General features: G+C 42.8%; 2 protein-coding genes across 2 annotated transcripts; both read left to right on the top strand.

Annotated features, from left to right (window-relative positions):
• Positions 1 to 42774: 42774 nt before the first annotated feature.
• LOC311143239 (fidgetin-like) lies at positions 42775 to 45009 on the top strand (the record flags this gene model as incomplete). The annotated part of the gene is made up of 1 exon (XM_084179053.1): positions 42775 to 45009. The coding sequence occupies exon 1, from the start codon at positions 42787 to 42789 to the stop codon at positions 45007 to 45009; it is 2223 nt and encodes a 740-aa protein (XP_084035179.1). The 5' UTR covers positions 42775 to 42786.
• Positions 45010 to 159199: 114190 nt separating this feature from the next.
• On the top strand, positions 159200 to 281160 carry LOC311143403 (voltage-gated inwardly rectifying potassium channel KCNH7-like; the record flags this gene model as incomplete). The annotated part of the gene is given in 18 exon segments (XM_084179230.1): positions 159200 to 159275; positions 159892 to 160122; positions 179799 to 179954; positions 211216 to 211671; positions 211883 to 211903; positions 212366 to 212580; positions 213945 to 214370; positions 232419 to 232818; positions 232952 to 233151; positions 236268 to 236520; positions 241143 to 241348; positions 250082 to 250210; positions 250213 to 250308; positions 250310 to 250580; positions 262895 to 263051; positions 268158 to 268345; positions 279965 to 280346; positions 280485 to 281160. Coding segments are annotated over 18 exon segments (4539 nt in total).
• Positions 281161 to 288358: the final 7198 nt, after the last annotated feature.

The following is a 288358-nucleotide window of genomic DNA, read 5'->3' as shown; positions in this document are numbered from 1 at the left end:
AGGCTTTTAAAGATAGGTAAGTGATGTCCTTCAACTTGGGTAAAAACTGTAATTTTGTGAAAATCACGGACTACAGCATGTGTCTGAAGATATGTCTTCATAATGTATCTCAAGACGTCATATTTCTTGAAAAGTCTTTGTTTCAAAGTGTCTCAACTTAAGATGTGTAAACTTGACGTCTCAATATGTTTCGAGACATCGAAGGTGACGAAGATGATGGCTGAGTATGTAGGGTATATTGCACAGTTTTTGTTGGTCTGATGATAATGTACATGTAAGGTAAACAATTAAACATACACTATATATACAAACATATGTGGTCACCCCATCAAATGAGTGGATTCGGCTATTTCAGCCACACCCGTTGCTGACAGGTGTATAAAATCGAGCACATCGCCATGCAATCTCCATAGACAAACATTGGCAGTAGAATGGCCTTACTGAAGAGCTCAGTGACTTTCAACGTGGCACCGTCATAGGATGCTACCATTCCATGAAGTCAGTTCATCACATTTCTACCCTGCTAGAGCTGCCCTGGTCAACTGTAAGTGCTGTTATTGTGAAGTGGAAACGTCTAGGGGCAACAACTGCTCAGCCGTGAAATGGTAGGCCACACAAGCTCACATAACTGGACCGCGGAAAATAAAATACAAAAATAGTCTGTCCTCGGTTGCAACACTCACTACAGAGTTCCAAACTGACTTTGGAAGCAACGTCAGCACAATAACTGTTCGTTGGGAGCTTCATGAAATGGGTTTTCATGGCCGAGCAGCTGCACACAAGCCTAAGATCACCATGGTCAATGCCAAGCGTTGGCTGGAGTGTTGTAAAGCTTGCGGCCATTGGACTCTGGAGCAGTGGAATTGTGTTCTCTGGAGTGATGAATCACACTTCACCATCTGGCAGTCCGACTGACGAATCTGGGTTTGGCAGATGCCAGGAGAACACTACCTGCCCAAATACATAGTGCCAACTGTAAAGTTTGGTGGAGGAGGAATAATGGTCTTGGGCAGTTTTTCATGGTTTGGGCTAAGTCCCTTAGTTCCAGTGAAGGGAAATCTTAACACTACAGCATACAATGACATTCTAGACAATTCTGTGCTTCCAACTTTGTGGCAACAGTTTGGGGAAGGCCCTTTCCTGTTTCAGCATGACAATGTCCCCGTGCACAAAGCGAGGTCCATACAGAAATGGTTTGTCGAGATCGGTGTGGAAGAACTTGACTGGCCTGCACAGAGCCCTGACCTCAACCCCATCGAACATCTTTGGGATGAATTGGAATGCTGACTGCGAGCCATGCCTAATTGCCAAAAACAGTACCCTACCTCACTATTGCTCTTGTGGCTGAATGGAAGCAAGTCCCTGCAGCAATGTTCCAACATCTAGTGGAAAGCCTTCCCAGAAGAGTGGAGGCTGTTATAGCAGCAAAGGGGGGACCAACTCCATATTAATGCCCATGATTTTGGAATGAGATGTTCGACGAGCAGGTGTCCACATACTTTTGGTCATGTAGTGTATATCACAGTTTATTGAACTCAATATAAGCTTGGAAAAACAAAGTGATAGAGAAGTTCACACATATTGGAATCAAGACAAACAACAACAATGATTCAAAGATGGATGTCACAGCAAAGATAAGAAAAGCAAAATGTACAATCTGTCTGATCAAGGTGGAGGTCTATGGTGTACATGGCATCCCTGTAAAGATAGACATTTACAACATACTTTACTTAGTGTCCTACTCCACACCTCTGAATAGCTGGAAAGTGACAGCTACCATCTGTCATAAACTTGTTTGTTGAAGTATAATTTGGGTATTCCCTTTCCGTTTTTTTCTCACTTTTGAAACATCTGACCAACAACGTATCCCAATGAAGGGTTAGCAACATAATGGAATGCCCAATTTCCGTTTTGTTGAATATGATCAAAATGAATAGGAAAATGACTGAAATACTGAGTTTATGGTGGTGGATACCTGACCTCCTACTGGGAGTAAGGCCTTGTCTACAGTGACAGATCCATCAAAGCAGTGTAGGCTGTCTCACCTGATGTGGAGTCAGGCATGGAGCTCTGCCTGGCACAGAAAGATGAGGTCCAGACTGCACTGTCCACTGGCATCCAGCCAAACTGGCTTCACTACTATTGTCCTTCACCCTTCAGGCTCATGCTGAAGCCTGCTATTCAATTAGGATGCTGTAACTTCTGTTTCGGGTTTCAAATGATACATCACCACTGTATTTGAAGTTCAAAGAAGACGTTAAATTGAAATTACATTAATTGATGTTCAGAAAATGGCAAAATAATATCGAAATATTAAGATACTGACTTCAATTAAAGTCACTGTCAATAGTAACAACAGCATATTTTCTTGAAATGGTCTCAGACACCATATGACATACTTTACTGTGCTGTGCTGTATGTCTAGGACAAGTCTGTCTTACAATGTTGTCATCTTTGACTTGTCTGGAGTATCGGTTAGATACAGTGCATTCGGACCCCTTGACCTTTTCCACATTTTGTTACGTTACAGCCTTATTCTAAAATGGATTAAATAGGTTTTTTCCCTCATCAATCTACACACAATACCCCATAATGACAAAGCAAAACAGGTTTTTATTAAAAATATAAAACTGAAATATCACATTTACATAAGTATTCAGACCCTTTGCTCAGTACTTTGTTGAAGCACCTTTGTCAGCGATTACAGCCTTCGAGTCTTCTTGGGAATGACGCTACAAGCTTGGCACACCTGTATTTGGGGAGTTTCTCCCATTCTTCTCTGCAGATCCTCTCAAGCTCTGTCAGGTTGGATGGGGAGTGTCGCTGCACAGCTATTTTCAGGTCTCTCCAGAGATGTTCGATCCGGTTCAAGTCCGGGCTCTGGCTGGGCCACTCAAGTACATTCAGAGACTTGTCCCATAACCACTCCTGCGTTGTCTTGGCTGTGTGCTTAGGGTCATTGTCCTGTTGGAAGGTGAACCTTCGCCCCAGTCTGAGGTCCTGCGAGCTCTGGAGCAGGTTTTCATCAAGGATCTCTCTGTACTTTGCCCCGTATACTTTCCCTCGATCCTGACTAGTGTCCCAGTCCCTGCCACTGACAAACATCCCCACAGCATGATAATGCCACCACCAAGTGCCAAGTGACATACATGACACTTGGCATTCAGGCCAAAGAGTTCAATCTTGGTGTCACCAGGCCAGAAATTCTTGTTTCTCATTGTCTGAGCGTCCTTTAGGTGCCTTTTGACAAACTCCAAGCGGGCTGTCATGTGCCTTTTACTGAGGTGTGGCTTCCGTCTGGCCACTCTACCAAAAAGGCCTGATTGGTGGAGTGCTGCAGAGATGGTTCTCCTTCTGGAAGGTTCTCCCATCTCCACTGAGGAACTCTGGAGCTCTGTCAAAGTGACCATTGGGTTCTTGGTCAGCTCCCTGACCAAGGCCCTTCTCTCCCGATTGCTCAGTTTGGCCGGGCAGCCAGCTCTAGGAAGAGTCGTGGTGGTTCCAATCTTCTTCTTTTTAAGAGTGATGGAGGCCACTGTGATCTTGGGGACCTTCAATGCTGCAGACATTTTTTGGTACCCTTCCTCAGACCTGTGCCTCGACACAATCCTGTACAGACAATTTCTTCGACCTCATGGTTTGGTTTTTGCTCTGACATGCACTGTCAACTGTGGGACCTTATATAGACAGGTGTGTGCCTTTCCAAATCATGTCCAATCAATTGAATTTACCACAGGTGTAGCAACATCTCAATGATGATCAATGGAAACAGGATGCACCTGAGCTCAATTTTGAGTCTCATAGCAAATACAAGTGTAAAGTATACAAACGTAAATAAGATAGTTCTGTTTTTTATTTTTAATAAATGTGCAACAATTTCTAAAAAACAGTTTTCAGTATGGGGTATTGTGTGTAGATTGATGAGGGGAAAAAAATATTTAATCAATTTTAGAATAAGTCTGTAACGTAAAAAAAATGTGGAAAAAGTGAAAGGGTCTGAATACTTTCCGAATGCACTGTATGCAATAGTATCCTTACTGTTTAACACACAAGAGCGACTATGTCAATGCTCTCAAAATCAAACAGATGGAGCTAGTCTGGAACAGAAGGTATGTAAAGCTTGGATCACTCAGTTTGAATTGTCATTCAATTATTTATCCAAGTGGCCATATTTGAGAAGTCTTCATAAGTGCTGTTTAGTGTGTGTGTGTTTGCAACTTATAATGTTGAACCTGACACATACTACTGTTGTGAAAATCACTTAGTGATTGGATATCTTTTGAGAAGATGGCCAGAATGGTCACTGATACTATTTGATACTATTTTTCAAATCCCAACTATTATCTGGATATTCACATATTTCAGTTTCAATAATACTTAGCCACTGTGGTGATCATAGACACTGAAAAAATATGACAAAATAAAAACACTGAAACAATGACAAAGACCAAATAGTATCGAAATAGGCCTGATGCTTTTGACAAGTTATAAGCTATACAATCTGAAAAGTAAAACAGTATGAAAACAGTATGGGAGATTTACGGTATGTAACAAATATATCGGTATACTGATACTCTGAGAGCATTCTGCTACAGTGTATGTTTAAAAATCTGTCAGAAGCTTTAGAGCCCCAGTTGAACATTTTACTCCTCAGAGCTTAGATATTTCATTGAGTCCATCCAACTGAAGTGCTATTGAATCTAGTGTAAACCATAGGGATTTTGTCCAGCCAAGTAATATTCCCCTCAAACTTGCCGCAGTTACCCTGTCAGTAGATCCATGATTACTCTACCCTGGAGTGGGCAGAAAAAAGCGGAATATTCTAGAGTTTAAATTTGTGGTATAGACACAAATGCTATATTATCGGCATTTTATACAGAAACATGTTGTTCTTTGCAGATCTCTGCAGTGCTTTTTAAACCAACCACTTATGTCAATAAGTGAATGCATTACCAGTACCATTGTATCATTCCGATTCATTCATAGTTGATCATTTGGATAAACACTACTTAGGTAAAACATTAAAGCAGTGATGTGGGAGAGGAGATTACCTGATTTTGTTCAAGTGTGCATTTGATTGAGGACCTGATGGCTGCATTGCAAAAGAGAGAGAGCATAGCTACTTGAATTTCGAGCACAAACAGTATACTCTCATCACAGTAAACCTCCAAATATCCCTACAACAAACTTCAGCTGTCATTTCCACTACAGAGTTTTTTTTAGCAGAAGTTAATGTCGGCTTGTACTTATGCAGGTTTGAAACCTGAAAATAGGGGGTTTAGAGAGTGAGCACTAGCTAACTATGTAAAATGTAAATTAAGTAGAACAAGTACAGTGATTTCAAGTAGTAAATTGAATGGATTGTGGCATCCACTGGAAGAGTTTGCAGCAGCAAACAAAATGTGCTGTATTTAACATTGGCGCACAATGCTGAAAAGTGACAATTGCTTATCTCCATGGAGATCAATAATGGGTACAGGATCATTGTGTAAAGTGTCTGCAGGTTTAATGCAGATAGGATGTCATTGTTATTTTATTTCTCATAATGACGGTCATTATGCACGGACACTGATTGAATTCCATTTGTTACCTGCGTTTGAGACTGAGTGGAATAATTACCATTTAAGTATCTCCATTAAAATTCATACATGAAATGTTCATGCCCAAACCTCCTGTTAAAAAAACTAAAATATTCTTTGCATGTGAAATGAATTAGATTATTACCCCAGGCATGTTTTAAATAACTGATTAAAGAATCAAGTCTAAATGTATGAAATGTATTTTCCATGTGTTGCTTTTTTGCTATGTGTCATTAATCAGAAGATGCACAAAGAACAACAAGAATGAATCACTGGTAGCCATCGCCATCTTTCTCAGCATTCTCACTTAATTAAAATGGATCTTCTGGTAAATGTAATCAATATCTAACACCCAGTCTAAACTGGACATAGCACTGTTGGATAAACCTAAAGCATATCCCATAAAGATCAGGTGTTCCAACAGTTCTGTACAAATACATTAAACGATGCCATTTTGACAACGATTGCTGTATATTTGGGAATTGAATGTGGCTGTGTTCCATTTTGATAACAACTATAGCCATCTAATTATGCCATCCATTTTATGCTGGTGATACTGGACGACCGGTCAATTCAACATTACAATGCTGTGCAGGGATGACAGCTGAAATAGTTATTTTAAACATCTCAGAGTCATTGGTCTATAAAAATGTGTTTGTTTATCCCTGGGCGCATGCATTCAGCAACAACAAGAACATGTCACTTCTCATTTCCTGTTTTATTGGCGTTCACCCTGCACATATTTACCCAAGTGGAATTAAGTGTATTTGTGTAGCAGGTAAATAAGGCATGCACTTCCCTAATATAGCCATCCTGCTGTAGCATTCAGCTGCTGCTGAGCATTGAGGCTGCACAGGCAAACACGGTGGGGATCTGGTGAGACCCAATCAATCACTGACAGATTACTGGTAAAGCCACTTCTAGACCCATTCAAGAGGGACAAATGCAGAATTGCAACTGAACAACTTCTAGTTTTAAGCCAACAGTGGGACTTCCTGGTTATTTATCAAAGTCATTGCTGGTTAGCAGCACAGCTCGCTGCGCGATTGTAGTTCACAACAGATAGAGCTGAGTAGCGGCACAGCTTTGAAAGGAGTGTTTATGCCCTTAGCTGTGGCACTGTCAGCCTTGTGGAATTTACTGTAAATCACATTGCTTTTATTGCAAGATTTAGTAGCTTATCCTCTGTGGGCTCCATTCACTTCAAGCTTGTCCCCATTAGGATTTTAGCCCCAGTCCATAAAGGGACTTGGCTACACATCGTGAAATAATGTGAGAAACCAAACAATTTTTTTGGTCCCTTTCTGTTCTTTTCTACCTGGACTCTTCAGCAGCCATTGAGATTTATTTTGGAGGTTGCTATAGACTTTTATTCTTTATCAAACCACTTCCTCCTCCCAAACCCTCTTATCAACCCCCCAGAGGGCCACACAATTTTCCTTTTATTTCTATTCATGGACCTTGGTAATTTGCACTAGCTTTATTTGTTAAGATGCACCTGAGGACCGCATTTTGAAATAACACAGTGGAGTGCTTACTTTAAGTATAAGAGCTACAGGGTGGCAGTCAATTAGTGATATTAACAACATTCACCTCCCCCCTCACTCCCCTCCAAAAAGCTCAAAAGCAGCTAAATATTTCATTTAAGGCATAATGTTTTGTCTACAGTCTAGACCATAGAATGAAAACTACTCCATGTGTGTTTTGTTAGATAAATGAGATAAGATGTTCTCATCTCTATTAATTGATTGATGTTAAGTTATAGATATCATGCATGTCAAAATAAAAGAGAACAGCCTAAATACAATGAACATTGAACGAGACAATTATCGGATTCCACAAAGCAGTGATCTAGAGACTAAAACATTTCCTATTTGTTTAAAACATCTCGAATGACACAATCTCCTCCTTTGAGAGCATCCGTTGTTTGTCTTTCTCCAAAGCTAGTGTTTCATGGCAGAAATAATAAACCCCAAGCAACCACTTTTGAAGTGATCAGAGGTGACACAAGAGTCTGTAGGCAGAAGGTAAAAAAACAGCCAGTCACATGCCTCTGTAAACCCCTAACCTTGTTCGTGAGGAGATGAATAATTTTACTGTGTGGGACATATCTTGAGCAAACATTCTAGCCACACCACATTCTCATTGCATCAAAGAGCTACTTCTTGTTACAGGTGTAGTGGGCCCAGATCGTAACCTCAGATTGATCTAAAATGTACTCTCATTATCATAATGTAGTGGTTTAGTTAAATATAAAGTGCATAATATTATTTAATTCTGTATTATGCAACCTCTTGTCTATATTATGTATGAACTATTTCATACATAATATGAACTATTTCAATACATACTTAATATCTTGTATGAACTATTTCAATATGAATCATGTTGCAATTAAAATGTTAGCTGATCATGTTAGAGGGGTTCATTAATGCAATGTGTTTTAGTTTAACATGCAATTGTATCTGAATTGTAACAGCATTTTTCCTCACTCTATTTGTTGAAAACACTGTACTGAATAGGAAAAAACATGCTTACAGTTATAATACCACATTTACTGGGTTTTGTATATTGAATTTTGTGAGAATAATGCATTTCCTTTACATACATTAATGATCTCTGAGGGTAATGAATGTTAATTTGGTCAATCCTAATGAATGATTAACAGTAACAGTCATACACATGAACAAAGGTGAAAAAAGGGGAAAATCAAGAATTCCTGATCAATGTTCCTTTTAGTCTCTTAACTTGATCACCCACTGTAGGAGGTTTCAGATAGACATGAGCTGCAGCTCTGATATGTGGGGGAGTCTAGATGATGTGTGTATATACGTGCTGTAGCAAGAGTTCAGGGAGGCAGCTGAGCAAAATAATTTAGAATGTCCTGCCTGCTGACACAAGGACAAAAGGCACAGACAGAACATTCTCATATGAGGGAGGAGACAATGAACGTGGCTACACCTGGAAATGCACTGTGGTTGTTTTATTCCTGACCTCTAGAGCACACTGAGGCTATGTCCCAAATGGCACCCTATTTCCTATATCGTGCACTACTTTTGACCAGAGCTCTATGGGCCCGGTCAAAAATCGGGCACAATATAGCCTAGTGATTGGGTGCCATTTGGGACGCTACCTGAGATTGTCAGAGGCTGTTCTTAGAAGCAGACAGAGTCTGGTAGCTATAGCATTAACTGGGCATTGTAACACTCAGGTAGCACAATCCCAGCACTGATGAGCAGCAGCGTGTCCGCACTTAATTCCAGGGCTGGAAACATCTCAAGCAAGAGATTAATACCTGATCTGATTACATCTACTGTTCTGTCTGTACTCTCTCTCCTCATTTGTTTTGATCTAAATTGCTTGAAGCAAGGAACATGAACAGAGACTAATGTTTGTAGTCTCCTTTCTAGAGCCTTTTCTTTATCAGTCAATGATCTATTTATCTTGTTCATCATTTTCTTTCAAATAAACAATGCCATATTACCTTGCAAAAACCTTAAGAGATGGAATAAGGAGGGAATGATTGGAAAATTGACAAGCAACACAGAACAATCGAGGTAGGATATTATTTCCCACAGGCAAGCTATAGGTATCAGCTTTGCACTGCTGAATCAGTGCAGTTATTACCTTGGAGTGTGTGAGCTGGAGCTGTCAATGGTCAAAGCTGCACAGCAGTTGAGTCCGGGTTGCCTATGGGTAAGAATTCTCTAAAGAACTCAGGATCTGCTGGAAGTGGCATGCAGGGTCTGTGGGGAGTGCTCAATGCTAAATCAATGCATCACTCCAAGGCCCTTGCACATGAATTTGATAGGGCATTGTGGGATTGTGTGCCAGGATCCAGATCATGTGTCTAACTGGGGCTACACCTAGATTGCCATCCCAATGGGCTAGAGAGATAACCTCCTCCCTTCAAGGAGCTGTGGAATTATAAAAGAGAGATGGAATGGGGGATCTAATGATCAATGTCATATAATGTAACTAACATCATGCTGAAATAAGTATTTAGCCAATACATTTCTGAAGCAAAACAAGCAGGAAATATCCAGCATCTATTTTCCCCAAAGACACATTTGTCAATTTTAACAATGTATTACTGTATCCTATGTGTTGTTGTACACCAGGAAACATTGTACACAGAGACTTTAATTATAATGAAATATGTGTAGTAATTATATAATTACCCTAACAGATCAGTTTCAGATACTGGAATACTATTTATAGCATATTTATAGACTAATCATTGTAGCCTTGGTTTTATATTGCAATTTCTAACCATACATGTGAATATATTCGTTCTTCATACTGAAGCTATATATTTAATGTGAAATGTATTCTTCATAATGAAAAGCAAATCAATTATCCAATGTAAACGCAGCCTACCAATATAAACTGTCAAGTCTATATTTTTGGAAATGCTTTGAATTTGCCTCCTCCGCTAGAATACATGCGCAGTGCGCGGCATTATGCCTTCTGTAGAGCAGCTGTCCAGGGTTTGGAATTCCAACATGGCAGAGGCTGTGGTCAGTCTTCATTTCACTTGGAATGGTTTCAAATCGCAAGCAGCCGCGCTTAACCTGAGCACTCATTCATCAAGCATATCCAGTGGATCGATGTTACTCTAATCTTTGAATCTGCACTGTCATATATACAGGTAAGAGTTAATGTGTCTCTATTTTAGATATGAACAATTAAAAAGAAGCGAAGCTGCACTACGTACGACCAAGCGCTTTACCGTATGCCTCTGGAAGCGTTCTCACGCATCATGCAGAATTGCAGGTTTAGAAACTCTGTGGTAGTCGCATATCCAATTATAATGTATTTAAAAATGTTTAGATAGGCACTATCAAATACAGAAGTACTGCGATGATGTGAAGTTTATGCCACGGCTGAGAACCACTCAGGCGCTTGGGCAATTCATGATTTCAGAATCAATCATTGTGATGAGGGCGATACAAATAGTTTCAAAGTAATTTTCAAGTGAATGCATGTATGATAATCTGAAGATAAATTTGCCGCGATAACTGCTGGTAGGAGGCTAATAAATACGTACGTTGACATTGCGCTCTTCGTGGTGACAATTGCCTGCATGTAATCTATTATTAAAAGTAATGGGACATCATGCTGCTTTAGCCGCTTCCTCTAATGGGGTTGCACAAAAAAATATGTTTGTATGTCATCATACGAAGCCTCAACAAGGAACAAGGAGAACTGACAAAGGCTTTACATTCGTGGTCATGTGTTTTGCCTCTCCACATGTTATCCAAGAGATGTTGTTGGTTTTTCTTTTCTTTTTAATTAGATGCATGTAGGTTAAAATGAATACCTGACGAAAGGGCCCACGTTTCAAGGCAGGGAAATTCGATAGCCGAGAGGAAAAGTAAGAAGCAACCTTTGGAATTCCTCCTCGTGAAAATTCCGATTCTGCTGTTTTCCTTTTCCCTTGTTTTTAGGCTTGAAGACATGATCACTAGCACCAGTATTTATGGTATGTTGGACTATTTCACTTATCGATTACATGATAACTGGGATAATTTTTCCGGTGCGTTTATGGTGTATGCATGGCTCATTGTAATGTTGAAAAGTTAAACATTGGATGAGGTTGCAATTTCAGCAATAGTTTATAGAAATATCATGTTTATCAATGTGGATGTATTTGATCATATTTGGGATTTGCTATAATGTTATGTTATTTTAGTGTATGTGTTCAACTAACCTACATTAGTATGCTACTGCTAATAATGATAATAATAACAATAGGATAGTAATAGCATAATACTAAAACTAGCCTGATAATAATGATACTTAGGCTATTATCAGTTTCACATTGTGTAAATTAGAAGTTTGTGCGTCATTTTTCTGTCTTTTGCATTCAAAATTTCGGTTTTCACAAACTGTTCATCATATCTATTTTTGCATGTGTCCTAAAGTTTATGTTCTGATGTATTGGCATATTTTATTCACCATTTATCTTTACCCGACGTAAGATGCTTCCCCTATCCGCATTAACAAAATGATAGGGAGGGTTTCAGATTAACATAATTTAAAAGTAGTATTTGGGAGTGGGAGACCAGCTTTCATGTCATAGGCAAAGTGATTGCCCGATAAAGGATTTCGTCCATGTATGTTACAAGCTCTAATGTATTTTCTCTACTGTTTTGCCTGTCTCTGATTGAATTCAACCAATACATTAGACCACTGGCATTAGCTCCAAATTGCATGGTCATGCACCCAGCATAGTCCAGGGGCTGTTTCTCCATTTATGACATTCATGCTTATGATTATGAAAGTGTTTGGGGTATTAACTCTGTTTTTGTGGTGAAATTCATGGGTAAGTGGCCCATCAAATCTTTACATTTTACATTTTAGCAGTCACTCTTGCCCAGAGCAATTTACAGGAGCAATTAGGGTTAAGTGCCTTGCTCAAGGGCACATGGACAGATGTTTCACCTAGTCAGCTCAGGGATTCGAACCAGCGACCTTTCAATTACTGGCCCAACAGCTAGAGTTGATAAATTATAGTTATTTAATACCAGTAAATAACATGTTAGCCTACTTTCATGGCTATAGTCTGCCTCACAGACAGGAAAATATTAGAATTAGAGGAAACGTTTGTGTGTGAACGTTCAGTACATGTGTGTATTGTAAAGTAGGCCAATGTGTGAGTTAAGCAATAAGGACAATGATCAGCAGCACAACTCTCACATTCTAAAGTGCTGTTTAGGACCCCTCATATCAATCTTGTATTGTGCTGTCCTTTTAACTTTAACTTTTTAACATTATGGGAAACTTTGCTCATTCTTTATTTTAATATGATAACATTCTCATTCAACATTTACACATTATTTGTCTTAATCAGAATTGGTTACCCTCTTTCTATAGTCTACAGGGGCACATATTATGACCCGTTGCAATCCACAGCCCACCCCACAAGTTTTAGCAGTTGTTTGGGGGTATTAAATACATTTACGACAGATTCATACTTCACATTATAATATTGACACATAAGGAGAAATTCTGTTTCAGAACTTCTTGTTTAGCTGTATGAAGTTTTGATCCTCATATTGAACACTTGTTTTCTTAATACAATAATGCAAAATATTTTTCTTCACACATCTCATTTGCATTTATACGAGAGGGAATTAAATCATCAACAGAGAGCTGAAGTGTGTTTTCATTCCTCTTCAGGAAAATGTACATCACAACCACTTCCATTATGCTGGAGTGTCTTGCTGTAATGTGTTTTCATTAAAGTGGACATGATCATACATGTGTTTTAAGGCACTTTGTTTGTATTTCTCAGTGCCTGATGGTTTTAGGTGAAACTAACTATTTGCATTCACCACTCGCTCTCAAGATGTAGCTGTGTAGTTTTTTCAATACATGAACATCTTACATTTTACATGTCAGTTATGAGTACAGTATTCTTTAATTTGGCTATTAGTAGCTGAGGATAGAATAGATAAGAATAGATAACTAGGACCTAGTCCCATTAATGACTATGTCCTAACATAGCACCGGCGCCATAGGCTGCTGATAGGAGATTTTCTTTAGTCCTGATTGAACCTTTTGGCTTCTCCAGTGTGTGTGGTAAATGCTCTGACAGCTGTGTTTATTTCTCATTTGGTTGCACTTCTGATTGTGGTTGACATGGATCCTCTTGTTAAGTTTTGTGCTGTGCTTAATGACAGATGCTGACCCCTCCCCTTTTCACCACCCTCTTCACCTGATCACTGGCATTTTTACGTGTTAGCAGAGTACTTATAGGCAAATACTGTAGCATGATAGATCATAACTTTTGATAACGTGACTACACTCTACTACAGACATATTGTTTTTCATTGCATCCACATTTCTTGTGACACCCTTCATAATTTGGGGTTTTATATTGGGAAGGGTACAGTATGTAATTGTTGCAATTAGGCAAACTACATTTGCAGTGTATATTTTTTGTTAAACATACAGTTAATAACTTTATCATAAATAATGCAAATGTAATGTACATGCACACACTCCTGAATAGTTTAAATTCACGTATTGCCATCAGTTTTCTTTATTGCTTAAACAAATTGATGTCATCTAAGAATTTTCATTGTTTCTTGTTTTTAACTTTTCCCTACATTACAACCATATCGATTTTGTACAGCATGTATAGGAATCATATACGTACAGTTAAGCGTGCTGCTGCTGAAAGAGGAGTGAAACTAGATAATGTCTTTGAAGTTCTAAAAAGGCTTGAAGCAGATAAAGCTGTAAGTCTACACCAGCTGTATTTGGTGCATGTGACAAAACATTGATTTGATTTGATTTGACATGACATGCATTTGATCTTAATGCTGCTGAGCCAGTGAAATTATATTTTTAATTGTCCATGAAAAGGTATTCTTGACCATTTACAGTACTGTACAATTCAAATTGTATTCTTCAGCATCCCTTGAGTGAAGAACATAGGCTATATATTCTGGATGCTACTCAATACGATTGGGATGCTACTCAATACGGTCGTCCTTTGTAGATCAGTTGGTAAAGCATGGTGCTTGTAACACCAGGGTAGTGGGTTCTAATCCCAGGACCACCCATACGTAAAATGTATGCCCACGTGACTGTAAGTTGCTTTGTATAACAGCGTTTACTAAATGGCATACAGTGCCTTCAGAAAGTATTCACACCCCTTTTATTTTCTACATTTTGTTGTGTTACAGCCTGAATTTAAAATAGATTCAATTGAGATTTTGTGTCACTGGCCTACACACAATACCCCATAACATCAAAGTGGAATTATGTTTTTCAATTTTTAAATAAATAAATTAAAAATGAAAAGCTGAAATGTCTTGAGTCAATAAGTATTCAACCCCTTTGTTATAGCAAGCCTAAATAAATTCAGGAGCAAAAATGTGTTTAACAAGTCACGTATTGCAAACTCTGTGTGCAATAATAGTGTTTAACATGATTTTTGAATGACTACCTCATCTCTGTACACAACACATACAATTATCTGTAAGGTCCCTCAGTTGAGCAATGAATTTCAAACACAGATTCCACCACAAAGACCAGGGAGGTTTTCCAATGCCTTGCAAAGAAGGGCACCTATAGGTAGAAAAAAAAAGCAGACATTGAATATCGCTTTGAGCATGGTGAAGTTATTAATTACACTTTAACTCAGTTGCCAGAGAGGAAGGACACCGCTCAGTGATTTCACCATAAGACCAATGGTGACTTTAAAACAGTTACATAGTTTAATGGCTGTGATAGGAGAAAACTGAGGATGGATCAACAACATTGTAGTTACTCCACAATACTAACCTAATTGATAAAGTGAAAAGAAGGAAACCTTTACAGAATACAAATATTCCAAAACATGTACCCTGTTTGCAACAAGGCACTAAAGTAATACTACAAAAAAATGTAGCAAAGCAATTCACCTTTTGTCCTGAATACAAAGTGTTATGTTTGGGGCAAATACAACACAACACATTACTGAGTACCATTCTCCATATTTTCAAGCATAGTGGTGGCTGCATAATGTTATGGGTATGCTTGAAATCGTTAAGGACTGGGTAGTTTGTCAGGACAAAAAATTATCGGAATGGAGCTAAGCACAGGCAAAATCCTAGAGGAAAACCTGGTTCAGTCTGCTTTCCACCAGACACTTGGAGATGAATTCACCATTCAGCAGGACAATAACCTAAAACACAAGCCTAAATATACACTGGAGTTGCTTACCAAGAAGACAGTGAATGTTCTTGAGTGGCCGAGTTACAGTTTTGACTTAAATCTGCAAGAAAATCTATGGCAAGACATGAAAATGGTTGTCTAGCAATGATCAACAGCCTTGAAGAATTTTGAAAATAATAATGGGGAAATATTGTACAATCCAGGTGTGCAAAGCTCTTAGACTTACCCAGAAAGACTCACAGCTGTAATCGCTGCCAAAGGTGATTCTAACATGTATTGACTCAGGGATGTGAATACTTATGTAAATGAAATATTTCTGTATTTCATTATCAATAAATTAGCAGAAATGTCTAAAAACATGTTTTCACTTTGTCATTATGGGGTGTTGTGTGTAGATGGGTGAGAGAAAAAAATCAACGTAATCAATTTTGAATTCAGGCTGTAACACAACAACATGTTGAATAAGTCAAGGGGTATGAATACTTTCTGAAGGAACTGTATATTATTATTATATATGATACCACCACATTCTCTTCTAATTGGAGCAACAAGTCCTCACAGAACATAGAAGGCACAGAGCCTTATGATATTTAAATTCATATCCCCTCTCAAAAAAGATGTTTGTTTTTTAGCCAATATTTGAGATACTTTTCACTCTAGCATTTTCATAACCAACATCATATATTATGATATACAGTGCCTTGCAAAAGTATTCATCCCCCTTGGCATTTTTCCTATTTTGTTTCATTACAACCTGTCATTTAAATTGATTTTTATTTGGATTTCATGTAATGGACATACACAAAATAGTCCAAATTGGTGAAGTGAATTTTTTATTTTAATACAAAATAAATAACAGAAAAGTGGTGCGTGCATATGTATTCACCCCCTTTGCTATGAAACCCCTAAATAAGATCTGGTGCAACCAATTACCTTCAGAAGTCACATAGTTAGTTAAATAAATTCCACCTGTGTGCAATCTAAGTGTCACATGATCTGTCACATGATCTCAGTATATATACACCTGTTCTGAAAGGCCCCAGAGTCTGCAACACCACTAAGCAAGGGGCACCACCAAGCAAGCGGCACCATGAAGACCAAGGAGCTCTCCAAACAGTTCAGGGACAAAGTTGTGGAGAAGTACAGATCAGGGTTGGGTTATTAAAAACTATCTGAAACTTTGAACATTCCACGGAGCACCATTAAATCCATTATTTAAAAAATGGAAAGAATATGGCACCACAACAAACCTGCCAAGAGAGGGCCGTCCACCAAAACTCATGGACCTGGCAAGGAGGACATTAATCAGAGAGGCAACAAAGAGATCAAAGATAACCCTGAAGGAGCTGCAAAGCTCCACAGCGGAGATTGGAGTATCTGTCCATCGGATCACTTTAAGCCGTACACTCCACAGAGCTGGGCTTTACGGAAGAGTGGCCAGAAAAAAGCCATTGCTTAAAGAAAAAAATAAGCAAACACGTTTGGTGTTCGCCAAAAGGCATGTGGGAGACTCCCCAATCATATGGAATAAGGTACTCTGGTCAGATGAGACTAAAATTGAGCTTTTTGGCCATCAAGGAAAACGCTATGTCTGGTGCAAACCCAACACCTCTCATCACCCCAAGAACACCATCCCCACAGTGAAGCATGGTGGTAGCAGCATCATGCTGTGGGGATGTTTTTCATCAGCAGGGACTGGGAAACTGGTCAGAATTGAAGGAATGATGGATGGCACTAAATATAGGGAAATTCTTGAGGGAAACCTGTTTCAGTCTTCCAGAGATTTGAGACTGGGACGGAGGTTTACCTTCCAGCAGGATAATGATCCTAAGCATATTGCTAAAGCAACACTCGAGTGGTTTAAGGGGAAACATTTAAATGTATTTGAATGGCCTAGTCAAAGCCCAGACCTCAATCCAATTGAGAATCTGTGGTATGACTTAAAGATTGCTGTACACTAGCGGAACCCATCCAACTTGAAGGAGCTGGAGCAGTTTTGCCTTGAAGAATGGGCACAAATCCCAGTGGCTAGATGTGCCAAGCTTATAGAGACATACCCCAAGAGACTTCCAGCTGTAATTGCTGCAAAAGGTGGCTCTACAAAGTATTGACTTTGGGGTGGGGTGATTTTTTGTCTTATTTCTTGTTTTTTTCACAATAAAAAATATTTTGCATCTTCAAAGTGTGTAAATCAAATGATATAAAAAAAAAAAAAAAATCAATTTTAATTCCAGGTTGTAAGGCAACAAAATAGGAAAAATGCGAAGGGGGGTGAATACTTTCGCAAGCCACTGTGTCATACATATACTGTATGTATACACTTTTATAAGTTATGCAGTCGTATCGTAGAATATAACTGTTTTTAACATATTCATTCCACCTTGTCAGATGCTAGGGATCCTAACCTGTCCTACAGTAAATAGCAGAGAGAGGTAGCATCAACCTCTGAAGTAGAGTCTAGGGCCATAACATATACACCAGCTTCTCTGCTTCCGATTAAGACCAAGTATGGAGATCGTAGACTACAGAGAGTCTGGAATAACCATAATGAAGCAGTGGGATTTTACCATTGTCTGTAGATAGCATACCTTCCTCCCTCAGAGAGCTACAGTAAAGTGTGCATTATGATAAGTGAGGGCTAGAATTGGCTTCAGTGGAAGATGTGATCAGAGCCGTTTCCTGAGGGATGGTGTGTATGAATAAGACTGACAGTTTTTATTGTCCTTTAATTGTGACAATTAAAGTGAGCTTGTGACTAACTTAAGTAACTTCTGTGTAAACACCCCCTGGGAGGTCTGCGGGACTGTTGTAAATTGATGAAACGCTCATCCGTACAGACGGATACATTTGTCAGTAACTGTAACAAATCCCATTGTCTCTCCCGTCTCAATTCTAGACAAAGCCTTGTGCAAATGAAATCAGTACAGGGTTGTCATCTTTAAGCAAATATGTTAAGTGTTGTCTTTCGTGCTTTTCATCTGAAAAGCGAGGGAGAGCCCAAGGGAGTGAGACTCATGCAAATAGAACAAATCCCATCTCTTCTCAGAGCAGCATCCCCCTCTTCTTTCCACCTCTCTCTCTCTCTGACTCTGTCTCTTTCGTCTCCCTCATGGCAGTTTGCAATGTTTTCTTTGTGTGTGTCTCGGTGCGCTGACAATTCCTCCAGTGATCTAAGTTGGGGTGCATTAGAAAGTGGAAGCAGCTGTCTGTTGCTATACTGAGAGACGTGTGTGCTCTACTGCAAAAACGAAGGATCATGAATCCTTGACATCCTCCCCCCTTTTCCCCCTCCCACCCCCTCTACCATCCCATTTAGACAGTGTCTGGTCACTGTGTTTTTTGCTCTGACTGACAGCATAGCATAGATATTTTCTGAAATGCATGTCTGTCCATTATCAGTTGCTTGTGCTTACTCTTCATATCTCCTTCCTTCTGTCCTGTCCTCTTATTTATGCACACTTTCTGGATCTAAAGACATACGGTTCTATTGAGATCCTTGTAAACTTAATACACTCACACAGGGATAACACTGGACATGAACTGACTCCGTTATCAGACACATCCAATAGATGTGGGTTAGTTTAGGCTACTTTTTATTGGCTATCATGTTACTTCCATAAACTCATAGTGGTATTCATTTTATCTTAAAAGGCGCTAGGTCCATTTCCATCCGTATTTTGAAGCCCTTGTCTTTAAGGGGTTTAACCCCAACTCACATATATGCTTGACATTAACTGTACATTTTGTGAAAAGAGCAGCGTTTTTCAAACAATTGCTTTATTCAACCTTTTCTGAAGATTAGTATTTGACTGTTGTGTTTAGTGTATTTAGAGCCAGATTACTTCTAACCTTACCCTCACCTTAACCCTAGCCATCACACTTAAAACCATAACCAGTGGCTATAGAAAATAGTAAAATAAGGAACATTTGCACATAGAATTGTAAATGCATACATCCTTCAAGAGAATAGTATGAATGCTATCTTTTAGGCATGATACCAGGTAGCAGTCAGTCATTAACACATGAATTGTTTGACTGACCAACATGTTAGTCTGCATATGCTCATCCGTCCTGTTCTTTTATATAGATCAGCAAAATTCCTAATTCAGGCCATGTATGTCATACGGGTAATTAAAATAATTGAAATGTATCATAACGTTAAAGCCCTTTTCTTGCCATTTGAATCAATGAAATGTAGGTTTTGTTTCATCTCCTTCACATAAGCCTGTCTCTGTCTCTCTGCACTCATAAAGAGTGGAGGCAGCACAGAGCCTGTTGGGGATTGGCTAGAATAGACTATCCCCAGGTGTACAAAACTAGGTTTAGCGGTAATGCTTTTAATCTGGACTTGTAGGAGATTCATGTGCATTCATAGATTTGCTTCAGTAATTATCATACCCCCAGTGGCAGCGAGATAGACATTTGCCTAAATCACTGATGTCCTCATTACAATGTTTACATTTTAATTAGACATGCTAAACTTTTGATTTCTAATGGCCATAATGATTGGACATTTTCTCCTCTTTAGTTCAAGGGAGGCAGAGGCTCCATGCTGAGCATACAGTTATACTGTAATGACAGGAGGAGCCTTTTCTCTGGTGACAGCTCACCATGCTAGGAAATAGTTAGTTCTTTTAAAGGCCCAGTGGAGTCAACATTTTATTTTTGTATCCTATTGTACAGCAGCTGATGAAACTAACACCGTAAAAGTCTGATTTGTTTTATTCAGTGTTATTTCCTGATAGTTGCTGGTTGAAAGTACAATCTACACAGGACCTAATCAGCAGGTTTGCATGGGCGGGAGTTTTGGCTTTCCATGGTGACATCACCATGCGGTAAATTAGTTAATAGTCCAATAACAAAAGGAGTTCCCAATCTCTATGCCAATAACAGCTAGTTTTCAGTTTCCCCTTCCCAACTCAGACCATGCCTGGAGCCGGCCTTGAGTGCTGTCTTAAACATGTTTGGGCTAGGGAAATGATTGTTAAATTGTTATCATATCAAGAAAAATGTAAAGGAGTTTGATATTTTGAAATTACAGTAAATCCTTATGTATTAAAAGTTTTGCTCTTGCAAGGACACGTATAGGTGGCTGGATGTGGCTCCTTAGAGCAGATCTTGCAATGTGAAGTAGCCTATGGTATGGCAGTAAATGTCAGACACTGAAGGATTCTATTCAACAAATTCTACAATTTCATGATTTTCAAACATCGGAGTCAGGGACATAAAAACAATTGTTGGAGTTTATCATTCTGTTCTTGAGTACGTAGTTTAACATTGAACAACCTTGAAAAAAAGAGAGGCGCTTTTTCCTGCTTCAAGGTGTTTCCTTGCATAATGCTGTTAGAGTTTTCTATAGCGATTGAAGCGCCTCATAGGAGAATAAGAGAAAATGTTACTGAATTGAAATTCCACTTGCCTTCTCACACAACACATGCCTAATCTTTCGAGCGAGGCCACCATCCTTGGTAGCCTCCAAGCCCATGTATTCAACAAGTCTGAAACAGAACACATACTCGACTCAAGATTCAGGTCAAAGCTTCCAATGAACATTTTGTCTCTTGTCAGAGCTAGGGTAAATCTAAGTTCACACAATAGTTAACATTATTTTATTTACTATAATATCCTCCATCCCTTGAATGTGAAATATGAGTGTTGAAATTCATTGTATAATTCAAAGTTCATATTATCTTCTAGTCTCTTCATCTTGTTAAACTTTGTGTTGAATTGGAATTGGGAACATGGAAGGAGTCTACATGTGCTGTAATTCAGCCTCCATAATCATAATTTGTAAAATGGCAGGTTGATTTCTTTTAATTAGAGATTTTACCACAAAAGGCGTTAGAAGCTGTACATACTACCATAATAGATTCACGTAATGACACCGTAGTTGTATAATTACTGTATTGAAATTAATGTCTCAATAAAGTTATACATTAATATTCAAGAGACTAGGCGTCTGTTTGCGTGAATCTGAAAGTCAATGTTTTAGTTGCTTTTCTGTCTTGGAAATTCCTTCTGGAATGATGAATAGAGTCATCACTTTGACTGGTTAATTGTCTCAAATTTGTATGTTGATGTTCCACTAAAGAACACATAAAAGAAGTCAAATCTTAATTAGGAAGATGATCATAGGGAAACGCGCTAACTTCCCAGTGATTCATTCATCCTCGGCGGAATTGTGTGGCTGACAGGTTGGCTGGGTGCCATGGACTGGCAGAGAGAACCTTGAGTGCAGGGGAGAGGATGGGTCTGAGGCCTGTCTGCAGTAGAGGAGAGCGGGTGAGGGGAGAGGAGAGGAGAGGAGAAGAGAGGCTGGTACACTGCCATGGAGGTTTAAGGCATCAGGCTGTGGCGGGCAGGCTGAGTGTGTCTGCAGTGTCAGTGATGTGATGATATCAACCAGTGCAGGGGTGAGTGAGTGCTTTTGGCCGTGGGGGGGGGGGGGGGGGGGCTAGCTAATGATGCTACGTAGTGTGATTATCTCATCCTGCCTTCTGCACTGGAGCACAGTGCTTTAGATGGCCAGGGGACAAACTGCAGACAACCCTGGCTCATCCTAGTCTTTTTCAAGGCAAATTTCCTACATCCTGGTTTTCTATTCGAGTTTAGACTAGGCTGCTTAGTTAAATAAAGTACACAATGAAGCAAATGCTTGTGTCTAAAGTTATAGTGTTTTGAAACTGAAAAGATTAGCACATAGAACAAAGTGGTTTATTGATCATGTTGTTTTCATAAAAGCAGAAAAGTTTTGCATGAGCAAATGAAAAGCAGTCTATTTGTTGCCTGTTGATTGCTATTGCTTATTTGGTAGACCAGCAGCAGCAATATATTACTGGACAGGTTAATGATCATCCCCAAAAGACTGGAGATGTATTTTATTGTTTAGGATGTTGCAAACATCATCCCTCTTACCAACCACCTTCTTCACCCCAAGAAAATAGTTTAAGATGACCCTATTTCTAGCCACAAAGGTACAATAAGTTTGGTTTCAAATGAGCTTGAAATGAGTTTCCATAAAGTTCATTTGAGCTCCTACACAATACAAACACTCACTGTTGCACAGTGATATTTGTTTTTATACAACGGGTGGGTCTAATCCTGAATGCTGATTGGTTAACACTGTTTGTATATACTGTACATATAGAATAAATAATTTCCCACTGTGAGACTGATGTCTTGTGAAAAAGAAAACCTTTGACCCTATCAATGTCCTGTGGTCAGATTGTGTGGACTAGGTGTGGATAGACGCAAAGCCAATATATGTGATCAGATATGAAAAGTTACTTGGAATACCATGAGTCCTTTGTCTCTCTCAGACATAAGCAGACTATCCCATGCCTGTTAGAAACGGATAGCCATGGAAAGGCTTGTTTTTGCGCGTGGCCTATTTGACGGTCCCTCTTAGTGTCCACATGGAATTAGATTAATTTAAACCAGGAAAAAAAGAGTCCTCATAAAGAGTTCAGCATCATCCTGGAGCTTTATGAGGGTTGACACCTCTTTTGTGTTCATTATCGGGAAATCACCTCAGGGAGTAGTGTTGACTTTGCATGGTCTAAAATAGATGTTACAGAGCACTGTTCCATGCTCTCTGGTTCACTTAGATTCCTGGGCTCGGGGGAGGGAGGTGGAAATACCCAATCAACGTTTTGCTGAGAAACCTTAAACATTGTATTAATTCTGTCTGTTTCGAAAAGGGAATCAAGTCAGCTAAAGCCTATACTGGCAGCCTATCCCTCTCTAGTATGTTCTGACCTTTATTCTAGTTAAGTTGGTGCCTGGAGGAAAGTATGGACTCTGAGGAGACTTGGGTACAAACTAATGCCCCCTTTTGGAGAGTGGTTACCCATATTATATTGATCTCATGTACTCTGATATTGTTCATATTTTGTGTTTGAGGGAGGAACATGATTTTGAGTCTGGTTAGTTGACTAACCAGCTAATTACTGTAACTGACCAGTTATCAGTGCTTTGCACCCCAAAGTCAGCACTACATATCGCTAAATCAAAATGTTCACTTCCAGTCCGGGAGCTCCAGTTTCCTTCCTCTTTAGGCAAGGTTATATTATTCAAGTACTTACCACTATCTTCACTACCCTTTTCATTGACAAGACTAAGTATGACCCAGGTTTCTTTGTTTTTAAATGTGACATTTAAATGTAACAACGGGAAAAAGTGTTAATTATTTTGGAATAAAACAGGAATCAGTAATCTAAAGAGGGTTCTTACTCAAGCACTATTTATAGCCAAAATATCATCATGTTATATTTATGGAACATGTATTCAATTTTTATCAGCTCACTTGGCACATGTAGATTTAGCTCTATGCCAAACCCTGACTGAATCTGCTCTCCCACATCTTTAACCGTATCCCCAGAGCCCTCAGCCAGCCCTGTTGTTTCCATTATTCAGTCCAAAGGTTTCATGTAGTATAGGAGGCTAGGGGGGTGAAAAATATTTTTGTGTCTGTCTAAATGTATCTAGAGCAAAGTCACTGCTTTATGCAAAATGTGCTCTGCCTTGGGAGGCAGTGGTTTCATGTAGGAGGAGTGAGTGCTTGGACAGGGGATGAGGCATGATGGCAGGCTGTGTGTGCCTGTCAGTCTGTCACCCATGTCTAATGTTCATCCCTAGAGGTACCTGGGGGAGACCCCACCAGCACCCAGTCTGCCTCAGCTGCTAGCCACGCGGTGTCAACAGCTTCCCACAGAGAGGGGAAGTGTCATTGTATATATGTAAACTAGTGACAGATGACCGGTGACATGCGGTCCATAGACACTAGGGCTGAAAGTAAAGTAGTCTTGCTTGTTTGCCTCTCTCTCTCTCTCCTTCTCCCTCTCCATCCTGAACTAGAGAGACAAAACATCAAGCTCCACAACCATGGTGGAGTACATTGACAACAAAGTCAAAGATATGAATAAAAAGGATGCAAATCATTTGGCATGAAAGTGGCACACTATATATAGAAGGTTGTGTTTCTTTTTGAAAGGCCTTTGCTAATAATTGCAAAGGAGTGAAGATTTTGTGTGTAGGGCTTCAGGCAGCTTTTCTAGGTCACTGAGGTTACGGAGGTCAGTGTTACACTCCAAGCAGCCTTACTTCAACCCTCACTCTGGAAATAGAACATGCAACGTCACATCGAGCCAGAAAGGATGTGGATTCCAGGCCTCAGTGGCCAGAGGCTGCATATGTGGAATCTGCTCGGGTATTTGACCTGAGTGTTTGAAACTTGGAATGCTCCCTGTGGGTTGTTGTTATTTCATGCATACCCAAATGAACAGCTCAGTGATAGCCTTGTGCAGAGCGTTCGTGTATTGTAGAGACTTGCTGTTGACTATTCATCAAGGGGACTCGTAGGCCTACCAGCCAAAAGCAGATTTGCTAAACATTATGCACACTAGCTGCAAGAGAGCCAAAATGGAATGAATAAATCAGAAATGTGTTATGAGGGAAATATGATCTGTAAAACATTTCCCTTTTGTAGGCTAGTCATCAGGATCTAACATACTTTTCTCACCATAACAAGCTTTCAGTCTGAACAACAGAAGATGAGCTTTTCAGACTGTTTATTGCCCAGTGAGTGCTGGGTCGGGGATGATGGTAAATACGGAATGGGGTAGTGGACATAAATCTTCTTGATAAAGCAATAAGGCCCGAGAGGCCATGGTATCTCATGAAAATGGGTATTGCTAGGGGGCGTTGTTAGACACTGAGTAACATTAACAATATACTGTAGCATGGCCCCCAGTGCATTATCGCTTTATTAAAACACATCCACCCACATTTCCATGAAAGAAAGGTGATCAAATGTTTCACGAAGATCCTGCCGCAAATCACTGTTCAGTTACTAAGCAACACTACTAACAATACACCACCGTAGGACGGCAATACGTAGGAGCGCAGAGTTTAAACAATGGCTCATAAAACCCCATCATTTCCCCATGAACACAACCTCATTGCCCACTATTCCAATATTGTCAATACTCGCTCAACTAACTTATTTACAATAAGGTAAACTTCTAGAGCTGTTTTTCTGTCAGCTTAATATTATGGTTTGGAATTAATCACCATTCATTAATGAGCAGACATCTGTTGAAACCAACATAAATGGACATGACAGAGAGGGATGGAGAGCAGTGTTAATTGGATGGCACAGCATTGTCTTTTGCATGAACAACCTTTTCTGCATTTGATCATTCTTAAAATATGATTGCACCACAAATGATGGCTTAGGCTCGCTTCGACTCGGAGCCATGTGTGTTTACTGTATGAGTGAAGCATTTTTTCTGATGTTACTGTCTGTGTCTGCCGGTGGAAAAAAAATCCATCAGCTCTGATGAGATCCTGCACCTTAGAGCATACCCATGCCAAGCTATTTATTTTAAGTTCAAATACTGCTATTGTGCTATTTTTAGGTCCACACGATGCAAAGAGCCAATTCACATTTGAGCAATGGGTGGGTGACCTTAGGTTGTGTATATTGAGTGGGAATTGTTTCTTAATAGAATTGTGTCTAATTAATTAGATTTTAATTGGGAGAAAGCAGAACATGCAAATGCAGCACATTCTGATTTAATCGTTATTTAAACTGCATAAATAATTGTACATCGGCATCTACTTAATGGAATATCGTTGTTCTTTGTAGCGCTTTGTATTGCGTAGTAATCAGAACAGGTAATTCTGGTGTGGTGGAACAATATATATCTAATGGATTAAGGATACATAAGACATTAGAAAGACATCTGTTTTATAACTGCCCACATGTAGCCTTGTCTTTTAATTATCATCGGTGACCATCATTCTCTTTACCATATCTGTTTTAAGCCTAAACGTAGGGATGTCAGAAATGAGCTTTCACCCCAGTCATTTCACAATTTGTAAAGGAATGTTTTGGAATAGTGGCCTTCTTGGCTCATTTCCTCAAAATCACTGTCCTCTTAGCGGGCCGCCCCCTCCCTGTCATCAGCACCGCCCACACTGGTTTACACTGGGCCTCACTAGACACCATGGCAATGCTCCAGCCACCATCAGCCGCCACCAGCAACCCAATCAGCAGTTTACTGCCAATGGCCTCCATTTCTGCCCATTAGGCTGACCAATGACCAATGTAAACCAGTGAAGCGTATTGTAAATGTGTACTACACTAGTGTGCTGATGTCCCTCTGGTTCCTGTTACAGTAACACACCCACTGGGCAAAAACAGGTTGAATCAACGTTGTTTCCATGTCATTTCAACCCCAAAATCAATGTGATGATGTTGAATCAACGTGGAAAACTGATTGGATTTGCAAGAAGTCATCAACCTAAAGGGCGGTTAACCTAAATGCAATGACATGGTGATTTTGTTGTTGTTGAATTCACATTAGTTGACAACTCACCCAAATGTAAATCAAAACTAGACGTTGAACTGACGTCTGAACTGACGTCTGTGCCCAGTGGGCAGAGATCCCAGTTCCATGGGTTAACTTTTCCACTTTCTTTCCTGAGATAATAGTATAAATTCTACAATATTCTGGATTCTCTTTAGATTTTGCAGAAAGCTTTTGGCAAAAAAACACCCTCATTTCTATTGATTGGCCACATGATTAATGTAGCGTTCTAGTGATGACAAGTCATGTAAGATGAACAGCCCTGAAGTGCATCATTCATTTTTTGCCCAACGTTTAGTTCGAGGGAGACACACAGTGCGCACGTCAAAGTAAAATGTGTTTACACTGCTTATCACTGCATGTTTGTCAGTTCGCAAGCTGCTTGTTGTCTCCATTTCTTTGCTCTACACAGCTTTTGTCTTCTAAATTGGATTAGCTTAGAGTTATGTCTTTTGTCTCAGTTGCCAAATCAATACTGGGATGACAGCTGAATCCAGGCCGTGAGAACTCATACACAGATAAATAGATCTGTCTGAATCAGGAGGTCCTAAGGACCATCCAGCACAACAGGACTGGCAAGTTTTACTGAGGCTATGATGTTTTCTTCATGAAATTTCTGACTAGCTTTGTTAGAAACTTTGTCTCTCCACTGAATACCCATGATATATTCTTGGCTGTAGGACTATATCCACAATAAAACATCAGAGCAGCTTGAAAATTATGTAAATTATAGGAGGTAAAAAACAGTGAACTGAGTGACACATAGTACACATAGTAATCAGATTCTATGGAAGTGTAACTGTACTGCCCTCGCCACAGAGCACTTACTGGGCAGTGTGTGCCGGTGGGCGAACCAATCTCCCAGACAGCTCTCTCCTTGTAAAAGTTCCCCTTTATAGTTTCCCTACTTCACTTCAGTAACTTTATTACAGTATAGCTGAGCGATTTCTATTTCATATTGACCTAAGATTGCTTCAGTTGTCTCATTTCACCTTGTGTTGGAGAAATGACCTTCCTCCACACTGGCTGTCGATAGTGACCATACAGTAGAATGCTTCAGGGAAAGTTAGTTGCGGCGACAGACAAAGTTCCTTTCTTGGTCCGTTTAATCAGATACTTTCAATTAGTCTTCTATTGAAACCCGTAATTGTCCTATAGATAGGAGGTAATTGAATAAAACAATAGCCTTGTCTTCTTTTGTATAAAAGACAACCATTTAATTGTTAGTTTTATTGCTGGCCCGTTTCTATCAATGTCTGTACAAAGGCCTCTTGATTGATGTACTTTCTGTCATTTCTGCAAGAGTTTGATGGCAGTAACTCCCCCTACAAGTGAACTGTGTGAGTTGTATCGTTAGTTGGCGTAGTTATGTTTTATTTTGTCCTTCATAGAAGATAGGCTCTATTCCAGCGTTATCAAACTACTTGGATGCCTTTTCCCTTCACGCAAGAGCCGAGTTCACTTTAAGAAAACAAAAAAAGTATTCTCCTTGCAGAGGAAGGATGAGTTAGCAATATTGTGTTACACGCAGTGTGGATGGAGGTGAGCAGCAGAGAGAAAGGGAGCTGCTGACCAGGGGTTGTTACTTTAGTCTTTAAAGTGTGTTTGTGTTTGCAGAGCACCTAGCAGAGAAATAACACACCCCAGACTGGCACTAGAGTGAGGAGACGTCCTGAAATTCTGACATCCACTGCTGAAATGTCTGTCATAATAGCCTTCAGAAAGTATTCACACCCCTGGACTTTTTCTACATTTTGTTGTGTGAAAGTCTGAATTTAAAATGGATACAATTTTGATTTATTGTCACTGGCCTACACACAATACCCCATAATGTCAAAGTGGAATCATGTTTTTCTAAATGTTTACAAATGCATTAAAAATGAAAAGCTGAAATGTCTTGAGTCAATAAGTATTCAACCCCTTTGTTATAGCAAGCCTAAATAAGTTCAGGAGTAAAATTTGCTTAACGAGTCACATAGTAAGTTGCATTGACTCACTCTGTGTGCAATAATAGTGTTTAACATGATTTTTGAATGACTACCTCATCTCTGTACCCCACAATTACAATTATCTGTAAGGTCCCTCAGTCATGCAGTGAATTTCAAACACAGATTCAACCACAAAGACCAGGGAGGTTTTCCAATGCATCGCAAAGAAGGGCACCTATAGGTAGATGGGTAAAAAAAAAAAAGTAGACATTGAGTATCCCTTTGAGCATGGTGAAGTTATTCATTACACTTTGGATGATGTATCAATACACCCAGTCACTACAAATATACAGGTGTCCTTCCTAACTCAGTTGCCGGAGAGGAATGAAACAGCTCAGGGATTTCACCTTGAGGACAACATTGAAGTTAATCCACAATACTAACCTAATTGACAGAATGAATAGAAGGAAGCCTGTACAGAATAAAAAATTTCAAAACATGCATCCTGTTTGCAACAATGCACTAAACTAATACTGCAAAGAATGTGGCAAAGCAATTCACTTTTTGTCTTCAATACAAAGTGTTATGTTTGGGGCAAATCCAATACAACACATTATTGAGTACCACTCTCCATATTTTCAAGCATAGTGGTGGCTGTATCATGTTATGGGTATGCTTGAAATCGTTAAGGACTGGGGAGTTTTTCAGGATAAAAAAGAAACGGAATGGTGCTAAGCACAGGTAAAATCCTAGAGGAAAACCTGGTTCAGTCTGCTTTACACCAGACATTGGGAGATGAATTCACCGTTCAGCAGGACAATAACCTAAAACACAAGGCCAAATCTACACTGGAATTCCTTACCAAGAAGACAGTGAATGTTCCTGAGTGGCCGGGTTACAGTTTTGACTTAAAGCTGCTTGAAAATCTATGGCAAGAAATGAAAATGGTTGTCTAGCAATGATCAACAATCAATTTGACAGAGCTTGATGAATTTTGAAAATAATAATGGTCAAATGTTGCACAATCCAGGTGTAGAAAGCTCTTAGAGACTTACCCAGAAAGGCTCACAGCTGTAATTGATGCCAAATGTGATTCTAACAAGTATTGACTCAGGGGGTTGAATACTTATCTAATCAAGATATATTAGTGTTTTATATTTCATAAATATTTTACAAATGTTCAAATTTTTCTTCCACTTTGACATTACAGAGTATTTTGTGTAGATCGTTGACAAAAAGTAACAATTAAATCAATTTTAATACCACTTTGTAACACAACAAAATGTGGAATAAGTCAAGGGGTATTAATACTTTCTGAAGGCACTGTGTATGAAGACCGTATACTGCTACCATTTTGGCCCATTTCCTTTACCTGTCTTGCTAGGCTTACTGTAGAGTTAGTCAGGGGCCTTGAAACAGAGCAGTGCGATGCCTGTGGATGGTAGTGGTCAAGCCTATCATTGTAGACCCAGCACCTTGTAAACAAAAATCCATACACTCTTTCCTGCAGATTGGTGTTTTACATCAACATTGCGTTGGCAGGAATCAGATTATTAACAGTTTTAGTCTGTTGTAAAGTCTAGTGGGTGGAAGTGTGAAGTAATCACAGTAGTGAATCGGACCAGTGAACAAGGTAATCTGTTAATTTCCAACAGGGCCGGCCTATTGGTTTGTGAATCAAATGACTGGCTCCTCGTGTCATTAAACTGCTGATGCAGTAAAAACATTGATAAGTGGTAAATTTGTTAAGCACCCAGAATGCTCGCCTTCTTCCTCCTAATTTTTTCACCAGTTCACAGCTCTCTTTATTGAAGACATCCTTATGGGGATAGGACTTTTGGGACTGGGTATGGGGACGTTGGTGAGAGAGTGGATTTTGGTCAATGAGCCTTAGTGTAGCAAGGTCGCCTCTCCTTTGAAGTGTGTAAGGGACCCCTTGGGAGGGATGGAGTACCCATCCTTGAACAGAGTTTGCGGAGACTTGCAAAACCACTGCTTCAATTTTTTATGTTCTCTATGGTTAAGCAGAGCACATTTTAAACAATAACTACCATTATATAATTTGTCAGCTAACATACCATTTGAATTGTATCATACTGTAAGCCTAATTGTATTATTTTCCATACATGAACATTGGATTGTTCTCAGTTTCTGTGTTGAGGGCTGTTGGTTTAGCATGTCTGAGGATTTAGCTGTACTTAGACTTGTAATCAAATAGGTTGCCTTGCATGTCTCTAGGCCTCAACAGTCATGGTTTAATGAGCATTGCTTGGACAGACCAATGACGGCTCAGAAACACTCTCAACCCCATGGTTAATCAGAAAATGGCAAATATAAGACACTTGTTTCTTTCAAAAGCCTACAAAGTTAAACTAATCATCATTGCATAATTATTAATATACAGTATATGTAAGCAAACTAAAACACTCAAAGAATGAATTTGGAATCAATACATTTGAACATTCCTTCCTTGATAATTTAGAGTAGAGGTACTGTTTACATTTGGTACATTGAACCGTCCTCTGCTCTCCTACATTCTAACAACCCATTTGATACCTCTAAGTTCCGGTGAGTTTGTTTACAAATGACAGATCAATATGTTATTATTATACTCTCTGTAGTTCAGATGTCAGCCCAGATAAATTTCTCCTGAGAATCCCCTCTAGTATCCAAGGATAGAGAGTTGCTTAAGTTGTTTTCTTATTCAGTCAGGGATGCTAATATATCAATGGCTCAGTATAAAAGTGAACTGATACATGTTACATAATGATAGCATTGTGGTATGTGGAAAGAAGCATTCTTATCTTGGGAATGAGGAGTAACCTTTTTTCATCAAATCAAATGAAATCAAATTTTATTTTCCATACAACAGGTTACAGTGAAATGCTTACTTACAAGCCCTTAACCAACAATGCAGTTTTAAGAAAAATAAGTTAAGTAAAAAAATAGATAAAAAATATTTAAAGAGCAGCAGTAAAATAAAATAACAGTAGGGAGGCTATGTACAGCGGGTACCGATACAAAGTCAATGTGTGGGGGCACAGGTTAGTCTAGGTAATTGAGGTAATATGTACATGTGGGTAGAGTTAAAGTGACTATGCATAGATAATAAACAGAGTAGCAGCAGCGTAAAAGAGTGGGTGGGGTGGGGTGGGGTGGGGTGGGGGGGTCAATGCAAATAGTCCAGGTAGCCATGATTAGCTGTTCATGAGTTTTATGGCTTGGGGGTAGAAGCTGTTAAGAAGCCTTTTGGACCCAGACTTGGCGCTCCGGTACCGCTTGCCGTGCGGTAGCAGAAAGAACAGTCTATGACTAGGGTGGCTGGAGTCTTTGACAATTTTTAGGGCTGTCCTCTGACACTGCCTGGTATAGAGGTCCTGGATGGTAGGAAGCTTGGCCCCTGTGAAGTATTGGGCCATACGCACTACCCTCTGTAGTGCCTTGCGGTCGGAGGCCGAGCAGTTGCCATACCAGGCGGTGATGCAACCAGTCAGGATGCTCTCGATGGTGCAGCTGTATAACTTTTTGAGGATCTGAGGACCCATGTCAAATCTTTTCAGTCTCCTGAGGGGAATAGGCTTTGTCGTGCCCTCTTCACGACTGTCTTGGTGTGTTTGGACCATGATAGTTTGCTGGTGATGTGGACACCAAGGAACTTGAAGCTCTCAACCTGTTCCACTACAGCCCCGACGATGAGAATGGGGGCGTGCTCAGTCCTCTTTTTTTCCCTGTAGTCCACAATCATCTCCTTTGTCTTGATCACGTTGAGGGAGATGTGAGTTTGAGAGTCCACACTAGTTTCAAAGAGTTCAGTCATGATGTGACGCAAGCATACGCTTGTGTTGAAGTACAGTTGGGTTCTGCCCTGCAATGTTCAGAGGAGATAGTTTGATGTTCTAGTTCTTATGTGATAAACTTTCAGTACCGTCGAAGATATGCTTTTTACTTGTTCATTTAAATGACTTTACAGTATTGTCTAATTTAATAGCATACTCTATTGTCATTGTGGAGAAAATATTATAGATCCTCATGCAAGTTTCACTCAAATGAATTACAGTTTTTCTCGATTGCTAAGACACATTTCTTGAAAGCTGCTCTCATTTTCTCTTAACTGTGAACACAAAACCCAATTTTCAAGCTACATTCACAAAACCTCAGACTCTTCTTGCAAAACCAAACTTTCACCTCAAAACAGTTCAATCTGTGCTCAAAACTGAACTATGTTGTCAAATCGTGCCCCGAGTCAATCAAAATTAAAAACACTACTGAACAGTCACTAAACACTACGTAGAAAAATAGAAAACACAATGCTCAGGACATGAAGCTGGAGAAATAAATGTTTATTGTTCACTGTAGGCTAAATGCATGTTGCAAAACAAAAAAAACCTGTGCATTTAGCACTTGTACAAAAAGACAAAACAGAAATCTTGTGCATTTACATGTAGCACTTGTAAAAACAAACAGAAATCTTATGCGTTTGCCACTTGTGTACAGTAAGCCCATGTAAAAAATAAAGTACAAAAATATACAAATAAGTGCATTACTCAGCAACAGCATCATGTCTCCGTACTGGGTCAGGCCACAGGACTTCTTCCACATCACAGGCCACATTTTGTCTGGCCAGGCAACGGGGGAAAAAACCCCTGGCATGCCGTATCCAGGCTTGGCATGCCTCCACACCTATGTCACCACAGGCAAGTCCCATGGCTTGCAGGAGATTTACCCTGGTGTAAGGTTGGCGTTCATATACCTTCCACCGCCATGAGGAGAATAATTCCTCAATGGGGTTTAGGAAAGGGGAGTACGGTGGAAGGCAAAGATTGATAAAACCTTGGTTCATATTGTACCACTCCCTAACCTGGAGGGCTCTGTGAAAACTCACATTGTCCCAAACAACAACATAGATGGGATGCTCATCCTGCTGCCCTAACAAAGCATCTCGCATGTGATTGAGGAAAATGAGGAGCTGGTGAGTGTTGTAGGGCCCCAGGTTGGCATGATGGTGGACAACCCCATGATTGCTGATGGCAGCACATAATGTGACATTGCCACCACGCTGCCCAGGAACACCAACAATGGCCCGATGGCCAATCACATTACGGCCTCTCCTTCTCCTTTTGGTGAGATTAAACCCAGCTTCATCCATGTAGATGTATTGATGGGGTCTTTCCATTGCATCCAGTTGAAAAACCCTCTGTAGAAATAGATATAGTTTTGTAAGTGATACGGAAAAAGTGATTTAGGCCACTACAGTAAATCACTACTTAGAGTAATCAACATTGAATGTGTCTGGATATATGCCAACCTGTACATACTGGAATCTTTGCTCTTTGACTCTGTCTGAGTTGCGATCAAAGGGCACTCTGTATAGCTGTTTCATGCGCAGTCTGTTGCGCTTGAGGACACGATCAACAGTAGAGAGGCTGACACTGTTGATACCCTCAAAATGTAAATGGTCCTCAATGATCTTCTGCTGAATTTCGCTCAGTTTAATGGCATTGTTCTCACGGACCATATCAACAATTAGGGTCTCTTGGTGTGGGGAGAACATACCTGTCCTCCCACCCCCATGTGGCAGTCTTTCAATTCTACAAAAAGAGAACATGGAGTTACAAAAAATATACATGGAATACTAGGCCTACAAACAGTTAGACCAACCCTCCATTACAATACTACAGTACATTGGTACAGTGATGTACTGAAACATATATTTACTTACAGTATACTGTGGTACAGTATATAGTATGTCATACAGTAATTGCTGTCAACATTTACATACTGTACTATAATGTCAAAAAAAGGTAATTACCTGTTCTCTTCTCTAAATCTTCGGATTATGGTGGACACAGTGAATCTACTGATGTTTGGTTGTACCCTTTGTCCAGCCTCCCTCATGCTCATACCATGGACAAGAACATGGTCAATCACAGTAGCTCTGATTTCATCAGATATTACTGTTCTTTGTCTTCGCTGACCACCTCGACCACCTCGACCTCCTCTCACACGAACTCTTCCTCTCAGATTTCTATCCATTGTAGGGCCTCACAAACCAGTGCTCTCTGAACTGGCTTACTGTATATGTTCCCTCACATCATTAGCCACAAGTGTGATTCATTTTGAGTTGTTGTGTTCAAGTGGTGACACCTGTGCTCTAATTGTGTTTGACTTTAGTCACCTGTGCTCACCATTATGCAGCACGGGTGCATCACAATGAAAATGTGTTGGCAAGTTATGTCTAAACAGGTGAAAAGTGCTTATGGTTTTGCCAAAAGAGTGATTGATTCAATCAGTGGGTTCAGGCAACTGAGCATTTGGTTCAGGCAATAGGGTTTAGTGTTTTAGCAATTGAGAAAAACTGTATTATAACAATCTACACAGGATTTGCAAAATGATGATGATTCATTGCTGTTCTTCAGCATTTCTGTATAGCGTTTGATACTGAGGGCGAAATGTGTGCAGTACTTTATGGGCATACGTATAAAGCATGGAAATAAGAAGCTTTGTGCAAATTCAAAAAAAGACAATCATCAGCCATGAGAATGCAACACTAGAAGAGTTGAATAGGGACGGAGATTGGTGCAATAGATGCATGTGTTTCCTTGTTTTGTCCGAGAGAAAGAGAGAGAGAGTGATGGAGGGAGCGGGATGGAGAGAGAGAGAGAGAGAGAGAGAGTGATGGAGGGAGAGGGATGGAGAGAGAGAGAGAGAGAGAGAGAGAGAGAGAGAGAGAGAGAGAGAGAGAGAGAGAGGGATGGAGGGAGAGGGATGGAGAGAGAGAGAGAGAGAGAGAGTGATGGAGGAAGAGCTCCCAGACATCTAGTAGTGTCTGTTGTCTCTACCCACAGGATTAGGCTGCTTTGTGCTCCTGATACTTTTAAGAACCGCCCCAAGTCAGCCTGCAGAAAATTGAACATTTTGACATGAAGCAGTTTCAATTATTATGATGTGGCTATAGTTTTCAGTCAAGCCAAAAGGACTGTGTATGTGTGCATGTGTGTGTGCATGCGCACGCCCGCATGGGTTTCTTTTAGATCTTAAACTGCCCTTTTTTGGTTGGGAGTCTCAGTTTGCTGGTTTTCTTTTTTTGTTGTTGCATTGATCTGGTTTGTATCTTATTTATATTTTCAATTACTTCAATTCTGGTAAAGACCTTTAGAAAGTAATTTTGGAGTGTCTTTGTCCCAAGCTTCTACCAGACCAACCTTGAAATAAGACACTTGAAAATTATTATTACAAGCAATATAAGATAATGGATAGTCATTACACTCCCTGCTGTCATGTGCTCTTGAAACATGATGCATCCATTGTAGTTACCGGCCACTTAATATCAGAAAATACTGTTTGTAATGATTTATAATTACTTCAATTTAATGTGCATTGTGTCTTGGTTGTTGGCTCAATAATTAGATAATTGTATCTGATAGATGACCATGCAGGAGGTGAAAGGCGTTTCTTGCTGTATTAATGTCAGTGGGGAAAAAAGACTGGATCTGTTGTTATGAAGTATTTTCACAATTATAATTAAATCCTAGACATTTCTATTTCTCTAGTGTCGTGTCTGAGTTTATGATTGTATTTTTCCGCCTCCACCTGATATAAAAGGTATACAATTCATTGTTGCCGGAAAATATTAATTATTTTAAATAATCAAGGTGCTATTATTGTTTGTAACCCATTTCAATTAAACCACAGACAATTAAACGTTGTTTAGTAGAAGAGATGTAATATCACAGGTAGAATACATGTTTTCTTATCCTGAAGCACTGTGTAAACAAGTCCCTATGTCGTCCATCTAACACAATCCGCTGAAATTAAGCACCTGTACCTGATGGCAGCCTGTGCATAAATTAAAGCAGTTGGATACAAGTTGGATACAACTGAAGTATATTTGGAGCCTGTTTGTATTTACTTTATAGTGTAGCAGGCCCACGTGTGCTGGGTAAATGCCACAGTGAGACACTCGCCTCTGCTCCTATTCCCTCAGGGATATATTGTCGGAGGTAAGAGTGCTTGTGCTTCCAGGGAAAGGGAAAGGGAACAGGCACATTGTATCACTGAAGGAGCTGGCTGCTTTGAAAGGAATAATCTGTGTTTACTAGATTGAAATGATTACAGCTCTGTGACAGCGGGCTGTCTCTGTGTCTCTGTGAAATAGCATCATGAATATTACTGTGAGTACAAAGAGTGGGCTTGTCACAGGAAATTGACTGTTTGATTGACAGGCCAACTACATTCATGTAATAATGATAAGTGCACTGTAGATTTACACTCATATCCTGATTGCCTTGGAATCGTCTGGAATCTGTTAGCTAGCTTCCATTCTCTTAATCGGTGTGAAAGTAACCACAATTAACCACAACACCACTATGATGTTGACTGCTGTCTCTGACCATATTCAAAGGTAATTACTTGATTAATTGTGGTTTGAATATTTAATTAGATTACCATACCCTGGAGGTAAGGTGACAAAGTCAGTTTGTTGCACTTTTGGATAATAAAAGGTTTATTATTTGTTATGAGTGTATGGTTAATTTGAATAATCTGATAGTAGAAAAATGCCCAGCACCAGCGACGGACAGAGCACATTGCAAACTCTCCGCTGTCAAATTCATTGACAGTGCAGTCTGGCTGAGAAATGTATGGGTTGAAACAGTGAAAAAGACAGTGACTGAAGAAGGCATATCTTTACTAAATGAGGGGTTAAATGGTGCCCTGTGGACCAAAGATTCATCGGAATTACTGCCACATGGATCCCTAAATTGAGTTTAAATGGTCTTAACTTGATATGTGAGATGAATGGGCTTCAGTTGCCATGCCGATTACCACTACATATTGCATTAGAATTCTCTCCCTCGAAATATCTCGATTGAATTTGAATATGAATGAGCTTGTTTTTATTTATAAATGTAATGAATGTCTGTCGACAGTATTTGCACCCTTGTCATATCAAGTGGTCTGTGTTTGCAATATAAAAGCAAAAGCTCTCATAATTATGTTTACATCCACAGATGAAAATCCCAGGGCTGTAATGATCAGTAATTATAAATATTTTTCAGCGTGTCTACTGCCTCAGCTGTGGCTATATATTTTGTGCTGTAGAGTGCAGAGTTTGTGCAGCTTAATTATGACATCGTACACGACTAAATGTACCAGTCTGCTTCAGCCCTGCAAAACACTTCCAGTGCATAATCACGCTCAAGTCTGACTTTAAAGAGCTCATTACAGTTAGTTTTCTAAAGAGCGGCTTATTAAACACAGTTACCTAATAAGCATCTTTGGTGGTGCAAATTGCTGGAAATGTTAATGAGTCTGATTAGGCCACGTTTCAATTACGACAGCTAGCTGTTACCTCAACCCTCCCCCACCCCAAAAAGAGCTAGGGAGAGGAGTCCAGCTCTTTATGCTTGGGAACTCCTAGAAGACATTTCCCTCTCTCTCTTTCTCCTCTCTCCCTTTCTCTCTCTCGCTCTCTCATACACACACACACACACATGCGTACGCACACACGCACGCACATACACACACAACTCGCACACAAAAAAGGAAAATAAAAAACGCTCTGCCACCTCTGTGCTTCCTTTCAGCAGCCCAGTAATGAATAGAGAATTGTGTAAGCGGCAGTCCAATTTGCGCACTGGGAAATTGGATGGACAAAGCAGAGACCCAGTCCTGTTTGCTTAAAAATGACCAAGGCTACCAAGATTAATAGTTCTCAAAAAGGTCAGTGTCTCTGTTTCATCGGAGATGATCACAGTAGCAGAAATTAAACATCATGCAATATCAATGCTTTGTCCTTCGTGATATATTTTATTAACATTACGAGTGTCAGATTCAATACAAAAAATATCATATGTAACTGTCACTAGGGACAAAGAGATTTGGAGGGTGCTGTTTTGGTGCTGTTTTGAAATTTGACTAACAAATTAAACAAAGAGTTTTGTGAGTTGCTAATCAGTGGAATTTGAGCTTAAGCCCTCAGGCTGTCTGAAAACATTCCACTAATGGAACAGTCAATAATTATACCATTTGCAAGATAGAGAAAGGAAGTGGTGGATGTTTTTGTATTTGTATTTCTATGCAGAAGGGATAATGGGTGGTGTTTTAACGTAATGTGGACGTAGAAACTCATTATGCAAATGTAAATCATATTGTATGTCTATGAGCTAAAACAAGATCAAAGTGGTTTGTGTGGCGTGTGTGAATGTTAATTTACTGACCCCCTGAACGTCTTACGCTCCCTTAGGAGTTAGTGTTAGGAGCAGTTTTCGTTGATCTGTTTATGACATATGGATACGCTTTAAAAGAGTTGTCCATGCTAATGTCATCCATGATGTGTGTAATCACATTTCATGTGGTTATTGGGTCAGATTGACGTCTTTCAAGTGTCCTCACATGCCCTGACTGAAAGTCATTACTAGGCAAGGATAGAATTTTCAAACCGAACCAAGTTTGTTTATAGTTTGCCACACACCTTTCAAAGTGAAGTGTTCTGTCCCTTTCTACAGAGAGAGGGATGACTCTCCGTGTTAGCACTCATCCACAGTTCAATGGATTTTCACTTACTCGCTGTATTTAAATAATTTGCTTTTTTTGCTGGCTTTCCATTTCATTAAGCAACTGATGATAAGGGATCTGAACAGTACGCTTTGCAAGGAGCGCCTCTTGGATTGTCTAAAGTGGCACTTTGTGCAGAGAGGATTTTAAAGAAAAATGTATCTTTCTGCACTATGTACAGTTATTTGTACAATGATGATATTGACAATGATGTTAAATGTGATAGACAACAATTGTAGAAGACTGTCTCTGGTGCCCAAATATGTATTCTATCCAATCTATGTGCTTATGCAAAGCTAGAACTTTATATTGTAAGTGTACTGATAATGTAATAAAGGCCATTAAAATCAGAGGCGGAATATTGTTTGAGGCCCTTATATACTTGAATGTGTTGTTACAGAAAAAATTTACCACTTGAAATATCTAACTTTTTTCTACTGCTACGCACCACCCACATGCATCGAGAGGCTTTACTAAGAGAACTAATGACCTAGAACATAAAGGATGAGTAATGCTAGAAATATCAAAAGGTCTAAAGGTACTGTCATCAGTGAAAGTAACTTTTTGAATTCCCAAGACAGCTACAAACAGTCCCCTGGAACACCTACAGCACTGTACAAAACATTAGGAACACCGTCCTAATATTGTGTTGCACCCCCTTTTGCCCTCAGAACATCCTCAATGTATCAGGGCATGGACTCTACAAGGTGTCGAAAGCGTTCTACAGGGATGCTGGCCCATGCTGACTCCAATCCTTCCCAAAGTTGTGTCGTTGGCTGGATGCCCTTTGGGTTGTGGACCATTCTTGATACACACCAGAAACTGTTGAGCGTGAAAAACCCAGCAGCAGTGCAGTTGTATGGTAGTAGGTTCTAGCCTGGCACCTACTACCATACCCCGTTCAAAGGCACTTAAATATTTTGCCTTGCCCATTCACCCTCTCAATGGCACATATAGACAATCCACGTCTCAATTGTCCCAAGGCTTAAAAATCCTTCTTTAACCTGTCTCCTCCCCTTCATCTACACTGATTGAAGTGGATTTATCAAGTGACATCAATAAGGGATCATAGGTTTAACCTGGATTCACCTGGTCAGTCTATGTCATGGAAAGAGCAGATGTTCCTAATGTCAATACAGGTTAGAATCACCATCGTTCTTTTCAAAATTATTCAAGCTCTCTCAAATTGGTTGTTGATCATTGCTAGACAAGTTTTGCCATAGATTTTCAAGCGGATTTAAGTCAACTGTAACTCGGCCACTCAGAAACATTCACTGTCTTCTTGGTAAGCAACTCCAGTGTAGCTTTGGCCTTATGTTTTTGGTTATTGTCCTGCTGAAAGGTGAATTAATCTCCCAGTGTCTGGTGGAAAGCAGACTGAACCAGGTTTTCTTCTAGGCTTTTGCCTGTGCTTAGCTCCATTCCATGTATTTCTATCCTGAAATCTCCCCAGTCCTTAACAATTACAAGCATACCCATAACATGATACAGGCACTATGCTTGAAAATATGGAGAGTGGTAGTCAGTAATGTGTTGTATTGGATTTGTCCCAAACATAGCACTTTGTATTCAGGAAAAAAAGTTGATTGCTTTGACACATTTTCTGCAGTATTACTTCAGTGCCTTGCTGCAAACAGGATGCATGTTTTGGAATATTGTATTATGTACAGGCTTCCTTTTTGTCTTGTCAATTAGGTTAGTATTGTGGAGTAACTACACTGTTGTTGATCCATCCTCAGTTTTCTCCTATAACAGCCATTAAACTAACTGTTTTAAAGTCACCATTGGCCTCATGGTGAAATCCCTGAGCGGTTTCCTTCCTCTCCGGCAACTGAGTTAGGAAGGACACCTGTATCTTTGTAGTGACTGGGTGTATTGATACACCATCCAAAGTGTAATTAATATCTTCACCATGCTCAAAGGGATATTCAATGTCTGCTTTTAAAATGTTTACCCATAGGTGCCCTTTGCGAGGCATTGGAAAACCTCCCTGATCTTTGTGGTTGAATCTGTGTTTGAAATTCACTGCTCGACTGAGGGACCTTACAGATAATTGTATGTGTGGGGAACAGAGACGAGGTAATCATTCAAAAATCATGTTAAACTCTATTATTGCACAGAGTGAGTCCATGCAACTTACCATTACAAACGTGTTGAATACTTATTGACTTTAGACATTTCAGCTTTTCATTTTTTATTAATTTGTAACATTTTGAAAAACAGAATTTCACTTTGACATTATGGGGTATTGTGTGTAGGCTAGTGACCAAAAAGCTCAATTGAATCCATTTTAAATTCAGGTTGTAACACAACAAAAGTCAAGGGGTGTGAATATTTTTTGAAGGCACTGTATATATATTTGTATTCTTCTCTGTTTGAAATGGTACTGACTTGTTATGTCTCTTAAATCAGTGTATTGTTCTATAGATTGTATTTCCTGTGAATAGAGTTTCCGCTAGCTACAGTATGGCTGCTGTGAGTTTGACAGGGCTTTTTGCCTTGGGCTTTTCTTAATCATTAGCTTGGATGGCTGACAGCCATGTGAGCCATAGCATGGATCTCTTTGACTAAAACCTTGTAAATTAACACAATTAGCGCAGCATCATCCTGCTAATTAGCTCCTGGTGTCTGGTGTGGCGGCTGGGCAAGCGGCTGGGAGGGAGTCATTGGGGAATCCACATGCTTGTCTGTTACTAGACAAACACTGCTCTGTAATCCGCCACTGGATGCTCTTTGTTGGTTTCCTAAAGCCTTGGATAGGGACTAAAGCTACTGGGCAACTTCACATTGTGCTGCTGCACGTGTGGTTGGCTAAGTGGTGGATCAATACAGCAGGAATGGATGGTTTTGCAGTGTGATTCAGTGTTTACTAATAGAGTTTCAAGTCGGATTAGCTTTGATAAAGCAGTGTGTGCATGCGTGCGTGCGTGTGTGTTTGTGTGTGTTTGTGTGTGTGTGTGGCTGTGTATCTGTGTTTGTTTTAATACTGTAAACACAACGATCTGTTTCTTTCTTGGGTATATCTTTCTTTGATAATCCCATGCTGAGTATAAAATGACAGCATATGTAACGACTTGTGTTTGCAGATTGAGTTTAGGACTAAAGTCGGTAGTGCTTTTTAAGCCCTGGAGGCAATGAAAAAGAGAGTCTGGGAAGAGAGAAAGACAAGGGCAGCATGTAGACTGGGAAGCAGTAGGCAGACAGGGCCGTTGTAATTCATGCCGGGCAGTGGGGTTTGTGTGATGAAAGCAACAGAGCGCTGCCTGGGAGATTGCTTTGCTGCACTCCTCGAAGCAGATTTGAAACTGTCTCGGAATGCCTTAGATGAGAGTTGGATTATAGACTGACCTGCACTGTCTATGTCATGCTGTTCTGTGCAGGGTGCATTATACTGTGCTAACCAGGTGTTGGGTCCCAAATCCACACACTGCCCATGATGTAATTGCTCAGCAGTGCCTATTTTACAGTAGAGGAAGTTAGTTGTATAATGGTATTGGGATTTGGGATCTATTTGTCAGTTCATTCATTTGCTACAAAGGCAACTTTTCCACCATGTTAAGTGTACCAACTTCTAGACACAACATACTGACAACTACTCAAGAAAACTGAGAATAAATAGCAATTATTATCTGATAGTATTTTTGACTCGTCTCTCTTTTTGTCTGGTCTTTAGGCCTAAAGATGCAGTGGACCCCAGAGCATGCGCAGTGGGCTGAGCAGCACTTTGACATCTCCTCCACCACTCGCTCCCCTGCACACAAAGTGGAGGCCTATCGGGGGCATCTGCAGCGCACCTACCAGTACGCCTGGGCCAACGACGACATCTCTGCACTCACTGCCTCCAACTTGCTGAAGAAATACGCAGAAAAGTACTCTGGGATTTTAGAGGGTCCGAGTGAACGAGCGCTGCTCTGCTCCTATTCCGATGGCACTCCTGGACTCCTGAATGGACGTAAGTCAGAGAGTGAGTCCTGGCAGGAGGGGATTTACCCAATGAACTGCGCTCCAGATGTTATATCTGTGAGCAAAGCTGGAATGACAGTTGCCCTTCCCCCAACAGATGTGTCGGCCAGCATAGGTAGCTCCCCAAGGGGGGCCAGCAGCCTGACCGATCCCAGCTATTCCAGCAGTAACTGTGGGAGTCACACGGCCACCAGTCTACACTCTGGTCTGTCCTCTCAGGAATACGCTACGGGCTATAATGGCTCCTACCTGCACTCTAGTTACAGCGGGCAGACCACCTCAGGCCTCCCCTCTCCATTGCACAGTGCTGGTCTCCTACAACCCCCACCCCCACCCCCACCACCTCCCCCTACTCTAGTGCCCAGCTACAACGCGGGGTCTCCCAACCTCTCCAACTACAATTATCCTCCGACAGGGTATCCCACACAGACGGCTGTTGCCCCTAGCTATAGCCCTGGGGGAGCCCCCCCTCCCTCTGCCTATCTGCCATCCGGCATTGCAGCTCCCACACCCCTACCCCCCTCTACACTCCCTGGCTATACCTACCAGTCCCATAACCATGCACCAATTGCACCAACACCTTTGAATGGCAACTCAGCCAACTCATTGAAAAGAAAAGCTTTCTACATGACGGGGCATGGAGATATGGACTCCAGTTATGGTAATTTCAACTACAACCAGCAACGCTCCTCACAAAGCCCTATGTACAGACTACCAGACAACAGCATCTCAGACTTAAGCAGAGGGAATGGATTTGACAGGAATGCTGATCCGTCATCTTTAGCATTTAAGCACACGAAGCAGCCAATATCCTCAGATCAGCAAAGAACATTTTGCAGTCAGTCAGGCAGAGCACTAACCCCTCCCTCCTATAGATCAACCAAAAGCTCTGTGGGAGGCCTGAGATCGGGCGAGTCCTTTGGAAAGTTTGGAACCCCCATCATGAGTGAGCACAGTGAAGAGCGCAGACAGCACCTCTCCCATTCCATAGCAGGGTCGGACATTGGCAGTGCTACCTCATCCAGCCACACTGCAGAGGAGCAGCTGAAGAACAGCGATGCCAACCTCGTGGAGTTGGTCACCACGGAGATCCTTCAGCCTGGTCCCCCAGTAGACTGGAATGACATTGCAGGTCTGGAGCTGGCCAAAGCAGCCATCAAAGAAGAGATTCTGTGGCCCATTTTGAGGCCAGACATGTTCAGTGGACTTGCCACATTACCTCGGAGCCTCCTTCTCTTCGGACCTCAGGGAACAGGCAGAACACTGCTGGGCCGCTGCATGGCCAGCCAGCTGGGGGCTGCCTTCCTGCGGCTCAGTGGCTCAGCCCTGGTGACCAAGTGGCTGGGAGAGGGTGAGAAGATCGTCCAGGCCTCCTTCCTGGTAGCCAGGTGTCGCCAGCCCTCAGTGGTGTTCATCAGTGAGGTGGACATGCTGCTGTCGGCCCAGCTCAGCGAGGAGAGCCCGGTGAATAGGATCAAGAGCGAGCTCCTCATGCAGCTGGACAGTGTGCTGACCTCAGCCGAGGACCACGTCCTGGTGGTGTGCTCCACCAGTAAGCCTGAAGAGATCCACGATTCCCTGAGGAGGTACTTCACCAAACGGCTTCTCATCCCCCTACCTGACAACACAGCACGGCACCAGATAGTCAGCCAACTGCTCTCACAGCACAACTATTGCCTCAGTGACAAAGAGGTGTCACTGCTGGTCCAGCGGACGGAGGGCTATTCAGGACTGGATGTGGCCCGGCTGTGCCAGGAGGCAGTAGTAGGACCGCTACATGGCATCCCAGCTTCTGACCTCTCAGCCATCCATCCCAGCCAGATGAGACCAGTCTCCTACCAAGACTTTGACAATGTATTTAGCAAATTCCAGCCCAGCATATCACAAAAAGAACTGGACACATACACCGAATGGAATAAAATGTTTGGTTGCAGTCAATGAAACTGAAACATTAGAACATGTGGGAAGGAAACCCCTTTAAAGGGATACCATTTAGAGTTCTCAGTAAACAGGAAGTGGACAAGAGAATAATACAAGTAGTGGTGACTTTAACACCTACAGTACAGTAAAGACGTAAGGATAAGCCTTAGAGAAGCAGAGGCATGCTTTACACAACAGCTGGCAATCTGCACACAACACATAGAGAAATATTATTTTGATGCTTGAAACTGCTGAGGCCAAGCATCACCTACCATGGTGCAAGTGGGTAGATTTTAACAGGATGGAACCCCTGTGTGTATATATCATTCCGCTGTTCTGGAGATTTAGTTGCTATCAAGTGCCTGAAGTGGTGCTCTTTTATTTTGTAATATTATTTATTCGCCTCACAATCTACATTGGTGGCATGTGCTAATATAAAAAGCTTTAATATGAGACAAAAACTACAAAATTGCTTTTTTTCATTGCAACAGTATTCCCCAACTGTGTCTGTTTTGCGCTCTCTGTGGACAGTAGAAAGTACATGTGTTATTGGGAATCTGAACTCTAATTTATACACAATTTATTTTGATGTTCTCTCTTTTTGAAAACTCAGGAAAGTGATTGTGATATGTACAGTACCTCAAAGATTGTTTCAAAGCACTAAACATTTGGCTTGCTTTTGAATTTGCATTATCAAAAAAGGAGGGTTACGGTACCTCGATAGGCTAAAAATGACAAGAGTATGACATTGAATGTACCAGAGGAATTCTGGAGTATTTGGAAGACAAAAGGAGAAGTGTTGTGTTTTTCTTTGCAATTTCCCAAGTGAAGAATCCTATTGTGAATATAGTTTTATTTGAAATGTGACAAAAATTGAGAAATGACGTTTCAACTACAACACATTCGACCGGCCTTCATCGACCGGCCGCAGTACATTAAGAGAACACATTTTAGTATGTTTTTTTGGTTAAACCTCATCTGTAGGAGAAAGCATAACGTATGTATTTGTCGAATATTATCAGCAGCTTAAATTTGTATATCATCTGCAGATAAAACTGTCAGGCCTCTTGCAGAGAAATGTGTAAGGCTGAAGACGAGCCTCATGGGGTTGAAACAGACAGTTTCCCCCAAGGTATTTCATTCCATCCCGCTGCTGTTTTATCATTAATGAAACCTAAGGATTATGTATGCCCTAAGTTCTTTTCTACCTCAGTTTATTCATTTTCTCTGAAAGCAGAATCTAAGGGTAAGGCTAGATGACAGAGCCTATTTCGCTTATTAAACTATGAAGCCTATTGAGGGAACAAAAAAGCTGCCTTTCTGTCAACAAAATCAGCTTAAATTAGTGTTACACCAGTGTAGTCCCATTCAGAGACACCTATGTACATGAAGTATTTATTTCTCAGAACATGAGCAGGTTGGTCTTAAAAAGGGGTCTGGAGACATGTGGCCGTTAGCCCTATCTTTAAGCCCTTGTTCTGGGGTCATTTCTTACAGCAAAGCTATTTAATTACTAACTATCAGTGTTTAGTAATATGCCAGAAAAGGGGCAATGGAGACACAAGGTCTGATGAATGCATGAAAAAGCCTTGCATTTAATCTTTTCTTTTTCTTCCTTTCTTTTCCTATAGCAGTATGAAAACTGTTAGAAAGCACTAGTACATTGAAAGGGATGCCACTACAGTACCACTGAAAGTATTATCAGTACAGTTCAGATGCACTGAGGGATCTTGCGTTTTTGTTCACTAGCATTTCAAAATGATATTTTCCCAATTTCTGTTTCATATATCTTATATTTACATACAGTGCCAGTCAAAAGTTTGGACACACCTACTCATTCAAGGGTTTTTCTTTATTTTTTACTATTTTCTACATTGTAGAATAATAGTGAAGACATCAAAACTATGAAATAACACATATGGAATCATGTAGTAATCAAAAAAGTGTTAAACAAATAAAAATATATGTTATATTTGAGATTATTCAAAGTAGCCACCCTTGCCTTGATGACAGCTTTGCACACTATTGGCATTCTCTTAACCAGCTTCATGAGGTAGTCACCTGGAATGCATTTCAATTAACAGGTGTGCCTTCATTTGTGGAATTTCTTTCCTTCTTAATGCGTTTGAGCTAATCAGTTGTGTTGTGACAAGGTAGGGGTGGTATACAGAAGATAGCCCTATTTGGTAAAAGACCAAGTCCATATTATGGCAAGAACAGCTCAAATAAGCAAAGAGAAATGACAGTCCATCATTACTTTAAGACATGAAGGTCAGTCAATGCGGAAAATGTCAAGAACTTTGAAAGTTTCTTCAAGTGCAGTCGCAAAAACCATCAAGCGCTATGATGAAACTGTGTCTCATGAGGACTGCTACAGGAAAGGAAGACCCAGAGTTACCTCTGCTGCAGAGGATAAGTTCATTAGAGTTACCAGCCTCAGAAATTGCAGCCCAAATAAATGCTTCACAGAGTTCAAGTAACAGACACATCTCAACATCAACTGTTCAGAGGATGGAAAAGCAGCCAAGTGCTCAGCATATGTGGGAACTCCTTCAAGACTGTTGGAAAAGCATTCCAGGTGAAGCTGGTTGAGAGAATGCCAAGAGTGTGCAAAGCTGTCATCAAGGCAAAGGGTGGCTACTTTGAAGAATATAAAATATATTTTGATTTGTTTAACACTTTTTTGGTTACTACATGATTCCATATGTGTTATTTCATAGTTTTGATGTCTTCACTATTTTTCTACAATGTAGAAAATAGTAAAAATAAAGAAAAACCCTTTAATGAGTAGGTGTGTCCAAACTTTTGACTGGTACTGTATATCTTAAATTGTTTTGCTCTTACTCAGCTTATTGTGTTTACAATTACAAAATATATTTGTTCATCTCCAATGACGGCACTTACTGAGCAACAGCAGGCTGTAGAATCACTGACTGTCTGTGACAGTTTCATGTTCTAGTATAGTCTCATGACAAACATTAACCTGGCTATCAACTGCTTTTTCATTTACACTATTATAAAGAATAACAGCTGCACAAAGACACAACACTTCAACAAAGACACTACATTGATGAATGTCCCCAAAATGTATTTTATTTGATCTTTGTATCCTATTTTGCGATATGGTTTTTATTGCCTTAGATACATAGGATAAAAGTCCCCTGAAGTTAAGTGTAGTTAACCAAATTTACTTTTGAAGCTTTGTTTTGTCATACAATAATTTGTTTTTAAGTCTCCCTTGAAGCCAAAGTGAAATAAACAGTTTTGTTTGGACATAAGATAATTAAACTGAAAATAACAATTACTTTTTTTAACAGCAAGTTAAGCAGATTTTGCTTATGCCAGTAGGGCATGTTTATTCATGAATTTAAGGCAAAGCTATTAAACATATAGGAAAGAGCTGTTCAACATGTTGTTTATACATTACAATACACTACATTACACTAATAATTAGAGCACTAGAACAGGAAAAACTAAGGGATGACCAAAAAACTTGAATAACACATTCAAACAAATACAGTTTATAGAAGTCATTTAGTCTGGAGGACAACAATGTAAAGGATGGGCCTTTATAGGAAAATAAGTACAACAAACTGGCTACAGAAAGGTTGATAAGCACATCTATTCTCCTTCATTTCTGACAATGTTAATCACTTGAATGTTGTTTTCCAGCCTCTATCACTGTCCCTCTGGGTGGGTTTTGTACAGAACTGCTTTAGATGTTGGCTTCATCTTTATGTAGTCTTATCTGTTTTATATTTAAACATTGTTCTTTATAACCATTTCTACCTCATTGCTACATATTGTACATGTAGTACTTATGTTCTGTCTTTCTGAATGTCATGCATTTGTAAAAATAAAAATAAAATAATTTTTAAAAAACTGTAAAAATAAATATAACTAAAATGAACAGCTTGCCCTTGAATTCGAACAGTCTACCTCTGAAAGACTGTCCTCACACTGAACAGTATTAGCAGCAGAACTGAGAAGACACATTAGTGAGTGTGAAGGTGACGATAATGCACACATACATGAGATACTGACTTCTATGGGATATATAGGTACTCATAATGCCACATTTCTGCAAGAATATTGTGGGCTGTATAGGTCTTTCTCTAGGGTCTCCAATGCAAATTCCGTTTTTAAACTAGAATTACTTGCTTTAATATTTTGTGAATTGTTGTAGTGCGCATGTTAATGTGTATTTGTGTGCACTTACAATTCAATGTGTAAGTGTGAGGGGTTAACATATTCAGATATGTGAAATTCCAAATTTATACATTTCATACACATGTACAGGAAATAAACTTGCAAATATGTGTACTCAATGTACATTTGCTATTGATATATACATATTAAAATACACCACGTACAGTACATGTTTATATGTGTGTATGTATTGCCATACCTACAGTAAACGTCAATGTATTTTCATCTATTCCAAGGTACAGTACAAAAAATAAACATAAAATATTGAATAAAGATGTTTTTTCTGGAAACCAAATGTGTTTTCTTATGTCTCAACTCTCTCAGTGGTTAGACTTCATTGATTAGATATATGGACATGTCCATGTTCACAATGTGTGCTTACAATTTTAGTTCTGACATTGATAATGTTATTCAAGAGACATTACATTTGTAAACGTAAGTTATATCTTGTAAAATACCTATACAATGCACAATGCATGACGCTCTCTGAGACAATTAGTTTCTATTTGTTTTCAAGGCTTTGTGTCTTAATAGAAATGTGCTTTGACTGTGTAATTGTAATGCTACAATTAACCTAATGTGTTGTTTTTACAGTCATTAAAATGTTATGATCACATTTTCTTTTATTAAAAACAATGAGGAAAGGAGAAGGATTATAAAATCACACCCCTCAGTTCATAGCTCCACACTGCCTCTGATTCTCTTTATGTAAATTGAACATTTATGCGTAGATGTTCTTTTTTTTTATGGTATCATTATATAGTTGATGGTATGTGCGTAGGAAGCTGCTGTACAATTAACATTAAGGGAAAAAGTCACAGTGCATTTTGTGCCCAGTGCTGTTTGATTTGTAATGCTGTGTGTCTCTTTTTCTGCAGTGTCGCACATATAAACAAGCTGTGCCAATGGATGCATTTCAACAGGATTTTCCTCCACTATACAGGAAACAACTCTGGGCCTAATCAGAACAATGACGGTTATCAAAAGCAGAAAAAAAAGTGACATATTTGTATAAGCTGTTTCCACGTGTTGGCATTTGTAATTTATGTCTTTAGTACTAATTATGGACAGAGAGAACAAGCATACCTCAAATAAAAGTCTGAATTCAAACTTTTACCTACAGTTTTATGGTCTATTGCGGTTGTAAACATGTGTGAAATGTTACTGAATAACCTAGATTCCACTGATTTTTTTGTAGATTTTTTTTGTTTACTTGGTTGGGGTCTCAACTTAACTCTTGAGTTAGAATAGTAGAATACACAAGGTGCCATTTAGAAATGTAGTTGCGCATCAGCAGTTTTTCTCTTGTTATATCAGTCAATGAGTGTCACTCAATTAGCCCATGTCAGCAAAACATTTTTTTATATGCAAGTTAGTATAGCCAGCTTTCTAAACTTGTAGTAATCATGGTCGAATTACAGACCGGGGGGTCCCCATTGAGTTTGTTAGTCACTCTCACTCAGATATCATATTAAAAAACGTCAAACATTTTTCTCCACCCTATGGCAAAATGTGTAGAATTGCAGGAAATTAGCTGTAAAACTGCTCATTTTTCTTTCCACCCCACTGCAAAATTTGTACATTTGTAAGAAATTAGTTATAAAATTGCAAAGTCTTTTCTCCACCTCATGGCAAAATGAGTAGATTTGTATGACATGACTTATAAAATTACTAAATCTTTCCTCCGCCCCATGGCAAAATGTGTAGAATTTTAGGGGGACAAAAATGCTAGGGCCAGCTCTGTCTGCATGTGTGGGTATGGATGTGGGTACATAGACCTGCGAGCCACTGCGGCCCCTCATGATGTGTTCAGATTTTTTGTGGCCCCCACCCGAATCAAAGTTGCCCATCCCTGACCTAGATGGCGTTGGATATTATTGCTACCTACCTGTTCTGTTGACCACCATGATTTGCATTTGTGTTCAAGAAAGTCTTGAAGATAAGCTTCCAATTTTACAACATAGAACCCTATGCCTCTGTACTCACAGTGCTACTGCAGATCTTTATTGGAGTGAAAATGATCCCTGTTAAAATGCATCATTCTCTACGTTAAGTCACTTAACCTATTGGCTAAACATTTTCCTTGGGCAACAGTGCTAAACTAAGTCAATGTGGAATCCCCCACTTTGCCTATCTTGAAATGGGTAAGTGTCAATATTGCTTCAATAAATATTTAGGATCAGACCAATGTCCTCCATATTGTAGCTAGACAATTGCTTGTTAATTATTCTGTAAGAATAGTAATTATAGTAGTAATAATTTTGTATAAAAATTTTTTATATCTTATTTGCCACCACTATTACGCTACTGTCTCAATTAATCTAAATAATGGTCAGTTTCTTTCTCCTGTTTGTCACCCACTGTGCTTCTCTAGCCATTCCCCTGTCTGATGCAATACTAGGACCTGGTTAGCAAATATATTTTCCTGATTCATCTGCTGCTGCACCTCCAATGTTGCCATTCATCAGATTAATAGTTTCTTTCAATCATTATTGATCAGTTTACACATTCACATATTGGTAGACAGTCTTTTTTAAATAACCTTTTGTTTTCATTTTTGACATATACTGCACTGTATATCTCACCTACCTTTAATTATCAGACATTTGAACAGACATTGTGCATTCTACTCTTTTGTTTTCCCCCCATTACATTTTTTAACAGGAGCATTTGATGAGGAAAAAAAACCCAATGCCGATAAGAGGAAAATAAAGTTGTGTCAAACAAATTACACTCAAGATATTAGTGGCTATTTTGTAAATATCAAAGATCCACTTGTCCCAGTGTTCAGTGGTTCATTTGCATTCTGATGAAACTGAAGTGGATGTGTGTGAACTCGGGGGTTATCTGCGGCGCTGCAGCGCTGAGCAGCCGAATCAGACAGCCCAGCAACCACATGACTCGAGAGGATGAGCCACGGACCTCTCTCAAATCACTTCCTTCATAACAATTAAAATATGCAAAGTGATAATTTTCCTTAAGTAGCCTTAAATGTGCAATCTATTTAAATGTAAGGGAAATTGCCTAAAGCTTTTGGTGTGTGTGTGTGTGGGGGGGGGGGAATAAATTATGCAAATAACATAAAGGACTCTTGAAAGCCTAATTTTTCTGTAATAAGCATACTGTTTCATTTAATATTTTGCCTCTTATTAAAAGTGACAGTTCTTTTGCACTGTCTGATGGCTATATCTGACACAAGCTCATGGAAATGACTGCTAGACTATAAATGCAAAATAATTTTGGTAGCTTTTAGATGATGGTTACATTCACAAAGTAATTATGCGCTGGAGTGTCCAGAAATAAGGTTTAATTACACAGTAATCGTCTCTGATGGACACTGGGACGTGTGAGCACTGCCAGACTGCAATCCATCAATGACAAACCCCTGGCCACTTTTAATTCCTCCTCATTTGCATCATAACCTCCGCACCAAGTTGCACAAATGCTGTTAAATGTTAATAGGACCTGTCTTTCTACTCAAAATGAATGCTTAAACCATTTCATCTCTCCCCCTCGCTCTCTTTCTCTCCACCCTCCCTCTCCCAGACCCACAGTCCATATCTCCTCTCTCTCTTTCCATTCTCACGAGCCCCCCCATAACTAGCTCCTCTTCAGGAGGAACGTTCAGCAGATGAGACAGTGCATGGTCACTGCTGTGCTAATTGGGAGCAGCACGTAAAGTTTTATCTCTCAAGTGCTAACAAACCGTACAGACAAGTCCAATGATGGGGCTGCGTTTTGTGTGTGTTTGTGTGTGTTTGTGCGTGTGTGTGTGTGTGTGTTTGTGTGTGTGTGTGTGTGTGTGTGTGTGTGTGTGTGTAGTAAGCGTTGTCCACAATGTGGTGCCGTGTGTGATTTGGCCCTGAAGTCATATTTAATCCCTATCCTAAGGGACCAGGCAAAATTACATTTGTATTAATTGAAAATTGTAAGTGGTGTTGTGTGTGCAGCAGACACATTACCATTCCTCTTTAGAGCTCTGTGAGGTTGATTAGAGCTAGGCTGTCTCATTATCTGTGTCTCAACCATACATTAAAATAACACCCTTTGTTTTACTAGGGATTACCTAGTGTATGTACTCTATACAGCTTTGCTTTCATTAAACACAGTAGTCTACCACTACAAACACAGACTATATTTTTTGTCATAGTCTATATACACTGAGTGTACAAAACATTAGGAACACCTTCCTAATATTGAGTTGCACCCCCTTTTTCCTTCAGAACAGCCTCAATTTGTCGGGGCATGGACTACAAGGTGTCAAAAGCGTTCCACAGGGATGCTGGCCAATGTTGACTCCAATGCTTCCTACAGTTGTGTTAAGTTGGCTTTGGGTGGTGGACCATTCTTGATACATGGGATACTGTTGAGCGTGAAAAACCCAGCAGCATTGCAGTTCTTGACACACTCAAACCGGTGTGCCTGGCACCATACTATCTTCAAAAACACTTAAATATTTTGTCTTGCCCATTCACCCTCTGAATGGCACACACACAATCCTTGTCTCAATTGTCTCAAGGCTTAAAAATCCTTCTTTAACCTGTCTCCTCCCCTTCATCTACCCTGATTGAAGTGGATTTAACATCAATAAGGGATCATAGCTTTCACCTGGATTCACCTGGTCAGTCTATGTCATAGAAAGAGCAGATGTTCCTAAGGTTTTGTACACTCAGTGTACATGAATATTATTGGCTAATTATATCTGAAATATCCTACAGATAATTGTATATCCTAAAGATAATGTGGTCTTCTGTAGCTCAGCTGGTAGAGCACGGCGCTTGTAATGCCAAGGTAGTGGTTTCGATCCCCAGGACCACCCATACACAAAAATAAAATAAAATGTATGCACGCATGACTGTAAGTCGCTTTGGATAAAAGCGTCTGCCAAATGGCATATTATTATTATAATAAGTGTATTTCCTCAGATTTTACACCCAGAATGAGATTAAGCTTGTTTTGCAAATCTTGATTTGAAAAAGTAATCAGATGAGAAGAAACAAAGTGCATCAGTGATGAGAAATACCGAGGTCATTTATGGAGACAGTAAAAACTGAGGATGATCACTTAAAAAAAAAATATGAATGATTTAATGTAATATTATTTTCAAATCTGTACATACATACATACATCTGTAAGTAATATAGAAAATAATAACGTATCAGTCAACATGCATTTTGCAATGCATGAAATTTAATTTGAAACATAAACTTTTGAAAGGGCCACATGTTCACTGTTTCTCTACTCCACCAAAGGAGAAGAATGTATTTACACATTTTCAGTTCAACCCAGCATTTATATGTATTCAAACAATTCCAAAACCAATCGATACAGCCCAGCTGCTTTAACCCCCTACTGTATGATCTGTGAGTTGAGCTGAGCTCCTGGAGCTATACAACTCTATTGCCCGGTTCTCTTCTGATTCCAGGCTAGATGGAGAGAGAATCACAGAGGCTTGATGACTCTGAGACTCTGATAGCCTCCAGCGTGCCTGCCACTGCCTACCTCCAATTAACAGTCAGCTGAGCCGCACCAAGATAAGGATCCACAACTTTTCCCTTTCCATCTGCCCATCACCAAGGAGGATAACTGTCTGACTAGGGGTCCAGGGGTCAGCAAAGCCAGGTTTAGCAGCCCCAGATAGGGAAAAGTGAGGGGAATCTCAGTGTATCACCTGCAGTTTATCTAAGCTCTGCTGAGGGTCAGTGTTTTTTCTCTGGCTGCAGGAATGAGAATTTCCCTGTTTCTCTGGTACGATAACAAGCAGGTGATCATACCCATCCAAACGCAAATGTCCAGAGGTCAGCTCCCACCACCTGCCTTTTCCTATATATTTCCTATATTTATATGAAATTCTGGATTTGGACACCACGATATAGCCTATATGTATACCTATATACAGCTATATTATACTCCAGATCATCATCCTTCACTGGCTCCACATTTCCACAACGTGGCCAAAGTGTCATGTAGTTACCCTTTACTATGGTGAAATGTGGCGCTGAAGAGAGATTTAATGATGTGGTGATCAGAGAGGATACCTGCACTGCTGCTCCTATGCAATAAATAGCCTCATTAATGTCAGCAAGAATAAGCCATTATTTAAAAGCAATGTTTTAATCATTCATTTTGGGCTATCAAACTAATAACATCATATTCATGTTCCTTTTTTTTAGGGTGCTGAATATCCAAGTAACATTTTAATTAACAACAATAAATTAAGATGTTAAACCAGAGTGGCACGAAATTCTGACTGTTTGATTTCTCATTAATATCTTAATTACTATTTGGAAATCCCTAATTGACTAATTCTCAGAGCTGTTATTTACTGTAGGTCATCTCAAATATAGTTATTCACAAAAGAGAGAAAAATAGAAGACTGAATAATTTGGGTTATTGTTCATCATTCTAATGTATTTTCCTTCCAGCTGAAATGCCATGGGCTGAGGCTGACATGGCCAGCTCTTGGCTCTAGGACCCAGGCTTCTCTTTAGTCTGTCTTAACCCTTGACTGAGAACAAGTGGTGCTAATAGCGAGCAAAGACAGAGGAGAACATGTCCAATAACCACACATCCTGTATCCAAGGCAATCATTGGAAACACAGAGCGTCACTCTTTCAATTTCATCCTTTTTCCACCAGCAAACCTCCCCTCTCTAACGTCATTATCTGCACCAGATCTGCTGGCTCTTTTGACAGGGGCTATGTTATCCAGGCACTAGGGAAATGCAAATTGATTTCATATCTGCAATGGCATTTTTAAGGCTTCTAATGTTACACATACTGTCATTTCAGGACCTGGATATGAAAATCATAGGGAAATGTCAGAGCATGGGAGGACTCTGTGTCCTGGGGTTTGTGTTAACTGTGATCATCAGCTAGTGAAACAATACACTTTGTGATGTTTCATGGTACTGTCTCCCTGATTCCTTTAATCTCGCTAAGAGTGCATTTCTCACATGCACCATAGCTGACTAGAGTGCCTGCCAACAGACATCCAGACTTATGGAAAATAATATAGTAAATGTGTTGTTGTGGTCCATCCAATTAAGCTGCTATGAAAATTATTTTTGTCAAAGGACATTACGCTAAGGGACAGATAAATCGGGAGCTATTAATTGAGAGCTGTTAGATGAAAACTGGTTTTCAGGTTGGTTCAGCTTTATAATAATTTACAAATTCTCTGTTGAGGCATCTGTATGTTATGGTATACAGAACTGCACTCATTTTAATTCAGAACTGGCAAGTACTATGTGTATGTTTTATAAATAGGATACAGTGACTTGTTTAAAGGCGCAGACCATCCTTGCAAGCACTTTGACATAGGAGTAAGGGGATTCTGCAACATTCATCTCAAAGGATCTGATAGCAGTGGAAGGAAAAGAGAGGGAAAATAAATAGTGGAAGGCAGATGGCTAAAGATGAAGGTCAAATCCGATTGAGAAGTTTGTCAAAATGTGATGACATAAGCAATCTGTAAACTGTTATTGCACCATGCTTGAGGTGCAGAGAAACATATTGAAATTACAAAAAACACTGCAGCTGCCATCATACTGCCAGGAATGATTGCCCCAAGTGTTTTTTCTTTGTTACTTCTCTGTCTCACTCCCCTCTACTCCCTCCCTCGCTCTCTTGCACACGCATGGCTGACTGCCAGATGTGAAGAGAAGCATATCTGGTTTTAATGATATTACAAACGGCTTTCTTTATGCTCAATAATAACTACATTATGATTGATACAAAACTGTCAACGTTTTATCTGATACAAATGGACTTGTCTGTCATCCTGTATTGAGTCATCAACTTCCAGTGGTTATGAGGTTCGTTTGCATTATCTAATCATCTGTCTCGTTGGGATGTCTCAGAGGCTGATCAGATAGCACTTTTGAATACTGGTGCAACAGCCGTGACAACAAAACCATTCTGTGGAGATTGAGAGGGTCCCATTATGACTCCTACTCATGGCGATGTCTGAGCTTTCTTTGTAAATAAAACATTGGCTCTACTAAATCCCTCAGCACAGCCACATTGTTATTGATTAAAGCCATTTCCACGAAACTGTCTGGTGTGTTTTCCACAGAATAAAGAGATGCTTTATATTCTCTCCTGTCAATATTTTAGGGCTCTCTATCAAGGCCTTTATGAGCCGCACAAGTCCTCTGTGAAAAAATAATCAAGCACCAGATTGCGAGAATACATTTCTCTATTTTCAAAAACTGCATTGGGATCCTGTCAGTGAATTGATTTACCGTAATTGTTGAAATGAGTCTCAATAATCTGTATTTGCAGAAACAAATCATATTTTTGATGCAGACCCCTCATAGGGAATCCAACAACATAGCTACCCTGTTGACTTTGGCATAATTATATTTGGGCATCAAAGTATTAATATATTATTTTATTCATAGAGCTTCACTTTGTCACATAATTTTTTTTATTTGTGATATTGTAAGCATGGTTGAGTTTTAGTAATTTTTTCAAAGACTGTCAAATGAAGGACCAGTGGAGACTAGTTTATGGTACGGAAGGCCCCCTGCAGTAGTACAATGACCAACTTCTTATTCAATCACTGTGATGAAAACTTAAAAGAGGTGTCAGTTGAGGAGTGTTAAGCAGGCATACAGCCTTTGGACCCTGGTTTCATTCAACTGCCTGACATCAGGGAGTCTAGGTTTGGCGTGACTGGAAAAAGCTTTTCTTTTTAAATTCTCCAGGCAGAACCACAAACTAAGCTCACTTCTATTTGACCGAAGATGAGACCAGGCCAGAAGTGAGAAGCTCTAGTCCTCCCAGCTCTGTTTCAGTGTACAGTACAGCAGTGAAAAGGTGACAGAGAGAAAGGGTAAGTACTTTACTGTATTTATGTGTTTATCCTCCGATTTTTATTGACAAAAGCCATGAAGGATTAGAAAAAGAGTATTGAACCCTGACTGTAGGGCAGAGACATTAATGTATCGTCTAAACTGAGGTCTTTCAATTTCAGATTTTGGTGTCCCAGTCTTGGATGTTGCTATTAGATAAACACAAAACACTGCACGTCCACATAACAAATGCCTTTTCAAATTAATACTGGCACTCACTCAAATCTTACTTGCAACTCAACTGTGAAAAACGTGTCCAACTGGAATATATATTTCCATACTACTCAGCTGTCTATTGATCAGTAAACTATACATTTTACTCTGGTTTTGCTGCATTCTCACAGTTAAACTGAGAGGAGTGAAGAGGAGGGTGGATATGTTCTTGCTTGTGTATGGATACGAGAAATGTGGCATTTTAATCTATAAATGCAAATACCTCTTCCCCTCATTTGTGATGATAATGTTTGGATGTAGGTTGATTTTGAGGGGGGAAAATATACCTTTTTAAGCTGGTGGGTAGAATATATTGATTGAGGATTCATGCAGCTTGCAAGTAATAAATATTCTTCATGGAATATGATTTTGAAATCAAAGTGGGGATGGATCTGTTTCCTGGCACTTATATTTAAACTTTATTTTCTGTTTCAATAAGACCAGTTAGTATGTCTAATGCATTTCTTCTGATTACCTACTGTATGTATTAAGAAGGTACATCTGGAAAACTCAGTGGACATTTCTCTCATGACAAGCAATCACCCCTAATAAGATTATTCTCCTCCTGACAGATTCTCAGGGAAAGATTATCTGAAACTATTCTGAGCACATTCAAAGGCAGGGGACCATGCACTCCCCTTGCGAGTTCATTATCATTCTCAGGTTATCCCAGGCCCAGCGAATCTGGAACGCACATGAATTAGTGAGAATTTATAAGTCTCTGTGGTCTGAACCCTCTCCAAATCTCCTCCAAGATGAAAGCTACATAGCCATGGCTCATGCACCGTCGCACTCCTCGCCTGAGCCCCTGTGGAAGTCCTCTGTCTACAGACCTACCCCATAACCTCCCTCCCCCCACCCTCCTGAAACGACACAGGCAGTTAATGTTGCCTAACATCTCCTGACCGTGGGGTCTGTCGTGAGGGAGAAGTTGTGCAAGGCTGCAGGACTGAGTGGGACTGAGCCTGCGATCACTAGTGCTTAATTACAGTGCTAGCTGTGGCGCTGGCACCAAGGCATCGATGATCCCTCTACAGGCAGAACTGGCTGCCTCTCATCTCAGCCTCTCTGCAGCTATCAAGGAGCTCTGTATTGCCTGGCTGCCAGTGACTGTGTCAACCTGTGCCGGGCAAGGCTGTGGTATTTAGCTCTAGTATTTGAACAGGAATTTACCAGTATCATGATTTTATACTTCATACTCCTAAATAAGACAGTGTGTTCTCACCATTAGACATGCCTAATGCATGCAATGGGTCACTTAATGGTTTCTTTCAACTAGTAGTGGCATACCACTAGGTTTTTGGTTTTTGCACCAGAGATGGTGATACAATATTATAAAATAATATAACTTTAAAATGACATATTTCAAATTGCCATATAACTGAAATAGAGCTTACGGATTGACCTTGATATTCACAGGTTTCAAAAAATGGACATGGCTACAGTACATAGATACTGTACAGTACAATTTCCCACTTTGTTGTGCTCACATGTAGCTGGCTATCAAACCCTTTTTTTCTCTCACAAAATCTCAGAAATACAGTAATGGTCTGTCTGTGCAGAGTATTTATTATCTTCCCTGCCTGCCTGCCAGGCCTTTGTAACAGACTGCAGAGAGAGGCTGCCTCTCTCCATAAGCTCATTCAGCATCACACCCTGCCCTTGTGCTGGACATCAAATGACCAGCCGACCCCCTGAGGAGCTCTCAAGTTTCTTCATTTCAGCAGCCGCTCTGCTCTCCCCCTGGCCCCTTCCCTGGTCAGCAGCCCCTCGGCTCGGGGACAGAGAACGGACATCTGCTTGTCAGAGGATAAGGGACAGACTGGCCCACTGTCCGTCTGTCACAGGATCAGATTGGGCCCGTCATCTCTCCGACTCTTTATTATTCACATGAAAATGTATCTGATATGGGCTTTTGTTTGTGCCTGCCCAGAAAACGACAGAGGGTAGCTAGCTACCAGCACAACAACCTCGCCAGATTGACCTGGTAGACATGGTTGAGATATGGTTTAGGAGGTCATGACTGATCTCAAATAATATTGCTCTACAATATTATGTGTATTTCAAATATGTATAATTTGTATTTAAAAAATGATATTAGTGTCACCTATGAGCTGGGATATCCCTTGTCAGATATAAAAACAGAAAATCCATAAATCAAAGCCATGTACAGTACTTCACATTGGACACAGGTAGTCTCTCTCTCTCTCTCTCCCTCTCTCTCCCTCTCTCTCTCTCTCTCTCTCTCTCTCTCTCTCTCTCTCTCTCTCTCTCTCTCTCTCTCTCTCTCTCTTTCTCCATATTCTGTAATGATTATCTCTATCTAATTATATGCAGATTTTTACATCTGTATTTTACTTCTGTCGATGAAAGCCGCTATGATCGATAGAAACATAGTTGCATAAAAATCTATTTCACTGCAACAGCAGGATCAAGATTAAGCCTCCTGGATAAGGATGCCTTTGGCCTTGTCTGCTGTCTAACCTGCTCAGTAATTTGTTTGATTCCTAAACTTAATATGGGTGTTCTTTCTCCTGAGATTTTCACATCCCCTTTAAAGTGCAAGCAAATGTGGTTGAGGGGGAGGGGTATCTTACAAAAATTACATACAAACGCTAATGAATAATCAAACTGGTTGCAATCCTTTAATTACATTTGCAGGGCCCTAAATGGTCCCAACACATTCACACATTGATTTAGAGCTGTTATAAATGGTGAATCACTGCTTTTACGTTCTATAGATTACGCAATTAAATGTGATTATGGCTCGTTACATGTCAGGCTGTGGCCGTGGCATAATGATGTTGTGTCTGACACAAGTGCAAAGGGAGACACCAGGGAGGAGTGTAAGTGATCCTGCAGGAGTGACTGCTGGCCAGGAGCCATGACCATGTGAGTAGCAGAGAAAGTAGGACCAGGATGAAGAGGCTGCTGCCTGGCCGTGCTAGCTGTGCTAGCTGTGCCTCCTGGCCTGAGCTGGAGGTGAAGGAGAAAGTATCACACTCTCCTTGTCAGCTGCAAGGGTAATTACTGCTGGCTGAAATTACTCAACATTTGTTTATTAGCTCCCCAGAGCACACCGTAAATAGATGGTCTGTTAGAGTCCGATCGCATTAAAACCCTGCTACCTCCTCGCAGCCAGGCACCACAGCAAATCCCCTGCCTCCTGTTTGCTGTAAGCTAGCCTGCTGCTCACTTATTGAACAGCTAGAACCAAGCAGCCATGTTAAATGTGATTGTTTTCCATTAGCTACATCCTGTCTAATACCTCATTGTGCGTGGCAATTACTGAATTCTGCCATGCAACATCAGCTTCATTAGCACACTGTATACTCCTACAACACTAGCAGCCTGCTATTCAAACCTGGTGTTTTTTTTCTCCTTTCTGTTTTTTATTCATGAGCTTCGTGTGTTTTAATTCAATATTGATTTCCACGTACACTTGTGCTGTGTGTGTGTGTGTGTGTGTGTGTGTGTGTGTGTGTGTTTGTGTGCGTATCCCTCCACGGTTGCTATGCATTTGTGTATGTATGCAGTGATTGAAAAACTTGGGAAGGCCAGATCCATCCCTGTATTCATTGTGTTGGATGGTTCCTGTCAAAGATGACATTCTAAAACACTTGACCCACAAAAATGAATTCTTGGCCGGGGCCCAGTGACAGTGGAGAGCAATTCATTCCCCTAAAATGTGAGGACATAAAAAGCAGGGGCATGCAATAGTCCGATAGGGGGTATAAAAAAGAGAAAGGGAGTACGTTAATATAGAAAAAATGTGAATGAAATGTATAAGCAGCTGTAGAGAGAAATTGTATGATTTTTAGACAAAAATTCAAAAGAATGCATCAACAAACATCATTACAGCGATGAATGCAAAAATAGTTACATAGACCAATACCTTTATAATAGAGATATTTCGCTTTAAAATGCACTAAACAGCCATCCTTTGTATGTCTGTGACAGGCAGCGCATGGCTCCCTAGAAACCAGAGTAATAAAATCCCATGTTTGTGTGGCATCCTCCCTTCCTCTGCCTCTAATGTCCTCCTAATAAAAGCCACCGCTGAGGCTGTGCGCAAATAAGAGCCGGGAGCTGCTGGACATCTATCATATCTCTCTGGAGCAACATTACACACACCTAATGGGCACTCTTCGCTTCATTATGAGATTAATTCTCCACATTTCTGAAGAGATTTCATCTGTAATGTGACAAAGTCTGGCTGCTTGGCTAGACAACTTGTATATATGCCCTCCTCCTCCTCCTTCTTTCATCCTCCTCCCCCATTCCTCCCTCCCTTGCTTTACCATATTGTTATTCTTACAGTGCCTCTGTCTCAGGTCTTCCAGGGAGAAGAAATCTGATAATAGTGGATCTCCTTTGAGACACTGCCAACAACGTACATTTGACCGGCGGACCAGATGGCCGCTTACACCCGGGGTCTGTGAAACAAGCAGCAACGCAAACATTAGATGTCATTTTGCATTTTTAAATACATATCACATCACATCCTCCCACCTGCAGAATGTCAAAAGCACTCTGAGCCAACGGTCATGGAAAGTGCACGCCTCAATAATGGATTTATTTCTAAATGACATTTAAAAAAGAGCATGTAAATTCCAAAGTTAAATGAGGACAAATAAGTCAAGTTGCCTTTGTAGACTTAATGAATACAGTGGCTGTTATATTATTTGGGTTAATTTATTTGGCATAATGAACAACCTGAGATACTCATTACCTCCCTATGAGCCTTTAAGGTCTATTGAAATTCTGTCAAATCCAAATATTTATCGCTGTTAATTGTTCCCCATGACAAACTCATTTATATCTTTGGAGGTTGTACATCTTCCATCTGATTTGTGGGGAGGGGACTGTCACTGAGATAAGCTAGCTAAGACTAGCGTACTTCCACTACATCTGCATGCCTGGCTCAAACCTGTCGTCATACAGGTAACTGCCAAAATAAAGGAAACACCAACACAAAGTGTCCTAATAGGGCATTGGGCCACCACAAGCCGCCAGAACAGCTTCAATCCGCCTTGGCATAGATTCTACAAGTGTGTGGAACTCTAATGGAGGGATGCGACACCATTCTTCCACGAGAAATTCCATCATTTGGTATTTTGCTGATGGTGGTGGAAAACAATGTCTCAGGTGCCACTCCAGAATCTCCCATAAGTGTTCAATTGGATTGAGATCTGGTGACTAAGACAAACACACACACACACACACACACACACACACACACACACACACACACACCCTTTAAACCCCCTATGCTCCTTTGAGACCTCTCTTGCAACGTCACTGAGATATCTTCTTTCAGCCATGGTAGTCAAAATAATGGGCAACTGGGCATTTTTAAACATGACCCTAAGCATGATGGGATGTTAATTGCTTAATTAAATCAAGAACCACACCTGTGTGGAGCACCTGTTTTCATACTTTTTATCCCTAATTTACTCAAGTGCTCCTTTATTTTGGCAGTTACCTATATCTCCTAGCTTTGCAGTTTTTTTCTATATTTATCATAACTAGAACCATAGGTTTATCCTGACCATGTGACCTGACTAGAAACACCCCTAATGGCCCTCGTTACAGCTTAAAACTAGGGCCCAGAATTCTTCCTGGCCAGGTCACGTGGTCAGGGAATCAGAACCCTCTTCAGTACGTTCCATGCCCAGCACTGCCACCACATTAACACAGAACCTCTGAAATCAAATTCAAGGCAGAAATCTTAAACGTCTCCATCAGCATCTTACATATGGAATTTTCTCACAGTCTATAGCTTAAAGAAACATGACAGATAAAAAAGAGGCTCTTAGAGAGAATCCAAGCAGGAGGAAATGAATGGGGAGTATTTAAAATCCAAAAACTCCTCTCCTTTTTCAAAGGCCAATATCAGAGGGGTGGGGGTGGGAGTGGGGTGGGGGTGGGGGTGGGGGCTAGTCATCTTTGCCGGTGAAGAATTTCATTCATCCCAACAAGGCCCCTGAAAATACAACTGATGTGCAAGATTCTGACATCTCTAAAGTGAAACGATAATTGCCTTTAAAGACCAAGGAGAGGAAAGAGAGAGGAGATGAAAGATAAAGGGTGTGTACTAAAGAGAACATTAGGATGTAGAGAGAGATGTTTAAGCCATAGAGACTAGCCACATAAATAGTCATGAAATCAGAACTTTCTGCCTTGCATTGAAGTTGAGAAATACTCTGGAAGAGGTCAGCAGGCCAGACTAAATAATCCTAGACTTAGCATCCCATTCTGAATCCCATATTAGATTTTAATGTAAATATGCCATTACGCCGTCATTATAGTGATCAGACTGCGTGGCTTACAGGTCAGCCCAGCCACTGTTAATTTTGCAGGCAAAAGCTTTTTTTCCTCTCTCTTGAAATGTTAATAACTTTCTATTAGTTAATGTAGCGTGACTAAAATTCAAATTAGACATAATTTATTTTAATATCTGTGACTAGCTTGCCTGACCATTTAGCAATGGTCTCCTGCTGAATACAAGATTCTAAATTGGGGTAATTTGCATTAGATGGTGGAGGCACGCCTTGTCTCACAGTTGTGCCATTGTGAAGTCAAGGATGATTCATTTTGCTCCTTGAGGTACAAGTATTCAGAATTGAATAATGCCATCCGTCACATTTAATACATGTAGTAACATTTGTAGGACAGTACTTGTTGCTATGGTGTTGAACAAGCGAGTGAGCATTAGTCCAGTTTAAACCAATACGATTTTACATTGTGGTATATTTTTCCAAAATAAATGTTGTTATATTTCTAAATTGCTGGTTGGGGTTGTGAACTCTCTAATTAACTTAACTTGCTTTCCAAACATTCCCCATGCCCTCTCTGATGTCATTGAATCTATGGTCAACATAAAAAGACAACTAAGAACACAATTTACCTAATTGGCTACGTGCATTGGAGGAGAGTTACATGTGACACGTTTACGACGAGTACCTCTTCGACTTGTTTTTGCAAAGTTGTTGGAACCGTGTCGGTGGCACTTTAAACGCAGGCTTTGCTGACAGTGGGTGAGCAGGACGGGTGAAGCCCAGCAGATTGGAAACATCTGGGCGATGGTAGGGAGCACTCCCACATCACACAGAGCTCGCAGAGATGTGACAGTGCCCTCTGAAGTGACAGCTCTGACCTCGGCTAGTGTGCATGCGTGCAGCTGCCAGAGACAGGACTGCGTGGCTAAAACACAGTGGCTGGAGCCAGCCGCTCAAGGCACTGGATGGTACTACAGCCAGCCACCGGCTTGATAGGAACATAGTTGACGTGCATCATTTCAACAACAGTAAAATACAAACTGTTGTTGAAATATACTTATTATGAACGTAATTAAAAGGAAAACTAGTACAATTAAGATGAATGAACGATAAGAATGTAGTGTGTATGTGTGTCGTTGCGTATGTGTCCCTCATTCCGTTGCTTTTAAACTGAATGCAACAGTTGTCAAATTAAGCTGCAGTATTGCTATATTGGCCAATACACAAGCCACAGTATACATACAACCTGTAATGGCCAATTTTAACATAAAATATAATTGGTGGCTGCAGACGTCATGAGTCCTTAGTTACTTCATACATTATCATGATACATTGCTTATGTTGTCCACCAAAACAACCTCCTTCCTAACATACAGCTGTATCAAATCCAAAGACTAGGGAGCAGCTGCACACATTTATGTAGAGCAGATGTTTCTGTGAGAAACCTTAACTAAACAATGGGAACCAAACCGTGCCTTTTAAATTCTACCTGACAACAACTCTTCTACAAGCTTAACCAGACCCAGGACACATTAACACATACTCTGTAACATATCAAGCACACATACCAGTGTTTCCATGGGGGACTTTTTTAGAAGCACTCTTCTTGGTCTAAGAGCCAAAATGTTCCTCTTTAAAAACTACATTCCTGGAACTCTACACATTTTGCCATGGGGCGGAGAGAAAATGTTACAGTTTAAAAGTTAGTTTCCTGCAATTCTACATATTTTGTCATGGGGCTGAGATTTAAAAAAAAATGTTTTAAAGCAAATTTCCTGCAATTCTACACATGTTGCCATGGGGCTGAGAGAAAAGTATCAGTTTCAAAGCAAATTTCCTGCAATTCTATACATTTTACCATAAAAAAATTATAACAAAATCAAATAGGGAACCCTATGCTATGACTTTTAGGAATTTTAGATTCTCCCTGACTATCTAGTTTTCTTTTGGTGGTTGTTAGTTCTCAAAGATGATCTTATTAAAAAATATATATGGTTTTAGTCATTTAGTCGTTTAAACACTGAAAACGTTTTACCATCCCAAATGTATTTGCACTTTTTTGGCGGCCACGATTTAGCAGTGGCGGCCCACCTCCGCTAAATTAATATAAGGGAAACATTGTGTACACAACTTTGCTACATATCTTTCTTTTGAGTAATTGAATGTTGCCATTTAGCCAAAACAGAACAACAACACTGTTTTGTTTGGAGTGTTGGCATAGTTAATAAATGTGTTAGGTATTTAGAGCTCACATACAGTAAAAATCCTACAGCATACCTTTTCTTATTAATCTGTTTTGCATACATTTCTATACTGAAATATGCCATTATAGAGTTTAGCTCAACATCACTGTAACCATATTAATATTAATGTTTATGGTAATGAACATTGTTTGATGGCGAACACTTATTCATATTAGATTCATTAATGTAACGAATGCAAGAAATTATCAGATAATATGTTTTTGTGTCCTTGATATGCAATCAGGGGTATTAAACAGACTTTAAGGGAAGATAGGTGTGTCTAAGCTGCATTAATCGGCTGCAGTATATATAAGTAAAAAAACAGACTAAGAAAAGATTGTTGAGAACATACAATGTTATAGATTAAACAAAACAGAGAGCGAAATGGGGTTCATGTGCATCAACCTCCTCTTTGGAGAAGAGCTCAACTGCTTACCATTATTCAAATATATTTTTTAAATAAGGCCCAAATATGAGGGTGAAACCAATTTAATGAACGGCCACCAAAGACGTTTGTCAAATGATCTATATTGAGATTTTGACTGCATAAGCCTCTTATCGTGGCTGCTATAAAATACACATCATTCTGTTTCACCACTGAATTTCAGAGATATAGAAACACAATAAATGTGACATCTTAAAGCTTGGCTTACTTGTTAATTACAGAACCATTTTAAATTGAACTTAGTAAGCGCATATTTGGGTTGAGGAATGTGCTTAGCTCTGAAAAGGGAAAGTATATTCTTGGCTGAAGCTTTTCACAAGAGATTGACTAATAGTCTAGAATTCTATATAATTTTATTTAACTTCTAATTAAGTTGTATTCCAGGTGGGTTCCTTCATGGGTGACTCACAACTTTCATATCACTTAGTTTCGAGAATAGCATGAAAATATTCTATTTACATTTTTATTTTGTATCAAATGTCTCATTTTGCATTAACTTTAACTTTTAACCAAAACGTGCACTAAAGGCTACTTTGTAAATTGAACAAGCGACGGTCTTGAAATCACATTTGCATCAAGCAGGGGGCAATGAGGACAATAGCACCCAAGCAGAAGACTTCAATTATATCAAAGAGAAGCAAATTAATGCATCTTCTTTAATTGTGTACTGATAAGCCATGTCAGTGTAGAAAGAATTGCACAAACCAAAGTAGGGTGCAGCACTACATATGATTCAGTATACAGTATGTATGTCTGTTAAAGTTCTGTATTTGTGACATGATTCATTATACTGAAATAGGTATAGTGTAATATATAATGTACATTGTATATAGTGTATACAGTATATACACTAAGTGAATATAGTTTACAGTGCCTTCAGAAAGTATTCATACCCCTTGACTTATTCCACATTTTGATGTGTTACAGCCTGAATTCAAAATTTATTAAATACACACAATACCCCATAATGACAAAGTGAAATTTTTGCATATGTATTGAAAATGAAATACTGAAATATATAATTTACATAAGCATTCACACCCCTGAGTCAATACATGTTAGAATCACCTTTGGCAGCTATTAAAGCTGAGTCTTTCTGGGTAAGTCTCTAAGAGATTTGTACACTTGGATTGTACAATATGTCAAGTTGGTTGCTGATCATTGCTAGACAGCCAATTTCAAGTCTTGCCATTTTCAAGCCGATTTAAGTCAAAACTGTAACTAGGCCACCCAGGAACATTAAATGTCATCTTGGTAAGCAACCCCAGTGTATATTTGACCTTGTGTTTTAGGTTATTGTCCCGCTGAAAGGTGAATTTGTCTCCCAGTGTCTGTTGGAAAGCAGACACTGGGAGACTTTCCTGTAGGATTTTGCCTGTGCTTAGCTCTATTCCGTTTATTTTTATCCTAAAAAACTCCCTAGTCCTTGCCGATGACAAGCATATCCATAACATGATGAAGCCACCACCATGCTTGAAAATATGAAGAGTGGTACTCAGTGATGTGTTGTGTTCGATTTGCCCCAAACATAACGCTTTGTATTCAGGACATTAAAGTCACCATTGGCCTCATTGTGAAATCCCTGATCGGTTTCTTTCCTCTCCAGCAACTGAGTTAGGAAGGACACCTTTATCTTTGTAGTGACTGGGTGTATTGATACACCATCCAAAGTGTATTGAATAACTTCACCATGTCTGCTTTTTTTCATTTTTACCCATCTACCAATAGTTGCCCTTCTTTGCGAGGCATTGGAAAACCTACCTTGTCTTTGTGGTTGAATCTGTGTTGGAAATTTACTGCTCGACTGAGGGACCTTACAGATAATTGTATGTGTGGGATACAGAGATGAGGTAGTCATTCAAAAAATCACAATAAACACTATTATTGCACACAGAGTGAGTCCATGCAACTTATTATTTGACTTGTTAAGCAAATGTTTACTGCTGCATTTATTTAGGTTTGCCATAACAAAGGGGTTGAATACTTATTGACTCAAGACATTTCAGCTTTCAATTTCTAAAAACGCAATTCCACTTTGACAGTATGGGGTATTGTGTGTAGGCCAGTGACACAAAATCGAAATATAATCCATTTTAAATTCAGGATGTAACACAACAAAATGTGGAAAAAGTCATGGGGTGTGAATACTTTCTGAAGGCACTGTATATATACACTAAATGTATATAATGTAACATATCTATACATTCCTATGTTTCATACTTACACAGTTCTCCTTCCTTAATTTACAGTTAAGGTTCTCATGCTCTGTTTTTCAGTAATAGCCGTGAACTCTGTGAACACTGAGCCATCACTCCCAGTGAGATGTGAACGCCCCTCAGAGGTCTATCACTGGAGAGAGGCCTATAATTTTTTTCCCACATAAGTCACCACCCCCTCCATTAATGAATGGTGGAGCTATCACATCTATTGTACCTTGATTTTAATATTAGCAATTATTCCCAAGTCAAATTAAACAAAAACACACTTTAACTTTTTTGACAGGCCTGTTTAACAGTCCGAATTCAATTGAATTTTGCCTGATGATTTGTTACAGTGCGGCGCCTAGCTGGGTCCACTGATTAATAATCACAAAGGTTAGCCAATGTTGATAATTCCATGGGAATAATTCTAATTGTACATATTACTTCAACTACCTCAACTAGCCGGTGCCCCCGCACATTGACTCTGCACCGGTACCCCCCTGTATATATAGCCTCCCTACTGTTTATTTTACTTCTGCTCTTTTTTTTCTCAAATTTTGTTTTGTTTTATTCTACTTTTTTTATTTAAAATAAATGCACTGTTGGTTAAGGGCTGTAAGTAAGCATTTCACTGTAATGTCTCCACCTGTTGTATTCGGCGCATGTGGCCAATACAATTTGATTTGATTTGATTAATTGGTACACTTTCAGATACAAAGACAATCCCCTTTTAACAATAACATACAGTGCATTCGGAAAGTATTCAGACCCCTTGACTTTTTCCACATTTTGTTACGTTACAGCCTTATTCTAAAATTGATTTCATTGTTTTTTTCCCCTCATCAATCTACACACAATACCCCATTGTTACATTTGTTTTATTTATTTTTTATGGATATATCACATTTACATAAGTATTCAGACCCTTTACTCAGTACTTTGTTGAAGTGATGCTTGGCATTCAGGCCAAAGAGTTCAATCTTGGTTTCATCAGACCAGAGAATCTTGTTTCTCATTGTCTGAGAGTCTTTAGGTGCCTTTTGGCAAACTCCAAGTGGGCTGTCATGTGTATTTTACTGAGGAGTGGCTTCCATCTGGCCACTCTACCATAAAGGACTGATTGGTGGAGTGCTTCAGAGATGGTTGTCCTCTGGAAGGTTCTCCCATCTCCACAGAGGAACTCTAGAGCTCTGTCAGAGTGACCATCGGGTTCTTGGTCACCTCCCTGACCAAGGCCCTTCTCCCCCGATTGCTCAGTTTCGCCGGGTGGCCAGCTCTAGGAAGTGTCTTGGTGGTTCCAAACTTCTTCTGTTTAAGAATGATGGAGGACACTGTGTTCTTGGGGATATTCAATGCTGCAGACATTCTTTGGTACCCTTCCCCAGATCTGTGCCTCGACACAATCCTGTCTCTACGGACAATTTCTTCGACCTCATGGCTTGGTTTTTGCTCTGACATGCACTGTCAACTGTGGGACCTTATATAGACAAGTGTGTGCCTTTCCAAATCATGTCCATTCAATTGAATTTACCACAGGTGGACTCCAATCAAGTTGTAGAAACATCTCAAGGATGATCAATGGAAACAGGATTAACTGAGCTCAATTTCGAGTCTCATAGCAAAGGGTGTGAATACTTATGTAAATAAGGTATTTCTGTTTTTTTTATTTTATACATTTGCTAATATTTCTAAAAACCTGTTTTCACTTCATCATTATGGGGTATTGTGTGTAGATTGCTGAGGAAAAAATCATATGTAATCAATTTTAGAATAAGGCTGTAACGTAACAAAATGTGGAAAAAGTCAAGGGGTCTGAATACTTTCCGAAGGCACTGTATGAGTGCTCAAATTAGTTTTTCATGACGTAGTAATCATCAAGTAATATACAGCTCTGGAAAAAATTAAGAGACCACTGCAAATTGTTCTTAAATCAGCATCTCTACATGTATGAGAGCCATTCCATTCCAGTGTCTGTTGAATTCCAACACAGGCACACCTCATTCTACTGAATTAGGTACTGATTAGGTGATCACCTGAACCAAATCTTATTTAACGAGGAAAAGTATAAAAACCACTGCTGTGGTCATCACTATCCTCTTGCAATAGGACCAGCTGGATGGCAAAAACAGTGCTAATAGTACCTCAAAAGTAATATTAATAAAAAAAATGACTATTCAACATGCTAAAAGAGTTGAAAAGGAAAGTTTTGAGTGAGGAAAAGAAGGGTTCAATTCTGGCTTTACTGGCAGAGGGATACAGTGAGCGTCAGGTTGCTTCCATCCTCAATGACGGCGGTTCATAAGAACAAGTCCAAGCAGCAGACATTGGGGACAACAAAGCTACAGACTGGCAGAGGGCGAAAACGACTCTCTACTGACCGGGATGACCGCCAACTCATTCGAATGTCACTCAACAACCATAGGATGACATCAAGTGACCTACAAAAATAATGGCAAACGGCAGCTGGGGTGAAGTGCACGGCGAGGACGGTTCGAAACAGGCTCCTAGGGGCAGGGCTGAAGTCGTGCAAAGCTAGAAAAAGGCCCTTCATCAATGAGAAGCAAAGAAGAGCCAGGCTGAGGTTTGCAAAAGACCATAAGGATTGGACCGTAGAGGACTGGAGTAAGGTAATCTTCTCTGATGAGTCCAATTTTCAGCTTTGTCCAACACCTGGTCGTCTAATGGTTAGACGGAGACCTGGAGAGGCCTACAAGCCACAGTGTTGGATCGGTGATGATCGGTGATGATCTGGGGGTGCTTCAGCAAGGCTGGAATCTGGCCATGTACAAGGTTGTCCTGGAAGAAAACGTGCTTCCTTTTGCTCTGACATTGTTCCCCAACTCTGAGGATTGGTTTTTCCAGCAGGACAATGCGCCATGCCACATAGCCAGGTCAATCAAGGTGTGGATGGAGGAACACCAGATCAAGACCCTGTCATGGCCAGCCCAATCTCCAGACCTGAACCCCATTGAAAACTTCTGGAATGTGATCAAGAGGAAGATGGATGGTCACAAGCCATCAAACAAAGCCGAGCTGCTTGAATTTTTGCACCAGGAGTGGCATAAAGTCACCCAACATCAATGTGAAAGACTGGTGGAGAGCATGCCAAGACGCATGAAAGCTTTAATTGAAAATCAGTGTTATTCCACCAAATATTGATTTCTGAACTCTTCCTAAGTTAAAACATTAGTATTGTGTTGTTTAAAAATGAACATGAACTTATTGTCTTTACATTAACACTGCATCTTTTTTGTTATTTTGACCAGTTGTTGTTTTTTGCAAATAAATGCTCTAAATGACAATACTTTTGGGGGGAATTTGGGAGAAATGTTGTCAGTAGTTTATAGAATAAAACAAAAATGTTATTTTTACCCAAACACATACCTATAAATAGTAAAACCAGAGAAACTGATAATTTTCCAGTGGTCTCTTAATTTTTTCCAGAGCTGTATTTGTTGTGGGGTTAAATTGACAAATGTAACCCTGCCCGAGTCATCTTTTTTCTAAATGTTCTTGATTACCTGTTAGCAGTTAATATAATACACATTGACTTTTTACATGCATTAGATCAATTAGATGGATGAGCAGCACACCTCAGTCATAGCAGCCACATTTATTTAGAACGGAGGGGAGAGTTTTGTTGAAGAATAACTGTAGTCGGCGGTTAGTAGCCAGTTTGAGAGAGAGAGAGGACCACCACTAGTCCACCTGACAGTGACGAAGAACGTAGGCACATGCTGGTAGTTTCATCTTGAGCCACAGTCGAGAGAGAGGAGAGGAACACAGAGGAGAGAACAGTCAGTGGCTGCATACTGAGATTTACCAGTGAAAACACTGACTTTCAATGAAAACTCTTTCTTTGAGCCATCACAACAACAGCACACTACGGTGTGCTCTTCGTAGAGCAAAGATAACATCAAGTAGGTCTGTTGGAGTAAGATGGAAACAAAAGAGATTCTGAAATATAATACATGTAGATAATTCAACTGAAGTTATAGTCGTTTCATTCGACCACTTCTTCCAGTCTGTGTTTTGTGATAAATTTGATGTTGATCACAGTCTGTGCTCTCTATGGTCATGCCGTCTGTCTGTCTGTCTGTCAGAGTGCAGTGAGGCACGGCTGAGCCCAGGGATGTAAAGGAGGGCCTTTTAGATGACTGGGAGATGTGAACACTGGATATTTATGCATTCAAGCTGCCCTCTGCTGTTCACAAACTCAATGACAAGACAAAGGGATGGGAACAATGGAGAATTACAGACGTGTTGTGGTTGTAATGTTTCATACTAAGTCAGGAAGTGCCAATGAAATGTGTCTTTCAAACAAAGAATAGAGCACAGTGAACAGTAGAGGATTTGAGTGGATTTCCAAACACATTTTCAACTTGTTGTACAAGATGTAATTTACAACATATGATCCAAATTATACTTACTAACTTTGCCTGTCAGATTAGTGATTTGTTTGAAGACAGGTACATATCGGTGGATAATTAAAATGATCAATTCACACATGCAAAGCTTTTCTGGGTCATGGCAAATAAAAGTGGTTATGTTTCTGTGAGAATTGAAAAGACACTAAACAGAACATTCAAACATGATAGCCTATTGAATTGAGAAAACATACACATACAACATCTCATCTTAAACAACCAAGACGTTTCTTTACACATAAAATATATGTGGAGGAAAGTATTCTTTTCAGTTGTAAAAGCATTGCATGCCAGTGCATCTCTGTCAATCACTTCAAGGATGATAGGGACCTTAGGATAAAAGGACTGTTACTTATGTTGCTGATTGTACACCTGTGGATGAGACTTTAAGTTGGTGATGTAGACAGCTTAGCTTCAGGCTAGCTATGTCCGCAGAATACAAATTTCACAGCAGACACGCAGACACTTCAGGAGACTTCCTTGGTACTGTATTGCACAATAGGTTCCAAGGCTTTAGCACCAGGATATTCAGGACCTAACTTCCTGTTTATACAGCATCATCATGTCTTTAAAAATCTTAACATTAGTTTATTACAAAGTCTAACCTGTCTGAGTCAAAAATACTGAACTTAACAATTTACATTACTTTGAGAACAGAAACCCTTTATCTTGGTTGAGGTGCTTTTTTATTCTTTAACACACTATCTTTGACCTTATAAAACAATGCAAATGTATTTTTCTACCTGACAATTAGATTATTATTGTGCTGTTCGGAAGGTGTGCGAGCTGAATGATAATAAGCCCCAGGAATGCAATTGGTCCATATGCTAATTATGGCAACATATTTCCCCTTCACATTAACATATCATCTGAATTTAGTACCTGACACAATTGTAGAGATCAACACAGTTGATGTGTCAGCTACATGTATGTGTTGGCTTGGAAAATCTGCTGCACTCAAAGTCAAGTGGATGTTAATGCCCCACAGACCCGTCAGTCCGATTTACCTCACAAAGAGGGAGCACATTTGTGCAATGGCCTCTCTTTAAGAGGAAATTGTGGAGTTTAACCTCCAAATATTATCTTTTTCCTTTTCTCTTTGTGCAGGGAACGGCAGTACATCCGCCAAGAATTTGGCACAGTCAAGACGCTGATAATCCCAACTCTTTAAGTGCTGATAAGACAACCAATTTAACATAATTATTAACCGTCTAGTAGGAATGGTTAGTATCTTCAGACATTTAATATACATAGGTAGATAGGTAATTTAAATCATCTTAGCATTTTGCTTACAATTACCATACAATAGTTTAACTAAATTCTGCTCAGAATGTGGCATTATAAATATAATTGGCTCTCGCAGTCAAAGCTACTGATACATTTATAAAATCACACACCATGAATAGGGATGTGTGCTAGGCTGCATTAAAGAGGCAAGGCAGACAAATCCTTTTCTAAAACAAATGCTTTTGACCAACGCTATTATTACCTCAGCACTTAATTACTTTTTTTGCTTTTTGGTTTAATTACTTCAATAAAAAATAATCTATAACACATTTTTTATTACACTTCCCAAGTGACCTATGTAAAGATAGTTTTATTATGCAGGCAAAATAATTAGCCTGTCACCGTCCAGTTAGGGGCTATTGTCTAGGTATCCTTTTCATTGCTATTCCTGGCATGAACAACATTCCAAAGTACTTATTTATTGCTCCCATAACTTTTTGAATAGTAATACAATATGTTCAGCACGAGCACATTTGGGCTGTCTAATTTGTCCATTCAGTGTCATGGGGAGGACAAACTCTGGGGAGAATCCTGAACAATACCACTAATATCTTTAAAGAACCTCATTGACAGTTCATCTACAGTGTCTTTGCTGTCTTTGCTGCTTGCTGAAATACACTACATGACCAAAGGTATGTGGACACTTCCTAGTCGAACATATCATTCCAAAATCATGGGCATTAATATGGAGTTGGTCCCCCTTTGCTGCTATAACAGCCTCCACTCTTCTGGGAAGGCTTTCCACTATATGTTGGAACATTGCTGCAGGGACTTGCTTCCATTCAGCCACAACAGCTTTAGTGAGGTCGGGCACTGATGTTGGGCGATTAGGCTCGCAGTCGGCGTTCCAATTTATCCCAAAGATGTTCGATGGGGTTGAGGTCAGGGCTCTGTGCAGGCCAGTCAAGGTCTTCCACACCAATCTAGACAAACCATTTCTGTATGGACCTCGCTTTGTGCACAGGGACATTGTCATGCTGAAACAGGAAAGGGCCTTCCCCAAACTGTTGCCACAAATGTGGAAGCACAGAATCATCTAGAATGTCATTGTATGCTGTGGCGTTAAGATTTCCCTTCATTGGAACTAAGGGGCCTAGCCTGAACCATGAAAAACAGCCCCAGACCATTATTCCTCCTCCACCAAACTTTACAGTTGGCACTATGCATTGGGGCAGGTAGCATTCTCCTGGCATCCGCCAAACACAGATTCTTCTGTCGGACTGCCAGGTGGGGAAGCGCGATTCGTCACTCTAGAGAACGCTTTCCACTGCTCCATAGTCCAATGGCGGCGAGCTTTACACCACTCCAACCGACGCTTGGCATTGCGCATGGTGATCTTAGGTTTATGTGCGGATGCTCGGCCATGGAAATCCATTTCATGAAGCTCCCGATGAACAGTTATTGTGCTGACAATGCTTCCAGAGGCAGTTTGGAACTCGGTAGTGAGTGTTGCAACCGAGGACAGATGATTTTTACGCGCTACGCGCTTCAGCACTTGGCGATCCCATTCTGTGAGCTTGTGTGGCCAAGCACTTCGCGGCTGAGTCGTTGTTGCTTCTAGACGTTTCCACTTCACAATAACAGCACTTACAGTTGAACGGGGCAACTCTAGCAGGGTGAGACATTTGACGAACTGACTTGTTGGAAAGGTGGCATCCTATGACGGTGCCACATTGAAAGTCACTGAACTCTTCAGTAAGGCCATTCTACTGCCAATGTTTATGTATGGAGATTGCATGGCTGTTTGCTCGATGTTATACACTTGTCAGCAACGGGTGTGGCTGACATAGCCAAATCCACACATTTGAAGGTGTGTCCACATACTTTTGTATATCTAGTGTATGTGAAGATCTAGATGATAAGTGTCTGTGTGTGTGTCATCCCTTAACTGTATTGATTGGAGGGGTTACTGAATATGTTGAGATATCAGGGGGGACTTTGCCTTATCTGAAGTCTCCTTTCAATTGATATTTGCTCAAATTTAAGAACATATTCTCTCCCCCCATCTTAACAGGGAATCTCTTTCGCCATACTGGAATGTAAATTGTGATGCAAGAATTGAGGTTTCTGACTGCTCATCATTGCAAAGACAGGGAAATAAAAATGGACATGATCAAAGCATGTTAGTTATGTGGCCAGATAAATGATGTTGTGCATGACATATATCACTAATATACGTAGCTAGATTAATTGTTAAGAAAATAAAGATTGGTCATTCTAAAATGTTAATGTGAACCAATTTAACCTTGTGCTGTTCATAATTACTTTTAGTTCCGACTGGTTGATCATGGCATTAGAAAGCACCACATTTACAATACATAACCCTTCTAAGTGATTTCAGGAGCTTGTTTTGTAATTGAAGCCTTCTGAGGGTAGCATTTGAAAATCTATGACGTTGTTGAATCTCATGAATAAATAAAAGTCTTGCTTGGAATTGCTTCTTTGCTTGGATTTAACCCTGTTTAAAATCAACAAACCAGTATGTGCAACTGTACATTTGTATATTCTATGATATAACTGCTGATCCAGAATCAATTTGAAAAAACCTTGAAGAAACAAGCCTAGTGAACATGTATGAGATGTTGTGTGGCTGCTCTCGGTCTGTATTATCGGTTGAAACAGTATGTGTTGTAAATGTGTTGTACATCTCTAACTCCTCATTATAGTTGCCTCTCCTCCTCCCTCTCACCATCTGGGATGTTTTAGCACAGACACATCAGTGCTAAACTGGACCATCAGCCAGGTCTAACAAACATGTTGATTCAAACAGATCTATCCACGATTTGCCAAAGTTTTCTCTTCGACTCTCACAGGGAGAAACATGGAGTGATTTCAAAGAGCTGAAGGTATCAAAAGGTACTATTAGTCATAGCGGTGGTTTGTTGTGAGTATGTGCTCTCCCCTCACCCACTGAATGGCTTGGTGTTGCCTCTTCCTTCGTTTTTTGGGGTGGCCTTGTCAGTGCTCATCACCTCCCAGCAGCCGTGGCCTTCCCTCATCCTCCCCATTGCCTCCCCCAGCTCCTCAGGCTCCACACAGTCTATTCTCACTACAGCCTGGATCCCTCCAAGGCTCTTACTGGAGCCTTTGAAGAACTGGATCCCTCCAAGGCATGGAGAAATATCTACAACTAAATGCAGTCAGAAAATAGTGTGGATAGTGTGGATATTGTTCATGAAGGCATCAATTCTACAAATCTGGGGGCTCGTCATCAACTGCCCAACTGGTGAAGTAATTACAAAATCATTATAGTTTCATTTAAATGTTATGACTGAGGCTCAGAATGTGTGCTCCTACAATGCTGCAAACATATTGCTAGTGTTCTATTCACTGAGAAGTGTGTGGATGGCATAAACTTGATAACGCCTGTGAAGAAGGTTTAACCATGTTATACTGAGATGGCACTGGCAGTCAGCCATATTGACTGCAGAACACGCTGAAATATTCTCAGCATTTCCAGGTGGACTTCTGCTTCAGTCAGTATGTTAGAAGCTCAAACCAAACCCTGTCTTCAGACTCCCTGTGTAGGGGCTGAGTGGGGAGCAGCGGGACAGCCCTGGGACTGGAGCAGGCTGTCTTCATGCTGGGCTAGAGAAGAGGCGCCCAAAGCATGGACAATTAGAGGGGTCCCCAGTGCCTCTTTGCTCTCTGTGTGCTTGGTGGGCTGCGCTGTGAGGCACTGTGAGGCACTGGGGGGCTGGCTGGGCCCAGCCAAAGGCACCGAGCTAGGGGAGGCCTGCTCTCAATAATCCCCCTGCCCCAAGAGGATGTCATAGCGCTCACACAGCTGTAGAATAGATTGAAATGGACTGAGGGCTTTCTGGGGGTTTTACCTGTTAGAGGAGTTCATCTTGAGAGACTCACTATGAAGAATACCTTGTTTCAAATACTGTGCCAGGATCTATCAAGTCAAAATTGTATGTTAAAATGTGTGTCAATTAATTTGATCAGATGTTTAATACGGTACGGTATATCAAGGCCTCTACAATATCTATTTTCCTCGTTAATTACAAAAGGCATGGAATCATTAGATGAACTGTGCTATGTGATATCATGAACAAAACAAAAAGGAACACATGCAGACAAAGCAGAATATTATGCCCTTCTATGACATTTACATTTGAGTCATTTAGCAGTAGTGAGTGCTGGTCCCCTGTGGAAATTGAACCCGCAACCCTGGTGTTGCAAGCACCATGCTCCAACTGAACCACATGGGACTGGCAAGCAGCCGGATATCTCTTGAAATGAGCAATAAGCTATTTCAAGGCAGTCTTTTTATGCTTTGATTAGGTTAGAATTTCTACTTGAAATTACCAAGACCCCTGGCATAATCTATTGGCCCAGCACAATATATGTAATATATGTAACATAGTAATACAGTAATTTAGTAATATAGTAATCATGTGTAATATATGTAATCACCTTGTTGTACAACTTAAAGTGAGTTGCCCCCATATGAATATGACCACAGTCAAAACCATTGCCCCTAATTTCGGCTACATGCCTAAGAATGTACGGAGGAACTTAGTGCAAATGGAGAAAGGTCTTTCAGTCTGCTGCCACTGGCTGTCTCAGTCCCTTAATGTATTACCACCTGCAACCGCAATCACCGCTGGAAAATGTAAATGATGGTAATTCAGAGGAGACCCAGCACCAAACTGCAGAGAAACATTGGCTGTAATGAAGCTGACCGTTGGCAGCTCTGATCTGAATGTGATGGGAGAAATTAGGGGTGGGAACAGGTCAGGGATGGAGATGGAAAAGGGCAGCACGGCAAATGAAACACAGAAAGGAGGAAGTCTGCCGCCGACTGTTGACGGGGCTGTTGTTTACATTGTGTCATGTAAACAGCAGCCAGAGGGTTTTGTCTCGGTAAAGATGAGATTATCAATGATTTGTGCATGTTTTTCAGAAGCTAAGAGGGCTACGGGGCCTGTTCCCACAGCAGGGGGAGAGGTAGAGGTAGGATTGGCTCTGACTGTTCACTTTTCCAAGCTAAGGTTTCTGTTTTCTTCACTTCCGACCTCATACCAACGAGTGAAAGGAACAACCTATTTTGACAATGTTTTTCCCACCAATTGTCCCTATCCCTATACACAGGGCCGGCCATAGCCTTTTGCGGGTCGATCTTCTGTATTTTGTGGTCGGGGGCCCCCGGCCGTTACCGCCTATGTCGCTTATGCCTGGGGCCGGTCGTGCCTATATACCACAAAGGATCATAAACATTTACAGTGCTATGAAAAAGTATTTGCCCCCTTTCTAATTTTCTCTACTTCTGCATATTTGTGATACTGAATGTTATCAGATCTTCAACCAAAACCTAATATTAGATAAAGGGAACATAAGTGAACAAATAACACAACAATTACATATTTATTTCATAAACAAAGTTATGCAACACCCAATTCCCCTGTGTGAAAAAGTAATTGCCCCCTTACACTCAATAACTGGTTGTGCCACCTCTAGCTGCAATGACTCCAACCAAATGCTTCCTGTAGTTGTTGATCAGTCTCTCATGTCGCTGTGGAGGAATTTTGGCCCACTCTTCCATGCAGAACTGCTTTAACTCAGTGACGTGTGGGTTTTCAAGCATGAACTGCTCGTTTCAAGTCCTACCACAACATCTCAATTAGGATTAGGTCTGGACTTTGACTAGGCCATTCCAAAACTTCCAATTTGTTGCTTTTTAGCAATTTACATGTATACTTGATTGTGTGTTTTGGATCATTGTCTTGCTGCATGACCCAGCTGCGCTTCAGCTTCAGCTCACAGACGGATGGTCTGACATTCTCCTGTAGAATTCTCTGATACAGAGCAGAATTCATGGTTCCTTCTATTAAGGCAAGTCGTCCAGGTCCTGAGGCAGCAAAGCATCCCCAAACCATCACACCACCACCATCATGCTTGACCTTTGGTATGATGTTCTTACTGTGAAATGCAGAGTTTGGTTTTCGCCAGGCATTATTGGAACCATGTCGTCCAAAAAGTTATACTTTTGAATCATCTGTCCATAGAACGTTCTTCCAAGAGTCTTGATGATCATCCAGGTGCTTTTTGGCAAACTTGAGTCAACTTTTTGGACGAGATGGGTCCTATTATGCCTGGCGAAAACCAAACTCTGCATTCCACAGTAAGAACATCATACCAAAGGTCAAGCATGGTGGTACTTTTTCATAGCAATGTAAGTTTTACAATCATTTTTAGTAAAACAATTGTGAAACATTGTTCATGCTATAATGGCATAACACACTCAACTAAATACAGTAATATAAGATGCATAATGACTATTACAAAACACAGTCTGAACTGACCACATTTACAATAGAATTAGTCTACTTCTATGTTTACAAACCTTTGTGGAGTTCCTCCTCCTTTTATATCATCAAGAGACATAAGTCAACCAGCACCAGGCCAGAACCGAAGACTGATGTCTGCTAACTGATCCCTGAGATTGTGATGGACAGCCACTGACCACCACTCAACTGGCCCTGGCTTCTCCACACTGCTGAGCACAGCAGGTAGTGTGAAGGCTTGCTGAGATTCCCAATAAAATGGACATTACAGGGATAAACAACAGGCAGCCTAGAAGAGGTGAATGTTAGGCACGTAGCATTCTTCCATCACACAATGTACTAGGGTTCACTGACTCTGTTCTGTTTCACCATTGCAGCATAGACCCACACTGAGGTAGATCTTATTGAGAAAAAAAACAACAGCTTAAATTACCACCAATTCACTCACACTCATATAAGCAGTATCGATGTGTAATACTCTATTGATCAATTGTACTCGTTTGGTTTTACAAGGCATAATGTGAAGATTTTAATGGGTATGCCATCGAGTCACTTTGACACAGAAAACCACTCTCCATCCATCCTCACTGTTGATGAGTTATGTCTTAAAATTATGCATTAGAAGACTTTGGTCTTTGTCTATTTGTCCTTGAAGACGTTAGAGCATACCTAAAATAGCATTCAGATGCTTTCAAAAAACGACTTGTATAATGCAGGTTACCTAAGTGTCATCTTTATCTGGTAAACATTCCCACGAGCGTTGAAAAGAAAGACTCCAGACCATTTACATGGCTAATTTTCACATCCATTAAAGAGATGAATGCTTTGATACTATTGCAGTGTTTATTAGCGTTCCCGGGGGATTCATTAAACTGAACACTCCCTTCAAAACCTAATCTATTGCTTAATTAAACTTCCCAAATATGAAATCTGAACCCACATATCGGGATAGAAGTTATCGCTTTGTTGTTCCCTCATTTGCACAATATTTTAATGAACACATTGCTAAGATATATTACAATTTGCATGTACAAGCACTTATGCCTTTGATTTGGGCATCTTTTTTTACGCCGAACAACTCTCCCAAGAATAAAAATGAAGACTCATTGACTGCTTAGTACATTTCACAGCTTCTAACGCTGAAGCACAATCATTACATTGTGTGAAATTTTAATCAGAGATGTTATGAAAAAACAACGATCGACTGATGACCATAATTAATGTCCTCTGTCATAGAGATTATGATGGCGAATTTGAATGTGCAAGTGTTTTAAACAGCAAGGGGAAATGCATTAGCTAAATTACATAGCATGAAAGGGGGGAGAGCTAGCCATCATGGTTTTCTGTCACTTTATGTATGTACTGATTTTCTTTGTTATATACTGTAGGATGCCAGTACTTTTCCTTTAATTGAACAACAGTTTGTTAGGCATACTGAACTTCTCATTTGTCATGCATAAATTTCATGCATGGCTTGTTGATACGTGTCAAAGTGGATTACTAAAGTGTAGGATGCAACAATGCTGAAATAATGGTGCTTATGGCATGTACATAATTACTGTAGGCCAAATACAATAGGCTATATACAATTAATATTGTTCAAGTAAAATCAAATCAATCTTTATCAAGAACGAGTCCTTAATGAGTACATAGTGCATTTTTATGCACATTATAACTACAAACAAAAGTTAAATGTATTCTTATGAAAATGTTATTGTATTACAATAACAGGTTGGAAGCTGCAGTTGTTTAAGTGAGAGGGTTGTGTTGCTGGGACAGTTTGTTTTATAATGCTCAATAGCTCATTAAAATGCAAATTGTGTATTAAAGGTTCATATTCCAGCACAGTAATCCAGCACATTTTATCCAATCATCAACTTTATTCTACTCCCAATAAAGAGAGGTTGATCCTTGGAGGAGCTTGCTGCTTAGCACACACATACTTGATGAACTCACTTATCACAGATGTCAAACTGATGACTGCTTCAACATAGTTTTAATTTGACTTAGTAAGAGCACATTTCCATTGGTCCTATCAGTCAGTTTAAGTCTTCTTTTAGCCCAGGGATTCTTGAAAATCGGGACAATATCAACTTTTTTTACCAAGGTATCAGCTATCACAACATGTAAAGAGACAACCTCCTATTTGTTTCTTCATAGAATGCAACTAACTGGATTCATAGTACCTTCAGAAAGTACTAACACCCCTTGACTTCTTCCACATTTTGTTGTGTTACAGCCTGAATTTAAAATGGATTAAATTGAGATTTTGTGTCACTGCTCTATACACAATACCCCATAATGTCATAATGATCAGTTCCAAGATGGCGTAGCAGTGCGGTCGTGTACTCTGTTGTGTGTCCGTGTAAATAGCCTGTTTTTGTTCTTTTGTTGTATATATTTCCCTATCACACTTTTCATCCTTCTACTAAATATACTTTCCTGCAACCCGCCTCACTCAATGTGGAACGGATTCTATTATTTACTTACCTTTTATCTAGAATCTCCAGTTGAATCTAGCTAGCCAGCTAACTAACTACTTGCTATTAGCCACCGTTACCGGTTTTCACCCAGAACGTCGGATTTTCTGCCGGAATAACTGAATCACTGGACCTTAACACCGGATCGCAACCAGCTAGCCGCAACCGAATGGATGTTGCTGTTGGCTAAACACCACTGCCCCCGAAGCAAGCACCAGTTAGCCTTGAGCTAGCCTCGAGTCAGGCCCATATCCAGGCTATCTACCTCTCTGTCTACCATACGAGAGTAGCCAGCTAACTAGCTACTTGCTATTAGCCACCGTTAGCGTTTTTTTCACCATTGTCCGTGGCCTGCAATACCTACCAGCCAGCTCTAGCCTGGACTATTATCGGCCAGTCTGCACAGCGCGTTATCGACCCAGAACATATTGGATTTTCTGCCGGAATCACTGAATCACTGGACCTTTAACACCGGATCATCGCAACTAGCTAGCTGCAACCGAATGGATGTTGTGGTTGGCTAAACAGCCTTGAGCTAGCCTCGAGTCAGGCCCATCTCCCGGCTATCTACCTCTCTGTGAACCGGACGGGACCTCCTAGTGTCGACACGGAGCCCTGCCGATCCATCACGACTGGTCTGCTGACGTAATCGTCTGTGGTTTCAACAGGCTTCCCATTGTGATGACCACGAAGATTCATCTGCTAGCCCCGGCCCGCTAGCACACATAATTCAACAGCCGTGCTTCCTGATCGCCTAAGGTGTAGCACCAATTCGAACTGCTCTCAGACTCACATTGCTGTTCACTGGACCTTATGATCACTCAGCTGCACAGCTGATGCCTGCTGGACCGTTCCTTTACACGGTACCCTGTCCTGTTTTATCTGTTTAGCCTCAGCCCAAACTTTCATCGCCATTACCAGTTGTTGTCTTAGCTCTCTCGAATAACACCTGTGATTGCTTTATGCCTCTCTCCCATGTCACTATGCCTTGCCTATTGCTGTTCCAGTTAGTTCTTATTATACAATTTCACTGTAGAGCCCCAAGTCCCTCTCAAACTGCCTCAAATAGCTCCTTTGTTCCACCCCCCATACACGCGGAGACTGGCTCAATCGGTGCCTCCAGTGATGCTATCTCTTTCATTGTTACCCAACGCTTAGGTTTACCTCCACTGTACTCATATCCTTCCATATCCTTGTCTGTACATAATGCCCTGAATCTATTCTACAACGCCCGGAAATCTGCCCCCTTTATTCTTTGTACCCAACACACTAGAAGACCAGTTCTTAAAGCCTTTAGCCGTATCCTTATTCTAGTCCTCCTCTGTTCTTCTGGTGATGTAGAGGTTAACCCAGGCCCTGCAGCCCCCAGTATCACTCCTACTCCCCAGGCGCTATCATTTGTTGACTTCTGTAACCGTAAAAGCCTTGGCTTTTTGCATGTTAACATCAGATGCCTCCTTCCTAAGTTTGAGTTATTCACTGCATTAGCACACTCCGCCAACCCTGATGTTCTAGCAGTGTCTGAATCCTGGCTTAGGAAAGCCACCAATAATTCAGAAATGTCCATCCCCAACTACAACATTTTCCGTCTAGATAGAACTGCCAAAGGGGGTGGAGTTGCAATCTACTGTAGAGATAGCCTGCAGAGCTCTATCATACTATCCAGGTCTGTGCCCAAACAGTTTGAGCTCCTACTTCTAAAAATCCACCTTTCCAGAAATAGGTCTCTCACTGTTGCCGCTTGCTACAGACCCCCCTCAGTCCCCAGGTGTGCCCTGGACACCATATGTGAATTGCTTGCCCCCCATCTATCCTCAGAGTTCGTACTGCTTGGTGACCTAAACTGGGATATGCTTAACACACCGGCCATCCTACAATCCAAACTAGATGCCCTCAATCTCACACAAATTATCAAGGAACCTACCAGGTACAACCCTAAGTCTGTAAACATGGGCACCCTCATAGATATCATCCTGACTAACTTACCCTCTAAATACACCTCCGCTGTCTTCAACCAGGATCTCAGCGATCACTGCCTTATTGCCTGCGTCCGTAATGGGTCCGCGGTCAAACGACCACCCCTCATCACTGTCAAACGCTCCCTAAACACTTTAGTGAGCAGGCCTTCCTAATTGACCTGGCCCAGGTATCCTGGATAGATATCGATCTCATTCCGTCAGTAGAGGATGCCTGGTTGCCTCTTCAAAGGGGGTGACACTCTAGATCCAAACTGTTACATACCTATATCCATCCTGCCCTGCCTTTCGAAAGTTTTTGAAAGCCAAGTTAACAAACAGATCACCGACCATTTCGAATCCCACCGTACCTTCTCCGCTATGCAATCCAGTTTCCGAGCTGGTCATGGGTGCACCTCAGCCGCGCTCAAGGTCCTAAACGATATTATAACCGTGATCGATAATAGACAGTACTGTGCAGCCGTCTTCATCGACCTGGCCAAGGCTTTCGATTCTGTCAACCACCGCATTCTTATTGGCAGACTAAATAGCCTTGGTTTCTCAAATGACTGCCTCGCCTGGTTCACCAACTACTTCTCAGATAGAGTTCAATGTGTAAAATCGGAGGGCCTGTTGTCTGGACCTATGGCAGTCTCTATGGGGGTGACACAGGGTTCAATTTTCGGGCCGACTCTTTTCTCTGTGTATATCAATGATGTCGCTCTTGCTGCTGGTGACTCTCAGATCCACCTCTACGCAGACGACACCATTTTGTATACATCTGGCCATTGGACACTGTATTAACAAACCTCCAAACGAGCTTCAATGCCATACAACACTCCTTCCGTAGCCTCCAACTGCTCTTAAAAACTAGTTAAAAAATGCTTGCTCTTCAATCGAACGCTGCTGGCACCCACCCACCCGACTAGAATCACTACTCTTGGCGGGTCTGACCTAGAGTATATGGAAAACTACAAATACCTAGGTGTCTGGTTAGACTGTAAACTATCCTTCCAGACTCACATTAAGCATCTCCAATCCAAAGTTAAATCTAGAATCGGCTTCCTATTTCGCAACAAAGCCTCCTTCACTCATGCTACCAAACATACCCTCGTTAAACTGACTATTCTACCGATCCTTGACTTCAGCGATGTCATTTACAAAATAGCCTCCAACACTCTACTCAGCAAATTGGATGTAGTCTATCACAGTGCCATCCGTTTTGTCACCAAAGCCCCATATACTACCCACCACTGTGACCTGTACGCTCTTGTTGGCTGGTCCTCACTACATATTCGTCGCCAAACCCACTGGCTCCAGGTCATCTATAAATCACTGCTAGGCAAATCCCCGCCTTATCTTAGCTCATTGGTCACCATAGCAACACCCACCCGTAGTATGCGCTCCAGCAGGTATATCTCACTGGTCATCCCCAAAGCCAACACCTCCTTTGGCCGCCATTCCTTCCAGTTCTCTGCTGCAAATGACTGGAACGAACTGCAAAAATCTCTGAAGCTGGAGACTCTTATCTCCCTCACTAACTTCAAGCATCAGTTGTCAGAGCACCTTACCGATCACTGCACCTGTACACAGCCCATCTGAAATTAGCCCATACAACTACCTCGTCCCCATATTGTTATTTATTTTGCTCATTTGCACCCCAGTATCTCTATTTGCACATCATCTCTTGCACATCTATCATTCTAGTGTTAATACTAAATTGTAATTATTTTGCACTATGGCCTATTTATTGCCTTACCTCCATAACTTGCTACATTTGCACACACTGTATATATATTTTCTGTTGTATTTTTGACTTTATGTTTTGTTTACCCCATATGTAACTATGTGTTGTTGTTTTTTTATCGCACTGCTTTGCTTTATCTTGGCCAGGTCTAGGTTGTAAATGAGAACTTGTTCTCAACTGGCTTACCTGGTTAAATAAAGGTTAAATAAAAAAAATAAGTGGAATTATGTTTTTAGAAATGTTTACAAATTAATGAAAAATGAAAAGCTTACATAAGTTCAGGACTAAACATTTGCTTAAAAAGTCACATAAGAAGTTGCATGGACTCACTCAGTGTGCAATAATGGCGTTTAACATGATTTTTAAATGACTACCCCATCTCTGTACCCCACACATACAATTATCTGTAAGGTCCCTCAGTCAAGCTGTGAATTTCAAGCACAGATTCAACCACAAAGACCAGAGAGGTTTTTCTATGGTTCACAAAGAAGGGCACCTATTGGTAGAAAAAAAAGCTGACATTGAATATCCCTTTGAGCATGGTGAAGTTATAAATGTTACACTTTGGATGGTGTATCAATAAAACCCAGTCACTACAAAGATACAAGTGCCCTTCTTAAATCAGTTGCTGAAGAGCAAGGAAATCGCTCATGGATTTCACCATGAGGCCAATGGTAATTTTAAAACAGTTACAGAGTTTAATGGCTGTGATAGGAGATAACTGAGGATGGATCAAGATCATTGTAGTAAATCCACAATACTAACATAAATGACAGAGTGAAAAGAAGGAAGCTTGTACAGAATATAGATATTCCAAAACACGCATCCTGTTTGCAATAAGGCACTAAAGTATTACTGCAATATGGCAAAGAAATGAACTTTTTGTCCTGATTACAAAGCGTTATGTTTGGGACAAATCCAACACATCGCTGAGTACCATTCTTCATATTTTCAAGAATGGTGGTGGCTGCATCATGTTATGGGTATGCTTGTCATCGGCAACAGACACCGCGAGACAAATTAATCTATCAGCAGGACAATAACCTAAAACACAAGGCCAAATATACACTGGCGTTGCTTACCAAGACGACATTGAATGTTCCTGAGTGGCCTAGTTACAGTTTTGACTTAAATTGGCTTGAAAATCTATGGCAAGACTTGAAAATGGCTATCTAGCAATGATGAACAACCAACTTGACAGAGCTTGATTAATTTTTCTAATAATAATGTGTAAATATTGTACAATCCAGATGTGTTAAGCTCTTAGAGACTTACCCAGAAATACTCACAGCTGTAATCGCTGCCATAGGTGATTCTAACATGTTTTGACGAAGCGGGGTGAATACTTATCTAATCAAGATATATTAAAGTGTTTCTTCCACTTTGACATTACAAAGTATAGATCGTTTTCAAAAAGTGACAATTAAATCAATTTTAATCCCACATTGTACACAACAAAATGTGGAAAAAGTCAAGGGGTGTGAATACTTTCTGAAGGCATTGTATGTCAACTCCATCAGACACCATAAAAGGAATTTCATTTGTACATTTATTGTCCAACAAGTGTTTAAATGCCTTGATTGTGTAATTCTAACATTAGATTATTCAAATATGTAATCCAAACTTCTTTTTGTTTTATTTTATAGCACTACATAATGCACCAGAGCTAATTCCGTTAGCATTTTGGCTTTTCTAAATTCAGAACATAAAACAAGATTTTATAAAACAAACATTATCCCTTAGGTCTAGCACAGCAAATACTTCAATAGATTAAGGATATATTGCAGAACAGTAATTAAAATATGTTTTCAGAATATTGTCAAAGAAAATCTATTTTAAGGGGGTTAGCCATCAGTGACGGAGTTGATAAGCCACTGACGGAGTTGACAACAGATACTCAAAACAGACATATTTCAATACAAATATTTGTAAAATTTGAAGATAAATATTATTTAAAGTCAGGGCTATAGCAAGAAACTACATACGATATTTTTTCAGTTAATATTAATTATTGCCAGTTTTTTTTTTTTTTTTTAAGCTTTTTTGTAGAGTTTGAAATTGGGATCCTTAGCTCAGGACAAGGGCATTTCCGGGCATATAGCTGACATGGAAATGAATAATATAGAATATATTTTGAAAATTCGCAAAACTAATATTTTCCCTTATAAAATGTGAACAAAAAAATGTATGTTGCACTGCCGGACAAGAATCCCTGAGCCACAATTTTTTCCTCAAAGCTAAGATTTTATACAATATTGGGCGCTGTACACTTAAGGTATTCTAAGTATTCCATCATGAAGGGTAAACTAAACACACATTAATCTAAATAAAATCACTTTTAGGGCATGCATTTATAGCACACTGCAATGAAGTCTACTGACTATATCTATAACTTGTTGACCTTTTCTTTACAGTAATCCCAATCAGGTTGAGATGTTAATGATGCTTAGTGGCTGTTACGAGTGTGACTGTGTCCCTAACGACACCCTATGCAACTAGTCTGGGTAGCCATTTCATGACATGTTCAGGAGTCTTATGGCTTGGGGGTAGAAGCTGTTTAGAAGCCTCTTGGACCTAGACTTGGCGCTCCTGTACCGCTTGCCGTGCAGTAGTAGAGAGAACAGTCTATGACTAGGGCCTGCCTCTGATACCTCCTGCTATAGTAGTCCTGGATGGCATGAAGCTTGGCCCCAGTGATATACTGGGCCGTACGCACTACCCTCTGTAGTGCCTTGCGGTCGGAGGCCGAGCAGTTGCCATGCCAGGCAGTGATGCAACCAGTCAGGATGCTCTCGATGGTGCAGCTGTAGAACCTTTTGAGGATCTGAGGACCCATGCCAAATCTTTTCAGTCTCCTTAGGGGAATACGTTTTGTTGTGCCCTCTTCACGACTGTATTGGTGTGCTTGGACCATGTTAGTTTGTTGGTGATGTAGACACCAAGGAACTTGAAGCTCTCAACCTGCTCCACTACAGCCCCGTCGATGAGAATGGGGGCGTGCTCGGTCCTCTTCTTTTTCCTATAGTCCACAATCATCTCCTTTGTCTTGATCACGTTGAGGGAGAGGTTGTTGTCCTGGCACCACACGGCCAGGTCTCTGACCTCCTCCCTATAGACTGTCTCGTCGTTGTCGGTGATCAGGCCTACCACTGTTATGTCATCAGCAAACTTAGTGATGGTGTTGGAGTCGTGCCTGGCCATGCAGTCATGAGTGAACAGGGAGTACAGGAGGGGACTGAGCACGCACCCCTGAGGGGCCTCCGTGTTGAGGATCAGCATGGCGGATGTGTTGTTACCTACCCTTACCACCTGGGGGTGGCCGGTCAGGAAGTCCAGAATCCAGTTGCAGAGGGAGGTGTTTAGTCCCAGGGTCCTTAGCTTAGTGATGAGCTTTGAGGGCACTATGGTGTTGAACGCTGAGCTGTAGTCAATTAATAGCATTCTCACATAGGTGTTCCTTTTGTCCAGGTGTGAAAGGGCAGTGTGGAGCGCAATAGAGATTGCATCATCTGTTGATCTGTTGGGGAGGTATGCAAATTGGAGTGGGTGTAGAGTTTCTGGGATAATGGTGTTGATGTGAGCCATGACCAGCCTTTCAAATCACTGCATGGCTACAGACTACGGGTCGGTAGTCATTTAGGCAGGTTACCTTAGTATTCTTGGGCACAAGGCCTATGGTGGTCTGCTTGAAACATGTTGGTATTACAGACTCAGACAGGGAGAGGTTGAAAATGTCAGTGAAGAGACTTGCCAGTTGGTCAGCGCATGCTCGGAGTACACGTCCTGGTAATCTGTCTGGCCCTGCGGCCTTGTGAGTGTTGACCTGTTTAAAGGTCTTACTCACATCGGCTATGGAGAGCGTGATCACACAGTCGTCCGGAACAGCTGATGCTCTCATGCATGTTTCAGTGTTACTTGCCTCGAAGCGAGCATAGAAGTAATTTAGCTCATCTGGTAGGCTTGTGTCACTGGGCATGATAGGGCATGATGGGAGTATGTGGGCCTGGCAATGTGTCCAACTGTTACCAGGACCATACTCTCACCTCTGTCACAAGCATTTGTTTCACAAGTCTCCTAATAAATTGGAATGTGGACCTCAGAATAGAACTTGGCACTGAGCTCTGTCCTCCCGTTGTGGCTCCTGCTCAATACTCAGAGAATTCTACACGTCATTCATGTTGCTTTCCAATTTTCCTCCACAGGAAATTAAACAAATAGTATATTATTGCATTGCACTGTGCCAGCCCACTTGTGAAAGTAGTGTTCCTTTTTAGGGGGGTAATCTACAGTGCAGTGTGTGTGCATGTGGCCGTTTGCTTGAGTGCTTTGCCAGGTGTGTGCCCTATTGTGTTTTGCTGACAAGCAGTGTTAATGAAATCACAGGCGACAGGCCGGTGAATAAAGGGGACCTGTGAGATCCTGTGTAAAACACTCCCCATGTGGATGAGCTCTGGAAACTGCACTTATTTCTAATTTACTTCAGACAGTGTTGAGTGGGATCACGGCGAAGCCACACAATCATTAGTCCTCTTGAAACACTATCTGGCTGGAGGATGCAAATTGCTGATTCTTCTCACAATGGCAGACAGCAACAAACATGAGATAAAGGACCCGGCTGGAACAAGAAGACTGATAGGCCATCGCCTCCACAACAAGCGAGTGCATCAGCCTCTGTCTGCATGTTGGCATGTATTCCCAGACAAATTAAGGGCAGCTTGCCTCTCACCGTCTCTGTCTTAGCCTGCCAAAAGATTAATCACAGCCTGGGTTAAACAGGAATAAAAACACATTAGTGTCATGTTAGGCTGATAAAGAGAGCTGCCTCAATTGCCCGTCCACAATGGTCAAAGTTTGGCCGGGGTATTGATTTGTGTTACATAAATCTTGTTTTCTGTCTGCAGTAGTGAATCAGGGATGACCCCTGGGGTTAACAAACATTGTAGAGCCTTGCCTTTCAGTTGGCGTGTGAGCCAACAGCCTCCTTGCATTGCAATAGCCATGTCCCATCTTGTCATTTCTCTGCCTCCATAGCTTTACTAATTGCTGGCAAACCACACACAATGCGACAGGGGCTGAAGGAGAGGAGTGGGTTCCTCCAGTTTTGGCACTAACAAGGACTTTGAGCTCCTGTGGCCAAAAACAATCAACAATGGATGTGAATAAGTCAGCAGGAGTCTCTCCCAGTTACAACCTGGATTAATTGGCATGAACGTTTCCAGCATGGCCCGCGCCAGATCACATAAAGCTGACGTGAATTTGACTCAGTAAACTTCTGCAATATCAAATCCCTCCTTTACCCACTGAATGACACCACAGTACATTAACTTAGCAACTTATTTGGCCATTACTTGAATAGTGTCAGAATCTTAACAAACACAATTCTGTGGCGTACTATCAGCAGCAAAGAGCTTCAGTAGTCCATTAAGAGAGGAGGAGGAAATAGCAGCGCTGAACTGGATCAGAGGTGTTTGGATGGTTAGGGACCTCCCCTATGGTCACGTAATGTTTATAATCATTCAAAAGGACATTAAATGTTAAATTAAATGGTTTAATCTTTTTGCAGTATATGAAATCCATTTGTTTGTGGCTTGGGAGATTACTACAATGGCGAAAGTAATGACAATATCTGCAGGTGTCATTATCATTATTTATCTTTATGACATTCTGTCTCACTAAATGCCACAGGACTCCTTTGAGAAAAATGCTTGATTACATGCAATGTTTAGACACTTCAACTGCTGGTTTTGAAATAGCTAACTATAGTTAATGTCCATGTACAGGCATACCATACATTTTGACTGAATGATTTGATAGCGTTCTAAAACAAGCAGATGATGTTCAGTTTATGCTACTGGAAGTTATGCATGGCATGTAATGATGTTACGTCCTATCATTGAGAATATTGTTCGGACATATTGAGAAAAACAGCATTGTAAAACTGTCCCAAGTGTCTTGAGGTAGATAAGTACTATTGGCATATAAATTATGGTAATTTGAATGCAATGCAGATATAAAAAGGTGTTTTCCTGTGTCATATTGGATAAATCTGTCCATAATGCCATAAATATATGAACAAATCAATTCCATAGCTGCGGGTGATGTTACAGTGCACACATGGGCACCTATTATTAGTGCTTTGGAAGCAGTAAAGGTTCATGAGTAAAAGTGGTTAACATTCATCAGCTGGCCTGCTGAGGTGTGTGTGTGTGTGTGTGTGTGTGTGTGTGTGTGTGTGTGTGTGTGTGTGTGTGTGTGTGCATGTGTGCCTGTGTGTGTATGCATGTGTGTATGTTCATTTTTGCACTCTCCTGCACCCCATCTAATGGGGTATGGGACCACAATGAACAAGTCAAAGGTTTAAATAAATGACGGTTATTGTCGTTTTTTACACTACATTCATTTCTGGGATTATACCTCAGATTTTCCTACAAATGTTTATACATGTAAGACATAGAAAGTGATACGGTCAACATGAAAAATAAACTAAATCTTATATATTATTACTACATATGAGACATTTCATCACATTAACTTACAGTTCTGTTAGAGAATACAGTACTGAGGGCAATGCTGATATTTCCTCATGAAGAGCTGACAATCATTGGAGTGTGTACAGTATGAGTGTATTGTGCTTTTGTTTCCGTGAGTGAGAGAGAGAATTAAAGAGCTAGATAGAAAAGTGGGGGGTGGAGGGCCTCTGGAGGCCCCTGGACCAGCATTCACCCTGCTGCCAGGCACGCTACGCACACCAGAGACCTTATTTACCCAGCAGCCCTGGAGAGGACTGGGCCTGAGATCGTATTTACTCAGAGCCTGGCCAGCCATCAGGTGCTGAGGGGGATCTGGCCAGCAGCAAAAGCAAATACCCCAGATCAAAACCAACCATAGAGGAAGAGAGGAGCGCACAGCCAAAGTCATGGTCAAGCGCTAATGTTTACTCTTTGGTTTGGAGGGCTTTTGGATGGACTCCATTTGAAGAGCTCACATCAAATTGACTCAAGCCAATCCACCACTAGCTAGCTACCACCGTTAGCCACTCTTTATTGTTCATCTACCAGCAGTAATGTGGACCTCTCCTATCTTTTAAACCTACCACTGCCACTGGTCTCAGGAATCAGACATGGTGTCGGGGGAAGAGAGATGAAGACAGTAAAAAAAGGCTCAGCTAATGACTAGCTCTTATGCATCAGTGCACTTACTAATGAGCTTCCAGGGAGAGGCTGAAGGAGCTGGAGCGAAGGCTGAGTTGGGATGTGAGAGGCCTGAACCATCACTTCCCCGCTGTGATCCCTGCCTTCCCACTCACAGGGAGCCCGGGCTCCCAGCCACTAATGAGTGTTAGAGGGAAAGTCCAAGCCCACGTCCACCTGCCAGCCTTCAGAGCCTAGCCTGGTGCAAGACAGTGGGGGTCAGACGCATTCCTGAGCTCTTAATAATTTACATCATATTGATTTCCTTACTGTTAGACACTCTCACCTGGATGGGCTCGCTCTTTCACAAAGAAGCACATTCCAACCAGAGAGAGGAATTATAACGATACAAAGGAAACCATGTCTCTCTGCCCAGGTTCCAAATGAGTTAAATGTAACATTCAATTGAACCGCCTGTGCTGTAGTCAGACTACTGTACTCTATAAGTGTAAACTAGGGGTCTGTAGATATACAGGTACACAGTTGATGTCTTTCCGCTCATCCAAGGCCCTTACAGCTAAATATTAAATGTACTAATAACAGTGGTTCAATTGGTATGTTAAAAATGTTGTACGGTAAAGAGGTGAGTAGTCCTTTAGCTTCTATGTAATGTTAAACACAGACATAACCTATGTGCTCTCTCATTTGCATGCATCGTCTACCAATACATTCATTTTTCACGGAAAATCATATTTTTTTTATACGAAATTAAGAACAGAGAAGTTATTCAACAAAAAAAAACTATCAAAGGTAGGAAAATGCAAAAACGAAACTAAATTATGCAGTTAGCATTCTGTTTAACCTCTCATCAGAAACAGAGAGGAGGAAATTAGTATTCTCCCATTGTCAATATGCTGATATGTATGCTCAATCCTTTAAATATTAATCAACTCAGAACATAGACTTTTCCACATTCTGATTTATAATTCAAATGATATAAATGTTACATAGGTATGGTGGCATTTTGCCCCTCAATCGAGCCACTTCCATTACAAAATTATCATGGCCAGGCTTCTGAATAACTCTCTCCATCTTCCTGCTGACTACATGGGGAGAGAGAGAGCTTAAAAGTTTAGTCTGTCTGCCTCTTGGTGTAAAAACTATCCAGACAATGACACGCAGCCATTATTGGAGTATTTATTTCCACTAATAATGTGTCTATTTGGCTGTACCCTTCAGTGTCACCCTGTGGTCAGCTGAAGCAGCCATACAGCCATTGGGGCCATAATGTGTTCAGGAGGGATGCTATGCTATGCTAATGTGTTCAGGAGAGATGCTATGCTCTCCTCTCGTCTCCTCTCGCCTCCTCTCGTCTCGTCTCCTCGCCTATCCCCTCCCCTCCTCTCTTTGGCTCAACTACAAGAGCCCATATGGCAGGCTTTCAGCCCAGCTCTGCTTGTCTGACTATAGTGTGGTAATCTGACACTGTCACGCATGGCCAGAGCACCACTGTTTCATATCACCAGTCACACAGGTATGTCTGCCTGTCCCACAGAGGTCACCATAGGAGCGTCTGTCTGAAAACAACAAGTTGTTTGCCTCTGCTTGAGAATGGATAATTAACAAAGGTTGGGACAAATACTACAGTATACCTGCGATCAGTAACATCTCAAGTTTAGTTCATACACTGAGTGTACAAAACATTAGGAACACCTTCCTAATATTGAGTTGCATCCCCCTTTGCCCTCAGAACAGCATCAATTCGTCGGAACGTGGACTCTACAAGGTGTCGAAAGCATTCCACAGGGATGCTGGCCCATGTTGACTCCAATGTTTCCCATGGTTGTGTCAAGTTGGCTGGATGTCCTTTGGGTGGTGGACCATTCTTGATACACACGGGAAACTGTTGAGCATAAAAACCCAGCAGCGTTACAGTACTTGACACAAACCGGTGCGCCTGGCACCTACTACCATACCCAGTTCAAAGGCACTTAAATATTTTGTCTTGCCCATTCACCCTCTGAATGGCACACAAACAGATGTAGGATCTTAATTTGTGACAATTTGCTACAACCAGAAAAGAATCCAGCAGCAACAAGAAATTTGAATTATTATGTGGATTATAATTGATGGACATTTTTTGTAGGGGTTGATACATTTTTCATTAGGGCAAATCAAGTCTGACATTTGAAAGTGGAAATTACATACTTCAGAAGCATTTTTAAACCTTGAATATACTATACATTTGCATTTCCTGCTGTACAGGAAAATTATCAGCAACAAAAGAGTAATCAAATTAAGATCCTATATCTGTACACAATCCAAGGTTTAAACATCTTTCTTTAACCTGTCTCCTCCCCTTCATCTACATGGATTGAAATGGATTTAACAAGTGACATCAATAAGTGATCATAGCTTTCACCTGGATTCACCTGGTCAGTCTATGTCATGGAAAGAGCAGGTGTTCCCAATGTTTTGTACAATCAGTGAACAATTTAGTGCTCAGATTGGGAAGCAACCACACATTTAATGCACAGAACAAGGCCCTCCGCTGCTGGATTCATTGTTCAATGTTCAATACAAAGATTACCCACAGCTCCTGAATTTTGAGAAATACCTGTACCTAATGTAAAACAGCTCCTTTTTGCTGGCCAATGATGCTATGAGAAAAAAGTCATGTACTTTACTTTATAAATGACAATTGCAAAACAACTCTAATAATAATTCAATATTTTGGATCACCATAAATTATCTGCCTTCTTTGGAGGATAATCTAAATTGTTCTGTGTTTGATACACATATAATGGTCAACCCTGCCCTCTACTGGTAAGAAAACGGTTCTATGGCCTACTGGCACAGGTCAAAGAGCAAGTTTATAATGATATTGTGAATATAGGGGTGCAGTTGTAAAACATTGTGTACAAGGAAATAAACATATAGGATGCTGTACTACTTTATTATCCCAAACAGACAAAAGTCTGCAGTTTGGTGTAAGAAAGTAAAATAGTTTTCCAGCTGTGGCTGCATCATAAATGCAGAGTGCAACTGAACAAAACACCCTTTACTGATGTGGTTGGAGGATGACTGAGTAGAACATGAGAGACATTACCATTAGGAAAAGTGACAGTGTGATACTTACTGTTAGTGCATAAGGCTTCCACTCCTTCCACTATAAGGTTTCCAAATGTCTTTGACTTTGACGTACCTAAATATTTGATGTAGGTCAATGTTGGTCAATGTTTCCATTGCTGTTAAGCAATCTATTCAAATGTAAAAGTAAATCTAAATTCACAATAATGGCGTGATCTACTGTATGCATTATTAAGTATTTACCATGTAACAACCCATCTCTCTCTCAAAAACATAAGCCTGATGAAGTGTGTCTCAAGTGATGTGAAGCATTTGTAAGGAGTGCAAACATGAACCCATTGTTAAACAATAGTGTTTCCAGACTGCTTTTACCCGAGAGCCAAAACCTCCCTGTGCTGAAATAATGACCTTGGATCTGCTTTCTGCTTCATTGTGTCTCAGTTTTAATTTTGGATGCACAATGTCCTTAAAATAACCTGGTAAATTGCACAGGCATGACTGTAATTGTTTATGAGGCTGTAAATTGCTTTGCAATGGCTGACACTAATAGCTATTGTACATGGAAATTCATCATGTAGGCTATTTTCTTTACAACTACAATGTGTCATATTTAAGGTGAACTAGTTCTATTTCCTATATAACCACTTTCTATCCACACAATGGTTATGTAGCTTGCCTCTTTCCATGCAGTTCCCCAGAGCATTTACAGAATGTCTGCCTATAAGACGTTGGACCCGAAAGACTTTAGCAGTGGGGAAAAGACAGTGTAGTTACTGTGTGAAACCCAGATGGATTGTGTTCACTTCACAAGTCAGTGAGTAATCAATAGTGTGAAGGGCGTTGCTTACATTTCTGCAAAGTCACATTTCCCAACATAACATTGTTTACAAACCATGAGTGCAAAGTCCCACTTTTCCAAATACACCATGGCATTGCTCATCATGAAATCAGATTACTTACTTATTGTTCATGATTCTGATGACAGAGGATAAGAGCACCCACACAGTCCACCACTAGTTAGACATGTTGTAATTTGAACACTGCACCTTGCACCAAAGCACCTGCAGAAACACATGAGCAACTACGACATGGTCTTGACAGCTTGACAAGGACCTGTGAGAAGAGATTCTGGTATTTTGTTACATAAGGATAGCTTCTCTGACCCATCTTGATACAGCACACAAACCCAGACAAACCACTTTAGAACAGTTAGTTAAGGACCTAAGGCAGTGGAGAAGGTGTCCACTTGTTGATGAGTGTGATTGATTGAAGTGTTCTTTGTCGCTGATTAAATTTACCCCAGCTCAATTACTTACTTTTCCATAGCCTTATTGCTTTCTCCAATCAACAATTAGAAGCAAGTTAGTAAAGCCATGTCTAAAGTATAAATCTAGGACCCATATGGACTCTAACCTTTCTACAATTCTGAACTCTGACCTAATCAATCTTATGTATCTTTTTTAGAAAAATGGTCAGCTGGTCAATTTCCAGTATTTCGATATACAAGTTAGTTATAAAATAGAAGGTGTCAAAGCTGCCCTACTTGAAAACATACATATTGTTATCAAGCCACCACACAATAAAAAATAAACAGATTGATCAGATTATTTATTTTGCTAGTGTCTAGAGTTCATTGTCACACATCAGGAGGTGTGTCTGAGGCTAGATTTGACCATTACAAATAGTTTGCCTGATCGATTCTTACATTTTGAGAGGAGTAGTCTGTGTAATTAATAACAATTAAGTTTGAATGACTCCTTTAAGGTTAATGAACAATAGACAGGTTTCATGCCCGTTAGAGTTGATGTCCGCGCTCCCACGGACATCTAATTAGCATAACACAAAAATTCCCATCAAAAGCCGTCTGTTTAAACTAGAGATATCTGGGGGGTTTTGCATGGGCTGCGTCGCTCAATCCACCACATCTGCCTATGTTAGGCCTTCCGCATCTGCGGTGGAAGGTGGTCAAGCTACAGCGGTGTTTGACAGACCATGAGGCCTCCCGAAAACCGTCTGTAGCGTCCGAACGGTTTGGCCTACAAACTAATACGGCCTACATACCACTCTATGGAAAGAGGAGACTCTCATGAACATGATGGTGTTCTCTCTGTTTTGCTCTAGGATGCCCACAAGCCTCACAAGATAAATTGAAGTATAGGGAAGTAGTTTACATGGGTAAAAAATTTTATTATACAAACATTCCTGATCTTTCTTATATCTCTCAGATATCGGACAGACACTTTAAACACTTTAAAACAAACTTCCTTTTGATTTATTTTTTCACTATCTGTTTTTCCATGTAAGAATCTGTTATTCAATGTGTTTCTATGGGCTAATAGCAGTAAGGCCAAATTCATCAAATACATTTTTAAAATATATTATTTATACCTAAAGGGGTCCTGAAATTCAAAATCAAATAGCTAAATTAGCCTTGCTATGACCATCTTAAAACAATTCCATATGTTGGCTTAGACTCTTAAGGATTAAGCTAAACTCCTTTTACATAGATATCAGGTGATGTTATTAGTGTGTGGTGTGTTAAATGATTGAAACCAGGTCAGGATTCAGTGCCGGTTCAGTGTGTTCAAGGAATATACTCTGAACAAGTCTTTGTGAGACTTGAGATTGAGATGTGAGATCTGTAAGACATTTGAGCAAAGTTATTTCTGTTCTGTGTCAGTTTAGTCTGAATTTTAAATAATCGTTGTCGCAATGTGAAGAAGGTTCATGAACAGAGTACCTGATCTATAGTAAATAATGCGAAATGTACATGATCATAATTTCCAAAAGAGGGCAGCATAAATCTTTTCATAAATCAATAAGTTCAACATTGATAACCTACTGTACATTCTCCAAAAGAGTATTGCATGTTACATGACAAAAATAGAACATTTTCAAGAGCGTCCTAATCCATTCTAAACCTCAATGTTCAGAAATGCAGAAGACATTGTTATAAATGAAGGTTGTTGAACTAAGCAACCCAAATAAATACATTAAGATTAGGCTTTATCGAGTAACTAGATATAAATAAACTAAACTGCACAAAAAAACAAGGCTCTGCAACACACACCTCCTGTCCAGGGATTAAATTTGTACATCAAGCTGCCTCATGCTACAGAAACAGGAGAAAGGCTCACGCCCTTTGGGCCATTCTGGCTCGGATACGGCTTACTTGCTAACTTACTTATGCTTATCAAGTAACTAGATCTAAATAAACTAAATTAAACAAAAACAAGCATATATTTACATAGTATAGGAACATATAACTTGCACAAATGATGCATTTGGGCTATTCAAAGGAATTATGAGCATATTGAAGGAGTATGAGGCAACATTCTGTCGAAGATAATTATAATTGGTTCTCTAAGGCAATAGCCATTTTTTTTTTTACAACGAAGGCAGGTTTAATTACAATTTCATCACTGTGCTGGGAGTGATAGGATATGAGGCAGCTCAAATTAAAACAATAACTGAGCTTCAGATGAGCTGTTCCTAACAAATTATGTCTGATCTTTTGCCTGGTCTTGGAATATTAGTCATTAATTAATTCCGCAGCTCATTTTCATTCAATAAAGGGTAACTAGTGAGTTAGATTCCATCAAATGAGTTCCTCGTTATTCCTGGAAAACCTTGACTTATGCAGCTTGAATTTCCAATCTGTATGGATGACCTTTCTGTAACTGATGCCATGCTGAGGTCTGATATGTCAAGGGACAATTTACAGAAAGTGAATCCATGTTTCAAGGGGAGTCTTGATTAAAAACGCTTACTGTAGGCAAGCCATATTGCTTTATAATAATCATATTTTCCCCTTGAAAAGGAATGTCCGTCACTGGGATATACAGTGAGGGAAAAAAGTATTTGATCCCCTGCTGATTTTGTACGTTTGCCCACTGACAAAGAAATGATCAGTCTATAATTTTAATGGTAGGTTTATTTGAACAGTGAGAGACAGAATAACAACAAAATAATCCAGAAAAACGCATGTAAAAAATGTTATAAATTGATTTGTATTTTAATGAGGGAAATAAGTATTTGACCCCCCTCTCAATCAGAAAGATTTCTGGCTCCCAGGTGTCTTTTATACAGGTAACGAGCTGAGATTAGGAGCACACTCTTAAAGGGAGTGCTCCTAATCTCAGTTTGTTACCTGTATAAAAGACACTTGTCAACAGAAGCAATCAATCAATCAGATTCCAAACTCTCCACCATGGCCAAGACCAAAGAGCTCTCCAAGGATGTCAGGGACAAGATTGTAGACCTACACAAGGCTGGAATGGGCTACAAGATCATTGCCAAGCAGCTTGGTGAGAAGGTGACAACAGTTGGTGCGATTATTCGCAAATGGAAGAAACACAAAATAACTGTCAATCTCCCTCGGCCTGGGGCTCCATGCAAGATCTCACCTCGTGGAGTTGCAATGATCATGAGAACGGTGAGGAATCAGCCCAGAACTACACGGGAGGATCTTGTCAATGATCTCAAGGCAGCTGGGACCATAGTCACCAAGAAAACAATTGGTAACACACTACGCCGTGAAGGACTGAAATCCTGCAGCGCCCGCAAGGTCCCCCTGCTCAAGAAAGCACATATACAGGCCCGTCTGAAGTTTGCTAATGAACATCTGAATGATTCAGAGGAGAACTGGGTGAAAGTGTTGTGGTCAGATGAGACCAAAATCGAGCTCTTTGGCATCAATTCAACTCGCCGTGTTTGGAGGAGGAGGAATAAGGCCTATGACCCCAAGAACACCATCCTCACCGTCAAACATGGAGGTGGAAACATTATGCTTTGGGGGTGTTCTTCTGCTAAGGGGACAGGACAACTTCACCACATCAAAGGGATGATGGACGGGGCCATGTACCGTCAAATCTTGGGTGAGAACCTCCTTCTCTCAGCCAGGGCATTGAAAATGGGTTGTGGATGTGTATTCCAGCATGACAATGGCCCAAAACACACGGCCAAGGCAACAAAGGAGTGGCTCAAGAAGAAGCACATTAAGGTCCTGGAGTGGCCTAGCCAGTCTCCAGACCTTAATCCCATAGAAAATCTGTGGAGGGAGCTGAAGGTTCGAGTTGCCAAACGTCAGCCTCGAAACCTTAATGACTTGGAGAAGATCTGCAAAGAGGAGTGGGACAAAATCCCTCCTGAGATGTGTGCAAACCTGGTGGCCAACTACAAGAAACGTCTGACCTCTGTGATTTTTGAGTTTTGCCACCAAGTACTAAGTCATGTTTTGCAGAGGGGTCAAATACTTATTTCCCTCATTAAAATGCAAATACATTTATAACATTTCTGACATGCGTTTTTCTGGATTTTTTTATTGTTATTCTGTCTCTCGCTGTTCAAATAAACCTACCATTACAATTATAGACTGATCATGTCTTTGTCAGTGGGCAAACGTACAGAATCAGCAGGGGATCAAATACTTTTTTCCCTCACTGTACAGTGCCTTGCAAAAGTATTCATCCCCCTTGGCATTTTTCCTATTTTGTTGCATTACAACCTGTAATTTAAATGGATTTTTATTTGGATTTCATGTAATGGACATACACAAAATAGTCCAAATTGGTGAAGTGAAATGAAAAAAAATTACTTGTTTCAAAAAATTCTACAAAATAAATAATGGAAATGTGGTGCGTGCATATGTATTCACACCCTTTGCTATGAAGCCCCTAAATAATATCTGGTGCAACCAATTACCTTCAGAAGTCACATAATTAGTTAAATAAAGTCCACCTGTGTGCAATCTAAGTGCCACATGATCTCAGTATATATACACCTGTTCTGAAAGGCTCCAGAGTCTGCAACACCACTAAGCAAGCGGCACCACCAAGCAAGCTGCACCATGAAGACCAAGGAGCTCTCCAAACAGGTCAGGGACAAAGTTGTGGAGAAGTACAGATCAGGGTTGGGTTATAAAAAAAAGAAAACTTTGAACATCACACGGAGCACCATTAAATCCATTATAAAAAAAATGGAAAGAATATGGCACCACAACAAACCTGCCAAGAGAGGGCCGCCCACCAAAACTCACGGACCAGGCAAGGAGGGCATTAATCAGAGAGGCAACAAAGAGACCAAAGATAACCCTGAAGGAGCTGCAAAGCTCCACAGCGGAGATTGGAGGATCTGTCCATAGGACCACTTTAAGCCGTACACTCCACAGAGCTTGGCTTTACGGAAGAGTGTCCAGAAAAAAAGCCATTGCTTAAAGAAAAAAATAAGCAAACACATTTGGTGTTCGCCAAAATGCATGTGGGAGACTCCCCAAACATATAGAAGAAGGTACTTTGGTCAGATGAGACAAAAATTGATCTTTTTGGCCATCAGGGAAAATGTCTGGCGCAAACCCAACACCTCTCATCACCCCGAGAACACCATCCCCACAGTGAAGCATGGTGGTGGCAGCATCATGCTGTGGGGATGTTTAGCTGTGGGGCGGCAGGTAGCTTAGTGGTTAAGAGCATTGTGCCAGTAACCGAAAGGTTGCTGGTTCTAATCCCCCAGCCAACTAGGTGAAAAATCTGTCGATGTGCCCTTGAGCAAGGCACTTAACCCTAATTGCTCCTGTAAGTCGCTCTGGATAAGAGCGTCTGCTAAATGACTAAAATGTCATGTTTTTCATCGGTAGGGACTGGGAAACTGGTCAGAATTGAAGGATGGCGCTAAATATAGGGAAATTATTGAGGGAAACCTGTTTCAGTCTTCCAGAGATTTGAGACTGGGACAGAGGTTCACCTTCCAGCAGGACAATGACCCTAAGCATACTGCTAAAGCAAGACTCAAGTGGTTTAAGGGGAAACATTTAAATGTCTTGGAATGGCCTAGTCAAAGCCCAGACCTCAATCCAATTGAGAATCTGTAGTATGACTTAAAGATTGCTGTACACCAGCGGAACCTATCCAACTTGAAGGAGCTGGAGCAGTTTTGCCTTGAAGAATGTGCAAAAATCCCAGTGGCTAGATGTACCAAGCTTATAGAGACATACCCCAAGAGACTTGCAGCTTTAATTGCTGCAAAAGGTGGCTCTACAAAGTATTGACTTTGGGGGGGGGGGGGGTGACTAGTTATGCACGCTCAAGCTTTCTGTTTTTTTGTCTTATTTCTTGTTTGTCAAAAAAAATAAAATTGCATCTTCAAAGTGGTAAGTATGTTGTGTAAATCAAATGATACAACCCCCATCCCCCCCCCCCCCCCCCCCCCCCACCCCAAAACCCATTTTAATTCCAGGTTGTAGGGCAACAAAATAGGAAAAATTCCAAGGGGGGTTAATACTTTCGCAAGCCACTGTATTTTACAATAAATTCTCAATGACTGTTATTTGGGGTATTTTGTCTGAGATTATCTCACTGGTATAGCAGTTCCCCCCCTGTATATAGCTGTAAAACACTATATTTTCTCCTTAATATATTCTACTCAAGTGCAAGATAATGTCAGTATAAAGACAGGTTTCAAGGAATATTTGGGGGGGGTGAATGTGAATGTGGAAAGATAGCCGTAGGAAAGAGACTGAAGGAAATGTGACTGCTTAATTGAAGCATAACATAATTTGAAAGTGTAGATTTAGGTGTGGAGAAGGGCTTTTTCTGTTGGCAGTCCTCCAAAGGAGCTCTGCTGTGCAGACAGACTACCCACAAAGAGAGTCCCCGGTGTGGGATGTGCCAAGCAGGCAGAGCTGGAAGAGAGGGGCTTGTCTGTGTCTGCAGAATACAATGTAACGCACTCACATGTGGTAACGACACACAGAGAGAGCTCTATAATGTAAGGGGATATGCTTTCGCCTGGTTGTTGCTTTCTATTGTATCCAACTGCATTAATAAGCTACATTTCAATGCTGCCAGCAGCTGAGTTTCCAAACAGTCCAAATGACTTGAAAATGGTTCACATAACAGTGGTTTTGTACTGATCCTAAGCCACCAGGCTTGTGAAGACTGCCCGATGGGTTATGAAGAGATCACAGCCTTAGAACTATGGGAAGTCAATTTATATTAAGAAAAAGCAGGCAGGGATCCATTGGGGCAAGGCAGTTTCCATGGAAACGTCTGATCAAGCAGACCAATGGATCTAGCAGCAATGAGGTAATCACTCCATTGAGACCTGCCAGCAGTTTGACAACAGTGGTAATGAACTGGCTCCTTTCTAAACTACCCAAGAGGACACTAATAGTTTTGAGCTATTCCATATCCTGTGACAGCCGTATCAAGAAATCTCCCTAAGAGAAAAAGTCAGAAAACTATTTTATCCTCAATTAATATTTCCAGCTGGTTTGATAATGGCTGTTAGGTTTTGTGAATGGCATGATGAAATAATAATCGGAAAGTGTCTGTGTATCAATATATTACATTATATTACATTATATTCCCCATGGATATGCAAATAATCAATCTGTTTTATCTGCTGTGTTCTAATTATACTGCAGATACAGTAAATGCATGTCCCTTGACAGTATAGAGCAGGGGTGGGCAACGTGCCCATTCAATCTGGGTGGGGGGGGGGTATTAATATTTTGGTTAATAAAAACACTCCAGGCCACTCTTGAACACCTAAAACGTGTGGCCCTCCGCTGAATTTGTTAAATCCCGATGTGAATTCCGAAATTATTGCCCACCCCAGGTATAGAGTGTAGAGCCTGAGTAATAGAGAGAGGACCATGTCATGCCAATGTACTGTAATTAGTGTTGAAATGAGCTGACTCATCAGCTTCCTATATAGAGCCCCACAGTGGAGGTTTCATAATACCGATAAAACCTAGCGGTCAAACAAGAAAATGGTTCCAATCGTTTTTTCCACCATTCATTTTTCCCATAGGGGATTTTAGAAATACTTAAAATAAGGGCTGCTTTTTCATGTAGGCTTACCCTGGCGTGACGTTTTGATAACCATGTAAATCTCTCTCAGACAAGGGGACTTTTATCAATATTTTCAGCTCTGTTTACTCTCAGATTTGAAAATGCTAATTAGAATCAAAGTAGACATCATGCAAAACTACAAATCCCTGCAAGCTCCTGCATGTCATCTCTAGCTGACACCTTTTCTAACAGCTATTTTGTCAATTTAAAACATGCACAAGACAGTTTACAGAATTGTCAATTTAAAGACATTTAGCCAATTTATTTATTACTACATTTAGCTAAGATTAGATAGTTAGTTAATCCAGAGAGTCTTACCGTTGCCTCAATTCGACACGCTCGTCCAGATGATCATGGCATTTGTAGTTCTTTATGATAGCCACATTAGCAGCTAATTAGCATTTCATTTTTGGGGGGTAAATACAGGTAAATATATCGATAAAAGTCACCTTGTCCTAGAGAGATTTACACGGTTATCAAAACGTCATGCCAGGGTAAGCCTACACGAAACACAGCCCTTAGTTTAAGTGTTTCTAAAATCCCCTATGAGAAAAATGAATGGTGGAAAAACGATTGGAACCATTTCCCTGTTTGACCGCTAGGTTTTATGGGTATTATGACTCATACTCTATTGGCCTCCATACGAAGTAGTTAATGTGAACAGCTATTATTAGTAACTTGTTACATGGAGTTTGTAGGTCAGCTTTAACATTAACATGCAGCACCAATGTGTTTTCCTCATGTTTATAGGTGGTTTCATATCAATATAGTTTAAATATTATTTGCAGCATATTTTCCATATGAAACACTTCCTGCTCCGCCTCTCTTTCTCTCTGATCATGTGCCCTTTTATCTTTTCTTTGTCTGCTGCGTAATGGTTTTGAGGCAATATTTTCATTGTGTAAAACAAATAAATTATTTATGATGGAAAATTGGTACTTTGGAAAAGAGCTCAAGGATGATACCTTTAGCAGGCCGTTGAAAATGGCAGAGCTATGTCCCTGGGTAAACGATCAACGCTCCGGTGTTGTTGGAGACTTTGAAAGCCATTTCCATTGGAGAAATAGGGGCACTTATAGCTGGATCAGCTCAGTGGGAAACTATTACAAGACCATTTGGAAATTATGAAAGGTTTTAAAGTGAATTCTTTAAATTATATTATTTTAAACTTATCACGTTTCAGGAGAAGACCCAGATGCAGACAGTGTTGAAGTAACAAAAGTTTATTACAAAAACAAGGGGCAGGCAAACAACAGGTCAAGGGCAGGCAGAGGTCAGTAATCCAGATCAGTGTCCAAAAGGTACAGAACGGCAGGCAGTCTCAGGGTCAGGGCAGGCAGAGGTCAATAATCCAGGGTGGTGTGACAAGGTACAGAACGGCAGGCAGGCTCAGGGTCAGGGCAGGCAGAATGGTCAAAACAAGGAAAACTAGAAAATAGGGACTTGAGTAAGACAGGAGCAAGGGGAAAACCGCTGGTAGGCTTGACGACACAAAAAGAACTAGCAACAAACAAACAGAGAACACATGTATAACTGGGGATAAATATTTGTCACACACACGTGTTTAGCAGATGTTATTGCGGGTGTAGCGAAATGCTTGTGCTTCTAGCTCCGACAGTGCAGTAATATCTAACAAGTAATATCTAACAATTTCACAACATATACCCAATACACACAAATCTAGTAAGGAATGGAATTTAAGAATATATACATATATAGACAAGCAATGACAGAGCGGCATGGACTAAGATACAGTATAATATTATAGAATATAATACAGTATATACATATGAGATGAGTAGTGCAAGATATGTAAACATTATTAAAGTGACTAGTGTTCCATTTCTTAAAGTGGCCAGTGATTTCAATAGGCAGCAGCAGCCTCTAATGTGATAGTGATGGCTATTTAACAGTCTGATGGCCTTGAGATAGAAGCTGTTTTTCATTCTCTCGGTCCCAGCTTTGATGCACCTGTACTGACCTTGCATTCTGGATGATAGCGGGGTGAACAGGCAGTGGCTCGGGTGGTTGATGTCCTTGATGATCTTTTTGGCCTTCCTGTGACATCGGGTGCTGTAGGTGTCTTGGAGGGCGGGTAGTTTGCCCCCGGTAATGCGTTCGGCAGACCGCACCACCCTGTGGATCTATTGGGGCGGTAAGCAAATTGAAGTGGGTCTAGGGAGACAGGTAAGGCAGAGGTGATATGATCCTTGACTAGTCTCTCAAAGCACTTCATGATGACAGAGGTGAGTGCTACGGTGCGATAGTCATTTAGTTCAGTTTCCTTTGCTTTCTTGGGTACAGGAACAATGGTGACCATCTTGAAGCATGTGGGAACAGCAGACTGGGAAAGGGAGAGATTGAATATGTCCGTAAACACACCAGCCAGCTGGTCTGCGCATGCTCTGAAGACACGGCTAGGGATGCCGTCTGGGTCGGCAGCCTTGCGGGGGTTAACATGCTTAAATGTCTTACTCACGTCTGCCAATGAGAAGGAGAGGCCACAGTCCTTGGTAGTGGGCCTTGTCGGTGGCACTGTGTTATCCTCAAAGCGGGCGAAGAGGGTGTTTAGCTTGTCTGGAAGCGAGACATCGGTGTCGGCGACATGGCTGGTTTTCCTTTTGTAGTCCGTGATTATCTGTAGACCCTGCCACATACGTCTCGTGTCTGAGCCGTTGAATTGCGACTCCACTTTGTCGCTATTGTCACGATCGTCGACAGATGAAGCGGACCAAGGCGCAGCGTGATAAGCGTACATTTTATTTACCGTACTGCACACGAAACAAAACAACAAACCAAACGATATGTGAAGTCCTAGGTTATACACACCAAACCAAACGGAACAAGATCCCACAACCTAACATGCCACAAGGCTGCCTAAGTATGGTCCCCAATCAGAGACAACGAGCTACAGCTGTCTCTGATTGGGAACCACCCTGGCCAACATAGATATAAACGATCTAGAACAAAAGCATAGAAAATGTAACAGAAACTCCACACCCTGGCTCAACATTTAAGAGTCCCCCGAGCCAGGGCGTGACAGTACCCCCCCCCCCCCCAAATGCGCGGACTGCGACCGCGCCACACCAACACAACGGGGTAGGGGCCGGGTGGGCATTCCGCCTCGGAGGCGGATCCGGCTCCGGGCGTGACCACCACTCTCTCTCTACCCCCCCGTAGCGCCCCTGGTCTGGTCTGGCCCCGCTGGCCGGAGCTGGACTGGCCACCGGTGGAGCGGATTGCTCTGGCTCCGGTGTGGAGCAGCTGACCGGTGCCGGACCAGGCACCGGTGGAACAGGCACGGACCGTGCCGGACTGACGACGCGCAGCACTGGCTTGGTGCGGGGAGCAGGAACGGGCCGGACCGGGCTGACGACGCGCACCACTGGCTTGGTGCGGGGAGCAGGAACGGGCCGGACCGGGCTGACGACGCGCACCACTGGCTTGGTGCGGGGAGCAGGAACAGGCCGGACCGGGCTGGCGACGCGCACCACTGGCTTGGTGCGAGGAGCAGGAACGGGCCGGACCGGGCTGGCGATGCGCATCACTGGCTTGGTGCGAGGGGCAGGAAAAGGCCGGACCGGGCTGACGACGCGCACCACAGGCTTGGTGCGAGGGACAGGAACAGGCCGGACCAGGCTGGCGACGCGCACCACAGGCTTGGTGCGGGGAACAGGAACAGGCCGGACCGGGCTGGCGACGCGCACCACAGGCTTGGTGCGGGGAGCAGGAACAGGCCGGACCGGGCTGGCGACTCGCATCACAGGCTTGGTGCGAGGGACAGGAACAGGACGGACCGGGCTGGCGACGCGCACCACAGGCTTGGTGCGGAGAGCAGGAACAGGCCGGACCGGGCTGGCGACGCGCACCACAGGCTTGGTGAGGGGAGCAGGAACAGGCCGGACCGGGCTGACGACGCGCACCACAGGCTTGGTGCGAGGGACAGGAACAGGCCGGGCTGGACTGTGGAGACGGACTGGAGGTCTGGAGCGGAGAGCTGACACAACCCGTCCTGGCTGAATGCCTATTTCCACACAATCTGTGTGAGGCATCAGCACAGGACGTACAGGGCTGTGCACTCGTACTGGCACTACAGCACGTGGCACTGGCGCAGGATATCCGGGACCGAGGAGGGGTACTGGAGGCCACGAGCGTTGAGCCGGCACACTCCGTCCTGGCTGCATGCCCACCTTAGCACGACACGTGCGTGGTGCTAGCACAGGACGTACAGGACTGTGCCGGAACACTCGCGGCACAGTACGTGGCTCCGCATAACACGGAACCTGCCCAGTCTCTCGCTGCCTAGCCTGAGTATGGGGAGTTGGCTCTGCTCTACCTCTAGGCTCCGCCAACCACCCTTCCAGCCCCCCAAAATCTGGTGGCCTCCTCTCCTAGTCCGCCGATTCGCCCTGTAGCTGCCTCCAGCAGCCCCGTCGTCCACTCCGTGTGCCCCCCCCAAAAAATTACTTGGGGTTACCTCTCGCGTGTCCGTCGTCGGCATGGTTGGCTCCGTTTCTCCTCTCCTGCCTGGGCAATTACTTTTGCCCATGGCCCTCTGCCCGCGAATATGTCCTCCCATGACCACCATTCGCCCACCTGAGCCATCGCCCTCTTCTCCTCCTGGGCACGCTGCTTGGTCCTCTGGGGGTGGGATCTTCTGTCACGATCGTCGACAGATGAAGCGGACCAAGGCGCAGCATGATAAGCGTACATTTTATTTACCGTACTGCACACGAAACAAAACAACAAACCAAACGATACGTGAAGTCCTAGGTTATACACACCAAACCAAACGGAACAAGATCCCACAACCTAACATGCCAAAAGGCTGCCTAAGTATGGTCCCCAATCAGAGACAACGAGCTACAGCTGTCTCTGATTGGGAACCACCCTGGCCAACATAGATATAAACGATCTAGAACAAAAGCATAGAAAATGTAACAGAAACTCCACACCCTGGCTCAACATTTAAGAGTCCCCCGAGCCAGGGCGTGACAGCTATACTGATGTTTTGCCAGTTTAATTGCCTTGCTGAGTGAGTAGCTACACTGTTTGTATTCTGCCATATTCCCAGTCACCTTGCCATGGTTAAATGCTGTGGTTCGCGCTTTCAGTTTTGCGCAAATGCTGCCATCTCTCCACGGTTCCTGGTTAGGGTAGGTTTTAATAGTCACAGTTGGCACAACATCACCTATACACTTCCTAATAAACTCAGTCACCGTTTCAGTGTATTCGTCTAAATTATTTTCGCAAGCTACCCGGAACATATTCCAGTCCGCGTGGTCAAAACAATCTTGAAGTTTGGATTCCGATTGGTCAGACCAGCGTTGAATAGTCCTTAGCACGGGTACTTCCTGTTTGAGTTCCTGCCTATAGGAAGGGAGGAGCAAAATGGAGTCGTGGTCAGATTTGCTGAAAGGAGGGCGGTGGGAGGGCCTTATAACAATCCCGGAAGTTCGAATAGCAATGGTCAAGGATTTCAGCTGAGCGAGTACAACAGTTGATATGTTGATAGAAATTCGGCAGCCTAGTCCTCAAATTTGCTTTGTTAAAATCCCCGGCTACAATAAATGCAGCCTCAGGATATGTGGTTTCCAGTTTGCATAAAGTCCAGTGAAGTTCTTTGAGGGCCGTCGTGGTATTGACTTGAGGGGGGATGTACACGGCCGTGACTATAACTGAATAAAATTATCTTGGGAGATAATACGGTCAGCATTTGATTGTGAGGTATTCTAGGTCGGGTGAACAGAAGGACTTGAGTTCCTGTATGTTACTTCAATTACACCATGAGTCGTTAATCATGAAACACACACCTCCACCCTTCTGCTTCCCGGAGAGATATTTATTCCTGTCTGCGCGATGAACTGAGAACCCATCTGGCTGGACCGATTTCGACAGAATATGCCCAGTGAGCCGTTTCCGTGAAACAAAGTATGTTACAGGCCTTGATGTATCTCTGGAAATAAATCCTTGTTAATCCATGAGCTCGTCGAGCTTGTTAACCAGAGACTGAACATTAGCGAGTAGTATACTTGGAAGTGGTGGGTGGTGTTCGCGCCTCCTAAATCGAACCAGCAGGCCGCTCTGAGTGCCTCTCCTCTGCCGGCGATGTTTGGGTCAGCCGCTGGAATCAGTTCAATTGCCCTGGGGAGAGCAAACAAAGGATCTGCTTCGGGAAAGTCGTATTCCTGGTCGTAATGCTGGTGAGTTACCGTCGCTCTGATATCCAATAGTTTTTCCCGGCTGTATGTAACGATACAAAACACTTTCTGAGCTTATAATGTAAAATATAATACATAAAAAAACTAAATACTGCATAGTTTCCTAAGAGCTAGACGCGAGGCCGCCATCCTCATCGGCAACATGTTCACTTTTGTGAATGGGGAAGATGGGCGACACCTGGAGGGGGGTGGTGATGTGGTAGAAATATTAGTTCAATAATATCTCTCAGAAACCGGAGCTTGTGAATTCAGAATATACTTTATTAGAAAGTAACAAAGCCGAGCTGGTCCATGGAGCAACTGCCTTCCCTGACTCGGAGCTCTCCTTTTATACAGTTTCATGCTTACACAACATGCATAGTCATGCTTATACAACGTACATAGTTACTCCTCTTTATGTAAATGATTAACATCTTTCAGTGCTTGCCACCATTAGCTTCCAAAGTCCTTAGCACGACACGTGCGTGGTGCTAGCACAGGACGTACAGGACTGTGCCGGAACACTCGCGGCACAGTACGTGGCTCCGCATAACACGGAACCTGCCCAGTCTCTCGCTGCCTAGCCTGAGTATGGGGAGTTGGCTCTGCTCTACCTCTAGGCTCCGCCAACCACCCTTCCAGCCCCCCAAAATCTGGTGGCCTCCTCTCCTAGTCCGCCGATTCGCCCTGTAGCTGCCTCCAGCAGCCCCGTCGTCCACTCCGTGTGCCCCCCCCCAAAAATTACTTGGGGTTACCTCTCGCGTGTCCGTCGTCGGCATGGTTGGCTCCGTTTCTCCTCTCCTGCCTGGGCATTTACTTTTGCCCATGGCCCTCTGCCCGCGAATATGTCCTCCCATGACCACCATTCGCCCACCTGAGCCATCGCCCTCTACTCCTCCTGGGCACGCTGCTTGGTCCTCTGGGGGTGGGATCTTCTGTCACGATCGTCGACAGATGAAGCGGACCAAGGCGCAGCATGATAAGCGTACATTTTATTTACCGTACTGCACACGAAACAAAACAACAAACCAAACGATACGTGAAGTCCTAGGTTATACACACCAAACCAAACGGAACAAGATCCCACAACCTAACATGCCAAAAGGCTGCCTAAGTATGGTCCCCAATCAGAGACAACGAGCTACAGCTGTCTCTGATTGGGAACCACCCTGGCCAACATAGATATAAACGATCTAGAACAAAAGCATAGAAAATGTAACAGAAACTCCACACCCTGGCTCAACATTTAAGAGTCCCCCGAGCCAGGGCGTGACAGCTATACTGATGTTTTGCCAGTTTAATTGCCTTGCTGAGTGAGTAGCTACACTGTTTGTATTCTGCCATATTCCCAGTCACCTTGCCATGGTTAAATGCTGTGGTTCGCGCTTTCAGTTTTGCGCAAATGCTGCCATCTCTCCACGGTTTCTGGTTAGGGTAGGTTTTAATAGTCACAGTTGGCACAACATCACCTATACACTTCCTAATAAACTCAGTCACCGTTTCAGTGTATTCGTCTAAATTATTTTCGCAAGCTACCCGGAACATATTCCAGTCCGCGTGGTCAAAACAATCTTGAAGTTTGGATTCCGATTGGTCAGACCAGCGTTGAATAGTCCTTAGCACGGGTACTTCCTGTTTGAGTTCCTGCCTATAGGAAGGGAGGAGCAAAATGGAGTCGTGGTCAGATTTGCTGAAAGGAGGGCGGTGGGAGGGCCTTATAACAATCCCGGAAGTTCGAATAGCAATGGTCAAGGATTTCAGCTGAGCGAGTACAACAGTTGATATGTTGATAGAAATTCGGCAGCCTAGTCCTCAAATTTGCTTTGTTAAAATCCCCGGCTACAATAAATGCAGCCTCAGGATATGTGGTTTCCAGTTTGCATAAAGTCCAGTGAAGTTCTTTGAGGGCCGTCGTGGTATTGACTTGAGGGGGGATGTACACGGCCGTGACTATAACTGAATAAAATTATCTTGGGAGATAATACGGTCAGCATTTGATTGTGAGGTATTCTAGGTCGGGTGAACAGAAGGACTTGAGTTCCTGTATGTTACTTCAATTACACCATGAGTCGTTAATCATGAAACACACACCTCCACCCTTCTGCTTCCCGGAGAGATATTTATTCCTGTCTGCGCGATGAACTGAGAACCCATCTGGCTGGACCGATTTCGACAGAATATGCCCAGTGAGCCGTTTCCGTGAAACAAAGTATGTTACAGGCCTTGATGTATCTCTGGAAATAAATCCTTGTTAATCCATGAGCTCGTCGAGCTTGTTAACCAGAGACTGAACATTAGCGAGTAGTATACTTGGAAGTGGTGGGTGGTGTTCGCGCCTCCTAAATCGAACCAGCAGGCCGCTCTGAGTGCCTCTCCTCTGCCGGCGATGTTTGGGTCAGCCGCTGGAATCAGTTCAATTGCCCTGGGGAGAGCAAACAAAGGATCTGCTTCGGGAAAGTCGTATTCCTGGTCGTAATGCTGGTGAGTTACCGTCGCTCTGATATCCAATAGTTTTTCCCGGCTGTATGTAACGATACAAAACACTTTCTGAGCTTATAATGTAAAATATAATACATAAAAAAACTAAATACTGCATAGTTTCCTAAGAGCTAGACGCGAGGCCGCCATCCTCATCGGCAACATGTTCACTTTTGTGAATGGGGAAGATGGGCGACACCTGGAGGGGGGTGGTGATGTGGTAGAAATATTAGTTCAATAATATCTCTCAGAAACCGGAGCTTGTGAATTCAGAATATACTTTATTAGAAAGTAACAAAGCCGAGCTGGTCCATGGAGCAACTGCCTTCCCTGACTCGGAGCTCTCCTTTTATACAGTTTCATGCTTACACAACATGCATAGTCATGCTTATACAACGTACATAGTTACTCCTCTTTATGTAAATGATTAACATCTTTCAGTGCTTGCCACCATTAGCTTCCAAAGTCCATTTGCCACGCACCATTTACTTCCAATGTCCAGGTGTTGTTTCTCTAGGCATGGCCTTTGCCTCTTACAGTTGAAGTCGGAAGTTTACATACACCTTAGCCAAATACATTTAAACTCAGTTTTTCACAATTCCTGACATTTCATCCTAGTAAAAATTCCCTGTCTTAGGTCAGTTAGGATTACCACTTTATTTTAAGAATGTGAAATGTCAGAATAATAGTAGAGAGAATTATTTATTTAAGCTTTTATTTCTTTCATCACATTCCCAGTGGGTCAGAAGTTTACATACACTCAATTAGTATTTGGTAGCATTGCCTTTAAATTGTTTAACTTGGGTCAAATGTTTCGGGTAGCCTTCCACAAGCTTCCCACAATAAGTTGGGTGAATTTTGGCCCATAACTCCTGACAGAGCTGGTTTAACTGAGTCAGGTTTGTAGGAATCCTTGCTCGCACACGCTTTTTCAGTTCTGCGCACACATTTTCTATAGGATTGAGGTCAGGGCTTTGTGATGGCCACTCCAATACCTTGACTTTGTTGTCCTTAAGCCATTTTGCCACAACTTTGGAAGTATGCTTGGGGTCATTGTCCATTTGGAAGACACATTTGCGACCAAGCTTTAACTTCCTGACTGATGTCTTGAGATGTTGCTTCAATATATCCACATAATTTTCCTTCCTCATGATGCCATCTATTTTGTGAAGTGCACCAGTCTCTCCTGCAGCAAAGCACCCCCACAGCATGATGCTGCCACCCCCGTGCTTCACGGTTGGGATGGTGTTCTTCGGCTTGCAAGCGTCCACCTTTTTCCTCCAAACATAACGATGATCAATATGGCCAAACAGTTCTATTTTTGTTTCATCAGACCAGAGGACATTTCTCCAAAAAGTATGATCTTTGTCCCCATGTGCAGTTGCAAACTATAGTCTGGCTTTTTTATGACGGTTTTGGAGCAGTGGCTTCTTCCTTGCTGAGCGGCCTTTCAGGTTATGTCGATATAGGACTCGTTTTACTGTGGATATAGATACTTTGTACCTGTCTCCTCCAGCATCTTCACAAGGTCCTTTGCTGTTGTACTGGGATTGATATGCACTTTTCGCACCAAAGTACGTTCATCTCTAGGAGACAGAACGCGTCTCCTTCCTGAGCGATATGACGGCTGCGTGGTCCCATGGAGTTTATACTTGTGTACTATTGTTTGTACAGATGAACGTGGTACCTATAGTTTGTTAACAATAAATTTATGGAGTGGTTGAAAAACAAGTTTTAATGATTCCAACCAAAGTATATGTAAACTTCTGACTTCAACTGTATCTCATTATATCGGTGGCGTGACTAGGACACTTAAAAATTATATGCATACATACATTAAGGACAATTTCATAATGTGTTGATTATAGTCACTATCCATGCATGCATCTGTATTACACAATGTTTAATCATGTTTATTCTGTTTTGCCCTTATCATTTCATTACATATGTACTAGAAAATTACCCATATATTCCCCCCTTTGGGACATACTAAGTCCCAACCAATCAAACACAAGTGAACATAAGATTAATGTAAGCATGTGCATACACTTATTCCTTGCCTTGCCATTTGTGATTTCCTTTTATAAGAATATATTCAGATCAATTTATCTTCCTCATTATCTGACCCATTACGATTTGTATTTTTTTAATTTTATTTTACCTTTATTTAACTAGGTATGTCAGTTAAGAACAAATTCTTATTTACAATGACGGGCTACACCAGCCAAACCCAGACGACGCTGGGCCAATTGTGCGCCGCCCTATGGGACTCCCAAACATGGCCGGTTGTGATACAGCCTGGAATCGAACCAGGGGGTCTGTAGTGACGCCTCAAGCACTGAGATGCAGTGCCTTAGACCACTGCGCCACTCGGGAGCCAAATGAGGTCGAGGAGCCCAGTCAGGTACTGGGTTTAGGTCCGGGAAGTTTCCTTCCGAGCTAACCCCCAGTTGTTGCTGTTGAGTTTTGTAACCATGACAGGCCCATCATCCCCCAGGGACAACACCATACAGATAATCAGGATTCCCAAAAAGGCAGCCCAGTGGTCCTCCTTTAATATTGCAGGGCTTTCCATATTCGTTAACATACTGTCCTGGAGCTCCCGGGACAGGGTATATTTCATTGGGTGAATTATTAACAATTGTCTGTACAGTCATTTGTTTTACTATGGTTTGGATCAAGAGTGATTTCAGCAAAGGCAGTACACAGCAAAATACCACTCCCATTACCATCAGTGCTATGCCTATCATGATTGACATTTTTGTAAACATTGCTCCCCACTTTCCCAGAGTTAAATCCATCCAATCCCAGGTGTGAGCATCATGCCCAGCATTGTCCTTAACTTATTTACGTAGTCCTTTAAGCTTAGTCATTGCTTCAGTAAATGAGCCATCCGGGGCAGTATTATTGGGAATGAAGGTGCAACACTCATCCCCAAACATAACACGAACTCCAAATAAATAAGTAAATATAATTGATAAGTAAATATAATTGATCCATTCTAGGTTTTTGTTGGGTGATATCCAGACGAATATTGATTCAAATCCTGCTTTAATTTCATCTCTTGCCTTATATTCATTTGGAATTCCTCTAGGCTGACCTATTGAATCTAAATATACATTGGGATCATATTCATACGCTCTTTTTACCCTTTTATTGTTATTCTGTGCATCCTGGTCTGTTGTTTTTACTGACTCTGTCATGATTAAACTGGATTTGAACCCAATTGCAGACAACTACACCGAGCCAGAGAAGGTTTAACAGGTTTATTTACAATGTTCAATTTGTCCAGGTTTCCAATAATAGGGGAAGAGCAAGTCCAGGTTACAGGGAGGGTAACAGATCCAGGCCAGAGCAGGTGTGGTACCGTAATGTCCTAGTGTCCGTGGTGAGTCCAAAAGGGAGGTCCGGTAGTGGAAAGCAGGATGGTGGTGGCAGGAGTGAAGCGGAGGCAGGAGTCAGGTTCCAATAATCTGTGGCACAGGAGAAAAGTAAATAGAACAGGCCAAAAAACACAAAGAGCGAAAACAAACAGGTTGAGTCGGCAGCGAGACTAACATGGTCGTCTTGACTATGATCTGACGATGAGTGGCAAGTTTGACCGGGTCTTAAAGGCTGAGGTGATTATGGTGAATGAGCTGCAGCTGGAACCCTGACTCCCGCACACCAGACTTCACTCCTGCAATCAAGAACAGACAGAGGGGAGGGGAAGAGCAGAGAGAGAGCTACCTAGCAGCAGTAGGCCTAACAGTACCCCCCCCTCTACGGACGCCACCTGGCGGCCGACAGGGTTTATCGGGATGTAACCGATGAAATTCACGGACCAGAGCAGGATCCACAATGAAGCTCCTGGGCACCCAGGAACGTTCCTCAGGACCATAACCCTCCCAATCCACCAGGTACTGGAAACCACGACCCCGGCGGCGAACATCCAGAAGTCGCCGGACAGTGTAGACAGGACCCCCACCCACGATCCTGGGCGGAGGAGGGGGACGAGAGGGCGGGCACAGAGGGCTGACAGACACAGGCTTGATCTGGGACACATGAAAAGTGGAATGAACCCGTAGGGAGGCAGGAAGCTGTAGTTTAACCGCGCAGGGGTTAACAATAGACAGTATCTTGAACGGTCCTATAAAACGCGGCGCCATCTTCTTAGATTCTACTTTCAATGGAAGATCACGTGACTTAAGCCATACCTCTTGACCAGGAGAGTAACCGGGAGCCTGGGACCGGTGACGGTTGGCTTGCCTCTGCATGTACGGCGAAGCTCGGGACAGAGCTACCCTGGCCTTCCTCCAGACCTTGAAGCAGCGGCGCATGTGGGACTGCACCGAGGGTACCGCCAGTTCCCTCTCTTGAGAAGGGAACAGGGGAGGTTGATAACCCAGAGCACACAGAAATGGAGACAAACCAGAGGAAGCGTTAGTCAAGGTGTTATGAGCATATTCCACCCAGGGGAGCATGGAGCTCCAAGACCCAGGGTTAGACCCTGTGACACAGCGGAGAGCGGTCTCCATCTCCTAGTTCGCTCTCTCGGCTTGCCCGTTGGTCTGGGGTTGATATCCAGAGGACAGGCTGGATGTGATGCCCAAAGCTTTACAGAAAGCTTTCCATACCTGGGAGACAAACTGGGGACCCCTGTCAGAGACAATATCAGTGGGCAGACCATGAGAGCGGAACACATGTTCAACCAAAATATCAGCCGTCTCTCTGGCAGTGGGCAGTTTAGGTAGGGCCAAAAAATGAGCAAACTTAGAAAAACGATCAATCACAGTAAGAATGACAGTCTTTCCAGACGAGGGGGGAAGTCCAGTGACAAAATCCAATGCAATGTGGGACCAGGGCCGGCTGGGTATTGGCAGAGGTCGTAGATGACCAGCGCTGGCCTGGGTGGAGTTCTTACTTCGTGCACATACCGTACAAGCAGCAATGAAGGCTCGAGTGTCCGCCTCCATCCTGGGCCACCAGAACTTCCGTCGCACAAAGTCAAGGGTCCGAGTAACTCCAGGGTGACAGGTAAGGGGAGACGAGTGAGCCCACTGAAGTACCTGGGAGCGAACAGACTCAGGGACAAACAACCGGTTAGGAGGACCGCTCCCAGGGTCAGCTTGATGATGTTGAGCCTGTCTAACAATCCCTTCGATGTCACATGTAATGGCCGCAATACTGCAGGTAGGAGGCAAGATGGGTTCAGGGTTACTACCAGTATCAACAGCAGAATGAACACGAGACAGGGCGTCAGGCTTGACGTTGCGTGACCCAGGACGGTAAGACAGAGAAAAATTGAATCTCCCAAAAAATAGTGCCCACCTGGCTTGACGGGGATTGAGCTGCTTAGCTGACTGGATGTATGCCAGATTCTTGTGATCCGTCCAAACGATGAAGGGTTGTTCCGCCCCCTCCAACCAATGCCGCCACTCCTCGAGAGCCAGCTTAACGGCGAGCAGTTCACGATTGCCAACATCATAATTCCTCTCTGCCTGAGAAAGCTTCCGTGAAAGAAAAGCACAGGGATGCAGTTTGTTATCTTCAGGAGAACGTTGTGACAACACCGCACCTACCCCAGTGTCGGATGCATCCACGACAAACTGGCGGTCTGGGTCCGGCTGCATCAGAATGGGAGCCGAGGCGAAGTGATGTTTCAGTTCTTCGAACGCTGATTCGGCCCCTTCATTCCAAGCGAACGGTAGTGAGATGGAGGTGAGAGCGGTGAGTGGTGCCGCAATGCGGCTGTAGTCCTTGATGAACCTCCTGTAGAAGTTCGCAAACCCCAGGAATCGTTGAAGTTGTTTGCGGGTGGAGGGGGCTGGCCAGTCCGTGACCGCAGAGATCTTAGCTGGGTCCATCGGCAACTCCCCCTGAGCTATTATGTAACCCAAAAAAGAGGTCTCAGACACATGAAATTCACATTTCTCCATCTTCACAAATAGTTTGTTCTCCAACAACCTTTGCAACACCTGGCGCACATGCAGTTCATGTTCCTGGGAGGACTCTGAGAAAATCAGGATATCATCCAGATAGACAAAAACAAAACGATTCAACATGTCCCGAAGGACATCATTCACGAGTGCCTGAAAAACAGCAGGGGCATTAGACAAACCAAAAGGCATGACCAGATACTCAAAATGTCCCAAGGGTGTGTTGAAGGCAGTCTTCCATTCATCACCTTTACGAATGCGCACCAGGTGATACGCATTTCATAGATCCAGTTTCGTAAAGATGGTAGCACCATGAAGGAGGGGAAAAGCAGAATTAATCAAAGGCAGAGAATACTTGTTCTTAATGGTGATGTTGTTAAGTCCACGGTAATCAATACAGGGTCTGAGGGTCTTATCCTTCTTTCCAACAAAAAAGAATCCTGCTCCTACAGGTGACGAGGAAGGACGAATAATACCTGCCGCCAAGGAGTCCCGCATGTAGTTCTCCATAGCCTCCGTCTCCGGGCGGGAGAGATTGTACAGGCGACTGTTAGGGAAAGGGGCTCCTGGCTGGAGGTCAATGGCGCAGTCGTATGGCCGGTGAGGTGGAAGAGAAGTAGCTCTGTGTTTGCAGAAAACGGATGCCAGGTCATGATACACGTCAGGAACAGCAGAGAGATCCATGGACTCCAGTGGAGGTTGAGGCACAGTGCTGGCAGGGGTCTGAGCAGAACACAAACAGTTCACATGACAAAATGTGCTCCATGAAACAATTCTACCTGTCACCCAATCAATGTGTGGATTGTGTCTTATGAGCCAGGGGATACCAAGGACCAGGGGGGTCTGTGGGCAGTCAATTATGTGAAATTGAATGCTCTCCTGATGATTACCCGACACTCTGAGACAAACAGGCACAGTCTGATGAGTAATACGGGTCAACAATTGTCCATTTAGACCCTTAGCCTGCAGCGGACGGTCCATAGGAACAGTCTCTAACTCCATTTGTTGAGCCAACTCTCGATCCAAAAAGCTTTCATCGGCACCAGAGTCAACCAGCGCACTAACAGGGAAATCCTGGACCTGCCACTGGAGGGATGCCTGGAGCAGAATGCGGGGAGAAGAGGAAGAATCCGCTGTTCGGCTCACCAAAACTTCTCCCATTAATGATGAGCCGGCCCTTTTCCCGGACGAACTGGGCAGGAAGGAACGAAATGACCAGCCTCTCCACAATACAGGCAGGCCCGAACCTGAATACGACGTGCACGCTCCTCTGAGGACAACCGTGCACGACCCACCTCCATGGCTTCGGGTTCAGTGCTCCTCGTATCGACTCGGGAAGACTCGGCCCTCTCCGTAGGGAAGAGGCGGGGAGGAGTTGGTTGACGACAGACAGGTTGCTTGGAACTAACACTCCTCTCCCGGCGGCGCTCCCGAATCCGATTATCCAACCGGATGGTGAGTGAAAGAAGGTTATCCAGCGTAGGCGATTCATCATATGACACCAATTCATCCTTCAAAGTCTCAGACAAAGCATTAATGAACACTCCTTGTAATGCCTCGTCATTCCAACCACTCACTGCCGCTAACGTCCGAAACTCCACTGCCATCTCCGCCACACTGCGAGACCCCTGCCGAAGAGACAACAACCGTTTAGCAGCCTCCTTGCCCCGTACGGGGTGGTCGAAAACCTTCCTCATCTCAGTGGTGAAGGCAACGTAAGCGTTGCAAATGTCCGACTGACTCTCCCAGACCGCGGATCCCCAGGAACGAGCGGAACCGCTAGTAGAGTTGATAAGGTAGGCAATACGGGCTCTCTCTGAGGCGTAGGTGAGGGGCTGTTGTTCAAACACTAGCGAGCATTGAGTCAAAAAATCACCACAGGTTCCCATGTTCCCGTCATAGCGCTCTGGAGCAGGAACAAAAGGCTCTCTGATCTGGGCTGGAGGAGCAGTTTGTATGCCATGAACGAGGGGTGCATTATTAATTTGGGTAGTAAGGACAGACCCTTGATGGGTGAGTAATTGAATCTGATTAAACAGCATCTGACTGTTCTCAGAAATAGTCTTAAACAAAGTATCATGTTGGCCAAGTAAAATGCCCTGATTGGCTATGGCAGTCCGAATTTGAGTGCCCTCTGGGTTGGTATCCGAGCTACAGTCTGCTGGGTTCATCATGGTCAGATCATACTGTCATGATTAAACTGGATTTGAACCCAATTGCAGACAACTACACCGAGCCAGAGAAGGTTTAACAGGTTTATTTACAATGTTCAATTTGTCCAGGTTTCCAATAATAGGGGAAGAGCAAGTCCAGGTTACAGGGAGGGTAACAGATCCAGGCCAGAGCAGGTGTGGTACCGTAATGTCCTAGTGTCCGTGGTGAGTCCAAAAGGGAGGTCCGGTAGTGGAAAGCAGGATGGTGGTGGCAGGAGTGAAGCGGAGGCAGAAGTCAGGTTCCAATAATCTGTGGCACAGGAGAAAAGTAAATAGAACAGGCCAAAAAACACAAAGAGCGAAAACAAACAGGTTGAGTCGGCAGCGAGACTAACATGGTCGTCTTGACTATGATCTGACAATGAGTGGCAAGTTTGACCGGGTCTTAAAGGCTGAGGTGATTATGGTGAATGAGCTGCAGCTGGAACCCTGACTCCCGCACACCAGACTTCACTCCTGCAATCAAGGACAGACAGAGGGGAGGGGAAGAGCAGAGAGAGAGCTACCTAGCAGCAGTAGGCCTACCAGACTCCCATTCTGATATAACTACTTCCTGAAGCATTTGTACTCAAGCACATATTCCCGTCCATTTCTTAGGCAGGGTGGCTCTAATTCTTTGTCCTCCACATATCTAGAAGAGGTCTGCCACCGCCACCGACTGCTTCTCATAAGGAGAGATCAGTGGTAGTGATAGTGTCTGCTTCTCCGGGGTCACCAGGGCCCCCAGAGGTAACTATAACTCCAGTGTTTGACCCTGCTACCTGATAGGTTGCTCTGCATTCCAGGAGATATCGTTATTTAGATGCCATGTGGTTTCACACTTTCCCATACATTTTCCCAAATCATGCTCCCCACTTGTTTTGTTGTAGCACTCTTACTTCTGCCCATAATCTACTCTATATTTCTCAGGTGTTTCCATTATTCTAGGTTCTATTCTCACATCTAATTTTTTACACCACTCCCCCATCCTGCTTGATTATAGTATTTGTGGTGGTAAGGACTTCCTAAGAAGGATAAGCATTCCGCAGGGCAATAGGGTCTTTCTGATCTTTTGAGGTAACAGAATTTCCGATTAAAGTCAGCGCAGTCCCTGTAGCTGTGCAGTCCCTGTAGCTGCGTATACTAGACAATTTGTTTTTTATTAATCACTTTTGCTGAGTACTGTTCCAATTTCTACCAATCATTTTGTTATGCTCCCTCCCATAGTCCCTTCAATTTTGTTGGTGCTTTCATTGTTTCCGGTACTGCTATGGGGGCTGAGCTAGGTTGTTTATTTTTCTGATTCCTCCAATTAGTCAAAGACTCCCATACACTTTGAAATAACCCAGTTGGTTCTGTTGTTTCTAATTCTGTCATTGCTGGTTTAGTTGTTACGACAGTTGACGGTCCTTGGGTGATTGCCATGGTTGCGTTAGCTGTCCCTGTTTCTCTTTCCTGTCTAGGTTGACGTGTGGTAATAGGAGTAATGTCAATCGTTGTTATATTGCTCCCTTCCGACTGACTATTTCCAAAACGTAGCTGTCATTTCTTGGGCTGGAATAAAACATACTAGTTCAGGCCGTTTCCAATGGTACCTGCTTTTTTATTCTGCTTTTTATTCTAGCTTCAGGGGCTAGTTCCTTAGGTATTGGTGGGATCACAAGATGTTTGGCTTGTTTTATATCCATTATTTTTGCATGTTCATTCCCTACAGGTTTTCCATTTTTATTTATTTTGTGCTTAACTTCCACACAATTATTTTTTAGGCATTTAATTCTAAACAGTGCATATCCTTCTATCTGACATATACCTAGTCTAGGCCAGCCTGTGTACAATATTTGATCCCTGTTCATAATATATATTATTCCTGGTTCAGTAAGGCTATCTCTAGAATATTGTATAGTTGTGGGCAGACTCACTACCATCTTTCCTAGGTTAACTGCTGTTAGTGTTAGAGCCATTCCACAGCTTTTCAGTTGTTCTGTCTGAATGGTTTTGTATAATCTGGGGCTGCTAGAGCTGGAGCGGACTGCATCTCTTTTTTCATTGTTTCAAATGCAATTAGGGCATCACTGTTCCATTCAAGACTTGCTCTAAGGTCTAGCTGTCCTGCTTCCTTCATAATTTCTCGCAGAGGAGCTGTTTTAACTGCATACTCCTCTATCCAGTCTGAGCTAAATCCAGTCATTCCTAAGAATGTCATCATCTGGGCCACTGTTTGAGAAAGCGACACTTTGCTAATCCCTTCTAGTTGTCCTGGTGCTATTGCCTTTGTTCCATGCGCTATTGTTTGTCCTAGGTATTCAACTTGGGATTGGCAGTACTGGAGTTTTGTTTTTGACACCTTGTGTCCTCCTTCTGCCAATTGCTTTAAGACCTTCATAGAATCAGCATGGCATTGTTCCAAGGAGGAGGCACAGATCAATAGGTCATCTACATACTAAGTCAATGTTCCTTCAAGTATTAGATCTTCTAGGTTTGCTCTTAGCACCTGATTAAACACGAGGCGAGTGCTTAAACCCAATGTGGCACGCGGTATTTGTGTACTGTTTTCCTTTGTACGTAAATGCAAACAAATGTCTGCATTCTTCCGCCAGGGGCACACACAAAAAACGCTCCACATAGATCAATTACTGTAAAGTACTTGGCTTCCGGGGGAACGTTGGAGAGCAGCGTGTGAGGATTTGGAACTTCAGCAGGCCAGTCCTGTACTATGTAATTTATGGCCCTTAAATCATGGACTAGCCTCCACTTCTTCCCATCTGCTTTAAGAACCGGCAACAGAGGTGTGTTGCAACAACTTTGTGTTTCTATCAGCACTCCTGCTTTTATTAGTCCCTCGATTGTCATGTTAATACCCTCTTCTGCCTCAGGTTTCATATGGTATTGAGCCTTCCAAGGGGGCTTAGCATCTGGTTTTATCTTGACGCATATAGGACTTGCTGATTTTACCAATCCAACATCTGTATCATGTTGTGACCATACCCCATACGGATGTTTCTCTCCATTTCCTGTTTTTGCTGGTTCTCTGGTTCTGTTGCTACCCCTAACTGTATTAGTTGTTTGGCTGTAACTTCTACCTCCCTTGGGTCTCCAGTCATTACTGTGGTAGTCAATATTTTAATGAGAGCTCTATCTTTTGAGTGATAAATCAACGGGTTGTCTGTTTTGTCGCATTGTCTTGTTTTTGCTCGTTTCATCATGGGGCTCAGATCTTTAGCCTCCATTTCCTTATTTACTAGTAAAGTAATGTGTGGGGCAGCACCGGAAACATTATACAATTTTGCCACAAAGTCTGAGCTGTCCCTGTCTGTTACTTCCATTGCCGCTCCCTGTTTTCCTATAATTATGTACTGGTACATAATTGGTACTGATTTCCCGTTTGCGTTTAACAACCACAGCTGTTCCAAAAGATTATCATGATAGGGATCATATTGCATTGTGCAATGATATTCTGATTTTGCTCTATCTGCTTCTGGTATCTGAGCCTGAATAAACCTACCCCATTTATTGACTGTCTTATCTACTTCTGTCTCAATGCCCCCTAGCCAATATACATTTGCTGTGCCCTGTGTCATTACCATTTGCAAGTTTAACCCTGCTTTATCTATAATCACCCCTTCAGAGTAACACCAAATTTGTATACCCATTTTGCATAGAGCATCTCTTCCTAATAAGTTGACAGGGGTGTGATATGACTCTAGTATAGGGAGGGTTGCGGATTTGTCGTCAGCTGTCAAGCGAACTGGAGCTGTCATTGGAATTAACTGTGTTTGTCCCAAGAATCCTACAGTTTTGGCGTATTTGCCAGACTTATGCATAATTTGGACTTACACAAGTGTAAGTGGCTCCAGTATCTATCATCATGGGTGTGCCTCTATTTTCTATTTGAACCTGCAGCATAGGTTCCTGATCAGCTTGCGTAGTTAGCACTGGAAACTGACCCTCCCCTGTAGGACTCTCTGGGCACCCCTAGTACCCCTCATTGGGCCCTGCCCATGGGTTCACAGTACCTTGGAATTGTTTTAGATTTTGTTACCAGCCACCAGTTTGTTTCCAATTACTTTGGTTTCTGTTCCCCTGTTGTTGCCAGGGGTTTGTGGGGCAGTTTCGCCAGGTATGTCCCGGCTGTTGGCATCCCCAGCAGATCCCTGGTTTCCTCCTCTCTGATTGTTTTGCAGAGGTTTTTGTTGTCTATTGTTATTATTCCATTGCTGGGGTTGTTGTGCATACACATTCACTACTGGGGGTGTGGGTTGCACTTGGGCATGTGGGGCAGGAAGCAGTTGTGGACCTCCAGAGGAGACGGCAGCCACCATTCCTGTCTCAGGCACAGGTGCTGTTACTGGAGCCTGGATTTTCTTCTTCCCTTTGTTTGTCAGTTCTTCCAGCTGGAGTTGAGTCAACTTTCTTTGAATGTCTCTCCCCTGTTCCGTGAGTCTTTGTTAATCCTTCCTGTGTTTTTCTACTGCATGTATCACATGGTCACATACTTATTTGTGTGATTTTGAGGTTAGTCCTACCACATCCTCCAGCCTGCTTTTCACCAGCTGGGGCATGGCCTTGATCACTGTGTTTCGGAACAAAGTTGTCATCAGTGGGTCTCGTTCTGTTTCCAGTCTCCATCGTTTCAGCTGTTCGTGTAGATAGGCAGCTGGATTCTCTGTTTCCCCCAGTGCTCCCCCTTTTAGTGACTTGGGATCAATTCTTGCCGGGTATTCCAGTCTCAGTGCTTGCCAGACTTCAGGGCGGTGTGAGTCAAAGTCCGTCCCCACTCCTTGCGTGTCTCTCACTTCCCTCCTCAGGTCACTGTTCCCCAGTATATCCTCCATCTTTGCCACTCCTACCACCCTTGCCAACAGTGCCTTTAGATCCCCCACATTCAGCAGTTTCCCCATGAATTGTTCCTCAAAGGTCCTTATCCATTTTCCTGCCCCATCATGCAAATCTGGCAGGCGGGCAACCAATCCTTCCAGGTCCTGTGATCCCTACGGAACATAATGTGCCTGGGTACCTTTTATTAAGATTGGACATTGCGCCTCGTATTTTTCAGGTTTTTTCACTGTTCTCCTATTCCGTACTCCTCCCTCTCTTTCTTCTTGGTTATAAAATCCCTCCCTTGATTCAGCCGCAGCTCTTTCTTCCTCCTCCTCTAGTTCCCTGCCAGTCTGTTGTCTCAACCGGTTCTGTTCTCTTTCCTTTCTTTTTCCTTTTACATCAGTTTTCTCATCATTTTGTCTATTTCTATTCCTATCAGATCATTTGTTGCTTCGATAGTTGTCATATCTTCATCCGAAGATTCCTCATTGTCTTCCCTCATCACCTTCATTTTTTCTAGGGCTTCCCTCAACCCTCCATAGCGGTCAAATCTTTTTGGATTTATTGCTGCCCTTTGTCTGATTCTTTCTGTTTCTTTCAGGTCCTTTTCTCTCCTTAGAGAAGGTGTAAAAGGAGTTTCCCTTTCTTCTTCCATTTCTATTTCTTCTTTTATTTCTACTACACCGGACACCAGTGGATATTGTCCACCGGTGTACGGCGGAGGTCCCATGGACCAGTCCACTTCCTTTCTGTTTGTTTTCTCATCATCCTTTCTCAACATGTTTCTGGCTTCCCGTATGTTTTTCAGCAGTCCTTCTCCCACTATTTTAAACATGTTTAGTACCTCTTTTTCTCTTTCTCTTTTGGCCTTTCTCTTCTTTCCTGTGTCATTTGTTTTATAGTTTTTTATTAGTGTTTCCATTTCCTCACACACCGAGACGTCAAACGTTCCTCCTTCTGGCCATTTGGTGCCCATCTTCCTGGTGCGTTGTTCCCATTGCTTTTATGTTTTTATTATTTCTTCCTTGTATAGGGGACACCTAGCACTCAGGATTTCTACTGTCGTTTTATTCATATCTATAGCCTGTATTCTTGGACTCCCTAATGCCAGTCCCAAGTTCAACCCCCTTTTGGCTTCTTGTAATATCCGTACTATTCTTTGTCCCCTAGTTATTTACTTTTTCCTATTGGTAATTTGTCCACACTCTTGATTCTCCTAATCAGAAATCAGTTATCGTAAATGTGTGTGTTTGGTTTTCTCTTATTATACTTATGTCTACTGATGTTCTTTTGTGTGGAAAATCTCATAAATCTTCTTTTTATTCTTATTTTTCTTATTTCCATACCACTTGACAGCATGTATCTTTCCACTCTTAGTACATTAATGGACATTCACGCACCGTTCACTCTTCCTCTCCCATTGTGAGACTGGGTGCGTCCTCTCTGCCAGGTTACACTTAAGCAACGGTCCAGGAGAGGAGCGCATCCCCTTCTCCACCCAGGACTCTTTCACGCTTCTCACTTTCAGTATTTTTAATTAGACACTCATTCACGTTCTTCCTTTCCAGTGCAGACCGGGTGCGTCCTCTCTGCCAGGTCACTTTTATGTGATGATCCAGGAGAGGTGCGCAACCCCTTCTCCACCCGAGACAGAAGCTTTCACACTTCTTACTTTCAGTGCTTTAATCACACATGTATTCACACTTTTCCCCCTAGTGCAAACTGGATGCGTCCTCTCTGCCAGGTCACTTCTATGTGACGATCCAGGAGAGGTACACAACCCCTTCTCCACCAGAGCAGGAATTCCTTTCACACTCACTTGCACTCTCACACTTCCATACGCTTTCCTAAGCGACCTGCAAATTCAGCCCTTTTCCTGATTCACTTCCTCAACACAAGAAAAGCGGTATTATACAGGATTCTTGCCTACCCATGCAGTCCTCTTAGTGATACACTTCCTCGACACACTTAGAGCATTATTCGCAGGACTTTTTATTTATTTTCTGATCGTCCAAACTGATGGGCAGCCGCTCACGCTGAAATTAATCAGACAGAATGACCAGCAGGATGAACGAATGAATTGAATGCACGAATTGAGTCAGACCAGTTGACCAAGATGAAAGAGTTGCTTTGGCAAACTCAAGCAGGTCCAATACAACCAGTCTTGTACAAAACGAGTCAGACAAAACAATCGAATCAAACAGATTGATCAAGCTGATCAGATGAGCAACCTGAATGAGACAGATGAAACATCCAACCTGACCACAACCGAATGAACCACAGCCTCTCAAGCAAACCACCCACCTGCTCAGGCTGAGCAGATCTATTCCTACTTAGGCTTTTTCTATGTATTGCAACCCTCAAGGCTTTTTATTTCTTTACTATTTTGCATGCATTTTGAATTCAAAAGCTCCCAGTTTCTGTTTTTCTAGTTCTTAAATTTGGAGAGACGTACTTGGTGTCCTGCAGCTGAGGCCGGGCCCCGGAGCGAACCACACAAACGTTATAATATTAAGCAAGAACTTTTTTTTTTTTTTTTTTTTTTTCTTTTTTTTTTAGTTTAATATTGCAGATAGATTGTATTTTCTATCAATGTAATTGTCTGCATCACTTCCAATCCCCCATGTTTTTTATATATATACTCCCCTTTATTACTTTTCAACCCCGCCATCCTTTCCCTACTTGGAGTAAATGAGTGAACAACAATGCCCAGGCCTCTACTTCCGGTCTATACTTACTATCTACACCTTATGGACACAGTTAATTTTACAATAATTCTATTATATATACATATATATATATTCTTTTTTTGCTCCTGAACTTCTTCTACTCTCAACCTCTCCGATCATTTTCATGATGTCCATCTAGTTTGCTTCTATATGCCATATCTTTCTAACTGTGCTCTTTCCCAAAAGCTCCCAACATACTTATATTATTAGCTATCTTTGTTATTATTTGTTGTTATTTGTTATTAGTCCCATCCTTCAACTCTATTCAATACCTCCCATCTATCTCTTAACACCATCCATATAGGATTTCTATTTGCCATATATATTTCAACCGTACTGTGATGTTTTACAAAAGTTCTGAACCTTTCTATTCTCATTGCTTCTACAGATTGTGAATTAAAAATAAACATTTTTGCTAAAAGTCTTATTATATTATTGATCGATTGACTATGACTTTTCAGATCACCCAGTAATGCTAAAGGTTAGCTCCAGGTAAATATTGCAATCCTTTAGCCATTCCTGGACCTGTGTCCAAAAACAAGCTACAAATGGACAGAACCAAAACAAATGATCTAATGATTCTGTCTCTTCACAGCAAAATCTGCAGAGCTGGGAAGATTGTATCCCCAATATAAATAACATTCTATTGGTAGCAAGAATTTTATATAATAATTTAAATTGAAAGATTCTAATTTTCCTCTTCCACTTTTGCGGTAAGGCTGCAATTATTTGGTTGTAATTTTGGGTAGAGTAGACATTTCCATATGTTTTTGTTAGCTGCATGTGCGACATAACTCCACCAGTCCTACCGATTATATCATTTACGAAGATTATACCTTTTTTAAACATTCTGTCAAAAAATAAAGGTTTTTTGTCAATTAGTATATTTGAATTTAACCACAATATTTGTTGCATTATTTGTTCTGTCGTTTCTGGAGGATTACATTGAAATTGCAACCAACTTTCTATGGTTTGTTTTAGAAATAGTGATATTTGGGAGATGATTTCCTTTTCAAATAACTGCAAATGAGTTGTTGTAATCTGAATAAAGGGAAAAAGGCCTTTCTTGAACATTGGGTGAGACAATCTTACTAATTTGCTTGAGAACCAGTTCGGATTTAAGTATAACTTTTGTATGAGTGAAGCTTTTAGTGATAGGTCTAATGCTTTAATATTTAATAATTTCTGTCCTCCGAATTCATATTCATTATATAAATATGCCCTTTTAATTTTGTCTGGCTTGCCGTTCCAAATAAAATTGAATATTTTTTTCTCATATAATTTAAAAAACTGTTCGCTAGGCGTAGGCAAGACAATAAGCAAATAGGTAAACTGGGATAATACTAAAGAGTTAATCAGGGTGGTTTTTCTTTTCCATGGTAGTAAGATCTTATCTATTTTTGCTAACTTTCTATTAAAATGTATTGAAGTGAGATCATTTATTTCCTTTGGGATATGTATTCCGAGTATATCCACATCACCATCAGACCATTTTATTGGTAAACTACATGGTAATGTAAAAATTGTATTTTTTAGTGATCCAATACGTAATATAGTACATTTATCATAATTTGGTTGTAATCCAGAAAGGTTAGAAAATGTATCTAGATCCTCTATGACGCTGTGGAGGGATTCTAGTTGTGGATTTAAAAGAAAACATGAATCATCAGCGTACAATGACACCTTTGTTTTTAAGCCCTGGATTTCTAATCCTCTGATATTATTATTGGATCTGATTTTAATAGCTAACATCTCGATGGCCACAATAAATAGATATGCCGATAGTGGACAACCTTGTTTCACTCCTCTTGACAGTTTAAAACTTTCTGAGAAATAGCCATTATTTACTATTTTACACCTATGGTTACTATACATGATTTTGACCCATTTTATAAGAGATTCTCCAAAATTGAAATGCTCCAGGCATTTATATATAAACCCCAGTCGAACCTTATCAAATGCCTTTTCGAAGTCTGCTATGAATAGCAGGCCTGGTTTCCCATATTTTCCATAGTGTTCTATTGTTTCCAATACTTGCCTTATATTATCTCCAATGTATCTTCCATGTAAAAAAAACCTGTCTGATTAGAATGAATAATATCCGACAATACCTTTTTAATTCTAAGCGCTATACATTTTGCTAGAATTTTTACATCACAACACTGAAGTGTAAGGGGCCTCCAATTTTGTAAATGGACTGGATCTTTATATTTTCCACTTGTATCCTGTTTCAGTAATAATGAGATCAGACCTTCTTCTTGAGTGTCAGATAATCTACCATTTACATAGGAGTGGTTAAAACATGCAAATAACGGTCCTCTTAGAATATCAAAAAAGGTTTGGTATACCTCGACTGGTATGCCATCCAACCCTGGAGTTTTCCCAGACTTAGAGTATTTTATTGCATCCAGAAGTTCCTCCTCTGTACTTTCACCTTCACATGAGTCTTTCTGTGTGGCTGTTATTTTGACATTATCAATAGAAAAAAATCTCTACAATTAGCTTCAGTTAGAGGAGATGGAGGTGACTGAAAAGAAAACATATGCTTAAAGTACTTTGTTTCTTCCTTCAAAATATCATTTGGTGAATTATGGGTGACTCCGTCAATTGTAACCAGTTTCATTAAGTTCTTTTTGGTAGCATTCCTATGTTGAAGATTAAAAAAGAATTTTGTGCATTTTTCCCCATATTCCATCCAGTTTGCTTTATTTTTATAATATATTACACTTGATCTTTCTTGAATAAGTTTCTCAATTTATTTTTGTTTTTCCTCTAATTTATTCTGAGCCTCTATGTTACAGTTTTTATTGCCATCTATCTGTTCTGTTAGACTTTCTATTTCCTTTCTTAGTATAAACTCTTTTGACCTAAATTGCTTTTGTTTTCAAGATGAGTACTGAATTGCATGGCCTCTAAAGGCACATTTAAATGTGTCCCATACAATAAGGGGATTCGCTGTACCTATGTTATGTTGGAAAAAGTCAGTTAAAAATTCCTTTGTTCTAATTATAAATAAATTATCATCCAATAGGCTTTGATTAAATTTCCAATATCCTCGCCCACGTGGAAATTCAGTAAGAGTAATGTATATGCCTATTATATGATGGTCCGACCGCATTCTGTCCCCTATCAACACTTTTTTTTACTTTTGGTGCCAACGAGAATGAGATAAGAAAGAAGTCAAGACGACTAGCTTGATTCAGTCTCCGCCATGCATATCTCACTAGATCAGTATATTTAGGCCTCCATATATCTACTAGTTCTAATGTATCCATGACATTCACAATTTCCTTAAGAGCATTCTTTTTTCCACGCTACTTCATCTCGAATTGTTGAATGAGATTCCTGTATACAATAGATATTATATTCCTTCTCTTTGAGCCATGTAAATATTGTTCTTATTGTGTTATTATCAGCTAAGCCATTACAATTATAACTGGCTATACTTATTTCACCATACACCATAATGAGATACAAGTTTCAAGTCTATTTATCATTATATATATATGTTTGTAAATTTACCAATAAAAAATACCGTAATGATTGAGTGTCCATATAGCTGTACCGTGATATTTGCATTGCTACGGAGTAACCCTTCAATTGTTCTCCACTAATTCCCCCGCTAAAGCCCCTCCCCATCCCAAGTTGAGCCGTCATCCCAGTGATCAGCATCCCACCCACGTCCCTACAGATCCCTATGGCCCCGAGAGGCCAGGACCCATCCATCGAAAACAGCACACAGTGCCACCCACAAAACAGAAGCAGATTAACCGCCAAAAGCATTTCCAATGCTTTCACCTCTATATATATATCTATATAACTATTTTAAAAAAAATATGCATATCCTATTTTCCATCATTATCAATTAATATGCGTAATAATGTCGGCAGTTCACGCGTAGGATTCTAACATATAACCCGGATTGCCATTGTATTACATTTAATTCATTGACAAGCAATTATTATCCTAGCAAATAATTCCCGTGGTCCATCCCATACACCTCCCATACACCCTCCCTAAGGCCCCGAGAGGCCAGGACCCATCCATCGAAAACAGCACACAGTGCCACCCACAAAACAGAAGCAGATTAACCGCCAAAAGCATTTCCAATGCTTTCACCTCTATAGATATATCTATATAACTATTTTTTTTAAATTATGCATATCCTATTTTCCATCATTATCAATTAATATGCGTAATAATGTCGGCAGTTCACGCGTAGGATTCTAACATATAACCCGGATTGCCATTGTATTACATTTAATTCATTGACAAGCAATTATTATCCTAGCAAATAATTCCTGTGGTCCATCCCATACACCCCCCCCCCCCCACCCACCCCACAACAGATGCCAGACAAGCCACCGGAATCCCCACCGGCTAGGTAAAAGGTCGTCAAGGTTCTCATTAGCAGCTTTGAGAATTTCTTTGTATATTATGCTCTCCCATCAGGGGGCTCTGGCTTTGTAGGACCAACCCTGCCAGGCAGGCTCAGAATCTTGAGGGGGCGGTGCTGCTCAAGTAGGTCTCTGACCGCATTTATTTCTCTGTTTAGGCTGCATACTCACAGCAGGTCCAAAAAAGAGATGGGAACTTCTCTTTGGTGTATGGGTCGCTCAGGTGGGTGTCCAGGTTATAGGGTTAGGGATCTTTCCATCATGATAGGACAATGAAAAATTAGATTAGATGTATACTATATTTAAAAATGTATATCCCTCATCTACACAAAATTGAAAGCTCTCTCTCACTACCCCTGCTCATAGACCCCCGGTCGGCTCTGGGATATGCAAACATTTCCCCTCTCACTCACTTAATGCCGCACCTTTTCAAACACAAATGCACACCACATGGTTGACTGCGGAAGAAATGGGCCGAGCGTGCAAACGCACCCGCGTCCACATCTGCCGCAAGGGGGAAAGGACGCCAGAGAGAACACAGGACCAACCACAACAACCATCCGCCAAAACAACAACCTCCCGCCAAAAAAGCCATGTTCTAATTATTTGTATTTAAAGATGTATTATTCTGCTTGTTATGTCATTTTATCCTTTTATAAAATACTATACTTACTATAAATGTTATTTAATATTACAATCCCTATCATTGCTAGTATCGGGTGCTCCAATATTCGACTCCTCTATTACAACTTTTAGAATAGCCATGGAGTAGTCTTTGTGTCTCTGAACATTTGGTTGTCAATATATAGTTTATCCACCACGAGTGCAACACGTTTCCCTTTTAATCTGTTTTCCTTGAAGATTGGATACAGAACTTTGCGCCTTTCTACAATCTCCCTCGGGAACTTAATACATGCATAGTCATGCTTATACAATGTACATAGTTACGCATCTTTCAGTGCCACGCCACCATTAGCTTGCCACGCACAATGTGCCACGCACAATTTACTTCCAATGTCCAGGTGTTGTTTCTGTAGGCAGGGCCTTTGCCTCTTATCTCATTATATTGGTGGCGTGACTAGGACACTTTGGCAAAAAATTATATGCATACATACATTAAGGACAATTTCATAATGTGTTGATTATAGTCTCTATCCAGGCATGCATCTGGATTACAAAGTGTCAATCATGTTTATTCTGTTTTGCCCTTATCATTTCATAACATATGTACTAGAAAATTACCCATAGAGACAATCACAAAGACAGGTGAAACAGATCAGGGTGTGACAAAACAAATACAATTGCTCAGAGAAATATATATTGTTTAACAAGTAATATATAAAAAATGAAAAAAGATACTCAAGCCCCCTCCCCTTGCGAGGATAATGACACTGAGCCTTTTAATTCCAGAGACTGAGATGGCCATTGTAAAATGTTGATTTTGTGGTCAATTAACAATTTCTTTGTGGTTTGATTAGTACTGGGGGTTGTTGTCTTTCTGGAAGGTCTTGCAGCCAAGTGTCAGCCTTCTAGCAGAGGCAACCATGTTTTTGGCTAAAATGTCCTGGTACTTGGTAAAGTTCATAATAATATGCCATTTAGCAGACGCTTTTATCCAAAGCGACTTACAGTCATGCATGCATAAATTTTTTTGTGTATGGGTGGTCCCGGGGATCGAACCCACTACCTTGGCGTTACAAGCGCCGTGCTCTACCAGCTGAGCTACAGAGGACCACATGATGCCGTTGACCTTAACAAGGGCCCCAGGACCAGTGGAAATAAAATATCCCAATAACACCAAAGATCCACCACCATATTTTACCATATGTATGAGGTACTTTTCTGCAAATGGTTCTGTTTTTCAACGCAAAACCCACCACTGGTGTGCGTGGCTAAAGAGCTCTATTTACATGTAATCTCACCATAGCACCAGTTCCAATCCAAGTGCCAATGCCTTTAATCAAACTCCAGGCGGTGCTATGGTCAGGCGGTGCTATGGTAAAATATTACAAAGACCATCCTGTTACTCTTTTGAAACTTGGCAAATTAAGTATTGTCGTGGAAATTCTTACACAGGGACACTCGAAGTCAATCTTAAATGAATGATTGTTTATTATCAGTTCACTGGAGAGAATCCATCAAACTTGATGCACCATAGTGAACGTCTGTCAGGAGCTCTAACGGGGCAGTCCTGTTTAGTTCCCTTATATACTGATTACAGACACGTTATATAGGCATAGTTCATAGGGTTGAACTATGCCATATTCTGAGCGTTCTGCCAAATAGTCTAAAGGAGGGGGTCATGATGGCCCCCCCTCATATCTTTACCAGGCACAGGCAGGAACCAAGGATTGTTTATGACACCAAAGCCAAGATGCACAAAGTAAAATGTTCTTCACATTCCACCCTTTTATCACTTGTGTGATAATAAATCATTACATTTTAAGGTAAGCATTGTTTAACTTCTATATCATATTTCTATTGAAGTAAGGGAAATCAACACATAAAACCAGACACTTCATCATTTCAAGCACTTCATTCTGAGTTATACAATATATTTAGTATGGTAATACTATCATCATAATAAAGGTTATACTTCTATTAACGGGAGTGAACTAAAGGATGACTCCCGAATTTGGTCTAGGGCACATACATATTGACTTTCACAGGGAAGAGAGAGAACACGTTATAACAGTTTCACACCAACCTTGATAAGAATGAGATTGGGGCAAGGTTTGCCCAAGCTACAATCTAGTGTCTCTCCTCACAATTATCCAACCCAAATTTAGAATGACAGTCCTTAGTGCTTCACATTGGTTCTATCACTTTAATTTAAGACCCTCAACTTAGCACACACCAATACTGGCAAATTTGTACATTTACATTGACATACAGTATATCATAGGACTATTGATAAATTATAAACTTATTTTAATTATTAGTGTTTACGTAGCCCATTTAAATCTCAGCCAATGTCTCTAGTATTTCTAGTGAGGGTGATCAGGCCTCACCAGGAAGTCAGAACAGAGGTCAGAGTTCAGTCAGGTTTACATTTGGTTTTTCAGTCATTTCTTATCAAGACAATTTACATGTGTGCAACCAAAACAATAGAAACTTCAGAACATTTCATTTGTGTACAGCATCCTTTCTAACCCGTGAAAAACCCACAAAAAATAAAACAGATTATTAACCACTATCAAATATTCATTAACAGGTGGGTTGTGTGGGTGCTGGCATGTGTGTGGTAAAAATCATAGGGTAAAAACAAACAAAATGGCCAGGCCTTACTTAATTTGGGCGCTCCCTTGACAGCTGGATCCGGGTACCTTTAACTGCTCTCCGAAGGCTCTTGCCTTAGGAAGCCTTTCAAAGGGAGGGATACAGAATCATTGATAAACATGTTTAAAAAACTGGTAGCTGACATTCCATCAGTCATATACAGAATTATACTTCGGACACATCAGATGATACGGTGTCCCGTCAAGCTGAATAGGAACCTTCTAAAGTAAACAATCCCAGAGCCCCTCTCTTGTAATCACTGTCATTTTGACCTGTTGCATTGACATACAATTCTGTACAAACTGTCCCTGGGACAAAATATGAAACCTGTTGGTGCTGGCTTATCAGCTCAATATTCGGTCCTTAAAACATTTGCTTGGATCTACTTAATTCTGGACACAGTTCCACGTAATGGAAAAATATTATGGTTTGAGATGACATTACTTACTTAAATCACTGGACACAGTTCCACGTAATGGAAACAGATTATTGTTTTAGATGACGTTACCTTCTTCCTTAAATCACTGGTGCTACCCCAACCATAGAATTGAGAAATAAATTGTCAGAAACGTGTCTTGCTCAATTATTCATACCTCTGTCCCAAATTTCCCCACTGTCTCTCTTACAGCCTGTTTGAGTTCAGTGTATACTGGTGGCTATCTATTGTTTCACAGGAAGCTTATCTCTAACCTAAACAACAGATTACTTAAACACGAGAGCAGTGGACCAGGCCTTGAAGAGTGAGCTAAATCCCTCTGTTCGTCATGTGACCTTGTATTGAAACATTTACTTCTTCAAATTACTAAGACATTGCATTATTAGAATGCTATCTGAAAGCCAATTACCATTCACTTTGTTACTTTCACTAGTCTCCATATCTGTTTCCTTCAACTAGGACTCCCTTTCCAATAGGAAGACCTCAATCACTACTGCTAACACACACGGATCACTCTCAAACGACGTTCTGCTTTTCGCCCTATTGCAAGGTTTAAAACAAAACAAAACAAACATGATAACTTTCTCCATATTGTAAGGCATTGTTTCATTTGAGTCTACCCTAACAGTGTTACTCTATATATTTATTTCAAATTTCTGTTGGATATTCACTTTCTGCTTCCACTTATTAAATGTCTATTATTTAAAGATTAACATGTAATGCTTTGAAAGGAGCAGGGTTGGCACTGTCTGTCAGTCCCCTGTAGATAGCATTGTACTCTGTCCATAATAAGTCTCTACCTAGCAAGTTAAATGGTTGAGTAGGTGAATACAGAAAATCATTGGTTCTATTTAACAGGGTATGGGGGTTTATTAAAAAATATATTACATGGGTGGAAGAAATCTCAGAAGCGTTTATAGTTTTATTAGTTAGGGGTAAGTCAAGTCCCATACAATGCTTTAACCTTATCTTTCTCAAATGATCCAAAAGGGACCACTCTGAACATTCCTCAGAATACCTTTTACACCCCTTACGTACGTCTACGCGTGCGTGTGCAAGTTGTATATATATATATTTTTTTATATTGTTACTTCATCAGATCTCTAGTAACCCATTATACTCAATATTATGTTATTTTATCTCTAGTAACCCATTATACATTTGTGTTACATCACAAATTCCTCCTCTACACCAGTGTTCTATTCATACAGGGGTTTAAATATTCACTCATGTTCTATTTAACAGCATATTCGGGAATAGTAATTTCTCCTTTCATATCTCCACATACATAATAACGTTATACCATCAAACTCCACTGATGAGTCATGTTATCCTCATGTAATCTAAAGTCATGTTACCCTCAGAGACATGTTATCCTTGTTACTAATGAGACGTGTAATCATGTTATCCTCTAATGAGACATGTTCCTTGAATGAGATTTCTGAGACATGTTATCCTCTACCTGTAGATCCAACGGACGGTGGTGGACAGAACCCTAGATAACGTTACAGATCGAAAAACTCAGCTCACACAGAACTGGTTGGGGTATTCATTCACCTCTTTCACACGTGAGCTAGTCCCCTGACAGCTCTCATTCACTCAGTAATTTATAGTCACATTTCAGTCTCTTATTATCCAATTTTCAATCAGCTTATTATCCATATTTCAATCTTGTTATCCAAATTTCAATCAGCTTAATATCCAAATTTCAATCTTAATAGTACTAATTTCAATCAATTTATTATCCACATTTCAATCAGCTTAATATGTTTTTAAATGTTTAATTAATATTTAACAACTAATTGACCAACGTCGGTTCAATTACATGTATTCCATTAAGTTTGTTTTTCTTATGAGCTCAACGCACCGTTTCTCTAGCGAGAAATCATATCAAACATGAGAGACATCAAATCAAGAATGAACTGGGGGACGCTGTAAGGAGTTGTAGTTTTCAATAGGCAAATATTAAACCTAGATTCAGCACAGAAAACGTGATAATTAAAATCAATGACCAGAATCCATTGCGCCTATTCTTCCCGGCCCTGCACACAGACCTCAGGAGAGAGGAATGTACACAACACAGCAACGAAAGGGATAGAGACTACTAAAATTGTGATTTTGTCAGACAGCTGTACAGTATGGCCAATGATCATGGCCTACCCTTTTCGCTAGCCAACGGGAGCACAGAGATAACGTTAGATGGTTATCTGGCTGCTACTGCCTGAGCAGAGATGAGATGATGACTTTAAGAAATGAAATAATAAAGCAATCAAAAAAAATATCTATACACAACTGAAACATTTTATTTAGGTAAAGTAATGTGAATAAATTATTGTTAATAAGTGATAAGCAGTAATGGGCAGTCATTCTGTATTATTAGAGACAATGGAATATACTGTTTTACAATTGAATGTTCTCAATATGTGGCTTTGGAATTTCAATTAAAATGCTCTAAAATAAGTTCAAGGTCATATTTCATCATGCATTTCATGAAAACAAAAGAAGAAAGAAATTGAAACCGACCGAAACCGAACCGACCTCAAAGAGCACTAATTGCTCAGCACTACACAGGACTCAGCTGCACCTCCTTAAAGATAGAGACACTGCAATCACACTGCAAATGAATGCAATAATATGAGGTAAGGCGAGGTATCAAAGCAAGCTGTGGACTGAGCAGGATAATTGGGAGTTTTTCACCACAGCATGCATTGTCATTAACGCTTAGTGATGATCATCTCTACAGTACCTCCTCTAACTCTATTAGGCCATGACAATCAATGAGCTCATTGTTTTCTTTTTGCAACCAGACAACAGCATGTCCTTAAAACTCAGTTCACACAGTGTGTGGGCTTTTTAATCACAACTGATAAGTCTACAACTTTAAAATGTTGCCCACGACCCTAAGCCTCAGCCTCTAGTAGATTGCAGTGGTTCTCAAACATCTCCTTGGAGACCCCCAGCAGTTCCCTGTATTTGATCTATTCTAGAGCTAGCAGACCTGATTCAACTTATGAACTAATCATCAAGCCCTTGACTAGTTGAATCAGGTGAGCTAGTTCAGAGCTACACCAAAATTGTGAAAGGTCTGGGGGTCCCCGAGGAGAGGATTGCGAACAACTGGATTAGTTAAAGTCACATAAAATGGCCAGAGGTGCAAGTCAGCTCTTGTTGTTCATTCAGTTTTTCCTTTTGTCTCATTCATGGCAGATGGTTTTGACTGCGTAATGGTATGTTGGGTATAAGCGCAGCACTCTATTTTATGTGGTGGATTATTCTCTGAGTTGGGACAGTAATAGTTTATACGGACAATGAGTAAGCCCTCTGTTGTGCTGTGTGGCCCTAATCAATGGCAATGTGTGTGGGAGAGAGGGAGGGAGAGAAGGAGGTGCGAGAGAGAGGCGAGGGTAGAGAGGCAGAGACAGAGAGAGAGAGAGAGAGAGAGAGAGAGAGAGAGAGAGAGAGAGAGAGAGAGAGAGAGAGAGAGAGAGAGAGAGAGAGGCAGGGTGAGAGGGAGAGAGAGAGAGAGGACAGGGCTGGGCACTGCAGGGGACAGAGAGATTCAGTCCCTGCCTGCCTCCATGCATGCCTGGCCTACCGTGAGACCTGGATTAGGCACTGTGCTGCTGTTTTCAAATTGCTCTAAATTCCCAGAGATTAAGGGGAAAATGAATGAACAGTGACAGTCTGTCATTGGGGAATGCTTAATATCAAAATAGCCATGCAATATCAAGAAAACATCCTTAAAAAGCGATATGCAGTGTGCAGAGGGTCATGTTTGAAGATCTATTACTGTTGAAGAGACATTATCTATTAAGCTCATTGTATATCTGGCTAAAAATGCATAAATATCTTACTACTACAAGCATGAACAGTACTGGGTATGGTAACTATTTTATAAGGAGGTTTATATTGCTTTGCTCACTTTCAAGGTTTAAAGAGCACCCTTTGGGCTGATGATCAATGTCCTTAGCTGAATAATGCTGGTAATCATAATTCTATGCAGCCCTCCACTACAGGCTGTTAGTGGGGCTTTTAAAGACAGTCCTAAAGAGATACACCGGTACTTTTTTATACTTTTTAGCCAGTAGTTCTGAAAGTAGCGTTCACAAGCCAAAAGTTATCCCAGAAAATTGAGTACCATATGAGCAGATATGTGCACCACGTCATTGCTCTCTCTCTATCTCTCTCTGCTGTGTATACATGTGCATGGGTTTTTCCACTGAGAAGTGGGGCCCGCCCTGCATCCTATTTGACCAACACCGTGCAGGCCTGAGCCAGCCTTCTTTTTTTTCACACGCAACCTCATTGGACTTGACCACATGATGCTGCCTTCTCTCAATAAAAAATAAATAAGTTCATGCTCGTGGCCCTCTCACTCAAGTCAGTCGTAGAGAAAAGTTGCTCCAGCTATAACTGTGCTAAAAATGTTGCAAAAAGTTAATTGCTTTGCCACATTTTTTGCAGTATTATATTAGTGCCTTGTTGCAAACATGCATGTTTTGGAATATTTTTATTCTGTAAACGCTTCCTTCTTTTCACTCTACCAATAAGTGCTCTTCTTTGTGAGGCTTTGGAAAACATCCATGGTCTTGGAGGTTTAATCTGTTTTTGAAATTCACGGCTCGACTGAGGGACCTTACAGATAATTGCATGTGTGGGGTATAGAGATGTGGTAGTCATTACAAAATTATGTTAAACACTATTATTGCACACAAAGTGAAACCATGCAACTTTTTATGTGACTTGTTAAGCAACATTTTACTCCTGAACATATTTAGGCTTGCCATAACAAAGGGGTTGAATACTTATTGACTCAAGATATTTCAGCTTTTCATTTTTTATTCATTGGTAAAGATGTTGAAAAACATAACTCCACTTTGACATTATGGGGTATTGTGTTTAGGCCAGTGACACAAATCTCAATTTAAACAATTTTAAATTCAAGCTGTAACACAACAACATGTGAAAAAAGTCAAGTTCCACATAGTAATGGCTCTATGTAGTACTGCTCGTTTCCCAGAGTCTGTTCTGGACCTGGGGACTGTGATGAGACCCCTGGTGGCATGTCTTGTGGGGTATGCATGGGTGTCTGAGCTGTGTGTTAGTCGTTTAAACAGACAGCTCAGTGCATTCAATATGTCAATACTTCTCACAAATACAAGTAGTGATGAAGTCAATCTCTCTACTTTGAGCCAAGAGAGATTGACATGCATAATATTAATATTAGCTCTCCATGTATATTTAAGGGCCAGCCGTGCTGCTCTGTTCTGGGCCAATTGTAATTTGCCTATGTTCCTCTTTATGGCACTTGACCATATGACTGGACAGTTGTCCAGGTGTCACAAAACTAGGACCTTAATGACTTGTTTTGTTGATAGGGATGTCCAGAAAGCAGAGCAGCGCTTTATTACGGACAAACCTCTTCCCATCTTAGCTACCGGTTCATCAATATGTTTTGACCATGAGAGTTTACAATCCAGGGTTACACCAAGCAGTTTAGTCTCCTCAATTTGCTCAATTTCCACAGAATTCAAATACAATATTTAGTTGAGGTTAAGGGTTTAGTGAATGATTTGTCCCAAATACAATGCTTTTAGTTTTGGAATATTTAGGACTAGCTTATTTCTTACAACCCATTCTGAAAACGGACTGCAGCTCTTTGTTAAGTGTTGCTGTGATTTCACTTACTGTAGTAGCTGACGTGTATAGTGTTGAGTCCTCAGCATACATAGACACACAGGCTTTACTCAGTGCCAGTGGCAGGTCATTAGTAAATATTTTAAAAAGTAAGGGGCCCAGACAGCTTCCCTGGGGAATGTCTGAATCTACCTGGATTATGGAGAGGCTTTCATTAAAGAACACCCTATGTGTTCTGTTAGACAGGCAACTCTCAATCTACAATATATCAGGGGGTGTAAAGCCATAACATATACACTACATGACCAAAAGTATGTGGACACCTGCTAGTCGAACATCACATTCCAAAATCATGGGCATTAATATGCAGTTCGTCCCCCTTTTGCTGATATAACAGCCTCCAGTCTTCTGGGAAGGCTTTCCACTAGATGTTGGAATATTGCTGCCGGGACTTGCTTCCATTCAGCCACAAGAGCATTAGTGAGGTCGAGCACTGATGTTGGGCGATTAGGCCTGGTTCGCAGTCTGCGTTCCAATTAATCCCAAAGACGTTCGATAAGGTTGAGGTCAGGGCTCTGTGCAGGCCAGTCAAGTTCTTCCAAACCAATCTCAACAAACCATTTCTGTATGGACCTCGCTTTGTGCATGGGGGCATTGTCATGCTGAAACAGGAAAGGGCCTTCCACAAACTGTTGCCACAAAGTTGGAATCACAGAATCATCTAGAATGTCATTGTATGCTGTACCGCTAAGACTTCCCTTCACTGGAACTAAGGGGCCTAGCCTGAACCATGAAAAACAGCCCCAGACCATTATTTCTCCTTCAACAAACTTTACAGTTGGCACTATGCATTCGGGCAGCTGAGTGTTGCATCCGCCAAACCCAGATTCGTCCTTCGGACTGCCAGATAGTAAAGCGTGATTAATCACTCCAGAGAACGCATTTCCACTGCTCCCGAGTCCAATGGCAGCGAGCTTTACACCACTCCGGCCGACGCTTGGCATTGCGCATGGTGATCTTAGGCTTGTGTGTGGCTGCTCGGCCATGGAAACACATCTCATGAAGCTCCCAATTAACAGTTCTTGTGCTGACGTTGCTTCCAGAGACAGTTTGGAACTCGGTAGTGAGTGTTGCAACCGAGGACAGACAATTTTTATGCGCTACGTGCTTCAGCACTCGGCAGTCCCGTTCTGTGAGCTTGTGTGGCCTACAACTTTGTAGCTTATCCGTTGTTGCTCCTAGACGTTTCCACTTCACAATAACAGCACTTACAGTTGACCGGGGCAGCTCCAGCAGGGCAGAGTTTTGACGAACTGACTTGTTGGAAAGGTGGCATCCTATGACGGTGCCACGTTGAAAGTCCTCGTCAGTACGGCCATTCTACTGCCAATGTTTGTATATGGAGATTGCATGGCTGTGTGCTCAAGTTTATATACCTGTCAGCAACGGGTGTGGCTGGAAAAGCCGAATCCACTAATTTGAAGGGGTGTCAATATACTTTTGTATATATAGTGTACGTTTTTCCAGCAGCAGATTATGATCGATAATGTCAAAAGCTGCACTACAGTCTAACAAAACAGCTCCCACAATCTTCTTATCAATTTCTCTCAGCCAATCATCCCTATAAGCGTGCTGAAAGTCTGTTGTTAATTTGTTTACTGTGAAATAGCATTGTATCTGGTCAAACACTCTTTTTTTCAAAAGTTTAGTCAGGGTTAGTAACAGGCTGATTGGTCGGCTGTTTGAGTCAGTTAAGGGTTAAGGGTGCTTTGCTATTCTTGGATAGCGGAATTACTTTTGCTTCCCTCCAGGCCTGAAGGCACACACTTTCCTGTAGGCTTAGATTGAAGAGATGGCAAATAAAAGTGGCAATATAGTCTGCTATCGTCCTCAGTAATTTTCCTTCCAAGTTGTCAGACCCAGGTGGCTTGTCATTGTTGATAGACAACAATATTATTTTCACCTCTTCCACACTGACTCTACGGAAGTCAAAATTACAATGGTTGTCTTTCATAATTTGGTCAGTTATGCATGGCTGTGTAGGTTAGAATTTGTTGCTTGCATGTCATGCATAAATTTGCTAATCTTGCCAATAAAAAAATTATGAAAGTAGTTGGCAATATCAGTGGGTTTTGTGATGAATGAGCCATCTGTTTCAATGAATGATGTAGCCGAGTTCAGCTTTTTGCCCAAAATGTAATTTAAGGCGCTCCAAAGCTTTTTACATTTACCTTTGTTTCATAGTACAGTTTCTTCTTCTTTTTGTTTAGTTTAGTCACATGATTTCTCAATTTACAGTATGTTTGCCAATCGGCCGAGCAGCCAGACTTATTTGCCATTCCTATTGCCTCGTCCCTCTCAACCATAAAATTCTTAATTTCATTACTGTGCTGTTTGTAAATACCCTGATAGGTTGACTCATAACCTGAACCAGGTTGCAGGCACTGGTTCAGGTTGAATATTTTTCATGACTGGACAGCTTGATGAAAGCCTGTCAATATTTAGGTCACCCAGAAAATATACCTCTCTGTTGATATCACATACTTGCAGGGTGAACTGCACACAGTGGGCTTCCTATTAGGGCAAACCATCTCAGTGCTAACAGTATATCTCAGGTTCATAGACGCATGGCAAATGCATATTAGGGAACATCATACTATCAGTCTAGCCAACTAAAACACATTTCAAAACATGAAATCACTCTACTAATGTATGTTGTGTATTTGTGTAGCTGATAATAATAATTGTAATAATAATAATTAATAATAATAATAACAATAATAATAATAACAAGAATCTCTTGTTGACTGGCTCGAAATTGGTGTTGTTTGTAGCTACAAGTGTCTAGCTAGCTGGCTAGGCTATGTTTACAACTGGTCATCTCTAACCATACTGTATGATACAGAAGGTTTCGGTGCTAGCTATATTGTTAGTAGTAGGGTAATGCTATACCCGGTACAAGAAGGGCTGAAAGTCAAAACCTTTTTCACTCTCTGCAGCACAATTTTATACTTTGATCTGCCTCGTAGTTGAAGCCAAGCCCCTGACGCAGCCTCAGATAATTTTCCAGACAAGAAGTCTGCAGAGCTGGGTGCAGACATGCCAAAAGAGGCCCTTGGCGTCAGGTACGGTTTGATTTGGATTAGCTGTCTTTTGTTAATTAGATGTTTCCCATGTTACATCTGTGTCATATATGGACTCTGAAGGAAGATTTATAGGCCTAGCTTCATCATGTTCTGGCCATATACCCTGTTTCTTTTCTATATGAAGAATGGGCAAGATGAGTATTGCTGATGAGGATGACGGCAGTTTGAATGAGGATGAGGTCAATGGCATTCACAACAGCATGTAATTACTGTGCATTCCCTGTCATGTAGCTGCATTACATATGTTTTTTGTAAAACCCAAATACTGTGAGAAGCATCACATAAGCATGCGTGCCTTCAGAAAGTATTCACACCTCTTGATTTTTTCCACATTTTGTTGTGTTACACCCTGAATTTAAAATGGATTCAATTTAGTTTTTTTGTCACTGGCCTATACACAATACCCCATTATGTCAAAGTGGAATTATGTTTTTTGAAATTTTATGAAAATGAAAAGCTGAAATGTCTTGACTCAATAAGTATTCAACCCCTTTGTTATGTCAAGCCTAAATACGTTCAGGAGTAAACATTTGCTTAACAAGTCACATAATATGTTGCATGGACTCACTATAGTGTTCAACTAGATTTTTGAATGACTACCTCCTCTCTGTACCTCACACCTACAATTATCTGTAAGGTCCCTCAGTTGAGCAGTGAATTTCAAACATAGATTCAACCACAAAGCCCAGGGAGGTTTTTCAAGGCCTCACAAAGAAGGGAACCTATTGATAGATGGGTAAAAATACAAAAAAGTAGACATTGAATATCCGTTTGCGCATGGTGAAGTTATTAATTACACTTTGGATGGTGTATCAATATACCCAGTCACTACAAAGATACAGGCGTCCTTCCTAAATCAGTTGCAGGAGAGGAAGGAACAGGCTCAGGGATTTCACCATTAGGCCAATGATGACTTTAAAACAGTTACAAAGTTTAATGGCTGTGATAGGAGAAAACTGAGGATGGATCAACAACATTGCAGTTACTCCACAATACTAACCTAATTGACAGAGTCAAAAGAAGGAAGCCTGTACAGAATAAAAAATATTCCAAAACATGCATCCGGTTTGCAACAAGGCACTAAAGTAATACTGCAAAAAACTTTTGGTCCTGAATACCAAGTGTTAAGTTTGGGGCAAATCCAAGCATAGTGATGGCTGCAGGCCTGGCTCCACAAGGGGGCTAAAGGGTTGCCCCCTCAGTTCAAACTGTAGCCCCCCCTAAGTTTTAGTTTTATGTCCTTATATAAAAATAGCAGAAAAGTTAAAATGATTGAGTGACAGGTTGGTGAAAATAAAAATCTGTATATCCACTGCGCTGTGTCAGCACAATGGACAGGGCAAGCTGCGGTGTGTGTAGGGGGGCTATGGAAAGCCACTGGGCGGTTAGGTATGACTCCTTTGGGTTTCCATAAAAAGCGGGGAAAACGCATGCGATCCTACAACACAGAAGTAAGACTCGAAGCTACAGGGCTGTTGAAGGCGGTGATGGACCCCGGCTTTAAGTTTACAGCCACCATGATGCACAGAATCCTCAGTCTTCTCGATCCTGCAAACAAATTACTCCAGTCAAAAGCAACGGATCTTTACACTGGAGTCAAAGTGGTCCAGAGTGCATTGGAGTGTGTCGAGAAGCTGAGGTGCGACAGCGAGTTCGAAGCCATTTGGGCACAGTGCAGTGGCACTGACGCACCACCACCAGCTCCAAGCAAAGGATGACGTTATGTCAGTACAAATCTCCAGCAATAAGTGGTGGACAGTACAGTAGGCCAGCAGGACAGAGGAGAAAAGACTGAGTGTTAAAGACTGTTCATCAGCACGTTGGATCCTGCCATTGATGAAATGTCCCAACGATTCAGCGAATGCAACAGCCAACTGGTGGAGCCCCTGTGTGCCCTTGAACCAGAGACCCATGACTTTCTACATGTGAAAAAGGTGAAACCACTGCTGGATCTAAGCAAAACAGATTTGGTGGAAGCTGAGTTTAGTGTCACTCGCCAGTTTTTGCAGACTGAAATCGCCCGCTCTGGCTCCAATGTGGACAAATGGACCCCACTTGATATCCTGTAATGATTCTCTGGGCCTCTCTCTGCAATGCCGACCATGCTTACTGCACTGAAACATGGACTGACTTTTGGGGCAACATTTTACATTTACATTTTAGTCATTTAGCAGACGCTCTTATCCAGAGCGACATACAGTTAGCGCATACATTATTTTATCGAACCCACAACCCTGGCGTTGCAAACGCCTTGCTCTACCAACTGTGCTACATCCCCTGCCGGCCATTCCCTCCCCTACCCTGGACGACGCTGGGCCAATTGTGCGCCGCCCCATGGGTCTCCCGGTCGCGGCCGGCTACGACAGAGCCTGGATTCGAACCAGGATCTCTAGTGGCACAGCTAGACTGCGATGCAGTGCCTTAGACCACAGGCAACCACAGCTACATGCGAGAACTCCTTTTCCACTTTGACAAATGTGTTCAGTCAGCACAGAAGAAGAATGCTACACCCGAGGATAGCTCAACTAATCCAACTGGCATTTAAGGGGGATCTTACAAGAATATTTTTGGGGAGAATGGAATGATAGATTACTCAGGAAGTTTTACAGAGCATCAAGGAAGCTGCAACTCTTTTGAAAAGGTAAGATTAAAACAATCTAGCTGGTTGGTTTTATCTTGCTTTAGTGATAGGGCGCTGTCCAGGGTGCTGATAAAGCTCAGCAAGATTTCGTGCCATTGATCCTGTCACTTCTTGGTCAAAAGCATTTTTTGAACTTTTATGTTTATTGTGGTACAAGCAGAATTCAATATAATTCCAATGCAAGAACGCAAATGACTCCCCTGGGTATAGCTACATATATGTATGTTTCATCATAGAAATATATACATTATACTATGGTTTTCTTGGTAGCCTATTCGTTTCCGTTGCTGTAAGTAGAACTGTATGGATTGGAAATATGTTTATAGTAGGCTGGAATTGCTTAATTGATTATGTGGGCCGAATTTGATTCACAGAAGTGTATTGTGCCATATCACAATGTGTTGCTGAACTCATGAGCGAGCAACATGATTTTCAATGTTTGAAGCGGCCTGTATAGGCCTATTTATTTGGCAAGACAGTTGTGCATGGCTGCATCTCACTGTAGTAGGCTGTAGGCTATGTTTTGGTTATTTGGATCTCCATTTGCCTTTTGTTTACTGCATTTCTTTACTTATAATGTAACTAGCCTAAATATAGATTGTGTCATGTCTTTATCGATCTGATATTTTGTTTACCAGGCCTACTACTTAGTACCACTGTTTTGTTCTGTTCCATTCATTCATATTCTCAGTTGTCTTGGTATTCTAAGCGAAACTGCCATTCAGTATTTTTGTTTGCATGCATGAATAACTAGGCTACTACTTTCAGCATTTAGTTTCCATTATTTTAGTAAGACAGCTGTGTGTACGGCTGCATTCACATGGGCTGTTTGTAATTGGTGAATTGCCCTCTCTATCTTGTAGAATATATTCATTACCAAAACGGCCTAGCTGTAGGGCGCTGTCCATTGTGCTGATACAGCACAGCAGACATAAGCTACAGATTTCAAAAGCACTCAATGGTCTCGGAGTCTCAGCATTTGAATTTCAGGTTTAATGTGGTATAGTGTGATTACATAAGCAGAATTCAATATAATTCCAATGCAAGAACCCCGAAAAATTTTGCCCCCTCGCCGATTTCAACTGCCCCCTTAGTCACTTTATCCTGGCACCAGGTCTGGGTGGCTGCATCATGTTATGGGTATGCTTGCAATCGTTAAGGACTGGGACGTTTGTCATGATAAAAAATAAACGGAATGGCGCTAAGCACAGGCAAAATCCTAGAAGAAAACCTGGTTCAGTCTGCTTTCCACCAAACACTGGGATATGAATTTACCTTTCAGCAGGAGAATAACCTAAAACACAAGGCCAAATCTACACTGGAGTTGCTTACCAAGAAGACAGTGAATGTGTGGGTGAGTGGCTGAGTTACAGTTTTGACTTAAATCTGCTTGGAAATCTATGGCAAGACCTGAAAATGGTTGTCTAGCAATGATCAACAACCAAATTGACAGAGCTTGAAGAATTTTGAAAAGAAAAATGGGCAAAAGTTGCACAATCCAGGTGTGGAAAGCTCTTAGAACCTTACCCAGAAAGACTCACAGCTGTTATCGCTTCCAAAGGTGATTCTAACTTGTATTGACTTAGGGGGTTGAATACTTATCTAATCAAGATATGTTAGTGTTTTATTTTTCATGAATCTTTTACAAATGTTAAAATTGTTCTTCCGCTTTGACATTACAGAGTAGTTTGTGTAGATCGTTGACTAAAAATGACAATTAAATCAATTTTAGTCCAACTTTGTAAATGCACATCCTACTGTGTCATCATCTGCTCCCGCATTCCCTCGTTCGACAACCCTAGACTCAGAGCATCTATTCCAGCTCTTGCTGCTCGACGTCGTTCCTGGGAAGCTCAAGACTGGCCCTGGGGATCACATTGCACAGCCCGTCCTCGTCTAGTCTAATGACGACCAACACATTGTATAAGTTAATTATTATTATTTAATTTTTTTTGTCATTTAACAGACGCTCTTATCCAGAGCGACTTACAGTTTTTAGTGAGTGCATACATTTTTCATACTGGCTCCCCGTGGGAATCGAACCCACAACCCTGGTGTTGCAAGTGCCATGCTCTACCAACTGAGCTACAGGAGGCCACTATTATCATACAATTATCAATATGGGAAGCTAGCTACTAATAGAGTTATGTTTTTTTGATTCCATATGTAAATTGTAAGTTATAAAAAGTAATTACTGAAGTTATGAATGGGTACTGCTAATCCTGTAGCTTTATCAGTAGAATATTAGCATCAGCTACATAGCTACTATGTGGCGTATTTTCCTTTCTATTTATTTTCAAATAATCTAGAGCCTTATTATGATCATATAGCTAGCTAACTATGGCTAGAGAGCCATGTATTTTATGCTTCTAATTATGGCTCTATATACAGTGCATTTGGAAAGTAATCAGACCCCTTGACTTTTTCCAAATGTTGTTACGTTACAGCCTTTTTCTAAAATTGATTCAATTGGTTTTTTTCCTCATCAATCTACAAACAATACCCCATAATGACAAAGCAAAAACGTATTCAGACCCTTTACTCAGTACTTTGTTGAAGCACCTTTGGCAGCAATTACAGCCTCGAGTCTTCCTGGGTATGACGCTACAAGCTTGGCACACCTGTATTTGGGGAGTTTCTCACATTCGTCTCTACAGATTCTCTCAAGCTCTGTCAGGTTGGATGGGGAGCATTGCTGCACAGCTATTTTCAGGTCTCTCCAGAGATGTTTGATCTGGCTCTGGCTGGGCCACTCAAGGACATTCAGAGACTTGTCCAAAAGCCACTCCTACGTTATCTTGGCTGTGTGCTTAGGGTCGTGGTCCTGTTGGAAGGTGAACCTTCACCCCAGTCTGAGGTCCTGAGCGCTCTGGAGCAGGTTTTCATCAAGGATCTCTCTGTACTTTGCTCCATTCATCTTTCCCTCGATCCTGACTATTCTCCCAGTCCCTGCCGCTGAAAAACATCCCCACAGCATGATGCTGCCACCACCATGCTTCACCGTAAGGATGGTGCCAGGTTTCCTCCAGAGGTGACGCTTGGCATTCAGGCCAAAGAGTTCAATCTTGGTTTCATCAGACCAGAGAATCTTGTTTCTCATGGTCTGAGAGTCCTTTAGGTCCCTTTTGGCAAACTCCAAGCAGGCTGTCATGTGCCTTTTACTGAGGAGTGGCTTCCATCTGGCCACTCTGGTTGTCCTTCTGGAAGGTTCTCCCATCTCCACAGCAGAACTCTGGAGCTCTGTCAGAGTGACCATCAGGTTCTTGGTCACCTTCCTGACCAAGGCCCTTCTTCAATGCTGCAGACATTTTTTGGTACCCTTCCCCAGATCTGTGCCTCGACACAATCCTGTCTCGGAGCTCTACGGACAACTCATTCGACCTCATGGCTTGGTTTTTGCTCTGACATTTACATTTAAGTCATTTAGCAGACGCTCTTATCCAGAGCGACTTACAGTTAGTGAGTGCATACATAATTTCTTTATTTTTCATACCCCCTGTGGGAATCGAACCCACAACCCTGGCGTTGCAAACGCCATGCTCTACCAACTGAGCTACATCCCTGCCGGCCATTCCCTCCCCTACCCTGGACGACGCTGGGCCAATTGTGCGCCGCCACATAGGTCTCCCGATCGCGGCCGGCTACATCAGAGCCTGGATTCGAACCAGGATCTCTAGTGGCTGCAGTGCCTTAGACCACTGCGCCACTCGGGAGGCACTGTCAACTGTGGGACCTCATATTGACAGGTGTGTGCCTTTCCAAATGATGTCCAATCAATTAAATGTACCACAGGTGGACTCCAATCAAGTTGTAGAAACATCACAAGGATGATCAATGGAAACAGGATGCACCTGAGCTCAATATCGAGTCGCATAGCAAAGGTTCTGAATACTTATGTAAATATTACTGTTTTTTATTTTTTTTAAATTTGCAAACATTTCTAAAAACCTGTTTTTAGCTTTGTCATTATGGGGTATTGTGTGTAGATTGATGATGCAAAAAAAAACAATTTAATCAATTTTAGAATAAGGCTGTAACATAACAAAATGTGGAAAAAGTCAAGGGGTCTGAATACCTTCTGAAGGCACTGTATATGGCTCTTGCTATAGCTAGCCTAGCTCGACTAACCAACAGCCATGTTTTTAGTTTTTAGTTTGTTTTTTAGGGGATAGATCAGCTACGAAATTAGTAGATATAATTGGAGTCTAACATTACTTGCATAATTTCTAATCCCCTTTTCTATATATTTATTTATTATACCCCTACCCCTCAGTTGTATAAAACACATCAGTTCGTAAATCAGTGTTCATAAAAACACGATGCATAGCTTGTATATCTTACCTGTTTGGATGACATGTTGAAAATAATAGCAATTGTTTACCCAATCCATGCGACGACTCTGTTAGCTAGCTGCAGTCTCGTCAGTCTTGTGCAAACTCATGCATCTTGCTAGCTGTCACTCAAATGGTGAGGGTCTGAAACTCATTGGCTGGAACTCAAATTGCTAGGTGGCAGGCCCACGTGGGTCAAGCTTGCGGTACGTAACCAAAATGTGTGTAGATTCCCTAAATAGGAAAAATTGTGCCGCACAGCTTCCAAAAAACAGTCACTTTCAAACTAGGGATTTCGTGGCTAATAGAGGTAAAACAGTAATTCTGCTCATAGATTATGCATGTATGAACTACACATTGACACATCCAGCCCAAAGGGGAGGTTTAAACAATACTGACGTAGTTTAGCCCAATTCGCTAAAGTCCCGGAGAATGTCTTTAATGTCAGACTACTCCAGACTCTGCATAGGGAACAATAGATCAGAGTAACCGCTCCCTTCAATGTAATAGAGGAGGACCGGGGGACATGTGTGCAGCATCACTCAAGGGAGATCATTCATGTCATTTAGCCTACTGGCAGTATCTGTTTGCCAATGTTATAAGCCTCATAACGTCTACTTCTACAGTTCTGTGAGTCTCTGACATCTCTCCAGCAGTACAGATACTACAAACAGTATATTGCCTTCTACAATGCATCATATGGTTTTAATGACAGTTAGTTAAAGGGATAGTTCACCCAAATTACAAAATTATATATTGGTTTCTTTACCCTGTAAGAAGTGTATGGACAAGGTAAGACAGCAATCCATGCTTTGATTTTTGTTAACCTGGCCAGTCTCCAAATGATAACTTTTTAGTATTTTTGTCCAAACAAACCAATGTCAATATCCCCTATATAAGCATTTTCAATATACGTCTAATTAGGACATCAGTAACCAGCAGCCATTACAGAGATCAAACCACTGCTGGTAAGTAGGTGCCCTCACTATGTCATGGTTTGCAATCAAAGTGAGCGCCAGCCATCATAGCTCCAGCAGTGCCAGCTAGTTCTATTTCCAGACTTTCACACTCAGGATGCTGGCTGCTGAGAGAGGAGGGACCAGATCGTAGCATCTGTAATATCCATACCCAAGGGCACTAGGGGCTCGGTGAGGGACTGTTTGCCTTGTGTGGAACACTCAAACGGGGTCATTAAATATCACCCTGCACCCACCCAAAGGTTCTCCTCTGCCGTAAACACTCAGCATATTTTATCACATAAATCAAACACACTCATGTGACTATGATGTATGCGTTAGTCAAGTATTGCACGCTTCCAAGCATGTATCCATTTCCACATAAGAAATTCAGCTTTAATTGTAGTGTATGTAAGACATAAAAAAAGATTTTCCCCATAACCCATAACTTGATTTTGGGTGAATGATGACCACCCTGGTACATATCTGCAAGGTCCCAGTGTAACTGGTGTAACTGTAGAATGAGTAATGAGGGAGGCCTACTGATTCCCTTAATGCAACTGTGATTGAATAAAAGCCCACAGATAAAGCTCTGAAGCCAGAGGAGGGCTGTGTTTTCCTGTAAGCCACACCAACAGCTCTGCTAATACACAGTGGCACCACCACGCCTTGCAGAGATCACAACACACCAGCTGAGGGCTAAAATACACTCACATTCACTCTGGGTCTACAAATACACTACATGACCAAAAGTATGTGGACACCTGCTTATCGAACATCTAATTCCAAAATCATGGGCATTAATATGGAGTTGGTCCCCCCTTTGTTACTATAACAGCCTCCACTCTTCTGGGAAGGCTTTCCACTAGATGTTGGAACATTGCTGCAGGGACTTGCTTCCATTCAGCCACAAGAGCATTAGTGAGGCCGGACACTGATGCTGGGCGATTAGGTCTGGCTCACAGTCGGCGTTCCAATTCATCCCAAACGTGTTCGATGGGGTTGAGTTCAGTGCTCTGTGCAGGCCAGTCAAGTTCTTCCATACAGATCTCGACAAACCATTTCTGTATGGACCTCGCTTTGTGCACGTTGGCATTGTCATGCTGAAACAGGAAAGGGCCTTCCCCAAACTATTGACACAAAGTTGGAAGCACAGAATCGTCTAGAATGTCATTGTATGCTGTAGCATTAAGATTTCCCTTCACTGGAACTAAGGGGCCTAGCCCGTACCATGAAAAACAGCCCCAGACCATTATTCCTCCTCCACCAAACTTTACAGTTGGCACTATGCATTGGGGCATGTAGTGTTCTCCTGGCATCCACCAAACCCAGATTAATCCGTCGTACTGACAGATGGTGAAGCGTGATTCATCACTGCAGAGAAAGCGTTTCCACTGCTCCAGAGTCCAATGGTGGTGAGCTTTACACCACTCCAGCCGACGCTTGGGATTGCGCATAGTGATCTTAGGCTTGTGTGTGGCTGCTTGGCCATGGAAACCCATTTCATGAAGCCCCCGACTAACATTTATTGTGCTGACGTTGCTTCCAGAGGCAGTTTGGAAATTGGTATTGAGTGTTGCAACCGAGGACAGACAATTTTTACACGCTAAGTGCTTCAGCACTCGGCGGTCCCATTCTGTGAGCTTGTGTGGCCTACCACTTTGCGGTTGAGCTGTTGTTGCTCCTAGAACTTTCAACTTCACAATAACAGAACTTACAGTTGACCGGGGCAGCTCTAGCAGGGCAGAAATTTGACCAACTGACTTGTTGTAAAGGTGGCATCCTATGACAGTGCCACGTTGAAAGTCACTGAGCTCTTCAGTAAGGCCATTCTACTGCCAATGTTTGTCTATGGAGATTGCATGGCTGTGTGCTCGATTTTATACACCTGTCAGTAATGGGTGTGGCTGAAATAGCCGAATCCCAAATATGGCTAAATTGAGACTTGTCAACATGGATTAAATAAAAAAACACAACAAAGCTGTGCCTTTTACTGGTCTAGAAGAGGAGAGATTAGAAGATAGAATATATATTAATAGTGTTGTACATTTACTTGCAGTTCAAATGTTCTGATATAAATATCAGACTGAGATTAAAATAGTAGTCTAAAAAGAATGCTGGAAGACAAAATATTATGCAAGACTTTACTATACACAAGTAGTAATAGCTTACAGTAAAATGAGAAGAGAAGAGGTCACGTGCAGTACACATGCTAAGGCTCTCTATTGTAAATATTGTTGTGTTTGTCTGTCATGCCTTCATTCAACCCGTTTTCTTAATGGAACAGATAGGCGAAGAGCTCTTATACTGAATACATGGACAGATGTTGCAGGACAGCATGAAGGGCTTTTCATTCTGCAAACATTTGCATATTTATACAGAGATTAGCTGAGCTGTACATTAGGCATGTATGGGTTTCATATAAATTGGAATGTAACACTTATTGAGTACATTTGAATTATGTTTTGCTACACAACAAGGTAGAACTATGCAAATAAATAAAAACTGTCAACAGGCTATATAATCAATGCTAAACAATATTTTATAAGGAAATCAAGCGGTCTCAAATGCGCACATTTGTTATCGCTGAAACTTCAGCACCATGGACAAGTCCTCGTGCGCTATTACTAGGCTACAGCATAAGCTACTAACAATCTGTTACAGAACGCTTTCATGTTATCAGTTTGAAATGGTAAAGCTCAAGCTGTGTATTAATCACAAAACAAATACGATGGATAAAGTACATCTTTCATTTATCGTTGTGGATTATTTATGTTGTACTTTGAACTCAAAGCTTTTTCATTAATATTCTGTCCATGGATGCTATATATACTGTACGTAAATAAAAACCACGTGGCTCCAACTCAAAGATGCAACTCATTGCGCACGTACTACATACGCACTGAAGAGGACATACTGTACAGGTTTTCGAGATTGCACTGTGAACTAACCTTACCCGAGGTGGCAGCGCTGTGCACTAAGCCCCTAGGGGGTAACGTCACTCCCCTGGCATATCAGCCCCTGTCCTCTAGTCGTCCACCACATCGCCACAGAGAACGTCAAGATCACATCCATCTTCAACTAGAAATGGTTTACAAACTACATCTGACCAAGGCAATCCTCCCGGATTCCGTGCATATCGGCAAGGAGTCATTCAAATGCTCCGGTATGGATGCAGGCTAAAGCGTATTCTTGTGAATTTGGGAAAGGTCATTTAAAGTTGAAAGTGCGTGCGTCGAGTAGGCTATGATTTGTGACAAAGGAAATATAATGAAGTGGAGGCAACAACAGTAAATTCAGGTCTCATTGCGAAAGCGCCTTTATACAAGACCACGGAAAAATCATGCCTGTTCGGAGAGGTCACGTTGCGCCACAAAATACATTTCTTGGAATAATAATAAGGAAATTCGAGGGACAGAGTAAGTATACCATCCCTGGTATCATCATTTTAATCTAAAGTGTTATTCTTGGCATTGTGGCAGTCGTGTATATCAGTCTGTTTGGAAATGAAGTTATGTTTTAAAAACAGTTTGATCTTGTCCAATTGAGAATGGGGTTTGTTCATTGAAATAAATTGTTTAGCGACAAATCAAGCAGTGTCAATAATGTACTTTGTTGAGCTTTACTATATCTTTACTATCTATTACTATCTATTTACTATCTATTTAGTATCATTGGAGGTGGATGAGTTGAGCTTCCCCCTTACTATGTAAAGCGCTTTGGGTGTCTAGAAAAGCAATATATTAGTCCAATCAATTGTTATTATTATGATTATTTTTATTATCTCCTATGCTCTTGTATGCTTCAAGTCAATAGCTTTACTCAGGAATCAAGTGTTGTTTCAGAAATTCTCAACAATTATTAAAAAATATATACCACCTTTGTATTAATAAAATCAAATATTGGACTGTCTTCAGTTTACAAATAAAGCAAAGTACATGTTCAAAAACTCTCTGATTCTAATGTATTACCTCTAGACTGCTGTACATAAAGATTGGTTTGATAGCATTGTGCATTTTTTTTGTTTTCTTACAGATAGGACATTTGTTATAGCCAATGCCCGGGTACAGAACTGTGCGATCATCTACTGTAATGACGGCTTCTGTGAGATGACCGGCTATTCCAGACCGGATGTCATGCAGAAGCCATGCACCTGTGACTTCCTCCACGGCGAGCACACTGACACACATGCCATCAGCCAGGTGGCCCAGGCTCTGATGGGCTCAGAAGAGCGCAAGGTGGAAATCACATATCAACGCAAAGATGGTAAGTCAGTGAACCGGGCCAGCAACAGAGAGGAGAGGTGGTGTTATACACTAGGTGTGACAGGCTGTCTCTGAGAAACTATAAACTACAGTCCCACCACAAGACAGCCCCCTCAACATTTGGCCTGTGTCCCAAATGGCATCCTATTCTCTATGTAGTGCACTACTTTTGACCAGAGCCCTGTGGGTTCTAATGCACCATATTGGGAATAGGGTGCCATTTGGGATGCTACCTTGTTTTGGTTAGTTGAGCTCTTAAATGTGGCGTTATCCTATTAGAGACACAGTCAGTGAACACAGTAGAGATGAGGTTATACAGTCTTGACAGCGCACTTGACAACGAGAAGGATTGAGAGCCTTTCTTTCCATCAAGAATTTGTCTCCATTGACCTGTGTAATAAATGTCGCTATTCGTGTAGATGCTACTTTTCTGATCTTCTGTAAAGTGGACTACTGTACAGTAAACTGTGGCTGTTATGTGAGTATTATTCTATGACAAGAGAATTAGAATAATCCACAAGCCAATTCAAGGGTTAGTTATTTCTTCTTGGAAAACAACATTTATAGGAAAGGACAAAAATCTATCCATAACAAATTGTGGAAAAATATTTCCTATCCATGTATGATGTGGATTTTCCCTTGCATTTACTGAAATATGCGATGTTTGGAAAATATTATATGTAGCTACCATCAATTACAATTCCTGTCTTAAACCACAACGGATATCATCGTTTTGATTATGAGGTATGACGTCGTGAGAGAGTTTCAGCAAATGTTATTATACTCTAAGCGAGGAAGCAAGCTAAGCTATGACAATGATTTATTTCTTGATAAAAACATTTGCCATTGCATAATGGAGGTGTAATCAGTGGCTTGGCAAACAATACCAGAAGGCTGAACATGACAATTTATTAAGACCATGGCATATGAGAGGTATTAAAGTGACATTCAGCATCCAGCAGCATGATCCAGCAGATCATATCAATTTCAGATGTATTTTATGTATTTCTGTGGCAATATGGTAATTTGTACCTTATCCTAGTCCTAGTTGTGACCAAGATACATGCAGTAGAGAGAGTGAATCTTGACTCTGACAAGGTTAACAGGGCTTGGTCAGCTGCCATGACACAATAGGGAGTCGTGTATTGTCTCTGACAGAGGAAAGGAAAGTGCTGTCTCAGTTCACTCTGGTCTAGTGCACAGTTTGCTTAGACTCACCTGCCTGCCTCCAAGGCTGTTCTAGACTATTTTATTGAGGATACAAATAGCTCATAGCGATTCAATGCACAGTCTTGTTTCACAATGAAAATAAATAAATGAATGACTGCAGTATTTGCATGCCATCCCACAAAATCTCTCGACAGTGGAGAGACGGACCAAGCCCAGCCACAATCCTTATAGAGAAATCTATGAGAGTCTGAACAGAACAATTAATCTAGTACTCAATGTACCGTCATCAGACTGGAACTGTAAACATGTCACATACCAGTACTGTGTTCCAAATAGTACCCTATTCCCTACACAGTGCACAAAATGTGTGCACTATATTGCCAATAGGGTGCCATTTGGGATGCAACCCAGCTTCAAAGGTGGCCTTTTCTATTTTCCTCTCAATTTGTTTCCTACACAAATTGAATTTAACTGTCGGTTAAGAGTTTTTCCCATAGAGATCCTATTAAATTACCATTATTCTATTTCCTATTTCTATGTTTTTTCCTGACCACATGAACTGACCTGGAAAAACTCTGGGCCTTATTCATTACCACACAAGTACAAGGACATGTGAGTTGCCGTAACTGTACTGTACAGTATTTTCTATGAGGCATTGTTATTCCGGCATATGTTCAAGGTCCTTGACTCCTCTGGCAAAAAAAAATAACAACATCTCATTTTGTACTCCAAAAGCAGATGTTGTTCCTCTTCTAGCCCTGTTTGACCGTTCTCGTTAAGTTCTTCAATCCTCTTTGGCTTCCATTTCCTTGGGCCATTGTGTTCCACATGGGTGGAGTGCTTTTTTAGCTAAACTTTAGACATGCTAGGAACTGTTTTCAGTGCAGGCAGCAGTACTGCCGCCCTCTGTGAAGCCGCAGTGAATTAAAATGAAGTTGATGCTCAATGACATACATCTTCAAATGTAATGCCACTCCTGCCATCTTCAGGCAGTGCTTTATGGTCAGTATAATACTCCCTCAAAGTCAATGTGACGTCGCTCCCCTTTTCGGGGTATAGTATATGATGACAGGAAGTCATTTTTGTGCCCTGGCTCACGGCAGGTAGCCTAGCAGTTGAGTGCTGGGCCAGTAACCCAAAAATTGCTGGTTCCAATCCCCGAGCCGACTAGGTGAAAAAATCTGTCGATGTACACTTGGGCAAGGCACTTAACCCTAATTGCTCCTGTAAGTCGCTCTAGGTAAGAGTGTCTGCGAAATGACAAAACTGTGGTTAACTATATTGTGTACATAATGAAAAATTTGCTTTGGTGCTTTGCAGCTCCCTAAACTGACTGTAGATGTACAGAAAAATCCAGATAGTTCAATTAATTTTCTTCCTGCAGCAGCAGTCATCAGCCTAGACAGATTTCTGCTAATCACATGGAAATCAGAGCCAGATGCTCCTCTAGTACGTCGAATATATATTTTTTGAATCCTGGAGAAAGAAAATTACACAAAGTACTCTAGGAGGCCAGTGGTGAGGAGGGCTCTTTGAAAATGTACCACTATGAAGAGCAGGGTTTTAACGACACTTTAGTCCCTGTGTAGTTCTCTATAAACTCAATGTGTCGATCATGGTTAATAAGGAATGGGAGCAGAGTAAAAGCCATACGACACATTCAAACTGAATCATTACACTTGCTCTCCCGCCCTCCCTTCTGTGCCTCCAGACATGACTCTTAATACTCCTCTGACGAGTCTAGAGTGAGCCGCGGAGCTCATGAATAAACATGTCAACGATGGCACTGCAGTGAATGGGAGTGAGCAGCTTACAGCGTAAATGCATTATAGCGCTATGGAAGGACACAATTCTCAGGCTCCTGTAGATGGGTACACATATGCAAGCTTCATGACATCCTTGAGAGCAATGGCCCTATCGACGCAAGTTCATTTCCTACAAATGAAAGCTGATGGACTGGAAAGTGGCTGTGTTTGTTGTCTCCTCGTTTGACCCCATTCCGAGCTATCAACACTCCTGCAAACCAGTAATAGTCGGTTTGATTCTCAGTGGGTCATTTTGTAAAAGCCTATCACATTTCACCTAGTGTAAATTACATTAGACACAAGAGGGGTGAGACAGTGTTGACAGCATACAAAAATAGTTCAGCATAAGGATGAATTGGCGATAGGTCACGACAGAGGAAATAGAGGATGTGTGTGTCTAATCAATATTAAATCATATGACTCACAACTCGGTGGTGGTAGACCTCAGGTGCTCTCTCCCTCGCTCTTACTCACCCTTACTGTCTAACAGGAAACACGGTACTATCAAATGAATCATAGTCATGCAGAATTGTTAACATAAAACTGTAGATGGGAATAGTCATGCTTATAAGCATCTCTTTGGTTTTCATACTGTCATGTTCCCACTGTGGCGGATCTTGAAATGCACTGTCAGTGTTTAAGAAAGCCCGGTGACATCATCATCAGCTACACATCTCTGGCTCTTTGCCCTGATAAAAGCTGAAAGGTTAAGCTGCTTATGGGTATGCTTAGAAATTAAGGCAGAAGGACAATGAAGACCACAGTGAGATACACAGCCAAAATCTTCGCCACAGGGAAATTGTATCTATTATCTATGTATTGAATAGTAAATGATTGTGAGAGGAGATAAATCCACAATCACAATGCCTTCGATTTCAAAGAAGATTCCTAATAAGATAAATGCCTTCCTTTGCGGGGGCTTTGCAAAACGATCCTATTCCGAGGGGTGTAATATTACTTCGTAACTGAATGAGTGTGAACAAAGGGAAGCTGACACTGAGCAGTGTGCTGGAGTTAAATGGATAATGGGAACAGTCCCAGCTTAGCTAACCATGCTGCTGAGGTATCTGTGTGGGTGCCGGATTTCAAAAGTGACTCCCCTCTGAGGAGCTGAAGGGACGTCTCCCCCCAGGGGGGGACTGGGACAAGAATTCGGCACTGGCATTTTATCCACACCAGCCCACATCACTGTGCGTGCCACCAACTCACCCCCCCCACCCCCCTCCCTTGGCTGGCCACCAACCACACCCACATACACCCTACATCCTGACCCTACACACCCTACTTAGACACTGCTGTCACTGTGTTTCATTTGTTTTCTGTCTGCTGAAGCCTTAGACGTTATAAAAGCCAAGCTAACGGCTTAGGCCATAGTGCTAATTAGTTCTTGGCATATGTGTTCCCCTGAATCAACACCTACTCTAAGTGTTAATTACTAACACAGGGCTCCAGACTAACATGTTCCCCTGGTGTCACTGGTGCCACTAACTTTTACAGTTGGTGGCACCAGCCCATGATTTGGTCAGACCCACATCATGAGTAATCATCACATAAAGTCATTCATAGAGCTTTATTAAGATGTGTAATGTAGACTACGGAGGTATTTAAGAAATAAGTTGTTTCATCTAGCACGTCCAAGCAGGAATGCATGGCTCAAGATATTTTGTGCAACCTAATCCAGTGATTATCATGAATTTTGGGTTGCCAATTAGACTACAGCTGCTATATTTTACTGTCAAAATAGAATTGTTTTGTTCAATAGAGATTCATTATACACATCTTTATATGCACTAACTATCATAGGCTAGTTAATTTGGGGTTGAACACCTGAGGAAGTGGAAACTCAAAACACTTTCATTAGATCACTAACTCTAAATATAATGCCCACTGCTAGTAGCCATGTATTCATCCAACAGTAAATGTAATGTCATGAAAAGAAACTTGCAGTTGTAGGCTACTACCCATGAGACCTATAGGCCTATGCCCTCGCAATGGCTGGTGCGCTTTTAGAGCACATGCCGCTCCATATCTCAAAGCCACATCAAGTATATTGGTTGTAAAGTAGTTGCTATTGTCACGTTCGTTCATCGACGAGTCGGACCAAGGCGCAGCGTGATATACGTACATGTTTATTTAAATGAATAAACAACCGACAAAACGACAAAACAACAAACCAACGAAACGTGAAGTCCAAGGCAGCGCAACACAACACACCTTAACCGGAACAAGATCCCACAACCCACTAGTGCCAATAGGCTGCCTAAGTATGGTCCCCAATCAGAGACAACGAGCTACAGCTGCCTCTGATTGGGAACCACACCGGCCAACATAGAAATACACATAATAGAACACCAACATAGAAATACCCAACATAGAACATACACACCCTGACTCAACAAATACAAGTCCTCAGAGTCAGGGCGTGACACCAATGCTCAATGTCTCACACTTGTTACTGAGTATTTCAGTCTGAACACATTGTCCCCTGAGTCAGGGCGTGACAGTACCCCCCCCCCCCCCCCCCAAGGTGCGGACTCCGACCGCACAACATAAACATAACAGAGTAGGGGCCGGGTGGGCATTCCGCCTCGGAGGCGGATCCGGCTCCGGGCGTGACAACCACCGATTCTCCGCCTCCCTGTTGCGCCCCTGGTCTGGTCTGGACCTCGGCGCGCTGCTTGCCCTCTCCTTCCTCCCACAAAGTACCAAGCCCTGTCTGGACCCTGGTGTGGGAGACCCCGAACCTGGAGAGGGGCTGACGTCTGGGTCTGGACTGGAACCGCTGACTGGAGCTGGACCCGACGACGGTGGAGCGAACTGCTCTGGCTCCGGAGTGGAGCCGCTGACCGGAGCTGGATCAGGCACCGGTGGAGCGGACAACTCTGGCTTCGGAGTGGAGCCGCTGACCGGAGCTGGACTGGACCCCGGTGGAGCAGATTGCTCTGGCACCGGAGTGGAGCAGCTGACCGGAGCTGAACTGGGCACCGGTGGAGCGGACTGCTCTGGCTCCGGAGTGGATCCGCTGACCGGAACTGGACTAGACCCTGGTGGAGCGGATTGCTCTGGCTCCGGAGTGGAGCAGCTAACCGGAGCTGGATCAGGCACCGGTGGAGTGGACTGCTCTGGCTCCGAAGTGTATATGTGCTTTCTTGAGCAGGGGGACCTTGAAAAGCGCTGCAGGATTTCAGTCCTTCACGGCTTAGTGTGTTACCAATTGTTTTCTTGGTGACTATGGTCCCAGCTGCCTTGAGAACATTGACAATATCCTCCCGTGTAGTTCTGGGCTGATTCCTCACCGTTCTCATGATCTAAACAAAAAAATGGTCCACCCCATCTGGCATTTGCCAGAATTGCCAGATGGGGGGGACAATTTTTTAGTTGGGTGGGCTGGTCGACTCGGCTGCTGCAGGGGACCTGGATGGCTGCGCTCAAAAGGAGGCGCATGCATTTTTTATTGATCTTTGCCTCTTTGGTTTCTGCCTGTATGTCTCAAAATGTATTGAGTGTTTTCCCCTCATCAGAGTCAGGTGTTTAGTAGAGGGAAGCCAGCCTATCAGAGTAATAATTAAAACATGAAATGAGAACATATCAGGTTTTAATTTGAGATCAGCTAACAGTAGTGCAGCTTCCTCCAGTCTGTTGTATTCCCATCTCTAGGCTACTACATAAAGACTTCTCTGCTAGAACAAACTAGAAATGGAACTTAAACTCTAATAGAATGTAAAAAAAAAACATATAATTAATTTTGTGGTAGATTTCTTCAATAAATCAAGCCTGGTTTATTCTCCAAATATATAAATCCTGTTCTAGGGCCTCCTGAGTGGCGCAGCGGTCTAATCAATTTTCAATCAATTTTATTTTATATAGCCCTTCTTACATCAGCTAATATCTCGAAGTGCTGTACAGAAACCCAGCCTAAAACCCCAAACAGCTAGTAATGCAGGTGTAGAAGCACGGTGGCACTGGTCATAGGCACTGGTCATCATAGTGTTGTGGCGTCACTACAGCCTGGGGTGTCTCAACCGGCCGTCACCGGGAGTCCCATAGGGCGGCGCACAATTGGCACAGCGTCGTCCCGGTTAAGGGGAGGGTTTGGCTGGGGGGCTATACTTGGCTCATCGCGCTCTAGCGACTCCTTGTGGCAGGCCGGGCGCCTGCAGACTGACTTCGGTCGTCTGTTGAATGGTGTTTCCTCCAACACATTGGTGTGGCTGGCTTCCGGGTTATGCGAGCGGGTGTTAAGAAGCGTGGTTTAGCGGGTCATGTTTCAGGGGACGCATGACTCGACCTTCGCCTCTCCCGAGCCCGTTGGGGAGTTGCAGCAATGAGACAAGATTGTAATTGGATATCAATTGCATATCATGAAATTGTGGAGAAAAAGGGGGTAACATTACAACAACAAAAATATATAAAAATAAAAATAAAACTTGGCTCGCTGTAATTATCATCTGACAAAAAGCTGATCAACACTGAATTGGTAGCAGATGGAGTATTGGACAGCACATCAAGGACAAAATCCTTGCCTAGTCACACTACATATCCAGATATGAATTCCTATCTCCATCTCAAGGGGACATTGTTGAATCCAATCCAATGGCAATGAGTTTTTGCCAGCTGATTAGCCATTCCAGCCCACTGGATGACAAATATCAGCTATCTATCTAGCAAAATACTTACAGTAAGATGCATTTGAAAATGGTGTTCATCTTTGACTTGATTAAAGATGAAAGTAAGCCATGATGACTAGCTTGGAGCAGTCTCACTGAGGCGTGATATGGCCACATGGCCAAGAGACTCCAAACAAAGGGTTAGCATGCCTTCCCTCCCCTCGCCTTACATATTCCTCTCCTAATTGGCTATGCCCCAGTGCAGTTGTGTATGGCCTCAGCAACATAGCCCTGCAACAACAACCATGTCACAATGTATTAGCAAGATAACCATGGAGAGTGTAATGTATAGCTTACTCCATCTAGAACAGTTGTTTTTATCTCTAAATGTTGTGGTTCATAGCATTTTTGTTTTTTAAGGTCCATGTTAAAAATCTTTAATATGAGAATGCTTCTCCCTCATTGGACAAGCTACCATGCCAATTTAACCTTAAGAAGAGTCTGCTGAACAAAATAACAAAGCCTATATCAATTTTGTTTTCATTTTAAGGTAGCATAAACACCCTAACGAGTGGGAGTGAGCACTAAAAATCTATTTAAGAGATGGACATGAAGTTCTACATATAACTAACTGTCCTAACCTCACCCTTCTGGATGCTTTCAGACTTCTCTTGCTCATAAAAATGCTTCTTTACAGAGATGTACTTCAAGACTACCTGGACTTTTTTTTTTACCAATTCCAAGAGCTCCTCCTTAAATTGCAATTTGTAAAAAAATTATTTGATTATATGGGAACAGTTATTTTAGTTGATTGCTGTGTTCTGCACATCTAGAGGAATTGGAAGATACGTTTATTTTGTGGAAATAGTTTTGAGAAATTTTAAGACATTGATCGACTTGGTTCTTGCAAGGCTCATCTGCTGAATCATCAGGCAACACAAGGAAGGAATGCTACCAGGGGACTATAAACCCAACAAGGACAACAAGAAGAATTAGGACATAGATAAACAAACACAAAACCAACAGGGAGAAAGAGTAAGGATTTCTGAGGGATTTCTAGAGGATATTTCAGGCGTTGATAAGAAAACAAGCATTCAGACGTTCAAACAAACAAGCAAAAGAGCACTTGGAAAGAGGTGGGGACATCCTAAACATTGAGAGAGTATCTTAATTCATGTGTAATGTGTTGTTTCATTGAAAAACACATTTAATATCTTTATTTGTATTATTCATAAAAGTGCGTTGTTTAAACAGTGCATTTATCTCAATAGGTGCATTATTTAAATAAGTGATTTCATCAAGAGGCACATTCACATCATTCTAGAGCAGATTGCATTGTTTAAAGGGGTCACCATGGAGATGAAGATGGATCCATTCTCCAAGCATTGTTTCAGAGACCTTGCCATCAGGTGTCCTGAAAATGTTAGAAGTGAGTCATGAAAAAATTAATGAAAAAATACATTGCTAAGAGAATCCCCAGAGACTCAGAGGGCAGACTTCATCCCAAAAGCAAACAAGAAAATAAAAGGAGACATTCTGTTCTACACAGATTATCCTAATGCTTGGCACACAGCTCTCCACAAGACCAACAATGAACTTAAAATGTCAGAAAACAGAACAATGAACAACTCTACATTGATTCCACTCCCAAATGTAACATTTATATTTATAATAACGTCACTGTGATGGTTCAAGGTTCGGAGGCCAGTCTGGATCAATTTGTCCACTACTTCGACCAAATAAAACCTCTTGTTGCTAAACTTAAAACCTCTTCACTGCCACTATTTACAACAGCCTCCACTCCATCTGTGCCCCAGAATGTAGTCCCCAGTGTCCCTCTCCCTCCCTCGCTTGCACAAGACACAGCCCTGAGTATGCCTCTCACACGTGACACCTGCAGTACCACAGCATCTTATATAGGAGATCAGCCTGGTGCATCAGCATAGGGATGAGATCCGGGAGCTGCAGTGTGTAAAGAAGAATGTTGAGGAGGACAACCAGGCTCTCAGGATGGAAGTGTACAGACTTACAGAGGAACTGTCCAGCACAGTCAACACCAGCCACATGCAGGACCTGCAGAAGGAGCTACATGAGCTAAGGCAGGAATTTCCCAGCCACCACCATCCACTCTACAAAGAGTCCCACAAAGACCCAGGACCAAGCCAACAGCTGAATCAGAACCCACCAACCAACCTAACCAACCAACCAACTAACCAACCCAACCAACCAATGCACCAACCCAGCTGACCCCCTCCATCCCCATCTCACGGCCTGTAATTACTCCCATCACTCCTGCCACTCTCCACAGACCTGATGAGAAACCAGACATTATATTAATGATGGACTCCAAAGGAAGGTTTTAATTAGAGAGAGAGCTTTAGAGCTCTTGACTGTGGCCCAGCTTGGCTCCCCCAGCCATATCATCATTCAGACGGGGACCAATGACATGCATGCCCAACAGGAGAGTGTGGTCACATCCCTAAGGGGAGTGATCAACAGCTCTATGTCAAGGCGGAGAAGTGCGTGTTCCACACAGAGACAGTCTCCTTCCTGGGGTTCATCGTCATCCAGAGGGACCTACGGATGGACCAAGCCAAGGTCAGCGTGGTACTGGATTGGCCCCAGCCCTCCTTCCTCAAGCAACTACAACCGTTTTTAAGGTTCGCTAATTTTTATAGCCGATTTATTCGCAATTTTAGCTCCCTAGCCGCTCCCATGACAGCCCTCACCAAGACGAGCATGCGCTCCTTTGGCTGGACCCAGAAGCGGGGAACGCATTCGATGTGCTTAAGCAGTGCTTTACATCGGCCCCGGTACTAGGGCATCCTGATCCGTCCCTACCATTCATTGTGGAGGTGGATGCTTCAGATGTTGCGGTGGGAACCATCCTGTCCAAGCGGTTCCTCACGGACGGTAAGACTGCACGTTTTTCTCTCGTCGGCTGTCCCCTGCGGAGCGGAATTACGACGTGGGGAACCGTGAGCTGCTAGCGGTCAAGCTCGCCCTTGGGGGAGTGGAGGCATTGGATAGAGGGGGCCATCCATCCATTCATCGTATGGACTGATCATAAGAACTTAGCCTACATTCAGGGGTCCAAAAGGCTCAACTCGCGCCAGGCCAGGTGGGCGTTGTCCTTCACCAGGTTCCGGTTCACAATCTCTTACCGTCCGGGGTCAAAGAACACCAAGCCTGACGCGCTCTCCCGGCAGTTCGACCCCATGGACCTGGTGGAGAGGGACGACCCCATTGTCCCCAACGCCAGGATGTACGTACCCAAGGCGGCGTGCTGCTTCAGTGGGCGCACGCATCCGACCTCACCAGCCAGGATGTTGGAGTTCCTGCGTAGGAGGTTCTGGTGGCCATCAGCTGAGGGGGATACGCGCGCCTTCGTGGCCACTTGCCCGGTGTGCGCGCGCACAAAGAGCTCACGTCAGCCCGTGGCAGGGCTGCTCCGACCCCTGCCTATCCCCATGAACACCTGGTCCAACATCTCGCTGGATTTCATTTCCGCCCTACCCCCCTCTGATGGATACACAGTCATCCTGGTCATTGTGGACCGGTTTTCGAAGGCTGCCCACTTCATTCCCCTCCTCAAACTCCTGTCGGCCCGTGAGACGGCTAAGTTGGTTCTGGGTCCACGGCCTTCACCAAGATGTGGTGTCGGATCGGGGCCCTCAGTTCGCCTCCAGGTTCTGGAAGGTGTTCGCCACCTGCCTCGGCACCTCCTTCAGCTTGTCTTCCGGCTTCCATCCCCAGTCGAACTGGCAGACGGAGCGCGTCAACCAGGATCTGGAGGGGGTGCTGAGGTGCGACTGGCGTGGGTGGAGTACGCCCAGAACACCCTTCTCTGCTCGTCCACTGGCCTGTCCCCCTTTCAGTGCCAATACAGGTACCAACCCCCCCCCACCCCCCACCCCCTATTTCCCTGAGCAAGAGGAGGAGGCGGCGGTCCCGTCTGTCCAGGAGGCAGGTACGGGCGGCGCTTAAGCAGGCCTTGGTCAGGTCTCAACATCAGGCCAACCGCAGGCATCGCCCGGCCCCGTTTTTTTGCCCAGGACAGAGGGTGTGGCTCTCCACGCAGGATCTTCCCCTCCGCGTGGAGTCCAGGAAGCTGTCTCCCCGGTTCGTCAGGACATTCAGAGTGGTCCGGCGAGTCATCCAAGTGGCCTACTGCCTGCAACTTCCCCCCACCATGCGGGTGCATCCCACGTTCAATGTGTCCATCCTCAAGCCCGTCTCCACCTGTCCCTTGGCTCCACCTCCTCGTCCTGTTCCCCCGCTGCGCCTCGTCAGAGGGCAGCCGGCTTTTACTGTGGACCGGATCCTGGACTGCCGGAGGGTGGGGAGGGGTCTCCAATTTCAGTTGGACTGGGAGGGTTATGAGCCGGAGGAGCGGTCCTGTGTGCCCAGGAGGGACATTCTGGACCCAGGGCTGATAACAACATTCTGTCACCTCCAAATCAAATCGTATTTGTCACATACACGTGTTTAGCAGATGTAATTGCGGGTGTGGCGAAATGCTTGTGCTTCTAGCTCCAACAGTGCAGTAATATCAAACAAGTAATATCTAACAATTTCAAAACATACCCAATACACCAAATCTAAGTAAGGACTGGAATTTAAGAGTATATACATATATGGACAAGCAATGACAGAGCAGCATGGACTAAGATATAGTAGAATATTATAGAATAGAATACAGTATATACATATGAGATGAGTAGTGCAAGATATGTAAACATTATTAAAGTGACTAGTGTTCCATTTCTTAAAGTGGCCAGTGATTTCAATAGGCAGCAGCAGCCTCTAGTGTGCTAGAGGTCTGATGGCCTTGAGATAGAGGTTGTTTTTCATTCTCTCGGTCCCAGCTTTGATGCACCTGTACTGACCTCGCCTTCTGGATGATAGCGGGGTGAACAGGCAGTGGCTCGGGTGGTTGATGTCCTTGATGATCTCTTTGGCCTTCCTGTGACATCGGGTGCTGTAGGTGTCTTGGAGGGTGGGTAGTTTGCCTTCGGCAGACCGCACCACCCTCTGGAGAGCCCTGCGATTGCGAGCGGTGCAGTTGCCGTACCAGGCGGTGATACAGCCTAACAGGATGCTCTCAGTTGTGCATCTGTAAAAGTTTGTGAGGGTTTTAGGTGCCAAAACAAATTTCTTCAGCCTCCTGAGGTTGAAGAGGCTCTGTTGTGCCTTGTTCACCACACTGTCTGCATGGGTGGACCATTTAAGTTTGTTAGTGATGTGTACGCCAAGGAACTTGAAGCTTTCCACCTTCTCCACTGCGGTCCCGTCGATGTGGATAGGGGGTTGCACCCTCTGCTGTTTCCTGATGTCCACGATCATCTCCTTTGTTTTGTTGATGTTGAGTGAGAGGTTATTTTCCTGGCACCACACTCCCAGAGCCCTCACCTCCTCCCCAGAGGCGCCGAGGTGAACGGCTGGGGCCGTTCGTCGGGGGGTGGCACTGTTACAGTAGTTACAGTTCCGGAGCGACCCACTAGGTGTCATCCTCTGACAACCTTAGGCACCTCCTCACTCACAGTCTGGACTAATCATTATCTTATTGGTGTCACCTGTGTCTACCTATTCACCTGTGTATTTATGCCCACACATCCCTGTGTTCCCTTGCTCAGTTTTCTCTGCTAGTTTCTCTATGCTCAGCAGTACTAATCAGTGCCTGATTGGAGAAGTATGTACAGGTACTCGAATAAGTGTTCTCCCTGTTTCTTTATTATTTCAGTCATAGTTACTATTTTGTATTTTGGCTGTCAGCCTGTTTTGGGAGACTTATTTGCTCCACCTTTCTTTTATTGTGTTAAGTCCGTTGTTTTGTATCCTGGCTTCGGGACCACCAGTAAAGATCATTGTTTCACCATCTCTGCCTACTGCCTACTGTCTATCCTGCACCGCACCTGGGTCACACCTCACACCAACCCTTACAAGCTGCCACTTCATTTAAGTAGTTTTGGTCTATGTATGACTCCCTGATAAAATAAAGGTTAAATAAATAAAATAAAAGACATTGGCAATAACGGCTCAATTAGCAGCTATGTTTTGAATTATTGATGGTGGAAATATATAGATAATTTCCATCATCTTGAAATGGGAACTGATCTCAATACAGTAGTTTCTATTTATTCACACAGGCATAATACTTCTGCTTTCCTGACTGGCAAGTCATTTGACCTTGTGCAGGAATTATGTCTCTTTTATCCATACTTGAAAAGCATTCAAAGGAAATTATAGTTTACAAAGCAAAGATGATTTACTGTCATCGTAATATAGTTATTTATACAACAGGTGGGTCTAATCCTGAATGCTAATTGGTTAAAACTGCATTCCAGCCGGTGTCTATTCCACAAGTTACCACCGGCTAAATCTATGATGTTAAAATGCCTATTTACTCTGTGACATCTGACTTCGCAATCCACTGTCTCATCAGCCCAGCCAGGCACTTTATAAACTTGATCTCTACTATAAAAAGCATCTAGACATTATCTCACATTTCTTTTAGACTAACATTTAGTTTTCAACAGCAGAGATAATATATATATATTTCAGATATTTCTAGCCTCTATCAATTTAAACTTCACTTATTATTGTCAACAAGTTCAATATAAAGAAAATTACGACGTGATTTCCCTTCTCAACTTGTCCCTTTGCTGACTATTGGGAAAATTTGAAATTATAAGACTATCAAATCTTTCAGTTACAACATTATTTTCCTTAACCTCAAATATCTGTGCATCTTATAAATGACACAATTGCTTTGCCTGCTGAGCTTATGCATTCATAGTCAGCTTGATAAAAGCTTTTTCCATGATAGATGCATTATCCTAAAGGCCACAACATCACTAAGATCTGCATTCCTCTGTGGCCTGGAATCTGACCGTCAATAGGACCAAGTTAAAGAGCTGGAAATCTCAATTTGACCTTCTGTGAGTGTGGGGTCTGAAGACGATGATCATGCTGGGAAGCTGAGAGAGCACCTTAGGGGGTGAGGGGGCTGCTAGATCTCATAGTGACACTTACATTTTTACATTTTAGTCATTTAGCAGACGCTCTTATCCAGAGCGACTTACAGTTAGTGAGTGCATACATTTTTCATACTGAAGGGAAACTTGAACCCACCGACTGGAATTGATGATGATAGACATCCAATCACTGGTAGAGACACTAATGTACACTATCAGCCCTTTCTATTCTCCTGGACCTGCCAGTTTCAATGACCCCAACCTATCTGTAAATGATCTACAACTCAGAGAGGGGAGGTAGTAACGGAAAATGAAAACCACTGTTTCTTATTAGAAAAGTTCAGTTAGTCCCTCCTTGTTTCAGTCCGTTCTCTTCCATTTGGTGCCTAGTGAATACAACCTTGTACACACCTAATGACACAATTGTTTAGGAATATGTATAGCACTAAATAACACCTCTCAAACCATAGGTCAAATGTTCCTGTACTTTTTAGGGAGATTTACCACCAACCTGAGAGGCACACATACATACTACTGTATATCCTGGCCACTTTGCACAACCATTCATGTAGTCTGATTTGATCTGTGTACTGGCAGAGGGAATTAACTGGGGAATTCTCTATTCAATCAACACACCAGAGTCTGTCTGCCTTCCTAATGACTATGAAAAGGTGTGAATAGTTTCCTGACCACGTGACTGGCCTCCTGCTACCAAAAGTAGGAAATGATTGGCCTGTTTTACTCTCTGTGTTGCCTTTAACTGATTTACTTTATTTGCCCCAGTGGAATTAAAAGGAGGATGTTGGCTATTATACACCTGAGTAGAGGTGAGTTTCAGCAGGTAACAGGATGAGGAGGGACCCCCATAGCTCACCCTTTTACCAGGGTATTGTTTTCCCATCTAGTAAATCAATTTCCAAACATATTTCCGCTGAATTTGCCATTCTGGCCCCCTCTTGGGTCCACATGGGTCTCCTCTTTCCTGCAGCACATTCTGTACTCACACACAGTAGCTAGTTTCTTTGCACAGATTTAAAATGTGACGCAATGTGCAACATTAAAGTATGCCAACTAACAGATACAAGATCCGTGTATACACTGACTAATTTATTGCTGAGAAAGATGAAGATGAATAGGGGTTATTTTCATCATGTAATTGCGGGTAATCCTAAATGCTGTTAACTAAAAGCGATGAATGTTTAATACCTGCGAATCTTCCTTTGGCATCTTCCTTGATATGGAGAATCTAAAAGCGTTGACAATGAACAGTATCAATATCATAGGAGGTGAGTGAGGAGTTTTATACACCGGATTTTGTTATAACCGATACCAGATTAAATATCTGAAGGCTTTACTTATTACCAATTCACCACAATTACAATGATTGTGATATGTGGTTGTCTTACCTAGCTATCTTAAGTTGAATGCCCTGACTGTAAGACGCTCTGGATACGTGTCAGCTAAATGTCTAAATGGGGGGGGGGGGGGGGGGGGATACAATACAAATATTAATGTAATTCACAGTTTAGGAAATAAAATGTTGTTTTAAGAATGGTTGTTCCATGGGGGCTGCTGTTGCATGGAAGCATCCTATTAAAGCCTGACATGTAAAGGCAGTCCAACAAAAGATTGATATATTTAGTGAGACAGGCAGTTACTGCTAATGAATGCAACTGGCAGAGTGGTGTGAGAGCCAGCTCTGAGAAGATTACTGTGAAAGCTGGTAATGTGTCTTCTTTGTGAGCCTGGCTGTTAGACAGAGGGAGACAGAGACATTTGCATAGGGAAGGATGGGCATCTTTTGATCTATTTAGCTTAATGCTTATTATTGCAAATCAGGTGTTCTTCCTAGAAGGGCAGTGGATATGTGGCTTGTTTTATGAGGGCAGCGAGACTTTGGAAGAAATGGAGTCCCACTGATGAAAGGATTTATTTCTGTCTACTCTGAATGACTCTGAATTAATCTGAAAATGCTTTTTACACTTCAATGGTAATGCTGATAGCATTATAATGCAGTGGATTATGTAGGGTTATGGCATATATAGGGTTATGGCCCTAGGAGATTAGGGAGAGTAAATTATGAGTTGAACATAATCTAATGAGTGGAAAGATTTAGCAGCCAGATAACTCTGCATCATCAGTGGCAGTACATATCTACCTCTACCACTCCAGTATCCCTGCACATTGTAAATATGGAATTGGAACTGACCCTGTATATAGTTTACTTCTTCTTATTTCTTATTTTTATTTCCCGTGTGTTTTTGTTCTACCGTATGTTATTTTTAGTACTGCATTGATATTGATTCCTGCGTTGTTGGGTTTAGAGCTTGCAAGAAAAGCATTTCAGTGTACTTGTGCATGTGAAATTAAAACAAGACCATGCATATAGGCACCAGGAGACCACCCTCAACGTCCTGGCCTTCCATTTTCTGACAACAATGTGCGCTTATGAAATTATTTTCTTTGCGATAAGGAATGCCTCCTATTCAAATTATATAGCCGTACAAACGAACATAATAGTGTATACTTGTCTATATGGAAGGATCCTTAACATTTCAGTATGTATTTTTGTTTACGATCCCTTTCTGATAAGCTTGTTTGGTATCCTTTGAAGCAAGCGATAACATTTTCCTAACATTGATGCACTACCAAGGCCTCGGGATTCTCCGCCTAACATTGTACTGGCTCTAAATAGATTGGAGGACCCTAAGGAACCAACTCAAAATGTTCCTGTATCATCATTATTGTTGGTGGTAATTAGGTAGCAGTGCAGCTTTAGCATATGTGTTGTAACTAATTGACACAGTATAATTCAGCTGAGTTTTGAGGTAACTGGAAGAGCTCAGTCAATCTCGAAAACGGCCTATGTGGCATCGATATCAGTCAGAAATATGTATTCTAGGGTCATAAATTTACTATAAAGTGTAAATAGGATAATTTTTGTATTGTCCAAAATTGAGATTTGCGAGATAGGAAAAAATTATATGTCATGGAATGAAGGGAACGTAACAGTTTTCCTTGGGTTGTGTACTGTTTTGGCAGAGTGAATGTACAAACGCTTGCCACGTGCGAACACACACACATGAGACACCCACATTAAACCACCCTCCAAGACAACTCTCGTTTGGCTTCAGTCATGGCCGCTGCAATAAATTAAGACCAAGCCGAAAAATGAGGCCAAATCAGGAAGTTCAGCCCCCTTTAAAAGGTCTTGATGGTGTTGTCAACCTTTTCTTCCTCTATTATTACAGCCTGTCTCAGCAATAGCATGCACGTGAAGCATTCAGACTAGCAGATTGTTGTTGTTTTGTTGTAGTGTCTCCAGCAGCGCTGAAGTAATTAGCAATCTGTTAAAACTCTCTTGACTCTCCTTCTGGTAAGGATATTCTGAGAGTTGTTAGGGGTTTGCGTGATATTTCAAAGATTCAAACAGGTAACATTTGCTGTCATGTACAAAATATTAAGTAACTATTACCTAATGTAATACTGATTTGGTGCTGAGACTATTAAGCTTTGATTAAGTTTCTGTAAAACACACATTTACCGTAAAACACACATTTACCGTAAAACACACATTTACCGTAAAATACACATTTCAGTTGTTATTCTTCTCCATTCTGCCTGGAGAAAGTCAACCCTTTGTCTCAAATGGCACCACGAGGTTGGTGGCACCTTCATTGGGGAGGATGGGAACATGGTAATGGCTGGAGCGGAATAAGTGGAACGGTATCAACAACATCAAACATACAGTAGGGTTTCCATGTGTTTGATGCCACACAGGAGTGTGTGTTTAGTCCCCTCCTGTACTCTGTGTTCACCCACGACTGTGTGGTCACACCATCATCAAGGTTGATGACAACACGACAGTGGTAGGCCTGATAACCGGCGACGATGAGACAGCCTACAGGGAGGAGGCCAGTGTTCTACATCTGCTCTATTGAGAACATCTTGACTGGCTGCATCACTGCTTGGTATGGGAACAGCACCGCCCTCAATCGCATGGCGCTACAGAGGGAGGTGCTTGCTCATGTTCTTCTTATTTCTTATTTTTATTTATTGTGTGTTTTTGTTCTACCCTAGGTTATTTTAGTGCTACATTGATATTGATTACTGCATTGTTGGGTTTGGAGTTTGTAAGAAAGGCATTTCACTGTACTTGTGCACATGACATTAAAACTTGAAACTATTCCCTATATAGTGCAATACTTTTGACCAGGGCCCAGGCTCTTGTGAAGGAGGGAATATTTGAAGGCTCTGGTCAAAAGTAGTACACTATTTAGGGAATTAGGTGCCATTCGGCCCCAGATGAGGTCTCGATAATGGATTCTTCCTTCACTTAAGGAGGCAGCTCAGCAGCACTAGGTCTGGTATGACCTATTAAAAACGTTGGGAGTTGACTCTGTTCTAAGCGTATTCCTTGCAGTCGATGATTGTGTCCCAAATTACACCCTGTTCCCTAGTGCACTGCTTTTGACCAGAGCGCTATGAACCCTGGTCAAAAGTAGTGCACTATAAAGGGAATAGGGTTCCATTTGGGCACATTCTATGTGTACACTGTGAAGCCCTGACCTGGCTTGTGTGCTGCAGCCTGCAGCTCCCACGTGCCTCAGACCTCTGCATGCTAGGCCAATGCTTTGCACATGCAGGATGGCCTGAGGGCAACATGTTTCACCACTGGGCCTTTAATCGCATAAAGCACGCTACTTATCTTGGCCAGTCTAAGAGGTGATAGCAACATGTTATTACAATATCAATATTTCTAGAGAAAAAATTATAATTGCACTAACAGCATGGTTGGAATAATAATAATAATAATAATAATTATTATTATTATTATAATTATACATTATTATTATTCCAATAATCATGGTTGGAATAATAATAATCTAAGTCTTGAAGTTATTTTTTGCAGGACACTTTTTTCTCTCCTCGGAGGCTTTAGAAAGAATCCAAACCTCAGCACTATATTATTATTAAAACGGTGCCTAGTCAGGTTCAGTAGCAGGCATATGCAAGAACATTGATTAAAAGTTATACTGTAGTGGAGCTCAACTATGGAAGGAGAGCATAAGGTACATCAGCGGTTTAAACATGGCAGGTTTATTATTTCTTTTCCAGGGTCGGACTTCCAGTGCTACACTCACATAATCCCGGTGAAGAACGAGGAAGGCGTAGTGATGCTGTTCATCCTAAACTTTGATTACGTCCTTGAGGAAGGAAGCAGCGACTCGACAGAGAAACTGAACCACACATCCCCGGAAAGAACTGATTCTAGTGAGTATTTTACCCTATGCACTGTATCTGTATACTTGTATTGTGGGTATGAAATATTACAGTTGTTTTGACTCTTCCCAATACATAATGGATGTGCATCAAATGGCTCTCTATTCCCTACATAGTGCACTACTTTTGACCAGGGCCCATAGGGTACTGGTCAAAAGTAGTGCACTATATAGGGAATAGGGTGCCATTTAGGACACAACCTATGTAATGATATAAGACTGCAGCTAGGTCAGGGAGCCCATCCCATAGGAAGCCCGGATTGACATTGTGGTGCCTTCCTTCCAGTTCCCAAAGACACACTCCTCTTCAATAGATTGGCAATTACACAAGTGGATTCCACTAATTGCGATTGTTCATGCTCATCCTCATCTACATCTGCAAGAGGCTAATTAAGCAAGTTGGAGGGATTTAACCCCAATTCCTGGAACAAAGCTTAAAGTAACTGTCCAGTGTTTCCAGATTTCTATGAAATATGACCTATAATTAATAATAATATGAGTGAAACAGTTTTCCTTCCAGAAAATGGTAATTAAGTATGTTAAAAAGCTTTTCTGTGTTGGAATGGTTAGGGCTTATCCCAACAACTGAACGGTGTGGGCGTATACCGGTCATAAAGATATTCATGCGAGTAGACCGCTGATTGGCCAGCTCAGCCAAAGAGCCAACATGACATCATGTTCTATGAGGAAATAGCAAGCATTTTTTAAACCAAAGCAAATAAATGCTTTGGCCACAAATACCAAGCAATCCCAGTTGAATGAAAACTAAGCATGGGTCGGAGCACGTAAAGCTGGAGGCCATACCTGGTGATGCTGGTATGGCCAATTAGAGCTTGGTGTCATTTTCAAACAAATTAAAGAGCTGTTTTGGAAATTTGGCGAATTTGTCAGTATTTTTTAAACCTCCCGCTTTGGGCTGTATGTGTCAATGTGTAGTTCATACATGCATAATCTATTAGCAGAATTACTGTTTTACCTCAATTAACCATGAAATCCCTAGTTTGAAAGTGACTCATTTCTGGAAGCTGTGCAGCGCCATTTTCCCTATTTAGGGAATCTACAACATCATTTGGGTATGAGTTAACAGAATATGAACTTTTAAAAGTGAGATTTTCAATGGACAGTTATTTTAACATCTGAAAGACAGATCGCTATATTGTGTTTCTCTTCACAAGGAAACTGAATAGAAAGCTCAACCTAATAGATAATGGTCTGTTTATCTATCGATCTGCTGCTTCCATAGGATAAATGTGCACAGATGCCTTTTTAGCGGCAGGAGAGCTTTTGCATGGCCATTTTATTCCACAATTTATTTGGCCTTCATAATTGTGGAATATTGCCATCTCTGCTCTTTATTTTGTTTCGGCTGTGCTTATTTTTAAATAGCGATAACAGAGCAGTGGTGTTTGAACTGGGGGCCGTGTCTCTGTACCATCTCCTCCACTGCTGTGTGTCAGAGGGTGTAAATGTCAACAATACATATCTGCTTGCTCCTGATTGAAGGTGCCGAGCATCTCCTCTCACTGAGCAAGGCAGAGCCCTCCGCTTGGTTCAGCATGAATCCTGAACACTGCACCCAAGGCGATGGGGGTTGTGTTTCCTCTGTGTGTGTCGTGTGGCAAAATTCTAGGAACTTTCAATAAATTCCCTGGTTTTCCTAAAATCCTCCAACCAGGATTTCTGAAGAAACTGGGAATTTATTGAAAGTTCCTGGAAATCTGCAACCCTAGTTGTGTGTGTGTGTGTGTGTGTGTGTGTGTGTGTGTGTGTGTGTGTGTGTGTGTGTGTGTGTGTGCGCGCCTGCGTCCTTGTGTACGTATGTGTGTGTGTTCTTAACATCACTAGTCAGAGCTGATCACTTCTTCCATACTAGAGGTCTTCACTGAGGGGAACAAACGCCACAGAAGGAAGGGACAGATACGCATGTGGTGTGACAGATCAGCAGACAGACACCACAGGCACACTTATGCTTTATCCATTTTATGTACATAAATGCATAGTCCCGCTGTTACTGTCCTCATACAAATATGCTTTCCTTGCAAATTGATTTTAGGGACCATGGGGAGCTAATTATGATCTCATACATAGGGTCTCCAGGTATCATAGCAACTAGCACAATAGTACGTGCAAGGGAGAGCATAATCCCTCCTTCACAGAGTCTGCACACAGAACCCACTTCTCAGGGATTTTTCCAAGATGTCACCAAAACCTGAGCAAATAGAACAGCTACACATTACCAGGAAAAGAGATGCATTGTACTGTATGAAAATGTATCTTTCCGCTATGCTATTTATGGGAAGATTACAGTGGTATAGATTCATATATAATACTATCAATTATTTTTATTTAGGATTCTATTGTCAACTAGATTCACTGGGTGCAACCAAATAGCTTTCCTCTCATTATGTCTTCTTCTTTGAACCATTTAATTCTAATTTCATACTGAGTTATTGCGATGAATAGCTGCTGTATGAAATGGAAAATGAATATGTTTAGAGTAAATTACCCATAGAAGGCTTAATGGTATAAAGCAGAGAGGCAGCCGCATCCCCTCTCTTCTTTCCCAATGGAAATAAATACTGTAGAGTAGTGGGGCTGAATCTAAAAACACATTCAAAATTCAATTCCCTGTCTTTTTGCTTCTCAAATATTCTGCTCTTTTGACATTTCTACAAAACACAAAGGAACTGTGTTCTACAACAAAAAAATTGAGAACATTGTATGTTGACATAAGCACGAGTAATACACTAAAACAGGCATATTAATCCAATAATTCAGAAGGCTCAGTGAGGATCAAGTGCTCTCTGCCCTACCATTCATGAATCAACAGCTTCTATCTGCAAGTGACCATTCATACCAAGCAGGCCCAGTTGAATGAAAATGAAGCATGTGTCGGAGCAAATGAAGTGGGAGGCCATTCCTGGTGATGCTGGGTTTAGAGCTTGGTGTAATTTTCATACAGATTAAAGAGACGTTTTGGAACTTTGGCGAATTTGTCAGTATTTTTTAAACCTCCCGCTTTGGGCTGGATGTGTCAATGTGTAGTTAATACATGCAAAATCTATTAGCAGAATTACTATCTTACCTCAATTGAAAGCAACTGTTTTCTGGAAGCTGTGCGGTGCCATTTTCCCTATTCAAGGAATCTACACACATTTTGTTGACATACTGCAAGCTTGGCCCACTTGGGCCAGCCCCCTAGCAATACTGTATTTAGAAACACGAAATACATGGTTCTGGCTATTGCTCGCTAGCTAGCTTATAAAAAAAGAAAGGAAAATACTTCACATAGTAGCTAATGCAAATATTCTACTGATAAAGCTACAGGATTAGCGGTACCAGTACTTTTTATTACTTACAATTTACATATGAAATCTAAGTCTATTAGTAGTTAGCTTCCCATATTGATAATCAATTTATACAATGTGTTGCTCGTCATCAGACTAGCCGAGGGAGAGGACATGGTCCACAGATGAGTCGAGCAGCAAGGGCTGGAATAGATGCTCCGAGTATAGGGTCGTCGAACGAGTAAATGCGAGAGCAGATGATGACACAGTAGGATGTGCATTTGTAGTCAGCATGGTAAAATGTCAATGGATATGCCATAGGCCTAATTTATTATAAAATACATAACTTCTCAACATAACACTTTCCCACTGTAATGCAGTGATATTCCATAGCATGAATAAACAATATTCAATAACATTCCGGGAGCCTATTAAATGTTTTCTAGCACACCAACCCATCCTGTAACACCTGTATACAGTGAGGGAAAAAAGTATTTGATCCCCTGCTGATTTGGTAAGTTTGCCTACTGACAAAGAAATGATCAGTCTATAATTTTAATGGTAGGTTTATTTGAAAAGTGAGAGACAGAATAACAACAAAAAAATCCTGAAAAACGCATGTCAAAAATGTTATAAATTGATTTGCATTTTAATGAGGGAAATAAGTATTTGACCCCCTCTCAATCAGAAAGATTTCTGGCTCCCAGTTGTCTTTTATACAGGTAACGAGCTGAGATTAGGAGCACACTCTTAAAGGAAGTGCTCCTAATCTCAGCTTGTTACCTGTATAAAAGACACCTGTCCACAGAAACAATCAATCAATCAGATTCCAAACTCTCCACCATGGCCAAGACCAAAGAGCTCTCCAAGGATGTCAGGGACAAGATTGTAGACCTACACAAGGCTGGAATGGGCTACAAGACCATCGCCAAGCAGCTTGACAACAGTTGGTGCAATTATTTGCAAATGGAAGAAACACAAAAGAACTGTCAATCTCCCTCAGCCTGGGGCTCCATCCAAGATTTCACCTCGTGGAGTTGCAATGATCATGAGAACGGTGAGGAATCAGCCCAGAACTACACGGGAGGATCTTGTCAATGATCTCAAGGCAGCTGGGACCATAGTCACCAAGAAAATAATTGGTAACACACTACGCCGTGAAGGACTGAAATCCTGCAGCGCCCGCAAGGTCCCCCTGCTCAAGAAAGCACATATACATGCCCGTCTGAAGTTTGCCAATGAACATCTGAATGATTCAGAGGAGAACTGGGTGAAAGTGTTGTGGTCAGATGAGACCAAAATTGAGCTCTTTGGCATCAACTCAACTCGCCGTGTTTGGAGGAGGAGGAAAGAACCCCAAGAACACCATCCCCACCGTCAAACATGGAGGTGGAAACATTATGCTTTGGGGGTGTTTTTCTGCTAAGGGGATAGGACAACTTCACCGCATCAAAGGGACGATGGACGGGGCCATGTACCATAAAATCTTGGGTGAGAACCTCCTTCCCTCAGCCAGGGCATTGAAAATGGGTTGTGGATGGGTATTCCAGCATGACAATGACCCAAAACACACGGCCAAGGCAACAAAGGAGTGGCTCAAGAAGAAGCACATTAAGGTCCTGGAGTGGCCTAGCCTGTCTCCAGACCTTAATCCCATAGAAAATCTGTGGAGGGAGCTGAAGGTTCGAGTTGCCAAACGTCAGCCTCGAAACCTTAATGACTTAGAGAAGATCTGCAAAGAGGAGTGGGACAAAATCCCTCCTGAGATGTGTGCAAACCTGGTGGCCAACTACAAGAAACGTCTGACCTCTGTGATTGCCAATAAGGGATTTGCCACCAAGTACTAAGTCATGTTTTGCAGAGGGGTCAAATACTTATTTCCCTCATTAAAATGCAAATAAATTTATAACATTATTGACATGCGTTTTTCTGGATTTTTTTGTTGTTATTCTGTCTCTCACTGTTCAAATAAACCTACCATTAAAATTATAGACTGATCATTTCTTTGTCAGTGGGCAAACGTACAAAATCAGCAGGGGATCAAATACTTTTTTCCCTCACTGTAACTGTGCCACTTATGGCACTTTCGAAAGGGTCTCTATGACTAACATAAGTGGACTATGTCTTATATGAAGTAGGCCACATTCATACACAAGCATTATACAGAACTATGTGTTTGACAGTATATATTGTCACATAAACTCAGCAAAAAAAGAAACGTCCCTTTTTCAGGACCCTGTCTTTCAAAGATAATTCGTAAAAGTCAAAATAACTTCACAGATCTTCTTTGTAAAGGGTTTAAACACTGTTTCCCATGTTTGTTCAATGAACCATAAACAATTAATGAACATGCACCTGTGGAACGGTCGTTAAGACACTAACAGCTTACAGACGGTAGGCAATTAAGGTCACAGTTATGAAAACTTAGGACACTAAAGAGGCCTTTCTACTGACTCTGAAAAACACCAAAAGAAAGATGCCCAGGGTCCCTACTCATCTGCGTGAATGTGCCTTAGGCATGCTGCAAGGAGGCATGAGGACTGCAGATGTGGCCAGGGCAATAACTTGCAATGTCCGTACTGTGAGACGCCTACAGGGAGACAGGACGGACAGCTGATCATCCTCGCAGTGGCAGACCACGTGTAACAACACCTGCACAGAATCGGTACATCTGAACATCACACCTGCGGGACAGGTACAGGATGGCAACAACAACTGCCTGAGTTACACCAGGAACGCACAATCCCTCCATCAGTGCTCTGACTGTCCGCAATAGGCTGAGAGAGGCTGGACTGAGGGCTTGTAGGCCTGTTGTAAAGCAGGTCCTCACCAGACATCACCGGCAACAACGTCGCCTATGGGCACAAACCCACTGTCACTGGATCAGACAGGACTGGCAAAAAATGCTCTTCACTGACGAGTCGCGGTTTTGTCTCACCAGAGGTGATGGTCGGATTCGCGTTTATCGTCGAAGGAATGAGCGTTACATTGAGGCCTGTACGGGATCGATTTGGAGGTGGAGGGTCCGTCATGGTCTAGGGCGGTGTGTCACAGCATCATCGGACTGAGCTTGTTGTCATTGCAGGCAATCCCAATGCTGTGCGTTACAGGGAAGACATCCTCCTCCCTCATGTGGTACCCTTCATGCAGGCTCATCCTGACATGACCCTCCAGCATGACAATGCCACCAGCCATACTGCTCGTTCTGTGCGTGATTTCCTGCAAGACATGAATGTCAGTGTTCTGCCATGGCCAGCGAAGAGCCCGGATCTCAATCCCATTGAGCACATCTGGGACCTGTTAAATCGGAGGGTGAGGGCTAGGGCCATTCCCCCAGAAATGTCCGGGAACTTGCAGGTGCCTTGGTGGAAGAGTGGGGTAACATCTCACAGCAAGAACTGGCAAATCTGGTGCAGTCCATGAGGAGGAGATGCACTGCAGTACTTAATGCAGCTGGTGGCCACACCAGATACTGACTGTTACTTTTGATTTTGACCCCCCCTTTGTTCAGGGACACATAATTCAATTTCTGTTAGTCACATGTCTGTGGAACTTGTTCAGTTTATGTCTCAGTTGTTGAATCTTGTTATGTTCATACAAATATTTACACATGTTAAGTTTGCTGAAAATAAACGCAGTTGACAGTGTTAGGGCGTTTCTTTTTTTGCTGAGTTTATGTGAGAAACACAGGAATTGTATAAGAATCATATGTGTTGTGTGTTTTCTTATAGGAACTAGGCCATAACCATATAAGATTGGCCTTTAAAAATGTGTATAAATAATTTTCATTTGGGTCATTACAAGGTGAGAGCTTACTGCAGCCGTAGCTTTATAAATGTCTAAGTGTCTTCTGAAAACCCATGGTAACATACGTGCCTTCGGAAAGTATTCACACCCCTTGACTTTTTCCACATTTTGTTACGTTACAGCCTTATTCTAAAATGGATTAAATTGTTTTTTTCCCCCTCAACAATCAACACACAATACCCCATAATGACAAAGCAAAAACAGTTTTTTTTGAATTTGTGGAAATTTGTTAAAAATATAAAACGGAATTCAGACCCTTTAATCAGTACTTTGTTGAAGCACCTTTGGCAGCGATTACAGCCTTGAGTCTTCTTGGGTATGACGCTACTAGCTAGACACACCTGTAGTTGGGGAGTTTCTCCCATTCTTCTCTGTAGATCCTCTCAAGCTCTGTCAGGTTTGGTATTTTGGTCCACACAAAACATGAAACATGACATAATACAGAACATTAATAGACAAGAACAGCTCAAGGACAAAACTACATAAAACATTTTTAAAGGCACACATAGCCTACATATCAGTACATACACACAAACTATCTAGGTCAAATAGGGGAGAGGCGTTGTGCCGTGAGGTGTTGCTTTGTCTGTTTTTTTAAACCAGGTTTGCTGTTTATTTGAGCAATATGAGATGGAAAGGAGTTCCATGCAATAATGGCTCTATATAATACTGTACGCTTTCTTGAATTTGAATTTGGGGACTGTGAAAAGACCCTTGTTGGCATGTCTGGTGGAGTAAGTGTGTGTGTCAGAGCTGTGTGTAAGTTGACTATGCAAACAATTTGAGATTTTCAACACATTAATGTTTCTTATAAAAACAAGAAGTGATGCAGTCAGTCTCTCCTCAACTCTTAGCCAAGAGAGACTGGCATGCATAGTATTTATATCAGCCCTCTGATTACAATGAAGAGCAAGACGTGCCGCTCTGTTTTGGGCCAGCTGCAGCTTAACTAGGTCTTTCCTTGCAGCACTGGACCAAACAACAGGACAATAATCAAGATTAGACTAAACTAGAACCTGCAGAACTTGCTTTTTGGTGTCAAGAAGGCAGACCATCTCTTTATTACGGACAGATATTTTACATTTTAGTCATTTAGCAGACACTCTTATCCAGAGCGACTTACAGTTAGTGAATGCATACATTTTCATATTTTCAGCCCTTTCAGCCCAACAACCTCTCCCTCAACATGACCAAGACAAAGGAGATGATTGTGGACTACAGGAAAAAAAAGTGGACTGAGCACGCCCCCATTCTCATCGACGGGGCTGTAGTGGAACAGGTTGAGAGCTTCAAGTTCCTTGGTGTCCACATCACCAACAAACTATCATGGTCCAAACACACCAAGACAGTCGTGAAGAGGGCACGACAAAGCCTATTCCCCCTCAGGACACTGAAAAGATTTGGCATGGGTCCTCAGATCCTCAAAATATTATACAGCTGCACCATCGAGAGCATCCTGACTGGTTGCATCACCGCCTGGTATGGCAACTGCTTGGCCTCCGACCGCAAGGCACTACAGAGGGTAGTGCGTACGGCCCAGTACATCACTGGGGCCAAGCTTCCTGCCATCCAGGACCTCTATACCAGGCGGTGTCAGAGGAAGGCCCTCAAAATTGTCAAAGACTCCAGCCACCCTAGTCATAGACTGTTCTCTCTGCTACCGCACGGCAAGCGGTACCGGAGTGCCAAGTCTAGGTCCAAAAGACTTCTCAACAGCTTCTACCCCCAAGCCATAAGACTCCTGAACAGCTAATCATGGCTACCCGGACTATTTGCACTGCCCCCCCACCCCCACCCTCCACCCCATCTTTTTACGCTGCTGCTACTCTGTTAATTATTTATGCATAGTCACTTTAACTCTACCCACATGTACATATTACTTCAACTACCTCAACTAGCCGGTGCCCCCGCGCATTGACTCTGCACCGGTACCCCCCTGTATATATAGCCTCCCTACTGTTATTTAATTTTACTTCTGCTCTTTTTTTCTCAACACTTTTTTTGTTGTTATTTTACTTTTTTATAAAAAATAAATGCACTGTTGGTTAAGGGCTGTAAGTAAGCATTTCCCTGTAATGTCTGCACCTGTTGTATTTGGCGCATGTGGCCAATAAAATTGAATTTGATTTGATTTGATTTGATTCCTGGGTAGCTTATCAGAGATAGACATAATAATGAAAAGAGAAAACAAAGCAAGAGAAGGCTGCACGGCGATTTTCAGATCTCTCCAGAGATGTTCGATCGGGTTCAAGTCCGGACTCTGGCTGGGCCCCTCAAGGACATTCAGAGACCTGTCCCGAAGCCACTCGTACGTTGTCTTGGCTGTGTGCTTAGTAGGTTGTCGTCCTGTTGGAAGGTGAACCTTCGCCCCAGTCTGAGGTTCTGAGCACTCTGAAGCAGGTTTTCATCAAGGATCTCTCTGTACTTTGCTCCGTTCATCTTTCCCTCGATCCTGACTAGTCTCCCACCATGCTTCACCATAGGGATGGTGCCAGGTTTCCTCCAGATGTGATGCTTGGCATTCAGGCCAAAGAGTTCAATCTCGATTTCATCAGAACAGATAATCTTGTTCCTCATGGTCTGAGAGTCCTTTAGGTGCCTTTTGGAAAACTCCAAGCAGGCTGTCATGTGCTTTTTACTGAGAAGTGGCTTCTGTCTGGCCACTCCACCATAAAGCCCTGATTGTTGGAGTGCTGCAGAGATGGTTGTCCTTCTGGAAGTTTCTCCCATCTCCACAGAGGAAATCTGGAGCTCTGTCAGCGTGACCATCGGGTTCTTGGTCACCTCCCTGACCAAGGCCCTTCTCCCCCGATTGCTCAGTTTGGCCGGGCGGCCAGCTCTAGGAAGAGTCTTGGTGGTTCCAAACTTCTTCCATTTAAGAATAATGGAGGACACTGTGTTCTTGGGGACCTTCAACGCTGCAGAAATTTTTTGGTACCCTTCCCCAGATCTGTGGCTCGACACAATCCTATCTTGGAGCTCTACTGTGCTGCATCAGATGACCTGGCCTCCACAATCCCCCGACCTCAACCAAATTGAGATGGTTTGGGATGAGTCGGACCTCAGAGTGAAGGAAAAGCACCCAACAAGGGCTCATATGATGTGTTATTTCATAGTTTTGATGTCTTCACTATTATTCTACAATGTAGAAAATTTTAAAAATAAAGAAAAACCCTTGAATGAGTAGGTGTGTCCAAACTTTAGACTGGTACTATATTTCAGTGTTTGTTTTATTTATTTATTTGCAAAAAAATCTAAAAACCTGTTTTTGCTTTGTCATTATGGGGTATTGTGTGTAGATTGATGAGGATTTTTATTTATATAATCAATTTTTGAATAAGGCTGTAACAAAACAAAATGTAGAAAAAGTCAAGGTGTCTGAATACTCTCCGAATGTGCTGTGTATGTGAATTAATTTGTTATTCATAAAGTCCACTGATTATAGAAAAATTTAAGTAAAAAAAAAATACTTTGTCTCTGAATAGTATTTACATTTATACATAATGTGTTTCTTGCTCTATGATTGTCACTCCAATATGATAAGGGGATTGCCGAGGCCTCAGGAAGGCCAAAGGAAGGTCAAGGTGTGGTGGATGCGGGACTGGGGGGTCATGACTGCTGATGTCCATCTCCAGTGGATAGAGAGCATATACAAAATGTGACCGTCCACCTTGATTCAGTCTTATGTAGCAAAATTTGAAATGGTGTTTTTTACATTGGATAAAAGCAGAAACACAGAGCTACAAAATGCTATATCATACACTGCATTTAAGGGAACAATGGGAAAGTAATTATGCTTTGAAAGTTGATAAACTTGTAATATCACTTTGAGAAAATGGCCTTTGAATGTTTTGTTACCTACTGAAGAGCTCTTCTTTGTCTACACCCATTCAGCATCGTTCACACCCTCTTAAGATTTAGCCCCACCCCTCTCGTTTCGCTCTCGGAGCGTTCAGAGCGCACACTTGACGCTCTGGCCGATGAGTAGGGTTGATCCGAGCGTTCTGACCTCACAACAGCAGTCAAGCACCCAAGCTAACTGGCTAACATTGGCTAGCTTGTCAGCTACTTCCAGACATAAAATTGGGATTATCGTTTACATTCATTGTTTACATGAAAACAGCCTAACCAGCTCTGCTCGGGCGAGTAAAATGGTCAGTGGGGTGTTCTCTCATTAAATGAGTCAGTGAGAGAACACCCCACTGACCATTTTACTCGCCCTAGCAGAGCTGGTTAGGCTGTTTTCATGTTGGTGACTGTAACTGTGCTGCTGGCAACAATTTAATTATGCTTTTTTGCCGACGTTTACTGACACCGGTCATATTCAACGGGTGTTGTGCGTTCGTAATTCATCAGTTATTCTGCGCTCTGGCATACTCAGACTGAATTTACGAACGCACCCGAAATGGTTACTTGCATAGTGGAGTCTTTTGTTAAGACATGTAGCTAGCTAGCTAGGTAAACAATGAACCTAGCTAGGTAAACAACGTGTAAAATAATACACATAACGTTAGCTAGCGAGCCAGCCAGCTAACATTAGCTAGCTAGCTAAACATTGAACCATAATCCCAACTCATGACATTACTACCCTGCATGAATTTGCAGGTAGCTAACCAACCAGGTTCAATGTTAGCTAGCTGACATTAGGCTCTAACTAGCCAAGCAAATATACATTGGCATTATTTAGCAGACACTCTTATCCAGAGCGACTTACAGGAGCAATTAGGGTTAAGTGCCTTGCTTAAGGGAACATCGACAGATTTTTCACCTAGTCGGCTCGGGGATTAGAACCAGCGACCTTTTGGTTACTGGCACAACGCTCCTACCCACTAAGCTACCTGCTGCCCCATGGCAAATGTCTCTAAGATACGAAAAATAAGATAATACACATAAAGTTAGCTAGCATTTCTGCCAAAAAACGCAAAATTATAAAACAATTAAAGTTTATGTTCAAATGGCACACCTGTGAAGTAGTGACCCGCGACAGAATCCTAGTTTCCTGAAATGAGTCACTAATATCTGTAGCATACACAGAAGGGTTACATGTCAAACAAAAAAATAAATGCAGAGCCTTTCAAAACATTATACAAATAAGACTGGGAATTTGCACATACTGACATTCATGAACATAAAGCTGTGCACCTGGTTTACAATCATGAAAACAAGTAGATATTCAGGATCGGTATTCTGATTCTGTTGTCATACCTAGTCCTTTGCTCTTGTGAACCCTACAGAAGATTTGGCTATGATTGTGTTAGTGGATTTGAAATTTGTATGATCAATCACATTAAAACCACTAGCAATCTCAGCATCATCCTCAATTTCTCCTCAGAATTGTCATCAGCCCATGCAATGCTAAAGACATAGATGAATCAAGTAAAGTCTACGCTGCTGCCGCTTCTATAGAATCACTGATGAGCCATCACATAACCTCAATTAGAGACAGCTGTTGTTTAAATGCGGCTGAGCATCAGCTGACAAAAGGATACACTGTATTGTAATGTGTACAACTGCAAATTGTCGGTGTGGAAAACAGGCAGGTAGATGGCCGATTAGGGAGATGGTTCCAGCCATTTACGAACAACATGTTTGGCCCGACAGGTACACTCAATGATGGGTCAGACCTATTGTTTGTAAACTGCTGGAACCATCGTCCTAGCCACCTACTTGCTTGTTATTCCACAAGGCAGAAACCAGAGAGACATCTTCCTTACAGACCATAAGAGTGTTGATGCCAATCCATCACATGACATACACTACATGGCCAAAAGTAGGTGGACACTCCTTCAAATTAGTGGATTTGGCTATTTCAGCCACACCCGTTGCAGACAGGTGTATAAAATCGAGCAAACAGCCATGCAATCTCCATAGACAAACATTGGCAGTAGAATGGCCCATACTGAAGAGCTCAGTGACTTTCAATTTGGCACCATCACAGGATGCCACCTTTCCAATAAGTCAGATAGTCAAATTTCTGCCCTGCTAGAGCTGCCCCGGTCAACTGTAAGTGCTAGGAGCAACACCGGCCGGGAAGTGGTAGGCCACACAAGTTCACAGAATGGGGCCGCAGAGTGCTGAAGCGTGTATCGCGTAAAAATCTGTCCTCGGTTACAACACTCACTACTGAGTTCCAAACTGCCTCTGGAAGCAACTTTAGCACAATAACTGTTTGTCGGGAGCTTCATGAAATGGGTTTCCATGGCCGAGCAGCCGCACACAATAAGATCACCAAGCGCAATGCCAAGCGTCGGCTGGAGTGGTGTAAATTACGTGATGAATTACACTTCACCATCTGGCAGTACGGCGGACAAATCTGGGTTTGGTGGATGCCAGGAGAACGCTACCTGCCCCAATGCATAGTGCCAACTGTACAGTTTGGTGGAAGAGGAATAATGGTCTGGGTCTGTTTTTCATGGTTCGGGCTAGGCCCCTTAGTTCCAGTGAAGGGAAGTCTTAATGCTACAACATGCAATGACATTCTAGACGATTCTGTGCTTCCAACTTTGTAGCAACAGTTTGGGGAAGGCCCTTTCCTGTTTCAGCATGCCCCCATTAACAAAGCGAGGTCCATACAGAAAGTGTTTGTCGAGATCGGTGTGGAAGCAGCAATGAGTCCATTTTATCTCATCATAATGATCTGTATGATCCATGATATTAAAGAGATTCTCCGGTTAATTTTTATACTTTTTAGCCAGAAGTTCTGAAAGTAGCGCTCACAAGCCAAAACATGGTCCCCGAAGATTGCGTACTACGTCACATTATGTGCAGATATGTGCACCATGTCATTTCTCTATCTCTCACTCTGCTGTGGGTGCATCATGTGCGTCTTGCTAGCTATCACTCATATAGCGAGGGGCTGAAGCTCATTGGTTGAAATCAAATTGCTAGGGGGATGGCTCACGTGGGGGAAAATATAGTGACAGCTTCCAGGAAAAAAGTTGCTTTTAAACTAGTTATTGTGTGGCTAATTGAGGTAAGACAGTAATTCTGCTCATAGATACTTAGTTGTCACCAAAGTTCCAGAGCATGTCTTTAATCACGTTAAAGGTCCTCTGTAGCTCAATTGGTAGAGCATGGCGCTTGTAATGCCAGGGTAGTGGGTTCGATCCCTGGACCACCCATACATAAAAATGTATGCACGCATGACTGTAAGTTGCTTTGGATAAAAGCGTCTGCTAAATGGCATATTATTATTATCCAGCACTATACATCTTACAGGGGGATCGCTAGGCTAGGCTACTACCAAAAAAGCTGTATGTAGGGTTGCAAAATTACGGTAAATTCCCAGGTTTTCCTGAATTCTAGTTGGAGGATTCCTGATTACCTGCTTATTCCCACCTGATTCTGGGAATCTTCCAACCAGTTTCCTCAAGAGCTGAGGATTTTAGTTGCAAAGAACTTTGCAACCTTAAAGGGGAACTGCACCCGCTGATTTGGCCTCGTATTTTGGCTTGCTCCTCAAGAAATGCATGACAGAAGCCAAACGTGAGTTGGCTTGGAGCTGTAGTTTGATGTGGGTGTTTCTTGGGTGTGTCCTTGCCACCACCAAGACACACCCATCTGTCAGAACCTTGCCCGCATCTGTTTCACCCACTCAATCACAACAAACAAACCTCCCTCAGGTTGAGTTCAATAACTACAGGCAGATATTTATGCAAGATCGCGCCGACAGACATGGCAGCTCTGCTTCTAGCTCCCAACCAACTTTGCAGTATTTTGTTTTTTTGTGTGTTATTTCTTACATTATTAGAATTGTTGGATACTACTGCACTGTTGGAGCTAGGAACACAAGCATTTCGCTACACCCGCAATAATATCTGCTAAATATGTGTATGTGACAAATAAAATGTAATTTGATGTTTGGTGAGATGCCAGAGGAAGCTTTGAATAGGTCAGTAGCCTACAGAGTAATATGAGAATAATGCAATTGTTGAATTTATGTAGATATTCTAAACTAAGTGTTTTGATAACTTTCCATGTAAAATGGAAATGTAAAATAAACAACCCTTTACATAATACCATAGAAGCTGTGTTCTGCTAATATAACAATATGCACCTTTCATCTTTCATTGTCATTCCCAGCCGATACAGTTACTGGGCCTGTTGGTATTTTGTCTGGTGGTAATCGGGCTACTTTGGCAAACATGTCAGAGTGTTCATACCTTCCTATGTAGTGTCCCTTATACAACAGGAGTTCCCTGATCCTGGTGCAGAATACACAGGCTTTCTCCCTCCCCATATTGACTGATACCATTCAATTCAATAATTATAAAAATACAATACAAGTAAAAGTTGTGTCTAGTAAAATGTTTATGCTGAGTGCCAGGTCTCTGGCCCGTCTGTCAGTCTGGACTTCATCACATCCCCTTGCAAGTCTCCATTTGCTGGCTCCATACATGTTTCTGTGAACACATAGTCACTGTTCTATTACCAATGGCAGTTAGGATCGGTAATATCTGACACACAAGCATATACTATGTTGAAGTTTGAGCAAGTCAGACTAAACATACCTAATTCTGTTCTCCCCATCTACAACCGTTGGTGAGCAGGCAAGAGGTGAGGCTGGAGGTGAGGTTTTGCCAGAGTCCCATTGATGGGCATAGCAGCATAGATCAGCTCCTGGCCCCTCATCAAAGATACTGGTCGGTCACACACACACACACACACACAGAGCACTGATTACATTATCAATGGTGGTTATGATTAGCCTGGTGGAACCAACCTGATCGCTGCGTTCACCTTTGTATTTCACTTCAGATGTCATAAAATGTGAAGTGAAATAGAATGGTGAACACAGCGATAAGGCTGGTTCCACCAGGCTAGGTTATGCCCTGGACATTATGTGCATCTAAGAAGTAGAAAATAAGCAACACATAATGTCAGTTTACATCAATTATGTTTCACAATTGGGTTATCAAATGTATCAAAGTAATGAAGTGGGTTACCTTCTGTATTTGTACAAATGATGAGCCTGTGAAAGCAGTTGCCGCTGACAGGTGAAGGTTGCTGGCCGGATACTTGCCAACAAGCGGCTGACTTCCATTCATAGGAATGATCACAGCGAGGGCAAGTCTGCAAGTCTGCAGGAAGGACCCACTTGCTGGTCTTCTCTATGCTGCATGTTCGGCTGCAAACTGGACATCTCTCGAACAACTGCTGCAGGCAATCTTATGAGGTGGTGTTGACTGGGAGGGCCTGTGACAGGGTGATATAATAGACAGACAAGTGGTAAATTGCATTTTGTTCTAAAGAAATACAAAGCGTTTTGCTAATGCACTTCACAACCAAAATGACTACTAGTTGTATCTGCTTGGCTGGGGAATTAGCTTACTATTTTATCAAGCCGGGTATTTTGGAATTCAACTTTTCACATAACACACATTATCTGTCGTTGTTGATGAAGCCGTCTGTGTCATCAGTGAAGTAACTCGGGTCACTATCAGAGGCCTCATGATGACGTGTCCTTTTCCTAGGAGTCGAGGGAGACTCTGGCAACAACAGAGGAGGTGTCACAAGGGTACTTGTGTCGCATGACACACTTTTATTCTGAGGTCTTGCCTGACAAGCTGTGAAAATAGCAAGTGAACAGTGAATCAAATTATTTTTGGAGGTCACTAAACTATTGCAATCACATTGTTGGACATGTTATGATACCCACCTTTGCTCCTTCTGGTAGGTCCTGGCATTCATTCATGGGGACCAGGGGATCATTCTGGCACCCAGCTGTGCACTTTGTCTAACAGAACAACAAGGTCAACGATTGTCATCATCCTTCAATTATAAACATAGCTCGAGAAATAACGTAATATCGATTGGAAGCTAATTCTATTCTTTACAGATGTAGACTGACTGACTCCAGATTGGATTAGATTCAGGCCGTTGATGCTGTTATGCTATACAACCAACTGTGACATGTTTTGCTATGGCCCTGGGTTGGTTTGAGTTAGTTGCTGCTAGTTAGTACACTGTTGTAGTCAGACATGAGTTAGCTAGTACCACCATAGCTGCATCCAATATTTATTTGTGACCTAGACATGGTTTGCATCTCGGAGGCTAATGTGACTGTTTCGTCTAAATTACACTAACTTAGAGTGGCATGGATATACGATTACATTGCTAAAGTAGGCAAGTAATTAGTAGGAAACAAATTTGCGATATTATGATGTCGTCAAATTTACTTTAGAGAGATGGAAATGTTGCCATTACTGTTACAGGCAAAGTTTGTCAAAAATAGCTAGCAATGCTAATGTTAGCTAGCTGAAATACAGTGGTGCCCTCAATCTTACCTAGCTGGCAGCTGGCTAAAGTTATACTGCATCTAAAGTCAATCTGGCGACATCACAATCATGACAAACTGTTTTTTAAAATCAATTATTTGCATTCTTTTGAAATGTTATAGTGTTTCCAAGCCAAATCCAAGTTATATTGAAGTAGGCTAACGTCAGCTATGCTAGCGATGATAGTTATAATGATTATCAAAACATACAGTGCATTCGGAAAGTATTCAGACCCCTTTACTTTTTCCACATTTTGTTACTGTCATGACTTCCGCCGAGGCTGCCCCCCCTCCTGGTTCGGGCAGGCTTCGGCGTTCGTCGTCACCGGAGTACTAGCTACTGCCGATCCCATTCTCATCACTCCACTTGTCATGTCTTGTCAATCACACAAACCTGGAGTACATTTGGGCAGCGAGGAGGCTGAATCCTCGCCAGGCCAGGTGGGCCCTCTTCTTCACCCGGTTTGATTTCACACTCCAGGTACGAAGAACGTGAAGGCAGACGCACTGTCTCGGCTGTATGACACAGAGGAGAGGCCCAGAGACAACACCCCCATACTCCCGACCTCATGCATTGTGGCGCCGGTAGTATGGCCGATGGACACAGATATAGCGCAGGCATTACGCACAGATCCATCTCCACTGCAGTGTCCAGCTGGGCTGCAGTACATGCCTGCGCTTATCCATGATCATCTGATCTACTGGGCACACACGTCACCCTCCTCTGGTCATCAAGGTATCGGTCGTACAATGCACTGCCTGACCGAGAAGTACTGGTGGCCTACCTTGGCTAAGGACGTGAGGGTGTATGTTTCCTCATGCTCAGTGTGCGCCCAGAGTAAGGCACCTAGGCACCTCCCAGCGGGTAAGCTACAACCTTTACCAGTTCCACAACGACCATGGTCTCACCTGAGTATTGATTTTCTCACTGATCTTCCCCCCTCCCAGCAATCCTGGTCGTTGTGGACCGCTTTTCAAAGTCCTGCCGCCTCCTTCCTCTGCCCGGTCTCCCCACGGCCCTACAAACTGCGGAGGCTCTGTTTACTCACGTCTTCTGGCACTACGGGGTACCAAAGGATATAGTGTCCGACCGAGTTCCCCATTTCACGTCTAGAGTCTGGAAGGCGTTCATGGAACGTCTGGGGGTCTCGGTCAGCCTGACCTCTGATTTTCACCCCGAGAGCAATGGGCAGGTGGAAAGGGTGAATCAAGATGTGGGTAGGTTCCTGCGGACCTACTGTCAGGACCGGCCGGGGGAGTGGTCGGTGTTCCTGCCATGGGCAGAATATGCTCAGAACTCTCTCCGCCACTCCTCCACTAACCTAACACCCTTCCAATGTGTTTTGGGGTACCAACCGGTCCTGGCACCGGAGCACCAGAGCCAGACCGAGGCTCCCGCGGTGGATGACTGGTTTCGGCGCGCGGAGGAGACTTGGGACGCTGCCCACGTTCGCCTCCAGCGCGCCATGCGTCGTCAGAAGGTCAACGCTGACCGCCACCACAGGGAGGCCCCAGTGTTCGTACCGGAGGATCGGGTCTTGCTCTCGACCCGGAATCTGCCCCTCCGCCTGCCCTGCCGGAAGCTGAGCCCACGGTTTGTGGGGCCGTTTAATGTCCTGAGGAGAATAAACGAGGTGACATACAGGTTGTTACTCCCCCCTGATTACCGTATTAACCCCTCGTTTCATGTGTCTCTCCTCAGGCCGGTGGTAGCTGGTCCGCTCCAGGAGTCTGAGGTACGGGAGGTTCCTCCACCTCCTCTGGACATTGAGGGGGCCCCGGCGTACTCGGTCTGTTCCATCCTGGATTCGAGGCATTGGGTGGGGGGCCTTCAGTATCTCGTGGAGTGGGAGGGGTACGGTCCGGAGGAACGGTGCTGGGTCCCAAGGCGGGACATCCTCAATCCCTCCCTGTTGAGGGATTTCCACCATCGCCATCCGACTCGCCCTGCTCCGCATCCTCCTGGCCGTCCCCGAGGCCGGGGTCGATGCACTGCTTGAGCCGCGCGTCGGGGGGGGGGGACTTCCGTCCTGGTTCGGGCAGGCTTCGGCGTTCGTCATCACCGGAGTACTAGCTACTGCCGATCCCATTCTCATCACTCCACTTGTCATGTCTTATCAATCACACACACCTGGTGCTCATTCCCCTCATTAGTATGTGTATAAGTGTTCCCTCTGTTCCCCTTGTCTTTGTGAGTGATTGTTTTGTTGTGAGAGCATGTATACATTTCACTGTGTATTTGCCAAGATGGATGTTTTCCCTTGTACAGTTTCGTTTGACGCTTGGGGCGTTTGATTTATGCAAACGGATTAAACTCTGGACTTCGGTATTTTACCTCCTGCGCCTGACTCCTTCTTTCATACCTCGTCACAGTTACGTCACAGCATTATTCTAAAATAGATTCAATTGTTTTTATCCCTCATCAATCTACACACAATACCCCATAATGACAAAGTATAAATACTGAAATATCACATTTACATAAGTATTCAGACCCTTTACTCAGTACTTTGTTGAAGCACCTTTGGCAACGATCACAGCCTTGAGTCTTCTTGGGTATGAAGCTACAAGCTTGGGACACCTGTATTTGGGGAATTTCTCCCATTCTTCTCTGCAGATCCTCTCAAGCTCGGTCAGGTTGGATGTGGAGCGTCGCTGCACAGCTATTTTCAGGTCTCTCCAGAGATGTTCGATCGGGTTCAAGTCCGGGCTCTGGCTGGACCACTCAATGACATTCAGAGACTTATCCCGAAGCGACTTGTCCTGGCTGTGTGCTTAGGGTTGGAAAGTGAACCTTCACCTAAGTCTGAGGTCCTGAGCGCTCTGGAGCAGGTTTTCATCAAGGATCTCTCTGTACTTTGCTCCGTTCATCTTTCCCTTGATCCTGACTAGTCTCCCAGTCCCTGCCGCTGAAAAACATCCCCATGCTTGGCATTCAGGCCAAACAGTTCAATCTTGGTTTCATCAGACCAAATAATCTTGTTTCTCATGGTCTGAGAGTCTTTAGGTGCCTTTTGGCAAACTCAAAGCAGGCTGTTTTGTGCCTTTTACTGAGGAGTGGATTCTGTCTGGCCACTCTACCATAAAGGCCTGATTGGTGGAGTGCTGCAGAGATGGTTGTCCTTCTGGAAGGTTCTCCCATCTCCACAGAGGAACTCTGGCGCTCTGTCAGAGTGACCATCGGGTTCTTGGTCACCTCCCTGATCAAGGCCCTTAAAACCCTGATTGCTCAGTTTGGCCGGGCGGCCAGGTCTAGGAAGAGTCTTGGTGGTTCTAAACTTCTTCCATTTAAGAATGATGGAGGCCACTGTGTTCTTGGGGACCTTCAATGCTGCAGAAATGTTTTGGTACCCTTCCCCAGATCTGTGCCTCGAACAATCCTGTCTCAGAGCTCTACGGACAATCCCTTCGACCTCATGGCTTGGTTTTTGCTCTGACATGCACTGTCAACTGTGGGACCTTATATAGACAGGTGTGTGCCTTTCAAAATCATGTCCAATGATTTGGATTTACCACAGGTGGACTCCAATCAAGTTGTAGAAACATCTCAAGGATGATCAATGGAAACAGGATGCACCTGAGCTCAATTTCGAGTCTCATAGCAAAGGGTCTGAATACTTACGTAAATAAGGTATTTCTGTTTTTATTTGTAATAAATTTGCAGACATTTCTAAAAACCTGTTTTCTCTTTGTCATTATGGGGTATTGGGTAATGTAACACAATGTGGAAAAAATCAATAGGTCTGAATACTTTCCGAATGCACTGTATGCCCCTTTTATGTCATAACATATGTTACTTTATATGCATATATAAATCAAAACTATGAAATAATACATATGTAATCATGTGGAAACCAAAAATGTGTTAAACAAATCAAAATATATTTCATATTTGAGATACTTAAAAGTAGCCACCCTTTGCCTTGATGATAGCTTTGCACACTCTTGGCATTCCCTCAACCAGCTTCATAAGGTAGTCACCTGGAATGCATTTCAATTAGCAGGTGTGCCTTCTTAAAAGTAAATTTGTGGAATTTCTTTCCTTCTTAATGCATTTGAGCCAATCAGTTGTGTTGTGACAAGGTAGGGTGGGTATACAGAATTTAGCCCTATTTGGTAAAAGACCAAGTCCATATTATGTAAAGAACAGCACAAATAAGCAAAGAGAAATGACAGTCTGTCATTACTTTAAGACATGAAGTTCAGTCAATTCGGAAAATTTCAAGAACTTTGAAAGTTTCTTCAAGTGCAGTCGCAAAAACCATCAAGCACTATGATGAAACTGGCTCTCATGAGGACCGCCAAAGGAAAGGAAGACCCAGAGTTACCTCTGCTGGAGAGGATACATTTATTAGAATAACTGCACCTCAGATTGCAGCCCAAATAAATGCTTCACAGAGTTCAAGTAACAAACACATCTCAACATCAACTGTTCAGAGGAGACTGCGTGAATCAGGCCTTCATGGTCGAATTGCTGCAAGGAAACCACTACTAAAGGACACCAATAAGAAGAAGAGACTCGCTTGGGCCAAGAAACACGAGCAATGGACAATAGACCGGTGGAAATATGTCCTTTGGTCGGATGAGTTCAGATTAGAGATTTTTGGTTCCAACCGCCGTGTCTTTGTGAGACGCTGAGTAGGTGAACGGATGATCTCCGCATGTGTGGTTCCCACCGTGAAGCATGGAGGATGAGGTGTGATGGTGTGGTGGTGCTTTGCTGGTGACACTGTCAGTGATTTATTTATAATTCAAGGCACACTTAACGAGCATGGCTATCACAGCATTCTGCAGCGATACGCCATCCCATCTGGTTTGCGTTTAGTGGGACTATCATTTGTTTTTCAACAGGACAATGACCCAAAACACACCTCCAGGCTGTGCAAGGGTTATTTGACCAAGAAGGAGAGTGATGGAGTGCTGCATCAGATGACCTGGCCTCCACAATCACCCGACCTCCTCCCAATTTAAATGGTTTGGGATGAGTTGGACCGCAGATTGAAGGAAAAGCAGCCAACAAGTGCTCAGCATATGTGGGAACTCCTTCAAGACTGTTGGAAAAGCATTCCAGGTGAAGCTGGTTGAGAGAATGCCAAGAGTGTGCAAAGCTGTCATCAAGGCAAAGGGTGGCTACTTTGAAGAATCTCAAATATAAAATATATTTTGATTTGTTTAACACTTTTTTGGTTACTACATGATTCTATATGTGTTATTTCATAGTTTTGATGTCTTCACTATTATTCTATAATGTAGAAAATAGTCAAAATAAAGAAAAACCCTGGAATGAGTAGGTGTGTCCAAACTTTTGAATGGTACTGTATATGTCCCTTCTATGTCACAATACATGTTAACAATATGTGTTAACAAATATGTTACGGGAGCATTATTTCAGTGATACTTGTAGTCATGGTAATAAAACATTAGAACAAAAATTGACACAACACAAAACATGTAATTGAATCCTATTCATTCAATTTTTTCTCTCATCGGTTCTCAATTCAGCAATTTGACTGTTTTAAGCCATTCCCACTTGTCCCTTTTTTTGCACCCGGGAGACGCTTCATGACAGCATCTGTGTAGGGAAAGCAACAAATAGAAGATAAAGAGCACAAAGAACAGTTCGTGGTTGGGTTTGGGGTCATAAATAAAAAAATGTATTTATGGAAAAACTTCTATGTGAAAAGCTTATCAGATTCAGTTTAATAGGAAATCCTTGACCATTAATTCCCTATGTGCAATGATTGATTTGTAAATTCAATTAAGGGATAGTAAAACATTTTTTACAGCTTATAGCCAGTCAGATGGTTCCTTACCCAGAAAGTAGTCTATGGGCCAGGAGAAATTGTAATCCATGGTAAAGAGTTGTTTAAATAGCCACTATTAACTTGAGGGGATTTGGCCACAAACATTGAACTTTTTCTAATTGCCCCCATCACCCGCATAGTTTTTTTGTTAGCCTTCTGACTATAAGGTGTACAAAAAAAAGTGAACTATCCTTTAACATCTTCAATTTATTAAATTGAAATAGACCCCAACCCTGTTATGGGGTATTCATTTTTAAAGTGATACTGAGAGATTTTTGGAGATTATTGGTCATTTTTCTACTTACCCAGAGTCAGATGAACTCATGAACACCATTTGTATGTCTCTGTGTGCAGTTTGGAGATTATTAAAGTTAGCATGCCATGAGTCATATTATTTTTAAACTATCATGACACTGTCAAATGCTTATTTGCAATCGATGAACAAAAACCTACTCACCAGTTATTGTGGCCACTTTTCCAGGATCCAGTCCATCTTTTTTCTCCCCATCTTCTCCCCTTTTAGCTTTGCCACCAAGAATTGTTCAAATTAAATAAGTTAAATGTGTCATAAATAATTATCCAAAGTCATAATGACACAGCCAGATAATTAAATTTGAGTTAGGACTGAAGATAATGACTCTGGCTCAGCTGTACAACACTACAAATAATACATGCACATACTGTACCACAGCCATTGTTGCATAGAATTAAAACGAGTAGAACGGACATTCCCATCGAAACAGTGTTGGTTTGGGTGAACAGCAAGTGGCCTCTTTTCACAGGCGATGTCTCTCCGACTGTCACGCCCTGACTCAGGGGACTCTTATATGTTGAGTCAGGGTGTGAATATTCTATGTTGTGTATATCTATGTGTATGATTTAGTATGTGTAGATCTATGTTGGCCGGTGTGGTTCCCAATCAGAGGCAGCTGTCGCTCGTTGTCTCTGATTGGGGATCATACTTAGGCAGCCTATTGGCACTCGTTAGTTGTGGGATCTTGTTCCGTGTATAGGTTTGTTGTGTGTTCAACCTTAGGACTTCACGGTTCGTTTGTTTATTGTTTTGTCGTGTGTTTGTCAGTTTAATAAACATGTACGCATTTCACGCTGCGCCTTGGTCTGACCCGTCCTTGAACGAACGTGACACCGACACAACGCCTGTTATCCTTATATGTGCATTTTGAGACCCCCCTTAAAATGATTGGATCTTCTTCGAACTATTGCGCCTGAGAAAGCTCCCCCCTCACCCCAAGGCAGAGCCCCTCCTAGCCATGATCTAAGGGCCTATGTCCCTTCTAGTAATTCTACTTCTATGGTCCATACAATCTCTGTACATACCTCTCAGGTTGCTTTTCAGCAACATGTTGACGTCTAAAGCAGGGTTTCCCAAACTCGGTCCTGGGTCCCCCTTGGGTGCAGGTTTTGGTTTTTGTCCTAGTACTACATAGCTGATTCAAATAACCAACTCATCATCAAGCTTTGATTATTTGAATCAGTTGTGTAGTGCTAGGGCCAAAACCAAAATGTACACCCATGGGGGGCGCCAGGACCGAGTTTGGGAAACCCTGATCTAAAGCACCCAAAAGCGTGCTTGCCATTGCAGTGGAACTGTTGGCCTGGTAATTGCTATAGGTTAGTTTCACCCCAATCATCGCAAGTGAAATGGCGCCGGAGGGGATGGCTGCTGTTTTATGGACTCTTAACCAACCGTGCTATTTGGTTAGTTTTTTCGCATTGTTTGTAACTTATTTTGAATGTAATGTTGCTGCTACCATCTCTTATGACCGAAAAGTGCTTCTGGACACCAGAACATCGATTACTCACCTTGAACTGGACGAATAATCTTTCTTTAATGAGCCGGACGAGAGGGATTTGCTCCTGACACCCGACAGGGCCCTCATCCCCGTCATTCGCAGTAGAAAGAAAATAAGATATCGCGGAAGGAGATCGGGGTGCCTGGTAAGGAGCCGGCGACGAGTGGCTAATCTGCATTTGCCATCAATACTATTGGCCAACGTACAATCGCTTGATAATAAAGTTGACGAACTAGAAGCACGTATATCCTACCAACGGGAAAACTGTAATATGTTTTGCCGAGTCGTGGCTAAACGACGACATGAATAACATACAGCTGGTGGATTAGACACTGTATCGGCAGGATAGAACAGCAGCCTCTGGTAAGACAAGGGGTGGCGGTCTTTGTATATTTGTAAACAACAGCTGGTGCACGATATCTAAGGAAGTCTCGAGGTTTTGCTCGCCTGAGGTAGAGTATCTCATGATAAGCTGTAGACCACACTATCTACCAAGAGAGTTTTCATCTATATTCTTCGTAGCTGTCTATTTACCACCACAAACCGATGCTGGCACTAAGACCGCTCTCAATGAACTGTATACGGCCATAAGAAAAAACAGGAAAATGCTCATCCAGAGGAGGCGCTCATAGTGGCCGGGGACTTTAATACAGGGGAACTTAAATCCGTTTTACCTCATTTCTACCAGCATGTTAAATGTGCAACCAGAGGGAAAACAACTCTAGACCACCTTAACTCCACACACAGAGACGCATACAAAGCTCTCCCTCGCCCTCCATTTGGCAAATCTGACCATAATTCTATCCTACTGATTCCTGCTTACAAGCAAAAACTAAAGCAGGAAGCACCAGTGACTCGGTCAATAAAAAAGTGGTCAGATGAAGCAGATGCTAAGTTACAGAACTGTTTTGCTAGCACAGACTGCATTATGTTCCAGGATTCTTCCGAGGGCATTGAGTACACCACATCAGTCACTGGCTTCATCAATAAGTGCATCAATGACGTCGTACCCACTGTGACTGTACGTACATACTCCAACCAGAAGCCATGGATTACAGGCAACATTTGCACTGAGCCAAACCGTAGAGCTGCCGCTTTCAAGGAGCGGGATTCTAACATGGAAGCGTATAAGAAATCCCGTTATGCCCTCCGACGAACCATCAAACAGGCAAAGCGTCAATACAGGACTAAGATCGAATCGTACTACACCGTCTCCGACGCTCGTCGGATGTGGCAGGGCTTGCAAACTATTACAGACTACAAAGGGAAGCACAGCCACGAGCTGCCCAGTGACACAAGCCTACCAGACGAGCTAAATTACTTCTATGCTCGCTTCGATGCAAGTAACACTGAAACACGCATGAAAGCATCAGCTGTTCCGGACGATGTGGGATCACTCTCTCCGTAGCCGATGTGAGTAAGACCTTTAAACAGGTCAGCATTCACAAGGCCGCAGGGCCAGACGGATTACCAGGACGTGTACTCCGAGCATGCACTGACCAACTGGCAAGTGTCTTCACTGCCATTTTCAACCTCTCCCTGTCTGAGTCTGTAATTCCAACATGTTTCAAGCAGACCACCATAGTCCCTGTGCCCAAGAACACTAAGGTAACCTGCCTAAATGACTACCGATCCGTAGCACTCGAGTCTGTAGCCATGAAGTGCTTTGAAAAGCAGGTCATGGCTCACATCAACACCATTATCCCAGAAACCCTAGACAACCTCCAATTTGCATACCGCCCCAACAGATCCACAGATGATGCAATCTCTACTGCGCTCCACGCTGCCCTTTCACACCTGGACAAAAGGAACACCTATGTGAGAATGCTATTCATTGACTACAGCTCAGCGTTCAACACCATAGTGCCCTCAAAGCTCATCACTAAGTTAAGGACCCTGGGACTAAACACCTCCCTCTGCAACTGGATCCTGGACTTCCTGACGGGCCACCCCAGGTGGTAAGGGTAGATAACAACACACCCACCACGCTGATCCTCAACACGGGGGCCCCTCAGGGGTGCGTGCTCAGTCCCCTCCTATACTCCCTGTTCACTCATGACTGCATGGCCAGGCATGACTCCAACACCATCAATAAGTTTGCCGATGACACAACAGTGGTAGGCCTGATCACCGACAACGGCGAGACAGACTATAGGGAGGAGGTCAGAGACCTGGCCATGTGGTGCCAGGACGACAACCTCTCCCTCAGGGAGAGGTTGAAAATGGCAGTGAAGACGTGATCAAGATAAAGGAGATGATTGTGGACTACAGGAAAAAGAGGAGGACCGAGCACGCCCCCATTCTCATCGACTGGGCTATAGTGGAGCAGGTTGAGAGCTTCAAGTTTCTTGGTGTCCACATCACCAACAAACTAACATGGTCCAAGCACACCAAGACAGTCGTGAAGAGGGCACGACAAAACGTATTCCCCATAAGGATACTGAAAAGATTTGGCATGGGTCCTCAGATCCTCAAAATATTCTACAGCTGCACCATCGAGAGCATCCTGACTGGTTGCATCACTGCCTGGTATGGCAACTGCTCGGCCTCTGACCGCAAGGCACTACAGAGGGTAGTGTGTACGGCCCAGTACATCACTGGGGCCAAGCTTCCCGCCACCCAGGACCTCTATACCAGGCGGTGTCAGAGGAAGGCCCTAAAAGTTGTCAAAGACTCCAGCCACCGTCTCTGCTACCACAGAGCAAGTGGTACCAGAGCGCCAAGTCTAGGTCCAAGAGGCTTTTAAACTACCCCCAAGCCATAAGACTCCTGAACATCTAATCAAATGGCTACCCAGACTATTTGCATTGCCCCCCCCCCCCCCACCCCACCCCTTTTACACTGCTGCTTCTCTCTGTTTATTATCTATGCATAGTCACTTTAATAACTCTACCTACATGTACCTCTGACCTCAATTACCTCGACTAACTGGTGCCCCCGCACATTGACTCGGTATCGGTACCCCCTGTATATAGCCTCGCTATTGTTATTTTACTGCTGCTCTTTAATTATTTGTTACTTTTATTTCTTATTATTTTTTAATTTAATGTTGTTTTCTTTTTGGTATTCTTTCTTAAAATTGCATTGTTGGTTAAGGGCTTGTAAGTAAGCATTTCACTGTAAGGTCTACCCTTGTTGTATATGTGACAAATACAATTTGATTTGATTTGATTTGATTTGACATGGCTGCCCTCCATAGGTTTTTTGGGACTGTAAAGTTCGAGCCAGGGGGAACATTAATAATTCAGTCAGATGCTGTAAAAGACTATAAAGTACTGTAAGTACAGTAACATAATATATCCTCTGTATTTAAAAGTAGTACTAGCTAATACATTGACTTGAATACTACATTGACATCTCAACACTGAGCCAGCTAACGGTAGCCGCTAAGCTAATAGCAACCCTATAGGCTTGACAGGCTAGCGTTAGCGCAGTTAGCTTAGCATTAGTGTATACAGTTAAAATTAAACAAATGCAACTTTGAAATATATAACACTTGGGTAGGGAGATGTCAGGGCCTAGACCATATAAACGGAGTAGAAAAGAAACCACGATATTACCTCAGAGGAGCTATAAATCAATCAATTAAAACCAGACTATTATCTGCCGCCATTTGTTCTGATGTTAATCTATGGGCTAGCCTTGCTTAGCTGCAAACCCAGTCATTACATTTTACATTTTAGTCATTTAGCAGACGCTCTTATCCAGAGCGACTTACAGTTAGTCTCTATGTCAAGATCGCTAACAGTTTTCACTCAATCAATTTACATATTTAACATTTTCTATAGATAATGTACTTGTGTACACCACATACTTGTTTAAGAGAACAAAGGAAAAAGAGATAAGTAGAAAGGTAGAGTTGTCACAGGTGTCTTCTTCGAGTGTTGTTGAGGGGCCCCCTCAACGCAAAGGGCTGTGCTCCCTCATCCCCTGCTGGTGGCAACAGGCATAAACAATTCCCAATGGAAATCCATGGAGGATTTAGCCCAAAATGATAGTGGATTACAACCATATACAGTCATTGATTACAATAATATCTAAACCATGTTTTATAAATACAATGTGATTCCATAACCTTATGGGCAGCCACAACTATAGTGTATGAAAATAAACATTCATACTTAGATAGGTCTCTGTGCGTTTTCAAAATGTGTACATCACAAATTATAAACCTACAATAGTCTACACCATCTCAATCTAATCTCAAAATGAGATGGCAACATCTACAGTTGATACAAAGGTTGCCTAACACTAAATGCAATTAGAAAATAATTCATATATGATCATATAGTTTAAAATGTATGTCACGTTTACATATGGGTTTAAAATATGTGATAATATATTTTTAAATGTATGTCGTACACTACCAGTCAAAAGTTTGGACACACCTACTCACTCAAGGGTCTTTCTTAATTTTTATTATTTTTTATATTGTAGAATAATAGTGAAGACATCAAAACTATGAAATAACACATTGCTCGTGTTTCTTTAGTAGTGGTTTCTTTGCAACAATTCGACCGTGAAGGCCTGATTCACACAGTCCCCTCTGAACATTTGATGTTGAGATGTGTCTGTTACTTGAACTCTGTGAAGCATTTATTTGGGCTGCAATTTCTGAGGCTGGTAACTGTAATGAACTTATCCTCTGCAGCAGAGGTAACTCTGGGTCTTCCATTCCTGTGGCGGTCCTCATGAGAGCCAGTTTCATCATAGCGCTTGATGGTTTTGAGACTGCACTTTCAAAGTTACCAAATAGCGCTATCTTCTGTATACCCCCCCAACCTTGTCACAACACAACTGATTGGCTCAAACGCATTAAGAAGGAAAGAAATGCCACAAATTAACTTTTAAGAAGGCACACCTGTTAATTGAAATGCATTCCAGGTGACTACCTCATGAAGCTGGTTGAGAGAATGCCAAGAGTTTGCAAAGATGTCATCAAGGCAAAGGGTGGCTATTTGAAGAATCTCAAATATAAAATATATTTTGATTTGTTTAACACTTTTTTGGTTACTACAGGTAGGTGTGTCCAAACTTTTGACTGGTACTGTATATAGCCATATATTACTTTCCCTTATGGGATGATTTGTTGACATAATTGTAATCCAAACCCAACCTTCATTTACTCGTTGTGATGCACTGAGGTTCCAAACTCTGTTTTAGACTAGATTGACTGTTTCTGACTCATATCAATGCCACATAGGATGAGTTGGTTTTTAGGGGCAGTTGCCCCTTTAACTGTATATGCTTCAGGAACATAGAGTTCACCTGAAACAAGCAGCACTCTAGAAGTCTTCCCTCTTCCGCCTACTTCCCTCGGGCATCCCTCAGCATCTAATATGATTGTAAACTGACACACCTAGAGTACAGACACTGAGGCATGTATCACTATGTCCATAAAGAAGAGGGTAAATTGCAGACCTGCCATTAGGGGCTATTTCAGAGGCCTGTCCAGGAGCCCTGTTGAGTGTGATGGCTTTATTGTGTGTGGCTGGGGAATGGAAACAGATGGCAGTAACAATATGTAAGGAGGGTGCTGAACGATGGCTGCCTCATATTTATGAGTGAGCCTGGGGCTCACTTTCACCCCTTCTTCTATTGTTAATGAGCCCAAACTACAGTTCCCTCCCAAGGGGGCGTTTATATGTGCCTGGGTGTCAACTCTGAAGATGTTACTGGACAGTGGACAAACATGAGACATACATGGGATACTGGACAGGACACACCATCTCTCTCAGTTCTATTAAGGAAGGAGATTCCTTTTCCGTGAAGTGTTTCAACTTATACCCTTGAACGCGGTATGATAGATTATGATACCCTGCGGCGTGCAAAGTTGAATTCATTAATCATCAAAGAAGACAGAACACTACATATATGATAGGCATAACTGCAGTTTACACACTATGCACTGAGAGGTAATAGGCCGACCAAGGTGATTCAGTCACGTACCATCGAATGCCATTGGATTAAAAGGTCGATTCTCCTGCTTACCTTCCTCTGTTTGATCATGAACACATATAAGGTAATCCAATTATAGAATTCCACACAATCAGAGAAATGAAAGTGCACCTTCCAACTCAAAGAACCGTAATGAGATTTGCATTGATTGAAAATGTGACTGAATTGACTGAAGAGTTGTTGCTATTGCTTTTGATTTAGATCCTTGACATTTTATGTTATAAAGTCAAAATCACAATTTTTTGTCAATTCATCATTTGATTGTTTACTGCAGGAATAAACACGTCCAACATTTTCTGTTGTTTAGGAAAGGGACGATTCTTCCGATTCCGCCAGGCTGCCTTGAGTCTGGTCTCCAACAAACAGTCTCTTCCACAAGAAGACCCAGATGCCGTCATGGTGGATTCCCCCTCCCCCAAAAAGAACAAGGACTCGGTGGCTCTGACCAACTTCCAGTCGCCCCCAACCAAGGACAACTGCAGCCCCACCGATGCCAAAGACACACGGGCCCTCATCAGCTCCAGCCACCACTCCTCCCAGGCCAGTTTGCATGGACCCGGACCCCTGAGCCACTCCTCTCCCAAGCAGCACCCGTGGGACAGGCTGTACCAGATGGAGGCGCACCAGTCCACCACCTGCCTGGCACACACCATCTCCAGAGGCAGCATCAGCGGGAGCAGCATGAGGCGAGCCTCCTCTGTCCACGACATAGAAGGCTTCAGCAACTCCAAGAGCATATTCAGGGACCGACACGCAAGTGAAGGTAAAGTAGGATAATGAAATGTCTAATGAAAGCTTTGTGGTACCTAGATTTAGAATGGGGACAGAGCTATTGTCATCTTTGTGACTTGTGAGTGCTCCTGGCTCAATAATTGTTTATTACAGTATACTATTACAGATTTATGCCAGCATTATCTGCATCCACAGTACTATTTCTTTCTCTCTTCTTCTCACCACTATAATGCTGCTTTTAGACAATGGTCGCTATATCAGAGGTAACGATGTGTTCTCTGACCATGCTTGTCATGCACTGGACTGTTTGAAGCATGTATCCTAATCAAGCCAATTGCCCACAAGGAATTATTATTATTTCTCCCTGAAATCCTACTCTCAATGAAGTGCTACACTTGAGAATGTGCTATGACTTAAACATTTGGGTGTGGTGACATTTTTGTAATGTCAGCTATTATAAATGTATTTTGATGATTGATCAACACCTCCTAAATGAAAGCCTGCTGCCTCCACTGATTGCTAACAATATTATTGCCATCCCCACCCAACACCTGCATGAAAGAAAGCCATTTTGCTTTATCATCAATTATGTGATGGTTTGGCTCACTGCTACAGCTTTTACCTCTGTCCAAGTACTACTGCATGCTCTTAACTAGAGCTGTGCTATACTGTATTACCACCTCTCTCTCTATAGTCAATTCCTTTGGGTTTTCTTTACGTTCCAGGTCCGTTCAATCATCTCAAGTCCAGTTTGCTGGGCTCCACCTCGGAATCCAACATCAACAAGTACAGCACCATCAACAAGATCCCGCTGATTGCGCTCAACTTCGCAGAGCGGAATAATGACAATAAGGCACAATCTCCCCCATCGTCAGAAAACACTATCATAGCACCCAAGGTCAAGGACAGAACGCACAACGTCACTGAAAAAGTCACACAGGTGAGACAGTTGACTCCATTTGTCTGGAAAGCACATTTGACTGTTGTAACATTTGTTGGAATAATAACATTAATTTTTTTATACAACTTTCATGTTACACTATGCACAAAATAAGGAATGTACCTAACGAATGCCTAACACATATGATAAAAAATTTTGCACTAATGGCTGCTTGTGCATCCTCAATGAATTGGAGAAACAATCTCATCAATGAATGTTAGACATTCCTGTGAGACTCCTGCTTGTGCCTAGGACAACTAACCGCTGTACAGTGACTGTCCTCTCATTAATGTCAGTGTCAAACCTCAGCACAGTCTGTAGGACAGAAGACCAAGCTTTCCAGTAAACTCAAACCGTCTTTGACAGGTGAAAACAGAGCACTCCTGACAATGACAATCTATAGAAGGGACAAGCCATTCTCACTCATAAATACAGCCATCATCCTACTGAACTCCCTATTTCTGTGTTGCTGTACCTTGAATTGGCCATTCAATGGGTTTTTCACATCAGTACCTGTCGGGATGCATTGAAGAATCCATAAGAATCCTTGTGGATGTGCTGAGGCAACATAAAACAAAGCCCTCTGTCCTCATCATTTCTCCTGCACTATTTACCAGCGGATAGGTCTTTCTTTGAAGCCTGTCAGAGCTCATTAAGATCCAGAGGAGAGGAAAGCCACGTACTCACTGGCTGTTAGATTACAACGTTGCTTGAATGGACATAATAAGCTATAGAGTCCAACCATGGAGAAAAGCTTACAGAGATGATAAAGAAGCTGTTGAACATTGGACACCGTCTGTTGTATCTATACCATTGTTATGAATCGAGCACTACAAATGTCTAAAAAAGAGCACACGGTAGTCTTTTCAAAAGATGTACAGCTAGGATACGTTATCTGATTATCCTCCTTCAATACTATCATATCATATCAAATCGCATTTTCAAAATGATCTACCCCCAAAAAATCAATGGATGAATTTACTACAACTTACTACTAGAATGTGAGACGGTAAGGCAGTGATCCTGTGGAACACATCTATATTGGAAGTCACATTATTCACATCCCAAGACAGGGGTAATCGGTCATGTCTGTCAAATGAGAGGAGAGGACTGTGGAGCACTTACTCTCAGATTAGCTGAATCATAGCAAGGAACTTTACCTGGACTGCTCCGGCAATATCCAGCTACTGAGATAAGTGAGTTAAAAGCAGACTCGGGTAAAGCTGTCAGATAGATGAATATTTTGCCATTCAGACAAAAGTTTGACACTCATATCTACAGAATAAAACATAATTTCTGTCAGAAACCTAGTTAATTAGTGCTCTTAGTGGTTGCTGTCCCCTCTTCTCTCTATGCTACTACAGGTACTGTCACTGGGAGCTGATGTCCTTCCAGAATACAAGCTCCAGACTCCACGCATGGACAGATTCACCATCCTCCACTACAGTCCCTTCAAAGCTATGTGGGACTGGCTCATCCTGCTGCTGGTCATCTATACAGCCATTCTCACACCCTACTCTGCTGCTTTCCTACTCAATGACCGCGAGGAGCAAATGAGGCGCGAGTGTGGATACTCCTGCAATCCCCTGAACGTGGTGGATTTCATGGTGGACATCATGTTCATCGTTGACATTGTTATCAACTTCCGGACCACCTATGTGAATCTGAACGAGGAAGTGGTCAGCCAGCCAGGGAAGATCGCCATTCAATATTTCAAAGGCTGGTTCCTGATAGACATGGTGGCTGCGATCCCCTTTGACCTGCTTATCTTCGGTTCAGGATCAGACGAAGTAAGTCATTCCTAATGCATGTCTTTCCCTGTGTTTCTCGCTCTGGGAGTTTTATTGCATATCACTTTAGCAGTGCTCCCATTCTTTTCCCATTTACTAAGCTCAGTCTTATGGCCTGCATTTTTCTGTCTCGTCGCTGAAAGGATTACTGTATTAAATTGCATGTTGCATTTTTTTTTTGTCTGAATGGCCATCATTTCAAAATCCATTTACGTGGATTAATGGCTTACAAATGGCAATCAATGATGCATTTAAATGAGGGGACAGTCAGCAGCGCTGTGTGCACAGCTTACATGCAGATGTGAAAGACCCATTGGGAGGCAGGGTGGCTTGTTTGTTTATGATGGAATATCCCTTCAGGGTCTGGAGCCACTTCAGCTTTATAATGCTTTGTTGGCACACCAGAACATGAGAGAGAGACAGCTCGTGCTTATAAAGCATAATCACCTACTCTACTGCTGCTGAGTCAGACTGAATATTGACAACAAACCAAAATAAAAACCACTGCATTCAATCCAAAACCGTTCAATGTTAAATTTACCCCCACTGGCTTCTATCTATGCCACCAAAGTTTGTCTCACTTTTATTTATAGATGTTTCATGTACGTTTTAGATGAAATGGACATTGCACCATGCCTATGAAACAGGATATTTAGTAGAGCTACATCCTATTTAAGGGTAATTGGTGACCATTTATTACAGTTTACTTTATTGACCAACCGCAACCAGGTGTAGGGAGCTATTTTGTCACAACCTGCAAGTGTTAATTTCTATATTTATTATTGTGTAGGAAAATGTGGTTGTAAGCTCTGCAAAAAAAAAGAATAATACAGCGACCATTGTTTGCCTTTTATCTTAATTAGTCATTCATTTTTTATTAATATTATTTACATATTTTTGTACTGGTACTTAGTAACAAGCTTTTGCTCAACGGGAATAGCTTGAAAGAAAGTTGTGTGTTTTGCCTCTCTTGCATCCCTGGAAGAGTTCATTAAAATGGGCAGCTTGGGAGATACTTTTATTGAGGAGGCTATTTTCTATTGGTAAAGGACCTGTAATGCTATTATAAGCCCTAGCTATGTGGAGCTAGATCAAACAGCTAAATGGGGCCAGGCAGGGATATGTACATGCGCACAGTGATATAAAGACTGTACATGTACAGTATGTTCCTCAGCAGAGAACTGCTACAGAAAGCATCAAAGAATGTCCAGACTCAAAGCTGCTCATTCAATGTTTTCAATTTGATCTGTTTCACATAATTGCCCTGCAGCCTCACCGCAGCTTCAACTCTGAAATCTCAACAAACATACATTCCCACAGCCACACACCAACGGCTCATCCACACATACAGTGTGGTCCATAATTATTGGCACTCTTGATAAAGATGAGCTATATTGTATTCTAACATTTGCTCAAAGAAGGACATTTTGTTTAACAAGTAGGTATGAGGTACTTTTCTGCATATGGTTCTGTTTTTCAACGCCAAACCCACCACTGTTGTGCGTGGCCAAAGAGCTCTATTTACATGGTCTCTAACCAAAGCACTGGTTCCAATCAAAGGAGAATTTTGCTTTTTTACAACTAAATCTAAATTTTTGATGTAAATGGCATGTTATAGAAAGGTCCAGACACTTTTTTCTCAATTTCACTTGTTTTTGAGAAACTTACCCCAACCAGCGAATCACTTCCTCATCTTCGTTGTGCATCATGTACTGGGGCTCTTATTTTTTATTTTACAAAGGCTCCAAAAACACCCAAATACTTCATTTAAGTGATGCAGGTCTTTAGATGGTATACACATGAAATTGTGTCATTCCTAACTTTATCCGCAATGTTATATACCATTTTGTTGTGACTTGAGCGATACCTCTCCGTCCATTCTAGCAGCAGGCTACATAGAGATTGGAACAGCTGGAAAGTGGAAACAGCTTGAGTAGCACAAAATGGAATATAACGTTGCGGATAAAGTTTGGAATGATACAATTTCATGGGTACATCTAAAGACCTGTTTCTAAAAGGAGGTATTTGGGTGTTTTTGGAGCATTTGTTCATGATTTTTTTCAGAGCCCCCGTACTGCACAATGAGGATGAGGAAGTGAATCGCTGGTTGGGGTAAGTTTATCAAAAACAAGTGAAATTTAGAAAAAAGTGTCTGGACGATTCTATAACATGCCATTTACATAAAACATTTCGATTTGGTTGTAAAAAAGCAAACTTATCCTTTAAGGTCAATGGCATCATGAACTTTACCAAGTACCAAGATATTTTCGCCAAAAACTTGGTTGCCTCTGCCAGGAGGCTGACACTTGGCTGCAAGTGGATCTTCCAGCAAGACAATAACCCCAAGCGTAAATCAAATCCCAAAAAAAGTATTTGATCCCCTGCTGATTTTGTATGTTTGCCCACTGACAAAGGCATGATCAGTCTATAATTTTAATGGTAGGTTTATTTGAACAGTGAGAGACAGAATAACAACAAAAAAATCCAGAAAAACGCATGTCAAAAATGTTACAAATTGATTTGCATTTTAATGAGGGAAATAAGTATTTGACCCCTCTGAAAAACATGACGTAGTACTTGGTGGCAAAACCCTTGTTGGCAATCACGGAGGTCAGACGTTTCTTGTAGTTGGCCACCAGGTTTGCACACATCTCAGGAGGGATTTTGTTCCACTCCTCTTTGCAGATCTTCTCCAAGTCATTAAGGTTTCGAGGCTGACGTTTGGCAACTCAAACTTTCAGCTCCCTCCACAGATTTTCTATGGGATTAGGGTCTGGAGACTGGCTAGGCCACTCCAGGACCTTAATGTGCTTCTTCTTGAGCCACTCCTTTGTTACCTTGGCCGTGTGTTTTGGTTCATTGTCATGTTGGAATACCCATCCACGACCCATTTTCAATGCCCTGGCTGAGGGAAGGAGGTTCTCACCCAAGATTTGACGGTACATGGCCCCGTCCATCGTCCCTTTGATGCGGTGAAGTTGTCCTGTCCCCTTAGCAGAAAAACACCCCCAAAGCATAATGTTTCCACCTCCATGTTTGACGGTGGGGATGGTGTTCTTGGGGTCATAGGCAGCATTCCTCCTCCTCCAAACACGGCGAGTTGAGTTGATGCCAAAGAGCTTGATTTTGGTCTCATCTGACCACAACACTTTCACCCAGTTCTCCTCTGAATCATTCAGATGTTCATTGGCAAACTTCAGACGGCCCTGTATATGTGCTTTCTTGAGTGGGCGCTGCAGGATTTCAGTCCTTCACGGCGTAGTGTGTTACCAATTGTTGATAGTCCCAGCTGCCTTGAGATCATTGACAAGATCCTCCTGCGTGGTTCTGGGCTGATTCCTCACTGTTCTCAGGATCATTGCAACTCCACAAGGTGAGAACTTGCATGGAGCCCCAGGCCGAGGGAGATTGACAGTTATTTTGTGTTTTTTTTGTTTCTTCCATTTGCGAATAATCGCACCAACTGTTGTCACCTTCTCACCAAGCTGCTTGGCGATGGTCTTGTAGCCCATTCCAGCCTTGTGTAGGTCTACAATCTTCTCCCTGACATCCTTGGAGAGCTCTTTGGTCTTGGCCATGGTGGAGAGTTTGGAATCTGTTTGATTGATTGCTTCTGTGGACAGGTGTCTTTTATACAGGTAACAAGCTGAGATTAGGAGCACTCCCTTTAAGAGTGTGCTCCTAATCTCAGCTCGTTATCTGTATAAAAGACACCTGGGAGCCAGAAATCTTTCTGATTGAGAGGGGGTCAAATACTTATTTCCCTCATTAAAATGCAAATCAATTTATAACATTTTTTACATGCTTTTTTCAGGATTTTTTTGTTGTTATTCTGTCTCTCACTGTTCAAATAAACCTACCATTAAAATTATAGACTGATCATTTCTTTGTCAGTGGGCAAACATACAAAATCAGCAGGGGATCAAATACTTTTTTCCCTCACTGTATGGTCATTTTCACATTTTTCATAAATTCTTAGAATGTTTGGGAATTACATATACTAAAGCACTTGTGAATATTCTATAGCAATATAGAGTGGGAAAGCGGCCGTGCATTTGGACAATCAATAGACACTTCAGTAAATAAAACATAATAAAAACATCTGTCTCGTCCAGGACTGGAGTCTACGCAGACCAGTGCGCCATAGCCAATCAGAGCTACAGTAGGCCTTTATGAAAACAAGCCATATGCCACACTGGCCTGCCATCATTCCTTTGAACTGGACTGTTGCAACAGCGCAACTTTAGATCATTAGAATGCATTAGCCAAAAGCCACAAAATACACCTGAATGGATTTTTGAAAATATGTACAGTAAATACCACGGGAGTCCTCTTACATTTGGGAACTTTACAGTACTATTGATCAAACAACCATGAAAATGTAGGCTCTCTCTCCCTCAGTTATGCGTATCAACAACAACAAGATCAACAACTAATGCTAGCCAGAGCAAGATGAGGTAAAATCTAACGAAGGAACATTAGATAAACCCTCTCAAACTTTTTCAGCTAGTTGGCCGTCAAAATTGCACTGATAAACAATGGGGAATTGTAGCCTACTCTGCCTTCTGCAGCTGTAGCCTACTCGTCCTTTTGCTTGTCCCAAGCAAGCACCCAAGCTAACTGGCTAAAGTTGGCTAGCTTGCTAGCTAGATACTTCCAGATACAAATGAGAGAACACCTCACTCTGTCCATTTTACTCACCCTAGCAGAGCTGGTTAGGCTGTTTACATGTTATCTAGAGCAGGGTTGCCCAACCCTATTCCTGGAGAGCTACCCTCCTGTAGGTTTTCACTCCAACACCAGGTGTTACTAACCTGATTCATCTTATCAACCTGCTAATTATTAGAATCAGGTGTGCTAGATTAGGGTTGGAGCAAAAACCTACAGGACGTCTGCTGGCTCCCCTTCCTCTGCGGAAGCATAGTTCCCGCTCAGCCCAGTCAAAACTGTTCGCTGCTCTGGCACCCCAATGGTGGAACAAGCTCCCTCACGACGCCAGGACAGCGGAGTCACTCCCCACCTTCCGGAGACATTTGAAACCCCACCTCTTTAAGGAATACCTGGGATAGGATAAAGTAATCCTTCTACCCCCCCGCCCCCCCCCCCCCCCCCCTAATTTTTTTTTTTTTTAAACATATTGTAAAGTGGTTATCCCACTGGCTATAGGGTGAATGCACCAATTTGTAAGTCGCTCTGGATAAGAGCGTCTGCTAAATGACGTAAATGTAATGTAAATGTTAGCTTTCCAGGAACAGGGTTGGGCAGTCCTGATCTAGAGCGTCCGTGACTAACTATTACTTTTTTTGCCTACGTTTACTTACACCGGTCATATTCAGCGGGTGTTGCGTGTTCATAAATTCATCAGTTATTCTGCACTCTGGCACACTCAGACGAGAGTACTCTGAAGTCGGAGTAGATAACCAGAGTGAATTTGCGAACGCAAGAGATATGCTAACTGGATAACAGTCGTTCAAATTCTTTCTAGTGTAGTGTCTAGATAACGATGCTGAGATGCTGTGATGACAAGAAATCCGCTGACACTGTCCTTGATTATAATAGTTTTATTACATCAAAGATTACAGCGTCAATTTACAGATTTCTGCAGACATCTGGAGAACAACTGACCCAATCTCTAGTATGTTGTTCCTCCCCGTCCTTTGTCCCAACCATAGTATTTATAATCTGTAACATGATATGGGTGGTTTCCCCATAAACCAATCCCAGGACACCACATAACAGACTTCCTCTGTTTTAGGGTGCCCTTATAGTAATGCTTTCCAGATGCTTCTGCAAGCTGAGTCAACTTCCACCATTTGTAAACATCAGCAAAGTCATAAACTGTTTAGACACTACATATTTCCCCCCTTCGAGACTAATTAAGTCTCGAAAACAAAAAGAATAGGATTATGACGAATAACAATTTCTCTTATTGAGTAACTTTAGCAATAAACCTACATTTATGGAGAGTAAACACATTTTTCTATGGAGTGTAAATAAATGTATATGAAATATGAACAACTCTTTATGGAGTGTAAATACATTTCTATCTTCCCACTGAACTCTAAATTTCCCTTCACCACTGTTCTCCCTCGTGCACTAACATGGAAGCTGAGCTGACTTTCCTAGAGTTACTTCAACCCTTGTTTTCGTAACTTTTTAGTCTGACTTTTCCAAAAAAAATTCAAAAACCATTTCACTGATTTATCCACAAATTCCTTCCCACTATCTGAGGATATTCGATCGGGTAGTCCCCACCTGCTTATGACTTCTTTACACAAGAACTTGGCAACTGATTGAGCATATTTTAGCTTAGTTGGACATCCTATGCACCTCTTGGTGTAGGAATGTAACCAAGAATAACAGTCACACCCCTGCGAACATTATTTTTCAGACAGATTGTGCACCTGCCTATGACATAGTCAACCTGTTCAAGCAAATATGGTTCCCAAAAACCATACTCCTTTGTGATCTTTCTCCTAACCTCCCCCCTTGCAACATTAGCTAACCCATGTGCTTCCTGAATCATCAGACCTAATAGGTCTAGAGGTGCTACTATCAACCCCTCATGGTTTCTCCAAAGACAATAAAGGATTGTTACTCTGAGGATTTTTTATTGTCTTCAAAACATCTGCTTTCGAAAGTCCTTCAATTTATGGTTCAATCCCTTGGATTGCTTCATCTGTCACTGGATACTGATTCTTCCAAGGAGGTCTGGCTCCTGGTCGAAGTTCAACTTTCACCTCAATTGGTACTATTTTGAGACCACAAACATTCTTGAACTTGTTGCAACGTCTCCTCTTTCATAGGGTCTGAATCCATCTTCACACTGCAAATAGATTAATGTGTCATCCTTACAGCTTATGGCTCTCCTTGTCCTTGAGCCAAAATCATTATTTTGAGAAATCGCTGATCTTCACTCCACCAAATCCCCCAAATTCTCTTTCATCAGTACAAAAACAGCTTTCTCTGCTTCTGTCATCATTTCTCCTATTTGCTTCTGCTCATAGCCTTCAGAAACCAACAAGGTCACATGTGGCACACTCTTCTCAATCTCAAATTCTTTATCCAGATAATCGTCTATGTTTATCTTCATAGCTGCTCCTTGTGGTCCTAAAATTATGCAACATGAGCTGAGTTGAACTTTCTTTGGTTGATGACTCAACCATTCCTCTGAGTTCGATCGGGCAGCATTCTTGAAATACTTGAGCGTACAATGAAATGGATATTCCCGAAGCCTCGCATCTGGCATATTTTTCCCAATGAATTTCTCCCATATCTTAGCCTGCTTCAAAAAATCTTCACTGAGATTTCCAATCCAGAATACTGAAGAAGAATCCATCTCTGTCATCATCAACAATTGGTAAACCTTTTCCTTTGGCACTTCTACCAGACAGCCGTCTGGTGTACATTTTATTGTTCAATTCAACTTACACAATGCATCTCTTCCCAACAATGCAATAGGTGTATGTTCTGATACCAGTATGGGTATTGTAATTTTCAGATTTTTATAGCAGAGCTCAATTGGTTCCGTAAGAGGAATCAGCTGTTTCACTCCCTCAAATCCCTGTCCTAATTAGTTGATTGGACATAGGGAGATGTGTAACATCTTCAAGCTGAACACAGATAAAAGCAGCTCCGCTATCCGCCATCACTTCCAATTGTCGGTTGTTTATTTTCACCTCAATTGTTGGATCTTTTTCCGGTCCTGATGCTACCAGCTGACACCCCCCTTTCGGATCTTCTTAGCACCCCTAGAATCCTTGCTCCTGGCCCCTATAAGGGTTCACCTGTCCTCCAGATGATCTCGACTTGCCACTGTATCTTCCTCTGAAATTCCCTCTGGTGTTTCCTCCTTGCCCATTACACTCACAGCAAAGTCACCAACTTGTCCACAATTATAACACACTTCTGAAGATTGCTGGAAGTATGGCTTAAATCTTCCTCCTCTTCCTCTTCCTAAGCCTTCTCGTCCTCTTCCTCTCCAATTCTGTGTCTGTCCAGAAACTGTCTATGGATATGAAACAACTGGTACCGCTATTGGTGGCTGGTACACTTGCATTTTACCTGGTTCGGTTGAAGCTGTAGCAGTGATTGTTGATTTGGTGCACACTGATTCTTCATAACCAAAGCTTGTTTCTTCTCCTTCTTATTCTCCACCAGTTGTATTTGATTGAGTTTTCTGAGAGTTTCTTGGTCCTGTTCTTTCTGGTTGTGTTCCTTTTTCCTGTACAGATCCACTTGATGGGCTATATGATCTATATCTCTTTCTATTTCTTCTGTGCTAATCATTGTAGAATAAAATCCTCTTGAACATGAAGCACCTTTAATCTCCAAATCTTCATCGCTGTCTCCATCTTCACTTTCATCATAGATCGAATCTCTTGTATCCTTCTTCCAACTTCCATCACCCCTCCTTTCCTCTCTGGCCAACCTCCATCTGATCACAGGGTCATATCCACCCATGATCTCTTCTGAATCACTCTGATCATCATCATCATCATCTTCTTCAAGTTCCATCCTCCTGAACCTCACTCCACCCTTAGTTTCCAGACATCTTGTTTTCTTCTTACTTTTGGAGTTTTGGATTCATCTTTATGGTCGTTTCTGCTTTTCCTCTCTCTATTATACAAGCACTTTCATTATGTTGATGACGTCTGGGTTAAGAGTCCCTTCCACTGGCCATGGTTGTTCAATATCAGGCCAACGTTTATTCCATTTTCCAGATAACCTTGCAATACCATTAACTAGAGGATTACTACTTTCTACTACATCAACAGGAGTAATTACTTTCATAGTTGATGTCCTTTTTCCCCATTGTAACAACTCTTCTATATTCCCTTATTGTGAATTATTTTATCATTATTATTATTTTAAGCCAATTAATTTGTCACGGTTTACTAAGCCAGAACCCAGAAGCAGACCAGGACAAGGTGAGTTGAAGGAGGAGGAGGCGGAGGGGGTAACAGAGGACTGAGGAGAACAGGCTTGAGGCAGGAGACATGAAAGGTGGGATGGACTCTGAGCGTTCTAGGTAACTTGAGTCGAACCGCCACAGGATTGATCACCTTCTCCACCACAAACGGACCAATGAACTTCTGTGACAGTTTCTTAGACTCAGTCCGCAGAGGAAGATCCCGTGTGGCCAACCAGACCCTATCTCCGATGGTATAGGTGGGGGCGGGAGTCCGGCGACGATTCGCCCGGAGCTGATACCGGTCAGAAACTCTAAGGAGGGCCTTTCTGGCCCGATGCCAGGTCCGGTGGAGAACAGAGGGCACTGAGAGATCCTTCTCCTGAGAAGGAAACAAGGGAGGTTGGTAGCCATACAGGCACTGGAAGGGAGACATCCCAGTGGCAGATGTAGGGAGAGTATTGTGGGCATACTCAACCCAAGGCAACTGAGAGACCCAGGAGGTGGGGTTGGAGGAGACAAGGCAGCGTAGCGTGGATTCCATCTTCTGGTTGGCTCTCTCCGCCTGACCATTAGATTGGGGGTGAAAACCAGATGTGAGACTGACTGTAGCTCCAATGGCCAAACAGAAAGACTTCCAGACAGCAGAGGTAAACTGAGGGCCACGGTCGGAAACTATGTCACTGGGCAACCCGTGGACCCTGAAAACCTCCCTAACCAGGATCTCGGACGTCTCAGAGGCCGAGGGAAGCTTGGAAATGGGCACAAAGTGGGCGAACTTGCTGAATCTGTCCACGATAGTCAGAAGAAGAGGGCAACCCAGTGACAAAGTCAGGGCCAGATGCGACCATGGTCGCCGGGGAATAGGGAGGGGGTGAAGTAGTCCAGAGCTGGGCCGGTTGGCACTCTTATTCTGCGCACACACTGGACAGGCAGCAACAAACCTCCGAGTATCTTCTCCCATGGCCGGCCACCAAAATCGTCTGCGAAGTAACGCCATCGTCCGGGCCACGCCAGGGTGACAAGCCATCTTGCTGGCGTGGGACCATTGGAGGACAGCAGAACGAACCGACTCAGGCACAAACAAACGACCGGGTGGACCGTTACCGGGACCGGGCTGCGTCCGAAGGGCCGCCATAACCTCCTCCTCAATCCTCCACATAACTGCTCCCACGACACAGTTCCGGGGAAGAATCGTCTCGGTCTTGGCCCCACTCTCCTCCGTCTTGGAGAACATCCGGGACAAGGCGTCCGCCTTGCCGTTCTTAGACCCAGGTCGGAACGTCAGGGAAAAATTAAAGCGTCCGAAAAACAAAGCCCACCTGGCCTGACGGGAGTTGAGACGTCTAGCCGATTGCACGTAAGTAAGATTCTTGTGGTCGGTCCAGACAATAAACGGTTGCTCCGCCCCCTCCAACCAGTGGCGCCACTCCTCCAAGGCAAGCTTCACCGCGAGAAGCTCCCGGTTACCCACATCGTAGTTCCTCTCCGCAGACGAAAGACGACGAGAGTAGTAGGCGCAGGGATGGAGTTTCCCGTCAGTGGAGCATCGCTGGGACAGGATGGCGCCAACCCCCACATCAGACGCATCCACTTCCACGACGAACTGACGGGCCGTGTCAGGTTGAGAGAGAATCGGTGCGTTGGTGAATCGCCTCTTCAAATCCAGGAACGCTCGGTCCGCCACAGGGTTCCAACTGAAGGTCCTGGTACTGGAAGTCAGGGCAGTTAAAGGAGCGGCCACACGGCTGTAATCCCGGATGAATCTGCGATAGAAATTCGCAAACCCCAGAAACCTCTGGAGCTGCAATCTCGTGCCGGGCTGGGCCCATTCCAGAACCGCCCTAACCTTCTCCTGGTCCATCCTGATCTCTCCCCTGGAGATGATGTACCCGAGGAAGGATGTAGTGTGGGCGTGAAATTCGCACTTCTCGGCCTTCATGAACAGGCGATTCTCCAACAATCGCTGCAGAACCTGCCTGACATGCTGGACGTGGCTGGAAGGTTCCTTCGAGAAGATAAGAATGTCATCCAGGTAAACAAACACAAAGAGACCGATCATATCTCTCAGGACGTCATTCACCATACTCTGGAACACTGCTGGAGCATTGGTCAGTCCAAACGGCATCACCTGATACTCGAAGTGACCCATCGGTGTATTGAAACCCGTCAACCACTCGTCCCCCTCTCTGATCCGGACCAGGTGATACGCATTGCGTAGGTCTAGCTTGGTGAACACAGTAGCACCCTGTAAGGAGTCGAAGGCAGAGCTCATCAAGGGCAGGGGATACTTGTTCTTGACCGTGATATCATTCAACCCCCGATAATCAATACACGGTCGAAGAGAGCCATCCTTCTTACCCACAAAGAAGAATCCTGCCCCCAGGGGTGATGATGAGGGACGAATGAGACCAGCCGCTAGGGACTCCTTGATGTAGGTCTCCAAAGCCTCACGTTCAGGTCGGGAGATGCTGTATAACCGTCCCTTGGGATAGACAGCTCCAGGGAAAAGGTTTATGGCACAGTCATATGGTCGGTGGGGAGGGAGTGACAGAGCCCTCTGCTTACTGAACACTTCCCCCAAATCGTGATATGTCTCGGGAACCAGGGACAAATCTGGGGGTCTAGCCTCAATCACCTGACTGGGAACAGAATGGGAACAGGCAGTCTTGAGGCAGTTAGCATGACACTCAAGGCTCCAACTAGTTACCTTGCCAGTCACCCAATCGAACGTGGGATTGTGTTCTTTCAGCCAGGGGTATCCAAGGACCAGAGGAACATGGGAAGAAGGGAGAATGAAGAATGAGATCACCTCTGAATGATTCCCTGACAACAGCATCTTAACCGGTTCAGTCCTCATCGTGATACGTGCCAGACTACTGCCGTTCAGAGTGGCTTCAATGGCTTCCGGTAATCGCTCCTTGGAAAGCCCCAGCTGTTCCACCACTTCGGCATCAATAAAGCTTCCATCGGCACCTGAATCGACGAAAGCGTTAATCGCTAGACTCTGATTCCTGTTCATGAGGGTAGCCGGGAAACAGGGTCTGAAAGAGGTACTGAGAGGTTGAAACTGGCTCGCTAAAAGTCCTCCCAACTTTAGTGAGCCGAGCAGTTTGACGACCGCCGGGAACAAGTGGACGGGCCCCATTGCTTCTCCCTCCTTCTCTCTCGAACTCGGTTATCCACCCGAATAGACAAGGCTACCAAGCTGTCCAGGTCACTAGGCTCCGGATAGGAGATCAACTCATCCTTGAGCTGCTCCGACAGCCCCTGGTAAAAGGCCGCTTGCAGAGACTCCTCATTCCACCCACTCTCCACAGCCAAAGTCCTGAACTCGATCACGAAGTCGGCAACGCTGCGAGTTCCTTGGCGAAGCGAAAACAGGCGCCTAGCTGCGTCCATACCTCGGACCGGATGGTCAAATAGTTTCCTCATCTCGGCCGTGAACTCCTGGTATGAGGCCATGCAGGTGTCCTGTTGTTCCCAAACGGCTGAAGCCCACTCCAGAGCTCGACCACGCAGCAACTCAATGACAAAGGCTATCCTAGCCTTGTCTGTGGCATAAGAGTGGGGCTGTAGATCGAACACTAATCCACACTGCATAAGGAAAGAACGGCATCTTCCCAACTCCCCCTCATATTTATCAGGCGTCGGAACCTTGGGCTCACGGAAGGGCACAGCTCCAGAAGCGGCAGGCGAGATGGGTGTGGATTCTCCACCGGCAAACTGAGCTGAGCCTGGATCTTCGTCAGACTGGTAGAAAAGTTCCGAACGGACAAAGCTATCTCCTGTAGCGCCGTGCTATGTTGTCCCAATATCTTCTCCTGATGGGTAATGGCATGGCGAACAGAGTCCAGGTCCGCTGGGTTCATTTCTGGCCGGATCGTTCTGTCACGGTTTACTAAGCCAGAACCCAGAAGCAGACCAGGACAAGGTGAGTTGAAACGAAGGTGAGTATTTATTTAACAGATTCCAAAAACGATGTAGAATAATCCAGGGGACAGAGCGGACGGCGGAGATGAGTTGGTGGAGGTGCAGTGGTAGATCCAAGAATGGCTCGGCAGCCGCCGACAACCAGGCAGGGGTTGGGTGAAGGTTCCGGGAGATTGACTGCAGATAGAAACAAAACGGAGGTAAGTACACGGCAAGCCAACAAGGTGCAAAACAACAAAACTAACGCTAGAAACTCCAAGGCTGATACACTGACAAACATACTGTTCATGGCTAACGATCCGGCAGGGAATGGATGTCAGGTCAGGGCTTAAGAAGGGTGATGATCAGGACCAGGTGTGCAGACCGCTGATGAGATGCAGGTGAGGTTAATCGGGAGATCTCCCGCCTAGCAACATCGCCCGGCAACCAGGCCGGGAGCGTTCACGAACCCTCAGGAAACTGGAGATTCCAAGCAGAAAAATGGCAACACAGGCAGGAACCGACTCAGGATGCAGGGTTCATGACATAATTTGTAAACCAAAAATACTTTAGACTATGTAGCTTATGTTTCCCTCCTTCCCCCCCCCAAATTAATTAATTAATTAATCAATTAACTAATCAATTAATCAACTAATTTATCAATATATCTATTTATTTTTATTAATTTATTAATGTATTTATTTATTTTTATTTTATTTTATTTTACCAAATTATTGATTAGTGGCAATCTTACCACATCCGATCAGGAAAATTAAATGAAAGTAGTCAACTTCAGAGCAATACAAAAAAGAAAGACCTGTAATCCAGCAACACTACAGCACTCACAAACCAATTGCTTAATAAGCACCCAATCACCTTAATTTTACAGAATAATCTCAGTGCTGGATTTCCAACACAACTCTAATCAAACCAACTCATGCACAAAAAACTCCAATATGCAATTCTTAATTACATCAATTGATCAGTCTGTTGCCAAGTCCCTGTCAAATTGTCACAACATGGGAAGGTAAGTTTTGTGAACAGAACAGTACTAGCCTTGATTGGACTGGATCCGTTGCAGCACACACTGTCGCGTGATGCACTCGTCAGCACCTCCTCTCTCTCTCTGTCTCCTCCTTCTCGTCTCTCATATCACAGGAGAACAAAGGAACAGACAAGAATTTAGTATTTTATGCACTCACTGGGTTATTTCAACCATACAATACCCTTTTAGAAATACCTATGTTCACACTCGCGCTAAGAAATAAGCAAACAGCTTAACTCAGGAATATTATAAATAGCTCAATAACATTTTATTTTATTTATTTATTTTTATTTTTATTTTTAATCCGTCAACATATCTCTCATTTATATATTCAATAGATCTCAATCAAATAGTTTCATCGTTAAGCAACAGCCGATTTAACAAACAGAATACTTTATTAGTGTGTAAGTCTCCCCCTCCTTCTCTTTCAGCTCTGAGTCTGCGTCTCCCAGCAGCTCAGTGCAGGCAGGAGAGTGGCATATTTGCTCTACGTAACTCTAAACTCATAAAATCCCACACATGCGTAGTTCATTCACCAGTGCGATTGCAGAGTGAGAGGAGCTCCCAAGCAGCTCTCTCCAAGCTAAACAACAGAAAGTAGACAGACCAGCTGTCCCTCCGTTATTTCCCCCAACACAGACAAACAGTAACACTTAACAGAACTCACAAACCAACACAGAACATAGAACACAAATCCTACTTCGAAGTTTCTTATCTTTACTTATCCTAATCTGCAGATGTATAGTTATTTTCTTATCCATTACAAAACATCTCTATACACTCTTAAAATCCTCCCTGTAGGCTCCTAGTCTTTTAACAGTTTTTAAACGTTCTCTTTTTATAGATTTACATTTACATTTTAGTCATTTAGCAGACGCTCTTATCCAGAGCGACTTACAGTTAGTGAGTGCATACATAATATATATTTTTTTTTTCATACCCCCCGTGGGAATCGAACCCACAACCCCATGCTCTACCAACTGAGCTACATCCCTGCCGGCCATTCCCTCCCCTACCCTGGACGACACTGGGCCAATTGTGTGCCGCTCCATGTGTCTCCCGGTCGCGACCGGCTACGACAGAGCCTGGATTTGAACCAGGGACTCATAAGATTATATTTCCTTACAAAAAACTAAAACCCCTGTTGTCATAGCCTTAGTCGACACACTGCAGAGACCTCCCCTTTTTTTTCTCACACACTCACAGGCTCTCTTTCACACACACACACAATTCAAGAGGAATGTATCCGTTCCTACGGTCCTCTAAAGCATGCTACCGTCGTTCCTTATTTCTCATAGTTCCTTCCTAAATTTATGCTACCTCAAGTTTGCAGATATTCAAATGAGAGGTTACATCGAACATATACCTTGTCAACTATAAGTCGAGGGGTAACTTGCAACCGAATGTATCTACCACAAATTCCAGTCCCCGGAACTGACCTTAAAAATCAACCTAGTGAGTTTTCAGGATTTTCGGCCCATCCTAATGATCGCCTCGTTTGAGGGCTTCCATAGATCAACGACGTCCTAATTAGTATACATTTTCCTTAGTTCCTGGCCTTATTCCTTCATTCTATTCTATTAAAATTTTATTTAAGCCAAATATCCCTGTGCCAAGTGTTATCAATTCCTATAGACACTCCCCCCTGTTTGCGTTGCTTTCAACGCAAACAAATTTAGAAATTTAGAACGGATTCTCATCACACAGCAAATAACAGCAAAGCGCACACATAAGTCCTTTGACAGTGCAGTCTTTCAACGCACACACACACACAAGCACACGAACTGACCAGCGCCCAAAGTTTGTGAGAAAGCTCACCGTATCTGCATGCCTCTTGAGCGGGAGTCAGCTCGGCGCCCATGAATGTAACGCTTAGAAAAGACGCAACACGTCCCAAATTCGAGATAACGATGCTGAGATGCTGTGATGACAAGAAATCCGCTGACACTGTCCTTGATTATAATAGTTTTATTACATCAAAGATTTCAGCGTCAATTTACAGATTTCTGCAGACATCTGGAGAACAACTGACCCAATCTCTAATATGTTGTTCCTCCCCGTCCTTTGTCCCAACCATAGTATTTATAATCTGTAACATGATATGGGTGGTTTCCCCATAAACCAATCCCAGGACGCCACATAACAGACTTCCTCTGTTTTAGGGTGCCCCTATAGTAATGCTTTCCAAGCTGAGTCAACTTCCTCTAACACACCATTTGCAAACATCAGCAAAGTCATAAACTGTTTAGACACTACACTAGCTAAACAAATGACACCTGCATCTCTAGCTGTGTATAGCCACGAATATGAGGGGAAAAAGTCAGTCAATCACCTGCTCCCCCAATGACATGACATCCTCCTAGCAGCTAGCTAGCTATCTAGCTAACGTTAGGCTCTGTGTTTTTAGCTTGATACGCTAACCTATTAGCCACGTTATAACTGATTTGTGATCATTGAGCTTGCTAGTTTGATTGTATTGACATTCCCAGCGTTAGTTACATTAGTCTGTTTTTGTCCAAAATATTGAGTCATTTAAACTGAAATAGTGCATCCCGAATGGAGGCAGCATACAATGTACCAGGCCAGCTGTGATTTACATTTACATTTGAGTCATTTAGCAGATGCTCTTATCCAGAGCGACTTACAGTTAGTGAGTGCATACATTTTTTCATACTGGCCCCCCGTGGGAATCAAACCCACAACCCTGGCGTTGCAAGCACCATGCTCTACCAACTGAGCTACACGGGGCCCTGATTTACAACCTGATAACAATATTATTTGGACTACCAAGAAATGTATTGGTGAATTATATTAATCATGCATTGAACTGCATTAATCTATTCTGCCACCAATGCATTAGTGTACGTAATGGAATGTTGAGTCAAATAGAACCTATTCTTAAAACCTCTTATACAGCTGGTTTTGTAGCGAAAACTGGGAATTTGACATTTTTGACTGATATTATGATTGTCTGTTTCATATCTGCAATGTAGTTCAAATGCTATCAGTTTCACTTTAAGGGTGCCAATAATTATGGACCCCACTGTACATTAGAACCACAGTGTTGTCAATTACAGAGCCTCTAAAAATAATGAATGGCAGGTACTAACCTCATGTTCCAGGGTCATATTATAATTGCCAGGTAAATAAATGATCTCCCTAAAGGGGACGATTGTATAAGTGTTGCTAGAGCCCATGCTGATGAGAGAGCGAGCAGCAACCTCTCTAGGTATCGTTCATTGTGTTACCTTCCTCCCACCCGGACTTCAATAAAGCAGGATTTATCTGCCAGCTGCTTGTTTCACAGCTCTGTGTTAATTTGTCCTTGACCAGAGAGTCATTACATTGAAAGTCGGTAAGATTAAGAGTCTTTGAATTATACTGTTGAGAGGAGTGCAGAGAAAGCTCATTACTGTTGTTGAAATAGTGCATTTGACTCTTTTTCCACCCTTTTTTAAAGCAGAGGTGTCAGCTAATTTTGTTGGTAAAACATCTGTCGGACTTGATAGTATGGACTGAAGTATATTTTAATGCAGCTTTGTGATATCAATATACTGTAAATTAGTGCAAACTTTGCATATAAATAAAATACTGTATATACATTGAGTATACCAAACACTAGGAACACCTTTCTAATATTGAGTGGCACCCCACTTCTACAAGGTGTCGAAAGCGTTCAACAGGGATGCTGGCCCATGTTGACTCCAATGCTTCCCACAGTTGTATCAAGTTGGTTGGATGTCATTGGGTGGTGGGCCATTCTTGATACACACGGGATACTGTTGAGAGTGAAAAACCCAGCAGCATTGCAGTTCTTGACACAAACCGATGCGCCTGGCACCTACTACCATACCAAACATGTTGTCTTCCCCATTCACCCTCTGAATGGCACACATACACAATCCATGTCTCAATTGTCTCAAGGCTTAAAAATCCTTCCTTACCCTGTCTCCTCCCCTTCATCTACACTGATTTAAGTGGATTTAACAAGTGACATCAATAAGGGATCTTAGCTATCACCTGGATTCACCTGGTCAGTCTATGTCATGTAAAGAGCAGGTGTTCTTAATGTTTGTTACACTCAGTATTTATTTGGTAAAAGGTGGAACATGTTTCACAATGTCTGATCATGTCTCTTGGACTGCTTGCTAAATATGCACCGTATGTTTTGTCTCTTTAGACCACCACTCTGATTGGCCTGTTGAAGACAGCCCGACTGCTGCGATTGGTGCGTGTGGCCAGGAAACTGGATCGTTACTCTGAGTATGGAGCTGCTGTGCTAATGCTACTCATGTGCATCTTTGCACTTATTGCTCACTGGCTAGCCTGCATATGGTACGCCATTGGCAATGTGGAGAAGCCTTACCTGGAGCACAAGATTGGTTGGCTCGACAATCTGGGGGTGTCCATTGGCAAGAGGTATAACTACAGTGACCCTAGCTCTGGGCCCTCCATCAAGGACAAATATGTCACAGCACTTTACTTCACGTTCAGCAGTCTAACCAGCGTGGGCTTTGGAAATGTCTCCCCAAATACCAACTCAGAAAAGATCTTCTCCATCTGTGTCATGCTGATAGGCTGTGAGTCTGAACTATTCATTGTGTAACTTTTGTCCTTAAATTTATGAGATTCATTGTACAAATCAATGCCTATTAAGAAAACACAAAATAATTGTGACTTACCCCTGCCTTTACATATGTCTGTGTTGTGCAGCCCTCATGTATGCCAGCATCTTCGGTAATGTCTCAGCCATCATCCAGCGGCTGTACTCTGGCACTGCAAGGTACCACACCCAGATGCTCCGGGTTCGAGAGTTCATCCGCTTCCATCAGATCCCCAACCCGCTAAAGCAGCGGCTGGAGGAGTACTTCCAACACTCCTGGACCTACACCAACGGCATCGACATGAACACGGTAAACAGCAGAACTTCAAATCAGCATACCAACATAGTTAAATCCTCTTTCTTGCCAATGTGATCCTCATGCAAAATGCTTAAAAAAAAAACTTTTTATTTTTGATTTCTGCTTTTCGATTGGAATAACATCTACGCTGGTAAGAGCAGGAGGTACATATTATGTGAAAGTATGAACTGTAACCATTTCCATGTTAGCTTAATTGCTTGACATTTTTGTTTCTCTTTCAAAACATATTATAATATTTGGCTCTCAAAACATCTCATAATCGCCCATCATGTGTAGACACCATAAACCATAATCATCATCATTATCATCATCATCACTTTTCTACCCGTTTTTGAGTGAAGTGTTTCAGTTTCCATACCATCTCCTGTGTTTTGTGTGCCAACGCTGAGCTTCCACATGCATGCCAGATTCTAATTACAAGAGTGCTTTGCGCTGAGGCTAAGGGCATATGTCACAGATTGGCTTGCATGTGGCTGCATGAGCTTGCTTAAAGGATATATTAGTGTTTTTTCCTTTTAAAATCAAATGCAATTTTATTCGTCACATGCTTCGTAAACAACAGGTGTAGACGAGGAGTGAAATGCTTGCTTACAGGCCCTTCCCAACAAAGCAGAGTAAGAAAATATAGAAAAGTAAATACACAATGAGTAACGATAACGTGGCTATATACATGGGGTAACAGTACCGAGTCGATTTGCAGGGGTATGAGGTAACTGAGGTAGATATGTACATATACTGTAACTAGGAATAAAGTGACAGATAATAAACAGTAGCAGCAGCGTATGTGATGAGTCAAAAAAGTTTGTGCAAAAAGGGTCAATGCAGGTAGTCCGGGTAAATATTTGGTTAACTATTTAACTAACTACACTACATTACCAAAAGTATGTGGACACCTGCTCGTCGAACATCTCATTCCAAAATCATGTGCATTAATATGGAGTTGGTCCCCCCTTTGCTGCTATACCAGTCTCCACTCTTCTGGGAAGGCTTTCCACTAGATGTTAGAACATTGCTGTGGGGACTTGCTTCTATTCAGCCACAAGAGCATCAGTGAGGTCGGGCAGTGATGTTGGGCAATTAGGCCTGGTTCGCTGTCGGCGTTCCAATTTCGATTGAGGTCAGGGCTCTGTGCAGGCCAATCAAGTTCTTCCACACCTATCTCAACAAACCATTTCTGTATGGACCTCGCTTTGTGCACGAGGTATTGTCATGCTGAAACAGGAAAGGGCCTTCCCCAAACTGTTGCCACAAAGTTGGAAGCACAGAATCGTCTAGAATGTCATTGTATGCTGTAGCGTTAAGATTTCCCTTCACTGGAACTAAGGGGCCTAGTCTGAACCATGAAAAGAAGCCAGAGACCATTATTCCTTCTCCACCAAACTTTACAGTTGGCACTATGCATTGAGGCAGGTTGCGTTCTCCTGGCATCCGCCAAATCCAGATTTGTCCGTCGGACTGCCAGATGGTGAAGCGTGATTCATCACTCCAGAGAACACGTTTCCACTGCTCCAGAGTTCAATGGCGGCGAGCTTTACAACACTCCAGCCGACACTAGGCATTGCGCATGGTGATCTTAAGCTTGTGTGAGCTGCTCGGCCATGGAAACCCATTTCATGAAGATCCCGACGAACAGTTCTTGTGCTGACGTTGCTTCCAGAGGCAGTTTGGAACTCGGTAGTGAGTGTTGTAACCAAGGACAGATGATTTTTACGCGCTACGCACTTCAACACTCGGCGGTCCCGGTCTGTGAGCTCGTGTGGCCAACCAATTCGCTACTGAGCCATTGTTGCTCCGAGATGAGCTTGGAGGGAACTATGGTGTTGAACACTGAGATGTATTAAATGAACACCATTCTCACATAGGTGTTCCTCTTGTCCAGGTGGGAAAGGGCAATGTGGAGGGAAATAGAGGTTGCGTCATCTGTGGGGGTATTCGAATTGGAGTGGGTCCAGGGTGTCTGGTAAGATGGTGTTGATGAGAAACATGGCCAGCCTTTCAAAGCATTTCATGACTACAGATGTGATTGCTATGGGACTATGGTGGTGTGCTTGAAACATGTAGGTATTACAGACTGGGTCAGTGAGAGGTTGAAAATGTCAGTGAAGACACTTGCCAACTGGTCAGCGCATGCTCCAAGTACACATCCTGGTAACCTGTTTAAAAGGTCTTACTGTGATCGTCCAGAACAGCTGTTGCTCTCATGCATGGTTTAGTGTAGCTTGCCTAAAAGCGAGCATAGTGAGCATAGACATTTAGCTCGTCTAGTAGGCTTGCGTCACTGGGCAGCTCGCAGCTGGATTTCCCTTTGTATTCTGTGATAGTTTGCAAGCCCTGCCACATCCAACGAGCGTCAGAGCTGGTGTAGTAGGATTCGATCTTAGTCCTGTATGGACGCTTTGCCTGTTTGATGGTTTGTCGGAGGGTGTAGCGTGATTTCTTATAAGCGTCCAGATTAGTGTCCCGCTCCTTGAAAGCGGCAGCTCTAGCCTTTAGCTCAGTGCGGATGTTGCCTGTAATCCATGGCTTATGGATGGGATATGTACGTACGGTCACTGTGGGGAAGACATCGTCGATGCACTTATTAATTATGCCTGTGACTGATATGGTAAACTCCTCAATGCCTTTGGATGAATCCTGGAACATATTCCAGTCTGTGCTAGTGAAACAGTCCGTTAGCTTAGCATCCGCTTCATCGGACCACTTCCGTTTTGAGTGCGTCACTGGTACATCCTGTTTCTAAAAACTTACTGTATCTTTCATTGTGAAAAAAGGTCTGAATAGCCTGTGTGAGTGTATACAGTAGTTACATTTGCACCAATTTACATCACTGAAACACTTCGTTATCATAGTCATTTCCATGTGGGCCAACCGAAGAATAGTTTAGCCCAGGTTCATTCCTTTTTATTGTAGAGGTAAGTATATCCTTTTATTATTTTTGTCACTACAGGTAGCCTACTTTAAATTCCAGGAGATTAAAACATTTTTGAGATACCGTAACCATTTGAGAAGGGTGAAAACAAACATATAGAACCCAATTGGCTGACTCAAGAGGTGATTCCACGTTGGCTGCATCCTGTAATTGTTAAATTTCTCCACACATACTGTAGGTGTTAAAAGGATTCCCTGAGTGTCTTCAGGCAGATATCTGCCTCCACCTCAACCAGGCTCTGTTGGAGAGCTGCAAGGCCTTCCATGGAGCTACCAAGGGCTGCCTGAGAGCCCTGGCCATGCGCTTCCAGACCACCCACGCCCCCCCAGGGGACACTCTGGTCCACTCTGGAGACGTCCTCACCGCACTTTACTTCCTGTCGCGGGGCTCCATAGAGATCTTGAAGGATGACATTGTGGTGGCCATTCTAGGTAAATGCAGTTTAACTATAAATAGCATCTGGTGGTTTTTACCTGGTCAGATCATATGGTCAGGAAAAACTCCTGGCACAAATTATATACTAGTGTTAAAGGGTAAATTCCACCCAAAAACAATATTTTGGTATTTGTTTAATTAGTCTATTGTTGATATAGTGCCAAAATGTTTTGCATGTGAGCAATCAAGTTTTCTTTTTCAAAGTTTTCACTTTCAAAATACAGAAATACAGCCGGTATGATGCAACGAGCATATTTATGCATCATACTGGCTGTATATTTGTATTTTGAAAGTTTTTGAAACATGATTGCTCACATGTGAAACATTTTGGGACTATATATACAATGGACTAATGAAACAATACCAAAATATAGTTTTTGGGTGGAGTTTTCTTTTAAGGCTAAGAGTTTTTCATGACCATGTGATCTGAGTAGGAAAAACTCCAGGCTCTATAAATGCTGATTGGAAAACATGCTAACGCTTATTGGTAGCTTTTTGAAGCATGATAAGACACATTGCTACTTACTGTACTGTCAGGGCAGTAATGAAAGAACCAAACCAAGTGGAGAACTGGGGTTGGTGAGGCATTTTTATAACAATGGTTTCAGGAGCACTTACTCTGGCATGAGCCTTAATATTAAAATCCCTTTCATCTGTGTTTATACAATTAAAGCTGTCATTTTATTTGCATGTTTGCTGGATGGGTTGATTTGAATTATTGATTTGAATGATTCCGTCCTAGACAGTGTGGGGTTTCATGCTCGTATGATATTTGCAGTTGTGTAGCGCTAGATGTCAACTCAGGCAGAGATACACAGTGCCACCTCCCAAAGGGAAAATGGCTGGTTTTTCAAACACTGATCCACTGCAGCAGACCTCTTGTTCAAATCCAACAACTGACTGGAACAATATGTTCTGTCTAGTCTACCCGGAATCTTAACATGCTCCTCGTAAGCGTGAACACCTGAATGTATTTTATACCAGTTGTCTTACCTGGGTATGATTTTCCTTCTCACATTTAGACAACAACAGTGACTAGAGTAGTTAGATAAGCTTCCATTCCTAAGGTCCTGTCTGTTAAGGCATTAGGACTGTTCATCAAACAGGATGGAGGCTCTGACATTTCTATTAAGTGGCTCTGTATGAGACTGTTTGGCTCCGCTTAATTTCAGAAAGAAAACTCCACGTAGAATATGTTTAACCATTTATTCAGCAATGAATAACGTAAGTCTTTGCGATATAGGCTCTACTCCTTCAAGGTAACTCACTGCCTGATCAAAGCATCCCATTATAAAATATAGCCTACGGGCAGTGAGTGCGGTAAGCTATACCAATCCCACAACACTGCAGAACCTTACGCCAGATGCCTATGTGTAGCTATGGCAGAAGCACTATTTAAATATTATCTAATGGGACTCCCGAGTGGTGCAGCGGTCTAAGGCACTGCATCACAGTGCTTGAGGCGTCACTACAGTCCCAGGCTGTGTCACAACCGGCCGTGACCGAGAGTCCCATAGGGCAGCGCACAATTGGCCCAGCTTCATCCGGGTTAGGGGAGGGTTTGGCACGGGGGCTTTACTTGGCTCATCGCGCTCAATTTTGAACAGAGGTTTGCCAGGTGCTGCCCATGCTCAGCATACAGGCAGCATAACATGAAAGAGAGGACAAAGCAGTGTTAGTTCTGGTGATGATGACAATGTTCCACATGTGAGAGTCCATGAAAGGAAGGAACATTTAGTGTATTCAGACTGAAGAACCCCTAAAGCCATCATACGGACCGCCTCTGGAAAAGCGTAATGTAAACCCAACACCGTTGCCTTAACGTGAACTAAAACTTGTGCTACTGAGACAGAGGAGAGATACTGTACTCTGATATCCATGTTCGTTGCTTTTCCTTAGGCCATGAAGAGTAGGCAGACAGATGGAGTCTTGAGCAGACTGCACGCTGAAGGGTCCTGACGCCCAATATGAACTGAATCCCTGCTATTGGAGCATGATAAGGAGCATTTGCCCAACTGAAATTGGAATGGAAAAGGCATACGTGTTTATATAACAAAATACATTGTACAGAGAGAAGACCATACAGTAGACTGCTGCAGAGCGCCACAGCTCAGCCATGACATACCATAACATAGCATAAAACATACAGTGTAACTAACAAACCCCCAAAACTGCAACTAAGGTTAGCTAAGTATCCACATTATCTAAATAGCCTAATGTCCTACTGAAATTGCTCAGCAGTAGCTGGTGCATCTACAGCATGCACAATGTGCACAGTGAGAGTGACCTGATAATCAAAACCTAGACCTAAAAATAGTCTACTTGAGCTGAAGGCTAATGTCTAACGGTATATGCTGGTAAGCCATGAGAGAATAATAAATGATGACCTGATAACGAAAGAAATAGACCCCATTCAGTGCATTTGGAAAGTATTCCGAGCCCTTCACTTTTTCCACATTTTGTTTCATTATGGCCTTATTCTGTTTTTTTCCCCCTCATCAATCTACACACAATACCCTATAATGACAAAGCAAAAACAGGTTTTTAGAAATGTTTGCACATAAAAATGAAAAATTAAATGAAAAAGGAAATATTTCATTTACATAAGTATTCAGACCCTTTACTCAGTACTTTGTTGAAGCACCTTTGGCAGCGATTACAGTCTCAACTCTTCTTGGGTATGACGCTACAAGCTTGGCACACCTGTATTTGGGGAGTTTCTCCCATTCTTCTCTGCTCAAGGACATTCAGAGACTGGGCCTGAAGCCACTCCCACGTTGTCTTGGCTGTGTGCTTAGGGTTGTTGTCCTGTTGGAAGGTGAACCTTGGCCCCAGTCTGAGCGCACTGGAACAGGTTTTCATCAAGGATCTCTCTGTACTTTGCTCGTTTCATCTTTCTCTCGATCCTGACTAGTCTACCAGTCCCTGCCACTGAAAAACATCCCCACAGCATGATGTTGCCACCACCATGCTTCACCGTAGGGATGGTATTGGCAAGGTGATGAGCGGTGCCTGGTTTCCTCCAGAAGTGATGTTTTGCATTCAGGCCAAAAAGATCATCAAGGACATCAACCAACCGAGCCACTGCCTGTTCACCCCGCTATCATCCAGAAGCCAAGGTCAGGACAGGTACATCGAAGCTGGGACCGAGAGACTGAAAAACAGTATCTATATCAAGGCCATCAGACTGTTAAAATATACATCAATAGCCGGCTACCACCCGGTTACTCAACCCTGCACCTTAGAGGCTGCTGCCATTTGTACATACAGTGCATTTGGGAAGTATTCTTTTTCCACATTTTGTCTGCACAAAATACCCCATAATGACAAAGCGAAAACAGGTTTTTAGAAATGTTTGCAAATGTATTACAAATAAAAAACAGAAATACCTTATTTACATAAGTATTCAGACCCTTTGCTATGAGACTCGAAATTGTGCTCAGGTGCATCCTGTTTCCATTGATCATACTTGAGAATCCACCTATAAAAAGAGACAATTCTCTCAGTAGTAAAACACGGGATAGCATGACTAATTTTGTAATTTTCCCCCACAATAGGCTTAATGGATGCTTTTGAGAACCAAAAACATGTGGATTGTTTGTAGTAGGCTAGTGTTCTATTGTAAGCTAGTGTTCTATTGTAATCATGATACAAAGCCTTGGTGTGAGAGCTGTGTGTGGGCGCCTACTCTGAGCCACTCTGCTGTGCTGCTGTCGTGTGTTAGGGAAGTATCCGGTCCCTGCTGAGGTGGAACACTAAGGCTGGAGGTCACTCCTCATAGGTCACTTAAAGCCACACAGCAGTCCAACCTATTGCATCTCATTCACACAAAATGCTGCACATGGGTTGACATTTACTAAGACCTGGCACCACTGAAAGGCCGTCTTAAGACCTATGACGAGTGGCTTAAGGTGCCCTTTAAACTATACACTCCGTATACACGCCACCCTCTGAGAGCTGACAAACTAGTCTCTCACATTTAAGGTTAAGAGCATAATATAATTCATTATACAACAGTAAATGCAAATAGAACAAATGCATTGCATCTCATTATCACAACAATCTATTCCTTTTTGTAGTGAAACAAGCAAAGTATGTTGATCACTACCTCAAACGTTGCTCATCACATCAAAGTTGGTTCTATCTGATATATACTCTATTACTTTGTTTAAATTATGGATCAAGACCACTGATGTGCAGACCTGAGTTGACAACGCATATACAGACAGAAAGAAAATAGGAACTCTACTTTTCATATCCTCAAAGGAAACCCAGACAGGCTGTCCTTCTCCACACCAGTCCAGTCCATTAGTCTACACTCCACATGAGATTGGTGGCACCTTAAGTGGAATGGTATCAAATACATCAAACACATGGTTTTCATGTGTTTGATGCCATTCCATTTGCTCCATTGAAGCCATTATTATGAGCCGTCCTTTCCTCAGCAGTCTCTTGTGTTACACACAGACAGACAGAGCCATTCTCCTAATCTTCCGAGAATATATGATCATCCTATATTTACTGAGAGACTCAAACCAGATCTCCTGACGTCTGGAGTATTCTGATAATTCTCTCTAAGAACTTAACCCAATCTACTCTCTCACGCTCTACTCACCAGGGAAGAATGACATCTTTGGAGAAATGATCCATCTTTACACCAAGCCTGGGAAGTCCAATGCAGATGTGAGAGCCCTGAGTTACTGTGACCTGCACACGATCCAGAGAGAAGATCTCTTGGAGGTGCTTGATATGTACCCAGAGTTCGCTGATTTCTTCCTGACAAACCTGGAGCTGACATTCAACCTCAGAGACGAGAATGGCAAGGTACATTTACATCAGATGGTCCTAACACAAGCCTATTGGGTCCTCTGTCAAAACTGTATGGTCAGTAACCATAGGCTGCGTCCCAAATGGCACAATATTCCCTTTATAGTGCACTTCTTTTGACCAAGGCCCATAGGGTAGAGTATATGGAATAGGGTGCCATTTGGGATGCAGCCTATTCTATAGCATATTCTAACAATGAAATAGTCCTGACAATAACAGAAAAAAAACAAGGCTTGCCATATGAGATTGTGTAAAATTAAATGTCATATAATCCTGGTAAATCAGTAATACCATTTAAAAAATCACTCACTGTATTCCAAAGTATTTGGAAAGGTAATTGCATGACGATGACGTTATGTTAATGAATCTACACTGACTTTACTTAACATTCCTTAAAGGTCCAATGCAGCTGTTTTTTCGATCTCAATTTCAAATCATTTCTGGGTAACAATTAATTAGCTTACAGTGATTATTTCCAATTGAAATGGTCAAAAATAAGCAAAGATACATTTTTGGGGGGTTGCTAGGACTGTTTGTGAATGGTCTGAGTGGGGAGGGGAAAACTGAAAACGATCTGTTATTGGCAGAGAGGTTTGGAACTCTTTCTTATTTGTCTATTAACTAATTTACCACCTGGTGATGTCACCAGGCTGGCCAAAAACTCCATCCCACCACAACAGGTTGAGATGTCAGACAGTCTTTTCAAACAGCACTTACACTAAAATGGCATTATCATCATTTTCACAATTTCACAGTATTATTCCAGCCTCATAGTGTGTAAATATTCACTCACCGACCAGTATATTTGGTACACCACCCTGCTGACGAAAATGGATCTCTCCTACAGACAGTCAGTCACGTGGCCTTGGCTTGCTATATAAAGCAGGCAGACAGGCATCGAGGCATTCAGTTACTGTTCAATTGAAAGTTAGAATGTGCAAAACTAGTGACCTAAGCGACTTTGAGCGTGGTGTGATCGTTGATGCCAGGCGAGCCATCCTGGGTTTTTCACATACAACAGTGTCTAGGGTTTACAGAGAGGGGTGCGATAAACAACAAACATCCAGTCAGCGGCAGTCCTGTGGGCGAAAACAGCTAATTGATGAGGGACGTCAAAGGAGAATGACAAGAATCGTGCAAGCGAACAGATGGGCCACAAACAGACAAATAACGGCGCAGTACAACAGTGGTGTGCAGAACAGCATCTCAGAACGCACAACTCGTCAATCCTGGATGGGCTATTGCACCAGACGACCACACCGGGTTCCACTACTATCAGCTAAAAACAAGAAGAAGCGGCTCCAGTGGGCACGCGATCACCAACACTGGACAATTGAGGAGTGGAAAACATCACTTGGAACATGACAGTGAGTTCTGTTTACTTGAGTGGCCTGCGCAGACCTCAACCCAATGGAGCATCTTTGGGATGAGATGGAACAGGCTGTTCGCAGCATGATCTACCTCCATCCAATCTGCAGCAACTGCGTGATGCCATCGTGTCAGCATGGACCAACATCCCTGTGGAATGTTTCCTTACACCTTGTAGAATGCCCCGAAGAATTCAGGCTGTTCTGGAGGCAAAGGGGGGTCCGACCCTGTACTAAATGGGTGTACCTAATAAAGTTGCCGGTGAGAGTATATACAGTGGGGGAAAAAAGTATTTAGTCAGCCACCAATTGTGCAAGTTCTCCCACTTAAAAAGATGAGAGAGGCCTGTAATTTTCATCATAGGTACATGTCAACTATGACAGACAAAATGAGAAAAACATTCCAGAAAATCCCATTGTAGGATTTTTAATGAATTTATTTGCAAATTATGGTGGAAAATAAGTATTTGGTCAATAACAAAAGTTTCTCAATACTTTGTTATATACCCTTTGTTGGCAATGACACAGGTCAAACGTTTTCTGTAAGTCTTCACAAGGTTTTCACACACTGTTGCTGGTATTTTGGCCCATTCCTCCATGCAGATCTCCTCTAGAGCAGTGATGTTTTGAGGCTGTCGCTGGGCAACACAGACTTTCAACTCCCTCCAAAGATTTTCTATGGGGTTGAGATCTGGAGACTGGCTAGGCCACTCCAGGACCTTGAAATGCTTCTTACGAAGCCACTCCTTCGTTGCCCGGGCGGTGTGTTTGGGATCATTGTCATGCTGAAAGACCCAGCCACATTTCATCTTCAATGCCCTTGCTGATGGAAGGAGGTTTTCACTCAAAATCTCATGATACATGGCCCCATTCATTCTTTCCTTTACACGGATCAGTCGTCCTGGTTCCTTTGCAGAAAAACAGCCCCAAAGCATGATGTTTCCACCCCCATGCTTCACAGTAGGTATGGTGTTCTTTGGATGCAGCTCAGCATTATTTGTCCTCCAATCACGACGAGTTGAGTTTTTACCAAAAAGTTATATTTTGGTTTCATCTGACCATATGACATTCTCCCAATCCTCTTCTGGATCATCCAAATGCACTCTAGCAAACTTCAGACGGGCCTGGACATGTACTGGCTTAAGCAGGGGGACACGTCTTGCACTGCAGGATTTGAGTCCCTGGCAGCGTAGTGTGTTACTGATGGTAGGCTTTGTTACTTTGGTCCCAGCTCTCTGCAGGTCATTCACTAGGTCCCCCCATGTGGTTCTGGGATTTTTGCTCACCGTTCTTGTGATCATTTTGACCCCACGGGGTGAGATCTTGCGTGGAGCCCCAGATCGAGGGAGATTATCAGTGGTCTTGTATGTCTTCCATTTCCTAATAATTGCTCTCACAGTTGATTTCTTCAAACCAAGCTGCTTACCTATTGCAGATTCAGTCTTCCCAGCCTGGTGCAGGTCTACAATTTTGTTTCTGGTGTCCTTTGACAGCTCTTTGGTCTTGGCCATAGTGGAGTTTGGAGTGTGACTGTTTGAGGTTGTGGACAGGTGTCTTTTATACTGATAACAAGTTCAAACAGGTGTCATTAATACAGGTAACGAGTGGAGGACAGAGGAGCCTCTTAAATAAGAAGTTACAGGTCTGTGAGAGCCAGAAATCTTGCTTGTTTGTAGGTGACCAAATACTTATTTTCCACCATAATTTGCAAATAAATTCATTAAAAATCCTACAATGTGATTTTCTGGAATTTCTTTCTCTCAATTTGTCTGTCATAGTTGACGTGTTCCTATGATGAAAATTACAGGCCTCTCTCATCTTTTTAAGTGGGAGAACTTGCACAATTGGTGGCTGACTAAATACTTTTTATCCCCACTGTAAAACACAGGACTGTCACGGTGTAGTAATGGTGTGGTGTGGAATCAGGCGCAGAAGCAGATGTACAGTCCAACAAGACTTTACTAGTGAGAGCAAAATAATCCAAAAACGGCCGGAGGCCAAACAGACGCACACAGGCGTCAAATACGAGCGCACAAACACAGGGCGCAAAAACTCTCCTCAACCGAGGAGGAAGCTAATCGTAACTGGCGTACCGAAACACGGGTAACGCACAAACACCTGACACGAAACAATTACACACAACACTACACTAACAACAAGGAAACTAAATAGGGTGCTTAATGAGACATAACACAAGACAGGTGTGGCTAACAGACAAAACTAATCAAACAGGAAACATAGAACATACAACGGTGGCAGCTAGAATTCCGGAGACGACGAACGCCGAAACCTGCCCGAACAAGGGAGAGAGGCAGCCTCGGCCGAAACCGTGACAGTACCCCCCCCTTGACGCGCGGCTCCAGACATGCGCCGACTCCGGCCTTGGGGACGACCCGGAGGACGTGGAGCAGGGCGCGTCGGATACCCCCGATGGAATTCCGTCAGGAGCGACGGGTCCAAAATGTCTCTCCTCGGCACCCAGCACCGCTCCTCCGGACCGTACCCCTCCCACTCCACTAGATACTGGAGACCCCCCATCCGACGTCTCGAATCCAAGATGGGCCTCACGGAGTACGCCGGTGCCCCCTCGATGTCCAATGGGGGCGGGGGAGTCTCCCCTATCTCATTTTCTTGGAGCGGGCCCGCTACCACCGGCCTGAGAAGGGACACATGGAACGAGGGGTTAATACACTTATACTCCACAGGTAGCTGTAATCTATAACATACCTCGTTCAACCTTCTCAGGACTTTAAATGGCCCTACAAACCGCCGACCCAGTTTCCGACAGGGCAGGCGGAGGGGCAGGTTTCTGGTAGAGAGCCAGACTCGATCACCAGGTGCGTACACCGGTGCCTCACTGCGGTGGAGATCAGCGCTCGCCTTCTGACGTCGGAGGGCCCGCTGCAGGTGGACGTGTGCAGCGTTCCAAGTCTCCTCCGAGCGCCGCGCCCACTCATCCACCGCAGGAGCCTCGATCTGGCTCTGCTGCCAGGGTGCCAGAACCGGCTGGTAACCTAACACACATTGAAATGGAGTTAGGTTAGTGGAGGAATGGCGTAGGGAATTCTGGGCCATCTCGGCCCAGGGAACGTACCTTGACCACTCCTCCGGCCGGTCCTGGCAGTATGTTCTGAGAAACCTACCCACATCCTGGTTTACGCGTTCCACCTGCCCATTACTCTCCGGGTGGTACCCCGAGGTGAGGCTCACCGAGACCCCCAACCACTCCATAAACGCTCTCCAGACTCTGGAGGTGAATTGGGGACCCCGATCAGCCACAATGTCCTCGGGTACCCCGTAGTGCCGGAACACATGGGTGAACAGTGCCTCGGCAGTTTGTAGGGCAGTAGGAAGACCCGGCATGGGGAGCAAACGACAGGCCTTAGAGAACCGGTCCACAACGACCAGGATGGTAGTATTCCCTTGGGAGAGGGGAAGGTCTGTTATAAAGTCCACAGAGAGGTGGGACCATGGTCGTTGTGGAACGGGCAGGGGTAGCAACTTACCCCTAGGCAGATGTCTAGGCGCCTTACACTGGGCGCACACCGAGCAGGAGGAAACATAAACCCTCACATCCCTTGCCAACGTGGGCCACCAGTACTTGGCACTAAGACAGTGCACTGTCCGGCCGATACCCGGATGTCCAGAGGAGGGTGACGTGTGAGCCCAATAGATCAATCGATCCCGAACCTCGAGCGGAACGTACTTCCGACCCTCCGGGCACTGTGGTGGACTAGGGTCGGTGCGTAACGCCCGCTCGAGTTCAGTATCGACCTCCCACACTACCGGTGCCACCAGACACGACTCAGGCAGTATGGGAGTGGGCTCCACGGACCTCTCCTCCGTGTCATACCGCCGAGACAGCGCATCTGCCTTGCCATTCTGTGACCCAGGGATGTACGTGATCTTAAAAGTAAACCCCCTCAAGCCAGTGCCTCCACACCTTTAGAGCCTGTACCACGGCTAACAGCTCCCTGTCCCCTACGTCATAGTTCCGCTCCGCCGGACTGAGCTTCTTAGAATAAAAAGCACAGGGGCGGAGTTTAGGTGGCGCGCCAGACCGTTGTGAAAGCACGGCTCCTAAACCGGCCTCTGACGCGTCCACCTCTACCTGGAACGGCAAAGAGGGATCCGGATGCGCCAACACCGGGGCCGAGGTAAACAGGTCCTTCAGCCTCCCAAACGCCCTGTCCGCCTCGGCCGACCACTGCAGACGCACCAGACCCCCCTTCAACAGAGACGTGATGGGAGCTGCCACCTGTCCAAAACCCCGGATAAACCTCCTGTAGTAATTTGCAAACCCCAAAAACTGCTGCACCTCCTTCACAGTGGTTGGTGTTTGCCAATTACGCACGGCCGACACCCGGTCTACCTCCATCTTCACCCCTGACGCAGACAACTGATAACCCAAAAAGGAGACCGACTCCTGGAAAAACAGACACTTCTCTGCCTTCACATACAGGTCGTGCTCCACCAGCCTCCGCAACACTCTACGCACCAGGGCCACATGCTCGACACGGGTAGGCGAGTACACGAGAATGTCATCAATGTACACAACCACCCCCTGCCCCTGCATGTCCCTGAAGATCTCATCCACGAATGATTGGAAAACTGACGGAGCGTTCATCAACCCGTATGGCATGACCAGATACTCGTAATGGCCCGAGGTGGTACTAAAGGCTGTCTTCCATTCATCACCCTCCCTGATGCGCACCAAGTTGTACGCGCTCCTGAGATCTAATTTCGTGAAGAAACGCGCCCCATGCAACGACTCAGTCATGGTCGCAATCAGCGGGAGTGGATAACTGTACTTCACCGTAATCTGATTGAGACCACGGTAATCGATGCACGGGCGCAAACCACCATCCTTTTTCTTCACAAAAAAGAAACTCGAGGACACAGGGGAAGTGGAAGGCCGTATGTATCCTTGTCTCAGAGATTCGTCTATGTAAATCTCCATAGCTTTCTTCTCCTCCTGAGACAGAGGATACACATGGCTCCGTGGGAGCGCAGCTCCTGCCTGGAGGTCTATCGCACAATCTCCCTGCCTATGGGGTGGCAACCGCGTCGCCCTCGCCTTACTAAACGCAATAGCCAAATCCCCATACTCAGGGGGAACGTGCAATGCGGGCACCTGGTTTGGACTCTCCACCGAGGTAGCCCCTACGGAAACGCCCAAACATCTACCCACACACTGAGCAGACCACTCCATCAGAGCCCTCTCCTGCCACGAAATAGCTGGGTTATGGGTACTCAACCAGGGCATGCCCAGCACCACCGGATACGCAGGAGAGTCAATCAGGAACAGCTGAATCATCTCCTGATGATCCCCCTGCGCACACATCCTAAGTGGCGCCGTGACCTCCCTGATTAAGCCCGTACCCAACGGACGACTATCTAGGGCATGAACGGGGAAAGGAACATCAACAGGAATAAGGGGAATCCCTAACGCTAAACAAAACTTTTTATCAATAAAATTCCCAGCCGCGCCTGAATCTACCAGCGCCTTATGCTGGGAATGAGGTGCTACCTGTGGAAAACGCACAGGCATCCAAAAATGGGCAACAGTGAGCTCTGGGTGAGTGGGGCGCCTACTCACCTGGAGGGAATCCCCAGTGCGGGACCTGTCGTCATCCTCCCTAGGAGGCCATCCCCAGCACCTAGCCGCGGTGTGTCCTCCCCGACCACAGTTGGTGCAGTGGATGGACCCCCTACCCAACCGACTCCTCCTCTCTCTAGCGCCAGCGCCCCCGAGCTCCATAGGACACGGCTCGGAGGCGCTGGAGGGTGAAATGGACGGACCCCCCTCAGGACGTCCGCGGGTAGCCAATAGGTTATCCAGCCTGATGGACATGTCGACCAGCTGGTCGAAAGAGAGACTGGTGTCCCTACAAGCCAGCTCCCGACGGACGTCCTCTCGTAGGCTACATCTGTATAGATCGACGAGGGCCCGCTCATTCCACCCTGCATCTGCCGCTAGAGTACGGAATTCGAGAGCGAATTCTTGGGCACTCCTCCTCCCCTGCCGGAGGAAGACCAGACGCTCCCCCGCCGCTTTCCCCTCCGGGGGATGGTCAAACACCGCCCTGAAGCGGCGGGAGAACTCGTTGTAGGTGATCGTCTCGGCGTCGATCTTCCTCCACTCCGCGTTGGCCCATTCCAACGCCTTCCCGGACAGGCAGGAGATCAGGGCGGACACGCTCTCATGCCCCGAGGGTGCCGGGTGTACGGTGGCCAGGTACAGCTCCACCTGGAGGAGGAATCCCTGACACCCAGCCGCGGTTCCGTCGTAGGCCCTCGGGAGAGAGAGTCGGATTCCTCGGGGTTCTGGCGCTGGAATGGGCGGACTGGCCGATGGTGCTGGCAGGGAGGGAGGTGGTGGAGGCGCTCCCCAGCCTCGGAGCGTGGTGATCACCTCCTGCAGGGCGGTCCCCATCTGCTGTATCTGGTCCTGTTGTTCCCGAACCTGGACCTCCAGTCTCGTCGGGGCTGCTTCGGCTCCTGCTGATTCCATGTCGGGTGTGTAATTCTGTCACGGTGTAGTAATGGTGTGGTGTGGAATCAGGCGCAGAAGCAGATGTACAGTCCAACAAGACTTTACTAGTGAGAGCAAAATAATCCAAAAACGGCCGGAGGCCAAACAGACGCACACAGGCGTCAAATACGAGCGCACAAACACAGGGCGCAAAAACTCTCCTCAACCGAGGAGGAAGCTAATCGTAACTGGCGTACCGAAACACGGGTAACGCACAAACACCTGACACGAAACAATTACACACGACACTACACTAACAACAAGGAAACTAAATAGGGTGCTTAATGAGACATAACACAAGACAGGTGTGGCTAACAGACAAAACTAATCAAACAGGAAACATAGAACATACAACGGTGGCAGCTAGAATTCCGGAGACGACGAACGCCGAAACCTGCCCGAACAAGGGAGAGAGGCAGCCTCGGCCGAAACCGTGACAAGGACAATCAAGTTTTTGGGCCATTAACTATGCTCAGGGCCACCGCTATAAAATGTTCCTGTATCAGATTATATCATATTAATTATTTAATATTACATTACATTTGCGAGATGGGCCTAGTGATCGATCCCAAATGGCACCTTATTCCTTATTGAGAGCACTACTTTTGACCAAAGCCCTGGCTTCTGGTCAAAGGTTTTAATAATATTATATACTATTTGCGAGATGGGCCTAGTGTGCATCTCAAATGGCACCCTAATCCCTATTTAGAGCACTACTTTCACCAGAGTTCTGGGCCCTGGTCAAATGAAGTGCACTATAAAGGGAATAGGGTGCCATTTAGAACGCAGTTTCAGTGATTGTACGTGCTGATGTTTCCATCTACACAGGCTGCGTATTCTCACGCTAGTGATTCCGATCCAGAAGACATTAAGAGCACAAAGAGCCCAAGAAGAATCTCCGTCACACCACATCCAATTGAAGGTGGGTTCCAGATTCACACTCCGCACGAGCACTTCCTCTTTTGCATGCATTTGTTTTATTGTTCTTTTTCACTGAGCAGCTCTCTAAGTCCCAGAAGAGATCAGTGCTTTCTTTCTGTGGCACTAGAGCACGGGTGTATTCCACTGACTCGTGTTGATTACAATTCCACAGGGGGAAGCAACAAGGAAACAGAAAATGACTCGGAGAAGGAGTCCTACTCTGGCCTAAAGAGAGCTTCAGTTGACCTGAAATGCTCAGGGAAGGCGGAGCAGAGGTCCCTGGGGTTGGCCATCCAGAGGTGTCCCTCGGTGGAAGACCCTGCACTGGGGCTTGACTCTAATAATACCGGAGACATCCAGGCTAGAGACAGCATGGAGAGAACTCCCTCTTATGACGATAACATTGGTAAGCAGAAATACAATGATAACCCTTACTGTGCTCACACATTACATTTGGTTCATTATCCATCGATGATCTAGTCCCAACATATTTAGTTTGTCAGCGATCAGGTTTTCAAGATATATAACTTTCTAAATACAGAAATACAGCCAGTATGATGCATTTTGCATATATAGTGTATACACAAGTATGTGGACACTCCTTCAAATTAGTGGATTCTGCTATTTCAGCCACATCCGTTGTTGACCAGTGTATAAAATCGATCACACAGCCATACAATCTCCATAGACAAACATTGGCAGTAGAATGGCCTTACTGAAGAGCTCATTGACTTTCAACGTGGCACCGTCATAGGATGCCACCTTTCCAACTAGTCAGTTCGTCAAATTACTACCCTGCTAGAGCTGTCAACTGTAAGTCCTGTTATTATGAAGTGGAAACATCTAGGAGCAACAACGGCTCAGACGTGAAGTGGTAGGCCACACAAGCTCACAGAACGGGACCGCCGAGTGCTGAAGCAAGTAGAGCATAAAAACCTTCTGTCCTCAGTTGCAACACTCACTACCGAGTTCCAAACTGCCTCTGGAAGCCTAAGATCAACATGTGCAATGCCAAGCGTCGGCTGGAGTGGTGTAAAGCTCGCCGCCAATGGACTCTGGAGCAGTGGTAATGCGTTATCTGGTATGTTGAATTATACTTCACCATCTGGCAGTCCGACGGACGAATCTGGGTTTGGCAGATGCCATGAGAACACTACATGCCCCAATGCATAGTGCCAACTCTAAAGTTTGGTGGAGGAAGAATAATGGTCTGGGGCTAGGCCCCTTAGTTCCAGTAAAGGGAAATCTTAACACTACAGCATACAATGACATTCTAGACGATTCTGTGCTTCCAACTTTGTGGCAACAGTTTGGGGAAGGCCCTTTCCTGTTTCAGCATGACAATGCCCCGTGCACAAAGCGAGGTCCATACAGAAATGGTTTGTCGAGATCGGTGTTTAAGAACTTGACTGGCCTGCACAGAGGTTGTTATAGCAGCAAAGGGGGACCAACTCCATATCAATGCCCATGATTTTGGAATGAGATGTTCGACGTGCAGGTGTCCACATTCTTATGGTCATATAGTGTATGTCTAAAGATGTTAGGTAAAGTGGGACTTTTTGTATCAACTTATGTGACATCAAAGAGGTCCAACCAACTTTCTGGTAGAGAATGCAGTGATGAGTACTAAAATTGTCGCCAATAATAAAGCGCAGTGCGCTATGATATACTGCATCTAATGGCTTAAATGAATTGGCAGTTCATATAGATGATGTCACCATAGTCTTGGACTGATAGGGACATCAACTGAATAATCTGCTTTCTACTTCTATAGAAGAACGCCATTTTTATTCTCAGCTTCTTAACTCATCAATATGCTTTTAAAAGACAGCTTTTCATCCAACCAGATACCCAGATATTTGTAAGCAGGGACATGATCAATATGGACACCAACCAAAGTACATAAGCTTAAATCAGTTATTTTTATGCACTTTTTTTAACCTGCATTCAATACTAATTTCAGGTCAGTAAAGTTTTTTTGTAATACAATGAAGGCAGACTGTAGTTCAGATAGATCCTGGTCAACAATGGAGGCAATAGCACACACAACAGCATCATCGGCATACAAGTGCAGGTTACATTTTTTTACAGACAACTCGATATTGTTAATGTAAACAGTAATATGTGCTGGACCCAGAATCGACCCCTGCAAGACACCTTTCATAATATCCAGGAAACCTGATTTAACACCATCAGTAGATACACATTGAGTTCTATCTGTGAAGTCATTTTTAAACCTGTTACATGCAACCTGGTCAGGGCAAATTGAGGAAAGCCTCTGAGTTAGCAGTCAGTGATCAACCTTATCGAAAGCCTACGACAGGTCAATGAAGAGGGCAGCACAATGTTGCCTTTTAACCATAGAGTTAACCACATCATTAATAACTAGAGATGAAGCATAGATGGTGCTATGATCTGGTCTAAAACCCGACTGATGTACACTACCGGTCAAAAGTTTTAGAACACCTACTCATTCAAGGGTTTTCCTTTATTTGTACTATTTTCTACATTGTAGAATAATATTGAAGACATCAAAACCATGAAATAACACATATGGAATCATGTAGTAACCAAAAAAGTGTTAAACAAATCAAAATATATTTTATATTTGAGATTCTTCAAATACCTAACCTTTGCCTTGATGACAGCTTTGCACACTCTTGGCATTCTCTCAACCAGTTTCATGAGGTAGTCACCTGGATACATTTCAATGAACCGGTGTGCCTTCTTAAAAGTCAATTTGTGGAATCTATTTCCTTCTTAATGCATTTGAGCCAATCAGTTGTGTTGTGACAAGGTGGGGGGTATACAGAAGATAGCCCTATTTGGTAAAAGACCACGTCCATATTATGGCAAGAACAGCTCAAATAAGCAAAGAGAAACAACAGCCATCATTACTTTAAGACACAAAGGTCAGTCAATACGGAACATTTCAAAAACGTTGAACGTTTCTTCAAGTGCAGTCGCAAAAACCATCAAGCGTTATGATGAAACTGGCTCTCATCAGGACCGCCACAGAAATGGAAGACCCAGAGTTACCTCTGCTGCAGAGGATAAGTTCATTAGAGTTACCAGCCTTATAAATTGCAGCCCAAATAAATGCTTCACAGAGTTCAAGTAACAGACATATCTCAACATTAACTGTTCAGAGGAGACTGTGTGAATCAGGCCTTCATGGTCGAATTGCTGCAAAGATACCACTACCAAAGGACACCAATAAGAAGAAGAGACTTGCTTGGGCCAAGAAACACGAGCAATGGACATTAGACCGGTGGAAACTTGTCCTTTGGTCTGGAGTCCAAATTTGAGAGATTTGGTTCCAACCGCCGTGTGTTTGTGAGACGCAGTGTGGGTGAACAGATGATCTCCGCATGTGTATTTCCCACCGTAAAGCATGGAGGAGCAGGTGTTATGGTGTGTTTTTTTTGTTGCTGGTGACACTGTCTGGGATTTATTTAGAATTCAAGGCACACAACCAGCATAGCTACCACAGCATTCTCCAGCGATACGCCATCCCATCTGGTTTGGGCTTAGTGGGACTATCATTTGTTTTTCAACAGGACAATGACCCAACACACCTCCAGGCTGTGTAAGGGCTATTTTACCAAGAAGGAGAGTGATGGAGTGCTGCATCAGATGACCTGGCCTCCACAATACCCCGACCTCAACCAAATTGAGATGGTTTGAGTCGGACTGTGGGAACTCCTTCAAGACTGTTGGAAAAGCATTCCAGGTGAAGCTGGCTGAGAGAATGCCAAGAGTGTGCAAAGCTGTCATCAAAGCAAAGGGTGGCTATTTGAAGAATCTCAAATCTCAAATATATTTTGATTTGTTTAACACTTTTTTGGTTATTACATGATTCCATATGTGTTATTTCATAGTTTTGATGTCTTCACTATTATTCTACAATGAATGAGTAGGTTTTCTAAAACTTTTGACTGGTAGTGTACATTTAGAATACTTTTCAAAGATAATATCTTATCTGAGAATTAATCAAGGATTCTAATATTTTAGCTAGGCAAGAAAGTTTAGAAATAGGGTGATCATTATTTAGGTCACAAGGGTCACCACCTTTGTGAAGGGGGAGTACATGGGCTGCCTTCTAAACCTTTGGGATAGTACCAGATATAAATATGGGTTAGTGATTCAGAAATCAGGGGTGCAGAGAGCTGCTGCTAAAATGGATCAAGCATATCAGCCCCAGTGGATGTTTCAAGAAAAAAGACAACAGAAAGAGGAGTGTGTGTTACAGTCTGGGCGTTCCAAAAGCTCCTGCTACATCAGACAAACATGATGAAAGTTCATTATCAGCCTGTCGTTTGTTTCAAATCACAAAAGAGCTGCTCTTACCCACACCAGCATTAATCAATGTACACAGCATGTATTAGCAGTGTGTCTAGCAGAAATATCACCAGAGTTAGCCTGACTATGACCCACTACTTTATTATTTGTTTATTTGCATCCCCATTAGCTTTTGCAGAAGCAGCAGCTACTCTTCCTGGGGTCCACAAAAAACAAAACAATACATGACAAGTACCAAAACACTGATACACTGATAGACAAGGGCAGTTATACAAATGTTTAATTCCAACAATATACAAACAATACAACCACAAAAAATAATACAAACAACACAACAAAATAGTTGTGTGTTAGATTGTCTATGTGTGCGTGTGTTTGTGTGTGTCCCCTCACAGTCCCCGCCGTTCCATTAGATTTTTTAAATCCGTTTTTTAAAAGGTCATTTTGATATTTTCTGGAGTAATTGGAGATAAAAGGTCCCATGCGATAATGGCTCTGTATAATACTGTGCGTTGCCTGAATTTGTTTTGGACTTGGGGATAGTGAAGAGACCCCTGGTGGCAGGGCTCGACATTAAGGCTTGTCCGGGGCAAATAATAAAATAGTCGGACAAGCAGAATATAGATCTCAGTTGTCCGAATGGCCAAGTAAAAAAAAATCACAATATCAAACAATTACTCAGATCAGAATTGGATCAGGTAGCGGCACTGCCACAGTGCACAGCAGGGCAGTGCATGGTTGAAAATGAGTAAATTGGCTATATTCCTATTTGCTATAGCCTATTTCAATAAATGTGTTATATTTACACAAAGCAAGAGAACAATGTAGACAGAGCTAAGATTCTGACCAAAGTAGCGGAAAATATTTGGTTAGAAAATATATATATATTTTTCTCTCTCTCATATTTTTATAGCAGACACTCCGGTGTCTTATTGTTGCAAAAGCCCAAATGTTATATTTTCTCTCCATTTGATATGAATATGACTTGGCCTATTAAGCCACTCTTTCAGTTTAATGCATGCTAGATTTGCAATGTGAAACCTACATACAATGCATATAATAGCCTAGGCCTAATAAGAGGGGAGGATGAGAAAAAATGTGAATCAGTTTATAATTATCCTGTTCTGAGGACAGCAGAGTTGCTCTGCAGCCCATGACGATGTATCACCCATCACAAGACACACAGCCAGCGGGACTCGTTAACTGTGTCACTCGATACATCTGCACGCTTCTGCATAAGGCCTTGCTAAAGATTTGGCTCCACTAAATATATTTAGTCAATGTCATTATTCCTCGTCCCTCCCGTAGAATGCCAGCCAGTCTTCTTGTATTTACTTATTTACTTTTCTTTGTACATTATTTTGGATGGTCACTAGGGGCCGATAACATTGTCTATGGCAGGGGTGTCCAACTCATTCCATAGAGGGCTTAGTGTCTGCTGGTTTTTGTTTTTTCCAATCAATTAAGATCTAGACAACCAGGTGAGGTCCTTAATAATCATTTACCTTAATTCATCAATCAAGTACAAGGGAGGAGCGAAAACCCGCAGACATTCGGCCCTCTGTGGAACGAGTTTGACACATGATGTATGGGCAAGAGCAGAAAATTATTTCAGATCCCTCCTATGTACTTAATTCATTTTCAGTCACCCTTTTGCTGAAGGTGTTACGGACAAGTAAAACATCTATCCTAAATAGCTAAAAAAGTGAATGTCAAGCCCTGCCTGGTGGCATGTCTTGTGGGGTATGTATGGTTGTCTGAGCTGAATTTTATTTGATTATGCAGACAATCTGGAATTTTCATCACAGTAATATTTCTCATAAAAACTAGAAGAGAAGCAGTTAATCTCTCATCAACCCTCAACCAGGAAAGACTGGCATGTTGTTGATGTTAGTTCTATATAGGCAGTTAAGGGCAAGGTGTGCAGCTCTGTTTTGAGCCAGCTGCAGCATTGCTAGGTCTTTCTTTGCTGCACTTGACCATATTACCAGACAGTAATCAAGATGGGACAAAACCAGAGACTGAACAACTAGTACAATTGATTTGTGTCAAAAACACAGAACATCTTGTTTTAACAGACATACTCCTCCCCATCTTCACAACAACTTTGTCAATATGACTTGACCATGATAATTGACCATCCAATGTTATACCTAGGAGTTTAACTTCAACTTGCTCAATGGTCACACCCTTTATGCACAACTCCACTTGAGGTTTAGGTCGTAGAGAATGTTTTGAACCAACTACAATGCTTTAAGTTTTAGATGTATTTAAGACCAATTTATTATTAATCACCCATTCTGATACTGAGTGTAACACCTTATTTAGAATTTCAGTGAGCTCACTGTAGAGTGTGGAATCATCTGCATACATAGTCATTCTAGCTTTGTGTAAGACCAGTGGCAAATCATTTGTAAAAATAGAGAAGAGTAGCAGCCCAAGGCAACACCCTGAGGAACACCGCACTGCACATATCTGATGGTAGAGAAGCTTCCATTGAAGAACACTCTCTGGGTTCTATTGGATAAATAATTTCTTCAATAACAATTTATGATCAATAACATCAAAGGCTGCAATGAAATCTAACAATACAGCTCCAACTATCATCTTATCCATTTATTTTAACCAATCATCAGTCATCTGAGTCAGTTCAGTACACGTTGAGTGCCCTTCTCTATATGCATGCTGAAAGTCAGTAGTTAACTTGTTCTCTGAAAGATAGCATTATTTTTGGTCAGTTTACTAAGAACAGGCAGCAAACTGGTTGGGCAGCTGTTAGAGCCAGACAAGGGTACTTTCCTATTTTTAGGCAGTGGGATTACTTTAGCTTCCTTCCATGCCTGTGGACACACACTCCTTTAGGCTTTTGTTAAAGATATTGCAAATAGGGGTGGCAATACAGTCTGCTACCATTCTCAATAGTTTCCCACCAAGGTTGTCTATACCTAGTGGCTCATCATTATTGATGGATAAAAATAGTTTTTCCACCTCTCCCACACTAACTTGACTAAATTCAAAACAGCTATCCTTCTCTTTCATTATTATATATTTTATACAAAAATATGATGGTTCACTGTTCAATGTTGTCATTTCACTTCTGAATTTTTCCACTTCACTAGTGTCATGCCCTGGCTCTGGGGACACTTGTATGTTGAGCCAGGGTGTGAGTTTCAGTTGTATTCTATGTGTTCCATTTCTATGTTGGCCAGTGTGGTTCTCAATCAGAGGCAACGAGTGTCAGCTGTGGCTGGTTGTCTCTGATTGGGAACCACATTTAAACAAGCTGTTTGCCCACAGTGGTTGTGGGATCTTGTTCTAGTTGGTTTGTGTTAGACCGTTGACTGTCACGTTATCGTTTTGTTGTTTTGATCGTGTATCACCTATAATAAATATGTTCGCATTCAACGCTGCGCCTTGGTCCTCCTCTCTTACCGACGATCGTGACGGAAGATCCCACCAGAACTGGACCAAGCAGCGGGTCCAGGAGCCATCGCCAGCGAAATCCCTAGCAGATATCCAGCACCTCCTCGACTGGGTCAAGCCGGGTGAGGAAGAGAGGGGCTTGACGTGGAAGCAGAAGGGCGAAAGGCTGGCGAGAAGTATGGAGACCTGGTCCACGGGTAGGAGTGAAGCCCATAAAATTTTTAGGGGGGGTCTAACGCCGTGGACAACGGGCCAGCAGGAGACCGCGACAGAGCGGCCCAGCGGGTTGGCAGAGGAGGCCGCCAGGTTACGGGGGCCACTGGTCGAAGAGGGGATGGAAGGTGTAGAGGCACGGCGAGAGGTACTGGGGTGTGTTACCAGTCCGGTCCGGCCCGTTCCAGATCCCTGCGTAGGGCCAGTGGTGTGTGTCCCCAGTACGGTCCGGCCTGTTCCTGCTCCCCGCACCAGGCCAATGGTGCGAGTCTCCAGCCCGGTCCGGCCCGTTCCTGCTCCCCGCACCAAGCCTATGGTGCGCTTCGCCAGCCCGGCCCGGCCTGTTCCTGCTCCCCGCACCAAGCCTATGGTGCGCGTCGCCAGCCCGGCCCGGCCTGTTCCTGCTCCCCGCACCAAGCCTATGGTGCGCGTCGCCAGCCCGGTCCGGCCTGTTCCTGCCACTCGCACCAAGCCAGGGGTGCGAGTCGTCAGCCCGGTCCAGCCCGTTCCTGCTCCACGCACCAAGCCAGGGGTGCGTATCGTCAGCCCTGCCCGGCCCGTTGCTGCTCCACGCACTAAGCCAGGGGTGCGCATCGTCAGCCCGGTCCGGTCCGTTCCTGCTCCACGCACTAAGCCAGGGGTGCGCATCGTCAGCCCGGTCCGGTCCGTTCCTGCTCCACGCACCAAGCCAGGGGTGCGCATCGTCAGCCCGGTCCGGCCCGCTCCTGCTTCCCGCACCAAGCCAATGGTACGCGTCGCCAGCCCGGTTCGGCCCACTCCTGCTCCTCACACCAAGCCAGTGGTGTGCGTCGCCAGTCCAGCACGGCCCGTGCCTGTTCTCCACACCAAGCCAGTGGTGGGCGTCGTCAGTCCGGCACGGCCCGTGCCTGTTCCACTGGTGCCTGGTCCGGCACCGGTCAGATGCGTTACGCCGGCTAGAGCAATCCGCTCCATCAGTGTGCAGTCCAGCTCCGGCCAGCGGGGCCAGACCGGACCAGGGGTACTTTGGGGGGTTGGAGTGGGGATCAGGCCCGGAGCCGGATCCGCCGCCAAGGCGGAGTGCCCACCCGGTCCCTCCCCTGTGGTATTTAGTTGGCGCGGTCGGAGTCCGCGCCTTTAGGGGGGGGGGTACTGTCACGCCCTGGCTCTGGGGACACTTGTATGTTGAGCCAGGGTGTGAGTTTCAGTTGTATTCTATGTGTTCCATTTCTATGTTGGCCAGTGTGGTTCTCAATCAGAGGCAACGAGTGTCAGCTGTGGCTGGTTGTCTCTGATTGGGAACCACATTTAAACAAGCTGTTTGCCCACAGTGGTTGTGGGATCTTGTTCTAGTTGGTTTGTGTTAGACCGTTGACTGTCACGTTATCGTTTTGTTGTTTTGATCGTGTATCACCTATAATAAATATGTTCGCATTCAACGCTGCGCCTTGGTCCTCCTCTCTTACCGACGATCGTGACAACTAGTGAAGTAGTCATTGAAATGATTGGCAATATCAAATGCTTTTATTATAAATGACCCATCAACTTCAATGAACGATGGAAATGAATTGGGTTTTCTGCCCATGATTTTATTTAAGATACTCCAAAAATATTGATGTCATTTATCTTGGTTTGGTATTATAGTTTCTTCTTCGTTTTGTTACGTTTAGTCACAAAAGTTCTCAATTTACAGTATGTCAACCAAACAGCTGAGCAGCCTGACTTGTTTGCCACCTCTTTTGCATGAAAACCTTTCAACCATACCATTTTTCAATTCATCATCAGTCCAGGGGGCTCTAACAGTTCTCAAAGTGAATTTCTTAACAGGTGCATGCTTGTCAACAATTGCTATGAATCATTTTTAAATACTTCCAGTGCTGCATCTGGATTCACTTCCTCATACACATCAGATCAACATAAATGTTTTTCATCTTCAACAAAAGTCCTGAGAAAACATTTTGTATGATCTCTTATAAATTACATACTTTAGGACCAAACTTTGGCGTTCCATTTTATTGCCACAATGTTATGGTCACTACAGCCAATGGGAACTGATGTTACTTTGGAGCAAAGCTCTGCAGAATTAGTCAATATACAGTGAGGGAAAAAAGTATTTGATCCCCTGCTGATTTTGTACGTTTGCCGACTGACAAAGACATGATCGGTCTATAATTTGAATGGTAGGTTTATTTGAACAGTGAGAGACAGAATAACAACAAAAAAATCCAGAAAAACGCATGTCAAAAATGTTATAAATTGATTTGCATTTAAATGAGGGAAATACGTATTTGACCCCTCTGCAAAACATGACTACATGACTACTTGGTGGCAAAACCCTTGTTGGCAATTACAGAGGTCAGACGTTTCTTGTAGTTGGCCACCAGGTTTGCACACATCTCAGGAGGGATTTTGTTCCACTCCTCTTTGCAGATCTTCTCCAAGTCATTAAGGTTTCGAGGCTGACGTTTGGCAACTCGAACATTCAGCTCCCTCCACATATTTTCTATGGGATTAAGGTCTGGAGACTGGCTAGGCCACTCCAGGACCTTAATGTGCTTCTTTTTGAGCCACTCCTTTGTTGCCTTGGCCGTGTATTTTGGGTCATTTTCATGCTGGAATACCCATCCACGACCCATTTTCAATGCCCTGTCTGAGGGAAGGAGGTTCTCACCCAAGATTTGACGGTACATGGCCCCCTCCATCGTCCCTTTGATGCGGTGAAGTTGTCCTGTCCCCTTAGCAGAAAAACACCCCCAAAGCATAATGTTTCCACCTCCATGTTTGACGGTGGGGATGGTGTTCTTGGGGTCATAGGCAGCATTCCTCCTCCTCCAAACACGGCGAGTTGAGTTGATGCCAAAGAGCTCAATTTCGGTCTCATCTGACCACAACACTTTCACCCAGTTCTCCTCTGAATCATTCAGATGTTCATTGGCAAACTTCAGACGGCCCTGTATATGTGCTTTCTTGAGCAGGGGGACCTTGCGGGTGCTGCAGGATTTCAGTCCTTCACGGCGTAGTTTGTTACCAATAGTTTTCTTGGTGACTATGGTCCCAGCTGCCTTGAGATCATTGACAAGATTCTCTCGTGTAGTTCTGGGCTGATTCCTCACCGTTCTCATGATCATTGCAACTCCACGAGGTGAGATCTTGCATGGAGCCCCAGGCCGAGGGAGATTGACAGTGTTTTTGTGTTTCTTCCATTTGCGAATAATCACACCAACTGTTGTCACCTTCTCACCAAGCTGCTTGGTGATGGTCTTGTAGCCCATTCCAGCCTCGTGTAGGTCTACAATCTTGTCCCTGACATCCTTGGAGAGCTCTTTGGTCTTGGCCATGGTGGAGAGTTTGGAATCTGATTGATTGATTGCTTCTGTGGACAGGTGTCTTTTATACAGGTAACAAACTGAAATTAGGAGCACTCCCTTTAAGAGTGTGCTCCTAATCTCAGCTCGTTACCTGTATAAAAGACACATGGGAGCCAGAAATCTTTCTGATTGAGAGGGGGTCAAATACTTATTTCCCTCATTCAAATGCAAATCAATTTAGAACATTGTTGACATGCGTTTTTCTTGATTTTTTTGTTGTTATTCTGTCTCTCACTGTTCAAATAAACCTACCATTAAAATTATAGACAGATCATTTCTTTGTCAGTGGGCAAACGTACAAAATCAGCAGGGGATCAAATACTTTTTTCCCTCACTGTATGATCAATACAAGTGGATGTCACAGATCCAACACTATTGGTATGCACTGTAGTTGGTTGAGTGATAACCTGGGTCATAATACAGCTCTTGAAGTCAATGTTCAGGTCACCCAGAAAATAGAGCTCTCTGTTAACATCACACCCAGTATCAAGCATTGCACACATATTATCCAAATACTGACTGTTAGCACTTGGTGGCCTATAGCAGCACCCCAAAAGAAGAGGCTTTAGATGAGGCAGGTGAACTTGCAACCACAACACCTCAACAACATTTGACATGAGATCCTCTCTAAACTTTACAGGATTATGGCTCTGAAGCTATACAGCAACACCTCCCCCATAGGCATTCCTGTCTTTTCTGTAGATGTTATATCCTTGTACTGCTGTATCATCAAAGGAATGATCTAAGTGAGTTTCAGAGATGGCCAGTACATGAATGTTATCCGATGATAGCAAGTTACTGATTTCATGAACCTTAATTCTAAGGCTACATACATTAATAGGGGCTATTCTTAGCCCTTTCCTGGGTAGCTTATCGGAGGTAGAAATAATATATTTTAAAAAGTTAAAAACATTGTTTGGCTAATAGAGTCAGTCAATCAGGCACTTGTGAGTGTGTGTTGTTGGGCTGAAGCTACTGACCCGGAAGCTTGGTTCTCTCACTTCTCCCAGGCTTTTGGGAGGGAGCGTGGGGAATGAGCTTGTCGTAGTGGATGTAAGCAATGTCCCCACACTCTCTGGTAGCTTTCATAGCTGGGATAAGTTCTTTCCACCTCTGGCACACAGCTTCAGAGAAGTCCTCGTTGAGGAAGATGTTGGTTCCTCTCAAGTTCTTGGCTCTCTCCAGAAATTCCATCTTGTCCTTGAACCTTAGGAACTTGTCCCACTATGTCCCACTACAAAATAGAAAACAATTTTGTCTCCTGAAACACTAGCTAGGCAAATAAATTACAAACACAAGGAACAACACACAGCAGCTTTTCACCAAAAGATGAATAGTGTTCTATTTTAGTGGTTGGTTGGTTTAGTGATTACCAGGCTCCTATGCTCTGACCCACATGTGAACTTGTAAAGGATGTGTTTCCCTCCCTCGCCAGATCTGTGCAATGACAAATGGGACTGCGAGAAGCCCCGAGACTACCTGGATGAGTCAGCACAATTGCAGGACCTGAGGGGCGAGGATGACGACGCCAGTGAAATCACATACGGAGAGGTGGAGCAACGCTTAGATCAGCTCCAAGAGCACTTAAACAGGTAGGCCTACTGTACTGCACTCCTTTGGCCATCTCTGACCTTTACAATGTAATGTCTAACATTCATGGAAATCTAGCTTAAATCCAGCTATAAAGCACTTGTTTTTCTATACTGTCTCATGGAGACAATGGAAATTCTGAATTCGCATAAAAAGTCCATTGTTGTTACTGTTGCATTTTGTGAATCCGTCTGGCCCTGTGGGCACCTCATGACTGAAATCTATGAATCCCAAATAGACAAGTCACCCAGAATGTGTCTAAAAGCTGTTATAAAACCATACGAAAAATGACAGCACACACTCTCCAATGAATACAAATTCAAACAACATCACAACATGTAAACAGAAACTTGTTCCATGTGCAGTATTATATTTGAATCTCCATTATTTCCTGAGGCAGTTAAACAGGTTGAGAGGAGAGATATCAACACACCTGCAGCCAGCAGGCTGCCGAGAGCAGACAGACAAACAGAAGGTGGTATTTTTAGCAGGAATTATCACAGAGAATAGGAGACCTCAAATAAAATCTTATTCGTCACATCAAATCAAATCAAATTGTATTTGTCACAAGTGCCGAATACAACAGCTGTAGACCTGACCGTGAAATGCTTACTTACAAGCCCTTAACCAACAATACAGTTTTAAGAAAAATAAGAGGTATGAAAAATAGTTATTAAATAAACTAAAGTAAAAAATTTAAGAGCAACAATGAAATAACAATAACGAGGCTATATACAGGTACCGGTACTGAGTCAATGTGCGGGGGTACAGGTTAGTTGAGGTAATTGAGGTAATATGTACATGTAGGTAGGGGTAAAGTGACTATGCATAGATAATAGTTAATAAACAGCAAGTAGCAGCAGTGTAAAAAAAAAGGTCTGGGGCTAACCCCTTAGTTCCAGTGAAGGGAAATCTTAACACTACAGCATACAATGACATTCTAGACGATTCTGTGCTTCTAACTTTGTGGCAACAGTTTGGGGAAGGCCCTTTCCTGTTTTAGCATGACAATGCCCCGTGCACAAAGTGAGGTTCATACAGAAATGGTTTGTCGAGATTGGTGTTTAAGAACTTGACTGGCCTGCACAGAGGTTGTTATAGCAGCAAAGGGGGGACCAACTCCATATTAATGCCCATGATTTTGGAATGAGATGTTCGACGTGCAGGTGTCCACATACTTTTGGTCATATAGTGTATGTCTAAAGATGTTAGGTAAAGTGGGACTTTTTGTATCAACCTATGTGACATCAAAGAGGTCCAACCAACTTTCTGGTAGAGAATGCAGTGATGAGTACTAAAAGTGTCGCCCATAATAAAGCGCAGTGCGCTATGATAAACTGCATCTAACGGCTTAAATGAATTGGCACTTCATATAGATGATGTCGCCATAGTCTTGGACTGATAGGGACATCTACTGAATTATCTGCTTTCTACTTCTATAGAAGAACACCATTTTTATTCTCAGCTTCTTAACTCATCAATATGCTTTTAAAAGACAGCTTTTCATCCATCCAGATACCCAGATATTTGTAAGCAGGGACATGATCAATATGGACACCATCCAAAGTACATATGCTTAAATCAGTAATTTTTATGCACTTTTTAACCTGCATTCAATACTAATTTCAGGTCAGTAAAGTTTTTTTGTAATACAATGAAGGCAGACTGTAGTTCAGATAGATCCTGGTCAACAATGGAGGCAATAGCACACACAACAGTATCATCGGCATACAAGTGCAGGTTAACATTTTTTACAGACAACTCAATATTGTTAATGTAAACAGTAAGAAGTGCTGGACCCAGAATCGACCCCTGCAAGACACCTTTCATAATATCCAGGAAACCTGATTTAACACCATCAGTAGATACACATTGAGTTCTATCTGTGAAGTCATTTTTAAACATGTTTCATGCAGCCTGGTCAGGGCAAATTGAGGAAAGCCTTTGAATTAGCAGTCAGTGATCAACCGTTTAGAAAACCTATGACAGGTCAATGAAGAGGGCAGCACAATGTTGCCTTTTAACCATAGAGTTAACCACATCATTTATAACTAGAGATGAAGCATAGATGGTACTATGACCTGGTCTAAAATCCGACAGATGTACACTACCGGTCAAAAGTTTTAGAACACCTACTCATTCAAGGGTTTTTCTTTATTTTTACTATTTTCTACATTGTGGGGAGGGGGGGGTCAATGCAATTAGTCCGGGTAGCTATTTGATTAGCTGTTCAGCAGTCTTATGGCTTGGCCTTAAGGCTATGGCCTTTTGGACCTAGACTTGGCGCTCCGGTACCGCTTGCCATGTAGTAGCAGAGAGAACAGTCTATGACTTGGGTGGCTGGTGTCTTTTCCTCACCATTTTTAGGGCATTCCTCTGACACCGCCTGATATAGAGGTCCTGGATGGCAGGAAGCTTGGCCCCAGTGATGTACTGGGCTGTACGCACTACCCTCTGTAGCGCCTTGCGGTCAGGGGCCGAGCAGTTGCCATACAAGGCGGTGATGCAACCAGTCAGGATGCTCTCGATGGTACATCTGTATAACTTTTTGAGGATTTGAGGACCCTGCTCCATTACAGCCTGTCAATGAGAATGGGGGCGTGCTCGGCCCTCCTTTTCCTGTAGTCCACGATCATCTCCTTTGTCTTGCTCACGTTGAGGGAGAGATTGTTGTCCTGGCACCACACTTCCAGGTCTCTGACCTCCTCCCATGATTTATAAACAGGTGTAGACTAACAGTGAAATGCTTACTAACAGGCCCTTCACAACAATGAAGAGAGAAATAAAATAGAGAAATAATAGAAAAGTAAAACACGTAATAATAAATACACAATGAGTAATGATAACTTGGCTATATACTTGGGGTACCAGTGCCGAGTTGATGTTCAGGGTTGCAAGGTAATTGAGGTATATACAGTACGTACAGTACATATAACAAGGAATAAAGTGACAGATAATAAACAGAAGCAGCAACGTTTGTGATGAGTAAAGAAAGTTAGCGCAAAAAGAGTGAATGCAGATAATCCGGGTAGCTATTAGGTTAACTATTTAACTAACTATTTGGCCGTTTTATGGCTTGGAGGTAGAAGCTGTTCAGGGTCCTGTTGGTTCCAGACTTGCTGCATCGGTACCGCTTGTCGTGCGGTAGCGGAGAGAACAGTCTATGCGTTGCTGGATAATTTCTAGGGCCTTCCTCTGACACCGCCTGGTATAGAGGTCCTGGATGGCAGGGAGCTTGGCCCCAGTGATTTATCTCACCCCCTAATTGGAGTGGATCCAGGGTGTCTGGGATGATGGTGTTGATGTGAGCCATGATCAGCCTTTCAAAGAATTTCATGGCTACAGATGTGAGTCCTACGGTGCGATAGTGATTTAGACAGGTTACCTTGGCATTCTTGGGCACAGGGACTATGGTGTTGTGCTTGAAACATGTAGGTATTACAGAATGGGTCAAGGAGAGGTTGAAAATGTCAGTGAAAACACTTGTCAGCTGATTACATTTACATTTTAGTCATTTAGCAGACGCTCTTATCCAGAGCGACTTACAGTTAGTGAATGCATACATGTTTTTTTGTTTGTTTTGGGGGGGTTTTCATACTGGCCCCCCATGGGAAACTAACCCACATCCCTGCCGGCCAAACCCTCCCCTACCTTGGACAACGCTGGACCAATTGTGCGCCGCCCATGGGTCTCCCGGTCTCGGCCGGCTGCGACAGAGCCTGGACTCGAACCAGGATCTCTAGTGGCACAGCTAGCACTGCGATGCAGTGCCTTAGACCACTGCACCACTCTGAGTACTCATCTTGGTGATCCATGCGGCCTTGTGAATGTTAACCTGTTTAAAGGTCTTACTCACATCGGCTACGGAGAGCGTGATCCCAAAGTCATCCGGAACAGCTAGTGCTCTCATTCAGGGTTCAGTGTTGCTTGCCTCGAAGCGAGCATTGAAGGCATTTAGCTCATCTGGTAGGCTTGCGTCACTGGGCAGCTCGCGGCTGGGTTTCCCTTTGTAATCCGTGATTGTTGCAAGCCCTGCCACATCCAACAAGCGTCAGAGCCGGAGTAGTAGGATTCGATCTTAGTCCTGTTTTGACGCTTTGCCTGTTTGATGGTTCGTCGTATGGCGTAGCAGGATTTCGTATAAGCGTCCAGATTAGTGTCCCACTCCTTGAAAGCAGCAGCTCTAGCCTTTAGCTCAGTGCGGATGTTGCCTGTAATCCATGGCTTCTGGTTGGGATATGTACGTAAGGTCACTGTGGGGACAACGTCGTCGATGCATCTCCAAAAGACACATTATCCAGTGCACTCTCTCTGACCCTGGGTTTTACCCAACTGTTAGCAGCTACCGTTTTTGTGGTTTTTGCTGCATGTCTCTGCCATTAAGGCTTTATTTCAGTGCTAGCCTAATGACCATCGGTCAGAGAAGGGGAGTGCAGTGCAAAAAGAATTGCCAACATGACATGGTATCCTCAGGTTCCACTAAACTTAACAAGGTTGTCTTTCATTTGCATTGCTGAAAATCCATCCTGTTTCTTTGTATTTCCTGTATGTGTCAAGAGTCACGAATTGCTGAACAAATTACGAAGGCATTAGAGGCATTATACTAAGCATGTGCATAATGGCACCATTTCTGATTGGCGGATGGCTGCTAAGGAAGGGCAATTAAATTGATTAATCAGCATCACCACAGATAATGCTCTATATTTAGCAGCAGGAGGATATCCATTCATTATTATTACCGGTAATGTGTGAGTGTGAGGTAGCTAGACATCTCCTCCACAGACATTGTTACCCCACCCTTACTGAATATTCATTATGACTCCTAGAGAGAGAATCAGTAGTACTATTAGAGTTGATAAAACATGTTCCCAAGCCTTTTGATTTAATTGGCAACCATGATGATACTGTAATGTACACATAGATCACAAGCTCCCCCTAGTGCTAGAATTGGACACATACAATGACTGTACAATCAAAACAAAACAATGATAGCCTAGAGACAGTATAGTTGTTGATTTGTGTTGAACTTATCTTTCCTTAGCCTCTAGTCCCTTATCCCTGTACCCAAGAGTAGAAGTTCATTTTCTGCCTTCCATCTGTGTTTGCAGGTTGGAGTCCCAGATGACATCAGATATTCAGACCATCCTGCAGCTCCTGCAGAGGCAGTCTACCCTGGGACCTCCTGCCTATAGCACTGTGACTGCCAGTCCAGACTATCAAAGGCCTGCTGTTAGGGTTCAGCCAATCGCTGCTTTGACCAGCAGCCATTGCTTCAGCCATTCATCATCACAAGTTCGTACTGAACTGTTGATTTCCACAGAACAAACAGACAATGGAAATCAAGGACCAAGACTTTTAAAAAATGGAATGGAGATCATATTTGAAAAGTGATGACTGACTCCAAGAGTTCTGAGATACTTTCTAATGGCGGAAGCACACTCTTATGTTGAAATGTGTGTGTGTTTGCTGTTATTTATTTTACATGATCAGAGTCCTGAACTTAACTTGGAGAGGAGGCATCAGGAATTCAAAGACTCAGTGTCAGGCTTGGCTTATATTAATGATTCACCCAGAGAGGACAGCATTACAGTACTGCTTGTACAAAGACACACACACAACAAACCCAACACAGGATATCAGCATTCCAAATCTCTTTCTTCCTATTGAGGACACATCCTCTCCCAACACAGGGCTCCATGGACCAGTCTCAGACCCAGGACCTCCAAGGCCATAGAGCTAGATCTCTCCTTTCTGTTTGCCTGTCTTCTCTCTCTGAAGTGTGACTCAGGGTTTCATTGACTATTTATTGCATTGCAATATTTGACGTATCTTGTAGTTGTCCTCCTGAAATGATGTGCATTATTAATTATGTACATGGACACCCTTGATGTTACACTGCCAGCAACACAGACACCATATATGCTTGTCTAGGTAGATAGGCTAATGTGCATGACTGGGAGTGTTATTGTTGCATGGTAGCTTTGAGGCATACCTCTGACAACCAAGTGTGATGTTGGCATGTTCACAAGGCAGTACATTTGTTTTCACCTTGGTATGTTAAACAATTTTGCACTGCTTATTTGAAAGTAGCATACAATATGCTGTATGATAACGGCATTGTCCATATACTTCTGACATTTTTGTTTGAGATTAGTTTTACTAAATTATTATGCATACATAGTATTACAGTGCCTTGCATAAGTATTCACCCAACCCCCCCCCCCTTTAGACTTTTCCACATTTTATTGTGTTACAACCTGGAATAGATTTTTGGGGGTCAATGATCTACACAAAATAGTCCATAATGTCGAAGTGGGAAATAAAACGGAAAAGTCGTGATTGCATAAGTATTCACCCCCTTTGCTGTGACACCCCTAAATAAGCTCTGGTGTTATAAAAAAATAACCCAAACTTTGAGCGCTGTTAAATTCATTATAAAAAAGGAAAAGAATATGGCACAACCGCAATAATGAAGGCCGTCCACCAAAACTCAGTGACCGGGTAAGGAGGGCATTAGTCAGAGAAGCAACCAAGAGGCCAATGGTAACGCTGAAGGAGCTGGAGAGATCCACAGCTGAGATGGGAGAAACCGTCCATGGGACAGCTATCACCGGGATGCTTCACAAAGCTGGGCTTCATGGAAGAGTGGCGAGAAGAAAGGCATTGCTGAAAAAAACCCATATCAAATCCCGTTTGGTAGACACAGCAAACATGTTGAAAAAGGTTCTTAAACTTTTTGGCCTAATGTGTGGCGTAAAGCCAACACTGCTCATTGCCCCCACGGTGAAGCATAGTGGTGGCAGCATCATGTTATGGGGATGCTTTTCATTGTCAGGGACTGGGAAACTGGTCAGGATTGAAGGCAAGATGGATGGAGCCAAATAAAGGGAAATTCTAGAAAATTTTAGGAAAACCTGTTTCAGTCTGCAAAAGACCTGGGACTGGGGCAGAGGTTCACCTTCCAGCAGGACAATGACCCTAAACACACAGCCAAAGCTACACTGGAGTGGTTTCAAAAAACTACCTGAATATCTTAGAATGGCCCAGGCAAAGCCCAGACCTCAATCCGATTAAGAATCTGTGGCAAGACTTGAAAATTGCTGTTCAACAACAGTCCCCATCCAACTTGACAGATCTTGAGCAATTTTTCCAAGAAGAATGGGAAGAAATTGCAAGATCCAGATGTGCAAAGCTCGTAAAGACTTACCCCAAGAGACTGCAGCTGTAATTGCTGCCAATAGTGCTTCTACCAAGTATTGACTCAGGGGGGTGAATACTTGTGCAACCAACAAATGTCTTTTTTTTATTATTATAAATTTTTGTGTCACAAAAAAACATTTTGGACCTTCAAAGTGTTATGTTGTGTACATCATATGGTAAAAATCCCAATTAAATTCAATTTTCAAATTCAACAAAATGTGGAAAAGTCCAAGGGGGGTGAATACTTATGCAAGGCACTGTACATGTTATGTAACACATGGAATATAATCAATAGGCACACGAGATATAGATGGGGTATTGTGCCTATAACTAAATCCAAATATCAAATCAATATCTTCATGTAGCCTAAATACTGCTCATTCTCATCAACAAAATCACATTGTTTCCCAATGTATTCTGTTATCATAGACATTGATATAACATCTTATATCTGCACATTAATATAACATCTTATAGGAAAGAGATGTAAAAAAAAATATGTATTTATATTTATTAAGGAATATACTGTATTATTAAAGGATGGGGTGCAATTGAAATGTTAGTGTTAGGTAGCATATGTTTTTCTTGAAGCTATGGGAGCAATAAAATAATAATAATAATATGCCATTTAGCAGACGCTTTTATCCAAAGCGACTTACAGTCTTGCGTGCATACATTTTTGTGTATGGGTGGTCCCGGGGATCGAACCCACTACCCTGGCGTTACGAGCGCCGTGCTCTACCAGCTGAGCTACAGAGGACCACAAAATGAAAACAAACATTTAGGCTACTTTTGAAGAACTTCCAAATGGCTGACCTTTTTTCTACAAAGATTTGTCTACCATATCTTTTCGTGGGGAACTGTTTTGCACTAAAGGCTGCTTGAATACTCAGCAGTGCAATTATTTTGTCTCATGCATGCATTTAGAATCCATTACATTATCAATGCATTACAAATGCCCTTGCTTTATCTTCAATTTAAAGTCATGAAGACGAGACAGTATAACGTGCATGTCCAAAGAACTCAAACGTTCAAGCAGTGGAAGGATTTTGGATCCATGATTACTGTATTATAATGATAGAATGAGTGTGTCACAGAAGTCCATTCCCAAGTAAAGACACATACCCGAGCAACAGGCAGTACACATATGGTCACATGAATCCAACTAATTTACATGGATTCTGTCAGCTGTCACCTTTATGAACATTCCCTGAAGCGAGTAGCCTAGCTATTGTATTGTATGGCAAGTAAATACGTGGTAAAGGCCTTAGTAAGCTTTTGCGTAAATTGGCCGGATTCACACAAACTAAAGGGATAGGGAAACATTAATTTACTGGTCTAGATTTTCACTTATGTATTTGTTGCATTTTCAACATTTGGCACTTTTTACACTCCACTAAATATCATTGGAATGTTTCTGCTCTAAAGGGATTACAGATAAAATGTATAGAATACAATTGATTTAGTTAATTACCTTGTCTATTTTATGGAATAAAAAGTATATTGAATACAATTTAAAGTGTACCAAGTCTTTTATATATATATATTTTTCATGGATTGTCATCATCAATGCACATCAACCGTCCTGTACAGCTAATGAACAGGAATTCAGAACATATTGCAATGTATTTTTCTAGGAACTCACAGGTAGGCCTTATTTGGCAAAACAACGACCAAAAGGCCTGCAACATAAAAGCCAGGGAACTATTTATTGGACAGGACAGATGTTTCAATACAATCAATGGAGACTGAAGCTAGCCTAGTTCTAGAGAACCCAAGGGGGCCCACAGCTGTCCCCCTTTTGGGTGCCCAGCTGAACATATGGATAACAGCTGGCTCCATGTAAACTACAATCCCGACGCTCTGTTTTAACGTTAACAATAATCCTCACTTGCAATACGGTTATGGAAACATTTGGAACATAACTTTCATACCAGCGAGAAATTATCTTTCAAATACAAAAGATACACTTACTGTGCGCAGTTTAGCAATGTTGCACCCGGCTGATTTCAGACACCGCCTCCAGCCGAGGTAGGCATAATACATCCTCTCACCTTGCACAATCCCATTCGACATTTTCGTGTTTTTTTTTTTAAATACAGCCGGGTGCAACTTTGCTAAACTGGGTACAGTAAGTGTATCTTTCAAATTAGAACAATTATTTATTGCTTATGTGAATGTTAAGTTCCAAATATTTCCAAAATTGTATCGCGTGTGAGTCGTATTTGCACTTTGACAGAGCATTTGGCCAGCGTCGGGGCATTTGCCTCAGGCAGTATAGCTATGTGAAATGACCCAATGTAATGCAATGGCATTGGAGTCACTGTGCAAATCAAAAGGACCGAGATATCAAACGTTTCTGTTATTTTAAAAGTAGACTCAGCAAAATTACGTTGCTACGAGCAGCACCACAGATATTGCGATGAGTAAGACTTCGCTCCCACACAGTATCTCTGCGTATGCATACATGTGTTCGCTTCACGCTGGTGGAATTCAGCCTTGCACCTCTATGCCCTTAGTTGTTGCGGAAATTGACCCACTATGCTGTTTACTTTGTGTACCTGTGTCATATCGCTGAGTCTACATTTAAGAACAGACAGGTAACAAAAATAAATACACGTTTAAAATGCTAAAAACCTTCCTCTTCAAACAAAATGCAAGCTCAAGGAGTTCAAACAATCAAGAACAGGTGTGTGGCCAATTAACTTAAAATGGCCAACACCAGCCCTGCACAGTTAAAGGCCCCCACCAGAGGACAATGCCACCCCTATTTTGAAGTAATTCCTGTCCTATAGCAGAAATTGTCCTTTTGTTCCACCTCCAAAGAATGATGCAGGCTGCTAATACATATTCATGAATTGGGGGTGGGAACATTGCGGGTGATTTCCACATAGAGTAAGAAAAATAACAACCAAAGACAGTACAGTATGACTATGGGCTAAAACTGCTTCTCCAGTAGAAATCCCGATCACACTTGTAGGTGATGTCATGGCGATGTCATGGCTAAGCTTATGCGTAGAACACGTAATCGGGTCTAACGGTCATCTTCCGCCAAACTGCTCATGTGTAGGCCGTCAAATCAAAGGCACTCCTTCAATATAAAGTTGTTTTTGCCGAAAATGAAAATGTTTCAGTTTGAGGTTGGAGTAATAACATGTTCAACTATTTAAACTTCAGCCTGGTCTGTTAGCTCTGTTTTGCAATCGTTCCCGGACATCTCGGATGTTGCTGTCAGTGTCCTAGGCGGGCAGGAAAAAAAGGAAGAAAGTGGAACATATTAAGCGTAAATATGGAGTGCTGCAGAAGGAAATGTAACATGATGAGAGTAAGGATGAATGAACTGCGGTGGCAGGTGCGGTGAAGACCGCTGAGTTTGAGCCTCGTCCCGATGGTGATAAAGATGTTTTTTGCCCAGTGGGAGTGGGATTTTCAGAAAGAATGGATCCTGGCCTTCTGACCGATCATATGTGGTGTCACGTTGGGTGGAGAAGAGGTTGGGGAATGTTGGGTCGGTGAAAGTGACTCGAAGTGGAATCGTGTAGATTTTTTGCGTTTCTGACATCCAGAGGGAGCGTGCGCTCCCACCATGTGACAGGGGACAAGAACTGTGACTTGCTTTCCTCTCCGGAGCAGGGAGCTGTTGAAAGGAGTGATAACTGGAGTGGCGTTAAGTGTTGAGGAGGGCCAACAGAAGTTGGAGATTTCCGGTGTCTATGATGACCACTGTTTGGTGCGATGCAGACCCGGTGGAGAGCGTGGTGAAAGAGAGAAGACACTGTCTGTGCTACTGAGTTTTGATGCAGCGTTTTTACCAGATAAAGTCATGTTAAGATGTGTCAGTTATCCCGTGAGAGCATTTGTCCCGAACCCATTAGTGTTTTAGGTGTCATGCTTATGGTCATGTGGCAACAGTGTGTAGGAGGGAAATTCCTAGATGTGAGAAGTGTGCAGGAGGACATGAGACAAAGGAATGTGTAGTATAGGTGGAAAAAGTTGTGTGTAAACTGTAGCGATACCCATGGTGCTGGAGATCAGAGGTGTCCAGTGAGAGAAAGGCAGGTTGAGGTTGCCAGGATCAGAGTAGTGCAGAAGGTGTCCTATGCTGAGGCAGGGAAGAGAGTAGTAGAGGAAGATGGGTCCATGGTGAGGGACCCTAAGAGCATCCCTGTGAGTAGGCCGAGGTCAATAGAGTTATAGGAATAACGTGCTTCAGTAAGGTTGGTTTTTGGCGTTCATGGCCATGGTTGTCAACTGTACCGCTGGAATGTAAATCAGAGAGGATAGATGTTGTGGTGTCAGCTGCAGAGAAGTACTTGGGTGTACGAGATTTTACTGCAGAAGAGTTAGGTGTTTTGAAAAATAGTGCCCCGTCCTCCCAGGCTGCGGGCCTGGTGTAGGATCAGATAGGGCCAAAGTAGTGGAATAGTGCGTGTAGGGTTAGTTGTCAGAGAATTTTTTTCACAAAGTGTAATGAATTTATATTACAGAATAGTAGTCTGATACACAACCAATACAGTAGGTGGCGAGATGCACCTATAATATTTGTTTGCGAACCGCCATAATACCAAAGAAGAAGAAGCTGTCAATGTAGCTAGCTAGTATGCTAATCTTATTTATCTAACTAATGTTATCTGTTGTTGCTACACCTTATTCAAACGATTAGTCAGCTAGGCTATGGCTGGTTCTGGTGCTGGATTTGCCATAAGCATGTAGGGAAAACTTCGCCACAGATGGATAGGGGAAACCAGTATCTTTGACTTTTGTTGGGATCTATTCTCTTACAACTAGATGTGATGCCTAGCTTAGAAAGAATACATTAATGATTAAACATAATAGGTTTGTGCTGTACTGATATAGATTGTTTAACATAACAAGCTGTGATTAATGTGAGGAACCGTAAGGGGGTAGGCTGAGATAGACTTGTGATACACACAAACACTGCCTCTTTGTTAAACCGCTCAAGGACATGTGTACTGCAACAGAAACAACTAACACCTGGCAACAGTGAAGCACCAAGGGGCTGGGACCAGCCTGAGCGCCAACGATAGGTTGGGTAAGTTTAAACCACACCCAGCCTCTATTCTGACAGGCCCAGCAGGGAGCGGGAACTATCTCTGTCAGAGTATTTAAAGAAGAACTTATAATAATAGCTCAGTTCTCTGTCTGCCCTGCGTGGTGTTTCAGTGAGCCCGTATATACGAACATCAAATTTACCATTCAAGTGTTTGCATTAATTAAAATACTAGTCTATTTTAGAAGACGTGTATTGACCTCTTTTTGTTCCTATACAAGATTTGAATTGACGCAACTTAACACTTTGCTATCTATTGTTATCTCCAAAGTTTTGGCATCTTCTAGAAATTGCGGCTGCGCGAATCAGCCATAGAAATAGAAAGAATAAGATGAAGCTCCGGTAATATGGATAGCCTAACTATTGAATGGTTTGGACTAGAGACACGTTTTTCTACATTGTAATGGACACTGTGCAACATTTGGTAGGCTCATGATGTCATGGTTCTCACAGCTAGTGGAAGTGAAATGATAGGCTACAATGACTTTGCTCATAATGCTTGCCGCAAATGATATATAACAACAGCAACACCCTGAACGCATCGGACATGAAACACCAATACTTTATGTAACAACAGCACAAATTACATAGATAAACAAGTTTGTGGACTCTTCTTTCATGGGTGCCTTTTCACTATATGATAGACACTTGTGATTTTTAGCCGCACCAATCAAAGCAGTGGAGCGTGATCAAAATCATTAATCTTGGGCGATGGGGGGAACGGGTTTCCAAAATGCAATCATATCACACACAATTTTACCATTTATAAAACGTTAATGTATTTGTTTAATACACACTAGCGCAAAAATAAGTGAAACTACAAATTATCCAATGGATTATGATAATTTGCTGGTAGAAAAGTGGAGGATGCGAGACACCCCACTCGCTGTTTTTTTCTGGTTCAATGAAAGTCAATGAACTAAGTAGCTGCTATTGCATTGGTGTCTATGGGAGACACACCCCATTAAGTAGACCGGAACTGAACATCTTTTAATGTGGTAAACTGCCTGAGTGAACGATCTTCATCTATCCACCATCTTTGCTGTAGCCAAAGATTATCTATTATATTGCTCAGCTCAGTCGCAACTCGCGAATTTTGCAGGTGTTTCTGATTAATAAACAATGCCATGCTGGTGGGTGGTACTGTACCAGGCCTGAAAGGAAAGTAGGCTAAAAATAATTGGCACAAATTTTCACGAAGCAGGCAGTTCGTTTTTTGTCACTTCAAACCCAAGCCCAAATACATCATACTTTGACTAAAATGATGACTTATTGACATATATCGTCGTGCGACATCATGTGTAAACTCTGGCTATATCGTCTTTCAGCTCGAAAAAGTGGATTTCTACTGGTGTGTGTGCGTTTAACACAAGACAAACAATTTACTGACTAGAGTGGAAATTACAATTGAGAGCTGTTTTTACTGAATGGATATGATGAATAACGGAAATCCAGAGAGGACATATGAATAAATAAAAAATCCCTCGTTATGTCGAGATTAAATAAAAAAAATCCCTCATTATGTCGAGGTTAAATAAAAAAAATCCCTCCTTATGTCGAGATAACATTCTCGTGATCACGACATAATAAAATAGATTTTGTCGAGATCACGAGATACTAAAAAGTATCAGGCATCATCCATTCATTTGTTAAGATGCACGATAACCACCTCATCAAGGAGCCCTGTGTTGCAATGTGCTCAATGATGCCCCGACAGGCAGCACTGTCTCCCAGGCTGCTTGCCCCCTCAAGACCATAGCCAATCGCATGCAAGGAACAATGCAGCTAACTTGGCTAGTCTTGTGAGCTAGCTAGTTAGCTAGGTAGTCTTGTTAGCTAGCTAGCTAGCTAGCTAGCAAGCCAGCCAGCCAGCTTGTTATCTATGCTGGTTGTTAGCTTGCATAACTGATGTGTATAATTATAAGGGACACTTCATGTTTTGTGGATAATATTAAAATGTACAGTGGGTGAGCTCCGCTCCTGACTGGCTGATCAGATTCAATTTCAGCCTCAGAGTTTGATCAGATTCACTAGCAGCCTCAGGGGCTAATAAGTCAGGATTTTGCCTTGTAGGCTGTTTCATAAGTAAATATCTTTGCAGGCTGACAAAGCAGTCAGTGCCTTAAAGGCTGATGCCTATGATCCAGAGTGGGTGAGCTCTATTCCTGGTAGGCTGATCAGATTCAATAGCAGCCTCAGAGGCTAATGACAGGATGCTGCCTTGTAGGCTGCCTACAAAGCAGCATCCTGATTTATCAGCCTCTGAAGCTGCTATTGAATCTGATCAGCCTGCCAGGAATAGAGCGCATCCACTCTTGATCATATATATATATATATATATATATATATATATATATATATATATATATATATATATATATATATATATATATGTATATCAAGTTTGCAGACGACACAACAGTAGTAGGCTTGATTACCAACAATGACGAGACCGCCTACAGGGAGGAGGTGAGGGCTCTGGGAGTGTGGTGCCAGGAAAATAACCTCTCACTCAACGTCAACAAAACAAAGGAGATGATCGTGGACTTCAGGAAACAGCAGAGGGTGCACCCCCCTATCCACATCGACGGGACCGCGTGGAGAAGGTGGAAAGCTTCAAGTTCCTTGGCGTACACATCACTAACAAACTTAAATGGTCCACCCACGCAGACAGTGTTGTGAAGAAGGCGCAACAGAGCCTCTTCAACCTCAGGAGGCTGAAGAAATGTGGCTTGGCACCTAAAACCCTCACAAACTTTTACAGATGTACAATTGAGAGCATCCTGTCGGGCTGTATCACCGCCTGGTACAGCAACTGCACCGCCCGCAACCGCAGGGCTCTCCAGAGGGTGGTGCGGTATGCCAAACGCATTACCGGGGGCAAACTACCCGCCCTCCAAGACACCTACAGCACCCGATGTCACAGGAATGCCAAAAAGATAATCAAGGACATCAACCACCCAAGCCACTACCTGTTCACCCCGCTATCATCCAGAAGGCGAGGTCAGTACAGGTGCATCAAAGCTGGGACCGAGAGAATGAAAAACAGCTTCTATCGCAAGGCCATCAGACTGTTAAATAGCCATCACTAGCACATTAGAGGCTGCTGCTGCCTATTGAAATCACTGGCCACTTTAAGAAATGGAACACTAGTCACTTTAATAATGTTTACATATCTTGCACTACTCATCTCATATGCATATACTGTATTCTATTATATAATAATCTGTCGCTCTGTCATTGCTTGTCCATATATGTATAAATTCTTAAATTCCATTCCTTACTAGAGTTGTGTGTATTGGGTATATGTTGTGAAATTGTTAGATATTACTTGTTAGATATTACTTTACTGTCGGACCTAGAAGCACAAGCATTTCGCTACACCCGCAATAACATCTGATAAACACGTGTATGTGACAAATAACATTTGATTTGATTTTGATTTGAGATATATAATGCACTGACTGCTAATCTGCCTGCAAGGAGCTTTATTTATGAAAGAGCCTACAAGGCAGAATCCTGATTTATCAGCCTCTGAGGCTGCTATTGAATCTGATCAAGCTCTGAGGCTGAAATTGAATCTGATCAACCTGTCAGGAATGGAGCTCACCCACTCTGGGGTGAGCTAGCTATCTATGCTAACAAGATTACCTAGCTAGCTAGCTCACAAGACTATCCAAGTTAGCTATGTTTGCTTGCATGCTATTGTCTGTGGTCTTGTGAGTGGCACACTGGGAGACTGGGTTGCATGCCAGGCATCGTTCAGGGCTTAAATGCCCCACGAAGGCTTAGCTCCCCTACCAGCTCTTAGCTCAAGTTAAGGGACATTTAGCTTGCTAACAATCTAACTTATGAACTAATAATGAGCTCCAAACACAAATGAAAGCATGATGTTAGCATGTAATTTACCATCCCTAAGTGGGCTCTGCCACCTCAGCCAGACTGAAATCGATCATCAATACGTCCACTCCTATTTATATCTTGTGATCTCGACAAAACAACTTTTGTTATGCCATGATCATGAGATAAATAAGTTGTGATCCCGACATAACAAGGAAATCATTTTTTATTCATATGTCCTCTCTGGACCTCTCTGGCCTTCCGTAATGAATGGATTGGTACGCCCAGATAAATAGAATACACAAAATTACAGTTTGGGGATTAAAAATAGTGTCCAATAAAGACATTATCCTAACAGAAACATTGGTAATGTAATGGCCGAAGCATCAGAGGAGGCTGGTGGGAGGAGCTATAGGCAGATGGACTCATTGTAATGGCTGGAATGGAATATATGGAGCGGTTTGATACCGTTCCATTCCATTCCAAGAAGTAAGAAGACTCAGGAAGAAATCGCCGTCGATGAGCCAGCCATCGACGTCTTTTAAATGAGCACGCCAGGAAATGTTCCACCCCCAAAAGCCCTTTTCAGGGCTCAGTACCGATGCTCCTCCATGGCATCTGCGGACCCCCACGACCTTTGTTTCGTGTGTTTGGGGCCGCAGCATGCCAAGGAAGGGACCGGCAATCCCCCTAATTGCGCCTCCTGCGCCCTCCTTCCTATGAAGGAGAGGAAGCAGCGTTGGGCGTTTTTTAGGGAGGATATCCCCCTAGAGGATGTACTGTCTCTTCTCGCCTCTGCTTCAGAGGCGTCGACGGACAGTGCTGACTCAGGGGAGGACAAGGAGAGAGACGCAGAGATGGATGTTCCAATGGAACAATCCGACCCTCTGGCGCCAACCTTCAAGACCCCCTTCCCTATGGGGAGTGTGAGATCTGAAGGCTCCTTGTGCGATGACGACACGGGCTCTGTTACGTCAGCAGCCCTGTCCTTCGCAGCGGCCTCTCTGCGTTCGGACTTCCCCGAACTCATTGAGAGAGCCGCCAACCGACTAGAGATAGCGCTGCCCCCTGCTCCCCCCCCTGTGGAGGTCGACATGATGGAGGGCGGCCCCTACTCTAGACCGAGGAAGGCAGCTGAGCCGATGGCTTCTGCTATGCCTTCCCTCGGGAAATATGTCGAGGGCTCGTGGGATACACCCCTGGCGGCGCGTTCGCCGGCCAAGGTGTACACCCCATTCACGAGAGTGGCTGGACGTGAGTGGGCTGCTAAGGGAATCCCTAGGCTCGAGAGCGCCATGGCAGCGTATCTAGTGCCGGGTTCGAGTCCCTGGGCGGCCTCCAAGAAAGCCACCTTGCCAGCACAAAAAGACAGACTCACAGCACAGCTGGCTGAGAAGTCTTTTACGCTGGGAGCCCAGGCTGTGTCAGCGGCTAACAACATTGCCCTCCTCGCGGCCTCCCTATCCCGTCTAACAACGGGTAGGTCTGAGTTGACCAGCGAGGAGATTGAAGAGGCGTCCAGGATTTCTGGCGCTATTCTTCATTTGACACAGGCGTCAGCGATATGCGCAGGCCGGTCCATGGCCACCTCGGTGGTCATGGAACGTCACCTCTGGCTGTCAATGACAGCCATGAAGGAGACGGAAAGAGCCTCGCTACTAAACGCTCCCGTCTCTAGCGAGGGCCTCTTTGGGGTCGCCGTTAAGGAGGCGACGGAACGCTTTGGTAAGCTGGACGAGGAGAGAAAGCACCTGGCTAAACACCTGCCATTGGCAGGCAAGTTTAGCAGGGCCTCAACTAACCCGTCAACCTCCAACGCCCCCAGTAGAACTACAGGGAGGCGACGGGCCAGGCGACAGGCGCCTACCACCGACAGCAGGCGAGCGGGCTCGGCCCCTCCAGCGACAACGGTGGTGGCGACGATTCCGTCGGCGAGAGAGGTCGTCACAAAACCGTCCTGGCAACACCAGAAGGTCAGCCAGAAACGACGGCGTCAATGACGGGACGAGGGGGAGAGGACGGATGACGGCTCGGCGCAAGACGCGACAGAGCCCACTGTTCCCCCCCACCCTACTGTTCAGGGCATGGAGGGAAATGTTTATTGTTGTTGTGTGAATAAAGAGCTGGCTCTCACTGACATTGTCACAAAAGGGCCTGTCTTCCATGAAACATTGCAGAGTACTTCACGTCCTATGAATTTCTCTCACCATCCTGAGTGTAGCTCAACCCACCAAGGGTGCGTAGTTGAATACACTCAGGAGAGGAAAGAGAAAAAGGTAGCAAGGCGTAGCCTTAGCTCACCTAATAAAGATATTTTACTACAGACTCCTAGGAGCTCTGTAGTAAAGGTCTCACATAGCAGGCAGCTGTCTCAGTCTAAATATGACATGAAGACGCAGCCGCTAACTGGGAATGACGCCTTGCTTCAGGCTAACGCCTCAGCCAGCGCAGTTCAGACCCGTGCGACGTTCACGGAGGGCCGGAATACTAGAGTTACAGGTGTAACCAATGTATGGGCGCCCCCGGTTAATTCAGAACGTAACAATGCCCACTACTCTGAGTGCAGCTCACCACACCTAGAGTGTGCTGTTGAGCAGCCTCATGAGACCAGTAAAAAAGAGGTATTGTGGCACCACCTTGTGGTACCAGTTAGAGACCACACTTTCCAGACTCTGTTGAGTACTGCAGTGGACGGATCTCATGGCAAGCAGCAGTCTCAGTCAGACAATGACATGATGACGCAATTACTATCCGGGGAGGGCGCTCTGTCTCAGGTTAATACCTCAGTCAGTGCAGCTCAAAACCGTGCTGCGTTCACGGAGGGCCGGAATAGTAGAGTTACAGACGTAACTGACGTATCAAGGCCTCCGATTCTCTCAGAACGAGCTGATGTTTCCTCTCCCTTTCGAGGGGTGTCCGCCTTGGGCTATTCCACCAACCCAGTGCTGGGGAATAGCGGCGGCGAGGGCCATAGAGGAATACAGGTCCTTCCTACTGGATGCACCACAGCTTCGTGCGCGCCCGCTTTCTCTGCATTGCTGGCAGTGGCAACGAAGCTGTACCCTCTCACGCTGGCTAGAACAGACGTTGCAGAAGGGTTATGCCCTCCAATTCCATCGAACCCCACCCCCGTTCAGGGGAGTGGTGGAGACGGTGATGAAAACGCCGGACAAAGTGGCCGCTCGGATGTCAGAGATTACGGAACTTTTGGCGAAGGAGGTGGTCACAGTAGTTCCCCGGGAGCAAAGGAACAAAGGGCTATATTCGCCTTATTTCCTAGTGCCCAAAAAGACGGGGGGAGTGAGGCCGATTTTGGATTCACGCACTCTCAACGAGAGCATAACCAAACGACCCTTCCGAATGCTGACGACAAAACGTCTACTGGAATGTGTCCAGAAAGGAGACTTTTGTACAAGCATAGACCTAAAGGACGCGTACTTCCATGTGCCGATACAATCGCGTCACAGGAAGTTTCTGCGGTTCGCCTTTCAAGGGGTGGCGTACGAGTTCACGAGGATGCCATTCGGGTACGCCCTGGCACCTCGAACGTTTTCCAAATGTGTGGAGGCGGCATTGGAGCCGCTGCGTCGTCAAGGGATAAGGCTATTAGCCTACCTAGACGACCTGCTGGTTCTCGCCCCGTCAGCAGAGCTGGCGTTCACTCACACAACACAGACAGTGATTCATCTCACGCGTCTGGGGTTCGCTGTGAATTGGAAAAAGAGCGCACCCTGGCCCAGTCATCAGATTGTCTACCTGGGGCTACAGCTAGACAATGTAATGATGAGGGCTCGAATTTCGGACCCTCGAAGGGTAGCATTGTTGCTAGCCCTGAGGAAGTGTCGTCCGAATCACACAGTGACGGCGCTGTCGATCATGTCACTTTTGGGTCTCATGTCGTCAGCCCACTCTGTGGTCCCGCTGGGACTTCTGCACATGCGCAGAATACAGCGATGGTTCGCCCAACTAAGACTAGACCCAGTGCGTCAACGTCATCGGTTGGTGGTGGTTCCTCTCTCGCTAAGAGCAGACCTGGACTATTGGAGGAATCAGAGCGTTCTCACGCACGGAGTCCCGATGGGCAAGGTGTCATCCTACATTCCAGTATTTACAGATGCTTCTCTGACTGGATGGGGAGGGACATGTCAGACTCAAGCGATAGGAGGTGCATGGCCTCAATCAGGTCGTCACATAAACCTCTTGGAGTTGGAAACGGTTCGACTGGTTCTGACCCACTTCGCGCCTACCCTTCGGGGTCGCGATGTGCTGGTCTGGTCAGACAACCGGACCACAGTAGCTCACATAAATCGCCAGGGGGGGGTCAGGTCACCTGCCCTCCACAGGGCGGCAGAGGAATTGTGGCTGTGGGCTCACAAGCACCTTCGCTCGTTGAGAGCAGCACACATTCCGGGCTACTTGAACGTGGGAGCAGACCTCATGTCAAGAGGGGGTCCTTGAGACGACGAGTGGTGTCTGCATCCGGACATTGTTCTCCAAATTTGGGAACAGTTCGGGAGAGCCGAGGTGGATCTGTTCGCGTCACGCGTGAACGCGCAATGTCCCCTATGGTTTTCTCTGAGGGAACAGGACGAGCCACCACTGGGAAGAGACGCATTCGCGCACTACCCATGGCCGAAAGTTCTCCTGTATGCATTCCCTCCGCTGTCTTGCATTCTCCCACTGCTAGCCAGGGTGAGGTCAGAGGGGCTGTCAGTGATACTGATAGCGCCCGATCGCCCGGGGGCTCCGTGGTTTGCGGAGATGAGTCAGATGTTGATTGCGCCACCTTGGCCAATTCCACATCGACGGGACGCGTTGACCCAGGCGGGAGGCTCAATAGGGCAGTGGCCCATAATCGGCCAACCACTGAAGGCTTGGTTCCTGAATGGGACAGGTTGAGGCGCCGTGGGTTATCTGATGCAGTGATCAGAACCATACAAGGTGCACGAGCCGGTTCCACTTCTAGGATGTATACCAGCAGATGGAACGTTTTTTCACGATGGTGTGACACACAAGGTGTGGACCCCATGAACTGTCAGGTTGAGAGTGTGCTCTCTTTTCTGCAGTTTATGTTTGATAAGCAGAAATCGCCCTCCACCATTAAAGTGTTTGCAGCGGCAATTTCAGCTGGTCATGAGGGGTTTGGCGGAACGAACGTGTTCAGCCATCCTTTAGTGAAACGTTTCTTATTGGGAACGCGGCGGCTTAGGCCAAGGCCTAGAGCCACGCTGCCCCAGTGGGATTTGGCCTTGGTACTCGAAGCGCTATGTAGGTCGCCGTTCGAGCCATTGAATCAAATACCCCTCAAGATGCTGTCTATCAAGACGGCGCTGTTGCTCGCCTTGACTACCGCTAAGCGTGTCAGTGATTTGTGTGCCCTGTCGACGAGACCCGACTGCCTTGCCATTAATGGCGATCTGAGCAGAGCGGTGTTACGTCCTAACCCGGCGTTTGTGCCGAAGGTTATTAACAGTGCATATAGATCACAGACCGTGGAGTTGTGGGCTTTTTCTCCCCCTCCTCATGGGGAGAGGAGTGAGGAAAAGCTTCATTGTCTGTGCCCAGTGCGCGCTTTGGCGTGTTATGTTGAGCGCACAGCAGCGATTAGGTCATCGCCTCAGCTGTTTGTGTGTCACGGTGCGGCTGCATTAGGTAGACCACTTTCAAAACAGCGATTGTCTCATTGGCTTTGTGAAGGTATTGAGACAGCTTACGAGGCAGCGGGGCGACAACTGCCTCAGGGTATCAGAGCTCACTCCACTCGTGGAGTAGCAGCTTCTACTGCCCTCTTCAGAGGAACAGGGGTAGAGGATATTTGTAGAGCAGCGTCATGGTCGACACCGTCTCCATTTATCTGTTTCTATCTATTAGATATGTCTTCTAACTCTTTGGCTCGATCTGTACTCAGCGTGGCTGAAGGGAGATCTTGAGCAAGAAAGAGAGGAAAAAAAGCAGGACTGTGGACATGGGTGTCCATCAGGTCCGCTTTGGTCAGGAAGACATATTCTGTTTCTATCTATGAGATATGCCTTCTAACTCTTTGGCTCGATCTGTACTCAGCGTGGCTGAAAGGAGATCTTGAGCAAGAAAGAGAGGAAAGAAGCAGGACTGTGGACATGGGTGTTCATCAGGTCCGCTTTGGTTAGGAAGACATATTCTGGACAGATATGTTTTCTAACTCTTTGGCTCGGTCTGTACTCAGCAAAGCTGAAAGGGGATTTTGAGCCAGGAAGAGAGGATAAAGCAGGACTATGGGCAGGTTCCCATCAGGTCCGCTTTGGTTAGGAAAACATGTTTTTTGATAGATAGGCTTTCTATCTCTATGGCTCGATTGTACTCAGCATAGCTGAAGGGGAATCTTGAGCTAGAAGAGAGAAGAGCAGGACGATGGACACAGGTTTCTATCAGGTCCGCTTTGGATGGAAAGCATATCTTGTGGCATGTCTCTTGACTGACAGGGTCAGTATAGTAGAGACATGTATTGAATTGACAGAATGTGAGGTCTGAGTGTTCAGTTTAGTATGACTTATATTTTGTTCCTGCCTACTAATCTCTGGGATTCCATTGAGTGAGTGAGGTGGTCTACTGTGTACATAATGTAGAGTGACACTTGGTGTCATTCCATTAGTGGTCGGTAGTGTTTTCACAGGATATTGAGGCACATCTATCTGCTAGTACAGATTAGTGTAGCTTCTATTCTGGTGATCTGCCCACTAGTCATTGGCATTGCCATTGAACTAGGTGGGGCGGGTCTTTAACCGATGACGCGGTATATTGTGACGCCCGGAGGGGTTTTTAGTTGCAGTACTGCGGGAATTGGTTGCGGCCATTGCTAGGCTTGACCTTTTCATTTTTTAATGGGAAGTGTTAGGCTCGGCAGGGAGTACATTTTGGAGCGCTACGCTCCGCCTTAAACCACTAGGAGCAGAGCTCCCCTATGGGGCGGAGCTCCACGATATAGAACGATTAGTTACCGGAGTGTAACTCCAGTTCTATGAGTGGAGCGGAGCCCCATAGGACTTAAGGCCCTGCCGACCCTCTCTAGTCTCGCTGGAGATAATATCTCGGGAGGCTGATTGAGGGGAAGCGTCCCCTCTTATAGGGACACCTGTGCTCCCATTGGCTGCAGGTGTGTGCATAATTTTGCTTCAGGCTGTTGCTGCCTTAGGGCAGAGGGTAAACCACTAGGAGCAGAGCTCCCCTATGGGGCTCCGCTCCACTCGTAGAACTGGAGTTACACTCCGGTAACTAATCGGTTATTATTATTATTTTTTTACCCCATTTTTCTCCCCAATTTTGTGATATCCAATTGCGAAGATTTTTTATGTAGAAAATTGCCTCATATGAGTCCAGGGACCAATCACAGTGGGAATACAAAACAAAACATAATGTGATTGGTAAATGAGTTCCAAAAATCTGACCAATTGTTTTTAGACTTAGACTGACCAACAGATTGTCAGTATAACATGTAACCAATCAATCAATCAATCACATTTTATTTATAAAGCCCTTTTTACATCAGCAGATGTCACAAAGTGCTATACAGAAACCCAGCCTAAAACCACAAACAGCAAGCAATGCAGATGTAGAAGCACGGTGGCTAGGAAAAACTCCCTAGAAAGGCAGGACCCTAGGAAGAAACCTAGAGTGAACCAGGCTCTGAGGGGTGGCTAGTCCTCTTCTGGCTGTGCCGGGTGGATATTATAACAGTACATGGCCATTAAGGCCAGATTTTTCTCCAAGATGTTAAAACGTTCATAGATGACCAGCAGGGTCAAATAATAATCACAGTGGTTGTAGAGGTTGCAACAGGTCAGTACATCAGGAGTAAATGTCACTTGGCTTTTCATAGCCGGGCATTTAGAGGTTGAAATAGCAGGTGCGGTAGAGAGAGAGAGTTGAAAACAGCAGGTCTGGGACAAGGTAGCACGTCCGATGAACAGGTCAGGGTTCCATAGCCGCAGGCAGAAGAGTGGAAACTGGAGCAGCAGCACGACCAGGTGGACTGGGGACAGCAAGGAGTCATCAGGCCAGGTAGTCCTGAGGCATGGTCCTAGGGCTCAGGTCCTCCGGGATGGGAGGGAGAGGTCTAAAAACAATTGGTCAGTTTTTTGCAACTCATTTAACCAATCACATCATAGTTTGTTTTCTATTCCCATTATGATTGGTCCCTGAATCCATAGGAGGCCGTGTTGAAATTTATAAAATCCTTCCCTTTTCTATCTGTAAAGTCTTGATGAAAGTTATGAAACCGAAATGCGTTGGTTTTTACTTTTAATGAAGAAGTACTTTTATCAACTTCCACTGTCCTTGAAAGAGTTGCTGAATTTCCTCGTCACTTCAGTTTGCTCCTGTATTCATGCACATTGGTTGGAAAGCGAGGTGTTCCCTTCCCTATGCTAATAATCACACAGGTGTTCCTCAATAGTTCAATTTATTGGAAGATTAGTCAACAGCTAGTTTTCCACCACCATGGTAGAGTGGCTAATGCTACATCCTGATGTTGGGCCCCGCTTTCAGCTAGGTCTTTTATGCCTTCTACGTTAGGTTAGGCAAAGGTAAACAATAGACTGCTGCAACCTGATTGGCTATCACCCGAAGCATGCACATGCTTCAGGTGATACCAGCACTTTGATAAGGTGATTTAATTATACTGATTTAATTATATTTAATTATGTGGATATATTGTCTTGCATTCCTACCGACAAAAGGACCAAAAGAGGTAACAACCGGTAGAGTATGTTTACATGTAATTTTATTCAACATGCTGGCTTGTAGAGGTTGTGAGAGGAAACTTTCCTGATCCAAACACACATTTTTGCCTGACATAGAATTCAATGCAATTCAACGTCGGGTTTCCAGGCAAAAAGACCCAGGCTGCAGAAACGTATTGAAGTCGAACTTGTGCTGGATCACCTGAACTTCTTAGACAATTACCAAAAATACTTTATCTGAACTAAGGCGAAAACGGAGAGAGCAATCGAAAGGCAGTCGATCTACTTATTGATACAATCATCAGGATCTGGCCACATCCAAACGGTTGGTTCAGGGAGTTTGAGGATGCACTGTCAGCTGGGGTTTGTAAACATGCAGCCATCTACATGGAGGATAGTCCTCCAAGTCCATCTCTGGAGGCAGAGAATGACAATTGTGTCAGACTTATTGAACTTCTTTTGAGGGTGAAGACTACTGATGCCT

The sequence above is a fragment of the Coregonus lavaretus genome, assembly GCF_964263955.1.
Source record: "Coregonus lavaretus genome assembly, chromosome: 16".
Taxonomy (NCBI): Eukaryota; Metazoa; Chordata; class Actinopteri; order Salmoniformes; family Salmonidae; genus Coregonus; species Coregonus lavaretus.
Note: the sequence above shows the minus strand (reverse complement) of the source record. Positions and strands in the feature narration are given on the sequence as shown.